Raw genomic sequence first — 288358 nt, forward strand, 5'->3', positions numbered from 1 at the left:
CTTAATCCTTGAATCAATGAATTTGCAGGCAAGGCTGAAACTCTGACAAAGAAAACGTGTCCCCTTCCACAAAGCAAAAACCAATGAGATAGAATCTAGACTCTAGTGCATACTGGATCATCTAGTTGTTCCCATAATCTCTAGATCCTCACCCATTGTGGGATGCATGAGTTTTCTGGGGCTGCAGTAACTAAGGACCACAAACTAGCTGATTTTAAATCACATAAATGTATTCTGTCAGTTCTGAGGGCCAGAAGTTCAGAATCAGTATCTTTGGGCTGAAATCAAGATGTGGGCAGGGTCATACTCTCTTCAGGTGTTCTAGGGGAGAAACCCTCCTTGCTTCCGCTAGCTTCTGGTGCATGCTGAATTCCTTGGCAGGTGGTTGCACCACTCCATTATCTGACTCTGTCTTCACCTGACCCTCCCCTCTGCAGTCAGGTCTCCCACTACCTCCATCTTACAAGCATACATAGGATTGCATTTAGAGCCATCTGGATAATCCTTCTCAAGATTTTTAATAATGTCTGCAAAGACCCTTAATCCAAATAAAGCAACATTTATGTTTTCCAGGGACTAGGACTTGATATTTTGGGGGTCATTGTTTAGGACATTACCAGGAATAAGTCATCACAATTTTGAAGGGAGATAGAAATAGTGACAGGTGGACAGGTGGATAGATAGGTAGGTAGATAGGTAGATAGATAGATAGATAGATAGATAGATAGATAGATAGATAGATAGATAGATAGATAGACAGATAGATAGACATAGATGATGATGATGAAGATAGATATAGATGATGATGATGAAGATAGATAGAAATAGATGACTGATGATATATGTTGATAGATGAAGATCGATAGATAGACATATAGATAGGTAGGTAAATAGATAGAGGTAGATAGATGATAGATAAGGATAGACAGATGGATGATAGATGTAGATAAATGATAGATGAGAGATACATAATTGATAGAGGTAGATAGATGATTGATGATAGATGATATAGATAGATAGATAGATAGATAGATAGATAGATAGAAATAGATGATGAAGATAGATACATAGATGATAGATAGAAGTAGATAGATGATTAATGATAGATGATCCATAGATAAATATAGATAAATGATAGATATGGATCGATGGGTGATAGATAGATGATAGATGATTGATAGAGGTAGATAGATGATTGATGATAGGTGATCATAGATGATATATATAGAGAGAAAATTGATAGACGTAGACAGATATTGATGTAGATGATGATAGATGATACATAAATATAGATAGATGATAGACAGATAGACAGATAGATATTGTTACCAGTCCTATTGCTCTCTGGGTAGACATGGAATGGATCATGAGTACAATTTAATGATGTATCTCAGCAAGCTCCTAAGAAGTTGGAGGGGCAGAACCAGGACTCGACCCCAGCCAACATCTTGCCTAGCCTTGCCGCCCCTCCAAGAGAAAAGTAAATTACTTTGCACACCAGCCAATTTCCCTCGATCATCTTCCTCCAAAGCAAATCCTTCCCTTTCTCTTCGGCAGTTCTCTCTCCTGGAAAGCAGCGTGCATGATGATAAGGCATGAATGGGTTGGCTTCTTGCAGGCTTGAGTCCTGAAGCAGGAGCAGCCGCGAAAGGCTTGCAGAGAAAGCAGTCATGGGTGTTAGAAGAACCCATTTGAGAAAGTGAGGAGACAAGTCAGAACAAGGTCAGATCCAGCTGGGCTCTGAGGATCAGTGTGTGAGAAAACCAGAACACATCTCAGCTGCCCAAGGAGAAAAAGAGTCTAACAGCCATGTAAACATGTGGAAAGAGCAGCCTTCTACAAAACAAGCTTCTTCCAAGCCAGTGACTACATTCTCTAGTGAAGTCAGAAACATGAATAAACACTAGAGAATTCCAACAAAACTCAAGGAGATAAACTGTTTCTATGGCTGAACTTTTCACATCTGAAGCATCCAGACTTTGTCAATTTAACATCTTTTAATTGACAGAGTCGGCATACCGATATGAGATCAAGATGCTGCTGTGGAGCAAGACGTGCTTCACTTTAGGGAAAGTTTAATAAAATTCGTAGCTTAATAAAAAATACAGTAAACTATAGAGCATGGGCCATTTTACATGAACCAGACAGATTCTTTTATTCACTTTCCAAACATTTTTTACTACCTCCAGATAATTTTCCCAATGATATTGAAAATCCTGAGGTTTTTTTTTTTTTCCTTTAAATAATAAAGAGTTTCGCTTACACCCCTAATCCCTGGGTGATAATAAGGAAGAATCTTTCCATCATTAACAGAAAGCATATGGTGAGGTTTAGATGACCTCACTCTAATTCCAGGAGAATGATAGGATTTAGGGAGATGTGTGGTGTTAAAGAAAAAGGGGGGAAGGCAAGGAATCCACAACTTATTCAGCATGACATTTTACACCCCAGGGAATAGACAGGCGAGGGTGAGAAGCTTTGAGTGTGAACGTCTTCTCTTTATATCAAGGGTCCAAGGCAATGACTAACAAGAACAGAGTTCACTTTAGGGAAGGATTTACGTTTTGTAATGCCCATACCACGTCCTACCGGTCTTGGGCGCAACGCTCTTATCACATTTGCAGGAGAAGCTCCATCTCCAGGGTGCCTGTCTCAGCACTCCCTCCCAAACCCCTGCCCAATTCTCATCGCGTCTTGGCCTCAGGCAACTCTTGGCTGCCCTGGACTCCCAGATCACAAGAAGACATTGCACAAGATATCCTGCCAGCATCTTAGACGAAATCTACCCCAACACACTGTGTCCAAGGGTGTCTTAAGGAAAAGGCTTGCCAAAGGTTCTCAGACTCTCCCATCTCATTAAGAACTTTTCTCGATTTTTAGTCCTAATAAACCTTAAGTTTTAGAGAAGTTTTAGATTTACAGAAAAATTACACCCAAAGTATAGGACATTTCTATATAGCCACCCTCCCCCCCCCACACACGTACACATAGTTTCCTCTATTATTGGCATCTTATGTTAGTGCGGTACATTTGTTAGAATTGATGAACCAATACAGAAGCCTGGCTACAAAGTCTAGAGTTGACATTGTGGCTTACACGTTGTGCAGTACAGTTTTAGAGGCTTTGAGAAACGTGCAATATCATGTGTCCGCCACAGACACACAATTCCAGCGTCCTAAAAATGCCCTGGGTTTCACCTCTTCAACCCTCCCTCTCTCCTCTGAGCCCCTGGAAACCACTATCTTTCTATCAATGCTACCAGTTCCTGTTAATAAAAGAAAATAACTACAATAACAATACATCTATTTTGATCCATGGTTCCACTCCTTCTTATGTTTCCTCTTGATGGGACCCCCCCGCCTCCATTTTCTCTTCCTCCTGTTATTCATGTATGCCTTCCAAATAAGCCCCACTCATTTTCTCCCACCCCTCACCTGCCATGGAGCCTTCAGGCAATCCCCCCACGTGCCCTGAAATTGCCCGGAAAATCATGACTGCGACCTCATTTCCAACACAGGGACCTAGTCACGAGACCCTACCTTCTCTGAGCTGCTCACCCCTCTCTGGCCTCAGAAATTGTTCTTCCATGGCCTGACAGCTCATCTTCTGATCTTCCCAGCTCAGTCACTGCTCTTGATCATTTCCTCACCTTCAGACGCTCTTTAAACACCCATATTCGTAAAAGCTTTTTCCTCTGCATGACCTCGTGAGCTTATGTTCCTTCACATACATAACACGTCCTAGTGAGTCTACCCTTCTTGCACAAACTGCCAGTTAACTGCTGAATCTCTCCACTCAGATGTCCCCATGTAACTCATAGAAGTAGCCCCCTCCCTTAATCCCAAATCCACTCCTTTTCCACACCTCATCTCAACAAGCCGTCCACCTGGACACCCAAGTATGATATCTGGCAGTTTCCAAGTTCCTCCATCTTCCCTCATCCTAGTCCCAGTTCTGTGCATGGCACTTCTTTCCAACAAGCCCGTTCTCAGCTCCCTTACACTTTTCTGAATTCAAGTCCTCGTTGTATCCTGTGGGCTCTAGTGGACACAGAGAGCCACTACTTACTTCACCCAGTCCTCTTTCCTTTATCCTCCTTGTGATAAAGCCTTGGTAGTTTTTCCCTAATGTCTTTTTCTGCCACAGGTTTGCATCCAGGTTCCACATGACATTTAGTCATCATGTTTCCTTCAACTCTCTTGGCAGTGACAGAATCTCACACTTTCCTTGTTTTTGATAATTTGTTCAGATATTTGGTAGCGCATCCCTGCCTTGGAATCTGTCGCATGTTTTTCTCATGGTTAGAATGGGGTCTGGGGTTTTGGGAGGAAGAATACAGAACTTAGGAAGACATTGTATTTTCTGGACTCCATTAAGGCAGACTTATTGAATTAACTCATTGATGTGATGTATTTCTCAGCAAAGCTTCCGAGGTGCTTTACTCCATCAAATGTCTTCTCCTTCCTTGAATCCTTGTTGCTGTTTATAAAACACAAGATGTCTCTCTGTGCTTTTGGTAGTTCTGAGCTTTCGGTAGTTCTCTCTTGCTTATGACAAGTTATGTGTATCCCAAAATAACTTTCCAGCCCCTCTACATCTGTTACCTTTTCTAGCAAAAGGCACTATTCTAGTCAAATCTCCAGAATCCACTCCTTGCTTTTTTCCACTCCCTGGCCCTTCCTTTCTCAGACCCCTGTGCTCCTTCTCTAGCTGATAAACTCATATTCATCCTTCAAAGTCCAGCCCAAGTATTCCATCTTCTGCTTAATGGCAGAAAATGAATGTATACACAAATTATAGACACACAAAAGTATTGCTGAAAAGGAAGATTTCCAAGAAAGTTCTCCTCCTCTTCTTTTCCTTCTGTTAACATCCATATGAGTCCCAATCCCAGAAAGATTACCTCCTTTCTAGTGCTAGTGTTGAACATTTTCAAAAGTCCAGTCTGGAATTATGCCAAGTCTTTGTGGAAAGAGACATTGCTGAGCTCTCTCTCTATCGCATTTCCCTTCCTAGCACAGGGACGTGAAAGAGCTGAGTCATCAGAGCTGAAAGACCCCAAATTTGAGAAGTCCCTGCTTCTCTCCAATCCAGCTACCCACTCCCCTCCCTTTCACACCGTGTGGCTAATTCTAAGGGCTCAGCTCCCTGACATGCCACTTGGGGTTCTGGATAAACTACTGTCTCCCAAAGTAGAGTCCTTGTTGTGGCTACAATTTAGGAAGAACTCACAGAACCACAAAGTTCCCATCCACACTGTGGGACACACCCAACACGATGCACTCCCAGCCACATCCTAAGTGCTTTCTTTCCAGTAATTCATTGAGTGCACTTGGCAGCTTAAGAGGCAGGGATTTCAATGTCCCCTTTAGGAGGTGGAACCTGTGCTGCGGCCCCACAGGTGTGTCTCCAGGGATACAGTAGGAGGACCTTGGAGAAGGTGTGTCTCCAGAGATGTACCAGGGGGATCTTGGGGAAGGTGAGTTTCAAGAGATGCACCAAGGTGATGCCAGAGATTCATCAGAGGACCTTGGGGTAGGTGAGTCTCCAGAGGTGTACCAAGGAGACCTTCAGGAAGGTGAGACTCCAGAGATGCACCAGGGACCTTGGATAAGGTGAGTCTCCAGAGGTGTACTAGGGACCTTGGGGAAGGTGAGTCTCCAGAGATACATGAGGGACCTTGGAGAAGGTGAGTCTCCAGAGGTGCACCAGGGACCTTGGAGAAGGTGAGTCTCCAGAGGTGCACCAGGGACCTTGGGGAAGGTGAGTCTCCAGAGATGTATGAGGGACCTTTGGGAAGGTGAGTCTCCAGAGATGCATGAGGGACCTTGGATAAGGTGAGTCTCCAGAGGTGTACTAGGGACCTTGGGGAAGGTGAGTCTCCAGAGATACATGAGGGACCTTGGAGAAGGTGAGTCTCCAGAGGTGCACCAGGGACCTTGGAGAAGGTGAGTCTCCAGAGATGCATCAGGGACCTTGGGGAAGGTGAGGCTCCAGAGATGCATGAGGGACCTTGGAGAAGGTGAGTCTCCAGAGATGCACCAGGGACCTTGGAGAAGGTGAGTCTCCAGAGATGTATGAGGGACCGACCTTAGGGAAGGTGAGTCTCCAGAGGTGCACCAGGGACCCAGGGAAGGTGAGTTTCCAGAGATGCACTAGAGAGACCTTCAGGAAGGTGAGTCTCCACAAATGCACCAGGGAAGTGAGTCTCCAGAGATTCACCAGGGACTTTAGGGAAGATGAGTCTCCAGAGATGCACCAGGGGACCTTGGGAAAGGTGAGTCTCCAGAAATGCATGAGGGAGACCTCCAGGAAGGTGAGTCTCCAGAACTGCACCAGGGACCTTGAGGAAGGCAAGTCTCCAAAGGTGCACCAGGAACCTTGGGGAAGGTGAGTCTCCAAAGGTGCACCAGGGGGCCTTAGGGAAGGTGAGTCTCCAGAGATGCACCAGGAGCCTTGGGGAAGGTGAGTCTTCACAGATGTATCAGGGGACTTAGGTGAAGGCATGTCTGCAGAGATGCACTAGGGGGATCTTGGGACAAGGCATCTCTCCAGGGATGCACCAGGACACGACCATGCACTGCAGGAACCAATGTCTCCAGTTCCAGTTTAAGGATCTTGCCTTTCTTCTCCTTTCTGCTTATTAACCCTTATGCCAGCTCACATGATATGTGTCACTGTCTGGATTTACCTGCATCTAGGTAGTGCATCTATGAGTGAGACTCCAAGCTTGGAATACGCACTAAGTTTGATCCATGATGTCCTTCTCTGGGATTCTCAGAGACACAGTTGAAAGCCCAATGTGAAGAATAAACTTCCTTTCACCACCCAATTGCACTCAATTCACCTGTTTGAACATCAACAGGAAGGGGTAGTCCTAAACTCTGGAGATTTCAGAGCTCCTCAGTTTAGCCCAAGAATAAATCCCTAGGCATGGAGCTTTTCCAGAGCATGCAGCTTTATTCTAAGTCTCATAATAGATATCTGTGATAGGAGTCATCTTCACTTTATAGAGAAAGAAAAGGTTTTAAAAGAGTTTGAAGGGGAGCAGATGTAGCTCAATGGTTGAGCGCTTATTTCCCATGTACAAGGTCCTAAAAACACAACAAACAAACAAAAAATAATACTCTTTGGTGATTAGATGTAGCTCAGTGGTTGATCACCTGCTTCCCATGTATGAGGTCCTGGGTTTAATCCCCAGTACCTCCTTAAAAAAAGAGGTTAATGAATTTGTGCAAGGAACACAAAGTCACTGAAAGAGCTGAGTTTTTTTTAAACTCAAACCCCCAGAGAAAATTAGTCCTAATTTATATCTGCCATTTGTATACTTTTGACTCTGCAACATTGCTTTCCACATGGGCCACATGCACACATGCACGTACATACATACAACCATTCTCTCCTCTTTTTCTTCTGATTTTGGCACAAAAATTAGGTGATCCGAATGCAGACGCAAATCATAGCTCTGTTGCCAGCCTCTCTGAAGGAAAGCTTGTTGGAAAAGAATAAGAATAAAGAGAAGGGGGAGGAAGGGGAAAGAGGAGAAAAGGAAAAAGGATAAGCAGAAAAAGATTAAGTCTCCCTGTACAACAATAGGGCAAAACAAACATGCTCCACCGTGTTTTAATCACCTGCTCTCTGTCTGAATGGTGAGGAAGGGTTTCCCACACTAGAGTTGTGGAGATGGCTGAACACATGCCCCTGACACTGGCCAGATGAGATAGACAGCAGTTTATTAGTCACATGAACTCACAGCCCAGGAGAGGAAAACACCACTCATCCTGCAGGGTTCCTTGGGGATTGAAATTGGGAACAGAGTAAGCAAGCAGGGACTGTGGGAAATGATCTTTGTGGTAACAAGAGGGTGAGATGTCTCCTGGTTCTTGAAGAAGGATGTGATGTGTTGGAAACTGAGGCACAGTGGCCTCACAAGTTGAGACGTGCTGTCTCCATGGCTACACTCGCAACCTAAGGAATGCGATAATTAAGAGTTCCGGGCAGATAGGACGAAGCTGTTACCCGCTGAAAGAAAAGATGAGCACATATCTTTTGTAGTAAATAGAACACTTAGACTTTGTACCTTGAGATAAGATTTTTTCGAATTCCTTAGACTTTGAGTAATGCTGATAGATAACTACGAGTTGCTGCTTGTTCTCACATAGACTGGGGTATATAGAGAGCCCCTTGTAAACTAGAAAGTTGTCTGATGAGTCTGTACTGGCAGACCCCTTGATCCCAGCTCTCTTGTTCTTTCTCTTTTCTTCCTTCCTCCCTCCCTCCCTCCCTTTCTTCCTTCCCTTTCTTTCACTCTCCCTTTTCTCTTTCTTTCATTCCCAATACCCTTCAGGTTCCAATCTCCAACAGCGATGGGCTTGTTTGAATAATGCCACATGTGGATGGGGAACGGAAACCCCCTCCTCTGGAATAAGCTAGGACTGAGTCTTGTGCCCTGAGTGAGAAAGGTCTGTTTGACCGAGGAACTCTTATTCAAGTGGAGATGGTGCAAGCATCTCCTGTCTTCAACTTGCTTTTCATACTTTTCTTTCCAGGGCCGCCAAGCTCTTCTTGTGATGTGCCAATGCTCCAGGCTGGGGCAGGGATGGAAATTTCAGCAACCTTCCTTCCTGCCTTCATCAGCCCAATCATAGGCAGATCTCTCTGGGTATTCACACACACAAAAATATGTATCTTATCAGCAAGCCTTCCCAGGCCTTCCCTATGCTTTGGATGATGTTAAATCATTGCAATACTGCTTCTCCTTTACTTTTTCACTTCCCATCAAGGCCCATTGATCCAGTATCTATGTAAATAGGCAACAGCGAATGTGCTAAGGACTGCAGAACCCCCTGAAGCTATCTTCCTTTGCTTTCCAACATGCGGTCATATCCTGTTTGGCATACCACAAGTGGCCAATGTGATTTCCATCCCGGAGTGATAATATTGCTTTCATCGGTTGCAAACCAGCTGAAGACACGCAGCCCCAGCTTCTGCAGGAATTGGCTGGGAGGTGAGATAAATTGTCCCAGCTTGCTAATGAAGATACAGAAGGAAATGATCTTTTTAGCTTGGCTGGTTCCTCGCAAAATGTGTCATTTTCTTATTCATGGAAGGATGTTGGACATGACCACGTGGAGAATTAACCTTTTGAAATTCAGAATTTTGCTCTATACCAGTGATTTATAGGCACATATCCAGATATATCTCGGGAATATTTTTTTGAAGAACTAAGACTCCCCTCTGCCCCAGACTGACCCAGAATATCTGGGTTGGGACTGGGCATATGAATTTTGGGAACGTCCCCTGCAAGATTCTGATTTGTAATCCTGGGTGAACTCAGCTCTAAAGACTTGGAGTTTCTGGATTAGATGTACTTTAAATCTATTTCCAGCACTGAGGCTTAGGATGCTATGAAGCCTTAAATTTGGAATAGGGGTAAAAAGCCCAGACATCTATTAATGTTAATGAATAGCTACAAGCCAGAAAAGTATATGCAAGAGTAAAATAACATCTCTCTCTCTTCTTTCCTATTTACTGGCGTGGGTGGGTTAGCCTCAGAAACACCATCTCCATGGAAGCAGCCGATGGGAAGGTAATCATTCCCTGGTGTGTTTATTTATCCACGTCCTCCTCCTACATCCCAAATGTCTTCTGCATTACTCTTTTCAACACAGCAATCCTAGAGAGTCCTACCCATGCCTCAGAAACCTCCAAAAGAATTTCCTATATTGGCTTAGGGTGACAAGCGGACATGTGTCGATATAATGGTCTCTATATCACATCTGTAGCATCATCACTGTAATCAAGCAGTCATGAAGTTATTGAGTGATATCTATTTTCCATTCCACTCCATGCTATTTAATGTGGTGTCACTTCTGAGAATCCTATTTCTTTAGTTCATAAACAAAAGAATCTACGGTCTTCATGAAGATGCCAATCGAAAGCTCATTTAGCTGTCACACGTTGTAAATAGTATAAATCTTATATAAGCATTTAATGTGGAGACTAAATAAGTTGAATGTGCTATTATTTCTATAAACCAAGAAGGTCCAAGAAGTATCATTCAAGGATGTGACCGAGCTTTCCAGAGGTTGGACAACCACTCCTGTTTGCCCAGGACTGATGGATTCCCAGGATGAAAATGTTTAGTGCTAAGTCTGGGAACATTCCAAGCAAACTGGGATGAGTTGGTTTCCATTCTTCCATGTCTAGTTCTTCCATATCTTGTCTTGATAGGACAAGATTTACCTTGCAAGCTCAAACAACCCAAACAGAAAAAGGCACAACGTATGAAGAGTCCATTTTCAAGATATTGTGGTACCTTTCCAGTGGTAAATGGACAGATTTTTAAAAATTTCAATAGTTATGTATTTATTTCAACAGGTATTGAAAAAATCAAACTTGTACATTTAAGAAAAAAGAATAAATGGATAAAGGAAATCATCTCATCATGATGAATGGACAATAAACTCATTCCTGAGAACATATGCAATTAACAGAGCCTCAGTGTACATGAAATAAAAACTGATAGAGCTGCAAGGAAAAATAGCCAAATCCACAATTATAGTCACAGATTTCCAACCAGGAGACAGAATAGCAATAAGAACAAAGCAAACTCGAACAATGCGATCAACCAACTCTAATTGACCTTTCGATACTTTCCATCATTAAGTGCACATGGAATGTTTGTCAAAAGAGACCATATGGTGGACCATAAAACAAGTCTCAACACATTTAAAAGGATTCAAATCATGCAAGGCAGGATCACAATGGAATTAGATTATAAAACAATGCCAGAAATATTTCTAGAAAATCCCCAAATAAATACCAAGCTTCTAAATAACTCATGGGCCAAAGAAGAATTTAAAAGAGATGTAGAAAGCAATTCTGAACTGAATGAAAATGGAAACAGCCCATATTAAATTTCTGGGATGTCAATTAAAAAGTTCTTAATGAGAAATTTACAGCACTAAAGGCCTACAGAGGAAAAGAAGAAATGTTTCAAATAAAAAACCATGTGCTCCTTAAGCATCTTAAACAAGTAACCTTCCTTATTATATTTTCTAAAGAGTTTTCTCAACATTATAGTTTCAACCATATACCTGACAATCTCCTATGTTCAAATGTTCCTCCACACTCCCCCAATTTCTTGGGCCATCTGACCCATTCTCCCATCCTTAACACCCCCTCAAGCCCTCAAAGTCCCACCCAAAGGTACCCCTATGCCTCCATTTTACCCCTTCCCTGTATAAATACTTACCTCTAGCTTATCATAGATTTCCCCCATGTAGGTGTCAGCTGGCAAACTTCCACTCCCCCCACCTTCCTTTAAGTCTATCATCCAGTCTCTAGCTCTCTAAGACAACTTGGTTTACTTATTTCATATAAGAGAGGTCATGTAGTATTTGTCTTTCAATGCCTGGGTTGCTTCACTCAGTTGGACCTACTTTGGAGTTTGTGTTCTTGAGTATGATAGAGTTGGACTCAGATGTGGTCTTTCTATACATGCCTCTTCTGTTACTTTTACTGGACCTGTGATTCATACTGAGGTTGTTGTGTACTCAGGAGACCTGAATCTCTGGACTGTCCATGTGACAGCCAGGCCCTGAGACTCAGCAGACTTGCAACTCCTACCCTCTGGATTATTGGACTTACCCCGGCCAGCTAACAGGGAGGTGAAGAAGGTCAACCACCACACCAGGGAGCCAAGAGTGCCTACAACTGCAAGCAGGAGAATTGCATCCAGCATCCATGTGGAATCTAAGCCCCCTCTCAATGTAGAGGTGGAGTGGACATCACCATCCCAGGGTCCACAGGATAGAGGAATAAAATATGGACTAGAGTGGACTTACAGATATTCTACTATGGAACTACTGTGATTAGTAATGGAAGAAATTGTAGCATTGATGTGCAGACAGTGGCTATGGTAGCTGCTAAGGGTAGGGAGAGGGAAGAAGAGATATGATGTGGGTCATTTTCAGAACTTGGAGTTGTCCTGGGTGGTGCTGCAGGGACAGATGCTGGGCATTGTATGTCCTGCCATGGCCCACTGGTTGGGCTGGGGGAGAGGGTAAACTATAATGTGGACCATTGTCCATGTGGTATAGTAGTGCTCTGCAGTGTGTTCACCAGGTGCAGTGGATGTCCTGTGATAGGGGAGAGGTTGTTGATGTGGGAGGAGTGGGGTGAGGGAGGTGGGTGTATGTGGGGACCTCTTATATTTTTCGAATGTAACACTTAAAAAATAAAGGGAGAAAAAAAAATAAAAAGATCAATAAACTTGAAAAAAAGATCAATCATAAATCAATGTATAGCAAACAGAAAAACAATAGAAAAAAATTTGAAACAGAAAGCTAGTTCTTTGAGAAAATCAATAAAATTGATAACTCATCTGACAGATTGAACAGGAAAAAATAGAGAATGCATAAATGACTTATATCAGGGTATCAGTGATGTCATGAGAGAATCTACAGATATTAAATGGAAAATAGGTCAATATTAGGAACAACTTTGTGGTAGACAAAATAATTGCCCCCAAAAAGATGCCCAAGCTTTGCCCCCAGTGTCTAAAAATATGTTACCTTTCATGGCAAAGGACTTTGCAGATATCAGTGGATAAAATCCAAAGATAGATAGATAGATAGATAGATAGATAGATAGATAGATAGATAGATAGATAGATATAAACTAAGTTATGTCTTCCAGTGAGTTCTTTTAATAATTTTATAACTTTTTATGTTTTCTGTAATTTGCACTTGTCACAACATAGAACATATAGAAATGGGGAGAGTAGAATTTGTATGACTGTTATCTCCTAAAAAACTAATTACTTAGCTCTCTGATAAATCTCAAAAGACCAGGGATTCTGAGTTCAAAGTTTGAGAATCTTAACCTTTCTCCTCAAATCCCATCTATTGATGGGATGAAATGCATAATATCAAAATGTTAATGAATAAAGAAGAAAGATGTCCTTTATTTCTGAGTTCACCTTGATGCAAATAAAATTAAATCAATCTGTGTGGCTGGGCCAATGTAAAAAAAACTGTGCAGGAATTTCTCTCCTCCTAGCCATTATTGTCATATTTCATCTGTATTGTAGCTTTGCAATAATTTCTAAAGTCAGGTTAGATTATCCGTTCAGATGTGTTCTTTGTAACTGAACTGCATAAAACACATGGAAGCTTAGATTAAACCAAGCCCAGCGGTGTTACGCATCCTTTAATGCCATATTTTTTCATGCATTCCATCGATAATGAGGTTGCCAACTGCAACCAGGGGGCGTGTTAATAGAAAGACAGCACCCCAAGGGAGTGATGGGATGCTCGGAGCTATTCCCAGACCAGGGAAGTTCTGTGTTCAGTTGAGTACAGCATGTGGAGAAGCTGACAGCAAAGCAAGTCATGGAAAGAAAAGCCATTGTGATCAGGAAACTCAAACTCTGCCCAAGGTGGGATGAACTGGAGACCCTTGAAGCAAGAATAAAAGATTCCAGAAGAGATGGAAAGAACTTTCTCACAACAACCTTGATCTGTGATGTTCCTCAAAGCATAGACACTGCAACAAGCACAATAAACCAGTGAGTGGGAAAGTGTCAAAACTGGGTCTTGGAGATGAGTGACTCTGGAGATTTTCAAAGAGCAAGGTCGGTCTCTGCATCAGTCCCTCAAAACATGACTGTGTCTCCCTAGCCTTCAGAAGCACCAGTACCTGGGGCTGCACAGTCATGGCAGGTGGCTCTGGAGTTCAGTGCCTTGTCAGTGGGCCCTACTTTGGAATTTGTGCTCCTGAGTGTGACAGAGTTGAACTCAGACGTGGCCTCTCTACACATGCCTCTTCTGTCACTTTTACTGAACCTTTGGTTGGCGCTGGGGTTGGTGTATACTCAGGAGACTTAAATCTCTGGACTGTCCATGTGCCAGCTGGGCCCTGAGCCTCAGCAGACTTGCAACACCTAATCTCCAGTTCATTGGACTTACCCAGGTCAGTTAACAGGGAGGTGAAGATGGTCAGTCACCACACCAGGGAACCAAGAGTGCCTACATCTGCAAGCAGAAGAATCACATCCATCAACCATGTGGGATCTAAGCCCCCTCTCGATATAGAGGTGGAGTGGACATCACCATCCCAGGGTCCACAGGATGGAGGAATAGAGTATGGATTAGAGTGGACTTACTGATATTCTACTAAAGAACTATTGTGAGTAGTAATGGAAGAAACTGTAACATTGATCTGGAGAAAGTGGCCACAGGAGTTGCTGAGAGCAGGGAGAGGGAAGAAGAGATGTGATGTGGGGGCATTTTCAGGACTTGGTATTGTCCTAAATGATATTGCAGGAACAGATGCAGGACATTATATATCCTACCATAACCCACTGAATGTACTGGGGGAGAGTGAACTACAGGGTAAACTATAATCCATGCGGTACAGTGGTGCTCCAAAATGTATTCGCCAAATAAAATGAATGTGCCACGATGATGAAAGAGGTTATTGATATGGGAAGAGTGGGGGGTGTGGGGTGTATGGGAGCCTCTTATGTTTTTTAATGTAACATTTTTTGTGATCTATATATCTTAAAAAAAAACAAGACAGAAAATAAATAAATAAAACCAAAAACAATAAAATAAAACATGACTGCGGTTGTTCAGAGGGTGTGTTGGTATCAGCTTGAAAAGGACTGTGAGTGACTGGCTGCTATGGGTTGAATTTTGTCCTGTGAAAAGATGAGTTCAACTCCTAAACTCCTATTCCATGCATTTGACCTTTGGAAATAGGATCCATTTTAGTCTCCTGGGCTGCTCAAGCAAATCCAATGAAATAGATTGGGTTAAACAGTGGGAATTTATTAGTTTATGGTTTGAGGCTGAAAGAAAGTCCAAATCAAGGCAATACTTTGTTCCCCAAGACTGTGCCATTCGGGGGCTGGGAACAATCTTGGGTCTTAGCTTGTCACATGGCAAGGCATATGGTGGCCTCTCCTATCCTCTGCATTCTGTTTAAGTTCAGCTTCTTGCTTCTGTGGCTTTTTCCTTCTGTCTCTGAATTTCATTCCATGTATAAAGGACTCCAGTAATAGTATTTAACCCTTCCTGAATTAGGTGGGTAACACCTTAACACAACAAAAGCATCAAAAGAAATAGCTTCATCAAAAGGTCCCTCTTACGATTTCAGACTTCTGTCCTCCAGGACGGTGAGAAGTTTATTTTGCTTTAAGCCACCCAGTTTGTGGTATGTTTTTTATGACAGTCCTAGGAGCTAGCATACCCACTAAGCAGTGGAGTGTTATTTTCTATTTGATGCAGAACCTTGAATCTGCTCACAAATTCTCATACTCATAACTTATATTAAACATCTTTTAACAAATTAAGTATTATCCAATTTTTGTCCAATGCTATGAAAGCAATAAAAAAATGAAAGTACATTGAGATGGGAAAAAAATCATATCATGGAAAGAAAAATACCAAACTCCAGCATTTTATGAGTAATTCACATATACACAACTAGATACAGTGCCAGCTTCACTGGGAGACTAGGTATATATTGAAATAATTTAAGTCCAGCTCATGTTTTGCTTTTATCGTGTTGGTCTGTTTTGAAGGAAGGCAGAGATTTTGCTTCTAGATAATCACTGTTGAAGAGATGTTAATGTTGATGGATAACAAAAATGTGTCCTTTCTCCTGCTTTAGTGACTTATCTGCAAAGAAAATAACTGCAGGGTTGTTCACTTGTGGATTAAAACTTTTGCCTTGGCAAGTCTGAACCAGAACCTATCAGATGTTTGTGTTCTTTGGCTGGAATTTCATATTTTTTACTTCCTTCTTTTTTCTCATTTTTTCATTAATATATAATTTTCAGAGTACAAAATTCATCCTTTTAAAGTGTACATTTCAGTGGTTTTTAGTTTATCCACAAAGTTTTGCATCGATCACCTCTATCTAATTCCAGAATGTTAAATTTTTTTTACTCCATTAATGAATACAACCTAAAATTTACCTTCTTAACCACATTCAGAAATATTATCCAGTGGTGTTAATTACATTCAAATGTTGTGTTATTATCACCATCATCCATTATCAAAACTTCCAGGGAGCATATGTGGTTGAAGCAGATGGGCACCTGCCTCCCACATGGGAGGTCCCGGGTTCAGTTTCTGGTGCCTCCTGAAGAAGACAAGCAAGACAGTGAGCTGGCCCAGCAAGCTGACACAATGAGCTGACTTAATAAGGAGACACAACAACAGACGCAATAAGGAGGGAGAAGATGTGGTTCAAGTGACTGGGCACCTCCCTCCCTCATGGGAGATCCTGGATATGGTTCCTGGTACCTCCTAAAAGAAGATGAGCAGACACAGAGAACGTACAATGAACAGACACAGAGAACAGACAATGGGGGAGGGGGGGAAGGAGGAATAAATAAATAAATAAATTCCCATCACCCCAAACAGAAATTCTATAACAATTAGGCAGTAATTTCCCATTCTCTGTCCCTACCCAGTCCTCTGGTAACCTATATTGTAATTTCTCACTATGTATTTGCTTATTCTAATTATTCCATATCAACGAGCTCATGCAATATTTGTTCTTCTGTGACTGGCTTATTTCACGGAGCATGTCTTCCAGGTTCATCCATGTTGTCGCATGTATCAGAACTGAAATCCTTTTTATGACGGAATAATATACCATTGTACATATATACCTCATTTGGTTTTTATCCACTCATCAGTTGATGGACAGTTGCGTTGCCTCCACCTTTTGGCAATTGTGAATCACGCCACTTTATGAACATCATGTGTAAATATCTCTTTAAATTTCTGCTTTCAATTCTCAAGGGAAAATATACGTGGTAGTGGGATTGCCAGATCATGTGGAAATTCTATACTTGACTTTCTGAGGAACCTCCAACCTGTTTTCCCACACTGTTTGCTTTTGTTTGCTCTCAGTTTGCTTGAGATTGAAGAACCATATATTTAGCACTAGAAAGTTGGGAGAAAAAGTCTTGATTCTCTCTGTAGTCCAACACTGATATATATTTCAAGCACATTGATGCATTTTGCTAAAAACAGAGTCTTGTGGAGCATATACACTGAGCTTACATTCACAAATGTGTTAGAGTATCCAAAATTAAAATTCCCCAAGCCTGTTAGCCTCACCCCTTTGATTTGGCCATAGTGCAGCGGATTATCTTCTTACATCCTTAGATAATATACACAAGCAGCCATTTCTGCAGATCTATATTCCTTGTCTATGTGCAAAGTGGCACAAGGTTCCTTTTGAAAGTTCCACCTGGATGCACCCATCTGCCCAGTGTCTGTCTGTGTGAGGCAGCCTTACGCTGTTGATGAAAATCTGTTATACAAGATGAGAAGATGACCAACACTCAGCAGATGTTGGAACTGCTCATACCTTCTCATACATTCCATCACTGTTCTCCAAGTTAACACGAGCTCTGTCCTCTCCAATTTCAGTGCAGCAATCAAAGCTACAGCCTAGCTCCGGTTCTTCTTTGGTCTTCATGATGATGAAATCGCAGAAAATCAAAATCAGCTCTTGTGCTAACAAGGTGGACTTTCCCTCCATTAGCATGGTCAGCCTTTGGAAGCCGATGCTGTCCCTGGCATGGACAAAATTTTCCATGTGTGTTGTTTCAGACTTCTTAAACTCATGGTTGCTTTGGAGGCAATTGCCACATTCGTCAAATCTTTGCTTGGCTGTCATGATGTGGTAGTGGAACAGAAAGTAAGATGGTGGCAGAAACAAAAGGAAAGAGCACATGTCATTCAGATAATTTAAATTACATGAAGAAACAACACCCAGAATCGGAAGCCAGTTTAACAACTGGACTCAGGGGAAAATGCCAACAATATAACCACCATCTTCGCTAGGCTGATGTTAATAAACCTCTGCCCCCATCAAAAATCTTGAGAGTTGGGAAGCAGATGTGGCTCAGCGATTGAGCTCCCACCTACCACATGGGAGGTCCCAGGTTTGGTTCCCAGTGCCTCCTTCAGATGATGAGCAAGAGAGCAAGCTGACACAATGGGCCGGCATGGCAAGTTGACACAACAAGATGACGCAGCAAGAGAGACAAAGAGGAACAACATGATGAGAGGCACAACAAAGCAGGCAGTGGAGGTGGCTCAAGTGGTTAAAAGCCTCCATCCTACATCAGAGTTCCGGGGTTGGGTCCCCGGGGCCTCTTAAAAAAGGAAGACGAACAACAACAGATGGACACAGCAAGTTTGAACAAGGAGGGGAGTGGGGAGAGGTAAATAAATAAATCTTGGGAGTGGATGAAATAAAACAGAAAGTGGTGAAGTCAAAGCATTAGAGGAAGGGTGGGGCCAGGAGAGAATGATTTTGGGAAAAACTGAGGGATAAAAGGCAAGAAGAGAGGAGCAACAATTCTTTTTTTGCATGTGCAAATAAAGCAGTTAGCCTTCCCAGCCAGCTCAAATTCCCACCGGGAGCCCATGGTCTCTGGAAGGTGTGGGTAATTAAGCAACAGCTTGATTATGAATTAAGGGAGGGAGGGTCTGTCAGCAACTCAGTAAGAAACTGAAGGGGCTGCTCTCAGGGACACACCTCCAGGAAAACAAATTCAGCCCTTGCAACAGAGGGTCGGAAGCTCAGATAAGGGTAATGATCAATTAAAAACAAACCGCACCCAAGTCAGAATTTTGCAGGGAGTGGACAGACATGTCAGGACTCTGCAGTGAAAATCAATGACCACTCAAGAGAGATTCAGCTAACAGGGAGGTGAAGATGGTCAACCAGGGAACCAAGAGTGCCTACAATTGCAAGCAGGAGAATCGCATCCATCAAACATGTGGAATCTAAACCCTGTCTTGATTTAGAGGTGGAGTAGACATCACCAACCCAGGGTCCACAGGATGGAGGAATAAAATATGGATTAGAGGGGACTTACTGGTATTCTACTTTGGAACCATCGTGACTAGCAATGGAAGAAACTGTATCATTAATCTGGAGAAAGTGGCCACGATAGTTGCTGAGGGCAGGGAGAGGGAAAAAGAGATGTGATATGAGGGCATTTTTGGGACTTGGAGTTGTCCTGAATGATATTGCAGGGACAGGTGCTGGACATTGTATGTCCTGCCACAACCCACTGAATGGACTGGAGGAGAGTGTAGACTACAATGTAAACTCTAATCCATGTGGTGCAGCAGTGCTCCAAAATGTATTCACCAAATGCAATGAATGTGCCACAGTGATGAAAGAGGTTGTTGATGTGGAGCGGGGGGGAGTACATGGGAACTTTCTGTATTTAATGTAACACTTTTTTTGTGATCTATGTATCTTTAAAAAAAAAAAGACAATTTAATAAAAAAAAAAAAGAGAAAGATTTTAAATGACCTTTTTCGGGCACCATTTTGAAAGCATCACCTTTTAGTTTGTCGTCTGGGGGTGTGCGTGTGTATGTGTGAGTGATAAAGATAGTTTCATCCTTGATTTCTGGTGCCCAGATTCGGGTCTGCTTTTAGGTACTCTGTGCTGGGTATAATCCGTTTGCTTACCTGCTCCACACGACCCCCAGTGAATTTTCCAACCTTCTTAGCCTTGCCCAGCCCACGGCCCCTTAAGATGACGCCATCAGACCACATCTCCCGGGGTTTCTTGGCCACTGGCTCCTGGGTGAGGCTGGGATATGGGGCCAAGACTGCTGCGTAGAGGACGGGAGGAGTTCAGCTCAGACTGCAAGACAGGAGGCAGCTTTGTACCCCAAGCTAACAGTGGGGTCCCTCTGTCCCCCAAGTGCACAGTGACCCCGTCAGTCCTAGAGCTGACATGACCCCCGCTCTCCTCCAGCTCACAGTGGCCCCTCTCTCCTCCAGCTCACGGTGGCCCCCTCTCTCCTCCAACTCACATTTGCTCCCTCTCTCCTCCAACTCACATTTGCTCCCTCTCTCCTCCAACTCACATTTGCCTCCTCTGTGCTCTTGGTTCACAGTGGCCCCCTCTGTCCTCCAGTTCAAAGTGGCCCCCTCTGTCCCCAGCTCACGGTGGCCCCCTCTCTCCTCCAACTCACATTTGCCTCCTCTGTGCTCTTGGTTCACAGTGGCCCCCTCTGTCCTCCAGTTCAAAGTGGCCCCCTCTGTCCCCAGCTCACAGTGACCCCCTCTCCCCCAGCTCACAGTGGCCCCCTCTGTCCCCAGTTCACAGTGGCCCCCTCTGTCCCCAGCTCATAGTGGCCCCCTCTGTCCCCAGCTCATAGTGGCCCCCTCTGTCCCCAGCTCACAGTGGCCCCCCGTCCTCAAGCTCACAGTGTCCCCTCTCTCCCCCAGCTCACAGTGACCCCATTGTCCTCTAGGTTCACAGTGGCCCCCTTTCCTCCAGCTCACAGTGACCTCCTCTGTCCCCAGCTCACAGTGACCCCCTCTCCCCCAGCTCACAGTTACCCCTTTGTCCCCAGCTCACAGTGGCCCCTTTGTCCTCTAGGTTCATAGTGGCCCCCTTTCCTCCAGCTCACAGTGACCCCCTCTGTCCCCAGCTCACAGTGACCCCCTCTGTCCCCAGCTCACAGTGGCCCCCTCTGTCCCCAGCTCACAGTGGCCCCCTCTGTCCCCAGCTCGCAGTGGCCCCCTCTGTCCCCAGCTCACAGTGACCCCCTCTGTCCACCAGCTCACAGTGGCCCCCTCTGTCCACCAGCTCACAGTGACCCCCTCTGTCCCCCAGCTTACACTGGGCCCTTCTGTACCCCAGCTCAGAGTGGCCCCCCATCCTCCAGTTCACAGGGACCCCCTCTGTCCCCAGCTCACAGTGGTCCCCTCTGTCCTCCAGTTCATAGTGGCCCCCTCCGTCCCCAGCTCACAGTGACCCCCTCTGTCCACCAGGTCACAGTGAACCCCTCTGTCCTCAGCTCACAGTGGCCCCCTCTGTCCCCAGCTCACAGTGACTCCATCTGTCCACCAGGTCACAGTGACCCCCTCTGTCCTCAGCTCACAGTGGCCCCCTCTGTCCCCAGCTCACAGTGACCCCCTCTGTCCACCAGCTCACAGTGGCCCCCTCTGTCCACCAGCTCACAGTGACCCCCTCTGTCCCCCAGCTTACACTGGGCCCTTCTGTACCCCAGCTCAGAGTGGCCCCCCATCCTCCAGTTCACAGGGACCCCCTCTGTCCCCAGCTCACAGTGGTCCCCTCTGTCCTCCAGTTCATAGTGGCCCCCTCCGTCCCCAGCTCACAGTGACCCCCTCTGTCCCCCAGCTTACACTGGGCCCTTCTGTACCCCAGCTCACAGTGACCCCCTCTGTCCACCAGGTCACAGTGACCCCCTCTGTCCTCAGCTCACAGTGGCCCCCTCTGTCCACCAGCTCATAGTGGCCCCCTCTGTCCCCAGCTCACAGTGACCCCCTCTGTCCACCAGCTCACAGTGGCCCCCTCTGTCCCCAGCTCACAGTGACTCCATCTGTCCACCAGCTCACAGTGGCCCCCTCTGTCCCCAGCTCACAGTGACCCCCTCTGTCCCCAGCTCACAGTGACCCCCTCTGTCCCCCAGCTTACTCTGGGCCCTTCTGTACCCCAGCTCAGAGTGGCCCCCCATCCTCCAGTTCACAGGGACCCCCTTTGTCCCCAGCTCACAGGGACCCCCTCTGTCCCCAGCTCACAGTGACCCCCTCTGTCCACCAGCTCACAGTGACCCCCTCTGTCCTCAGCTCACAGTGACCCCCTCTGTCCCCAGCTCACAGTGGCCCCCTCTGTCCACCAGCTCACAGTGACCCCCTCTGTCCCCAGCTCACAGTGGCCCCCTCTGTCCACCAGCTCACAGTGACCCCCTCTGTCCTCAGCTCACAGTGGCCCCCTCTGTCCCCAGCTCACAGTGGCCCCCTCTGTCCCCAGCTCACAGTGGCCCCCTCTGTCCCCAGCTCACAGTGGCCCCCTCTCCTCTACCTCACATTTGCCTCCTCTGTGCTCTTGGTTCACAGTGGCCCCCCGTCCTCAAGCTCACAGTGGCCCCCTCTGTCCCCAGCTCACAGTGACCCCCTCTGTCCCCAGCTCACAGTGGCCCCCTCTGTCCACCAGCTCACAGTGGCCCCCTCTGTCCCCAGCTCACAGTGACCCCCTCTGTCCACCAGCTCACAGTGGCCCCCTCTGTCCCCAGCTCACCATGACTCCATCTGTCCACCAGCTCACAGTGGCCCCCTCTGTCCCCAGCTCACAGTGACCCCCTCTGTCCCCAGCTCACAGTGACCCCCTCTGTCCCCAGCTCACAGTGACCCCCTCTGTCCACCAGCTCACAGTGACCCCCTCTGTCCACCAGCTCACAGTGACCCCCTCTGTCCCCCAGCTTACACTGGGCCCTTCTGTACCCCAGCTCAGAGTGGCCCCCCATCCTCCAGTTCACAGGGACCCCCTTTGTCCCCAGCTCACAGTGGCCCCCTCTGTCCTCCAGTTCATAGTGGCCCCCTCCGTCCCCAGCTCACAGTGACCCCCTCTGTCCTCAGCTCACAGTGGCCCCCTCTGTCCCCAGCTCACAGTGACTCCATCTGTCCACCAGCTCACAGGGACCCCCTCTGTCCACCAGCTCACAGGGACCCCCTCTGTCCCCAGCTCACAGTGACCCCCTCTGTCCACCAGCTCACAGTGACCCCCTCTGTCCTCAGCTCACAGTGGCCCCCTCTGTCCACCAGCTCACAGTGACTCCATCTGTCCACCAGCTCACAGTGACCCCCTCTGTCCACCAGCTCACAGTGGCCCCCTCTGTCCCCAGCTCGCAGTGGCCCCCTCTGTCCCCAGCTCACAGTGACCCCCTCTGTCCCCAGCTCACAGTGGCCCCCTCTGTCCACCAGCTCACAGTGACTCCATCTGTCCACCAGCTCACAGTGACCCCCTCTGTCCACCAGCTCACAGTGGCCCCCTCTGTCCCCAGCTCGCAGTGGCCCCCTCTGTCCCCAGCTCACAGTGACCCCCTCTGTCCCCAGCTCACAGTGACCCCCTCTGTCCACCAGCTCACAGTGGCCCCCTCTGTCCCCAGCTCACAGTAGCCCCCTCTGTCCCCAGCTCACAGTGGCCCCCTCTGTCCCCAGCTCACAGTAGCCCCCTCTGTCCCCAGCTCACAGTGGCCCCCCTTTCCCCCAGCTCACTGTGAGCCCCCCCCTTCCTCCTGGTTCTTGAGCATCCCCCACAGCACCCCCTCCTTCCCTGCCCTCCAGCCCTGGGGGAAGCAGTCCAGCAGGGGTTCGCCTCCAACCTGTGCCCTCAGTCCCGCGCCTACCTGTGTGGTTTGTCCTTCCATGGCATCTGCCCTTTCTCTCCACCTGTGACGGGGGCTTCCCACTAGGCTCTGACTGATACTCCATCTAAACTCTTCCTTTCCTGCCACCTCACCTGGTCAGTGCTCCCTTCATCCATTTATTCCACGTAACACACCATCCTCCACCAAGTCTGCCGGTCAGTGTTCCCTGAAGGAAAACTTAGAAGAAGCCTGAGATATAAAACTTGCCTTTTTGATTTGATGGAAGTTACACTGCAGAGGGAAACCATCATCACCGAAAGAAGGATAGTTTGCCCTTAAATCCAAGCCAAACTGGGGAACGAGCGAATGAATGGAGGCTTGCACCAAAAAAATATGTAGACACCTACAAGCGCGTTTCTCTCCAAAAAACACCTCTTAAGTTTATGACCAGTAATAGCTGTCATCTTAAGAGGTTTTTTTTAACGGGCCTGTGGATTTTTCACAGCTCATTATCCGACTCTTTGCCAAAGGCAAAGATCAGGAATCAAATAATTAATGACATGAAGCACATGCCATGAAGCACACATTCGTGGAGGTAAAGTATCAGGTGCTTTGTGCTCTTCCCAGAATAAAAACCATGCTAAAAAAACAAACAAACACCAAAACAGTATCTGATCAAAAACAGTGAGTTTAGGACTTTTACCCAGGTCAGCTTACAGGGAGGCGAAGAGGGTCAACCACCACACCAGGGAGCCAAGAGTGCCTACAACTGCGAGCAGGAGAATTGCATCCAGCATCCATGTGGAATCAAAGCCCCCTCTTGATGTAGAGGTGGAGTGGTTATCACCATTCCAGATGGAGAAATAAAATATGGATTAGAGTGGACTTACTGGTATTCTGCTATAGAACTATTGTGACTAGCAATGGAAGAAATTGTAGCGTTGATGTGGTGACAGTGGCTATGGTAGTTGCTGAGGGCAGGGAGAGGGAAGAAGAGGTGTGATATGGGGGCATTTTTGGGATTTTGAGTTGTCCTAAATGACATTGCCGGGTCAGATGCGGGACTTTATATATCCTGCCATAACCCACTAAATGTACTAGGGGAGAGTGTGAACTACAGGGTAAACCATTATCTGTGCAGCAGAGCAGTGACCCAAAATGTGTTCACTGAGTGCGATGAGTGTGCCACAATGATGGGGGAGGTTGTTGGTGTGGGAGGAGTGGGGTAGAGGGATGGGGGATACACAGGAACCTCTTATTTTTTTTTTGTGATGTATATATCTTCAAAAAAATAGAATTTACAGAAAACAAAAAACAAGACTAAAAGAAAACCAGTGAGTTTAAATTCCCAAATCTGTTTGGTAAGGATTTATTTTCTAGGTGTCCAGGTTTCAGGGATTTATGAGCAAGATGGAAGCAGGAGGCTATGGGAAAAATCCAGCACAGCTTATTTATGAAGGCATCATTTGGTCCTTATAATATTAGAAAAATTCAGTGTAACTCTTGGGTGCGTGTCAGGAAGCACACAGAGTTCAGATTTTACATTAACTAGAAAAGCCACTCCACCAAAAATGTATCACCATGCACCCTACCTATAGCCTCACATCTGTCATTATTTTTAGCTTCCCATCCATCATTATCTGTACCAAATCCCCATCCTTACCACCCAGACTTCCTGGTAACAGGTGCCACGCATAAAACTAACTGAGAAAGCAGAAAACGAATTTCCTGGACCTTTCTTTAAAAATCCCACCCTGATGATTAACTTTCTTTGTCTCCAACTTGCATAAAAGTTGTGGGAGCAGATGTAGCTTGGAGGATGAGCTCCTGCCTCCCATGTACAAGGTCCTGGGACCAATTCCTGGCACTGCCTTAAAAAAAAAAAAAAGAAGTTGTAAGAAAAATCCTTAATAGGGAAGCGGATTGGAGATCGATTATATCTCCATCCTCCAGCTGGCAAATAAAGCCACTTTTTCCCTGGCCTGGTTTGGTATATCTGTCTACTGTACTGCACCAAGCGAATGACCCCAGGTGAGGACTTCCCTGGTGCCCTTCAGAAGAGGATCTCTTCCTTCTTCATTTCCTTTCCCACCCTAAAAGCGCATACCGATTTCTGAGGGCACATGGTGTGGCTTGGATGGGGTGCCCAGATTGGACACGTCTCGGTCTCACATCTAAAGGATTTGAGACTCACTGTAATTAGGAACGCTTCCAAGTGTCAATTCAGTTAAGGTGGGACCCCACTGGGTGAGTGTGGCTTTAATCCAAATAATTGGAGTTGTTTATGTATGAACAGAGTAAAAATCAGATGGAGAGAGATGCCACGGGAAGAAGGTCGAAGCTGAAGTCAACAGAATCTGGAACGAGAAGGACAAGACGCTGCCATGTGCTTTGTGTTGGAAAAGCCCAAAACCGAGGATGGCCGGCAGGCAGCCCAGAACACCCCAGTTTTTGAGGAGAAAGCAACGCCTTGATGACGCCTTGATTTTGGACATCCAGCCTCAGAATCGTGAGCCAGTAAGTTGCCGTTGTTTAAATCAGCCCATTTATGGTATTTGTTTTAAAAGCTGGGAAACTAAAACACCAAGACACACTTCAATTAATCTGCTGCCAATTGAAATCGAGAGAGAAAATGAATGGACAATGATGTGATATTATTCTGGGCTGAAATAAAAAAATAATTGGTTTCCTTCAGTAATAACAGTTTGGCATGAGTAGCTTAAAATCTAATGCAAATGGATTTGAGAGACACGGTAAGGGTGAAATCAAAGTGCAACTGGAGACTTTCGGGAAGCAGGAAGTGTATATTCAGCGATAGCCAGATGCTGGGGCAAAACGCACCAGGATTTTTCTTTAAGAAAATGTACAGGGGATTAGTATCAGGATCAGCAATCCAAAGAAGTCTGCAGGGCTGGTTTCTTGTGGGTCTTTTAAAGGAGACTTTATTCCTTGCCTTTTCCAGCTTCCAACAGCCACTGGCATTCCTTGGCACTTGACCCCTTCATTTTCAAAACCAGGAATGCTGCATCTTCCAACCTCTCTGCCAAGTTCTGCTTATTTCCCATCTTCTCTCTCTGACACTTTAAGGGTGTGTGTGAGTGCCTTGATAATCCAGATGATTTCCCATCTCAGGGCCCTGAACTTATTCCTTTTGCCATTGAGGAAGCATATTCACAGATTCCAGAAATTAGGAAATGGACCTCTTGGGGGACAGTAACTCTGCTAACCACAAGTCACTGCAGGAGTCTGAATAAAATAACTGGTCAGAATCGATTTTTCCAAAAGGTACTGACAATTCTGGTCATGTTGATCTGAGTGTTTTCTGACTGATAAATTTTAAAGCATATTTAGATGTTAAAACATGTGCTGTCACAATAAATGTGACATCATAATGTGTGTGACATCACAATGTGGGACAGCGTAATAAGGTGTGAACTTACTTATATGATCTTGCTTATTACAGGGTGAGGCCGTTATTTAGAATGTCTTTTTATATAATTAGTTAAGTGAAAAAGAAATAATTTCCCTTATCTTTCAGAAGACTGCGTGATGAACAAATTAACCACAATTTTACTTTTAAGTGGAAAGTCAGACACGTAAAATTCATTTTGTAGTAACCATGAGCTTAATACAGCAGAATGAGTTGGTAAACGTTGTGCATATGGAAAGTGGATGTTTAACTCTAAATAGTTCAAGTTGAAAGCAATAAATGCAGCAAACTCTCTAGCTCATAATATGCATGATTATGTTAACCAGACAGAGGTTCTGCCAATTTAGATCGCAAGATAAATACCCGAAGGATGGCCAAATACTGAGTGAGATCTAGAGTTGAGCATTTAACAAGAGGACCCACTGCATGCGCTGATCTCTTTTTTTCTCTTTTTTTCTTCTTTTGTGTGTATCTGTCAAATAGTCTCTAATATCCAAATTGAAGGAAGAATAATTTGGCAAGGAAGGAGGGACAAGGGGAGTTGGCAGGGGTGGACAGATGGAGACAGATGGAGAGGGAGACACAGAGAGAAAGAGACAGACAAACAGTGAGGCAGACAGGCAGGCAGGCAGAGCTAGATAGACTGAGCTAGAGGAAAATAAGAAGGGTAGACAACATAGACATAGCCCAATATATTACATAGTCTCTACATCAATCATGTTTCCAAGGCTACTTTGTAAATAAATGATTAATGTTTTCCTTGTTGACTTGTAAAGTTAATATGCCACACAACACTTGAAATTTAAGAGCATGTGGAGAATTTGTCACATTCTTTCAGCCACAGCGCTGGCAAAGCTCGGCACAAATGTCAAGAGGCGGAGGTGGGCTCAGTGACAACTCTGCCAACAGTGGCACACACACGTAGTTGGGATTAGAAAGATTTCTTCAGGTCTGTGAGCTCGAATTGAAAACAAAATCAATTTATCTTTATTTTCTCTGACCTCTGAAATCTAGCGTTTCCTTCACTTAGGAATGTGTGCAATAAATTACAGTAGTAGTCATTTCATACCACACTGCAGTTGCTGCAGATCTTGAAAAGTCACTTATGCTCACCCACACTTTGAAATGATGGTCCTGGTTAGACCCGACGCTGGTTGAGTGTCATAAAACTATCTGCCCCGATTTCTGAGAAAGGGCCCGTGGTTTTCACCTGACTGGCAAAGGGGTCCGTGGAACCAAAAAAGTTAAGAAATAGGCTTCAATGCGGAGAACCTGTTGATCCAGACAGCTTCTCATTGATGGCGTCGAGGACAGTTGCTTCTTGCTTTGATGGATGCAAGACCGACAGCTCTGGGGACCCTGGCATCTGGCCGAGCAATGGACACCTACAAGCAGTTTACTAAGGATTTTGGGAAAGGTACACTTAGCTTTTGTGAGCAAGAAAAGCCCTGAAGGGTAGAGGGCTAAGGATTCAATCTCTCCCAACATTTTTAGGATACCTGAAGCTCTTTTTTTTTTCCTCTCTATTTTTTTTTAAATGTTACATTAAAAATATATAAGAAGTCCCCATATACTCCCCACCGCCCTCACCCCACTCCTCCCACGTCAACAACCTCTTTCATCATTGTGGCACATTCATTGCATTTGGTGAATACATTTTGGAGCACTGCTGCACCACATGGATTATAGTTTACATTGTAGTCTACACTCTCCTCCAGCCCATTCAGTGGGTTATGGCAGGATATAGAATGTCCAGCATCTGTCCCTGCAGTACCACCCAGGACAAGTCCAAGTCTTGAAAATGCCCCCACATCACATCTCTTCTTCCCTCTTCCCACCCTCAGCAGCTACCATGGCCACTTTCTCCACACCAATGCCACATTTTCTTCTATTACTAATCACAATAGTTCATGAATAGAATATCAGTAAGTCCACTCTAATCCATACTCTATTCCTCCATCCTGTGGACCCTGGGATGGTGATGCCCACTCCACCTCTATATCGAGAGGGGGCTTAGATGCCACATGGATGAGATGCATCTTGTCCTGAAGCTCACCACCTCCCTGGCCTGGACACTGCTAATATCTCCATTTTACACATAACTCAAGGGAGATTCAGAGAGGTTACAGAACTTGGCCAAAGTTCCACAAACAATGATGCTGCCATCATTTATATAACCAACAAGGTGGTGAACCAGCTCCATTTAGAAACAAAATCTGTGGACTGTAAGGGTTGATCCTTTCTCTACGTCTCCTGATGAACACTTTTGTTAGCCAACATTTTAGTTACAGGCACAATTTTAATTTTACTGTGCCTGTCTCAGCTAAACCTATCCAGCAGATGAAACTTGGTGGACCAAGAGCTAAATAAAGGCCGATGTGTTCAACGCACAATGCCATTAAGCTCTATGGGGAAAATACCAGAAACGAGACGAGCGCCAACTAAAAACAAATTGAACCGTGTTTTTTCACCTAAGTCTATATTCCATTTTCCACTCCTTTGTTTTTACAATAACATAACTATGCCAGTACACACCCTGGATGCCTCACTCATAGTTAACAAGAATGGACAAGCCAAGTTGATGTACTCAAGTCCAACACACATGCATGTGAATTTTAAAGACACACATGGTTATTTCACTGGCAAAGATTCGGTGTCAAATCCTCGTCTCAGGCAATGTCAGCCCATCTGAGGCATGGGAAGAATCAGATGCAGCCAAATATCTTTACTCTTCTGAGAATGTGTAGGTTGGCTCGTTACACAGATAGATACACCATTGGTGTTCAAAGCTTGCAAAATAACATTAAAATAAGAATATTCAGAGGCGATTTCTTTTAAAGTAGCAAAGGCAGGAAAGAAGACACAAAAAGATAGTCAGTCAACTGGAGGACCTCATAAAATGCAGAGTGCACTTGGTTCCATCGAAGAAAAGCGGGAGTATACAATAATTGTATTTAATAGCAAGAACTTGGGAATGGTAAGAAACTCTGGGACTATTGCCTACATTTTCCATTACACCTGCCAGAGCAGAAACAGCACTGAATATAAAAGGTAGTGAACGTTTTTACACCAAGAAAAACACATCCAGTGCAGCATCTGCTGAACTAAAGCAAATGGAAAAATCAGCGCCAGACTCTTCTCGTAAGTCCATGTCCCAAACACAAAAGAAAGGTGGTAGGGTGGAAATGGAGATTTCCCAGGAAAGCGGACTTCTGGTGCTCGAGATGGAATGAAGGGGCTTGCTACCTTGGATCCCAGAGACATTCTAGGGCCAACACAACCAGATTTCAGGAAAGCATTATTTCAAGGGTTGGTCTATGCCCAAATAAGCAAAGATGGTGCAAAGCAGCATAATTTCTGGGGTCCTGAGAAAGTGCACTCTTCAGTGCTGAAATTCTGTCTGTTTGTAGAAGCCATTCAGCACATTTTACCAAGTGAAAAAAGACACGTGCCTTCAGAAGACAAGTGGGATATGTCTGTGGATAGCACAGGGTCCTGAAGAATTTTGTGGGTGATGCTAAAAGTTTTTATTTTACCCTCTGTCTCAGGGATGGGTCAACTATGACCCCGTAGGCTAAAGGCAGTCTGCTGTCTGCTTTTGTAAATAAAGCTTTATTGTCATACAACAGGGCCCCTCCATTTACATGTTGTCTGTGGCTGTTTCAATGGTAGAGTTGAATATTTGCAACAGAGTCTGTTTAGACTAAAACATTTACTGTCTGGACCTTTATAGAAAAAGCTGACCAATACCTGCTCTAAATCATAGGTGTGTTTGAAAGGATTGCATTCAAGCAAATGATACACTTCCATTGACTTTTTTTTTTTTTCATTTTTTAAAAATATTACATTCAAAAAATATGAGGTCCCCATTCACCCCCACTGCCCCCACCCCACCACTCCCTCCACAGCAACACTCTCCCCCATCATCATGACACATCCATTGCATTTGGTGAGTACATCTCTGGGCATCGCTGCACCTCATGGTCAGTGGTCCACATCATAGCCCACACTCTCCCACATTCCATCCAGTGGGCCAAGGGAGGACCTACAGTGTCCGGTAACTGTCCCTACAGCACCACCCAGGACAACTCCAAGTCCCAGAAATGTCTCCACATCTCATCTCTTCCTCCCATCCATTGACATTTTTATAGTCACCCACACAGTACTCCAGGGATTGTACTGGAGAATTTATAGATGGAATTAGCTCTCTACAGAGGTGTAAGATAGAGGTAAATGTATGTGATCCCATGCATTGGTTGGGGGTAGCTCTCAATTTGTTTCATGAGACAGACAGATGTGTGTATTCTAAGAAAGAAAATGGTCAAGCGAAGATAAAGATACAAAGAGATATGTGAAGGTTTGCAATGGCCACTGTGGGATATAAGAGTAAGAACCTTCTATGGATCTATAAGAAGATTCTCTGGCAATCTACAGACCTGGCAGGTAGAACACCATATATTTGTACTTGTCCAAATCCCAGTGCAGACAAGAGAATACAGTTGGTTGGGTTGATGCAGGCTTGCAGGCTGTGGGCTGCTACCAGCCTGGGGAAATCAAAGGAAGACGGGAAACTAGATGGGACTGGTGAACTGGTATAAAAATGGATGGAAAGGAACATGGTGGACTCAGTGAAAGAAGGATAAAACTAAAGTAACTGTGGTGAGATGCCTAGTACTGGGTTGAATATAACATTTCCCCAGAACTCAGGTCTACCCAGAACCCGTGAATTGGACCTTATTTCAGAAAGGGTCTTTGCAGATGAATTAGTTAAGATGAGTCCAAACTGGATTAGGGTGGGTTCTAATCCAAGACGACTGGTATCCTCCTAAGAAAAGAGCCAAAGAAGATGATGGGAAGTTGGAGGCTGAGATTCCACAAGACAAGGAAATGAGAAGAAGCAAGAGAGAATTGTGCTCTAGAAACTTCAGGGGGAGCAAGACCCTGCAACACCTTGATGTCAGATTTCTGGCTTCCAGAACTCTGATGGGACAAATTTCTGTGGTTTTGAGCCACCCAGTTTGTGGTGCTTTTTTTACAGCAGTCCAGGGAGACTAATGCAGATGCAATTACCTCGGAATTTGAGATTTTGTAGATACAGTGGTTCCAGGTTACAACATGGCTGGGGTGAGGCAGTGTTGGTTTTTCCACTTTTGAAGGCACTTGTGTGAAGTTCTAAGAGGTCCTTGGTGGGAAGTAATTCAACATTGGAACATTTCACTCCACCTCCGAGGTGACTTTTGGGTCCCAGGCATGGAATCCATTCCCAGGTATGGCTACCATTCTCCAGCATGGATTTCAGCTGGAGAATGTTAGCCATTTCCAGTGACAAGTAAAATCTTGGGTCTGGAATCACCGACAAGGTCTTTCAAAATATTTCTCTAATTGATTCATGTCCAAGGATGCTCGGAATGTCTTCCCTAGCTCTTGCTCTAACAAGGGGAAGAGTTGGCTTTGCATCTTGCCATGGCTGTGCATGAATGAGATCCTGTCCATCCGGCTTCCAGCCTTGGATTGAGGGTATCAGCTCAACCTTTGGAACCAGAAGTCAAAAGGACTGCCCTGCCTCCTCTTCTTAGATTTAAAGTAACTAACCTGAATCATGCAGGACAATCGTTATTCATTATGTGTGACAAGAGGGAAGCCAGTGGGCATCTCCTCTCAACTTGGCCAATATATTCTGGACATCCTTGGATCCTCACCCACCAAGCCCACCCCATATCCACTGTCTCTCGCATCCACGGCCAGCTGCAGGGACTCGGGTTTCTGCTTCTTAGGCCACAGAGAGTGTAGTGTCCATAACCAGGAGGTGACAGCTGTCTGCGTGTGATGAAGCTGTAGTGGTCCCTGTGGGATGACACTGTTCTCACTCAATGGTGGGAAACTCAGCCCCCTGTCCCTAGACCTAGTATAGCAGACACTGATTCTCTCATCATGCACCAGGGGCAGAAAGGAGGTGAAGGAGCATGAGCACATGGAGACTAGCTATAGGATTATCTGTGCACATGGGTTACGTGGGCAGGAGAGGGTCCTGGGGGAAAGGGCAGACCCATTTTTGGAAGACCACAGATCCCTGTCATCTCTGGGCTACCAGTATAGGCATGATTTCTTTTTGGCAGTGGGACCTCCAGCAATTCTGCCAAAGGAAAGTTATAGGTGTGCCAGGAGCCAGGCTACAAAGAAAACAGAACCACACAAAAGCAGCCTTTTTTTCTGTGAGTGGTACATATTTTCCAGAGAAATTGTTTGGGCTGAGCCCTGCTTGGAGCCAGGGGTACACCCTGTCTTGCAGGGACGAGCAAACTAGAGGATGAAGCAAAGTTCAAAAGTAGGTGCAAACAAGCACATGAAAAGATATTCAGAATCCTTGGCCATTACAGAAATCAAAACCATAATGAGATACCACTGCATACTCACAAGGATGGCCATAATAAAAAAGACAAGGAAGCGGTTGTGGCTCAGGTGACTGGGCTCCCGCCTACCACATGGGAGTTCGCTGGTTCAGATCCAGGTGCCTCCTGAAAAAGACAGCAAGCTGGTACGACAGGCAGGCACGGCAAGCAGACACAACAAGAGACACAAGAAGGAAAAGCATAATGAGAGACACAACAAAGTAGGGAGCAGAGATGGCTCAAATAATTAGCCACCTCCATCCCACATCAGAGGTGAACCCGGGTTCAACTCCTCGTGCCTCCTAAAGAAACAAGGAAGATGAACAGACACAGCAAGTGAAAAACAACCAGGGGGTTGGGAGAAATAAATAAATAAAATAAATCTTTTTTTAAAAAGTAGATGCAGCAAGCACACAAAAAGATGTTCAACGTCATTGGCCATCATGGAAATCAAATCAAACCTCTAACGAGATAGCACTGCATATCCACAAGGATGCTAAAATAAAAAAGATAGTAACAAGTGTTGGTGAGGATGTAGGGCTACTGCTTAGTTCTGTTATGTGAAGCTTACCTCAATATAAAAACAAACCCACATACACAGGTAGATGTATGTGAAGGTTGTAGAGAGACCCTGGTTGAAAACATCACCCAAGGGCATTCAGAATATAGACTCTTGGGCAAGATAGTCATAATTGGAAAATGAACACCAAGGTGTTTTGGAGATCTAAATTTGAAACATGAGATGTTCATGAAAATAATGGGAGGTAGAGCATTTTCAGGTGAAAGAGGGAAGGACATTGCATCAGGGACAATGAAAACAAGCATAGCAGGATGAGCAAAGAGAATACCCCAGACCTATAGAGAAAAGCACTTAAAAGTGGTGGGTTTTGTTCATGACTCGGTGGGTGAAGATAAAGCAGAAAATAATTAGGAGGAAATGGTGATTTTAAAAACTTTTATTGTAGTAATACATATATATAACCTGAAGTTTTCCATTTTAACCATTTGTGAGGGTATAGTTTATTCAGTGGCATTATTTACACTCACAGTGTTGTGCTATCACCCATGCCCAAAACTTTTCCATCACCCCAGGTAGAACCTCTGTACACATTAAGCAATAACTCCCCATTTCCCTGACCCACAGTCCTGGCAACCACTAATGCACTTTCTGCCATCACAGATTTGCCTATTCTAGACATTTTACATAAGTGGAATCATGCGATATTTGTCCCACGTTTTAGTCTTTAGTGAACAAATTCAATTTCCTTCTTTATAATTCAATGACTGCTTTAGAAACTGAAAGCTTAAACATTTCTTGATGGTTCTATTTTTAAAAATAGTAAAGTTAGAACAGTATACCAACCCCAGTAGATCCAGGATAAAATTGCTGCAAACCTTGACATCGCTATTCAAACTTAACCATTTTCATGTGTGCATACAAAATTCATATATACACACATATACACTCATATACCCTCTTAAAAATCTTAGTGAAATCTAACATTTGTATATTTATGCTAAGAATCAAATAGTGGGAAGTGGATGTGGCTCAAGCAGTTGGGCTCTCACCTGCCACATGCTAGGTTCTGGGTTCGGTTCCTGGTGCTTCCTAAAAAAGATGAGCTGACGCAATGTCCTGGCGTGATCAGCTGACGCAATGAAATGATGCAATGAAGAGACACAATGAGGAAACACAATGAGAGAACACAACAAGCAAGAGTGGAGGAGGCTCAAGCAATTAGGTATCACCCTCACAAATGGGATGATCCCAGGTTCGGTTTCCCATGCCTCCCAAAAAGAAGACACACACAATGAACAGACACAGAGAGCAAACAGCAAGCACAAACAACAAAGGGTGGGGGGAGAAATAAATAAAATAAATCTTTAAAAAACCCAAATGTTAAAAAATGGAATCAATTCAAAAAAGTCTTTCCTAAATTCCTACCTCCTCAATATAAAAGGGGGAAATGGAAAGGACAAAAGAGTTTATATGGCTATGAGTCTCCAAAAAAGAGTCGGGAGGTCATCAAAGGGGTCGCTCTTATGCACGCCTTAGCAGAGTCCCAGAGACAGCCAAAGTAGATACAAGTGCAGGTATTGGTTCTTCTGAGGGCTACAGGGACCCACAGGTTCTATGGTCATAGCAGATGGAGTTCAGTGCCATGTCAGTTGACCCAACTTTGGAGTTTGTGTTCCTGAGTGTGATGGAGTTGAACTCAGATGTGATCTTTGCTCATAAGCCTCTCCTGTTACTTTTACTGGGGTTTGGTGTATGCTCAAGGGATCTGAATCTCTGGACTGTCCATGTGATAGCCAGGTCCTGAGCCTCAATAGACCTGCAACTCCTAGCCTCTGGTTTAATGAACTTACTCCAGCCAGCTAACAGGGAGGTGAAGAAGGTCAATCATCACATCAGGGAGCCAAGAGTGCCTACAACTGCAAGCAGGAGAGTTGCATCCATCATCCAAGTGGAATCTAAGCCCCCTCTCGATATAGAGGTGGAGTGGACATCACCATCCCAGGATCCACAGGATGGAGGTATAGAGTATGGATTAGACTGGACTTACTGATATTCTACTATGGAACTATTATGATTAGTAATGGAAGAATCTGTAGCATCGGTGTGGAGAAAGTGGCCATGGTAGCTGCTGAGGGTAAGGAGAAGGAAGAAGAGATGTGATGTGGGGGCATTTTCAGGACTTTGACTTGTCCTGAGTGGTACTGCAGGAAGAGTTGCTGGACATTGTATGTCCTGCCATGGCCTACTGGGTGGACTGGGTGAGAGTGTAAACTACAGTGTAAACCACTAACCATGTGGTGCAGCAGTGCTCCAAAATATATTCACCAATGCAATGAATGTGCCACGATGATGAAAGAGGTTGTTGATGTGGGAGGAGTGGGGTGAGGGGGGGTGGGGGGTATATGGGGACCTCATTTTTTTAATGTAACATTAAAAATAAATAAATAAATAAATAAGAAAGACAATTATGACCCACAAAACTGGACAACAGAGTGTTAACCCTAATTTAAATTATGTACTTTAATTGATAATATTGGTGTATCAGTTGTAACAAACTTAACACTCTAATGCAGCATGCTAATAATAGGGGATATATAAGAACTCTCTGGAGGTGATGTGCAATTTTTCTGTAAACCTAGAACTGTTCTAAAAATATCGCTTATGAAGGAAAAATATGGCAAGTCTACTGGTTGAGGGAACTAGTACAACCAAAACTAAGATTTCCTAAGTCGACATGAAGGGTGATTGATTTCTGAAAAGGTCTTTTGGTCGATTAACACGTGTTTATTTGCATCTTGTTTGGCTTCTTAACTGGATCAGTTCAGATTTAGTTAAAGAAGAGTGTCTTGGTTGCCAGCAGGTGCCATAATGAAAAGGCAAGAAATGCAAGGCTCTGAACTACAGAAGTTATTTTCCCACAGTCCTGGAAGACAGAAAGTCTGAAATCTGTGTGTCAACAGAACGGTATGGACCAGAATCTGTTCCTTGCCGGTCTCCTGGTGGCTTGCCAGCATGCGGTGGCATTTTCCCCATGGCTGTGCCCAATTTCCTCTTCTTAGAAGGACACGAGTCATATTGGTTTGGCCTCATTTTAACTAATCACATCTTCAAAGACCCATATCCAAATACAGTGACTGACATTGGTTAGGATTAGAACATACCTTTTGGGGAGGACATACTTCAGTCCATAACCGAGAGTCTTTTCCGTTGAACCCTAGCGTCGCCATTTGTCTTTGAAAATCTTTGCCTTCCTTAGCTTCCTCACTCAAAGGAGAGCTGCACTTACCAGCCCAGTATGTTTCCATCAGATGGTTCTTCTGGCAGAACAAGCAGCTGAATTTTTGAAGCTGCATCCTCCAAAGGATCTGCTGAAGCTTGCCGGAGTGGTAGGGCCCCTACTTTGTCTCACTGAAATAGCCCCGAGTGTAATGGCAGATGAAATCTTATTTTTTTCCAATCTCAGAGCTGATTCATCTGCACTCAGATGTGCATGGCCAAAGAAGTAAATTTCAAAGGGAGGAGACACTGATATCCTCCAATGGGCCAACATTCACTAAACAAGGCATTCAACTGTTATAATTCATCCGTTCAGCAATTTAGTGGGACACATATCAACACCTTCATTTTATTCAATATCTGACATCTATCATCTTTCATTAACCCAAAGTAACAAATGTTCAGAGATGACTTTTTTTCCAGTGTCTAGTAGAGATTAAAATGCAGAATACTGAACATATGGCATGAATATTTTAATGAATGTAGACAATCAATTTAGAGAGTTTGGACCTCAGAGTGAACTTTCTTTTGGAAGATGAGGAAGGCGGAGTTCTCCTGAGATTGAGTGTGATTATTCCAAATCCCTCAATCCTCCAAGCACACATGCTTGCCAAAGAAAAATCTCCACCTGGGCACAATTGGATAGCATTTTAGAGGTATGCAGACAGACAGAAAACCACTTGGCCTTTTGTAAAAGATTAACCTTTTTACACCAAACCCACAACCTCTGAAGTTACTTTCCAAGAGGAAAATAAGGGACTAAGGAAAGAGAAGACAAAGACTTTTCCTGTAGGCACTTCTTTCCATCTTCAGTTTGATCCAGTGAACCTTGACTGACCAAAGTCTAGAAAAGGCTGTGTTTGGTTAGATAAAGAAGACCTTATTTGCTGTTTCTTCAGATGCCATTTGGGCAGAGTTTATCTGAATTGGGTAAAATAGCGCATTTAGCGCAGTGTCTCTCTCTCTTTTTTTAATTGCTTTGAATTTTTTAAAATTTTTTTGAAAGTTTTTTGAAGATACATAGATCACAAAAAATATTACATTAAAAAATATAAGAGGTTCCCACATACCCCACACCCCACTCCTCCCACATCAACAACCTCTTTCATCATTGTGGCAGGTTCATTGCATTTGGTGAATACATCTTGGCACACTGCTGCACCACATGGATTACAGTTCACATTGTAGTTTCCGCTCTCCCACAGTCCATTCAGTGGGTTATGGCAGGATATATAATGTCCAGCATCTGCCCTGCAATATCATTTAGGACAACTCCAAGTCCCCAAAATGCCCCCACATCACATCTCTTCTTCCCTCTCCCTGCCCTCAGCAACTACCATGGCCACTTTTTCCACATCAATGCTACAGTTTCCTCCATTATTAGTCACAATAGTTCTATAGCAGAAACCAGTAAGTCCACTCTAATGCATATTTTATTCCTCCATCCTGTGGACCCTGGAATGGTGATGTCCATTTCACCTCTATATTGAGAGGGGGCTTAGATCTCACATGGCTGATGGATGTGATTCTCCTGCTATAAGTGGTAAGCACTCTTGCTTCCCTGGTGTGGTGGTTGACCATCTTCACCTCGTTATTAGCTGACCTGGGTAAGTCCAATGAACCTGAGAGTAGGAGTTGCAATCTCCTGGGGCTAGGGCTCAGGGCTCTGCTGGCACATGGCCAGTCCAGAGAGTCAAGTCTCCTGATATACACCAACCCCGGCGCCAACCACAGGTTCAGTAAAAGTGACAGAAGAGTCATGTGTAGAAAGGTCACATCTGAGTCCAACTCCATCACACTCAGGAACACAAATTCCAAAATAGGGCCAACTGACAAGGCACTGAACTTCAGAGACACCTGCCATGAACAATGAACCTGTGCATCTCCATAGCCCTCAGAAGCACTAGTACCTAAGTTTGCATCTACTTTGGCTGTCTCTGGGATCCTGCTGAGGCATGCATAAGAGTGACCCCTTTGGTGACCTCCTGACTCTTTTTTGAAGACTTAGCCATATAAACTCATTTGTCTTTACCATTTCCCCCTTTTATTCAAGGTCTTTTTCTAGTTGAATCACCTGTTAGTGATTGGTAATAACCCCTTGGCACCAAGGAGGCTCATCCCCAGGAGTCATGTCCCATGCTGGGTGGAAGGTAATGCATTTACATGCTGAGTTTGGCTTAGAGAATCAGCCAATGTCTCCTAAGGTTCCACATTCATTCTCGGGTTCAGGAAACAACCCCAAGTCAGATACCCAAAGACTTTTTTTGCAAACTCTGCCATCTACCTCTCTAAAGAAAAGTTCCTGCAGGAGGCTATGGGACACAGAAAATAGAAGGCTGGAGTGGGATTCCCAGGAGCCGGCTTCTCCTCCCAGGACTTATCACTGTAAATGTGTGATTTTGCAAACTTGGTCTTACCTGATTTACTGGCATACATCATCTCGTGTGGAGTGGAATATTTCAGGCATGGAAAAGGTTTAAGAATATCTGTTGGAAACAAAGACATAATGATCTCATATGGAAAGACATGCTGTTTACTGGTAATGCTTGCAATGTAAGAAGTTCGGCAGTTGGGAGTGTTGGGCAAGAACACTCAAGCAGGACAAAGCTATCATGGGCTACAAGAATAAGGAATATATGTACTTGGTAGTTATATAGAACACCTAGACTTTGTACTCTGAGATAAGACTTTTTAGTTTCTTAAGATGGATGGGTAGCTTGAGACAATAGTCAACTGAATTCTGTAGGTTATAGGTAATACTAATGTTTAACTACATATAGCTGCTTGTTGGCATGAATGCTGGGGTATATATAGAAACCCCTCTGAAGCAATAAATTTGTCTGATGAGTCTTTACTCATAGACTCCCTGATCCCAGCTCTCTCTCTCTCTCTCTTTCTCTTTGTTTCATTCTCCCTTCTCTCTTTGTTTCATTCCTGATACCCTTCAGGCCCAAATCTCCAACAAATAACATAACAAATATCCATGGGACCTCTATCTCACTTAAAAGAGAAAACACCGTAGATACGAAGAAATGCAATGGAAGCCTCCACTGTGACCTTGCATTTCCCTCTCTCTCTTCCAAGTGGGAAACCAAATCTCCCAGAGGATGTCTACATACTCTGCTTTTAGAGTGTATCAGATATGTACTTATTTCTAAAGAATATCCAGTTTCCTTTTGCATATTTGAAACATGGCATAATTGTCTCTTTGTTCCTTTGCAACTGTTATTTGTCAAAATTACTTCTTGAGCTTTGTCTTACTGATATATAAATTCATAATTCATTTATTTTCACTGTTTACAGCATTCCAGTCTATGGATAGATTAGATATAGTTATCCCTTCTTATGTCGATGAGCATTGGGTATGTTTCCAACTTTTAAAAATTATAAATAAACTATAAAGATCTTTGTAAGAAATTCCTTATGCCCATGAAAATACATCATTTCTAATATCCCCACCTGCTAGGAAAATCTATATGACTGAGTGTATTTCTAAAAATCGGAAACCAAGAAGGTCTTTAGCTACCTACCTCCATTTCCACTTTGCTTATGTGTAAATATTATTCAAGTAGATTTTATAAGTTAAAACACTGGGACAATTTAGCTTGGAAATTAAAGCTTTAACTTTGTGACAATGCATGAGGACTCTTAATTTGTGATAATTCAGCCTCTGTTGATTCTTTTTTTTTTTCTTTATTTTCTTTTAAATGCTACATTAAAAAAATATAAGATCCCCATAAACCCCCCACCCCACCCATGCCACCATTTCCCCATCAACAAACTGTTCCATCATTGTGGCACATCCACTGCACCTGGTGAATACATTCTGGAGAACCGCTGCAGCACATGGACAGTGATCCACATTGTAGCCCACACTCTCCCCCAGTCCACCCAGTGGGCCATGACAGGACACACAACGTCCAGTGTCCATCCCTGCAGCACCACCTAGGACAACTCCAAATCCTGAAAATGCCCCCACACCATATCTCTTCTTCCCTCTCCCAAGCATCAGCAGCTACTGTGGCCACCCTTTCCACATTACTACTACAATTTCTTCCCTTACTAATCACAATAGTTCCCCAGCAGAACACCAGTAAGTCCACTTTAATCCATACTCTATTCCTCCATCTTGTGGACCTGGGATGGCTATGTCCAGTCCCCTTCTACATCAAGAGGGGGTTTAGATTCCACATGGATGATGGATGCAATTTTCCTGCTTGCAGCTGTAGGCACTCTTGGCTCCCTGGTGTGGTGGCTGACCATCTTCACCTCCTTGTTAGCTGGCCAGGGCAAGTCCAAGAAACCAGAGGGAAGGAGTTGCAAGTCTGCTCAGGCCCAGGGCCTGGCCATCACATGGACAGTTAAGAGATTCAGGTCTCCTGAGTATACACCAACCCAAACGCCAACCACAGGTCTGGTAAAAGTGACAGAAGCGGCATGTGTAGAAAGGTTATATCTGAGTCCAACTCCATCACACTCAGGAACACAAACTCCAAAGTAGGGCCAACTGACATGGCCCTGAACTCCAGAGCCATCTGCCTTGACCATAGAACCTGTGGGTCGCTGCAGCCCTCAGGAGAACCAGCACCTGGGTTTCCATCTACCTTGGTTGTCTCTGGTGCCCTGCTGAGGCATAAGCATACATAAGCATACATAAGCATACATAAGCATCACCCCCTGATGACCTCCCAACTCTTTTTTGGAAACTCATAGCCATAGAAACTCTCTTGTCCTTTCCATTTTGCCCTTTTTATCCAAAGTGAAAATGCAGTTTTTAACACCTGATATTACATGTAAGCTGAGATATTCTGCCAGTCTGAGTTTACCTCTTTGTTCATGGTCTTTTTGTAGTTACATCATCAGCTGGTGCTTGGTAGTAATCCCTCGGTGCCAGGGAGGCTCATCCCTGGGAGTCATGTCCCACACTGGGGGGAAGGCAATGCAGCTATATACTGAGTTTGGCTTAGAGAGTGGCCACATTTGAGCAACATGGAGGCTCTCAGGGGGTAACTCTTAGGCACCCCACAGCTATAGGCCTAGTTCATATTTCAGGCACACAGGCTCATAATCAGAGTCATCAGTATCAAGGGCTCATCGCTGGACCATCCATCTTTATTGGTCTTTACCATTGCACTTGGGGGATTGTTGTTCCATTGGGGAATGTGATAGAGCCCCCCTGGTCAGGAATTCAGCACTCTCTCATCTGTCATTTACATCTGTTGATTTTTTTCTTCATTCAAACTGCTCTGTTTAAGAGCTGATATATTAGGCAATGAGTCTCAAAATATTTTTTTTTTAATTTTCCTACACATGTCTTCTATTTTTTTCCCTCTATTTTATTAAAATGTTACATTAAAAAAAATAAGAAGTCCCCACATTCTCCTCACCCCCCCTCACCCCACTCCTCCCAAATCAACAACCTCTTTCATCATTGTGGGACATTCATTGCATTTGGTGAATACACTTTGGAGCACTGCTGCACCACATGGATAATGGTTTACATTGTAGTTTACACTCTCCCCCAGCCTAGCCAGTGGGCCATGGCAGGACATACATTGTCCAGCAACTGTCCCTGGAGTACCACCCAGGACAATTCCAAATCCTGAAAATGCCCCCACATCACATCTCTTCTTCCCTCACCCTACCCTCAGCAGCTACAGTGGCCACTTTCTCCACATCAATGCTACAATTTCTTCCATCACTGATCATAATAGTTCCAGAGTAGAATATCAGTAAGTTCACTCTAACCCATACTCTATTCCTCCTTCCTGTGGACCCTGGGATGGTGATGTCCATCTAGAGGGGGCTTAGATTCCACATGGATGATGGATGCATTTCTCCTGCTTGCAGTTGTAGGCACTCTTGGCTCCCTGGTGTGATGGTTGACCTTCCTCACCTCCTTGTTCGCTGGCTGGGGTAAGTCCAATAAACCAGAGGGTAGGAGTTGCACATCTGCTGAGGTTCAGGGTCTGGCTGTCATATGGACAGTCCAGAGATTCAGGTCTCCTGAGTATACACCAACCCCAGAACCAACCACAGGTCCAGTAAAAGTGACACAAGAGGCATGTGTAAAAAGGCCACATCTGAGTCCAACTCCATCACATTCAGGAACACAAACTCCAAAGAGGGCCAACTGACATGGCACTGAACTCCAGAGACATCTGCCATGACCATAGAACCTGTGAGTCTCTGTAGTCCCCAGAAGACTATTTAATGACATAGAGAGCATGGAAAGACCAGAGAGCAAGCCATCACGCAAGTGGATGGTCTAAGATGAGGGAAACCTTTCACGACAAACATCTCAGAGACACAGGTGCACAAGCACATGACAAAGAACTGCTGGATCCTCTTACAACACAAGACAGAAATTATTTCAAGGGTTGGTTGGATGAGGTTCGTATTTGTTGGAATCGGATCACGTTCTGACCACATGTCTCACCTCCGTAAGCTTGAGGGATGACTTTCATGCTCCAAACTCAGTTCTGCTCCTTTAAAAAGGCTAAAATAATCGTTAGGATTCCTTATGAGTCTATAAAACCTTCTTTAATGACCTACTCCCCAAAGAAGTATAAAGTCATTTAAGGTTCCATGGATCAGTCAAGGGCAGGTCCTTGAGTCAGCCCTGTGGAGTGACAAAACCTCAAAAATGTCAGTGGTTGTCATGACAACAGAACTGCGGATCATGCTAAAATTTGGCCCAACTCGGAAGGCAAAATCAGGGGTGAGGCAATAAAACCAAAACTCACCAGAAATGTTTTTTCTTCACTTTTCTCCTTCGCATCTATACTATGCAAATTCATGGGAGAGAAAAGCACATTTTAAAAAGTATGTTTTGGGAGGCAGATGTGGCTCAACCAATTGGTTTCCCATCTGCCATATAGGAGGTCCAGGGTTCAATGCCCAGAACCTCCTGGTGAGGGCAAACTGGGCCATGTGGCGAGCTGGCCCATGTGGAGTGCCGACCCATGCTGGAATGCCACCATGCGTGGGAATGACGCCCAGTGTGGGAAAGCGCCCCAGCACAGGAGTGCCGGCCGACCTGAAGAGCTGGCACAGCAAGATGACGCAACAAGAGACACAGAGGAGAGAAAATAAGAAGACGTAGCAGAACAGGGAGCTGAGGTGGCACAGGAGAGTAATCCCCTCTCTCCCTCTGCAGGAGGTCCCAGGATTAGTTCCTGGAGCTGCCTAATGAGAAGACAAGCAGACACAGAAGAACGCACAGTGAATGAACACAAAGAGTAGGCAACGGGGTAGTGGGGGTGGGGGGGAGGTAGATAAAAATATGTATATATAAAGTATGTTTTCACCTGATTAGGTTTTATACTTTCCATGTGGGTTGCTTCTTTCCCTTAAAAGCTAGTCACCCAGTTTTAGTTGCTATAACTAGTGAAAAAAAATACACATGAAAAATATTCAATGAAAAGAGTAATGAACATCTTAGGAAATGCAAGAACTGTAAAAGGAGTTTATTTGTCCTCAAGGAACTGAGTATGTAAGAATTCTTGTTGTTGTTGCTGGTTTTTACCCAGACTTGCCTTCAATGATTTATCTAAAAATTTTATCTGTAAAATTTATGTTGACTCTTGATTACTTCTGTTGTTGGCTGACTAAACCTAAAGCCTGAAGAAATAAGTCTTTTCCCATTTCGCCATTGTATCATTTCTGGCCAAGTAGCCTATGCGGAAATACCCGCCGACTCTGAAAATGTAACTTTTGACAGCCAGTGCTCAAAATGCCATCAACAGAGGCTGAATTTCAGAATCTTTTAGAGGAAAAATACCTTTAAGCCAGGGACTCTTGGCAAAGGGTCTGTGAGCTTGAATTGAAATTAAAAAAAAAAATTATTCGTGTGGGGACGTGTTAAAACATATATTTATTAAATAACGCATAGTAGAGTGTGGGCTTAGTAAAGGGTCCATGGTTTTCATCTGGCTAACAAAGGGGCCTGTGGAACAAAAAAGTTAAGAATCCCTGCTTCAGGCTGTTTGGGATATTTTGATGTTCACGTCTCTACTACAGCTATCTTCCCTTGAATACTTACTCAGAGGCCTTTTTTTTTTTTTTTGAACTAGTGTTTTTCTCTAAATCAAACACTCTTGCAGTTGGAGAGGAAAGTCAGTTTAACTATTGAAAGAAAAGTGCTGGCTGTTGCGAAAAAGTGGATTATATTTATTCTATCAAATATATTACCATAAACAAAAATAATAATAAGGAAAAGAATCTTTTTCCACAAGAAGCTATTTTAAAGCGGAATCTGGAAACAACACCTAACCAAGAGGAGGAGACAATCCTATCACCAGCAACTCCTCTTAAAGCAGTATTTACTGCCCTCTAGTGGAGGCTATTTTAACAGAAAGACCCCGTATGTCCATTACATAGAATATTTTTTCAGTTATTACATATGGGTTATTTCCAGCATAAAGGGAGAGGACAAATAAAACTGTGAATTGTTCTTGTTAGTTTATTGTGGTTATTTAGCAATCCACAAAGCCACAGTATTTCTGTGCTATTGGAAATATCAGCAAATATTCACTATTCATCTCTACTCAGAGCAAAACTCCACAGAGCTGCCCACGGGTACACACTCCAGGTTCTGGGCCAAGATCCCCCTACTTCCAGCTAACTGGCTACAAATTTGGGGATTTCCAGCACCTCCTCGGGTTTGGTAAATCGCCAAAATGACTCACTGAACTCTGGAAAGCACCATACTTGCTATTATGATTTAATTACAGTAGAAGATACAAATAAGAAGAAACCCACTCCTATGCCAGGTCTGGGAGGGTCTCAAATGCAAACTTCTGAGTTCTTTTCATGTGGAAGCACTTTGGTGTATCTTATCAAAGACACTCACAAAGTCCGTGCACACGTTTATCTGGGGTTGCCTTCCTTAGGTATGATTGAAAGAATCTATATCCAAGTGGTAGAACTCAATCTGCAGCCACCTTCTTCTGCCACGGTTTGGGGAGATGGGCTGATGGCAAAGGGTTAAAGCCTCAATCCCACCCTGAGGCTACAGGTGCAGGCTCACCTCTCCTAGTCATCTCATTAGCATAGGAACTATCAGGTACAGACTCTGGGTCCACCATGAAGAAGAGACATCCCTATCATGGAAAACCCCAAAGATTCAGCATCCTCCCACCCTTCTGCTGGCACAAAATCCAGACTTCTTGGAGCCAAACGCATGACCCATGCAACCAGCCACAACGGAAGGATGCCTGACATTTCCACCCAATCTTTTAACTGCTCAAAGGATCTCTATCAGATGCTGATTTTCCTGGAAGATAGGGAATTGCTTCAGCTCACATAGCCTTGGGGCTGCTGTCCCCTTCTTCACTGTCTATAGAAGTACAACCCCTGAAGGAAGCCAGTTGGCTCAGGATTGGCTTCCCGTTGTTCTCAATTTTCAGGACTGAAAAGGATGTGGCAATACTAGTGGCAGCTGGCAGATCTGAGATGCCCTTGGGCAGCCAGGGGCTTTCCAGAGTTTTTGGAAGGAGCCTCTGAGCAGAGAACGAGGCAAAGAAGCTGCTCCTTCTGCCATGTTCTTCTGGTCTGATCCCAGTGGCTTACAAGAGGAATGTAAGCCACTCTCTGTGTTTATGTAACCTGGTGGTCCATAATGTGCAGAATCTGCACTCGGGAACACTTGGTAATGTCTGAAGACATTTCAGAGGTCACAAGTGGGAGGGGGCTGCTATTAGCATGTAAGGATGGAGCCCAGGGATACTGCTTAATATCCCACAATGTGCAGGACAGTCTTCCACCACCGCAGAGAAATATCCAGAACCAAATGTCGACAGTGCCAAAGGCTGAGGAAGCTTGATGTTGGAAACCACGATTTAGAGTCAGGTTGGAATTGCCAATACACAAAGAAAGCAAAGGCAGACTTCATGCAGAAAATGAAAGGATGAGGCAAAAGGACCAAGGAAGGATTGTCCCAAGGGGGCCTTCCACTCAATGGCGTGAACCCCAACCCTTCCCTGGGGATTTGTTAGAAGATAAGACTCTCAGTGCCACCGCAGACCTCCAGGATCAGAATCTGCATTGTAGCAAGATACCCAGGGATGCCTGCGTACATTTTCATCTGAGAAGTGCCAGCTATGCTAGGTAGTCTCTGTTATAGCTATGGAACAGAGCATCCTGGAGGACGATAAACTCGTGGTTTTCAGTTTGGGCTGCACATTGCAACCACCTGGGGAGATTCAACCCTCTAATGCCTGAGCCCTCCCTGCAGCAAACCTGATATCATTGGATCTGGGCATTTGGTTTTTTGAAAAGGGATTCAAAAGTGCAGCAAAGTTTGAGAATTGTGGTTGAAGCACTTCCCTCAGTGCTCAAACTCCACCCCAGACCAATTAAATCAGAATCATTGGAAGCAAGCCCCTCCCCCATAGGGAGTGTTTGAAAAGCTCTCCTAGGTGATTTTAATCTCCAGCAGGAGCTAACAATGAGATGGTTTGAACTTGTATAGGAATCACCTGGAGTACATTCTAAACACAGGTTGCTGGACCCCTCCCCAAAGTTTCTGACTTAGCAGGTCTAAGATAGGGCCTGAGAGTTTGCATTTCTAACAAGCTTCTGGGTGATGCTGTTTCTGCTTGTTTGGGGACCATACTCTGAGAACCACTGGGCTATGACCTTCTACATCTTACTCTAATTTTGACTTGTATAAAATGGAAGAAGGAAAACCTATGTCTCTGGGAGGAAAGAAAGCAGAATACAGTAGACAGAAGTGGAGTTTGTGGGCCAGCAGAGATGAAGATCCAGAAGAAGTGCTGTGTGGTCCTTTGAGAGGACCTTTCTGTTGGGTTGTGTAGACTCATCCCAATTCCTTTTTCAGGGAGTGTTGGGTTCATGTGTAACAGAAACTGTCAATTTCCTGTTAACACTTAATAGTATCAATACCCACAATCAGAAGCAACTACAGAATGGCATGTACAACTGATTCTTGCTAGAGTGAAAAACTATCTAGATCTGCCCAAGACTGAGGGCTTTCCCATGATATGGAACTATGACTTTAAAACTGGATAAGACCTAGGCATAACAGGGCAAGTTGGTTGCCCAAGTTCCTAGAGACAGGGGTTGTAATCAAAATAATTTTTAAAAAGCTATGAAAAGACAGGAAAAGTTTTGCCAAGAGTGGAGTGCAAAATTAGTGTGAAAACCAGAAGGGAAAATTCAGAGTAACTATGCTCACTAAATTTCTTAGTAAAAGATACATTTTTAAAGAAATTTCAATATTGTATATATGAATTATTGTGATCTAAAACTTTTGTGAAGATAAGCTTAATAATTAGAAAAAAGAAAAGAAAAAGGACGTAGACACTGAGGAAAAGACAGAAGTAGTTGCCTTGCCAATTTGCATACAGGGCAACACTTATTGCAGTGATGGAAGGCAAAAACATCAAAAAACAAAGCTTTTGCATCTTTAAATTTTTTGATACATCAATTTATTTTTACCTTAATTTTTCTAAATTAATATGTATTCTATATCTAACCTTTAAACTTATCGCCATACTCCATTTTACTATTAATGGAACCTGGCAATATATTGGGCTTCACTTTTCAAAAAGTTTTGGATCACAGAGAGGTTCAACAATGGCAGGGGAGGAATACTGGTGTGGGATGTTATTGACAGGGAACACATGGTTGGCAGGGAGTTCTCCAGGGCATATATCCAGGGTACATAAAAATGTTTGGATATTTTCATAGTGGATACAATTAAAAACAACAACTGAGGGAGTGCTGAGTTCCTAGCCAGGGGAGCTCTATCACAGTCCCTAAAAGAACAGCAACAATCCCCCAAGTGCAATGGCAAAGACCAAAAAAGAAGGAAGGTCCAACAATGAGCCCTTGATACTAATGACGATGCTTGTGAGCCTGTGCACCTGAAATAAGAACAAGGCCTAGAGCTGCAGAGTGCCTAAGAGTTACCTCCTGAGAGCCTTCGTGTTGCTCAAATGTGGCCAGTCTTGAAGCCAAACTCAGCATGTAAATGCGTTGCCTTCCCCCCGGCGTGGGACATGACTCCCGGGGATGAGCCTCCCTGGCACTGAGGGATTACTACCAAGTACCAGCTGATGATGTAACTAGAAAATGACCTTGAATAAAAGGGTCAACTCAGACCAGCAGAATAGCTCAGTCTACATATAATACCAGGAGTTAAAAATGCTTTTGACCTGAATAAAAGGGGGAAATGGAAAGTACAAATGAGTTTATATGGCTATGAGTCTCCAAAAAGAGCCAGGAGGTTATCAGAGGAGTTGCCCTTATGCACACCTCAGCCGAGTCCCAGAGAAAGATAAAGTAGATACAACCCCGGGTATTGGTTCTTCTGAGGGCTAGAGAGACCCACAGGTTCTATGGTCATGGCAGATGGAGTTCAGTGCCATGTCAGTTAGCCCTACTTGGGAGTTTGTGTTTCTGTGTGATGGAGCTGGACTCAGATGTGATCTTTGTTCACAAGCCTCTCCTGTTACTTTTACCAGAACTGTAGTTGGTGCTGGAGTTTAATATATACCCAGGGGACCTGAATCTCTGGACTGACCATGTGATAGCCAGACCCTGAGCCTCAACAGACTTCAGCTCCTACACTCTGGTTTATTGGACCTACCCTGCTCAGCTAACATGAAGTTGAAGAAGGTCAACCAATACACCAGGGAGCCAAGAGTGCCTACAACTGAAAGCAGGAGAATTGCATCCAGCATCTGTGTAGAATCTAAGCCCCCTCTTGATGTAGATGTGGAGTGGACACAACCTCCAAAGTCCACAGGATGAAGGAATAGAGTATGGATTAGAGTGGACTTACTGATATTCTATTCATGAAGTATTGTGATTAGTCATCGAAGAAAATGTGGCATTGGTGTGGAGAAAGTGGCCATGGTGGCTGCTGGGGGTAGGGAGTGGGAGGAAGAGATGAGATGTGGGGGCATTTTTGGGACTTGGAGTTGTCCTGGGTGGTGCTGCAGGGACAGTACCAGACATTGTATGTCCTCCCATGGCCCACTGGGCGGAATGTGGGAGAGTGAGGGCTAGGATGTGGACCATTGACCATGAGGTGCAGTGGTGCTCAGAGATGTATTCACCAAATGCAATGAATGTCTCATAATGATGGAGGAGGTTGTTGTTATGGGGTGAGGAGTGGGGTGAGGGGGGTGGGGGGTATATGGGGACCTCATATTTTTTGAATGTAATATTTAAAAAGTAAAAAAAAAATTTAAGAAATTTCAAATATGAAATAATAGACATAAAAATGTAAAATTAACCTCTAAATGAGTAAAGAGAAAAAAAGGAAGAATGGACAAATGGTAAAAAAACAAATGTAAATATAAGCAAAAAGGAAAAATATGAAAGTAATGTAAGACAAATAGAAAGCATAAAATATTGAGGTGAGATAAATCTAAGCATATCAATAATATCAATAACGATAAGTGGATGGAACACTCACAAAAATATGTGGACTGAACAAAAATTACTAAGTCCAATTACATACCCAAAATGTCAAATCACAGAAAGTATTAACATAAAATAATGGACAAAGATTTATTAGACCAATATTAATCAGAAGCACGGAACCCGTGACAGGTGACTCACTGATGAAGAAATTTGCCATCCCTGCCTTAGTGCTCTGTTCTGCTTCTACCTCCAGAAAGAGAGTATTAGACCAACAAGGAGACCTTTTCAGATACAATCCCCTCAATATTCAGTTATATATTGAGGCCAAAGGATTAAAAGGACTACGAGTTATTTAGAATCTTGCTTCAATGAACTGTCCAAATGCCAATTTTTCTATTGATTCTCTATGTAGAAAATGTATTTGCTTTTCACAATGGCACTATTTAGATATGGAACTTGACAGGATCTTAGATATCATCTAGCAGGGTCCCCTCTTCTTAAACAATGAAAGTATCCCAGTTGGATGGAAGAATTTAATTTTGTCTTCTAAAATAATCATATTTTTCTTCTCATTTAAAAAAAATAGAAACCATGGAATAAAATTAATGCTAATAAATCATGCCTTCACATTTTAAAAAATGCTTTGCTGCTTTGGGTAACAGTGATTTACGTGTTGTTTACAAATGTTATTTTGTGATGTCAGTTTTGTTTCAAGTTTCGATTTAGATCAGTTCATCAAAGCATGGAGACTTGCATTTGGGAGGAAAACACTGAGTTAAAGAAATAGCCTTGTATTCCTATAAATATACTAAAACATATTTTTAAACGTGGCATGGAAAATTCAAATTCTCTGGCTTTCTGTGGACCACCCAGGTCAGTTCTTCAGAATCCTTCTGATGACCTCAATTTGGAATAAGTTCAGAAAATGTTTACTATGCTTTTTATTTCCTCAAATATTTGACTGTTGTGTGAAGGAAACTTTGACTCTTGTTGATTAATTCTTCCACAGATATGTTGCAAAATCTTTTCTTAATCTGTAAGAAGTTGAGAAAGCTGCTCAGATTTATAATGCATGGGTAAGTGGATAGAGATTTAAACCTAAATAGATAGATGATGGATGGATGGGTGGGTGCATGGATGGATATATGAGAGATGATAGACAGACAGACAGACAGAGAGACAGAGAGACAGACAGACAGACAGAGAGATAGATAGATAGATAGATAGATAGATAGATAGATAGATAGATAGATAGATAGATAGATAGATAGATAGATAGACAGTTAATAGATATCAGATGTTGACCAAAATCGTCTTTGGCCACAACCACATGTCCCCTGGGATGTGAACTCACCCCTGGTGCACAATTACTTAAGTCTACTGATTGTATCTTGACTTTAGCTGTTGTCAATTCTTGTCCTCAGAGACACTGTAAGTCCAGTTCATCATAATGATTCTAAGAGTCATCTAGGAGAAGCTCTCTTCTGTTGACTCATACTAGAATCCAGCTGCCATGGTTAGCCTGTTGCCATGTTCTAGTGTGACATGTTGACCTTGGATTCTGAAGCCCATCCCAGTCTGAATTCCCTGCAGTCTTAAGCTATTGGGTCTGGGTATTTCACAGGACTCTCGGGTCATCTTGATGTATGATGTGCATGAATAGCCCCAAATTTCAGTTATTGTATGTTCTGTGCATATTTAGTTCTTTCTAAACTGCTACCTGTTCATTTATCTTTGTTTCACTGGGCATTTTACTCCTTCTCCACCTCTATATCATAGCTGAAGAGTTGCCCTCAGAACCATGAACCAGCTCTGTCCAGTCGAGATAAAATATGAGTCACATACATAATTTTAAATTTTCAGCTCCGTCCAGTTGAAAGAGATATGAGTCACATATAATACCTTCAAATTTTCTAGCAGCCATATTAAACAAGTGAAAAGAATCAGGTGAAATTAATTTTAATAATGTATCTTATTTGCTGTCAACATAGCTATCATATTAACCCTTAAGCATGTAATCAAAATAAAAAATTAGTAATGAGTTATTTCAGCATCAGAAGCTAAGGAGAGCAGATGTTTGAGATTTTGTACCTTGGAATGGCCAAAGGGTGGGTCCCAATAAATGGAGACCAACTCTATTAGTCAGCCAAAGGGGAGATGAGGCAAAGTACCAGAAATCTGTGGCTTTTATAAAGGGTATCTGTTTGGGGTAGAAGCTTACAGTTGCAAGGCACTAAAGAGTCAAACTCAAGGTTATTTCCTCACCCTAAGTCAGTTGCCACGTGTTGAAGCAAGGTAACAGGTGACCTCTGGAAGGGTCCAGCCTTCCTCTTCTTCTTAAGGCTCCATGGGCCCAGATTCTTCTGGTCTCAGTTGTAGACCACAGGGCTAATTTCTCTTCCTAGGGCTCATCCCAACTGCTCTGGTCTCTTCACAAGGCCAGCTGTAAACTATCAAGCAAATGGTTCATCTCGCCACGGGGCTCCAGAGTCAAAACCAAGCTCTCTCTTCTGCCATGTCTTTCTCTGTGTTCTCCTGTGTATCTACTTCTGTGTTGACTGAGTGTCCATTTACATAGCCCACAAAGGGGGCAGGGACGCAACCTGAGTCACCCTAATGTTGTGGTTGAATCATAGCCCTAATCTTAGCATAATTTATTCAACAACATCTCAGCTGAACCTAATACAATCAAAGGGTCTCACACCCAGAGGAACAGGCCAGTTTACAATCATAATCTCTTTTTGGAATTCATAAATAATCTTAAACTGCCACACCAACCTACCAAGTCAAATGGGTAGGAAGAGGATCTATTTGATGATGATGACAAAATCTGATGCAGTAGGGATGTGACAAATGGTGCTTCCTCCACCCCTTTCCTTGTCTTGATAGACGTTTTGACCCACTCATTTGGGTGGTTTTTCAAGCTCCCCTGCTCTGGAGTCCTCTGGCATTTTTGGGTCCCCTGAACTTCCCAGCATGGTCTCTCTTGAGTTCGTATGAAAAATAGGGTGTTTGACATTACTTCCCAAACCATACCTGTACATTTGAATTTTTCAATATGTCCCTAAAAGCTGTTCTCATCCACTCACATGCATTTCTCTTTTTCTTATAACCCTATCCCTGTCCCCCTAATTCCAGATGGACATAACCATTCTTAGAAGCAGTGGTTGCCCAAAATCCTTCATGCAAATAAAATAAGGCATCTAGACGTGATTCAGTCTTCGCGGCGCTCATTTCTGTGACCTCATTCCTCCATCATTGAATACCTGATTTTCACTCCTCTGAACACACAGGCCTTTCTTTTCTGACACGTTGGCAAAATATCAAATTCCTTTGACATTGATATTGTTATTTCTTTATGTTAAAGATCCTCAAATGTTATCTCCAGGTTTTAGGGAGAAACATAAAAGGGCTTCCAACACTGCTCTCAGACGACACAGCTCCCTCTGTTTCAGTCCAAATCCCAAAAGTTTTGAAAAGAGCCCTCCCTTTAGTTAATTATTAATTAATAAATTTTTAACTTGGTATTGTAGCGACATATATCCATCTCAAAAGCTCCCATTTTAGCTACTTCCAAGTGGACAACTCGGTGGCATCCATTACATTTGCCATATGGTGTTCCCATCACCAATATCCATTGACGAAACTTCTTTTTCACTTCTCCAAACTTTTTATATCCCCCCAAACAGAAACGCAGCCCCCACTAAAAAATACCTCCCCCTGTTACTTTCATCCAAAACTGGATTGAGGAAGAACCAAGCTGGCAGAGGTTTTATTGACATTGCTTGTTCAGTTTAATGGAGGTAGAGTTCCCATAATAAAAAATTAATCATTAACTGTTTTAACGTGTGCAGTTCAGTGGCATTTAGCACATTCAAGGGGTTGTGCAGCCTCACCCCATCTAGTGCCTGAACATTTCCACTACCCCTAAAGGAGGACCCAGTGCCGATTATCTCTTGAGCCCCTGTCCCCCCGCCCCAGGCAAACACCCATCTCCTTTCTGTATCTAGGGATTTGCCTCTTCTGAAAATTTCACACGAATGGGATCATACAGCATCTGACCTTTCGTGCCTGGCTTTTTTCATTCAGCATAATGTTTCCTAGGTCCATCCATCTGTGGCATATATCACTACTTCATTTCTTTTTTTGTTTTGGTTTGTTCTTTTTAGTGGCTTCCTTAGGAAAGGAACGTTGGTCGTGTCTTATCAGGAAAACCAATAAGACTTCTTGGGGAGTACATATTTATCCATCTGCTAATTAATGATCACCATATGGCTTACTTTAATCTGGATCGCTAAAACAGGACTGTTTGTAGTTCTAGCTCTTGTTTATTTTTCCCTTCATTCATTTGCTAATTTATTTACCCACCCAGTACAATGAAGGGAACTAGGAGGCTCTCTGCTTTATAAATTCCTGATCACAGAACCTTCTCCAAAACATTTTTGTAGGTTTGAATTCCTTTCTATACATTACAAAATGTTTGCTCTACAGTTATCCACTCTCATCCGTAGTTATCTCTGATCTGCCACATAATAAATTATCTGACTCTTGAAAGCTTATGAAATGAAGGGAAACAGGGCTAAGAAAACACTCCACAAAACTTGATTGTGTGTTACATAATACTGGGAAATGGAATGTTGGACATCTCACACGCCAACTGCCATCATTTCAAAACCTACCGGCAGTAATACAAACTTGGGGAAAGAGGGGAAAATACACATAATATCTTTCCCTGGTGATTATCTGATTGCCAAACAGTCTATTAAAACATATAGAGAGAATCTCAAAAAGACAAGGAATTTCTGTGAGAAATTCAAGGCAGGTGTCTGGAATTGTAAACCTATTGTGATACAATATGAATTTGGATAGGTTTTTTTTGTGTACACTCAAGAGCAATAAGTGTCATGCAGAAAAAAAAATGCCATTTAAAATCTCTTTACGCATGGATTTTATCTGTAATTCTGAAGAAAATTAACCAAGTTTCACTGAGAACAAACATTTCCAAAACGTGGGACCCAGAGTACATATCTATTTCTTCAGCGTTGCATGTGAAACAAGCTGTAAAGAAAAAGTGGAGGAAACTGGTAATCTAGTTATCTAAATTGAGTGGTTTTAAGTATTAGAATAGTTGACTCTGTTATGCAAACAATCCTTTTACAGAAAACAGCTGAAGCAAGTTTCTCCAAAGTAAAAATCCTAATAAAATCTAGTTACCACTGTGTTTTATTGGTATTTCCCATTTTGGGGAAGCAGAACAGAGATACCCTGTCCTAATTCTTTAATTTGCTGTAGCATGGCAAAGATAACAGCCTGTTGTATTTTTTCCCCCTCCATATAAAACTTGATGCTAGGGCTAGCAAATTCTTCCAGAGATGAGATAAAGAGGAGACTTCCTTTTGTTTATAATACGTCTTATATCATCCCATCCAGCCAAATACCGCAAGCACAGATTGCTTTGTCCTCCTCCAGTTTAAGAGAATTTCTAAGTCAGAATAGCCTTTGTCAGAAAAATTTATAGCAAGTACTTGTGAAAGGAAGCTATCTTGCCGTAGGCAACTTAATTAGACTTGTGTGTGTGTGTGTTTTGTGCATGCACACGTGTGCCCAACCCAATTTCATTTTATTGCCTAACGACCTTTGTTCCTTCAACGCAATATGGAATTAATGAATTAAAATGTACCTAGAGATTATCTAGTCCAGGTGTTCTCCAACTCGACAAAGTGGACATTTGAAAAATCATGTCCTTTAGGTTCCATTAACCGTGCGTTTTTTGTTTTGTTTTGTTTCTTTGGTTAATGAAATAATCAGCACAACCCAAATGCTATCCAAGAGGTAGCATTCACCAACCATATTAATTCTGTGTTAGTCCTCAGCTCATTCTTTATATGGAGAGAGAGAGAGAAAGAGAGAGATTGGGAAAGAGAGAATACATTTTTTTAATTCCCTATATCTTCAAGAAGAGGAAATAAGTACTGGCTCCCAGTGGGAGACATTCTGCCCCCAGGTGACGTTTGGCAATATCTGGAGACACTTTGGTTGCCACCAAGGGGAAAGGATCCTACTGGCATCTAATAGTTGGAGGCCAGGAATGCTGCTAAAACTCCTACAATAAATTAGACTACCTCCCACAGCAAAGAATTACTTGACCCCCACGTCAGTAGTTCCACGGTTGAGAAACCACCGATTAAATAACATTATCCACAAAGGATAATAACAGAGAATCCATCTTTAAAACTTCTTTTATTTCCTAAGGTTAATGTTATTCCAGGAACATTCTACTCCAAAGTGATCAGCAGGTGGGTGTGGACATTTTTCTCGTGCAGGGAGGTCACCCACTTTTAGGGAAACTGAGGCACAGCGCACAGGAAGGACCGTGCTCCTTCCCAGAGAAGACTGAGGAAATTCTAGCAAGGCAAATCTGACCGTGTGAGTTCCTGTAACACACACGCTTCACCTGGCTTTTGGGGGGGAGAGCTGGAATTTCCCACCAAGACCCCTTCTGTTCTACCCTGTCTGTCACTATCTAGTGTCAACCAGTGGTGATTCCAACCCCAGGGGACAATGGAAAGTCTACTGCAGGGCAAGTGACTCCTAACCTGCATCATTCTCTACTTGCCCCAGGTATTTTACACTCACATCTGCCTTTAGGTCAACTCCTGAAAGCCAGGTCAACAGAGGATCAACTAGCCCAATGACCAATTCCGAGTAGCGATGTTACTGCATGTTTGGGTTTTTGGAAACCAGAGAAGCCTGGGCTGTGAGCTTGGTTGGACATTTGTCTTTCCCCTGCCATACCCAACAGCTGGAGGATGGACAAGTTAAAGGTGCCATAAAAATCCACTAGGAAAACAAGGTAAATGCCAGTCAGGGAATATCTACTCAAAATCTCCAAAAGCTGGTCAAACCATCTGATCCACTGTGAGCTGCTGTATGCCTAGTAAACCAAAATAAACACCAACTAAACATTGGCTGAAATTATTGAAAGATATTGAAAATAGCTATCTATCCATCTAATATATAATTATATATAATAATATGTTATATGTAATAATAAATATAGATACAGATATAGAAATAGATCAATAATAGAATATATAATTATATACAATCGATGACAGACAGCTTATCTTTAACAGTTTTTCTGGCATCTCTCTAATGGCATTATAATATAATAAAACCTAATCTAATATGTTTAATATAATACATCACTATATAATACTATATAATAATATAAAGATAGACACAGATATAGATTAGCATATATAGCATATATAATTATAGGTAATGGGTAACAATAGATGGTGTTCACAGTTTTCAATGATTTCCTTCTATCTAGTGATACATATAAATATATAATTTAGAACCAACAGATATGGGTATAGATTAGCATATATACTATTATATAGTATTTAATAATTGATATGGATACATTTGTAAAATGCGTAAATAGTTTCAAAGAAGCAGTTGAGTTTCTTTTTGAAAACAGGTAGCTTGAGAAATTTCCTCTTTCTTTCAGGAATTGATAGTCCTTATTCCTCTTTCCTCTAGCTCACCTGTTTTTACCCTTCACACCTCAGCTGTCCTGGGGTAATTTTTGAGAACAGCTTCTCCTGTCCCCCGTACCTCCTCCTCCTCACCCTGGTTGCCCCAGCTTTCCAGAGACCCTCCCTGTCCCAGGATGCATTGTACCAGGACAGATGTACATCTTCTGTCCATTCCCCAACTTTCCACAGTAACCTGGGGGCTCACAGATCCTCCTCGACTCGTTCCATCTTCCCCTGGTACCTGGTACCAGGGCTGACAATTAGCTGCCCTCCATAAATGTTTCCATGAATGACCACGCCATTATTACCAGTTTCCTTTCTGCAATCGCACCTGAAGAAGTGCTAAATTAGTGATGTGATTTTGAAGTCCCAGTAATATGGCCTGTGCATAAATTCAAACTTATTCTATAGCCAAGAATGCCTAGTTCCCTGGAAAGCCAATTGAGAGGTATAAACTCTGTAGGCTTTAGATATTCAGGGAGCTTGAATTAAATGTGTTAATTCAAGCTTACCTGGAATGTGCAGGGTATGTGTTAATTCAAGCTTACCTGGAATGTGGGAGTACGTGTTAATTCAAACTTACCCGGAATGTGGGGGGTACGTGTTAATTCAAGCTTACCTGGAAGGTGGGGGGTACGTGTTAATTCAAGCTTACCTGGAATGTGCAGGGTATGTGTTAATTCAAGCTTACCTGGAATGTGGGAGTACGTGTTAATTCAAACTTACCCGGAATGTGGGGGGTACGTGTTAATTCAAGCTTACCTGGAAGGTGGGGGGTACGTGTTAATTCAAACTTACCCGGAATGTGGGGGGTACGTGTTAATTCAAGCTTACCTGGAATGTGGGGGGTACGTGTTAATTCAAGCTTACCTGGAAGGTGGGGGGTACGTGTTAATTCAAGCTTACCTGGAGGATATAATCTATCTGATACTCAGATAAAACACCTGAAGAAACTAGCAAAAAAGTCCTTTTGCATATAAGCACCATTTGACTCCCCACTCCTACATCCTCTGTATAAAATGGACCCCCAAATCCTATTTGGGACTCAGTTTTATTAGGACAGGGGTCCGCCAAGTCCAGCCAGTCATAATAAATCTCCCTTCTCAGCTTCTTGCTTCCTGGCCTTCAATGCCATGTACACCTGACTTCTCTCTACTACAACACCGAGATCCAATGAACAACAAGTAGGGAGTGCATTTCCAGCTTAGAACACTGCTGAAAAAGAGATGGTGTAAAGCAGCTCATTCCTAAAAATCTCTTTAATGTAATTTTCAATAAGATAGAGGTCCTGGGGAGTTTGTCCAGCCAGTCTTTCCTTCACCTCTTAACCAATGCATCTTATTTTATTTCTGAGCAAAGGAGATTAAGTGTGTTTCATGATGTGCAAATATTAGGGGCTCTGTGCTTTAGGGAAATTTAACTGATATTTGCTAGTGGGAAAAGAAATATATTTATAACTGATCCAACAGCTCTCCCCACTGACTTATGTAGAAAGAACTATTATACAAACCTACTTTCCATCTTTCCTCTTGTGTTTCTCTTAATTTTTTCAGTTCCTGCTTTCTGACAGAAAGCAAAGTGACTAAATTGTCCTGAAAAACCATCATCAGATAGAAATCAAACCTTTTTCTAAAGTATGTCTCCCTCTGCCAGGAAAAAAAAAATTTAACATGATCATTCAGGCTATATATGTATTTTTTGAAATATAAGGAGGTTAACTAGGACTAGCATGAAAATCAATACTAAAGATGAATAATTTTCCATCATATAAAATTGAATGTTATGTGCACTGTAAAACAAATGAGGACATTTTCTGTGACATCAGAGAGTCAAATTCTGATTTTTCTCCTAAAAGAAATGAGGTTCAGGAAGTTACTTCTTCCAAGTTTAGAAACCATTCAAAATTCATGAGTTTGCTCTTTTGATCATAATTTAAATCCCTTCCAGATTTCTACCCTTAAAAGAAAATTTGGCTTCATACTTTCAGAGGAGAAAGATCAAAATAGTATATTAAATAGTCTCAGAAGACTTCTTGTACATATAAAAAATATTCAGTGAGTTAATACAAAATAAATCAGAAACAGATAGATGGACTCTTCCTTAAATTACACAAGCTTTTAAGTTCTAGAGACATGGGGGGAGAAGTCAGAGCAGTACAAAATACCAATTACCCAAAGGAAAACATTTCAAAATCTCAATTATCATTTAGAATTGCTATTCCTAACAAAAGTCACAATGGTATATACAATGTAATGTCTTCATTTTTACACCATTTGAAATATTGAAAAATGCATATTTTAGTGCTTTGCTAGAAAATCCAAAGAGTGGATTATATTTGAGTAACTATTCCTAGTTATGCAGTAAAGCCATTTTAATATTATGTAATGAAGTAAAATGATATCCCAAGGAATTCCCTTCTTTTTTTTTAAAGATTTATTTTTTATTTATTTCTGCCCCCCCACCCCAAGTTGTCTGTTCTCTGTGTCCATTCACTGTGTGTTCTTCTGTGACCACTTCTATACTTATCAGCAGCACCAGGAATCTGTGTTTCTTTTTGTTGTGTCATCTTGTTGTGTCAGCTCTCCGAGTGTGCAGCACCATTCTTGGGCAGGCTGCACTTTCTTTCGCCCTGGGCGGCTCTCCTTATGGGGCGCACTCCTTGTGCGTGGGGCTCCCCTACATGGGGGACACCCTGTTCTGGCACGGCACTCCTTGTGCACATTAGCGCTGTGCATGGGCCAGCTGCACACGGGTCAAGGAGGCCTGGGGTTTGAACTGTGGACCTCCCATGTGGTAGGCGGATGCCCTATCCATTGGGCCAAGTCCACTTCCCAGGAATTCCCTTCTAAAACAAATATATCCTTTCTCGGTTTCCAACTTCCCCTATTCTAAGGAATTTCCTTCAGAAGCTTATGCTGACTCTGGCCCAACTGATCAGAAGAGAAAAGCTCTATTACCTATTACCCACCTGTCTATTAACCTCTTATCACTTCCAGACAGAAAGAACCAAGGGTGAGCTTCTCTTCCATGTTGAAATTAATTGCAAATGTGGGAAACCTTCCAAATTTCCATGAACCTTTTGCTAATTAAGGACATGGATCAGTTATCCATTGCTGCATAGCAAACTATCCCAACACTTGGTAGCTAGAAACAGCTGCCATTTTGTTTGCTCAGGATTCTTTGGGTCAACAATTTAAGTTGGCTGGTTTTTCTGTCTGCCTTGCCAAAGTCACTGTATTACTTGGGGTTTCCCAGAGAAAAAGAACCAACAATATGTAAATATATGAAATAAGATCTATCTCTATATTGTATGTGTATGTGTATGAAGAGGTTTCTTTTAAGGAATTGGCTTGTGTAATCGTCAGGGCTGGCAAGTTTGAAATCTGTATGGCAGGTTGGTAGGCTGGAAATTCCAGTAAGAGCTGATGTGGCAGTCTGCAGTCCAAAATCTATAGGGAAGGCCAGCAAACTGGAGACTCAGAGAGGAGTAGATGGTGTAGTCTTGAGGCAGAAGGTTTTTCTTTTGGGACCCTCAGTTCTTTGCTCTTAAGCCCCCCATTTAATTGGATGAGGTCCATCCACATCATCAAGAGTAATTGCCTTTACTTAAAATCAATGGATGGTAAATGCTAATCCCATGAACAAAACACTTTCACAATAATATCTAGGTCAGTGTTTGGCAAATACAAAGCAGTCACCATGACCTAGCCAAGTTGACACATAAAATTAACCATCACAGTAACTCAAGCAGTCACACTTACTTGGCAACTTGACTGAGGGTGGGTGAGCCAATATGGATTTCCTTGGAATTGGTTGTTGACCTGGCCTTTCTCTCATACTGACCTTGAGGAAATTACCCTGGATCCTTCACAGGGTGGTCTCAGGACCACCCATCAAAGTGCCAGGTGATGGCAACTGCATGAATTATCCCAGGTGAGATCAACAGAAGAACTGAGTCGAGCCTAGTTTAGTGATTTACAGAACGACCAGCAAATAAAGTATTTTCTGTGCTAAGGCACTAAACTTAGAGTTGCATTCTTATGCAGCTACAGATCATTGATCCAGAAACTGCCCCCTAGAAGTGGGGTGTTGCTGCTACAAAAGCCTAAAGGTGCTGTTTTGACCTTGAAACTAGGTGGTGGTTGGAGGCTGGAAAGCTGATGAGGAAATTGCTACTGGAGGCTGAACAGATGGTAACCTATTGTGTGTTGTGAGAAAATAGCAAAACTGTAGGCTGAAATAACTATGAAGATAAGATGCCTGTAGTAAACTTGGATTTTCCTAAAGCAGGGTTTTTCTAAATTCAGCAGCATTGACATTTGGGGCTGAATAAATCTTTGACATGGAAGTCTGTCATGTGCATGGTAAGATGTTTAGCAACATCCCTAGTCTCCATCCCCTAGATGCCAGGAGCATCCTTACAACCCAGTTGCAACAACCAGAAATGTCTCTGGACATTACTAAATGTACCTGGGGAAGGGGAGGAGGGCAGCAAAATTGTCACCATTGAGAACCACTTCCTTCTCTAGAAGAATGATGAACATGCCATTTGGGCACTTCTAGATGTGAATAATAAGGTGCTGCACAGAGAACTAAGGAAGCAGCTGATCACTGGCCAATGAGAAGAGAAAGTCTAGAGAACCCAAGATTTTCTGATTTGAAACACAAAACTGTGCCTCAGTCTTGACTCTTCCATCTCCATAAAAGAGTCTCAAAGAGAGAAATGGCTTTTGAGTAAAGAGCAAATCAAAGGTGTGGCTGTAAGACCTCAAAATGATTTAAGATGTGTTTCATAAGCCCTTTCAGCAAGGGGGAAAAAATGGTTTTTAAGACTCTTAAGGGTATTAATTTATAGCAGTCTGGCATACTTGGAGTAGAGATAGGTCTGTTTCAAAAAGAATTGGGAAAGTGGCTTTTGGGTCATTGAGTGATTCTCCAGATTCATAAGGAACCTACAAATATTTTAAGAAAGTTCTATTACCTTCTATTACCAAAAGAGATAGAGACAATACAAAATGAAACTCTGGAACTCCAGTGTTCTATGGGAGGAAGATGGCTGAGAGAGTTACCCAGCTGCAAACATGAGCTGTTTCTTATGGAAAAGGTCACACTACTCAAAGGGCCAAGCCAAGAGCTCAGAGGACAGTGTCAAGAGCCATGGAAAACAGTATATTAGGGAACAAGGACATAGCTCCTAATCACGAAATATTTCTTGGGAAACGGACTTGGCCCAGTGGTTAGGGCGTCCGTCTACCACATGGGAGGTCCGCGGTTCAAACCCCGAGCCTCCTTGACCCGTATGGAGCTGGCCCACGTGCAGTGCTGATGCGCGCAAGGAGTGCCGTGCATGCAGAGGTGTCCCCCGCGTACGCGCCCGTAAGGAGAGCCCCCCCCGGCACGAAAGAAAGTGCAGCTGCCCAGGAATGGTGCCGCCCACACTTCCTGTGCCGCTGACAACAACAGAAGTGGACAAAGAAACAAAGACGCAGCAAATAGACACAGAGAACAGACAACGGGGGTGGGGGTGGGGGTGGGGGGGGTAGAATTAAATAAATAAATAAATCTTTTTAAAAATATATATATTTCTTGTTCTTGAAGTAGGGAAACTGGTGACATATGCCTGTTGGATTTCAAAATTGCTGTGGACCAGTGCTAGCTATGAGCCAATATTCCTCCACTTTCTGAAGAGGAAAGTCTGTTGAGTTAATTGTGTCCCTGTATTACCATTGTATGTTAGCTGTATGGGGTGGGGCAGATAGCTTGTAAAAGATGCTGAATCAAGAGGATCCACACTCAAGGAGCTACACGCAAGAAATATCTCATGCTACTGGACCATTAGATCATGGACTTCAAGCCCATGCCATTTTTGAATGAGATTTGGGAGAAAATGTGGAACTTTAGCATCTTTTGCAGGAGGGAGTGCTGCAAGTCATTGTGGTCATAAAGTGGACACTGTAGATTATTTTTAAAGATGAGGTCCCATTCCTGTATGCATGCCACTTAGCAACATGACTTTGCCACTATTCTCATCAACAAGTGGGGTTTTTGTTCCACCTCTCAAATCTGGACTGGTTTTATGATGTTCTTTGAACCAATAAAATGTGGTGGAAGTGATGCTGTGAGAATACCAAGCCCAGATCTCCAGACATCTCACAGCCTCTTGGAGAAGAAGCCTGTAAAGAATTCTGAGATACTGAAAAGAGAGAGGCCCAGGGAACAGTCAATGCCAACAGCCCAGCATGTGTTCACTCAACTTGGGCCACGTGGTAGAGTCAACCTGCCAGATGATTGCAGTAACATGAGTTACCAAATACAGGATGGCAAGAATAACAGCCCACTTGAGTCCAGCCTGAATTTTTGTACCCATAGAATCACGAGTATTAAAAATTCTTGTTTGAAGCCACTAAGTTTTGGGGGATGATTCATTATACAGCAATAGATGACTGAAACGTCTCCCTACATTGAAACAGAAACAGAGTATCTTTAGTGGCGGTTCCTTTTGCTGCACCAAGTTAGGGTCTTGATTTATTCTGTGAACATTTTTCTGTGCATATCTTGGACCAAATATTACTCCATATTTGGGGTAAATATATATGGAGTGATCAACCCTGCCTTATTAAACTTCCTGTAGGAACACTGGAGGTAGACACAGGTTTTACCATCTAAGTAGGAGTTTTTTTAGATGAGGAAGAGAGAGCAGGGAGTTTTAGGCAGAGAATATAATATTCCTTCTTTTATCATTTATTCAACATCTGTTTGTTGAGTTCCTTTTATGTGCCAGACACTGATCTAGATCTGGAGATAGAAGCATGAATAAGACAGAAAAAAGATGTATTTTTATGTTATTTACAAGTACACAAATGACACAATTGCCTGATAAAGGCTGTGAAGGAAATAGGGAAGTGTGAGGGAAATAGAGCAAGATCCAAGTAGATGGATATTAGGGTAATTTAGTTATGGTCATAGAGTTTTGAATAAAGGTTTGGTTGTGTAACTTACTGGAGTCTGTTCAGGTGGCCATGTGTGGTAAGCAGCACTAGTGAGTCTGGAGAGAGAGCTTGGAACCAGACTATAAAGAATTTTTATGCCACATCCAGAAGAGGACACTTTGCCCTACAAATACCTGAAGCAAACTGGCAGAGTCAGCATCTCCTTCTACCACCACCATCAGAGGCCCTAAAACGACCTTAAGGAAAAAAGAAAAACTCTGCAGCTGTATGAGTATACTCTTGCTGCTGAAACAAATCACCATAATCTTAGAAGCTTAAAACAACACACATTTATTATTTTACAGTTATGGGAGTCAGAAGTCTCACTGGGGCAGAACCAAGGTGTTGGCAGGGCTGGTCCTTTCTAGAGATCCCAGGGAAGAACCTGTTTCCAGCTTCTAGAGGCACCCATGTTTCTTGGCTCCTGGCTGCTTTCTCTATCTTCAAATCCAGCAATGGCTGTTAGATTCTTCTCACATTATATTGTTCTAATTACCCTGCCTCCCTCTCCCCCATTTAAGGACTTGCATGATGATTTTGGTCCACCCAGATAATCCAGAATTATCTATCTTCTCAGCATCCTTAATCCTATCTGCAAAGTCCCTTTTTGCCATAGAAGGGGACATATTTCCAGATTCCATGGATTAAGGCATGAGCATCTTTGGGGGAGGAGCATTATTCCAAGTCCCAGGAATTTCATCCAGGTTCAGCCTTCTCCAACCTGAGAACCTGGCTGGCTTGTTCCTAAATTCCCCTCCCCTGTCTCTTCAGAAGGACCCATAGACACCCTATCTGGATTTCCATTTTGGACTTTGCAGTGAAAGCTTTCTTCTAACGGTTTCTCTGGCCCCATCCAAACTGTAGGACAAGTGAAGCTGCCTCCTGCCCCCACCTCCACCCAATGCCCCTGGTTCCTGCCACTCCAATAGACGTGGATGAAGGGAACATGAGAGGTAGTTCATGGAGGGGGACATTAAGAGATTAGATGAGATTATGGCATGTTTCAGAGCCCAGTCAGGTCAGTTTGCCTGAAGCATCAGTTTAAGAAGAGTGATTAGAAGATGTAGATAGAGCGTGCAATGGGGAGCAGAGAGAGAAGATTTGCAGTGGCTTTATTAAGGGATTTGGATTTAATGAGCTGAAAACCTGGCACTTCCCATCATGGTGATGAAGCTCTCATTTCAAGTTTATTAGAGACCAATTTCCTGTGGCAATAAGCACAGGGAAAGGAACCATGGAAAATCTATAGGCTGTTGATTAAGTCTTGTAGTTTCACCATTAATATTTTGACAGGCTCAATTGTATTAAATCTGCAATTGTCATCAAGGCTCAGGCAGTATGGTTCCCTGAGAAGAGTAAAATTTTGCTTGAGACTTCTAAACCGCTTTCTTAAACATATATTTATATTTTTCTCGTCTACATTTACCTTTCAGTAAATCCTTGTCTTATTCCTGAGAGTTAGTGCATTATGAAAAAGGAGAAAAATGCATGAGTAAAAGAACAGAAAATCCAGAGGAACTTTGAAGAGAGACTAGAAGGAATACTCACATTTAATTAATATGCAAGGGAATTCCTTTACACAGATGTCAGTGGATGTCAACGGAAGAGATCCACGTGGCATAGCGAAATCGTCAGGAAACAATTTAGCAGCTGCCCCACATGGTATTTCCTTTCTGTGCACATGCAAGTGGAGGATGTGTGTACGTTTAATGAATTAGGTCACCCCTCAACATATTTTTTTATGTATTTATAGCTCGCTGACTCTTAAAAGGCCCCCCATAAGCTTCAATAATTTGAAAATTAATTTCTGCAGTGGAAGCACATTTTTTAAATTGGATTCACAAGAAGCTACTTCATCTGGAGACCAGGTGTGTAGGAAAGCAACTATGCTTGAACATCAATTATTCCAGCTGAGATGGCTTTGGGTTGTCCTATTAATTGTATAGTCTAGCAGGAATATAGAGAAGAAATGAGTAACACAAGCTGGCATGCAACACCTGACTATAAATTATAAAATGGCACAGTGGGAACAGGAGAGTTTCCTTCTAGATGTACCCAAGAAGTCTGTGGAGAGGGAGACACATTTATGCCCAACACTGAAGAACAGGTTTTATTTGTCCACAAACAAATGGGGACTCAACAGTGAGTAAATTTACAGAGCAAGGAGCCAAGGCAGGAGGCAGGTACATGGGCACACACGGCACTTGAGTGTCGGGAAGGGTGGATTTATTAGTCAGCCAAAGGGATGCTGATGCAGAGTAATAGATCTCTGTTGGCTTTTATAAAGGGTCTTTATTTGGGGTAGAAGCTCACAGTCATAAGGCCCTTAAGAGTCCAACAAAGGTACCATAAGAAGTACTTCCTCACCCAAAGTCACTGGCCACGTGTTGAAGCAAGATGGCGGGCAACGTCTGTGATGGTTCAGCCTTCCTCCTTCCTCTTAAGACTCCGTGGGTCCAACTTCTTCTGATCCCAGCTGTATGCTCATCTCTCTTCCTGGGGCTAATATCTTTCTGGGCTCAGCTGCTCTGTTCTCTTCACAAGGTCAGCTGTAAACTCTCAGGCAGTTGGGCTCATCTCTCTTTCCGGGGCCTCTGCCGTGTCTATGGAGCTGTCTCTCTTCTTCTGTGTATCTTTTCTGTGTATCTACCTCTGTGTTCTTGATTGAGCATCCTTTTATATAGTCCACCAAGGGGGAAGGGACTCAATCCTGCATGCCCTAATGATGTGGTAGAAACAAAATCCTAATCTTGATTTTATAAAGTAGAAGTGAAACCTCTCAATTTAATACAATCAAAAGAGTATCATGCCCAGAGAAACATGCCAGTTTACAAACATAATCAATATCTCCTTTTGGAATTCATAAATAATATAAAATTGCCACAGTGGGTTACTTGAAAACAGGTGGGAATTGTATGAAAGTATTTTCTTCTGAGGCTTTGACCATTAGAACTAAGAAGTGCAGACTTAAATCTGGTAAAAACAGGATCCCATTGAAGATGACTGATCACAGCTTTACACAACTATGTGAAAGTCTAAAAAATAATAATAATCTCTTTTACAATGCTTCTCAAACCTAATATCTTTTTTTCAGGAGATACTGGGAATTGAATCCAGAACATTATATATGTGAAGCAGGCTCTCAACCACTGAGCTATACCCACACCACCTAATATATTTTTAAAATATCAGTTCTGCACTCAAGGTTAACATATGTGGGAAGGATTTTTGCTGAGTTTTGTTTGGTGTTTTGACCTCCTTGGGGATCAATCTTGAACCGTAAAACATCGTCAAAAGGTAGATCATGGCACATCCAAGCCCCAAATAGAAGCTTTGAGTGAGTGTCACCACTGTGATTCTGTGCTCTTCAAATCATTTTAGGATTCATATATATATTCCTAGACAGAATTAAGGAAAATAGAATTTGCCTCAGATTCTCTCCAGTCCTATTCTTACGTAAAGGTAGGTAAAAAATATTTGATTCTAAAATGTTTAGGCAAACCAAATTTCCAGTGAGTTATCTCTAATTCACATCCATGCTGATTTTAGTAAAAGTTGCCCACAGACATTCAGGGGGCTTGACCAACTGCTGGCTAAGTTGCCTTCCAGTTCTGTGGGTCTATGAGTCAATGGAATCATGCTAAAATTGTGGGCTGCTAAAAATTGTATCTTGTATTGGATGTTGCATGTTTTGAGTTTGTAGAAACCAGAAACCACAGCATGTTCTCAGTGAGCTGGGAAGGACTCATGCCAATATGCCCTGGTTCTTATTTCCTTTTGATTTAATGTAGACTCTCATGTGCTAGTATTTCAAAAATTCAAGTTGAAAGGTTTAGCTCATCATATATCAAATAAGAGCTATAAGAAAAAAAAAAGAAAGGAAATGTTAAAGGGAAGCAATGCTGTTCCAAACATATCTCCTTCCTACAATCATAGAAGCACATTTCCCCTCAATTTTTATTGCTTTTTAAAAAACATACCTAATATATATTCTTGGGTAGATTGCAGGTTAATTATTTCCATCCCCAGATGCAAACTCTATAGTATTAGGAGTGCAGAAGCCCAATTCATAGAGGCTGCATAATATCAAAAGATGTAAAAACTGCACTTTGAGAATTTATGGATTTTTTCCATCTCCTAAACCATACCATTGGCAATGGATATATCACACTACAGTAAAAACTGCCTCTTATAATACAAGAGTGAATTTTACTTTTAGTATTTAAAAGATCTAACTGTGCACATTTCTCTCCGCAGGTTAGAATCTACATTTTGAGATTTCCCAGGATGGCAAGCCTACGAGATTTGTTGTTTATTTGGCTATGTGTGCGTGTGATATTTGGAGTGTCCTACAGAATTACTTGGAATGTTGGTATTGCAAATGGTGGAGAAACAGATGGTGTTACTCAAGCCATTAAAAAAAAACAGAACAATAAAAAAGCTACAAAGAGCACAAGAGAAAAAGCAGGAGAATGTTTGAAATCGGCCTCAGATACTGGGTCTTTCTGGTTTAATGTGTCCTTTGGATTTTTTCAAGACCAGTTTATAATAAAGTGAGAAAGATGCATTTCTCTGACCTAAACACACCCAGGCTTTGCAAACTAATGACCATCTGCCCAATGGTTTGCAAGGGACAGCTGTTTGAGACAGCTGTTTACAGTTATAAAGACATCAACTGTATTTACATGCTATTTGATCATTTTCCTAAGGATCCATTCCTGGAACTTATTTTCTCAAGGTTAGGGGCCAGTCATTATTTTAATATCCCAGCCCACAGAGCACAAAATTGGACATGCAAAATTACATTTATATTGTGATCAGTTGGGAGCAAAGAAGAGTATTCTTTCAAAAGTTATTTACCTTCATTCTCTCTTTAGCAAATCATATTTGTTGAAGTAGTTTTTCCCTCTTGTTTTCATTAACATTAGCGACTTTTACCCAGAAGGATCTCTTCAGAAATGTGTCTCATTTTCTTTTGAGCCCAAGCGTGAAATGGAATCTTTTCCAATTCATTTTGTTTGTTATGTTCTTTTCAAGAAATCGCTTTTTCTAAGTTAATTAAGAGACAATTATTTATTGATGGGCAAAATGTGGAATAAAAGCAAACATAAAAGTCCTTATAATTTACACTACAAATAGGGAGACATTTGTATAAAAATATGAACTGACTTCTAGGTAAATAGGAATGTGAGGCTGGGCATGCGAGTTGACAAATCCCCAGTGAGAACCTGTATCGTTTGTGTAGAATGCAGTACCCTTACCAAAAGGTCAGTGGATTTGTGCCATTTGTAATTTGGAAGGGAGTGCCCAAATGAAGGTGATATAAAGAGGTAAACTGCAAACCATCTTCCCCCATCCAAAAGAGAAGTAATCTAGGAAGGAAAGAGATTAGAAGAGAGAAGGGAAATAGATTCCCATTAATGGGTGGGAGAGGCTCAGACAGGTAGTCAGAGCTGGACAACTGGCATACCATTGCACTTTCCTAGAGATATATGCCTCAAATAGACAACTGGTATACCATAGTACTTTCTAATGATGTGTGCCTCAAACAGTGGGGCCACCACATAACAAAGACCACCCCAGCTAAGCTTCCTCTTCAAGCAGTTCTGTAAGCCAAGGTAGAATTCTGCCTATGGAAAAAGGGAGAGGCACAACATAGTGTTTGTAAATAGCCATACTATTATATGAATATGACAGTAGTTTGAAGGAAAAATCTTAGGTCCTGTATATTACTGAAAAGAAAGCTAAAAAATATAATATGGGGCTGTATAGCAGAGTAAAACCATATGTGATAAATATGGGTCAAATTGCATATATAAGACCATTTTTCTTTGAAATAGGGAAAATGTGCATAATACTACAAGATGTAACTATCAGACAAAAAATAATGCTAAGTGAAAGAAACCAGACACAAAGTACTACATATTTTATGATTCCATTTATATAAATATAAATATAAATCAATTTATAAAGATGAAATTAGACTAGTGGTTATGTAGGGATGTGGAAGGATAGAGGGATTGAGAGGACTCTAAGGGATATGGAGTTTTTCTTTTTGGAGTAAAGAAATTTTTCTAAAATTTTTGTGGTGATGAATGCACAACATTGTGATTATACTAAAAACTATTGATTATTTGCTTTGGATAGATTGTATGGCATGTGAATATTTCTTAATAAAACTCCTTAAAAAAACAAATAAATGTGCAAGAATAGCCAGAAATAACAGCTATGTATGGCAGGGGAAGCATAGAGAGATTGAGAATTGAAGAATTTTCTTGTTTGTTTATCTGTTTTTTTTGTTTGTTTATTATTGAAATAATGAAAATGCTCTAATCATGATTGAAATGATGAATGCACAACTATTTGGTTATACCAAAAACCATTATTGTACACTTTGGATGAACTGTATGCTTTATTAATGAGCATCAATAAAATTTTTTTTTTTTTTACCGAAAAAAAAAGAGGAGGAAGAGAGGGACACCTGAAAAAAAAGAGGAAAGGGCTATCTCTGAAGTAGATCTATTGCATAAGGATGAGAAATACAGTAAACTCAAAACCTAGGATGTAGATTTGAAAAATCAAGGTTCATGAAGATTACTTCCTGTGAAATATCAAATCAGTGAAGTGGAGGACAAACTTGGGAAATTTCAGACTCAGAAGGAAAGTTTAACATGATGAAAACGGTGAGAGATTTGTTTTGCCGTTCTTTGTTTTTCTTATAACATGGAGAGGAGAGCAAGCCAACCCACACAGAAGGAATCAACCAAGAAGACAAGGATGCCAACCAAAAGAAATCCCAAAAGAAATAGTAGAAGAAAACTTCTCTGAGAAGGCAAAAGACTGGAGTCAACAGATCAAATGGGGCCTCCCCGAATTCAAAGACTAAGCAAATACATACTCAATTATTTCTAAACTTTAATTCAAATGACAAATTACAAATGGCATCACTCTCATGGAAGGGCAAGAGGCATAATATATTTTAAATTGTAAAATAATAAGCTAGGTCTAATATACAAGGTTATATGGGTACAATTTGGGTGGTGGGTGGGAGTATTGGGGTTTACATACTCCAGCACCTGCAGGGCCCAGTAAGTACCTCAAGGGTGAGGCACATCGGGTCAAGAAACTGAATGTCTAATGGCAAAAACCTGGACATGCTGTCCATATCACACTGAATCTGCTCCTACTTGGAGTTGCCATACTCTGATGCTATCCCAGGTACGGTAATTTTTTCAAAATGGAAACCACCCAAAATAAAAACTCTATAATTAAAATATTTTATTAATTAGTATAAAAGAAACAATTGCAAACCATAGAAACAGGCTGGCAAGTTCTGCTTCAACCCCAGACTGTTGGACTGTACCCTCTGTCTTTGCCCAAGACAAGGAGATGTTCAGCCCTCCCCCAATGCCACCCCACACCTTGCCCTTTTTCTTCTTTTTTTGAGGGGTTGCACCATATTTTTTTGCCTGTCTTGCAATATTTTATATAAAATATTTTATATTTTATAATACTGCTGTCCTCTGGCTTCTTCCATTTGGATGCACATCTTCTGTCTGAGTTAATACAGTCCAGGACTTGGTAGTGAGTAGAATGAGAAGGAAAGGTAAAATATACCTTGTATCCCAGTTCTCTCATTTAGGCAATGCATCTAAAAGGAGCAAAACTGCTCTGCCTCATAAAGTCGCAAGAATTTGAGAGTCATTTCTTGGCAACTCAGATGGCAGCAGTCCTGGAAAGGAGCGAAGGGATTTTTATAAACAAAGGGGCCTCATTCAGTGCTGAGTTGTCTCCTGGATGCTCACTGTATCCCTAACAAATGTTCAGCGATGTCCACAACACATGTGCCTTTGTGATGGGGAAGGAATGAAGAGCAAGAGGGGAGAGGATGGAGGCTCTGTCCACAGTTAATCTGAAGCAGAAAAGACATGGGATGGAAAGAGGCAGTTGAGAATTGAGCCAAGAGCAGACATTTGAAGAAGACGAGTCTTGGAGCATATAAATGCCAACCCCGTTCCTTTCTGCTTGTTGACCCTTTGACATATCCAGATGTTTTCAGAAATGTTGGGAAGTGTACCAAAAGTCGCTGCTGACATGAAATTAAGTTATCCAGTTTGGGTTGGAAAAGGAAAGGTGACCTCGAACGTTGGGAGGACTTGGAGCACCCAGACAACCTTCTTAAATGCAACTTGGATAACCCCCCTTCTTGGGCTCTGCTAGATGGCTTAGAATAAAACCCCAAGACTTTCCTAAGATACCCAAGACCCTGCCAGAGCTGGATGCTGCCTGCCTTTTCAGCTGTCCACCTTTTTAGCCTTTCTCTCAGTTGGTGGTCCTCAGCCCAGGCAATTGTTCCCTCCTCAAAGGGGACATCTGGCAATTCTGGGGACATTTTGGTTGTCAGAAATGGGGGTGGGGAGGGTGTCCTGGCTTCAAGAGAGGGTAGAAGCCAGGGATTCTGCCAAACATTTTACAATGCCCAACAAGGAATAATCCAGCCTTGTATGTCTGTGTTGTGAAGGTAGAAACATCCTGACCTAAACCCACGCTTCCTCCTTTTTTTCCCCAAGATCTGCTCATTTACCTGGTTAAATTTTGGTTATTCACCTTTATTCATAGTTCTTCTTCTTTGGATGCCAGTACCAAGAATTGAGCTCAATGTCCCTCTAATTCTCAACCACAGCAAGACCCTTCTCTTCTCAGTGTACTTCTACACCCTTCACCCCGATCCTCTTTCCTTCCAAGCACACCAGAGGCACCCTGTGTAATCTGTCTGACATATGTCCTTCTCTGTGCCTGTAAAATGAGCTGAGTTGCTTTTTCAGGATGTGTTTTTCATTTACATAAATAGTATTGCATGGGCTATCAATCTCATCCCATTTCTTAACAGTTTTTCACTCAACAAGATGTTTTTAATACTTAATTGCGGTGGCTTGCTCGGTTGGTAGAGGTGGGGTCTGGCTGCGGACGAGGGGTCGGTCCAGCTTAGGACGAGGGGTCGGTCCCGCTTGGGACGAGGGGTCGGTCCGGCAGCAGACGAGGGGTCGGTCTCACAGGGGTTGCGCGGTTCGGCTGACGGGGTCGCCCGGCGAAGCCGGCAACGAAGGGGTCGCCCGGAGAAGCAGGCGACGAACTGGGGACAAGGGAGGCCAGGCCCTTGTCAGGGGCTCTCAGGACTGGAGGGCGCACAGCAGAAGAACTACCGTGGAGACAAGGTAAACACGCAAGTCCACTCTACCGAGGGAGAGGCAACAGTTTTATAGGGGCTGGGGAAGGCTGATTGGTCGAAGCCATGCCCTGTTCTGATTGGTTGCCGGAGAAAGGTCAGTGGGAGGTACTGGACGGGGGAGGGGTGGTGATTAGGGATTTGCTGTCGCTGTTGCTGGGGGAAGTGGCAGGGTTTAGGGATTGGTGGCTGCTGTTGCTGGGGGAAGGGGCAGGGTCCAGGGATTGGTAGCTGCTGTTGCTGGGGTGGAGGGCAGATTTGAGTTTCCCGCCCACGCCTGGCTGTTGCTGCTGTCGGGGGGAGGGAAAAGGGCAGACTGGATTTTTCCGCCCACGCCTGGCTGTTGCTGCTGTCAGGGGAGGGGAAAAGGGCAGACTGGAATTTTCCGCCCTGCACCTGCGCAGGGAGAAAGAAGAAGAAGGGTGCCGCCCCACAGGCATCGTGTGGCGCCATCCGGGAGGAGGGGTGGCCGCGGAAGCATGGCTGCCGAGAAGGGGAGACCCGAGGGCACTCTGCGCCCATGCCGAGCTCCCTTCAGGGGTGGCGGTGAGTCCGACCAGCCACCCTATTATGGGGGCAGCGGCTTGGCCTGCCGCGGCTGCTCCCCCGCCAGGCCAGCAAACCACACCTCAGCCCGAGGGGTGACCGCACTTAATCATAGTGCTGAATATCCAACTATTTTGCAAACTGTGCTGCTGTATAATCTGCCCATACCATGCATCCACTATTTTTAATGAGTTTATGAAGTGATGGCTATCTAAATGCACCTTAATTGGCCAAAGCTGTGTGAAACCTCCCGTGCACATTGCCTTCTACACTTGAGAATTTCTACCCAGAAGTGATATTGGTGGGTCAGGAGACATCCAGTTATTTAGCACAAACCTAAGGCTTGACGAGATTGCTGTCCCCAATGGGCAGAAAAGCTCCCTTCGTCCCATGCTCCTGAGATAATCCTGTATTTTACAGCTTTACATATTTTGCAATATGGATGGATACAAAAAAATGTGTCTTGTTCTTGCTTTAATTTCCAATATCAGAATATTAGTGAGATTAGGGTATTCTTCACTATTATTTATCAGTAGGGCTTGCTTTATTTTTGCATTGCTTATTTATGTATTTTGTCCAATTCTCTATTCCTCCGGTCTCTTTTCCTGTTAACTAACAAGAATCCCCTCTATATTCTAGATCATAATCCCCCCCCCTTTTTTTAATTTGGATATCACAAGTAATTCCTTGCACTTGGTCATTTATTGTTACCTTTGTCTGTGATTGCCCTTCACAGAACAGAGAGCTGTAATTTTTTTTTGTCTTTATATATTTTTTAATGTTACATTAAAAAAATATGAGGTCCCCATATACCCCCCACCCCCCTCACCCCACTCCTCCCCCCATAACAACAACCTCCTTCTTCATCATGAGACATTCATTGCATTTGGTGAATACTTCTCTGAGCACTGCTGCACCTCATGGTCAATGGTCCACATCATAGCCCACACTCTCCCACAGTCCACCTAGTGGGCCATGGGAGGACATACAGTGTCCAGTAACTGTCCCTGCAGCACCACCCAGGACAACTCCAAGTCCTGAATGGAGAGCTATAATTTTGATGTGGTAAAATTCTTCTATTTTTTTTTATCTCATGGCGTGTGCTTTGAGAATCATGTTTAAGAATTTTTTGGCTCAGTCCCGGTCCTTCATTACCTTTTACTGTCTTTATGATTTGGTCTTCAATAGTTGTCTTCAGTACATGTAGGAATCATTTCTCTGATGTCTAAAGTATAGATCCAGCTTTGTCTTACTTCATATAATGAACGAGAATTCTCAGCACCATTTTTTAAACATTTATTCTTTTTCTCCATTGTTGTGTGATGATGTCCTATTTCTCAAACATTAAAAGCCCTTGCAGAGACTGTGCTTATTCTGGGAACTCCATTCTGTTCCATTTTTTTAATTGCCAGTATCTTAAATTGTCCCCAGTTTCATAAATTTGATTTTCGACTAGATCTTTTAGGTATGCCTTAAAATCTGTGTAACAAATAACCACACTGCCTTTTTCCCTTTCCCAAGTGACTTAGTTCTTCTTAGTTGATTTGTTTTATGTGTCTTTTAGAAATAATTTAATAAGTTTTTCAAAATGTTAACATTTTAACTGGTAGCATATCAAATTATACTTTCATTTGCAAGAGAATTCTCTTTATCTTAACCTGGTTCCCTCAAAATCAGGGTGTTAGGGATTGAATTGTGTCTCCCCAAATAGATATGCACAAATCTCAAGCTCTGGTTCTTTGAGTGAGTGTGACCCTTTTGTAAACAGGATCTTTGAAGATGAAAGTGTGATTAACTAGAATGAGGCCAAATTGGAGAAGGGTGGGTCTGAATCCGATATGACTGGTCCTCAGAAGAAGCAGAAATTTGGACATGTCAGGAGGAGAGGTTCTGGGAAAGAAAGAGAGCTAGCCATGTGACAGAGGCAGGGATTGACCTATGGCTTGCCACAAGCCACCAGCAGAATGCTACCTTGCAGAGGAGGTGTGGCCCTGCAGGCATTTTGATTTTAAAAAATGATAGAGAATTTTATTCTAATCCTTCTGTGATAGAGACTTCTGGACGCAAAGATTTGAGGCAGGATCCTGAGCCCAATGGGATCATCAAAAAAGATAGGCCAAGTATGGCGGTGGAGGTCCATTACCGTAGTGGTGTCACCCCTTCCCCACCTACATGGTTCATATCTCCTCTGCATGACTCAGCACTTTTTCCCACCTGTTCTTTCATGTGCAAGTATCCACCTCCAACACAAAACTCACTCTATCTCTAATATTCCCTGTATTAGTCAGACAAAGGGGTGCTGGTGCCAAGTATCAGAACTCTGTTGGTTTTTATAAAGGGTATTTATTTAGGGTAGAAGTTTACAATGACCAGCCCCTAAAGAGTCTAACTCAAAGTACCATAAAAGGTACTTTCTCACCCAAAGTCTGCTACCATGTGTTGACACAAAATGGCAGACAATGTCTGTGAGTGTTCAGCTTTCCTCCTTCCTCTTAGGGCTCTGTGGTCCCAGCTTCTTCCAATCTCAGCTGTAGGCTGGCATAAGGTTCATCTCTTTCCCCAGGACTAGTTTCTTTCCAGGCTCAGCTTCTCCGTTCTCTTCAGGTCAGCTGTTGACTGTCAGGCTCATCTCTCTTCCTGGGGCCATGTCTATGGAGCACTCTCTCTACCTGCATATCTACTTGTGTGTCTCTACTTCTGTGTGGCAGTCTGTTTTATCTCCACCAAGAGAGTGGGGCCCAATCCTGCATGCCCTAATGATGTGGTCAAATAAAAGCCCTAATCTTGATTTAACAAAATAAACCTCCAAATCTAATACAATCTAAAATGCCCAAAGGATCAGACCAGTTTACAAACAACATCAAATATCTATTTTTGGAATTCATAAACAATATGAAGTTGTTCCACTCCCTGCTTTAGTTTCTTTGGCTGTTTAAGCAAATGCCATGCAATGGGTTGGCTTAACAAATGGAAATTTGTGAGCTCATGGTTTTGAGGCTAGGAGAAGTCCAAATCAAGGGAACATTAAGGTGATGCTTTCATCCTGAAGTTTTGGGGCTGGCTGCTGATAATCCTTGGTCTTGAGCTCTTCTGTCACATGGCAATGCATATGGCGGCCTCTCCTGGCCTCTCCCTTCTTTTACAAGTTCCATTGACCTTCAGCTTCTTGCTTCCCATGAATTTTTCTCTATCTTTCTGAATTTTATTCTGCTGATAAAGGACCCATCTTGGTTGCAGTTACTTTAACTGAAGTCACCTCATCAAAAGGTCTTATTACAATGAGTTCACATCCACAGAAATGGAATACGTTCAAGAATATGTATTTTTGGGTGTACGTAGCACCAACACACCACACTCCAAACTATAGAATCATCTATTTTTTAATTTTTGAGTTTATATATATATATATACACATACAATTCAGTGGTATAAATTACTTTTACAATGTTGTTATACCATCACCACCATTCATTACCAAAACTTTTCATCACTCCAAAAATAGATTCTGGACTCACTGAGCAATAACTCTCCAAACTCCTTCACTCAGCCCCTAGTAACCTCGAATCTACTTTCTGTTTCTATGAATTTACTCATACTAGATATTTTATATCAGTGAACTTGTACAATAGCCATGCCCTTTGCCTCATTTCACTTGACTTAATGTTTTGAAGGTTCATCCGTATCAGAACTTCATTCCTTTTTACTGCTAAGTAAAATTCCTTTGGGGAAGTGGATGTGGCTCAACTGATAGATAGTTTGCCTACCATATAGGAGGCCCAGGGTTCAAACCCAGGGTTCTTGATTCGTGTGGTGAGCTGGCCCATGCACAGTGCTGCCATATGCAAGGAGTGCCGTGCCACATTGGGGTGTCCCCCATGTAGGGGAGCCCCACGCACAAGGAGTGTACCCTGCAAGGAGAGCCACCCCGTGTGAAAAAAGCACAACCCACCCAGGAGTGGTGCCACACACACAGAGAACTGACACAGCAAGATGATGCAACAAAAAGAGAGAGATTCCCGGTGCTGCCAAGCATGCAAGGAGACACAGAAGAACACACAGTGAATGAAAACAAGAGCGCAGACAATGGGGGTGAGGGGAAGAGAAATAAATAAAATAAATCTTTTAAAAATTCCTTTATAGGGCTGGAACACATTTTGTTTGTCCATTCACCCACTGATAGACAGATGGAATGTTTCCACCTTTTGGCTATTGTGAATAATGCCAAATAATGAACATTGGTATACAAGGATCTGTCAGAGTCCCTGCTTTCAATTTATCAGCTCATCTTTTAATGTTCACTTCATCTCCTTCTTGCCTCTTCGACCCACGTAGACTGACCTCACCATAGCTTCCTTCTGGCTCTAAGGTTCATTGTCTGCTTGCAAATCAAGTATCATGATGCAAATATTCTAGAACTTGGTGTTCTGTGGTTCAAAATTAACATATGTCTAAGGTAGCCCAAAGGAAGATTTATATGTTATCACTAGTTCAAACTTCCTTTATTTAATTGAAACCATTTTTGTGTGTCTGAGCCCCAAAGACCAGCTGGCTCCATGGTAAGGTGCCCGAGTAATAGAAGGTCTCTGTCATCAGCTATGGTTCCCATCACTCTGGTGAGGGATTCTGGTATGTCAGTTCCTCTCCAAATTTAACATAGGTCATCATGTGCTGAAAGAACTTTGATACAAGTATTGAACCTGCCCCCAAATGCAAAGTCTTAATGTTCAAAACGCTAGTAAGTTTCACAACTTGTGTTTCACAAGTTGATGGGAAAGTTCCTTCTGCAACTTACATGAAGTCTGGCAGTGTCTGATTTAATCATTGCTATTTCAACAACATCCTGTATGCTTTTTCCTCCCTGCCTTTCTGTTATTCCAGGGCAGGAGGTGGGGCAAGGGACAATGTGCTTGTCTTCTCTCTTTTCTAGAATTGCAACAAAAATTCATTTGCCATAAAAGTGATGTGGATTTGGAGTAGGTGTAGCCTGGTGGTTGGGCACCTGCTTCACATTATGAGGTCCAGGGTTCAATCCCTGGTACCTCCTTAAACAAAAAAAAAAGGGATGTGGATTTGCACCCTTTTTTATTTGTTGCAACTATACTATCTGCCAAGCACATTTCTCGTGTATTTTTTCACATACTGTAGGAACTGCTTCTCATTGCTTGCAGAATACATTGGCAGCTACCACGCTAGGTGCTCATCTCTGGAAGAAACTTTATTTAACGCTTGTGTAGCTCCATCTTTTTGGCTACACTTACAGTAAATCCAGATATTTGCTTCCAAATTCATGGTTTTACCAAAATAAAGTGTCATAGAAAATGGAATGCCATTGGACTTATTAATTCAAAACACTCTGCTTTGCCCAAAGAAATAAAGTCCATCTGTATAAATATTAGATGTGCAGGAAAGAAGCATTTACTTATTACTATAAAGCTTTTAAAGACACAGGAAAGTGAATCTTGGATTTATTTTTCTAAATTCGAGGATACTTAAATCCACTTAAACTGCACGCTGAGATGCAAGGATTTAAATATTTTTGAAATATAAAACTTTACTGAAATTGCACAGCCATGTCTTCTAGTAATGAATGTATCTAGTGCTAAAATAATCTAGAATAGCACATGTAGTATTTTATACTTGTAAAAAAAATGGCCAGAGAGACAAAAAAAAAAAAAAAAAGTATTTTTTTGGAAACAAATATTGGGTATCTGGTGTTTGCATACTTCTATCCTAGTCCAGGATAGAAATCCAAAATGAAATCAAAGATGTAGTTCTAACCCCATTCTCTTAAAATTTGTCCCTTGGTGAAAAAATATGAGTTTCAATATGGTTTTTTTCTCTTCAATTTTAGCAGCTTTGCTAAATTGGATGAAATCCAATCCAGAGAAGCATATTGCCTTGTTAGGAAAGATTCATTGGCCAACCTGGGTAGAATTACGTATGTTGCATTCTTTTGGCTATTTTCATTTTTCTGACAGTTCTCCCCATGTTAATGAAAGGGAGACTTGTTCTCTTATTTGTTACGATTTGTTTTCTTTATGTCAGTCCCATTTAGAGTTCTTTTTTTCTTTTATGGTAAAATCTTATGTAGAACAGTAGGTGATTATCTTCCACAACATTTTTGCAACAGTGTTCTTTATGTATGGTTGCCAATTTAGCAAATAAAAATACAGGGTGCCCACAAGTATAAGTATGTCCCCAATAGTCAGAGGGGCATACTTATACTAAAAGAATTATTTGTTGATTATAGGAAATTTAAATTTAATTGGGTGACACTTGACTGTCAGTGGGCCTGCCTTTGGGATATTTGCTCCCCAATGTAACAGAGTTAGACTCGTTTAAAATTCCCCTACATACGACTTTTCTGCCCCTTTATTTGGACCTGTACTCACTAAATCTGTGTCCCAGAGACTTAAATCTTCAGTCTGTTCATGAGCCCTGAATCTCAGCAGAGTTGCAGTCAACACCTACTGTCCAGTTCATTGGACTCGCCCAAGACAACTAACAAAAGAATGATGATGGACAATGCCCATCCCAAAAAACAGACTATCGACAGCTGCAAGCAAGACAGTTCCATCCATCTATCCCATGGGATCTAAGCCCCCTCTCAATTAGCATCAGAGTGCACATCACCATCTCAAGATCCTCAAGATTGAGGAACGAACAAACCGAAGTGGAGAATGCAACCGTGGACTAAAGTAGACATTATTATTATTCTAGTAATGGAAGAACTTGTATCGTTGATATAAAGGCAGTGGCCACCAGAGGTTCTGAGGGGAGGGAGAGGGAAAAAGAGGTGGAATACTTTGGGGACATTGGAACTGTCCTGCACGACTTGCAATGTCAGATAGAGGCTGTTACACATTTTGTCAAAACCTATAAAATTGTGCAGGGCAGAGTGTAAACCATAATGTAAACTATAGTCCATGGTTATTAGCAAGGTTTCAAAATGTGTTCATCAGTTGTAACAAATGTATCACACTAATGAAAGATGTTAATGGGGGAAAGTGTGGGGAGGGGGAGGAGTGAGGTATATGGGAATTCCCTGTTGTTGTTTTTAAAGATTTATTTTTTATTTATTTCTCTCCCCTTCCCCCTCACCCCCCAGTTTTCTGCTTTCTGTGTCCATTCGCTGTGCTTTCTTCTGTGTCCACTTGTATTCTTGTCAGTGGCACCAGAAATCTGTGTCTCTTTTTGTTGCATCATCTTGCTGCATCAGCTCTCTGTGTGTGCGGCCCTACTCCTGGGTAGGCTGTGCTTTTTTCCATGGGCCAGCTTCATCACACGCTTAGGAGGTCCTGGGTTTGAACATTGGACCTCCTGTGTAGTAGGTGGGTGTTCTATCCATTGAGCCAAATCCGCTTCTCTCCCTATCTTTTTGATGTAACAATTTTGCAATTTACAGCTTCTTTAAAAATAAAAAAATTAACTCAAAAAATAATTTGACCGAGTGCCTTTTTTTTTTCATTTTTTATTGTATTCTTTTAAAAATACATAGATCACAAAAAAAAGTGACATTAAAAAATGTAAGAGGGTCCGCTATACCCCACTCTCCACACCCCTCACTTTTCACACATCAACAGCCTCTTTCTTTAGTGTGGTATATTCATTGCATTTGGTGAATACATCTTGGAGCATGCTGCACAGCATGGATTATAGTTTGCATTGTAGTTTACACTCTCCCCCAGTCCATTCAGTGGGTTATGGCAGGATAGATAATGTCCACCATCTGTCCCTGCAATATCACTTAGGACAACACCAAGTCCCAAATACTTTGCCTTTGATGTGCTGAAACTATTACTGTTCTCCTTTTTGAAAGGTGGCGTATGGTATCATAATAATACCGTGTTGGCTTGGAGGAACTATTTAACCGTTGCATCCCTCAAGATACTTTTGGAAGCCAGATATCCTGTTCCGCTGAAGGTCTGCTTAATATTTTACCTCCACTCACCAACAGGAATCATTTGCTAATGGGGTACCTGCAGCATTAAAAGTCCATGCCAATCATTTGTAACTCAACATATGCTCTCTTGAAATGTCATTTTGAAATGACTTTTACCACTTTAAGTCTCCCTGGAATGGAGCCCACAGAAAACAGAATGAGTAACAGCAACAATAAAATAAAACCTCGTTTGCATCCTCACGTGGCCACCCCATGTGTTGGCTTTGAAGGGATGGATTTTGTTCATGCTGTCTTCCTGCTTCTTATTTTTTTTTTTTTTAAAGATTTATTTTTATTTATTTAATTCCCCTCCCCTCCCCCGGTTGTCTGTTCTCTGTGTCTTTTTGCTGCATCTTGTTTCTTTGTCCGCTTCTGTTGTCGTCAGCGGCACTGGGAAGTGTGGGCGGCGCCATTCCTGGGCAGGCTGCTCCCTCCTTCGCGCTGGGCGGCTCTCCTTATGGGTGCACTCCTTGCGCGTGGGGCTCCCCTACGCGGGGGACACCCCTGTGTGGCAGGGCACTCCTTGCGCGCATCAGCACTGCGCATGGGCCAGCTCCACACGGGTCAAGGAGGCCCAGGGTTTGAACCGCGGGCCTCCCATGTGGTAGACGGACGCCCTAACCACTGGGCCAAAGTCTGTTTCCCTCTTCCTGCTTCTTATTGAGCAACTTCTTAGCAGCTCCTCTGAGCTCTTGCTCCCACAGTGGCCTCCAAGCACCACCAATGGAATCAAACAGATGAGAATGTTAAAAGTTGCTACATTCAGTTTCTACGTTCCTCTGTGGCGGGGACCAAGGAAGTTACGGGTGCGTGTGGTTGCGTAGGCGAATCGGACACCAGGAGGGCATTAAGTGGCCATGCCCCTTCCAGAGTTGGGGTTAGACAATGGGGAGGGTGAACCTGGAGAGACCCTTGCTGGGCTCTGTCCGGTGCTCAAGCCATGGGCACTGGAAGAGAGCATGACCACCCCTGGCTCGCTCATTGGACCTACTTAGATGTGGACCTCAACTGGAGAGCACACCTGGAAACAGCACGCACCTGAGAAGCTTCTGGAGGGAGAAGTGAGAAGGAAGTTTTAAGACCAGCGCCTGGGCGGTAGTGCGTTCGGCCGCCATCGCTGCCCCTTCACAGCAGAGAACGACGATTTGAAGAACAAGAGTGGCCCATGGCCAGTTTAACCCGAGGCAGGAGAAAACAGAGTTGCATTAGTTGTTTTTAATGTTCCTCTTGGGTCAAAATGTAAGTTAAATTCCTTTCCATTTATGTTTGGGGGCAATGAAATAAATACGGTAGCTACTTCTAATGGGTTTTCTACCAGAAATGGTGAACATTGCTTTGGACATCGGAAGAGAACTCTTTAGAAAACTGTGGAACCTGCTGTGAGAAATAGCAGATTCTTGAATATTACGAGAGAGATGAGGCTGCTGTGTCCTGCTGGATATGCTTATATGGCATATTGTATCGATGCGCATCTGTGTGCTTACATTATGTGCTGAGGATATACTTGCTAACAGAAGAGACGCATTCTCTGATTTCATGAACTCTAAAAGCAGTGGGAAGGCTGATATTAAACAAAAATTGTAATTATAGGATGTATTAATGCTGTTGAAATTATTTATTTAGGTCCTGGTATCCCGGGATCCTGGGAACTCCTTCAATCAACTCGTGCCTGGCAAAAGTCAACACTCAGGAAATTAACTACAAAGACCTCTTAAGACTGGCTTTGCTCACGTTGTGTGTTCTTTTTACAATGAAGTATCTGGCCTCTGGGCTTGGTCTTCATTATTTATTCTTTTTATCCATTTTTCAAACCAATAAATAGGGGGAAAGGTAATTTCAGTTAGGAATGTGTTTTACCAAAGATGAATGCTACCCTTAAATGTTTTTAAAAGAGCTTAGGTTATTTAGTATGCTGTTCAATACTCTTTTGAAGTTATCTTAATTGCCTATAAATCACTCGTTAAATTTTCAATCAGACTTGCCTCAAGAGGTGCTTTATTGACCACATCCCTGATGCTAGATATCGTCACACATGAAATCCTACAACTCCTGGCTCTCAGTCGAGTAATATTAATTCAAAATGTGATTTCATATTTAGGACTTTTATATTTAAATACTGCCTTTCCTTTGTTTGAAGTAAGCATAGAATTCAGAATACACTGAAGTCCAAAGCAATGTCAATATTTAACTTAAATCACAGTCATGTTGTTTAAATGGTTTGAGACCATCGACATCTTTTTTAAGTCCTGTCATGGGATTGAAATGTATTTTCGATAAAAATGTTGTCTTCACCTGTCAGGATTTTCGAAAATAAATGAAAACATTTAAGTTATCAGATGTGCAGAAACCACCTTAGCATCCTAAAATAGATTCTAAAATTCTGTGACTTGAGGTATTTACAAAATAATGAACAGACCCTGCATCTGATATCTGGCAGGTCCTATTTTTAAAAAGAATCCACAAAAAACATGTAATGTTAATGAGTCTGTCATGGATGGACCAGAATCTTGGAGTAATCACCCCTGATAACCCTTAATTACCTGGTTATAGAACAAAATGTTTCAAATCTTGTACTTCCCTTTTGCTCGGAATCCATACATATTGGACCTGAATTCTTTGAATGACACCAATTTTCCAATTATTCTGATCCAAGAGAAGTCCTAAACTTACTTCTAAGAATTGTAATTTCTCCTTTTCTCGATTATTTTCTTTAGCACACGCAGTTATAATGCCCAACATATGCCTGTCTCCTAATGGCTATGAGAGAGAGAATAGAAAGTAGCATTCAGGAGGCGGACTTGGCCCAGTAGATAGGGTGTCTGTCTGCCACATGGGAGGTCCGCAGTTCAAACCCCAGGCCTCTTTGACCCGTGTGGAGCTGGCCCATGCGCAGTGCTCATGTGCACAAGGAGTGCCCTGCCACGCAGGGGTGTCCCCCGTGTAGGGGAGCCCCATGTGTAAGGAGTGTGCCCTGTAAGGAGAGCCGCCCAGCACGAAAGAAAGTGCAGTCTGCCCAGGAAAGGTGCCGCACACACGGAGAGCTGACACCACAAGATGATGCAACAAAAAGAAACACAGATTCCCGTGCTGTTGACAACAACAGAAGTGGACAAAGAAGACGACGCAGCAAATAGACACAGAGAACAGACAACCAGGGTGGGGGGTAAGGGGAGAGAAATAAATACATAAATCTTTTTAAAAAAAGAAAGTAGCATTCAGTCTAATTCTTCTATAACTGACTACACAAATGCGAAAAGTGAGTTCATACATTTATAGAATTCGCCCAATGTGCTATTACGCTAAGAGGAGGTCATAAATGGTGAAAAAAAGACTTGATAGCTCCCTTGAGGGATTTCCAGTCTTACGGGTGAAGCAGACAAAGACCCATCTACCCCAGCTCGAGGCAGCTCGGAATGAGCATGGACGAGACCAAGGCGAGCTGTTGGTCCACCCAAAGGAGAGGCTACTACGGGGATTGTCAGTGGGAAAGTCATCTATCCCGCTGGCCGTGGGTGAGTGGAGCTGCCGTTAGGATCCTGGACACCAAGAGAAGATAAAAATAGAGATGCCAAATCTGGCACTTATGGAGTATATTATATTTTTTTCAATTATGGGGGCCATATTTCATTTTAGCTTTGTCATCCAAACTCAAGAGAGGAAAAAGAATATATCAAAGGTTTCTCTTTACTGCCTCTCTCAGTTTCACTCAGCTGTGTTTTCTTTGCACTGTGTGTTTCTGGACTTTTTTTCTATGGGTTTGGAGCCATATAAGTATACCCAAAAATGTGTAGTTTCCCTGTGGGTGTAATTTTTTATTAAAAAGGAATCATACCATTCTACAACTTGTTTTTTCCACATATCTGGATGTCTTAGAAGCTCCCATGACACAAAACAGAGGCCTTTCACTGTTTTTAAGCTACCATATTATTCCACAGACTTGATGCACTCTAATTAATTTGAAATCCTCCCCCCGTAATTGTATGACCAGTTCTCTTACTTGGGTTATTATTTTTCAGTACCTTTAATACAGAAGATTAAAACAAACCAAATTATCCAATAAACTCACCACTCAGAAATTGCTGTCGTTATTTTAAAAATAATCACTGCATATACAAGGGAAGAAAACTTGTACGTTATGTCTTTATTATGTTATGCAAATATAAATCAATAAGATGATCAATAAAATGGGCAAATAATATAATCATTTCACATTAAAAAGCAACATGTAAAAAATAACATGTAATTGATCACTAGTTTCATTCATAAATTGTAAAGTGCAAATTAAAGTGAAGTATTGGGTTTTTTTTTACCTACACAATTAAAAAGCACAATTTAAAAGTATAATAATAATCATAACAAAGATCTGAGGAAAAGTTTTTTCTTAACTGCCGATTGAGTATAAATAAGAATGATTTTTTCTGGAGGTTAATTTACCAAATATGTCAGTTTGTCTCCCTTCCCACCCTGAGATGGCTCCCTTGTCTGTTTGCTCATTTTTTGCTCATTGTCTGCTCGTTGCTGCCTTTGGTTGTTGTTGTTCATTTGTCTGCTTGTTGTCTGTTTTTTCTTTAGGAAACACCAGGAACCACACCTGGGACCTTCCATGTGGGAGGAGGGCACTCAAGTGCTTGAACCATATCCAGTCCCTGCTCATTTGTTTTTTGCTCACTGTCTCCTCGGTGGTTGCTCATTGTCTGCTCCTTGGTTTTGACTGATGCCTTCTTTCTGTCTGCTCATTGTTTGTCTTCTTTGGGAGGCACCGGTGTGTATTAGTTCTCTAGGGAGACAGAATCAACAGGAGGTGTCTGTCAACAGTGTGAGATTTTATAAGGGTCTCTCACGTGACTGTGGGGATGCACAAGTCCAGATTCCACAGGCAGGCTGCAAACCAGGGGCTCTGATGAAAGTCCAATGAAGGCCCTTGATGAGTTTCTGGGAGATGTTGGCTGTCCAAAGATGAGTTGGGGAATTCTCTCTCAATGCTGAAATCACTTCCCCCTTTTAAGACATTCAACCGATTGGATAAAATATCCCTCATTCTTGATGGCAATCTCCCTACTGATGTAGAGATAACCAGCCATCTATACAGTAAACTCACTGGTGACTAAAGCCCATAAATGTCCTTGCATTACAATTAACCCAGTGCTTACTTGACCAAAAACGGGGCATCAGTACCTGTCTGAACTGACACATTAGCCTAGCCATCACAACCAGGATCCAACTCCGGGACCTCCCATGTGGTAGGTGGGTACTCAACTGTTTCAGCCACCTCCGCCCCCCTGTCAATGTTTTCTTGGCAGTGAATGATGGTGAATGGTAGCAAAACATAGTAAATCTACTTAACACCATCAAATAGTATACTCGAAAATGGTTAAAGTGATTAATTTTAGGTGTATATGTTACAAGGATGAACAGTGTGATACAAAGAATGAACCCTAATATAACTATGGGCTACAGTTAATAATATCATTATACTAATGTTTCATTGATTGCAACAAAGGTGTAACAGTAACACAAAGCACTAATAATAGGGAAAACTGTGGGGGTGGGAAATAGGGGATCTCTGTACTTTCTGCATGATTTTTCTGTAAACCTACACTGCTGTAGTAAAAAAATAATTTTAAGGGGAGCGGGCATAGCTCGTGGCTGAGAGCCTGCTTCCCCTGTACAAGGTCCTGGGTTCAATCCCCGGTCCCTCTAAAATAATAATAATTTTAAATGTGCATAAAGCAGGAAGTTTGGGGGAGATGAGTTGGAGAGGGAGACATTTTCTATTCTCTTGTGTTAATGTTGGAAGTTAAAACACTGCAGATAATAAGGACTAAAGTAGACATTCTTATTCTAGCAATGGAAGAACTTGTAACATAGATACAAAAGGCAGTGGCCACCAGAGGTTCTGAGGGGAGGGAGAGGGAAGAATGGGTGTAACATGGGGCATTTTGGGGACATCAGAATTGTTCTGCATGACATCGTGATGCTGGATACAGGTTAGTACACATTTTGTCATAACCTATAAAATTGTACGGTGCACAGTGTAAGCTATAATGTAAACTATAGTCCTCGGCTAGTACAATGTTTCAACGTGTGTCCATAAACTGTAACAAATGTGCCACAATAATGAAAGATTGTTAATGGGAAGTGTGGGAGGGTATGGGTATACGGGAATCCCCTTATTTTCAATGTAACATTGATATAATCTAAAGCTTCTTTGAATATAAAATAAAAAAACCCTGCAGATGAAACATAAAGGACAGGAGAGGAACGTCCTTTTTGGCGTGCTCCTGAGGCTCGTGGTTGGGGGATGAGCTGTGTTGTCCCTGCTTGTTTCTTCAATGCCCTCCTAGCAGGGTATGGAGAGGGCAGGTAGACCCTAAACAAAGCTCAATGTCTTCAAGTTCCTCCATGATCAGGAAACATGTCCGGGACTCTTTCCAGCACTCCTTCTGGTGGCTTGCGGGAGCTGGCTTGTTAAATCTCCAGGGCCAATTGTTACATTTCCAAGAACTTTGTAAAACTGTGGCAGCTTGAAATCAGTCTGGAGGAAGGACATAGTTACACCTTGGAAATTGGCAACAGCTACAAATCAGCACCTTTCTTTTCCCCAGGGGGACCAGTTGGGGAGCACACTGCTGCCTGAGATCTTCTCAACCCATTTAAATTTCCACCTGCTGCAGTTTTCCATTCTCCTGGAGTCTTGAGAGAGTAACTGTAGCATGCTATTTATTGCTTTCTTTACATTCTGCAAGCCACATGATGATTTTCATGGTATGATGTGGATTACAGTGGTGAAGGATCAAAAAAAGAAAGAAAAGGGAAGCAGATTTGGCTCAACTGATAGAGCATCTGCCTACCATATGGGAGGTCCAGGGTTCAAACCCAGGGCCTCCTGACTCATGTGGTGAGCTGGCCCATGCATGGCGCTGCTACATGCAAGGAGTGCTGTGCCATGCAGGGGTGTCCCCCACATAGAGGAGCCCCATTCTCAAGGAGTTGAGGAGTGCACCCTGCATTGAGCTGCCCTGTGCAAAAAAAGCACAGGCCGTCCAGGAGTGGCGTCTCACACACAGAGAGCTGATGCAGCAAGATGACACAGCAAAAAGAGACACAGATTCCTGGTGCTGCCGAGAATGCAAGCGGACACAGAAGAACACACAGAGAATGGACACAGAGAGCAGACAACTGGGAGGGGGCGAGAAATAAATATAAAATAAATCTTTAAAAAAAAAAAAGAAAGAAAAAAGTGGAGTGAAATTCCAGAATAACTATAGGAAAAACCTTCAGCTACTGAAAATTTCTGAAAGGAAATTGAAGAACCCTACTGCCTGACTGTAGATTTCAGAAGACAAATGTGTTTCAGCAGCAGCTTTTGTCCAAGCGTGAAACTGAAGAATCAACATGGGAACAACAAAGAGCCATTCTCAATAGAGAAATAAAACACACCAAACATCCATATTGTTTAGAATACTTAGCAAAAGGGGCAATGGAGTACTTCAAAACATGTGCTAAATCACTTTCAAATGTTTTGGAAATATTACAGATCTACATCTGCTAACTTATACTCAAATGTTATACAAATGTTGTGAAACAAGATATAAAGTGGGCACTAATAAAATGAAGTAATGAAATTTTATCGGCTAATTATCATCTAAAATAACATGAAACCCTTTAATATATGAATACTTGCAGAGTTCAGAAGTTGAAGATATGATGAAGGTTGATTTGTACTGATTTCTTTAAAACTTTAAAACTTTGGCCCTATTTACTTCCAAAATATGCCTATACTTGAAGGGAAATGTTTTGAACAAAGATAAGTTAATTATCAGACATTTTACTAGTACAGATTAGAAAAGACTCAAGGAAGAAAATAGCCTAAAACGAGTCTCAGGTAATTGAGAGTCTAGGATGTGGTAAATTTGATGTATTGTTCAGCAAGGAAAGGATGGAGTATAAAATAAATGGTTTGGGAAAAACACCATTAAAAAGGTTGACTTTCATCAATATAAATTCCAAATTGTTTAGCTTTTTGAGTTAAAAAAAAAATAAAACTAAACACAAGTTGAGTACTAGGATATAATTTTGGTGGAAGCCTGAGTGATACTCAAGTACATGAAAAAATTAATTGAATTCCATCAAAATGAAAAGCAGTTTTGAGTAAAACTCCCCAAATTCAACAGATTGGAGTACAAAAACTTGGAAAATATTTGCGGCATTTAGGGAATGTGTATATATAGAGAGAGACACACACATACATTACCTGAAATGAAGGAATAATGTTGATTTACTGGTTGTGGTAGTATTTACACATATCTAAAATCCTATAGAACCACATATCAAAGAGGCGGAAGTGCATATAAAAAGCAATGAAAACTAAACAAGTTCTGACAGTCATGTAAGAGTATTGTACAACAGAGATTTCCTGGTTTTTACAATGTGCTATGGTTATATAAGATGTTATCTTTGGAGGACACATACTGCTGAGTTCTATTATTTTTGCAATTTCTTGTGGTTCTCAAATTATTTCAAAATCAAAAGTTTTAAAAAGAGCCATCTGATAAGCAGAAAGATTATAACTGGAGTCCTATATTTTAAAAATGAGGTGATTCCAAAAAAGAAATGTAAGTAGCTACAAAATGTGAATATACACTATATTTCTTTTTTATTTTTTAAGATTTATTTATTTTTCTCCCCTGCACCCTGCCCCCCCCCCCCATTGTCTGCTCTCTGTGTCCATTCGCTGTGTATTCTTCTGTGTCTGCTTGTATTCTTGTCAGTGACACTGGGAATCTATGTCTCTATTTGTTGTGTCATCTTGCTGCGTCAGCTCTCCATGTGTGTGGCGCCACTCCTGGGCAGGCTGTGCTTTTCTCATGCAGAGTGGCTCTCCTTATGGGGTGCACTCCTTGCACATGGGGCTCCCCTACACGGGGTCACCCCTGTGTGGCACGGCACTCCTTGCATGCATCAGCACTGTGCATGGGCCAGCTCGCCACACGGGTCAGGAGGCCCTGGGTTTGAACCCTGGACCTCCCATTTGGTAGGCGGATGCTCTATCAGTTGAGCAAAATCTGCTTCCCTACACTATATTTCAGTAGTAAAGAAATGTGGGTCAAAATATTGAGAGACTAATAAAACAACCATGTATACAATAGAGGATTCTCACATACCACCCTATTATGAACACCTTGCATTGGTGTGGAATATTTGTCACAATTGATGAAGGCACTTTTTTTACCATTGTGCTATTAACTTTAGTCCATGGTTATGAATTTAGGGTTCACTGTGTTATAGAGTTTCATGGATTTTAAAAATTATTTTAGTCTGGTACCATGAATACAACCTAAACTTCCTCCCTTTAGACATTCATATAGTTATACATTCAAATATATAAACCAATGCTTTTAATTACATTGCAATTTTTATGCTACTCTATTAGTCTGCCAAAGGGGTGCTGATGCAAAGTACCAGAAATCAGTTGGCTTTCATAGGGGGTATTTATTTGGTTTAATTTTCCGTCAGTCCCAAGGCCCTAAAGAGTCCAACTCAAGGTTGCTTCCTCACCAAAGTCAGTTGCCAAGTGTTGGAGCAAGATGGCGGGCGAGCTCTGTCTGGTCTCTTTTCTCCCCCCAGGCTTCCAGTCTTCTCTCTCTCCTGGTTAGGGCTTGTCTCTAAGGACTTAGTATATCAGTCTCAGCTCTCTTCCTAAGGTTAGCTATAAGCTATCAGGCAAATGGTCCATCTCTCCCCAGGGCCCCAGGATCAAACATGGCAGAGCTCCCTCTCTTCCCACATGTCTTCTTGGGGGAGTGTCCATGTATACCCACCCACCAAGGGGGCGGGGATCAACCTGAGTCATGCCTTACTGCCAAGGTTGAATCAAAGCTCTAATCTTAACAATTTAATCAAGGGGTTCTCAGCTGAATCCAATGTAATTAAAGGGTATCACACCCAAAAGAATAGATTCATTTACAGACATTATCTTTCTCTTTTTGGGGTTCATAAATATTCTCAAATTGCCACAACTACCATCACCTCCACCCAATTCCAAAATAATGTGAAAACTGGCAAAACTTGCTGTGGACAAGACTACGGGTAACTTTCCCTGTTGGTAGGTGTAAAATGATACAGATGTTCTGGATTGTAATTGGCATTATCAAAGCATAAATTAATTGTGCTAACCCTTTGATCCAGCAATTCATCTTCTAGAAATGGATCCTACTAATGCACACACACATGCAAACACACACGTGTACACGAGCTCGTAATTGTTTATGGCATGGTTTGTAGTGGCAAAAATGCAAATGACTTAATTCTTTCTTTTGGTTAATGGGATAAATAAGCTACACTGTACCTTACTCATAATGTAGAATACCATGCCATCCATCGTTGCAAAAGAAAAGAAATGCATAATTCAGGGCACGGCGACAGGAAGCTTCTTTAATAATAGTTTTATGTGTAGGCTGCACCTGTGATTACGAAGAAATATTCTTGGCACCAGGGATGCAGCAGTGAACAGAAAAGAAGATAAAGATTGCTTCCTGTATGGCACTTGCACTCTATGGGGAGAGAGAGTCAGCACACAAAATAGATACGAATAGCACCTAAGCTGTTAGAAAGTGCTTGATGCCATGGAGAAAAGTAAATCAAGAAAGGGGCACGGAGGATGTTGGCGGGAATGAATTGAAATTCTAAACACAGTCCTGGTGAGATTATAAGATATATTTATTTATTATATTTATTATAGTTCACTAAGAAGAGATTAGAAATGATAAAAATGTATTTATCATATAAATATAATAATATATGTTTATTTATTACATTATTATAATTCATTAAGAGATTGGAAATGATAAAAATTTACTATATAATGAATAATATATATTATAATTAATTAAGAAGATATTGGAAATGATTAAAAATTTATTTTATAAATATAATGAATAATATATATTTATTATAATTATTAAGAGATCGGAAATTATAAAAATTTATTTTAAAATATAATGAATAATATAAATTTACTTATTGCATTTATTATAATTCACTAAGAAGAGATTGGCAATAATAAAATATTATAGAAATATAATGAATAATATGTACTTATTATATTCACTAAGAGATTGGAAATGATAGAAATGTATTATATAAATGTAATGAATAATATATATTTATTATAATTCATTAAGAGATTGGAAATAATAGAAATTTATTATATAAATGTAATGAATAATATATATTATTATAATTCATTAAGAGATTGGAAATGATAAAAATTTATTATATAAATATAATGAATAATATAAATTTATTTATTGCATTTATTATAATTCACTAAGAAGAGATGGGAAATAATAAAATATTATAGAAATATAATGAATAGTATGTATTTATTATAATTCATTAAGAAGAGATTGGAAATTATAAAAATTTGTTGTATAAATATAATAAATAGGCACTTATTTATTATATAATTCATTAAGAGATTGGAAATATAAAAATGAGTTATACAAATATAATAAATATGTTTATTTATTGTATTTACCATAATTCATTAAGAAGAGATTGGAAATTATAAGAATGTGCTTTCATCAATTGTACCACACCTGCGCAAGGTGCTCGTAAGAGGGTAGTATATGGGAACTCTGTGTTTGATGCACGATTGTTCTGTACAACCAAAACTTCTCTAATACAAATAACTTTTTTTTTTTAAAGAAGATATTTGGGCAAAGACCTGAAGGCAGTGAGAGCAAGGTACAAGGACTTACAGGGAAAGATGGGAAAGCACCTGCAGTGGGAGCTTGTGTGGGATGTTCTGCTCAGCAACCAGGCTAGTGCATCTGGATCTGAGTGGGCAGGGAGAGGAAGAGAAGAGGATGGGAAACCGAAGGCGGGTAAAGGGCGAAGGTCTCTGTGGACCACTGTGAAGACACCGTCTTCTCCTCTGAGGGAATCAGGGTACCCTGGAGCTTCCCCCATCCCTGCGTGGGAGATGAGTCGAAGGGCAGCAGGTAAGGAACTTGGCCAAGGCAAGAAGCCAGCTCTGTGCCCACATACAGGACTCTTTTGGCCACATCAGGCGCTGGTCTCCTGTTGATGACTGCATGCATTGCTCCTCTTAAATATTTTCAGCTTTGCCTTGATAGGACAATATTGAAGCAAAAATTCCAGGATGGAATCAGAGCTAGCATTCTTTGCGAATCTCCAAGACTCATTAACTGAAATCAAGTTGAGGATCAATCCATATGGGATGTGTGTATATGCAGATATATATCTAGATATTTGTTTGCATTTGTGCATTCATAATAACACCCATTAGTGGGTTGCATGGCTCCAAGCACTTGACAAGAAACACCTCATTCAATTCTTACATCTGAGGAACTGTTTCCCCATTCAACAGAGAGGAAAGGCAGGCACTGAAAGGCTAAGTAACTTTCTCCAGATGAGATGCAAATCCAGGCATTCTGCTTCCTGAATAACCATATGTGATGCATAGAAACAGCAATGGGAAGAAGTATGTTGTTGACATCCTCCAAAGATAGGAATTCACAAGTTTTTCATGAATGTGTTTGTTTTGTCTGAGTCTTTTGCAAAATGTGTTCATGGTTTTCTTATGTCAGTTTACAGGGAACAAAATTGGCGGGGAACTCATTTTTGTTCTAGTACGTAAAAGACAAAGCCAAAATAATTTACACTGCCAGGGAGCCAAGAGTGCCTACAACTGCAAACAGGAGAATTGTATCCATCATCCAAGTGGAATCGAAGCCCCCTCTCGATACAGAGGTGGAGTGGACATCACCATCCCAGGGTCCACAGAATGGAGGAATAGAGTATAGATTAGAGTGGACTTACTGGTACTCTATTCTGGAACGAATGTGATTAGTAATGGAAGTAAATGTAGCACTGAGATGAAGAAAAGGCCATGGTAGCTGCTGGGGGTAAGGAGTGGGAAGAAGAGATGTGATGTGGGGGCATTTTCAGGACTTGGAATTGTCCTGGGTGGTACTGCAGGGACAGTTACTGGACATTGTATGTCTTCCCATGGCCCACTGGGTGGACTGGGGGAGAGTGTAAACTGTAGTATGGACCATTGACCATGAGGTGCAGCAGTGCTCAGAAATGTATTCACCAAGTGCAATGAATGTCTCATGATGATGGAGGAGGTTGTTGTTATGGGGGGAGGAGTGGGGTGAGGGGGGTGGGGGGTATATGGGGACCTCATATTTTTTAATGTAACATTAAAATTAATTAATTAATTAATAATAATAATTTACAATGCACAGATTAGCCCCCACAGCAAAGAATTATCTTGCCCCAAATGTCACCAACACTGAGATTGAAAACACCTGTGTTAAGGGTAGTATTAAGATATTGAGGCAGTTTTCACTGTTGTATTGCTGAAAGCCACTGATTTCATCTCTTGAATTATTTGTTAAGTGCCATGGAATTCACCTCTTTAAAGTGTGCAATTCGATGGTTTTTACTATGGTCAGTTATGTGAAACCATCACCACAATCAATGTTAGAATGTTCCCATTACCCCCAAAGAGACCCCAGATCCTTTAGCTATCACTCGTCCCATCCACTAATCTGCTTTCTGTTTGTATAGGCATCCTTATTTTGGACATTGCGTATAAACGAATCATCTACGCATTATTTTGTGCTTGGTTTCTTTCACTCAGCATCATGTTTTCAAATTTCATCCGTGTTGTTGCAGCCTCATTCCTTTTCATGGTTGGATAATATTCCATTGCACCACATTTGATTTATCTATTGGTACTCTGATGGATTGGGCTATTAAAACTTTTTGGCTATAATGGATAATGCTGCTATAAACATTTATGGAGAAGTTTCTATGTGGGCATACGGAAATATTTAGTTTTTAAAGACTCACCTTGGTTTTGCAATGTCTGTGTTTTCCCCTCTTAGGAAGAAAATGAAATGTTAGCAAAGCAGGTGTCGAGGCAAAAATGAAGGCTCACCCAGAAGTCCCCAAACCATCTTGGGAGCCAGGTTCTCACCTGAACAAGGTAAGCTGTTTGGTAGATCTAGGATAAAAGGCAAAATCAGGGAAGCATTTGGGCGCCTGCCTCTCACATGGGAGGTCCCAGGTTTGGTTCCTGGTGCCTCCTAAAGAAGACGAGCAAGGCGCGACAGGCTGGCGCGGCGAGCTGACGCAACAAGATGTCCCAATGAGGAAACACAGTGAGCAGCACAGCAAGCAGGAGCGGAGGTGGCTCAAGCCACTGGGAGGTCCCGGGTTCGGTTCCCGGTGCCTCCCAAAAAAGAAGAGGAGCACACAATGAACAGACACAGAGCAGACAGTGAGCACAAAACAAGAAGGGGGGAAGGCAACACATAAATAAATAAAATAAATCTAGGAGGCAGACTTGGCCCAGTGGTTAGGGCGTCCGTCTACCACGTGGGAGGTCCGCGGTTCAAACCCTGGGCCTCCTTGACCTGTGTGCAGCTGGCCCACGTGCAGTGCTGATGAGTGCAAGGAGTGCCCTGCCACGCAGGGGTGTCCCCATGTAGGGGAGCCCCACACGCAAGGAGTGCGCCCCGTAAGGAGAGCCGCCCAGCGCAAAAGAAAGTGCAGCCTGCCCAGGAATGGCGCCGCACACACGGAGAGCTGACACAAGAAGATGATGCAATAAAAAGAAACACAGATTCCCGTGCCGCTGACAACAGAAGCGGACAAAGAAGACACAGCAAATAGACCCAGAGGACAGAAACCGGGGTGGGGGGAGAAGGGGAGAGAAATAAATAAATCTTAAAAAAAAAAAAAACTTAAATAAACAAAAGGTAAAATCAGGTCACTCTAGATTTCTTTATGAGAATACCATGATATTTGTCATCAACTGAGAATCTTTAATAAAGGTGAAAAAGATTGAATGCAAATAATTAAAAACTGCTTTTATTAGTTATAATTTGTATATAGTTGTAAAGCTGATGTAAAAATGATCAGATACTGATAGTATTATTTTAGGTAATATTTTCATTTCTATGCTATGATTAAAACTTGTTTTGCATGTTTAGAAATATTCATATGCACACACAAACACCACACACAAATCTGGCCTATCAAAATTTACTTTGCCTAGATAGAAAGAGGATTTACTTTGCCTGGTCTAGAATTAGGATTATGTATTATCACTTAAAAATCATTACAGAAATGTAGATATGGTGGGGTGTTGTATGGGAGTTCTATACACTGTCCATGTTTGTTTTATAAGTTCCCAACTTTTACTATACACTTCTTGTTTATCTATGTTCATGTATGCATGACATCTTTCAATAAAATTTTTTAAAATGAAAAAAAAAATGAACAGCAAAGCAGGATAAAAAACGTCAGACACTAGTCCAATTAGGTCACAGTAAGAAAATCAGAATATGGAATCAAGACTCAGGATTCAAACAGCAGGGTCTCCTATACCTTACTGAGACAAGCTGAATTTTTAAGCAGCAAAATAATCTAAAGATGTGATTTGAAAGAGGTCAAAGTGATATTTATGGAATTCTACCAGCTCCTCTTGACCCCTTGAAAAGAGAACACACGTCCCAGGGTCCACAGGATGGAGGAATAAAATATGGATTAGAGTGGACTTACTGGTATTCTACTATAGAACTACTGTGATTAGTAATGGAAGAAAATGTAGCATTGAGGTGGGAGATGGTGGCCATGATAGCTGCTGAGGGCAGGGAAAGGGAAGAAGAGATGAGATGTGGGGGCATTTTCAGGACTTGGAGTTGTCCTGAATGATATTGCAGGGACAGATGCAGGACATTCTATATCCTGCCATAACCCATTGAATGGACGGGGGGAGAGTGTAAACTACAATGTAAACTCTAATCCATGTGGTGCAGCAGTGCTCCAAAATGTGTCCACCAAATGCAAGGAAGGTGCCACAATGATGAAGGAGGTTGTTGATGTGGGAGGAGTGGGGTGAGGGGGCTGGGGGCTATATGGGAACCTCTTATATTTTTAAACATAACATTTTTTTGTGATCTATGTATCTTCAAAAAAAAAACAATGAAACTTTTTTTAATTAAAAAAAAAAAAAAGAGAACACACACATTTATGAAGATCTCCAACATCTATCCAGAACTTCAACTGGAGTTGGAAAAGCCTTATGGAGGGGCTACTTCACAGTTATTGTTTCCCAGCAGCTGACACAGATATTCCATGATATTCAGGAAGGAAAATCCTCTCCAACTGGCATCCCAAAGTAGGTCATAAAAATAATGGAAATGTGCAATGGCAATTTTGACCCACCGGTAAAAAAAAAAACAACAACACAGAAAAACAGTTGGACCAACTGTTTTTTCAACATACAAATTTGGAGTCTGGGAACAGGGGCTGGAGGAAAACAAACCCAGATTACTCATATAAGGACAGAACATTAATAAACATGCTACAAAATGAGTATATCAACCAGAGGGCTGATACGTGCTGTGTCCAACAGTGCAAAGTCAGAGCTGAAAAAATGAAATCCAGGCCCACTTCAGGCTATGGCAGAGAAAGCCACAGGTTTCTTTTTAAACCGAGCTGGTAAATTTTTCCCTGGTGAAATCACCAGTGTGGAGCTCAGATTTAATGAGGGAAAGCAAAGAGAATCACAACGGTCACCTACTTTTTTTTTTAGAATAGCGCTCTACAAACACGCAGGAAGATCCAATAGTGGGTCATGCATTGCATTACTAAAAAGGAAGCTGTAATAAGACAGTGCCCTATTTTAAAACGTTAACAGGGACCATATTTTGATGCTATCAGTAGTGAAAGGTTAGGCTTGCTCTGTTAAACTTTAGTTTCAGTTGAGTGTCTGTGTTTTGGATGACTTTCTAAAATATGTCCAACACGTTTCTCATTGCTTTCAAAGTAAGAGCAATGGAAAACCAGGGGCTCAGAGGATCTCTTGGAAACTCAAATTAGGTTCAAGACTCTATTCTGAAAGAGGAATTACTCCTATAGGAAGACATTTCCAATGTTAGGTCATCACTGGCTACTTTACCTTAGAGTAAGGGGTGGGTATAGATTTGATGAGAGAAAGGAAAACAACAGAAAGAAAAGGCATCTTGTAATGTGTCCACAATGCACTGGATAGTACCAGGGCATGGCTGACCTTTGCAAATAATGAATGCTCTGTTCTCTTCAATACCAACTTTGCAACCGCTAGCCCTTCTGGCATTTTGGCCAGTATCCATCAGTTAAATACAGTTTTGGGGGAGTGGATGTACAAGGTCCTGGGTTCAATCCCCGGTATCTCCTAAAAAAGGCAAAACAGTAAAGACAAACGAGTGTATATGGCTAAGAGACTTCAAAATGAGTCGGGAGGTATCAGAGGGGTTGTGCTTATGCACATTTCAGCAGGATCGCAGAGACAGCCAAGTAGATACAACCCCAGGTACTGGTGTTCCTGAAGGCTACGGAGACACCCAGGTCCTGTGGTCATGGCAGATGGCTCTGGAGTTCAGTGCCCTGTCAGTGAGCCCTACTTTGGAATTTGTGCTCCTGAGTGTGATGGAGTTAGGCTCAGATATGACCTCTCTACACATGCCTCTTCTGTCACTTTTACTGAACCTGTGGTTGGTGCTGGGGTTGGTGTATGCCCAGGAGACTTCAATCTCTGGACTGGCCACCTGCCAGCTGGGCCCTGAGACTCAGCAGAGTTGTGACTCCTACTCTCCGGTTCGTTGGGCTTACCCAGGTCAGCTAACAAGGAGGTGAAGATGGTCAACCACCACACCAGGGAGCCAAGAGTGCCTACAACTGCAAGCAGGAGAATCCCATCCATCATCCATGTGGAATCTAAGCCCCCTCTCAATATAGAGGTGGAATGGACATCACCATCCCAGGGTCCACAGGATATGGATTAGAGTGGACTTACTGGTATTCTACTATAGAACCATTGTGAGTCCAGCAATGGAGGAAATTATATCATTGATGTGGAGACAGTGGCCACAGGAGCTGATGAAGGCAGGGAGAGGGAAAAAGAGGTGTGATATGTTGGCATTTTGGGACTTGGAGAAAGCGGCCACGGTAGTTGCTGAGGGCAGGGAAAGGGAAGAAGAGCTGTGATATGGGGGCATTTGGAGTTATCTCGAATGATATTGCAGGGACAGATGCAGGACATTATATTTCCTGCCATAACCCACCGAATGGACTGGGGGAGAGTGTGAACTACAATGTAAACTATCATCTATGCTGTGTAGCAGTGCTCCAAAATGTATTCACCAAATGCAATGAATGTGCCACAATGATGAAAGAGGTGGTTGATGTGAGGGGAATGGGGTGAGGGGGGTGGAGGGTGTATAGGGACCTCATATTTTTTAATGTAACATTTTTTGTGACCTACGTATCTTTAAAAAAAGACAATAAAAAATATGGTTACGCACTCTGCAAAATAACTGTGACAGCTCTCATCTCTAAAGACCAAAATCGCCCTTGTTCCCTCACCATTCACTGGAGTGACATCACTTTCTAATCTTTGCCTTTTGTGGAATATTCTTTCTTTTCCTCTGAGGCACTAGTTCTAAACGTCACCCATGCAAATCCCAAATCGTTATGAAGGATTGATATTTGGCCAGTGGATCTCCAAAGCATTGCTCCCAAAGGGTCTATAAAATCTGAATTTGCAGCAGATCCAAAGCTAGACATGTATCTAGACATGAAAGCTAGAGTCTATTCTTTGTGAGGTCCCTGAGAACTGAAAACTTTTGGATGAAATGCCACACAGGCATGCAGTTTCCAGCCTTCTGTTTCTTATAGTAGAATCCAAAGCCCAAACATCTACCTGAATTTGTAGCTTAACAGCTTTAGAAAATCATCTCCTGCGTGGACTATGGAAAGCAACTTGCCTATTAATTACAGTAAATATCACTCTCTAAAGAGTTGACTGACCCTTTCCAGTAGCTAACAATTTTCTGCCTTCAAACAAAAGAGGGGATTTCAAATATTCCCATGAACGTTTGACATTTTCAGCCTTTGACAATTTTAAGCGACACTCAACATTTCCGTTGAATCTAGTTCAGGAAGCAGGTGGCACTTAAATCTCAGTTCTGTGATTTATTAACTATGGGACCAGGCGTAAGTCACTTACTCTTTCTTTACCTCAGTTTCCCTACCTTGAACGTGGGCAGATTTCCTGCTGTCCAGTATTTTAAGAATTCGATAACGTGTAAAAGCATGCATCTCTCAGCACGGCCTATAGAGGGTGCAGCAAAGGTGAGAATTCCATTTTTATGGGCAATCTGGGTATGTCCTCGGAGTCAGAAGTCAGGGGTAGACCCATATTTTCCCTTATTCTCTCTGCAACAAGTTTCTCTGATTCAATTTTTTGATTAGGAGGTCCTCGTCCATGGGAGGCAGGCACTCAACCACTGAACTACATCCGCGCCTTTGATCCAAAGATTTCATGAGATTGCAAATATGGGCTTAGCCTCTAGAAGACTGTGTGAGCCTGATAAAGAGCGTGCAGCTAAAACAACCCACGAGGACAATGGGAGGATGGAAATTTAGCTCACTTGCATATACACACCATAAACAATTTCTCTCATTCTTTCCTCAAGGGACATGGAAGCTACAAATGTGTTTTTTTAATGCAGAGGGAGTGTCAAATTCTCTCCCAGAGCCCAACATGCCCCACACTCACCCCTACATGCCTACTCCATAGAAATTCTAGGACAGTTCCTGCCGAGAAGGGGAATTCCACGAGGGAGAGGTGGAAAAGCTCCAGGTTGGTGGAATTCCAGGACCTGGCAATATCAAGTGCGACTGGAGTGCTAAAAAAATTTCTAAGCAGACTGATTTCTTGAGTGATGAAGGGAGGATCCTTTTAGCAAGATGCAAAAGCAACTCGAGAAGCCGAGTATCAAGCTGAGTGTGAATCAATAAAATTTTTTGTTTATGATGCTGAGGAGGGAGGCACATTCTAACACGTTGCAAAGGCAATTTGAAAACTCCCTGGGGTTGGCAATCGACAGCCCGAGAGCCGAATCTGGCCCACCGTCTGTCTTTGTAAATAAAGTTTTATGGGAACACGCCTATTCATTTACGTGTGCCATCCGATAGCATGCAAAGCTGAAAATATTCACAGGGAAAAAGATGACGGACTCCTGACCACATGAAAGCCGCAGAGCTCTGGCTTTCCCAGGCAGCACAAGACACAGACCAGAATCAGACTTTTTAAAAGATACAAAGTTTTATTAAACAAACCCGGAATCAACAGTATTCGTACATAAATTAGGACAGCAGTAAAATCTCCCTAGAAGGTATATACAAATCACAGTGATTTTCATTGTGCAAGGAATCGATGGGGTTTTGAACGTACTTTCCCGCACGGCTATCTCGGATCACCTCGCGGGATAGTCAGTTCCCACCACCCAGGGGACGCAGGTGACACACCAAGGCACGGTACCTCCTGGACATGGAAATTGATAGTGGGCACAGAGCCCCTAGGAACTTGTGGGCATTGTGGCGAGGCTGCCCGTTGCCCAGCGTGAAGAATTCAGCTGCAGCAGTTCTTGAGAGACAAGGAATCAGTGCCTGCACCTCAAGAGACTTCGAATCCTGTGTGCTAAAATTTTGACAAACTTCACGTCTTTTCTCAGGTGGAGAGGCAAAAGTAAACTAGACAAGCCTTTCTAATGCACAGTCATTTACAAAACAACCAGACAGCGAGTATCCCTTTTATCCAAGGGGTTAGAAGGCTATAGCATTTGCAAAGCAAACTTCATCTTACAAAATTAGGCTGCCCCCATCAACCACCCCCTCCCTCCCCACAGACTATTCAAATACCTGATTAAGACACCTGCTGATAAGGTTTTCTCCTTGTGTTTGTAAAGTGAAGGTTGTTCGCTGGAATTGAAGTAGCTAGGGATTTTCACATCCATCGGAAATAGGGATCCACGCTGTATATATATAGCAGGGGATCTTAACCAAGGGTCCATGGCTTGTATTGAAATTCAAGGAAACATTTGTCCTGTGGGGACATATTGGTGCAGGTGTGATACATTTATTAAATAATATACAGTAGAGTGTGGACTTAGTAGTTTTCACCTGACTGGCAGAGGGGTCCATGGAACAATAAAGGAAGAGAACCTCTGCTATATGGGATGTGACTCACGTTTGAAGAACATGCAAGATGGGTGGACCCTAACAAAGACCAACCAAGGAACCCTGCTTCGTATCTCTACACTTAGGGCATCCAAGGTCTTCTAAGATTGTGCTAACGTGATGCAAATCAACTGGTTGAGGCAGGGACTCTGACCCAACTGTATTCCCTGCACTACGTCCACCCAAGTAGCTGAACCCATGATTTCCATGTTCGGGTGTGACGCTTAATTCTGTGAGAAGCGCTAAGTACACAGAGCTGTGCATGGCAGTCTTTAGTTAACAGTATATTAAGCCATATTTTAACAGTTAACATGGTCCCAGAGGTGGGCATCTATGTCAAATAAAGAAATGAGAATGCATCCCAAATCACTCACCTGTTTAGGGTGATTTTTTAATGGGTTGGGACTTCAAATAATTTAATTTTTAAGTATAGACTTCTAGAAGAAAACAGGTCAAGTAAATGAGAACTGCAACCCAAATCACTCAACTGTTAGCTCTCCTAATGACTTTTTAATTGGTTGAGACTTCAAACAATTTTTCAGTATAGACTTCTAGAAGGAAATAAAATGTTGTACTGGAAACTTATAAACAGGTGCAGTTGCTCGACAGACACAGAATTTACAGTGTTTTGATAATGCGGTCAGCAAATGTATTCTCCTAATTGAGTTACTTTGGCTTTTTCTGTCATGTTGGTATCAGAAATCACAATTTTCCCACCCCAGGCAATGGCTTCGTTTCATTTATGCTGAGTGTAACTGACTTCTCTTGTGAGGAAATTAGAAGCCAGGCAGTGCAAATGTACACTATGCTGATTAATCAGCTGTGATTTTATTTCCTTCTTGGCGTTATAAATACATATCAAAGCAGGGTGGTAACATTTCCACAAATGAAAACAAGACTCACCCTAACTGACTTCTTACTGTGATACATGCATTTCTTAGAGTTATTACAGTATTCACACGTTAAGAAAATACTGCCAACTCATAAAATGACAAAAAACAAAATAGACCTAGAATCATATCCAATACAAATTGTGTGATTATTTTCATGACTGCCCCTCGAAATTTTGCAGTGATTATATTTGATCATGTACATGAAAACTTCCAAATGCTCCCACAGAGTAAACCATTTTAAAATTACATAATGATTGTTCCATGTTTATTAACTTGTTTTGATTAAGCCAGTCTTTACATGGCATCACAGTGTTTAATTTATGGCCAGTCATTGACAATTAACATGTAACATGTGACACATTGGATATAGAAAAGTGCTTGACTGCTGAAGGTGGCTTAAACACCATCAAATGCTCTTGGAATTCTCTGTAATTTTTAATTTGTTTTGTATGGCTCTGACAGCTTATTTCAATGGCTTTAAAGAAAACAATGCCGTCAATGTGCTAACACATTTCTTTCTTTTGCATTTTCATTGAGAAATAAGGCAACACATTTCAAGCATTCTCAATGTTACTTTTATCTCAAAATTAAATCCTGGGTAGTGAGAACTTAAGCAAAAAAAGTAGACAGATGAGTTGGTGCACGTATGTACAATTTTTTAAACTGTCAAAGGAAAGTGTTCCAAGCTCCTTTTTAAAAGAAGTCTCCAAAATAAAAAAATAATAAATTATAGCTATCATGAATTTTTATAGTCAGGTGACATGAGATGTAATCTTCTACCTTTAAATCCATCACTCACTTTACTGACTTAAATTCCCAATATTTATGGTGAAATATTTCAGAAACTGTGCTAAACTTTGGTCGTCTATCCAAACACAATGAATGAGAAGCACGGATGAGAATTTGGCCCTCCAAGAAGATTTACACCATTCAACATTGTAAAATAATTTTTCCCTGATTTGCTCTGTTTAAATAGTTTATTTTACTCAACTTTATGTCTAGTCTCAAGTACTGAATCAATTCATTTTTGAGGAATTAGGTGGTTTGTGACTAAGAGACAGGAAAGAGGTTTTTTTCTTTTATTTCACTGTCTTTTAAAAGTTGTGGATGGCAAGAGTTCTTTCTGTTTCTCCTTCAAAGACACAAAGCACTTGACTGCTTGTTTATGAATAAGCTGTGGAAAGGATGGTCTGAGATATGAAGAGATCTGAAACATGACCAAATGGGGTAGGCAACTGAGTTTCCTTTGGAATTGTGCCCCTTGAGAAACATATGAAATGCAGAAAAAGGGTCTATCTACTTCCCTAGGTATCTGTGCAAACAAGAGGTAGCAAGTCCTGTAGGGAGAAATCTCTTCCCAGGAACTGCATGCCAAAACCTTCTGTAGCAGTTTGATATGGTTATGAATTCCAAAAATAGATATATTTGTAATATGGTCTGTACCTGGGCATGATTAAGTTATGATTAGGGCTTTGATTGGGCCACGTCACTAGGGCGTTGACTAAAAGTCATGGCAAAGGACAGAGTTGAGGGTTTTTGATGTTGGAGTTTGATGCTGAAGCCTTAAGCTGGAGCCCTGGGGAGTAAGCTCCCAGAGGAAAAGAAGCCAGCCCCAGGAAGGAACCTTGAACCCAGAGAGAAGCAAAGCCCTGGAACATAGGAAACCAGGAAGCCTGAACCCTTACAGATGTCGGCCACCATCTTGGTCCAACATATGGAAACAGACCTTAAAATAACTTATGGTTTATGGCCTGGGATCTGTAAGCTCCTACCCCAAATAAATACCCTTTATAAAAAACAACCAAATTCTGGTTATCTTGCATCAGCACCCCTTTGGCTGACTAATACATCTTCCAAGGACAATGATTCCACGAGGGGATTCAAGAGATCCTGAGCTGTGGAGACAGGTGAGGGGCTGGAGGGACATGCAGTCCATTTCCCCCAGCTGCACCCATTTTCCCAACACACATCCAGGGCGCACCCTCCCCAGTCCTGGCTGCTGAAGGAACTGGAATCGCCAGGGAAGAGCGCTGGAGAGAAGGGAGCTGCCGTGCAGAAATGGCCTTTGGGTCTAGTGGGTGTACCCCTCAAGTCATAGAGAGACCCGATGTGCTTCTTCAGTGTTCCACCTTCTACTGGGGAAAGTCTTGTTTGGGTCCTATCACCAGATAAACGACAGATTTTAACAATGCAATTTCTGAGCTGAGCCACGGTAAACTGAGAATGTTAGAATCAGAAAGGAGAAGGGAAAGAGTAGGGAAGATAATGAAGTACACTGAGTATGGAGTCCAAGAAAGCCTAAATGTTCTACCTCTGGGAGGTGCACCTGGGAACTCCCTCGTTTAGAGACCCACTCGTGGAAATCCTCAACCTCTGGCTCCCATTAAATCACCCTGAAGGGGAAAACTTTCAGAGGGAGCTCTTTGGGGAATCTTTATATAACCTGTACAATGGCATCACATCTCACCCACTGGTAATTCTATATGAAAGCCTGCATGTTCTATGAGAGAGAAGGGTATTGGAGGGACTCAAACTTAAGATTTAAAAGGAAAAGTGCCAACACCCGAATTCAGTGGGGTGGGTTCTTACTACGTTGGATGCTTGATCCCATAGATCATTTGTTTCTTGACTTTTCCTGAAACGAAAGGCAAAGCGTTTGTGGAAAGGCTGTCCGTGCCACAGAGCCAAGAGTAAAATTCCTGTGTTAGTACTGGGAGGTGCATTTTGGTCAACAGATTTAAAATGGAATTTGAAAACGCAGTCATTGTGATAGGAAGTTTCTGAAAGGGATATAGGATATAGAGATTCTTATATCTTAAAGATTCTTAAGATTCTTATATCTTAAAGGGATTCTTGCCTTCGCTATGTTCTTTGAACAATTTTACACGGTCATCGGATGTTGTGGGACCAAAGTTTGATAGCCACATCTCCTTCCCCTTCCTTCAGCTTCTAAGGCCAAAGTTAACAGATATGAAGCCCTGGAGATATTAGATGTCAAGTTCCGTGGAATATTTTCTTTACAAAGAACTATAAAATGCCACTAAGATGATAAAACATGCATCAATCAAATTTTTAGTCCCCCCCCAAGAGGGAACAGATTTTTCAAAGAAAAACATATTAGAAAAATAAAAATCAGAGATTATGCAAAGTACATTTACATCATTGCCCAAATTCTGTGCATCGGCGATATTATCTTCCTTAAACATATACACACACATACACACATAATGCCAAAATCTGTGGTTATAACCGAACAAGTTTAGTTCAAATTTATAAAGTTAAAACGATCAGAAAAATTCAGTAGGAACCCAACAGTGAAGTATAAGATACAAAGCCAAACCAGTTTTACAAAACTTCCTACTCTGCAGTGGATTTCCAGTTACTTAAATAATGGTAAGTCCAAGAATGTCAGTTGCGCATCGATCTCTTTATATACAAATGGATTTACATAAATGAGGAAATGTGCTTATCCACAACAAGAAGACGCTTTCTTCGTGTCTCTATTTGTGTGCTCCGACCCACGCAAGCTCAAGTCATCCTGTTTCGGCACGAAAAAAAGACAGAGGATTTTGTTAATTTTTAAATAACCGAGTAAGTGTATATTAATGATAACAATAATAAAAGAAACCAAAATTTTCTTTGTGATTCTTATTGTACAGATCTACAAATCCAAATTCTAAGGGGATGTACCTAACAGGACAATCCGAATAGTTACTTTTTTAAAAGAAATTAAACTTTTTATTTCTCTCCTTCCCTCCCCTGTTGTCTGCTCTCTGTGTCCATTTGTTGTGCTCTTCTGTGTCCACTTGGATTCTTGTCAGCGGTACCTGGAATCTGTGTCTCTTTCTGTAGTGTCATCTTGCTGTGTCAGCTCTCCGTGTGTGCAGCACCACTCCTCAGTAGGCTGCGCTTTTTTTTCACGCGGGGCAGCTCTCCTTGTGGGGCGTGGGGCTCCCCTACACGGGGGACACCCCTGCGTGGCAGGGCACTCCTTGCACACATCAGCACTGTGCATGGGTCAGCTCCACACGGGTCAAGACGCCCTGGGTTTGAACCCTGGACCTCCCATGTGGTAGACGGACGCTCTATCAGTTGAGCCACATCTGCTTCCCTTGCTTGTTTTTGAGGTACCGGGGCTGGGGACTGAACCCCGGATCTTGAATGTGGGAAGCCAGTGCTCAACCACTGAGCCACATCAGCTCCCCTGGGTGGTACTCTGAAGGCAGGTTTTAAATGCTATTGAATGAATACCTCATCCATCGAATTATCCCAGCCTCATCCTTTCTAAGGAAGGAGAGTAACGGAACAAACAAAACGGGATCCCTGTTTCAGAGTTAGAAGGCAGGAAACATTTCACGAATAAAAAAATGAATTGGGCTTTCCTTGACCTCTCTCCTCACTGCCTCCCTCCCCGATACTGAATATCACAAAGGGAAATTCAAAGAAAGATGAAGCATGGTTAACGCGTCCACTTAATAATCAGCTCCTGAAGGCAGTTGCAAAGCTTAACTATCTATGGGAGAAGATTTAGGGCAGGGGTTTTTAACCTTTATCCTTCCACAGATCCCTTTGCCAGTCAGGTGAAAACCATGGACCCCTTACGAAGCCCACACTCTACTGTGTATTACTGAATAACTAGATCACACCCTTACCAACACGTGCCCATAAGAACAGTTTTTTTTTTTAATTACAATTCAAACTCATGGATACCTTGTTAAGAATCCCCCGTTTACGTGCGTGAAGAAATATTTTCTCGAAAGGAATCGTCACAGAGAATCACCTTTCCCTGAAAACACCAGGGGCAGGTACAGACAAGACTTTCTTTTGCTTACGTTCAAACTGTCTTTCGTCAAGTTACCAAGATAGCCGAATGTGTCTGGCTTTGAAAAGGAGAGAGAGAAATCCGAATTTGTTGAGTCAAGAGAAAGCAATGTGGTCAGGAAAGGATCTACTGAGTTGCAAAAATTTACCAAGGAGTTCTTTCTAAAAATGCCCCTACTACCAGCCAATCAAAGTATACTTAAAATGATTCTACTTGTGAAAATTCTCTTTATTTACATTTTCTCAGCAATATATATATATATACACTACACTTGAAAAGGTTATTCTTCTCTGCGGCCCCCATTACCAAATAACTGGGGCACCTGGCGATGTAACAGAATAAAACCGTTCATTGGGTATAAAGCAAAATTCACTGCATGGAGGGCATTTCATTTCTTTAAATTTCATACTTTAGCAGTACTAAATTAGAGAAAGGCTCAGTTTTTTTGGCTTATCAAATAAGATTTCTTCATTATAAAAACAAGGTCTTTTAAAAGACTGAATGGATTAAAACCAAGCCATAAAACGTTCTGGATAAATCAGATAAAATCTCAGCTACTGAATTAAAAAAAAAATTTAAACAGATCCAGTGATTTCTAAAACCCGTAATTGGCATTCATTAGCTTTGAGCAAGCTAATAAAGCTAAATTGGGCCCTTCTTTATTTGAAGATAATCTGGTTAAAATAAAAAAAGGGAATAATATGTATCGGGTGATAAAAATATGCCAAGCAGACACATTATTTTCACATGAACAGAGCCATCTGTTTCCTTGTTTTTTCCCCGTTATTTCAGTCCAGTTGTCTTCCCTGTAATTCCATGGAAATGGAAGCAGATACTTTCAACCTCTCTGAGCAGGTGGGTCCCTCCCTCTGAGGAACTAGCCATCCTGTGTACTGCAAATGGTATTGATTAGACAATTTACCTTTTTCACTCATCACCACCACTGGGAAAATAAAAATAGGAGAAACGAGATAAGCCAATGACTAGAAATACCTTTGGTGATATTTTGATTTTCTTTCTTCACGTGATATTGTTCTTACTTGGATATGATAGGAACAACGACCTGATTTACATGGCATAAAGGAGTAATTTGGAATTGGGCAGTAACTACAAGATTTTTCCTACCTATATTTGTAAGAAAAACAGACCAACAAAGGCTTAAGGAAATAAGACTCAGTTATTTTTTTTTTTCAAATATCTCACATTAATTTTAGTGGATTCCGTATGAAGTATTCTATTTTTCTTTTAACCTAAAGGGACTCAAAAGTCGTTCTCACAGTATAAAGTATGGAAAGAAAGGAAGCCTGGCTCCCAGAGTTTTTAGGATAGGAAGTCCAAGAAACTTGCTTCTCAAATGTCTCTGTGCTCACAAATTATCTGGGGATCTTCTGTAAACATGCAGATTTTCACCCAGCAGGTCTGAGGGACACTGAGAAATTGGAGGTAATGCTGTGGCAACGTAAATGACACACAGTGGGGCATTGATTATCCTGATACTTGGAAAGGCTCTGTTTCGCTTCGCTCCATCCCTTGTGCCCATAAGTCCTGTTTGGTAACCTCAGAATCTTCTTGAACGTGGAGGTAGTTACAACCCCCCCCCTTTTCTAATTACTAAGAATAAAGACCTACCTGACAGATGTGGATCCCTGGACTCAGAAGTTCTTGAAGATTTCCAGATCCTTCGGTGGCACGGGAGAAATCTTATCCCAGCCGTCGTCGGGATAAGATTCGAAGTTTGAGGTATCGCAATCGTTGGAGATTTTGGGCACGATGGGCGGCTGGTGTCGATTGGCCAGAACGGAAAGCCACGGTTAGCAAGGAAAGGAGCACCCTTTAGCATTAAGCAGGTAATTTTACAGGAAAATGGAAATGATTTGGGGGAGGGGAAAAATCACAATCTGCTTTCCTTCCTGCCAAAGTTGCTAGCTTGAAGATACTGCTCCTGAGTGAGATTATCCAACGTTCGGACGGACGGGCGCTCGTGCGATTAAAACAAGGTATGTGGTGCTTGCTTCCTAAATTCCAGAATGAGAATCACTCCTAGTGCTTGTTAAATGCAGATTCTCACAGTCTAGGGTGGGGATGTGCTGATGGAAGTCATCTAAAAGCCAGGCTTTGGAAAACACCGTGAAGATGGAAAAAGCAATGGATTCAGGTTTTCATAGCCGATGCCTGGGCTCAATCTTCTACCAATAAAACAGGCTATTGGTTTGGAGCAGGAGGTAGTTTCCCATAAAAGACAGAGGGTAAAAGTATTTAAGTTTTGTAGGAGCCAAATCAATACCAACAGGTTGGTATCGGTTGAAGCTACTCAAATTCTGCCCCGGTAGCCTAACGCTGCCACATTCCATGTGTCAATGAACGGGCATGGCTGTGTGCCAATAAAACTCTGTTTACAAAGAGATGATGGGCTGGATTTGGTCCACTGGCTGTTGCTTCCTGACCCCTGGACTAGATTCATCCCCCAGCCACGTCCAACTCAAAGATTCTGTAATTTGCACAGATACCAGCTAACCCTCCATAATTCTATGAAATTGTTAACGCTTTCTCAAGACCCTTCTGTGTGTGTCAAGAGCAACATGCCTCTCTCTAGACCTGCAGGGTCTTGTTTCATGAAGAAGAACTGGCAGATGTGTTCCTCGGAAGCAGAGACCAAAGGAAACGCAGCTGGAAAACCCTGAGGACTCCATCAAACGGATTACCAAAGGAACATTCTTTTACTTCTGTGTCAACACAGAAAGCACTCAAGTTTAAATGGAAAAAACACTTGTCAAAAATAAATCTGTCACTACTCTGATACGGTCAATGAGCTATTACTGCGTGTGCAGCAAAGTGCAAACACTGTGGAGGGGACACGACGAACTCATGTCTCATCGTCTCAGAAATGCGATGACTCTTACGGCAAAGGGCGCTCTCATCTGGTTACCACTCAAATACATCACGGCAGGGAAGTCACTACTTTCTCACTCCATATATCTTCCATCAGAAAATGGGCCAAGTTTCACATATGAAAAGATCTTATCTTGGTTCCATAAAAGATTTCATATACTTCCAAACAATAAAAGAAGCATTTAAAATAGAATAACTTTAATAGCATCTTTTCTTTCTTTCTTTAATGCTTCCACCCAATAACTGACCTAATTCTATAAGTCAGGCAACCATCAGTTGAACAGAAGAAAAGTGGCTCCAGGCTTCCAGAAGCTTCTTCGAGCCTAGCCAATGGCTCTAGTGCAGCATCTTAGCCTGCCATAATCCACTGAATGTACCAGGGGAGAGTGTGAACTACGGCGTAAACTATTCTCCACGTGGTGCAGCAGTGCCCCAGAATGTGTCTGCCGAGTGCGATGAGTGTGCCACAATGATGGCGGAGGCTGTTGGTGTGGGAGAAGTGGGGTGGGGGGATTGGGGATATACGGGAACCTCTTATGTTTTTTATAATGTAACCTTTTTTGTGATGTATGTATCTTCAAAGAAATACATTTTACAAAAATGATGGGAGTAGGGTGGTGGGGTGTGCTTTATGTGGGAACCTCATGTTTTTTTTAAATGTAACGTTCTATGTGCTCTATTAACTTTAATAAAAATTTAAAAAAAGAAAAAAGAATTCTCTGATGAACTTTATAAGAAGTTACAATACGTAACATGCATAATGTTTCTAAATTTAAAAATTCTAATACATTTGTCTTTTGGCCTAACCATCTCGTTTCTGGAAATTTATCTTCACACAAATGACATGTACTAGATTATGTGTTCTAGCAAAAGACTGGAAACAAGTGTCCTATGTAGAGGTCTAAGTTAAGGAACTACACAGCAGTCCTAAGGGGGTACTCATGTAGTTCAAAAAGGATGAGTGAATTCTCTAGATTATTAGGTAGGAAAGTTACATAGTTGAGTGAAAAAAAAAGAAAGAAGAGAATGCTGTACTATTCTATGTCTTGTGTTAAGAAAGTGGAGGAAATAAGAACTAACAGGAGGGTGAGGATGGTCAACCACCACACCACGGAACTGAGAGTGCCCACAACTCCAAGCAGGAGAATCCCATCCATCATCCATGTGGGATCTAAGCGCCCTCTCAATATAGAGATGGAGAGGACATCACCATCCCAGGGGCCACAGGATGGAGGATTAAGACATGGATTACAGTGGACTTACTGGTATTCAACTATAGAACTGTTTTGACTCTAGCAATTAAAGAAATTGTAGCATTGATGTGGAGACAGTGGCCACAGTAGTCGCTGAGGGCAGGGAGAAGTAAGAGATGTGATGTGGGGGCATTTTGGGGACTTGGAGTTGTCCTGAATGATACTGCAGCGACAGGTGCTGGACATTATATATCCTGCCTTAACCCACTGAATGGACTGGGGGAGAGTGTCAACTACAAGGTAAACTATAATCTATGCAGTGCAGCAGTGCTCCAAAATGTATTCATCAAATGCAATGAATGTGCCACAATGATGAAAGAGGTTGTTGATGTGAGAGGAGTGAGGTGGGGTGTGGGGTATATGAGAATCTCTTATTTTTTTTAATGTAATATTTTTTGTGATCTATGTATCTTTAAAAAAAAAGGGCAATTAAATTTTAAAAATTAAAAAGTATCTTTATTCTTATGTGGTTGTATTTGCATAAAGAAATGACAGGGATATACAGAAAAATCTCAGAAAAGTAGTTATTTATGAGGGGCAGGGAGAAGACAGAGCAAAAGGGGAGCAAGATTTGTCAAAGTAAACCTTTATGGACAACGTGAATGTATGTTACCTAATCAATTACTTTTTTAAATATAAAATACAATTTTATTTTTTTGAGGTACCGGGGGCAGGGGAGCAGGGAGAGGACAGAGCAAAAGGGGAGCGAGATTTATCAAAGTATACCTTTATGGACAATGTGAATATATGTTACCTAATCAATTACTTTTTAAAATATAAAATACAATTTTTTTTGAGGTACCGGGGGCAGGGATTGAACTCAGGACCTCCGAGTGGGAAGCTGGTGCTCAACCACTGAGCTACATTAGCTGCCCTGAGTTGGTTTTCTCATTTGTTTTGTTTTGTTATTCTCATCTGTTTTTTAGGAAGTATCAGAGATCAAACCCAGAATGTTGAATGTGGGAAGCAGGTGCTCAACTGCTTGACATACATCTGGTCACTATAATTCAATTTAATACTATAATATGTTTGAAAGTTAAACTCTTGAAGAAAAATGAAGGGCTCATCCTAGCTTCCATCCCCAGAGTCTCTGATTCAATTATTCCGGGGTAGAGAATAATTATTAAATTAATTATTAAAGGTAATTATTATTAGAATGCATCAGCAGTTTTAATGGCTCACCATTTGACTCTACAGTGCAGGCTCTGGAGATCACCTGTCAAAATATATATTATATTTTGCCCAACAAAAGCATTCCCCATCTACCCTTTATCAGCATCACCCAACAATTACTGCAAGTGCCAGACAAATGCCTTACGTGCATTATCCCATTTACTGTTTCACGATCCCAGAGTTAGTAAGGGATGGAGAAATGACTCAAAATGTCCGACTGCAAAACTTGGGGCTCTTAATCGTTACCCCAGGTGCTTTAGCTCTCAGATAGCCATAAAGAACTTGGCTTGGTAACAATTTGAGATTACTGGTTGAATTGCACAATTCAATTTTATTGAACCCCACCCCCCCAAAAAAAAAATGAGTCACAGAATCAGTCATCCATTCACGTATGTTGTACCTTCAATTTTCTCTGCGGGACAGACCCCCAGTCCACAGACCGGAACCACCGGTGGCGCTTCACGTCATCTGCTCCATTCTTCAAAAGAAACACGTATGCTCAGTATATAGAATTTTGACAGGGCAGGAAAGAATATATTCCGAAGACATATCTACACTATCGACGACAAAAACAAAATAATTTGCTTTATTTTGAATATCTGTCATCCCTGGAGCATGAGCCACGAATGGTCAACTATAAATGTAGCCCTCTGTGTTTCATTTGCTTTCCTTCAGAGAGGAAACAAATTCAGTGATTGCTCTCATGGGCACCCTGCTTTGGGTCAAAGAATGACATGTCAATTCAATTCTGCTTCTGGACATAAAGGTAGACACACGGTCGTTTCTGAGTCTGTCCGTCGTTCTCCTCCAACAATTTAATTTGGCATTACTACCCTCCCTCAGTTAACTGACTGTGATGGCTTCAGGCTTCTTGGCACGCTGCCTCCCTGCTGTATCACGTCCCCTGGTGGCAGGTCGGGCACGCACCCTTTGACACTCTTGATTGTGCAGGGTCTTGCCCTCTCCAGGGGGAACTGGTTCCACGATAGAGAGAATTACATCATTTGCTCTGTTGCTGTAGCTGCCATCCTGCTCCCACTCCTCAGAACTCAGGCAAGTCTGTCTACTTTAATATCAAATATGGCGCTGGGACCAGCTGGCAGAAAACCTCTGCTTCCTGCCTTCTGAAATCCCCCCAGAGTGTGTCGCCTTCCACGGCACCCTTTTCCCTTTTTACTGCACTTGCACCATGTTTTTTAAAACTTTATTTTGACCTCAAAAAAGAAAATAACAGATAAAAGGGAGCTTAACAAATTATGGAAGCATTCCTTTTTAAAAATCTTCTCTAGGTACACTTATCTTATTTAATCCTCGAGACAAAATTGTTTCTCTAGTGTTCAGAAAGATGAATTTCCTCATTAATGAAGAAAGAAAATGCTTGATCATATTCACATCTCATAAAATTAAATCCCATATTCTTTTTTGTTGACTTTTAGCACTGAAATCGTACCTTTGCCTTCGTTACAAAAATATTACTGCTTTCTATAGTCTATAAGTTATATTAGTTGTATTTTCCCACGTACCACAACCACCTTGTAACAGAGGAAGATTCTTATATTTGTATTAACCACAATCCTCATCTACCACCAATATCATTTTATTATACAATACCTAGATTATCTTCTGTCTTTCAATTAACATTAACTTCCCTAGATTACCCCTTTCAGCCACAAATACATTTATAAATCAGCAATATTAATTAAACTCATTATGTTACCATCAACTCTATCCATTTCCATGTATTTACAACTAACCTTAGTAAACATTCTACATACATTCAGCATCAGCCCCCCTTCTCAACCCACATCCTGTCTCTAACTAACTTATACTCTATTTAAAATATTTACATATTTCAATGCAATATGGGAGGAAGAGGTCATAAACATATAAACTCTGTGAAACAGGATCCAACACATCTGAATTCAACATTAAGTTTTTTAAAAAGTATGCATCACTTCATTTTTTAAGGTTTTAATTTTTTATCCTCTTTTTATGTGTCTGATTTCTGTCTATCATCTATCTATCTATCTATCTATCTATCTATCTATCTATCTATCTATCTATCTATCTATCTATCTACTCACACTGTGAATTACCAGATCTCAAAAAGGAAAGAAATAGTGATGTCAACTTTTTTCCCAGGCTATTTTTCTAGTCCTCTTATTTGGACAACTCCTTTTTCCTATTGGGAAAATATTTTCTATCCACCTCTAAGTCAAACAATAAATCCCTACTGAGGGCTGCCTTGAGAGGTGTTAAGAGAAGTCAAATACAAATAAGTATCTAAAACTCTAGTTCAGATACCAAGGTAAATATGTGGACGAGAACTTCAGTGCTAGAAACTTTCCGAGTGTGGTGGATGGCCTTCACGTAGGCTGGGATAACTAAATAGAATGAGGATGCTTTCAGAAGGAAAAGGAAAACACTCCACGTGGAGAATTATCATGGTGAAGAGCAGTGTGTTGTGATGGTGAAGGTCATATGGCAGAGAGATGAACCCAACATGGCCAAGGCGAGGGTTTTTCATGAAGACCAGAGAATCTTAAGAGGAGGAAGGCAGGGTGGAGAGAAATCGGGGGGCTGCTGTCCCCAGAAATAAAGTGATGGGGAGTGACGTTGGTGGAGATGCTTGGTAAGCTCCAACAACTGCCCCAGAAGGTTGGGATACTCCCTGAACTGGGAGGAGTTCAGCATGAGAAAGAGCTGGCCAAAGCCTTGGCTATAGAACAAGGCGCCATCCATCCTGCACCTACACTGGACATCTCCAACTCACGAACACATTTTCCTTTCAGTCATTGGTTTCTTGAGCTCTTTCTGTCAATCTCCAGTACATTTGTGAAGTTCTTCCAGAGGCCCTTGATGGGGAAAGCATGGTCTTCTCCATCCTGGGGTACCTGGCGACTGATTAGCCTACTCCGGCTGACCCTGCGTATGAGGCATCTCCATCTTCTCACAGCCTTTGCTCATTAAATGGGATTACATGGGATCTGTCCATTCATATGGAGGAAGCGGTGAGGACAAAACTAGATAGAGCTGGATGGAAGGTCTGGACACTCGCTATCCAATCTCTGAGCCAATGGCCCTGTAAATCCCCAATCAGAGGGATGTTTCCCACTTCCACCCCTCAAGGTGGTCAAAGATGAGAGGGTCTTCCCAAATGGTTGCACCGTGTACCACTGGGAGCAGGTAACACATCGGCCAGCCTTCTTGACTTCCATTTGGCTGCTAATCACCAGGATAACGAGTGATAAATGTTTAAACTGTTTGACGATTTAATGGTCACTGATCTCCATTTTTATAGATCTAATACAGGAAGCAGATGCCTAGAACTGGAAGAGGCAAGCATTACTCTTAGGCCTAACGATGGGCTCCAAGATCTTGTTTGGCAGACAGTACGTCTCGCCATTAACTTTCTGGCAAAATGTGTGCGGGAAAGAAGGCATTTTTTTTTTGTTCCTGTAGATGAGACAAATGAGCAAATGAAAAAGGCAGCTTACCAAAAAAAAAAAAATCCTGCTAACAAATTAGGTTGCTGCTACAGCACGTCAGGCACAGAGAGAAGCAGGGAAAATGGAGTTTTTTTAATCACTGTAGGTTTTGGCTTCTTCATTTGAGGTGGTAAAAAAGTAAAGTTCCTCCCCCAAAACCCACAACCCCATTCTAATCATGCGAAAAATATTAGATATATTCCAGTAGAGGGGCATCCTACAAACTACCTAAGCAGTATTCCACAAAACTCTAAAGGTCATCAAAAACAAGAAAAGTCTAAGAAACTGTCACAACCCAGAGAAGATTAGAGACATGATGGCTCAAAGTGATATGGGATTCAGGGCACAGAAAGGACATTGTGGAAAAACTAAGGAAATATGAATAAAGTCTGTGATTTGACTTAATAGTAACGTATTAGTGCATTCTTTAGAACTAATGCACCATAAGATGTACATAATATGGGAAGCTGGGCATGGAGTATGTGGAACTCTAAGTACTAACTTCTCAGTTTTTCTGTAAATCCAAAACTGTTCTAAAAAATAAAGTCTATTTTTGTTTTTTTTAATAAAAGAAAGGCTGAGGGGAGGGGGTTGGAATTTTTGGTCTTAGGCTATGCCGTCACAATCGACACTGACATATTACCACAGTTACAAGATAGAGACATTCTCCAATGGCTCTTACTGATGACACCATTTCTAATCGGTCAATGTGAAAAAACAAGATGGCGAGCAATTCCAACACACTAGTTCCTTGAAGTCCACCTGTGAGCTTAAGAAATCATTTCATAAAATGTCAACATTTTATGAAAAATTAATCTATGTTGTAGATTTTCTTCCTCCACTGACGATAGTTAAGAGTTCAGCTTGGAGGCTCCTTCTTATAGACCTGAAGGTATTAACCCACTTCTGTAGATGACATGAAGGATGGAGGGTTGATCAGGTAAACAGAGGATTCCTATCTTGGCACTGGTTTCTATGTCTCTCAAGACAACTATCTAGAGGGCCAATGCAAATGGTTAAGTCCCTCCATGGTCATCCAGAATTAGAATAGCAAACAATAACTCCATGAATTCTCTCAAATTCAGAGTTGTTCAACCAGAACTGAAAGAGTCAGATAAGATGTCCTACATTTAAGGAGCAACTTATATATTCCCCTCCACATGAAAAGTTTGTGAAACTTATAAATGATGTTCAACTTTGAAAATGATGACTAACGCACAAAAATATGTATACACAAATGGCACAGCAGCTTTATTCACAACAGCCAAACGGCAGAAACAAGCCAAGTGTCCATCAACAGATGAGAGGATCAACAAAATGAGGTATGTCTGTGCAATGGAATAGTACTCAGCATGAAAAATATGAAGTTCTGAATCATGTGACAATATAGATGAACCCTGAAGACATGATCCTGAGTAAATTAAGCCAGACATAAAAATACCACATATTATAAGAGTCTATTTTATATGAAATGTCCAGAACAGGCAAAAGTATAAATAGAGAAAGCAGATGAGTGGTTGCCAGGAGCCGGGGAAGATGGATAAATGGAGTGACTGTTAAAAAGTAAGGGGTTTCTTTTTGGAATTAGGAAAATGTTCTAAATTTGACTGTGGCAATGACTACATGTATCTATGAATATATCCCTGAATTGTATTATTTAAATCGGTGAACTATATCTCACTAAAATGGGAAGGAGGGAGGGAAGAAAGAAGGAGGGAAGGGGGAAAGAGGAGAGAGGGAGGAAGTAAGGACTAAAAACTATAAATGGATGTTGAGTCATGTGCTTCTTTGGAGGAAGTGGAGGTAGATATAGACGCTGTTTGATTGTGTATGCCCATTATTCCAGACTTAGCACTTGATCAACCATGAACCATTGCCTCTGTGCTTTTGCTTATTATTTATAAATATAAACTGATGATCTCAAATGATGAAAACTTCCATTGGATACCAGTTAGCAGAGATGAAATCAAATGCTCACCTTCATGCTTCCTAATCGCCGTGTTCTGTCGACAACAAGCAGTTTCTTAATGAGGTCTCTATTTGCGGGAAGGAGACAAAAAAAGTATGCACATCTTGTTATCAATCCAAGCAAACACAACACGGCAAGAGATTTTAAAAAAAAAACTACCCACGGCAACATCCGCATTTGGACGTCAGTTCAAGTTTTATTTTGGCAAAACATATCCTAGAACTTGTCTCATATGATTACCAGTTCTCAAATAATTTATGAAATGCTAGGATGCTTGCATACCTTGCTTGAGCTAAGAGAAAGGGTTGATTATATCTTTGCAAAATAAAAAAAACTCAGGTTTTGAATCTGAGCATGAGAAAACACGTGCATGCCTCGAGGGCTGAGGTGCTTAAAATAAATATACCTGCCAGACTGACCCTGCAAAATTGAAGACATCTGTTTTTATCAAAATACATAGCCATGCTAAGCCCTGTGGGTCTACTTATTTATGTGGTTATTGTTCTAAAAATGCTCATTTTCCATGAGCACACAAATGATTACGACTCTCACAGTAGATCTTCTATTTCAATAACAGAACAGGTCAGAAGATCACAATCTATTAGGATGGGAAGTTCAAAACAGGGTTCAGAGCTCCAGAAGACGGGCTGGTTCTAAGGTTAAAACGGATGGGAATGAAATACACAGGGAATCAAGTGAAAGTATAAAATGCATGTGTGTGCATATGTGTGACATATTATGTAGAATTAAGATCCAGATATTCTAAACATATATTGAAATTCCCCAGGTTGGTCAAATTCTCCTGGCCCAACTTTCAGGTTCTGAGTTTCCCGGGTATAAAATATGCCTCAGTATAAGAGGAGGGTAGCAGCAGGGAAGGCGCAGGTGAGCTGGTGACCTCAAGTCCAGGGTCTCTCAGGCCACGCCAGGTTCCTAAAGATCTGAACCTCCGGCAAACACCAGCTCTGCCCACAGAGTTTCCAATGCTATGCCAGCTAAGCTCGTAAGAGAGACCTGTTGAAATGAATCGCCCCTCTGTCTCTCCGTGAAAAACACAGAGCATGAGCTCATCGAAGGCTGGGATTCTGGCTCCCTCTAGAGAAGGAAATCCTTTTGAGCAGACTAGGAAAGACAAGAGTACTGAAAAATTATATACCTTTCTAGTACCTGAGTGCCTCTATCTTTTTTTTTTTTTTTTTTTTGAGGTTCCAGGAATGGAACCCAGGACCTCCTAGGTGGGTAGCCGGCATTCAACCACTGAGCCCCATCAACTGCCCTGAGTTGGTTTTTTCATTTTCTAGCTTTTTGTTTGTTTTTCTTCTTTCAGGAGGCACCGGGCACTCAATCTGGGACCTCCCATGTGGCAGGCGGGAGCTCAACCGCTCAAGCCACATCTGCTCCCCTTCCATCATTTTTTAAAACTATATTTTCTTTTTTTTTTTAATTGTCTTTTTTAAAAAAGATACATAGGTCACACGAAATGTTACATTAAAAAAATATAAGAGGTTCTCACATCCCCATTCCCCACCCCCCACTCCTCCCACATCAACAACCTCTTTCTTCATTGTGGCACATTCATTGCATTTGGTGAATACGTTTTGGAGCACTGCTGCATCGTACCTCCGTCATTTTTGACACATCAAAACTTTTGAAAACATCAAGATCCTAAAACACCATATTCTCAACATTCCCCAATGAATATTTTTTTCGATTATTTACACCACTGCCTGCCCCTAGTAGTACACAGGCTTGAAGCTGAATCTGCTAGGATTATAACAAAGGCTTGCTTATAAACAAAAATCAAGCCCTGGCAAAAATCCTCACAATCAGCTTCGTCCTGAAAGCAAAGGGTAGAGAGGCAAACCAATATGGCAGACAATGAGTAAACGCATCCAAGGCAGAGAGACGGTGCTTCTGTCGAGGGCAACCATCTGGCAGCACAGGGGAAATTCTACGTTTTATTTACTCTCCTGGTGCTGGATGGCTCCTCTCTCATCCAGCCACTTTCAGACACAAAATAAAAATAGATGTGGCTTGTCGAAATCAGCAACAAGATCCAAAGCATCTGATTCCCTTACAATCTTATATACTCATTTAAGGAAACTCAATCTCAACCTACACTGCCATTTGCTTAGGAAGCAACTTGACACAAATGCCAAAGTTTCATGAATCAACATAGGACCTTAAGAAATGGAGAATCAAAAGTCTACTGTGATATTAGTAGAAGGAAAGCTAAAAAATGTAACACGGGACTGTATAATATGGTGAAACCTCACGGAAAACATGAATATGGGTAAAACTGCATATATAAGTCTGTTTATACAAAATACAAATATACTGATGTGGGCTCTGGGTGGGAGGCTCTTTGTCTCTTCAGAGAGAACCTTAACCTAAGCTGTCTGTCCTGACTTGTGGGTGTGGAACGGTAAGAGGCTGCAGTCCTGCCCTTGGTGACCGTGGCAACGACTCCAGTCCCAGGAAACAGTTTAGCAACGCAAACTCTATAAACTTTAAATATTCAGGGGAAATGCAAATGCTAAACGCTTATCTAGAAAGTATGAAGTCCATGCTAAAAGCTTACCTAGGATGTGGGAGATAGATATGCTAATTCAAACCTATTGAGAACTGAAACAAAAGGACCATTTGGCCTTTCCTCTCTGTATAAAAGAAACTTGAAAGTCTTGTTCCGGGGCTCAGGTTTGCAACAGAAAGCTCCCGAGTCCGGCTGGCTGTCAATAAACCATTATTCCTTCTCAAAATCATTCCTGAGTCCTGGCCTTTCTATACGCAAATAATTGAACCTCTCTCAAATTCTACAACAATACTAGAGAGGAAGAAACAGAAAAGAGATATGTAGTGCAGGGGAAGCAGAGATCGAAAGGTGATGATGAGTTGTTTACTATTATTATTGGAAGAATGAAAATGCTCTAAAAATGACTGACGTGATAAATGCACAAATATGTGACTACAGTGAGTACCATCGATTGTACACTTTGGATGGATTTAGGCTTTATTAATACGTATCAATAAAATTCATTTGTTAAAATAACAATTCTACTGTTAAACAACAGTTCAAAAGTTAAATTTTTAAAAAAGATTTGAAATCCTCACGTAAGTGAATAAATGACTCGGGATTTATGCAAAGTCCCTTCCTGAGGAAAACTTCTCTCTGCAAAAGAGTTTAAGTCATTCTCGCAAGAAAGAGAGGAATAAATACAATGATCTTACAAACTGCCTAACAGCTTCGTGAGTCTACAAAGTAAAGATGTTCCCTGCGGGAATGCAAGAGACAGTCCATACTTACTTCCTTTGAAGCAAATTCCCTAGAGACAGCTAAGTGCTATAACCATAGCAGGTGGTTTAACAGTTTACTTCCCCCACCAGTTTACAGGGGAGTCAACTGACAGACCTGCCCATGGGGGCAAGTAGATTTTCACCCAGTCAAAACAGGGTCAACTCTTGATAAATATGTAACTGGAGTTTAAGAGGGTTTTGCTGTTCACGTGAAATAACGTCACTCAACTCGGCTGGGATTGGGGACACGGTTGGGAATGGTAGGGCAGTTTTCATTTCTTTTCAGCGTTATTTAATTTTGAGCATATCTCCCTTCAGAGCCACCATCTTACCTTCCATTGCCTAGGGCGTCCCTTCTGGATTTATTTCTTTTTTCAACCGAGTCTTCTTCTCTTGCTAAAACTTTTAAAAACCTGCTTGGCATGTCCAACACAACTATAGGTCAAACCTGCACTAGCCAAAAAAAAAAAACCCAAACAAATTCGGAATCTTCTGGTCAGGCTGAGGTCTTGCTGGGGACAAACCCTGACCACCAAGAAACTCAACTGGAATCAGCCTAAAGCAGGCGACCTAAGTATATGAGGACCTCATATTTTTTGAATGTAATATTAAAAAATAAATAAAGACAAAAAAAAATAGAAGAGATGCATGAGAAAAAAAAAAAAAAAGAGGGGGAGACATCTCCCCAAGTCCCTCATTCCCAAAATTTAGTTCCAAGTAAAGCCATTTAACTCCATCCATCCTGTGGTCAATATGGACTGGTACTCACCTACCAACTCATCTGGGAAATCCCGGGAAACAAATAGAAACCACAACTCATAACGTGCAAAATGGCTAAAACGTGACTGGATTAAGCATATATTCAGAACATTCCAGAAACGTTCATTTATTATTTTAAAAAGACCTTTGCTCTTCCTTTTACCACAAATCCACTGAAATGTATGCCCAAAGTATCAGCAGTACAAATGTTCTGGATGAAACACACTCATAAATCCACATATTAACATTAGAAAGAATTCAAGGATGAGTGTAATTTAAGGAGGAGAGGAAAAAAGAAACTGCTAAGCCATCAACAGTTCTGCCAATGACAAAACAAGCAGGTTATTCTGGTCAAATACCAAAACCGCTTTCTCGTAAAGTAAAAGAAACTGTTTTATTTGCTAATTTTACTATCATTTATCTCAACGAAAATAGTTAAGAGCTATTAAAAGATTAAGTATCATTAAAGGAGGATAATTAAACCCCTTTCCCCCTTTCTGTGGAAAAGATTACTGTCCAAAATAGTGTAAGCCCAGCTCGTTTAACGAAGCAATATGATATCCTGCTTGACACATGCTTTTACTGTGATTTTAGATACTTTAAAAATCAACACACCCAATGTCAAGGGAAGCGATTTACTTACTTTACTTGGAAGTCCAAGTGTCTGGGAAAATCTATTTTGGCTGCAAGGATTTTTTGATAAATGCCAAATGGGTTGTCATCGAAAAATGGAGGGAACCTGTGAGAAAAATAAATACCGGTTTTTAGTGGAGAACAAGTAGGGGGAAAAATCCCTTTGTCATGATGACTATCCCTGCTTTAAATAGGAAGAAAGTAATTTATTTCACAGGCCCTCCTTTCTCACACAATGAAGCCATCCAGAAGTCGAGATGCACTGCAAAGAGATGGTTCCAAAAGGACCGGACCCCAAAAAGGTCCCCCAAAAGAAGGCAAGACTCGTTGGGTAGCATGCCTAACAAGGATTTGAAAGGAATCTTATTAGAGGGCCTTCCACTCCGTCTCAAAACCGTGTATCACACACGGAGTGGAAATGCTTGCTAAATTTTACTGAGGCTTCTTTGAGCCTCTTTGCCTTGCCTGATAGATGAATTTATGTAGGGTTAGTAAAGTCAGGGCTGGTTTCTAGCTTGTAATGCCTTTAGAGAGCCAAGATCTAGTCTGGGGGTTGGCAAATCTGGCCCATGGCTTGTTTTTGTAAATAAAGTTTTATTGGCACACAACCATGCCTGTTCAGTTTTACGATGGCAGAGCTGTATAGCTGTGACAGAGATCATATGGCCTGAAAATTTTAAAATGCTAACTGGCATTTCAGAGAATAAGGTTACTGACCCTTGGTCGAGAGGAGAGATGGACATTTTTTCAAGTAGAGTCCTGAAAATAGCAGTGAGATCTGTAAAAGCAAGTGGTAAAGGGTAGTAGACTTGGTGGAGAAACCAGCAGAACTTTCCTAAATAGAGCAAGAGTCTGAAATAAGTTGAAGAAGAAACATACTTGAAATCGCTAAGACCAAATAAATCCAAGAAAACCTAGAAGATAACCAGTAAACATATACTACATAGCTATGTATCCCAGGTACAAGTTTCACTTCTGATATTTTCTCATATTACACAAAGAAAAGGCATACTCTCAAAAACCTATCTTCTAAGTAGGCTTCTTTACAATTCGAGTTTCTAATTTGGGGACAGAAGCCATGGAAAGATCTTAGAAAACGGAGATGTCAAATGATATCCTCATGAATGACCGTAAATTTCAATAAGCAGAAAGGCATTCTCTCAGTAATTCCAAGTCCAGCTTCCTGAAGTGTAAAAACAAAACAACAGAGAAGAGTGAGTTGATTGGTGGCCTCCCAAAAAAACATGCCCACACTGAAATTCTGGGAATCTGTGAATGCAGACTATTTGGAAAAAGGGTCTTTGGAGATGTCATTACGGGAAGGATCTCAAGAATAAATTTACCCAGGATTATGGGGTGGGACCTAACTCCAGAGCAGGTGTCCTCCTAAGAGGCAGAAGAGGAGGAGACAAATACAGAAGAAGGTGATGAGGGTAGAGGAACAGGCTGGAGTCAAGCTACAAGCCAAGGAATTCCTTCCAGAAGCTGGAAGAGGCAGGAAGAACATGTTTTTAAATGAAGGAAAAAAAGTACAAAGAAAATGTAGCATTGATGTGGAGAAAGTGGCCACGAGAGTTGCTGAGGCTACCCTCAGAGGGAAGAAGAGATATGATGTGGGGGCATTTTCAGGACTTGGAGTTGTCCTGGGTGGTACTGAAGGGACAGTTGATGGACACTGTATGTCCTGCCATGGCCCACTGGGTGGACTGGAGGAGAATGTAAACTACAATGTAAACTCTAATTCGTGTGGTGCAGCAGTGCTCCAAAGTGTATTCACCAAACGCAATGAATGTCCCATGATGAAGAAAGAAGTTGCTGACGTGGGAGGAGTGGGGTGAGGGGGGGATGGGGGGGTATATGGGGACCTCATATTTTTTAATGTAACATTTAAAAAAAATAAAGGGAGGGAGGGAGGAAGGGAGCAAAAAGAAGTCAATGGGAAAGGAGGGGGAGAAGTGGAGGTAGACAAATCGAGACAAGCAAAGGTCTTAGAGAAACCTAAGAGTTGGGCTGAGCCTTTTTTCTTGAGTAAAATCTCAGTTCCTCAGTTTTACACTTTGAGTTGAATGAAGGCAGGCAGTGCTGAGAAGTTAGATTCTCCAACAGCCACCGGTGATCAAGGTTCCTAACAGCAGCTACTGAAAGTGCGTTTACTGAAAACCTGCCCCTGGTGATGCAGATCTGCACATCACGGAATCCTCGTCTCCTCAGTCAGAAGCAGTTCTGGCCAGGATGCTCTTTACTTTTCCCTGGGTTTGGGTGGCGCCCTGTCTGAATACATTCGGCTATGATTTCATCATAGAAATGCACACTTTCAGAAACAGAACATTAAACTGCAGGAGAAAATGTGTCACACATACCTAAAAACATTTATGGATGGCATTAAACAAAGCGATCCTGGGAAGCAGACATTCCGTGACAGTATCACGGAGGGAAGGATTTGAAGACCGGTTTAATCGCTACGAGTGTGTGGGCAACCAGTGAACAAGAACTGATCCTGCCCCAAAGAAAAATAAGGGCAGAAAGCACGAATCCAGGGCACCTGGGAAAAGTGCCCCATGAAATCCTCAAAGTTCTGCTCTGCAGACAGCTTCCAACTCTTACTACATGGGCAAGGAATTTCTGTCCTACAGCATTGAATATTAGAAGCAACTTAAAAGTTATCTAGCATCAAAAGAAAGTCTGTTTACTAGAGAGAAAACAGGCAAAAGAACACCTTAAAATCTCATGCCACTTTTGCTATTTTCTCCATAATTCGTCCATGATAATTTTAATATAACAGGGCTACTTCTGTAATTCTTTTTGTAAAACAGATAGTCTAGATCTCACGGTACCATAGCAGTGATTATCAGAACGGGGACTAAGGTAATAAAAAAAATAAAAAAACAAACAAACAGGGACTAAGGAACCCTGGGTTTCCCCAAGTCCTTTTCTCACAACTTTTAGAACTTATTTCCCAACCATACATCTGAATAATGAATTTTCTTCCTTTACTTCTACCAAAACAACATATCGTACCAGCGTGAGGAAAGAGAATCCAACTGTTCTCATGAAAGGAGACATTAATTATCAGAAATGTCAAGCGCAGCTATCCTTCGAAGTATTTTTATCCTGGAAATTGTGGTTACTCTTCCCATTAAAATTATGTAAGTTAGGCTAACCTTTAATGATTTTATTATTTTATGTAAATTAATACACTTTTCAGTCTCCGTTTTAGTTGTTAACAGTAAATAATGACAGGTATAAGTGATGCCAATGAATGCTCTTTGGGGTCATAAAATAATTTTTAGGAGCATAAAGAGGTCCTAAGACCAAAACATTTGGGAATCGCAGCTCTACAGCTCACGTTCTCCATGGACGAGTGTCCAGATGCAAATTTCATCTTCCCTTCAAATTCTTCTAGAGGGTCTGACTCACTGGTTATCCCAGCAAAGGGATGGAAAGAAAAGGAGAACGTGATGGATAGAGTCAGGGATGAGCCCGGAGCTATTAGGAAAGCCTATGAGTGAACCTGTTCCAGAATTTTCCAGATAGTTTTGATCTGACCTCAACACTCCCCATTCAATGGGAAAGAAAAAAAAAAATATATATATATATATATATATATATATATATATATATATATATATCCTAGTTATGCTCTGATTTCACACTTGAGTATATGGCATATTTTACCAATCCAATGGCTGTTCTTGTACTTTGTGAGATATTTAAATGATCCATTAAAGCCAAACAAATGAAAATACGCTGTCGCTTGATTATGCTAGCACAGGGAAATCAGCCATCTGGAGACGCAGTCTTGAAAAGGACTTCCAAGGTCACCTCCATTTCTACCTGCATCACGTCCCTTGGCACCGACCACCAGCAACCGACACACGCAACGAGGTGGTTTGAGATCCAGCAGAGGGCTACAGAAAGCAGGAGCAGGCGTGGGACAGGCCAGGATGGGAAGGCGCAAGATGGCCCCAGGAGGCTCTGGACAAGGTTACAGGTGAGCACAGAACAGGGCACTGGAAGAGAAGGCGTGAGCCAGGGGGACAGGGGATGTGTGGGAGCTGGCATGTTTGACGGGCAGTGGGAGGGTCACTCCCAGTGGTGGACAGGTCATGCTTGTCTCACATCTCAACAAGGCACTTGGATTCTGTTCTATTGTCCCAGGGAGCTACGAGAGGCTCCCAGTGGATACTGACAAGCAGGAGCAGATTTAGGCGTGGATAGGGCTGTGCCAGCTGCGACAAGGAAAAGCACCTGTGGGCAGGTGAGGGTGCCAGTGGACGAAAGAAACGGAGAGCTGAGAGATGAGAAATGACAAGGAGGTGTTGGCAGTGCTTGGGATACATGCATGGGTTTACTGCTCTCAAAAATCTATCCATAAAATGTTAATTCTATCTGACTAGAAATGTGGGAAATGGAACTATGACTCCTGTAACCCAATAGCTCCCCTGCTTCATACGAAATGCAAAGTCCAGCTCTCCAGGACTTGGCTTTGGAGACGGCTTTAACTATTCATTATCATTTATTCCAGTAATATATTAGCTTCTACTTACATTATCTTCTATTCTATGGCATTTTAATAATATGCCATTCTATTCCAATACATTCTAATCATATTTTCCTGATATTCTATTCTTGTTACCTTCCAAAAGTTCTATTAATATTACATATAGTCTATTATATCTACTATTGATTACATATTACGTTATGTATTACTATATTCTGTGGTGTTTAACATTTTATGCTAATATATTCTAAATTTGTAGTCTGTATTTTTATATACTATGCTAATAATAAAACCAAAACACACAATATTTGACTATCATTATATTTAAAATCATCAGACGCCAGGATTCTGTTATCCTCAGGGGATGCTGCCCTCTTGTGGCTAACAATGTTACCACGGATGGAAGAAAAACAAGCTGCCAAAATCTGTGCTTGATTCCCTAGACGCGCCTAAGAATAGAATATTGGAAATTTCAAAAGACCAGATAGATAGAAAGATAGACATATGGAAGATTGATAGATGGTGGGTGCAGACATGGTAGCTGGGTGATAAATAGGCAGATAGATGATTGACAGACAGATGGACAATAGATAGATAGGCAGGTAGATGATAGATGATGAATGGATTGATGGATGGATGGATGATGACAGATAAGTAGATAGGTAGATGATAGATGATGGATGGATGAATGGATGGATGGATGGATGGATGATGATGACCGACAGATAAGTAGATAGGTAGATGATAGATGATGGATGGAAGGACAGACACAGATGGACAATAGATAGATAGGCAGGCAGATGATAGAGGATAAATGGATTGATGGATGGATGGATGATGATGACCGATAAGTAGATAGGTAGATGATAGATGATGGATGGATAGAAAGAGAGATGGACAACAGATAGATAGGCAGGCAGATGATAGATGATGAACGGATTGCTGGGTGGATGGATGATGATGATGACCGATAAGTAGATAGGTAGATGATAGATGATGGACGGATAGAGATGGATGAACGGATGGATAGAAAGAGAGATGGACAACAGATAGATAGGCAGGCAGATGAGAGGTGATGAACAGATCGATGGGTGGATGAATGATGACGGCAGATAAATAAATAGATGACATGATAGATAAAGGATGGATGATGGATGGATGGATGGGTAGATAGATGATGGATGATGGATGGATAATGTAGATAATGGATAAAGGATGGATAGATCGATGATCGATTAACAGGTAATGGATAGATGGGTGACAGATAGCTCTGCGGTGAAATCCTCTGGTAGGACTTTCCTGAGGATGGTCTGTTTCACTGGGCCAACCAGGAAGGGATAACTTTCTTTATGAATAAGAGTAGACACGAGCACATGGGTGATGAGTGCTGTCCACTCCCCAAATGAAACTGGTGATTTCCTAAACTCCTTGAGAAGGTTTTAGAATTTCATGGCCACCAGCGTCCCACACAGCAGGGAGTGAGGGCAGACGGAAGCTTGGGGCTGGCTGGATGCTCCATGCTCTATGTCTCTCTTTTCACTTTTGTTTCCAACTGAAAAGGATGCTTTCCAGGGTAAACCAGGTGGACTCATCCCCTTTGGTGAATCAGAGAGGAGTGAAGAAGTACCCAGCATTTGCCAGAACTTAGGAAACTTCTCAGGAAAGTGCAGACTTAACAAGCAAGACCTGTTAGTGTATGGTGAAGGAAATAGTAGAATGACAAGAGTAATCCTGATATTAAGATTGATAGGGTGAGACACTTGCTCAACGTTGCAGTCAGATGATGAGTGTTTAATTGTCCTGACACCTTGATACATTATCTGCCTCTTTATTATCTGGGTGAGATTGAAGACAGAACTTTCCATAACTATCATATCTCACCCAAGCAAGCATGGGACTGAAGGAACAAATGGTGTCTTTCCTTGCTGGCATGCTATTTTATTCATTTACCTTCTTTTAATATGTGCATAACACAATTCTAAGCATTCCTTCTAAAACAGCCCATGCAGAAAATGTAGATTCTATTTCAGAAAGATACGGATATTTAACTAAAGGCTACAAATATCAAGTGGACATGCCTTAATGAGTCTTTCACAGGCTCAATAAATTCTAACACTTAAACCTAATCATCCATCTGCACTGCAATTTTCAGCAGGGGAGAGATGCTTGCATAATGATCTGCTAGGGTAATGCACTGTTTTCAAGATACACATGGGGGAGCAGATGCAGCTCAAGTGATTGAGCTCCCGCCTACCACATGGGAGGTCCCAGGTTCGGTTCCTAGTGCTTCCTAAATAAGGTCAGCAAGACAGCGAGCTGGCGTGATGAGATGGTGATGAACTGACACAACTAGAGACACAAGGAGGAAAAACGTAATGAGAGACACAACAAATCAGGGAGCGGAGGTGCTCAAGAGATTACGTGCCTCCCTCCCACACAGAAGGTCACGGGTTCAGTTCCCGATGCCTCCTGAAAAGGAAGATGCGCATCCAACAAACAGACACAGTAAACGCAAATAGTGAGGGGGTGGAAATAAAATAAATAGCATTAAAAAAGAAAAACGATACACAGGTGGAGCAGGCGGATGAGGGGAGCTGGCCCACGTGTGGGCTGCCGGTTTTCACCAGAAGCTTTACTCACCCCGAGAGCATCTCGAAGATGAGAACGCCGAGGGCCCACCAGTCCACGGCTCTGCCGTGGCCTTTGCTCTGGATGACTTCGGGGGCGAGGTACTCGGGCGTTCCACAGAGCGTCCACGTCCTGGGCAGAAGACAGACACATAAGTCTGCAAAATTCAGTTACCGTCTGTGAGTACAGCCCCCTTAGAAGCTACTACTTCAACAGCAATTCCGTGGATCAAAATGGCACCATTTTCTTTTTCCATGGACACGCTTTGCTGCAAAATAACCATGATCAGGGGAGCCGATGGGGCTCAGTGGTAGAGCGCCTGCTTCCCAGGTATGAGGTCCCAGGTTTGATCCTTGGTGCCTCCTAAAACAAACGAATGAAAAACGAGCTCTCATTGGGGAGCAGATGTGGCTCAGTGGTTGAGCACCTGCTTCCCAAGTATGAGGTCCTGGGTTTAACCCCCGGGACCTCCTAAAAATTAAAAACAAACAAAAAAACACATGGTCTTAGCTTTTTTCCCTATAGAAACTCAGTAACCTAAACAGAATAAATATAAAGGTCTTATCATTGTGACTGTTAATACTCAGAAGAAAAAAATTCTATGGTACCTGTCTTTGTATAAAATAAAGGAATGATTCAAGATTAAATGATCAGCTATCATGTCTTGATATATCCTCATAAGTACTCACAAGTTGGCTCAATTTGCATAAATAAGCAAATCCTGCCACTTCAGGGGAAATTTAAAGTCACTGCTCATTTTCTTTTTACCTGCTCTTCAACAGGTTGGAAGTGCTTCGACATTTTTGTAGCAACATCCTTATAGGTGCAATGTCATTTTTTTTAACACATCAATTTTACTGATACATATGAATTGAACATAAATCCATCCAACCAAATCATACGGTTGTGCATTCATCACTTCAGTCATTATTAGAACATTTTTATTATTCCAATAATAATAAAAAACAATCCCCCCAAAAATTCATACCCTCTCAATCTCTCTATGCTTCCCCTGCCATACTTAGCTGCTATTGTTTGTCTCTCTAGTTTATGTGTGTGTATATTTCGTAAAATCCAACTAATAATAATAGTGACGTCATTTTTATGTCATCATCAGCTTTCAGTAACAGGCTGGAGACACTGGGGAATTTTGGGTTTGAAAAAGACCATCTCAAAAGATGGGTTAAAAACGGCACAGATTGAGCTTCTATTGCCACCTACAGGATAACAGATGCATCAGTTTCTATGCACTGTGAAAAGTACACTCGGAAATGTGTTACAACAGTGTGTTTGAGTCTTCCTTTTTATTCCTGCCATCCCTTCTCTGTGGCCTCAAGTCTCTTTTCTCACAACAGGGTGGCGATGCAATTTCTCTCTCTCCTTGGAAACCTCCCCAAGGGGATGCAAATCTTTCTTCAACTTTACAGAAATACTCGGCAAAAGTTTCGGCTGCCATCTCCAGATTTCAGGCTGGAGGGAGCATGAGACAATTTTCTTAATTTGTTCTCGAGGGTGAGGACATTGCTAACAAAAAACTCACCAGTGAAGAGCTAAATGAATGAACAGATCGTGGTATATGAGTACAATGGAATATGATTATTCCTGATCCAGAAAAAGGAATGGAGCTCTGATACATACTACGGTGGGTGCACCTGTTGAAAGCATGCTCAGGGAAAGAAGCCAGAGCGAAAAAGACATAGTGTGTAATTCCATGAAATGTCCCGAAGAGGCCAGTTCGTAGAAAGAGATATCGTGGCTGCCGAGAGAATGAAGAAGAGGGGGAATGGCCAGTGACGCGAATGGGTTCGGGTTTCCTTTGGGGCGAGGAAAAGTGTCCTGGAAGTAGAAAGTGGTGAGGGTCATATAACATGGCAAACTGAACTGTGCTTTAAAATGGTTACTTTTATGGTATGTGACTTTTACCAGACAAATGCTAAACAGTCTCTCCCAGATAAAGGATTGCCAGCAGTCAGCACCAGCTGACAGAGTCTTCATGGAGAAAGCAGCGCCTTGCTGACATCTGAAGGGGAACTTCTTTTAGCCTCAAACCGTGAGCCAATAAATGCCCAATGTTTAAGCCAAGCCATTGCGTGGCATTTGTTGCAGCACCCGGGAAAGGAAGACTGCACCCTCCACCCCCATTTTTCTTCCATGCTTATCACTGCTTCGTATGCTTGATATGACCGGGCATTCCACCTGCTGTCTGTTTTCCCAAACAGAACGTAAGCTTATGACAACAGGGATTTTTAAAATTGACAACACAGGAAGCAGATGTCGCTCAAGCTATTAAACTCCCACCTACCCCATGGGAGGTCCCAGTTTCGGTTCGTAGTGCCTCCTGAAGGAGACAGCAAGAGAGCGAACTGACGCGATGGGCTGGCACAGCGAGCTGACACAACAAGACACACAAGAAGGAAAACATAATGAGAGATACAACAAAGCAGAGAGAGGAGGTGGCACAATCAATTACGTGCCTTCCTGCCACATGAGAGGTCCCAGGTTCGGTTCCTGGTGCCACCTAAAAGGAAGACAAGCACACAACGAACAGATACAGCAAGTGCACCAACAAGGGGGTGGGGAGAAGAAATAAAATAAATATTTTAAAAAATTGAAAACCTAGAAGATGCCTTTCAATAGTAGATAGACGTGTCTGTGAAAGGCAACATGTGGGTCAGAGCAGAGGCAGTGAGCCAAATCTCAGCTCTCCACTCTGTGGGGCTACTGGCAAAGATAATCCAATTCTGCCTCAGTTTCCTCATTGATACAGGGAATTCGTTTAAGAATGTATGTCAAGAATGTAGGGGAGCGGATGTGACTCAAGTGGTTGAGCGCCTACTTCCCACATGGGAGGTCCCGAGTTTGGTCCCCAGTGCCTCCTAAAGAAGACAAACGAACAACAAACATATAAATGGGAGAAAAAAAAACAAGTCAAGGGAGCCAATACAGCTCGGTGGTTGAGCGCTGGTTTCCCATATACGAGGTCCCAGGTTCAATCCTTGGCCTCAGTACATCAAAAAGAGTTTAGCCTAGCGGTCATCACATTGTTAGCTCTCCTAGTGTTAGCTGCTATACTCTCTTATTAATTACAGTAACTAAGAAATAATGCAGTATCAGGCGATGGAGACAATAGCAAGAGTTACTAAAAGAGTAAGTACAGGGAAACGGACTTGGCCCAGTGGTTAGGGCGTCTGTCTACCACATGGGAGGCCCGCGGTTCAAGCTCCGGGCCTCCTTGACCCGTGTGGAGCTGGCCATGCGCAGTGCTGATGCGCGCAAGGAGTGTCGTGCCACACAGGGGTGTCCCCCGCGTAGGGGAGCCCCACGCGCAAGGAGTGCACCCATAAGGAGAGCTGCCCAGCGCGAAGGAGGGAGCAGCCTGCCCAGGAATGGCGCCGCCCACACTTCCCGTGCCGCTGACGACAACAGAAGCGGACAAAGAAACAAGACGTAGCAAAAAGACACAGAAAACAGACAACCGGGGGAGGGGAGGGGAATTAAATAAATAAAAATAAATCTTTAAAAAAAAAAAAAAGAGTAAGTACACATATTAGCTGGCCCCATCTCATTTGCAAAGCCACATTTATAATTTAGAGAAGGAAACAGAGATCTTAGAGCATCTTGGAGGAGAACAAGAATTCTTTCTTCTAAGTCTTTGCAAATGTTTCTTGTGAAGGAGTAACACGAAATATAGTGATAAGGCTTGCTTATGTCTAACTAGATGACACATATTTTGGTATTATTTTGTTTTCTGTGAACGGAAGCTGGTATTTTGCATTAGCAGCCTGGAGCAAATGAAGACAGGAGCTGTGAGATTCAACCGTTGGCCTCAGAGCCCAGGCTTGACCCGTCTTTTCCACCCATCGGTTCCCCTGGATGCCTTAAATCATCATTTCAAATTGCTAGATCACAACTCATCTCTTGACCTCTTTTCCCACAGGCAGGATAACTGCCTGGCTCCTTCTGTGCAACAAATATCGACTGCATAGCAGCTGTATGGAAGGGACCCCATTGATGATAAAGATACAGAATGAAAACAAAACCCGACAATAACCAAGTTAGGGCTCTTGGTTTTTTTTTTGAACGGCTCATGGGCTAGTTTTTGATCGATGGCTCCTTCGTGCTTGTGTGTGGACCAGAATCAAACAACACAGTCTCAACTCAATTAAGCAGGTTATAATCTCAGTCACCAAATCTGATGATTTTCTCCTCCAAAATGAGTCCAAACCCCCACCTATCAAATCCAGTCCTCTCCCTTCAGTTCCGCCCTCCTGCCTTTTAACTTACTTCCAGATTCTGATGCGTATCATCACTAGGTCAATCTTTCTTTAAAAACTGGCTTTCTTTCATCCAAATCGCCCATTTGGCAAGAACCAGAGGGTTCTGACTCTCTCCAAAGCCTTCACCAAATAATACTGGCAAGATTAACATCACAGCTGTGTGAATTTCCACGCAAATTTTGTGGGTCTCACTTGAACTACAATAAGTTACTCTTATGACACACAAACCATCACACAGACACCCCCCCCAGACACACCAAACTGCTCTTTAACCCTTTCCTAGGTGCTCCTTTTAATGTCTTAGGGAGACGATTTGCTGTCGGTATCAGAGATAACACCTTACTATTTTAGTCCAAACAAAACAGAAACCTGGCCTTCTTGCACTACATTTTAAAGAAAGGCAGGCCATTGTGGCATTTGGAACAAAAAGGAAGAAGTTAATAAGTTGGATTCATCCGATCCAACTGGACTGGCTTTGGTTTTAATATTCAAAAAGCAAATCTTACAGATGAACACTCTGAGGGTTACTGGTATTACGTTAGTTGTTTGTGACTGAATTTATCAACAAGCTACATTATCGGCCCATTGTCTACGATGAGGTATCTTTAAAAGATCTCAAGACAGAGTGGAAAGCAGCTCATCACCCAACCTCCCCTGGGTTGGCTCAATTCTGTCCTGCTGTAACAGAAGCTCCATCGTTCAGAAGAACTGGTCCGTGGATCCTCGGCGTGGTTGACAAGAGCACCTTCTACTGAGTCAAGAAAACACCTATCTACATCCCTCAAAGGAATCTTGGGAATGACCTCACGGTGTAAAATCCAAGAGTCTCTCACTCCCTACATTTGCGTTTAAGAGCAGAGTGTTCAATGCGCACAATTTTAGCACCTTCCCCTCGTCACCCCCAACAGGAATGTCAATCCAAAGTCAACCCTAGTCAGACCAAACCATGACACATGTGTCATTCTGCAGAACGCTCAACTGATTGGTCGGTTAATGCTGGAATTCCAACCTGGAGGCTCATCCAAGGCTGCAAGAAACACATTAGAAGGCTTGATCTTTACAGATGTTAAAAAAACCGAGTGGACGTGGGGGCAGGTAATGGTATCTGTCTTGGGTGCAAAGTCTTCACTTACAGTCTTGAAAGTTGAGTTTCCTTTGGCTTCATCTTAGATAAGGAGCACATACCTCGGGGAGTATACGTTTCCAGTTTCTAACCAGCCTCAGGCAGCCTTACACCTCTAGTTAGAGTAACTCTCTCCTGCAAAAAGCCCTAATGCCTTTTGGACGTACTAAGAAGCATACATGGCTACCTACCGATTCAGAAGGCATTAAATATGTCGAGGCATGACACACAGCTCAGATGTTATCTAAGACTGCTGATCTAAGCTGTGAATTACGGGCCCTTGGTCCCATCCACTTTTGTTTACTAGGCGTTTGGCGGGAAGGCATGGTGATCCTGCAGTTCTCGATTTTCTCACCGTTACCACTTCTTTGACAGCTGGGGATAGGCTGCCATGTAAACCAAGAAAAGGGAGAGCAAAAAAATGGGATTCACAGTCATGTACAGATGCCTGCATGTTCTTGATCCTGTCGCCTTCCATGATGCCCAGGATTTCTTACAGAATATGGAGAAGCACGTCTTTCACAGACCTTTGGCTAAGCCCAGATCCCAAGCAGGAGGAGCTAAGAGGCATCTCTGGGGAGTAATGGAGAGAGGGTTGGCTTAAGCCTGCTCAATGGCTCATTGTATTCCCTTCCATTGTGCATTTATTTGGAAATGGACTGGAGGGAGGTTAAAAGAGGCGAGCTATTTGGGATGGGGAGAGAGGATTGGTGAGAATTAAAGGGGTGTAAATGGAACATTACATTGTGCAAAAAACAACTCCCAGTTGCACACCCCTCGCTCCAAACCAGAAAATCCACCCTGGCATTAGCATATTTTGGAAAAGGCACCAGTAAAACTGAGTTCAAAATCTGATGGAGGTATAGGATATGGATTAGAGTGGACTTACTGATATTCTACTATGGAACTATTGTGATTAGTAAGGGAAGAAATTGTAGCATTGATGTGGAGAAAGTGGCCATGGTAGCTGCTGAGAGCAGGGAGAGGGAAGAAGAGATGAGATGTGGGAGCATTTTCAGGACTTGGAGTTGTCCTGAATGATGTTTCAAGGACAGATGCTGGACATAAATTCTATATCCTGCCATAACCCACTGAATGGACTGGGGGAGAGGGTAAACTACAATATAAACCATCATCCATGTGGTGCAGCAGTGCTCCAAAATGTATTCACCAAGTGCAATGAATGTGCCACATGATGAAAGAGGTTGTTGATGTGGGAGGAGTGGGGTGTGGGGGGTGGAGGGTATATGGGGACCTCATATTTTTTTAATGTAACATTTAAAGAAAAAAAAAAGTCTCTGGAAAGTTCAGGTATTTTTAAAAATCACCTCTCTATGAAGGATGTATGGAGATTCTGAAATAAAATTCCATTCAAACTCTAATATCCATGTCCACCTCTTTAAAGGTTCTTCAGGAAGAGGAAGCATTCTCATTTGGTCCTTTCAATTATCCAGCAAAGGCAGACAGGGTTCAAACAAATTTTAACAGTTCTAGAATCTCAAGTTGCCAACAATCTTAGATAAAAAATTAATTATATCGATATAACAAATACTGTCATTATTGCTGATATTTTAAAAGAGCACCCTATGCCTCAGACTCTGCTTAAAGTTTTTTACAGATGCTATTTGTCTTAATCACCTTAACAACCCTGCAAGGTAAGGCATTCTCATTTACTGGTATGAAAACAAGACACTGGCAATAACTTGCTCAAGATCCTAAAGCAAGCACGTCAGAAAACAGATTCCCAACTCAAGTCTTTGCTGTTTCCTGCACTGTGTTTGGAATTTTGCTTTCTTCCATAAACCACCACCATAAATTGCTACCTATGATTTCCAATCTCTGTTTCCCTTATGTGGTACATTAATACAAAGGAACTTGTGAAGGAATCAGAGAGTAATGCTTCTAGTTCTTCATGATTTTTCTCAGTCTTTGGACATTGTCTCACAAAACCCTAATTTGAAAGCAATATTTTTCGCCACTCACCTTCCTCAATTCTTCCAAAGCATTCAACTGTGTCTTTTTTTGGAAATGACTTTGTTTTCACACCACTATTTCATTGCTCTGTATAATATCAAATTTTATAACAACAGGTACAAATGGTTGAAGTGGGGTTGGGAACAAACTCTTGACTTTTACTAAGCTTAGAAGTCAACTTGCCAGGACAAAATTGTGCAGCACATCAGAGAAATATGCTGGTCCAGGAGGTGCACGCCTGCAGCATATCTCCAAGTGGGGACATCAGTTAATCACCTAGGTTGGGTGAATGGAAGTTGATGACAATGATGATAATGATAATCATGGTGGTGATGATGGTTATAATGGTGATGACAATGAAAGGGACGGAGATGGGGATGATGATGGTGATGGTGAAGGTGCTGAGATGGTGAAGGTGATGGGGATGGGTGTGAAGATGGTGATGATGATGGTTGTGACGGTGATAATGTGAAGGAATGATGGTCATGATGAAGGTGATGATGGTGATGGTGAGGACAGTGATGATGATGTTGGCGAAGATGGTGATGATGAAGGTGGCGATGGTAATGGTGGTGATGACGGTGAAGGTGATGGGGATGGGGTAATGATGGGGATGATGAAGGTGGAGATGGTAATGGTGGTGATGGGGATGATGATGGTGATAATGGAGGGGTTAGGGATGGGGATGGGGTGATGATGTGATGATGAAGGTGATGGGGATGGGGTGATGATGTGATGATGAAGGTGATGGGGATGGGGTAATGATGGGGATGATGAAGGTGGAGATGGTAATGGTGGTGATGGGGATGATGATGGTGATAATGGAGGGGTTAGGGATGGGGATGGGGTGATGATGTGATGATGAAGGTGATGGGGATGGGGTGATGATGTGATGATGAAGGTGATGGGGATGGGGTGATGATGGGGATGATGAAGGTGATGGGGATGGGGTGATGATGTGATGATGAAGGTGATGGGGATGGGGTGATGATGGGGATGATGAAGGTGGAGATGGTAATGGTGGTGATGACGGTGAAGGTGATGGGGATGATGATGGTGATAATGAAGGTGATGGGGATGGGGACTGATGATGGTGATGATGGTGATGAAGATGCTGAGATGGTGATGACGAAGGTGATGGGGATGGGGTGATGAAGGTGATGACGAAGGTGATGGGGATGGGGATTGATGATGGTGCTGATGGTGATGAAGATGCTGAGATGGTGATGACGAAGGTGATGGGGATGGGGTGATGAAGGTGATGACGAAGGTGATGGGGATGGGGATTGATGATGGTGCTGATGGTGATGAAGATGCTGAGATGGTGATGACGGTGAAGGTGATAGGGTGGGGGTGAAGATGGTAATGGTGGTGATGGTGATGATGATGGTGATGATGCTGATGATGGGATGAGGGATGACAGTGGTTATAAAGGTAATGATGGTGGTGAAGGTAGTGGTGGTGGTGAAGATGGTTATGATCAAGTCAGTAGCAGCTAGTTTCTACTGAATGCTTAGCAAATGCCAAAAACTCTTCCAATTAGCCAATCCAGCGCTCCTTACCACCAACCCTACAGAGTAGGGACAATATCCTCATTTCACAGATGAGCGAGCCAAGGCACAGAGAGGTGGTAACAACGAGCCCAAGGTCACCAGCTGGGATGTGGGAGAGCCCGAGGGCAATAAAAGCAGGTGGTCCCTGGAGCCACCCTTCAATCCCACTAATGGAAAGAGCACAGAAGTAGAAGTTGGAAGATTCTGCCCTTGGAAGTTGTGGAATGTGGGCAGGTCAGTTCAAGCTTCCTGAATTCTTATCTGTTAAAAGATGGGGCTGGGCTGGATGAACTTACAAGTTGTATGTGTTCATAAGAGACAGACAGTCATAGACTCTGGCTGCCACAGGAATCCTTAGCATTTCCAGGACATGCCCTGTGAAGCATTTGGGTGAGTGACCCATGGTGCTCTCCTTCACACAAATGAAAGGAGATGTAAGCAACATGGCTCCTACGTGACACTGTCCATCTAGGTGAACACGGCATCGCCAATGAGGCAGCAAGGCTGAATGCGTGAATAAAACTGCTGACTTTGGAGACACTTCTGCCTCTGAACCTTGAAATGCATTTTGGGAGGAAACTTTCCCCACTCCCTCTAGGAGAAGCAGCTTGGAGGGGGGGGGGGTGGCAGGCAAAGGAGAAACGGGCTGTGGAAAAGTTTGGCACTTCCTTGATACGTTAAAGAAGATTATCATACACCAACCCAGTGTTCACAGAAGAACTATTTAAAACAGGCAAAAACTGGAAACAGTCCAAATATCTACCAACAGTGAATGGACAAACCATGGTGCACCCATTCAGTGGAATTATTATTCAGCCATAAAAAGGAATGAAGTTCTGATACAAGCTTATAGTATGGATAACCTCAAAAATACGACTCTCAGTGAAAGCCAGACACAAAAGAAAAATGTGGTACGATCCATTTATATGAAATACCTGGAATAGGCAAATCCATAAAGACGGAAAGCACACTGGTGGCTCTCAGAAGCTGGGGGGTGGGAATGGAATTAACTGTTCAACGGGTTTCCCTTTGGGGTGATGAAAATGTTCTGAAAGTGGAGAGTGGTGATGGTTGCACAACACTGGGAATGGACTAAAAGTCACTGAGCGATGCGTTTAGAAATGGCTAAAATGGTAAGGTTTATGTTTCATGTATTTTAGCACAATTCTAAAAAAAGAGAGAGGGAGGGAGGGCAATAGATGACGTTGCTGCACTGAGCTTCAGCCCAGTTTCTCCTTGGCTCATCACGTTTTTATCTATGGCAAGGCAAGCACATCAACTACCAAACGGGCAAGGAGGGGCTCAGGCAGAATTAGCATGGTTTGTGAAAACCTTGTGTACACTTAATTGTATAAACATTTTGATTGCTTTTTTTCCCCCAGTAAAGCATCGGAGAGTGTTTTGTCTAGGTTTGATAATACAAAACAAAACAAAACAGCTTTTAGCTTAGCATTCATGGCAAAAATAGTATTTACCTTCTTGTGGGGTCTTGGGTAACAAGAGAGAAATAGGATACTGGTTTTTCATGAAAAAGCAAGTTTTCTCTAGGCCATGATCAGTTCATAAAACTGTTTGGTTATACTAAACAGTCTGGTATTTTGAGTTCATCAAGGAATTCCCATTTCCAAAAAAAAGGAATGACCATTTTTGCTCCAAGGACTGTGATAACATTGATTTCCCATGAATTAGGTTTTATCTGTGACAATGGCTAGTAGAGGGGTGGGAATAAGAATTACTACTTAATTAATCGGCAACAAAAAAGGATGCCCTTTGCCAAGTTTCCTTTAAGAATATGCATTTATGAGTACGAAATATAACAAAAATCAAATATGGCGCAAAGAAAGGTAGTGACATCCACTGCTTACGTTCTTTAGGAAGTAGACTTGGCACCTCATTCCCTTCCTGATATGCATTAAATATTAAAAATTAGGGAAACGGACTTTGGCCCAGTGGTTAGGGCATCCGTCTACCATATGGGAGGTCCGCGGTTCAAACCCCGGGCCTCCTTGACCCATGTGGAGCTGGCCATGCGCAGTGCTGATGCGCGCAAGGAGTGCCGTGCCACGCAAGGGTGACTGACCCCCGCGTGGGGGAGCCCCACGCGCAAGGAGTGCGCCCAGTAAGGAGAGCTGCCCAGCGTGAAAAGAAAGTGCAGCCTGCCCAGGAATGGCGCCACCCACACTTCCCGTGCCGCTGACGACAACAGAAGCAGACAAAGAAACAAGACGCAGCAAATAGACACAGAAAACAGACAACTGGGGGGGGGGGGGGAATTAAATAAATAAATAAATCAAAAAAAAAAAAATTAAAGCCTAAGAGAAAGTATCTAAAAACACAAGAAAGTAGATTTCCTAGTCAATTTTAACCAGCTTACAAAGCTGGTCTAGTACACGTGTTGGCAAACTTTTTCTGTAAAAGGCCAGAGAGTAAATACTTTTGGCTTTGTAGACCATGTGGTCCTTTTTGCAATTACTCAGTCCTGCTGCTGTACAGCAAGAGTAGCTACCAACAGTATGGAAACGCATGGGTATGGCTGTGTTCCAATAAAACTTTATTGACAAAACCAGGCTCTGGGCCGGTTTGACAGGTGGGCCTCTGGTACAATGGAAACAGTTAGAACTAGAAAGGATTTCAAATCCCAGCTTTGCCCTAACACTCTATGGCAGCTGAGAGAAATCATTCCATCTTTTAGAGTTTCCATTTTCTCATCCATAAAATGAAGGACCTCATGAGTTTCAAGAATACCCTAAGCTGTTTCTCCCTAAATGTTTTCCTAACTAAAGGATTAAAAGATTCTAACCAAGGCCCAGGCTAGCACATCTCAACTAGAGTGGCATGCCCAGTGGTCAGCTGTGAGCGTTGTTCAAAATATCTATTACTCTTACCTTTATACCTTCTGATATTTGTAAATAATTCACTAAAAGTAATTTAGGGGAATGGGTGTAGCTAAGAGGTTCGAGCACCTGCTTCCCATAAACGAGGTCCTGAGTTCAATCCCTGGTACCATCTAAAAAAAAATAAGTGGACAAATGAGATTTTCAGGCCAATAGATATAAAAATAATTCCTAAAAATCAAGTAACAACCCATAGAACCTGAGGTAGGAACTGTATATATCTGCTTAGACTTATCATTGACTTTTATCTTTCCAAAAAAATTTACTTCCTAACTCTGTCCACTGAGATATCCTAGAAGCAATGAATTCCCAGCATTTTGGGCTGGGGGCTCTAATAGTATTTCCAGCTAAGGGGATCCAGGGATCCTAAAAGAAATGGCTCATGCCAGGTTTGCAGACAGAAATACAAAAAGATCCTAGGCCATCATCAGCAAATGAATGCAAGGCAGCTAGTAAAGGCAGTGGGATCCGGGTTTAAAGGTACAAGAGGCAGCTTAAGGAGTGTCTACTGAACAAAGAAGGGGCTTTTAAAAAAAAAAAGAGGTGAAATTTGCACAGCATAAAATTAACCATTTTAAAGCAAACAATTCAGGGGCATTTAGCATGTTGTACAACCACTCTCTCTATCTAGTTCCAAAACATTTCATCACCCCAAAAAGAAACCTCGTACCCATTAAGTAGTCAATTTAAGTATTGGAGCAATTTAAGTATAGGAGGGAGGGAGGCAGAAAGGGAGGGAAGGAGGGAGGGAGGAAGGAAGGAAGGGTGGGTTACGTTGGGGGAGTGGATGTGGCTCAAGCAGTTGAGCATCTGCTTCCCACATGGGAGGTCCCTGGTTTGGTCCCCAGTGCCTTCAAAGGAAAACAGAAACAAACAACAAGCAAAATTAAACATAAAAACCATCTCAGCAGAGCCGATGTGGCTCCGGGGTTGAATGCCAGCTTCCCACCCATGAGGTCCCAGGTTCATTTCTTGAATCCTTAAAAAAAAACTTACGTTGGATTGCAAACACACCAGATAACATGTTTTCTGAGTTTATAATAATATAACAATACTAAATAAAATTAAATTTATTGGTACAGTTTGAGACGGCTAAGGCTCAGCCCCTGATTCTGAAAACCAATAAAGTGAAAGAATCAAGAGCAAACAATGCCTGTCTTCTAAGAGAAGTAGTCACAGGCCCTAAATGGCTGGATGAGGGAAAGTGTTTCTTCATAGAGGAATTCCACCAAGAAATGCAGAGGGAAGATAGAATTAGAATACCTCCATTTTACGGTCTATCGTGGAAAGAGAAATACTGTCCAGGGACAGTAAATCCCAGGGCAACCCTGCTGGCGCCTTACAATGAAGAAGTCAGAAAGGTAGCACTTGAACCCACAGATAATCCAATTCCAGAAGGACAAGGAGAATTACGTACCTTTGCTATGAAGCAAAAGAGGAAGGCACCATCTATTTCTAGGAGGGAAGGAAAGGAGGAAGGGAGGAAGGAATAAATGACTCCAAATCGAATCAGTTTCCAGACCCAATCACCAATTTATAGGAAAAACAGGGAAAAGAGGAATAAGAAAAATAAGACCACAAGAAAGTAATCAGCCAAAAGTAGATTGTGGACATTTTACAGGACAAAAACCCAGTTTTATTCAACAAAGGAAAGGCATAAATAGAAAAAAATGGGAAGAGGGACTTTATTGACTAATGGAGCTTAGAGCCAGATCAATTAAATGCAATGTGGAAAACTTCTTTAGATCCTGATATTAAGGGAATGGACAAAAACTAAAAAGACATTTGGGGAAAACTGAAATATGGACTGAGTGTTACAATATATTAAGAATTTTAAAATTAATTTTGTCATATGTGACAACTAATAATTGAAATTATTTTTTAAAAGGCATTTATCTATTAGAGATAGGATGATGAGTTCCTTGCTTTAAAATAATTCAAGATACAAAATCTGTGTAGGAGGCAATAAAGGTAAAATAAGTCTTTAATAATTAACTGGATGAAAGCTCGGTAATAGGTACATAATGATTCAATATAAATTATTCCCTTACTTCTGTGTATGTTTGAAATTTTAAAAATAATTTTAAAGACTGGTTCAATGTCATACCTAGTAAGTTGTCACAAATGAAAATCCAAAGGTCTGTACTCAAATTTAATGCCTGAATTTAAAATGCTACTGAACTCCAAAACAGCTATTGTAGAAATAGAAAAGGTACGCTGTGTTTTTACTTATCAATTGAAATGGAATGTATTAGTATCTTTTTTTGATCATTTCAGAAAGCCAAAAATAATCCATTTGTCCCTAAATCTTGTAGATGGGTTATCTGCATAATATAAAGTATATATACAAAATAAATTGGAAATAAAAAAAATAAGAATTATGACTATGAGAAAACAAGAGCCTTGTAAAAATAAGTTAGAAGAGAATAGCATTTACACATTATTGACAAGCAAGGAAAGGAATCATAAATCAAATTCATTGTCAGTAACTTAAAATAAGTATAATAAGATTCATGTAATGAGTATGGTATGTAATTACAGCATGTTTAAATGTTTTTTTCCATGTTACAAAAGAAAGTGAGAAACACACCTCTCAATTATATGCTCAGAAATTTTATTCCAGATGAAGTCTCCCTTTTTGTTCCATCTATTTTGTAGAGGTACCTGGGCACTTTGGGGAATTTCTCTCCATTTTTTTACTCAAAAATCTTATCTGTTTTCTGAAGCCTGAGCTAGATGAGGTACCCAAGTGCATATGTACTCATGAGCCAAGTCTCACCAGAGTTCAGCTAGAGGAGAGGGACATTCTTAAAGAAACTCAGTGGTCAATTAAAAAAGAGAGAGAGAGAAAAAAATGCAATCTATAATACTCAAGACTAAGACAAAGTTCCTTGTAGAAGAGAGATATCAAACTATAGTAATGAGGCATTTTCCAAGTTTTGGCAATGTTAAGTAAATTAATTGCTTGATGTTATGTACTAAACCTTCTTTATCCACTTATTTTTAAATGGACATAATAGATTAACTGGATAGTAACATAGTTTGCCAAATTATATTCCAGAAAATATGAGATATTTTCTTTCTGGTTAGCTTAAGTCAGAATTCCAAATAAATGGATTTTAAAAAAATAAAGAATACACTGATATATTGTACTTTTTGCTGCCAATAGGGGGCAGCACCAAGGTTGTAACGCCAATTTAAAGAAATCATCAAAGTCTTGATTATTCCGTGTAGAGAAACATCTCATTCTTACATGCTTTAGTCTTACAAATTTAACAGATGAAAATCTGAGGGTGAAATCAGATTGAATTTAACAAAAATCTGCATCATAAAAATCTCAAAGGACTGCTCCTTTCTAAAAACAAGAACAGTGATGAGTCCACATAGTACAAAACTGCCCCCAAATTAAAGTTTCTAATAAGTGCAGGTGTTTCTACAATGCTGTGTGATCCAACCCCATTTCATCCAACCCTGCCACCTCATCCAATCCCGTCTCATCGAGGAAGGGCAGGTGTCTTTTCTAGACCTAGCTTGTCCAATATGGAAGCCATAGCGACAAATGGCTTCCGAGCATTTGAAAGGCAACCAGAAAAGCCAATGTGGCTGAAGCAGTTGAGCACCTGCCTCCCACACGAGAGGTCCCAGGTTTGGTCCCTGGTGCCTCCTGAAAACACAAAAACACAAACAACAAGCAAAGCAAAGAAAAACAACTCAGGGAGCCAATGGGGCTCAGTGGTGAGTGCCAGCTTCCCACATACGAGGTCCAGGGTTCAATCCCTGAAGTTTTCATCTAATTTCATTTTATTTCATTAAAATTAAATTTTAAAACCGACTACTGAAAAACTTTTAAGTATTTTTAGAACAGCTTGACTATGTGAATCTACCCTTTCACAAATGTAAATTTTATGAACTCTAAATAAAGATGAAGCATTTCAGATGAAAATTTAGTTCCTTAATTAAGATGTACTGTCTAGTGTAAAATATCTACTGGATTTCAAAAACCTAGAAGCAGAAAAAGGGGCAAATTTTTATACTGATTTGTTGAAATGATAATATTTTGGATATACTGACTTAAACTATACTATTAAAATTATCTTCACTTGCTTGTTTTTACTTGTTAAAGCATGGCTACTAGAAAATTTAAAATAACACACGAGATTTGCGTTCCATTTCTAACGGATGGCCCTGCTCTAGCTAACAAAACCTTTAGGAACATAAACTACTAAAATTGTCCAGAGGAGATAAACATAGGTCTTGGTGTTCTAAATGGATATTTTAGGGCTGTAAATTATTATCAGCAGCTGCAGCAGTATTAGAAATAACCCAGAACAATCTGTTTGTGTCTGTCTTTTAACATTTAATTATATCAGGCAATTTGACAGTCAAGGCTATCTCAGTTTTAAGAATATCATTTTCTCACCAAATTGGTAATGCTAGGGGTGGCCCAAAGAGACAAGGTTCAAGTCCTAATTCCAAAATCGCAATGTGACATTATTTGGGAAGAGGGTCTTTGCAGATGTCATTAATTAAGAAAAGAGGCATATATTGATTTACCTTGTCCCATATAACTAGAGATCCTAATAAGAAGAGGGAAATTTAAACACAGAGGTAGATGGTGGAGAGAAGGCCCCCTGGAGACTCCAGAGTGCACCACATACCAACATGGCCAAAAACCACCAGATGCTGGAAGAGGCAAGGATGGGTGCTTTCCTAAAGACTGGAGGGAGCCCAGCTCTGCCCACACCTTGATGTCAGACTTCCAGCTTTCAGAATCATGTTAAGTTAAACATCCCTTGCATAAATCACCCAGTCTGCAGTAATGTGTTACAGCAGTCCCAGGAAATTAAGGAGGCAATAACAGGTCTTTCCCGATAGTTTAAACCCTGCAATTCCTCACAATACCACTGGGAGGCAATAACAGGTCCTTCCCGATAGTTTAAACCCTGAAATTCCTCACAATACCACTGGGAGGCAGTAAAAGGATACCTGCTTCCCATTTATAGTTGAAGAGAACAAAGAGAGTTAAGTTGCGCTAGCCACTGTCAGTTCAATCAGCAGCAACATCAGAAAAAGAATTTCACCTGTGACACTTCTGAGAAAATCTTTGTCCCTGCCAATACCATAGCTTCCTGATTCACCCTCAACATGGCATTGGGCTTATATTTATTGATGGCTTCAAATTCCATTTCCTATGGGAAACTGGCTGCAAAGGACTCCTCTCACCTTATCACTATCTTTATTCTTTCTTTATTAGAGAAGTTGAAAGTTTACAGAACAATCATGCATAAAATACAGGATCCCCAAATACCACCATATGATGAAAACCTCACATTGGGGTGGAACATTTGTTAAAATGGATGACTACACATTTTTGTACGTGTGCTTGTCAGTATCCTTTTAATGTGAGAAGGGATATCCAATCTAGTACAAATATACTTGAGACTTATCTGCTCTTTATGAAACAAAAATCGATATTAGATTTTCCATGGATCAGATGGAAATCCAATGTCCCTTGCCAGGGTTTCAGGCTGACTCTAGGTGGCTTTTGGGCTATGGCACCTTCGGAAGAATTAAACGTGGGACGTTTAGAAGCACCCAACTGGCCAGGTCAGGACACGTGAAGTGAAGAAATGGGTCGTCCAGGCAGAGAATCGGGGGTCCCAGGTGTTAAAGTATTTGTGGTTAAGGGGAACTGAAAAGAGGTTGTGGGGCAACAGAGAGGAGAAAGGGGGTTCCCAGGAGAGTAGACAACAGTTTACCAGGTGATAGCAGAAAGCCTAGCAATGATACAACTGACCGAAGGTATCCTTGTCCAGAAAGAGGTGCTTACACATAAAGCCAACGATCCCTAAACTTTGAGCTCCATGTCCGCACAACCCCTTCTTTGTGCCTAACTTTGATGTGTGGTTTACATGCTCTTTTCCCTTAAAAAGGATTCTAAAAATTGTAAAAGTTTCAGGCCTCACACAGAACCTAGATCAGCATTGATTCCTGGAATTCCTTGAGACGTGGGTCTACCTTCTCATCAACTTTCTCTAGTAAAACTAAAGTACTAGCCTTCAAATAAAGAAAGGTCTCTTTTTCTTTCTCATTAACGTATACAGACATATGTATGTGTACATATATGGATAGATAACACATATAGATGTATGTGGGCATGTATATTCATATATAATAAAAACATGCACATGTATTATATATTCTGTAATGACTATTTATACAGGATATATACATGTATCAGAGGTTCTTAACCAGAGGCTGTGGAAAGATTTCAGGGGGTCCATGAGCTTGAATTGAAAAAAATCAACCTCTTATCTTTATTTTCTCTGATCTATCACTGAAATCTAGCATTTTCTTCACTTGTGAGTGTAGCAATAAATAAATTAGTCATATCCTTTTCACCTGACTGGGAAAGGGGTCCATGGAACAAAAAAGGTTAAGAATCCTTGACATATAAGGGTATATGTGTGTATGTGTAAATGTATGTGTATATGTGTAAGTACATAAACATGGATATATGTGTATACATATACGCACGTATAATACAAACATATACATACATGTATTATATATTTTGAATACGTAGTAAAAACACATAAACATATATTTTATTTCTGTATGTATACACAAGCACACATATATATATGTAATTAAAGACATTTTGTGTCTGTACCACTGCACCTCTATTTTGTAGTTACTGTTACCCACACACAAAATTTAAATAAGACTTACTACCTTACAGTGTAAATTCTCCAGTGGAAAACTATGCCTTTCATTTACCCCAGGCTGGGGATGGGTGGGGGTGATTTCCCATCTACCGCCATCAAAACAACAATAGGGGAGCAGATGTGGCCCAGGAGATTGGGCACCTGCCTCCCACATGGGAGTCCTGAGTTTGGTTCCCATATCTCCTAAAGAAGACAAACAAACAACGAGCAGACACTGAGCAAAAACAACAAGCAGATATCGAGCAAAAACAATGAGCAAGACGAGCAGAACAACAAGGAGACAGCAAGTGAAAACAAACAAGCAGAGAGCAGAGGTGACTCGAGCAATTGAGCACCTTCCTCCCACATGGGAGATCCTGGGTTAGGCTCCTCATGCCTCCAAAGAAGAAACGAGCAGACAACAAGCAGACAATGAGCAAAAAACCAACAAGCAGATAACAAGAAAAAAAAAAAGAGCAACGAGCAGATGAGCAAAACGGACGAAGGAGCCATCTCGGGAGGGAAAAAATACATGACAATGGCCCCAATCCAGTTAAAATGCTCAGCGGCACTGCAGCATCATTTTTCCCAGACACACCTGCCAGGTTAACAATTTTGCTGAAAATAATTCCTCATCCCGCCACAGCACGACCCCAGCTGACCTTCCTGAGTTGTCAAACGACTCCAGAGTTAAGAACCACTCTTACCTGTCCACCAGCTTCTTCGCAAACCCAAAGTCCGTGAGCTTGATGTGGCCTTCTCTATCCAGCAGGATGTTTTCCGGCTTCAGGTCCCTGTAAACGATCTCCTTGGAGTGCAGGTACTCGATGGCACAGATGATCTCCGCGGCGTAGAAGAGCCCGGCGCTGCTGCTGAAGCGGCCGCGGTTCCGCAGGTAGGTGAACAGCTCGCCGCCCGGCACGAACTCCATGAGCATGTAGAGGAAGCGGTCGTCGTGACACGTCCAGAACCTGCAAGGGGCGAGGGTGTGCTGGGCGGCGGTGCCGTGAGCAGAGGCTGAGGCGGGCACCTGTTCTCTTGGGATGTGGGAGGAGTGAGCCCCACGTTTAGGATAATAAGCAAGAGAATAGCACGGGCATCCTCAGGGACTGGTTCTGATTGCGAGCAAATCAACGGGCTGCGTCGCAAACACCGGAGAGGAAATGTTAGCAACTAAAAAGCCCAATGGGAAGTGGATGTGGCTCAAGCAATTGAGCTCCCCCCCTACCATATACGAGGCTCTGGGTTTGGTTTCTGGTGTCTCCTAAGATGAGCAAGACAGAGGGCTGGCTTGGTGAGCTGATGCAGCAAGATGACGCCACAAGAGACACAAGGAGAAAAACATAATGAGACGCACAACAAAGCAGGGAGCGGAGGTGGCTCAATCGATTAGGCACCTCCCTCCCACATAAGAGGTCCTGGGTTCAGTTCCCGGTGCCTCCTAAAAAGATGAGTGGACAACAAACAGACACAGCAAGTGCAAACAACACAGAGGGTGGGGAGAAATAAATAAATAAAATAAATCTTTAAATTTAAAAAAAAAAAGCCAACGTCAGGTATTTTTAAGCAATGACTCACAGGGGCTTGCCAAAGGGGATGGATGAGCTCCTTTAGTGGAGGGAAAGAGGGCTGGAAGGGGAAGGAAAGAGAGACAGATAATGAAAAAGAGTCCTGTCCAACTATTATAGGTGTCTTTAGTCAAAGGAAAATAAACACAGCGTGAAAAGATACTCAGTAACTAGAGAAAATGCAAATCAAAACCACCATGAAATACCATTTCACGCCCAGAATAATGGCCATTTAAAACAAACCAGGGAGAGCAGATGTGGCCCAAGCAGTTGAGCACCTGCTTCCCACAAGGGAGGTGCCAGATTCGGTTCCTGGTGTCTACTAAAAACAAAAACACAAACAAGCAAACACACACGCACAAAAAAACAGCTCAGGGGAGCCCATGTGGCTCAGTGGTTGAACGCCAGTTTCCCACATATGAGGCCCTGGACTCCATCGCCAGCCCCAAGACCTAAAAAAAAAAAGAACCAAAAAACCCAGAAAATAACAGGAGTTGGCGACGATGTAGAAAAAGTAAAATCCTCATGTTATCGCTGGTCAGACTAAAATGGTGCAGCCACTGTGGAAAACATTTTAGAGATTACTCAGAAAGTTAGACAGATGACCTTGCAATTTTTCTCTTAGGTGTATATACCCTAGAGAATTGAAAACAGGGACTCAAATGAGAACTCATGCACAACGTAGTAGTTTGGTATTATTTATGAATTCCAAAAATAGGTACTGGATTACGTTTGTAAACTGGCCTGTTTGCACACTAGAGTGTATTAGATTCAGAAGTTTCGCTTTTACTTGATTAAATAATGATTAAGGCTTTGATTGGGCCATGTCAGTAGGAGGCTGTGTACAAACTGCCTTGGTGGGCAGGCACTGACAGATAAAACTACCCGGCAGAGCAGGGCGTTATATGGAGTTTTGACGCTGGAGTTCTGAGCTGGCGTCCGGGAAGTGAACACACAGAGGAGCAGAGCAGCTGAGCCCAGAGAGAATTGAGCCCCAGGGAGAGAGACAGAGCTGTTTGCCTGAGAATCTACAGCTGGCCTTGTGGAGAGAGCAGGGCAGCTGAGCACAGAGAGAATCGAGCCCTGGGAAGAGAGGAACCCAGGAGGCCTGAACCCTGGCAGATGTCAGCAGCCATCTTGCTCCAACACATGGCAACAGACTTTAGGGAGGAAAGGAACTTATTCTTTATGGCCTGGTAACTGTAAGCTCCTATCCCAAATAAATACTCTTTATAAACGCCAACAGATTTCTGGCATTTTGCATCAGCACCCCTTAGGCTGCCTAATAATGCAGGTGACAATGGGTAAAACGTAGGAGCATTATTCACAACAGCCAAAAGGTGAAAAGCACTCAAGGATTCATCGACAGATGAGTGGATAAACAAAATGTAGAATATCTGTACAGTGGAATAGTATGCAGCCATAGAAAGGGATGAAGTTCTGATACATGGTACAAGGATGAACCTCAACGAGTGGCAGGGCTACATACTGTGATTCCACTTACATGTCCAGAACGATCAAATCTGTAGAAAAAGGTAGTAGATTTGTGGTTGCCAGGGTGGAGAGGAAAGAGGAATAGCTTAGTGGGTCCAGGGTGATGGTAGTGATGAAAGTGTCTGGAACTAGATGGGTGAAAGATCCTGTGTATGTACTAAATCCCACCAATGATAAACTATATGTCTGAAGTGATGACCGAAGAATGCTTTCACATAAAGGAGATGTGGGGTAAAGAAGCAAGCTTGAGAAGTCAGGACTATGTTTTTGAGAGGAAATAGAAAAAAGGAGCATGCAATCATGTGAGAGGAATAGGACGGGGTCAACAAATCAAAGCCACCCAGGAGGATCAGGGATATTGGGGGCTGCCACATGGAAATCCATGCCTGTTCCTGATCAACACGTGTGTCAAGGCTACAAGGACTCTGCATTTTTCACTGAGTACAACATGTGTGGTGTTTGCCTCCCAAGCTCACTCCAACAAGCTGCAACCATCTGGTAAACCCAGGACAATCGGCCGCCCTCACCAAAGGCATGGTCTACCAGACGGCCGTGCCTACTGTGACGGGCTGGTTCCAAAAAACATGAGGCCAGCCTATGGTGACATGAAGAGTAACTCAAAGGAGGATCACTAAGAAATAAGGACACGCTATCCCATTAATGGGACGTATTTTGTAAAGAGTTGGGTGTTATTAATGATAAGGATGAAAATGTTCAAAATGTAGGAGATAACAACAAATCAAAAAATGCTCCGTCATCAAAGCTGACGACATCACCATGCCAAAGGATAGCACAGACTGACGACAACAAAAAGACAACACGCTACTCTAAGTTTCAAATGACTCTTTCTTTTACTAATCACAACATTTACATGTAGTTGCACAATATGGGTCATGTATATATACATTTAAATTTGTAGACCCTTTGAAATAACGATGCCGTTTGAGGACTACACCCACCCACGAGAGGGGTTGCATTTCCTTCTCTAACTTGCTGCTAGGTTTCTCTCCCCCTGGGATCCAGTCCACCAAGAGGCAGTTGATGGAGGGAGCTGGCTGAACTGGTAACCTTGTGACAGTTACCTGAAGGCCAGGCCTCAGTCTCCCACTTTTTGGAGCTTAGCAGTTTAGGATTTGTTGTATCAAGGTATACAATGATTCTGAAAGTAGCCCCACTCCCTCCAGCTCAAGCACATGTGTGCACACACACAAGCACTTATCCATTCTTTGGACAGATCCTGCAACTACCTCCATTGATCCAAGACCAGGATCTCCCTCTTCCCAGATTCTTCCTCAACTCTTAGGCAACGCATTATGACAATGCAGCATAACTTCACCCCTAAGGGACCCCAGAGATCCTCATCAGATAAAGAATGTCCAGGATTCAACCAGTACCTGGAGTATATCAGCCCTAACAACGGTTTCAGGCAGCTGCAGAGATCAGATACTTGGATTCCAGGTGAAGCTGCAATTTCATCCATGGGTAGCTTGATCAAGATAGGAAGAGTTAGGGTTGGGTGTCAGATGTTACCAAAAAAGTAAACAAGTGGAAGTCTAAGACTGTATGAAGACTCTTTTGTTCCATGGGTAGCTCCATAGAAGGATGCATCTCATGAATGTCCCTGTAAAATCAAATAAAAATACCAACCAAAACAAGGCCCAAGAAATCCCCTAGCATTAGATATTCCCAGGATGCACCATTGTTTACCTACACCCATCCCCTTTTTTTTAGAGATGTAGAGGGCTGCAAATAAAGGTACTCCACAGCCAGCAGAAAATTACTGCTCTGAGAATCAATGAATCGACAAACAAAAAGTGGTACATTTACATGGTGGAACACTAGGCTGCAGTAAAAAGAAATGAAATTGGGGCACATGTGATAATGTGGATGAAGCTTGAAGACATTATACTAAGTGATATAAGCCAGACACAAAAGGACAAATATTGCATGGTCTTATTAATATGAACTAAATATGAATAAATATGTGGAATTATAACAGAGTATAGGTCATTAGGAGATAAGAGGGGGGCTATGAAGGACTACCAATGCTTAACATACATTGAAGTTTTAATTCACTTGACTGTAAAAGTATAGAAATGGATATAGTTGATGACAATGCATTATAGTGAGTAGCAGCTGGTTTATAGATGGGATTGTGGCTGAAAAGGGTAGTCTAGGGTTGTGAATGTCAATTGAAAGAAAGCTAGAGAATAATCTAGGGACTGAGTAACACAGTGAACCCAGAAGTAGATGAGAATTGAGGTTACAAGAATGTCCTTCCAAACTAGAACAGATGTATGTCAGTACTGCAGGGCATTGGGAGCATGGAGAAACATGGAAAAATATAATTAAGGTAACCTATGGACTACAGTTAACAGCAATATTTTAACAGTCTTGCACTAATGCCAAAGATGTACTGTGTTGATAATGGAGGTGTATGGAAAAAGTATGCCAAATGTACACTATGGACCATGGTTGGTGGTAAGAGTCTGATGATATTATCTCATATACTGTAAAAAATGTTCCACCACGATGTGGTGTGTTGGTGAAAGGGTGTTGTATGGGAATTCTATACATGGGCATGATTGTTTTGCAAGTTCACAACTTCTGTAATAAAAATAGATTTAAAAAAAGTTTAAAGAATAAAAATTACTGCTCTGACAAAAACAAAAATTCCCAAAGGTCTAATTCCCCTGCTGTCTTCAAATCACTAATGTTAAATAAAAATTTTAAGGGAAAAAAATCTTCTGACACTTCCTGACTTCAAATCTCATCAATAAGACTCACCTTATACAGGTAGAATTTGTAAGAGTTGAGAAATATTAATGGTAAGGACCAAAATGTTGAACAAGATTTTGCCTTTACTACCCCAAAAAAGTCATCCTTTGGGGCACATGAACTGTTAGAATCGAGTCTAAATGAACCGTGAAGGAAATTCAATCTGAGTTTAGAAGTTTACAAACAGGATTAGCTGCAACAGTCAACCAACTATTCAAATGATCCCCATTAACTGCAGGACTCTCTCCTTGCCAACGATCTTTAAAACATTAAAACTCTAAGGGTAAAAAGAGACGAGAGGGTTTATCACAACTGTTCTGAGAAAAAAAGAAGCAAGTTCTGACTCCATGACTGGTCTCACATGAACAAGATGGGTCAATAATTCATGAACTAAAGTCTTTATCAACCTCCACAATCATTCCTTCATTGGGATAAATATTTCAGGAGGACCCGTCATACTGGGTATGTGGTAATGGACAGGACAGGGCTTCTCTTAGCCACACTGAAGCTTCTGAGCTACAAGAGAAGATGCTGAAAAAGGAACTCAGGAGGATGCCTGGGGTGAGTCAAGTCAAGAGCAGGTGCCAGGCTGGATGGAGGCATCTCTATAATGAAGGGCTGCAGGTACAGGGCAAAGAAGGGCTGGGGAGGGCTGTTACGGGTTCATTCCTGTTCCCCCAAAAATGACATTTTGAAGTCCTGGTCTCCAGACCATCAGAATGTGACCTTATCTTGGAAATAGAGTCATGGCAGGTATAACTATTTACAATGGACCAGGGTAGACCTTTCCTCCAATAGGTCTGGTGTCCTCATAAGACAGATAGAGAGGGCAAGTGTAACTATTTACACTGGACGAGGGTAGACCGTTCCTCCAATAGGTCTGGTGTCCTCATAAGACAGATAGAGAGGGGAGAAGGCCATGTATCAACACAGGTGGAGACTGAAGAGCTGCAGCTGCAATCCAAGGGACGTCAAGGATTGCAGGCAAACACCAGAAACTGGGAGAAGGAAGGAAGAGGTTTCAGATGTGGCCTTGCTGACAGCTTGCTTTCATACTCTGACTCCCAGAACTATGAGAGAATCAGTTTCTGTTGTTTTTAAGCCACAGTTTGAAGTACAGCAGCCCTGGGCCACTGAGACAAGGGCCACGAAAGTGGGTTGGAAACTGAGGCATGAATCAAAGCCTGCAGTCTTGGAGGCTTGTAGTAATCAGCCCGAGGGGTGCAGATGCAAAGTACCAGAAGTCTGTTGCCTTTTACGAAGGGTATTTATTTGGGGTAGAAGCTTACAGTCACAAGGCCCTAAAGAGTCCAATTCAAGGTACCATAAGAGGTACTTTCTTACCCAAAGTCTGTTGCCACGTGTTGGAGTAAGATGGTGGGCGATGTCTGCGAGGGTTCAGCCTTCTTCCCCTTAAGGCTCCGTGGCCCCAGCTTCATCTGATCTCAGCTGTGGGCTTCAGGGCTCGTTTCTCTCCCTAGGGCTTGTCCCAGCTGCTCTGCTCTTTTAAGGCCTGCTGTGAACTATCAGTTGAAAGGCTTGGGTCTCTCCCCAGAGCTCCAGCATCAAAAACTAACTCTCTCTTGGGAAGTGGCTGTGATTCAATTGATTGGGCTCCCATCGACCATATGGGAGGCCCTGGGTTTGCACCCCAGGGCCTCCTTGCGAAGGCAAGCTGGCCCGCGCCTGCGGAGAGCTGATGGCTGGCCCCCGTGGAGAGCTGATGGCCTATGTGCTGGCACAGCAAGATGACGCAACAAAAAGAGAGACAAGCAGACACAGAAGAACGCACAGCAAATGGACACAGAGAGCAGGCAGTGAGCAAGCCACAAGGAGGGGGCGTTAATAAACAAAATAAAAAATAAATATATAAAAAACAAACCAAAAACTCAACTCTCTGTTTTCCTTCTCTGTACATTTACTCAACTCTCTGTTTTCCTTCTCTGTACATTTACTCCTGTCTTTGACTGAGCATCCGTTTATAGCCCGCAGCTCTAGACTAGCTATAGGTGGGAATTCAGACTGAGTCGGCCTAATGACATGGTCAAATAAAAGCCCTAATCTTGATTTAATAAAGTGAAAATGAAAGCTCTGAACCTACAAAAATCCAATATTCCCAGAGGAACAGATGAGTTTACAAACACAATCCAGTATCTATTTTTGAAATTCATGAACAAGACCAAACTGTCCCAAGGCTACAGGAGAGAGGATGTATTTTAACAGCTGAAGGAAAACCACTGCTGGGGTTTGGAAAGGGAGGTGGCATAGTCTGGTTTGCAGAAGCCCCCAGTGTACTGGAGGACAGAACAAGCCCCAGGAAGAATCCTGGATGTCTGAACTGAGACTATGGTGAGCACTTGTATAGATGGGATCAAAACAGACCAACTATGAAGACGTGCTTTAGAGCTGGAGAGAGCAGGACTTCAGACTACAATGAAAAGGAAAGAAAAGGTGTAAAAATTGGCACCCAGAGAGTGGAAACAGCCATTTATGAAATGAGGAAGTCAAAAAGAGGAACGGATTTGGGGTGGGAAGGCAAGGAGGAAGGTCAAGAATTCACTCTAGGACATTATGGCTCTCCCGCGAGGTGTCCAAACAGAACGGACAAGGAGTGGGTTGGACCCAAGAGGTTGAGGCTCTGAGGTAGCGTGTCTGAGCTGGAAGCCTAACTCGGGAGTCTCGAGTCTTGAGTCATGACTTGGGGTCAAGGGGTCCATGTTGGATGAGAAGGGAAAGGGGCCAGGGGGAGAGGACAATGGGGAGGGGCGGCCATTTCCCAACACTGGGTCCATGGGAATTGCAAATGGGGAGCTCAGATGTGCTCACAGGTCATGTCCCCAACCGTGGGCTTGCGCTCAGCATCACCTCCACCTTCCCATCCTGGGTGACGCTACCTGGCATGGAGGAGCATCTCCAAGGCATGGCTGAGGTTACATGGCTTTATGTTTTGCAAGCCTTGACCTTTGGCAGGCCATCCCTGGAAGGTCTTCAGCTCAATTGTGAAGGAGAAAGATTCTGATGGTTAAAGAGAAATGGGGGATGGCTTGAGGGGCCACAGCACAGGGTATCCAGGGCAAGGGTCTGAGCTCCAGGATGGACAAAGTGAAAGCATCACGTGAGTAATTTACAGGAGGAGATGACCCCCTGACGTTTACGTGAGAAAAGTAAGGTGCAAAAAAAATGCCTATAATATGCCTTGATGATGCCAAAATCACATGGACGTGTGTGTCAGCGTGTGTACATGGCTTTTTAAATGCAGAAAAAAGTACAGACAGAGTGCCAGCAGACTGTCAAACATGGTTACCTGGCAGTAAGGGAGAGTAAAGGAAAGCACAGGATGCAAGCAAACAAAATAAAAAGAAAAGAAAAATGCATAAACTCCCTCTGTGAGCATAAAAAAGATGTAATTATATATTAAAAGGGTATTCAAGTATACTTCTTAATCTATGAATCTATGAACAGAAAGAAAAAAAAGTCGTACGTAACAATGAATGAGCACTCCGAGAAGCTTTTCCAATGCCAGGATGCTGGTAACCTCAGATCTGGGCAGTTCTCGCTTTCTATTTTTACCTTTCTATTTTTAAGGCTGATCCGTTGTCTTTTGTTTCCAAAACAAAGCAGAGTGAGGGCTACTACTCCATGGCATTTTCAATTAAGAAGTCAGTCTCACAAATTTGGGAAACCGCTCACTGCAAGTCAGTAACAATTTCTTCCGTGCTCTGATAAAGTTCTTTTCAATAAAGAAAACGAATGAAAAAAATCATCCCGTGACCCCATCTCCTCTTTCTGCATCTCTCTGCAACCTGAGGCTCTCTGGACCACCGTATCCAGTACCCATCTGCCAGGTGATAACAATCATCCCCCAAGATGACGTGAACTTGTTCTGCTCACCCCATCCGACTATGAACTCACCAGGTGTCCCCAACAGTCTCCTCTCTCGGTAGTTTCCACAAATATAGGCTCGGTTTCTCTCCATGAAGGGTTCCCTCCTGAGATGGCTGCCTACAGACAACTTCCACTCCAACAACCCCAAACTGGAATCCACTCTCTGTCCCCTCAATCTGCCTTGGCACATGTACCACCCCACACACAAAGCTGGGCAACCCAGGCAGGTTGGCTCTTCCACCTCCCTCTTGGAAGAGCACAGAACTTGTCCATCCCATACCTCTGTCCTCTCCCATCAAGCCACCTAGAGGCCCCCTGGTTGGTCTTCCATGCTCAGCTTCTCTAAATTACCTACATCATCATGTCACCTCTTCCCACCTCCTGAAGCTCCTCTATCTCTTGTCCTGGGACTCCTTGGTTACTCATGGATTCTGTGCACATCTGCCATCTAAAACAACTCATCCCCTCCTACTGCTCCTAGCTAAGATTCCTACTCCTTAGAAATTCTGCATCAGCGTCCACCTCAGCTCCTGCCCTATGGAGCCAGATGCCTCCTTCTCTTCATATCCTGAAGGCGAGAATCACCAAAAAGGCTACGTATCTATGGCCCTGCACCTTTCATCAACCAGAAGGCTTTACACTTTTACTCTATCCTGAGAATTTAAATCTCCCTTTTACGTGACAGCCTTGCCCCCAAACTACTCCAGCATAGATGTCATCATTGGTGGACAGGGAACAGGGACATTTTGGGATGTGGTTTCATTTATGCTTTCATATCTGTTCTTTACAAGCTATGATGAAAGCAGAAGAAGAGTTCTTTCTAGATTTTTTTTTTAAAAGGCAACTTGTAGCTCACAGGAAAGCAGAATACATTGCTCTTTTCTCCTTAAAGCAAAGTAACAATTTTACCAACTGTTCTTCCAAATACGCTGAAGACGGAGATGAGATGCAAGCATGTGGACATATTTAAGGATCTTTCCTTTAAACTAGGGACATGGTCGCTATTCTCTAAGAGGGATTAAGGCACAAATGCCTCTAAATAGAGATACAAGCTGTCTTATCTGCCAGTGGCTAAAAGGATGTGCCTTGTTGCCTGCCAACATTCTTTTTTTAAACTTAGTAAACTTTATTTCAACTTCCAAAAATAAAATAAAAAAGGGCAGCTGAACAAATTATCAAAGCACTACTTTAAAAAATGCTTTAGAAAGCCTATCAAATATGGTGGCAGCAGGTCCAATCCATTGCCCATCCTCATTTTGCTACTGTGTAATGAATTATATGGCCCTGGAATCAGGGAGCTGGTCCACAGGCTAATCATCCTGCCAAGAGAAGAGTGAGAGAAGATTGGGGCTCCCAGATGAGGGGCTGGGGGGTATAAGGAGAGAGAAGAGTGGCTATGCATTCCAGTTCATCTACCTCTGTGCCTCTGCAGTGGTGGTACCTGACCAGGGCAAACCTCTTCCCCAGGGGACAGTCAGCCACGACTGGAGATATGTTTGGTTATCACACGTGGAGGAGATGCTACCTGTAGCAAGTGAGTGGAGTCCAGGGATGCTAGTCAACATCCTATAATGCCCAGGATGGCCCCCCATGACCAAGAATTAGCCAGCTCTAAAATGTCAACAGTGCAGAGCTTGGGACATTCGGATCTACACTGCCATCAGAGAAGTCCAAGACCAAAACTGTGAGACATGGAGGCTGATGGATGGTTCTAACAGTTCTACCCATTCTTTCCCATTTTGATGGTAACCAAGGCAGCACTTTAATTGGGCCCCTGAAACTGACAGCACAGGGGGACCCATCTGAAGTGGTTAAGGACCCAGCTTCACTCTCCCCATCCCCAAAACATGATAGTTATCCATGATGATGATGATGGTTTTCAATGAATACTTTGCCAATTCTACCTCATGGCAGGCAGCAAAGCGTCCCTGTAACAGATAAAAAGAAGCAATTCCAAAAATCGCTGCCTGGCAACAATTGACTATAGTCTAATTTCTTTTTTTTTTTGGTCTTTATTTTTTTAATGTTACATTAAAAAATATGAGGTCCTCATATACCCCTCACCCCTCACTCCACTCCTCCCCCCATAACAACCTCCTCCATCATCATGGGACATTCATTCCATTTGGTGAATACATCTCTGAACACCGCTACACCTCATGGTCAGTGGTCCACACGATAGCCCACACTCTCCCACAGTCCACCCAGTGGGCCATGGGAGGACATACAACATCCAGTAACTGTCCCCACAGCACCACCCAGGACAACTCCAACTCCTGAAAATGCCCCCACATCACATTTCTTCCTCCCACTCCCTACCCCCAGCAGCCACCATGGCCACTTTCTCCACACCAATGCCACATTTTCTTCGATGACTAATCACAATAGTTCATGAATAGAATATCAGTAAGTCTACTATAATCCATACTCTATTCCTCCATCCTGTGGACCTTAGAATGGTTGTGTCCACTCCACCTCTATTTCAAGAGGGGGCTTAGATTCCACATGGATACTGGATGCAGTTCTCCTGCTTTCAGTTGTAGGCACTCTTGGCTCCCTGGTGTGGTGGTTGACCTTAATTTCATCACTGTTCAGAGAAAGCCTGGCAAGATGCAACACAAACCCACTGAGCCTACGGCCCTTTCCCTAGGATATATGACCCTTCTCCATTCCAGTTCCCCTTGTGTTCCCCCCGGAGGAGCTATGCTGCTTCTTTGTATCTGCATGTATGCTCCTTGCACTGTTACTTTAGGAGGGCAAGGATGGTTTGTCTGCCTTAGGAACTTCATATCCTAGCAAGATTCCCAGCACACTGTAGGTCTTGGGTAACTTTCCCTAATGCTGAATTTTGCACCTGATAATGTGTATGGAAATAGTTCACCTGCCACCCAACAGCAATAGATGTAATAACTAGGGGATATGCCATTTGCCCTCAAAATTTTTATATGGCCATTGATGTCTATAAAGTTGTTTTTTTTTTTTAAAGCAAGCTATTCCCTGGTTTAATCTGATTTCTTTGGATTAATGATTTTGTATTGGAACTCTACCTCTAATACAAGTATTCTAGAACACTCTGATAAGTGGTACATGGTAGGGTCCCAAGAGGAATCCAATGGAGAGACACTCATCCTAGTTCAGGTCTCGTTAGAAGCTTCTTCATAGAGTTAGCACCTAAAGGTTTGAGAGGAAGATTGGCTAGAGAATGGGCAAGGAGAATGAGCTTGCCAGTGTGAATAAAATGGCAAGAGTGGGGAAGCACTGACCAAGAGCTTCAAGAGGCTGGAGTCAGCAGGAGATGTTTCATCTGCAACGCATGGACATTAGGGGAGTGATGGAAGGGTTTTCAACCAAGAGACAAATGACTAAAGTTTAATTTTAAATGATTCCTGTGTTACTGCAGAGAGAATTTAGAGACAACGTTGAGAAATCTAGTTGAACCACCCGACAAGAGATGATAGGTTCTGAACCAGGGCAAGAGGGAAAAGGTGTAGGGCATCATCGAAACTTGGCTTGTGAGTGGACTGAAAGCTTCCTGCTCATGCGGAGCGGGTGATACCTCAGGTGAGCCTGGCTTGGCCATCAAGCTGACCCTTTACCCATCACATGGCTTTCCCCAAGTCATGGGTCCAACCAGGATGTACTGATTGCTAACTCCCTAACTCAATGCCCCATGCCCGCCAAGATGGCTCCCCTGTCTGTTTGGCTTGTTGTTTTTGCTCATTATTTTTGCTTGTTTTCTGCTTGTTTTTCGTTCCTTGTTTGTCTGCTCATTTTTTTCTTTAGGAGACACCAGGAACCAAACCTAGGACCTCCAACGTGGGAGGCAGGTGCTCAACTGTTCAAGCCACATTTGCTCCCTGCTCTTTTATTTTTTTCTCAAATGCTCACTGTTTTTCAGTTTTTTCTTTTTTCTCAATGTCTGCTTGTAGTTTGTCTTCTTTAGGAGGCATCTGGAACCAAAACTGGGACTTACCATGTGGGACAGAGGCACTCAACTGCTTGAGCCCCATCTGCTACCCCCCTCCATGTAGATTTTAAACTCTCAATAGATCTGCTTATTCCTATGCATCTTGCAAAAAATAACAGTTCTCCACAGTTCTGTGTCCTCTTGAGCAGGTATAAATTGGCCTCCTGGCTTATTCATCAGTTTGTGATGACTTGCAACAATGGCAGTCAATCTTTCTAAACCAGTAGTTTTCAACTAGGGTGATTTTACTCCTAGGCAATATCTAGAAACATCTTTAGTTGCCTCAGCTAGGGGGCCTGTTGGGGGCATCACACCAGGGATGTTGCCCAATATCCTACAAGGTACGCACCAGTTTCCCACGACAAAGGATCATGGAGTACGAAATGTCAACAGTGCCAACACTGAGCAACCCCCCTCTGGACCCAAGGGGCAATTTCTGCCAGCAATTTCTGCAAGCATAAATGGTGGGGAACAGATACAGGATCATGGGCTTTGGGCAGAGCCAAGGTCCATGGGATACTGGGACTTTGTCACAAGCTTGTTTCACCCTCCACAGTGAGTTACGCAGCTCTTATAAAATCCTATTCTACACTGAATGAGTTGGCCTCAGGAAAAAGTGTTCTCTCTTCAGAGAATGTGGTCGGCAATGCATGTACGGTTATCTTTCATGAAATACAGCAGTAGGAGGTCAAATACTTAATTCTGATAATGCCATGTGTGAACCTGCCAAATCACTGGAGTGTAATTTCAAACCCCAAAGCCTCTGCTCAACCCAGCAACGTGCCCTCATCAGCCTTCTGCTTGGCTTGACAAAACGCGATCGACACGTGCTCAGTGTTTCAGACAATATTGAGAGCAGATGTCGGGTAAGGAGGCTCACATTTAGAAAAGAAAATGTATATCCGGAGGGATTAAATCTATACTTCACTAACCGCGTTCACTCACAAAAGTGTGTCCCTCATCAAGCTGCATATCTTTAGCATCCTGTCCACAGATGGAGCTGATGAGATACTGAGTTCTCTTTTTTTTTTTCATTGTCTTTTTTTTGTTTTTAGGATGTACCAGGATCAAACCCGAGACCTTGTACATGGCAAGCAAGTGCCCAACCACTTGAGCCACGTCCACCCCGCAGAGTTCTCCTAGTGCTAAAGATGAGGAACTCCAAGTACCCGATTGGCCTCAGTTAACCCAAGTTTCAAGTGCTACCGCACAGAAAAAGAAAGATGCTATAAATCCATTAGAATAAGACTCAAAGATACACGCAGATCTATCCGTAGCAGGCCACTGAGTAGACAAACTCATTTTCCACCTTTCTGGATAAAGGGCACTTGGAAATGTGTATTGCCATGGAGCCTTTAAAGCACGCTGGGTTGACAATCATTTCTCTAGATCCAAAACATTTCACGAGAGCAGTGGCCCTGGTATTCGTTGCTATTTCTTTGCTACTGGGGAAATAAGTCTTGGTCAAAATCAGTGGAAAAAGGTTAAAGGAGGCCCTTCATACTTTCCCAAATATCTGACTATCATGCCCCTGAGAGTATCGGAAGGTCTCTTAAATTCCGTCTAGATCAAATGCTCGAGCACTCCAAGCACAAAGTTCTGTCTCGCAGCTGTAGCCCTGGCTGCACTTGAAATATAAATAGACCACATTCGACTTTAATCAATGCTGAGAAGACCCAAGGCCATATGGGTAAAAGAGAAATAAAGGGAACATTTACACCGTTGGAGTATGGTGCTGTGCCAGTGCAGAGAAATTCCATTACTTAAAAGATAAAAGTTGACAGATTTAGATAACCTTGGGTCAAATTCTGTTCCAGCGAAACCATGACTTGGGCACTTCCTGGTGTATATAATCTATATTCCTTCGAGATTCAAGCATCTGACTCAGACTGAAGAGAGGATAATTCCCTGAACTTAATCTCTGTTTGGAAAGCTACTCTCTTTCCCTGTTTTTTAAAAAAATTTGTGTTAACATATACACACCATAAATTCTGTCTTTCTTTCCTAACATTTTTAAGTACACATGGCATTAATTTCATTCACAATGTTATACTACCACCACTACCGACATTTTTCCAATCCTTGCCCCCCCAAACAGAAACCTGTCCCCATGAAGTAGTAAACTCCCCTCTAGCCCCTGGTACCCTCTAAGCTACTTTCTTTCTCTATGAATTTGCTTATTCTTGATATTTCGTATAAGTGGGGTCATACAATATTTTTCTCCTTGGTTTATTATTATTTATATTTCCTAGATACGTCCATCTTACAGCATTTCTTGCTAGTTTTCAATATCCAGCAGCCCAAGAATTCTGCATCAGGGACTTCTCTGGCAGGTACACACCCTCCCACCCCACTTCTATGAGATTCTTTCCTGGGATTTTGGATTTTGGGGTGGGAATGCACCTGGAGAGTCCGTCAGGTGTCGTGGTTCCTGCTCCAGGCAAGCAGGAGGTAATTCCCCAGAGCAGGGGGTCTTTGCCCAAGCATCCACGGAAGGCACATGCCCACAACGATCACACCCAGGATGCCTAAGGGGTGCAGCTGTCCCCCAACGGCGGTGCCACCGCCCAATTCCTTTTGTAGAAAGAACCCCTCTCTCCCGACTCCAGCCTTCTCCAAACTCAGTCCTTCTCAAGAAAAGCACCCAAGACTTTTATTTCCATCGTCAGTTCTGCGTGTTTCTCTTTTGTGATTTCTCCCTTTTGCAGCATCATGTCCCTTCATTTCCGGTGGCAAACAGGGACCTTGCAGCAAAACCTTACAAAGCACCTCAGGCACATACACTGCTCTTTTTTTTTTTTTTTAAGTTTGAGACTTCCTGTATTAGGAGAGAAGCCAAAGGGGTCTGCCTAAACCAGGTGAGAACAATTTGACGATACGATAGAGTCTACGTGCGTGCTTGAAAATAGTTATAAAGGAGGAGGAGTGCATCCAGCATCCATGTGGAATCTAAGCCCCTTCTTGATATAGATGTGGAGTGGACACAACCAAGTCAAGGTCCACAGGATGGAGGAATAGAGTATGGATTAGAGTGGACTTACTGATATTCTATTCATGAACTATTGTGATTAGTAATAGAAGAAAATGTAGCATTGGTGTGGAGAAAGTGGCCATGGTGGCTGCTGAGGGTGGGGAGTGGGAGAAAGAGATGAGATGTGGGGGCATTTTCAGGACTTGGAGTTGTCCTGGGTGGTGCTGCAGGGATAGTTACCGGACATTGTATGTCCTCCCATGGCCCACTGGGTGGACTGCGGGAGAGTGTGGGCTATGGTGTGGACCACTGACCATGAGGTGCAGCGGTGCTCAGAGATGTATTCACCAAGTACAATGAATGTCTCATGATGATGGAGGAGGTTGTTGTTACGGGGGGAGGAGTGGGGCGAGGGGGGTGGAGGGTATATGGAGACCTCATATTTTTTGAATGTAATATTAAAAAAATAAAGCCAAAAAAAAAAAACCCTAGTGAGATAGAGTCCTTTTCCGAACTCACAGTTTTATTTCATGGAACAAAAATAACTAGAAGTCTTCAGTGGAAATCCACATGCAGTAGTTTTCCTAACAAGTGTTTTAATGCCGTAAAACACCGGCCAAGTGGGAGTTTAGAAAAAAATACAAGAGCAGTGGGAATTCCCCTACCTGCTGGCTACTTATTATTTCCATGACTGAGATGCGTGGATGTCCATCTGCCCCGCCCCCCAAATCAGCAGAAAATTCCCTTTTAGGCCACAAAAGTAAAGGAAAACAAAGTCAACTCCTTCTGATCTCCTCTCACTGAATATACAATCGGTGTCTTCTCTGTGGAAGATGCTTACATTCCCCAGAAAAAGATGTCTTTAATCCATCCCTGGGGGCAGGAACTCCTTATCAACAGCACCTTTGGAAGATGTTATTTTTAGTTTAGGTATGACCAACTGAATCAGTTCGGGTTATAATCTGGATTACTGTAGTCCATTATAAGAAGGAAATTCAGACAGAGAGAGAAAGCCACAGGTAGAGAAACAAGCTGGAAGTCAAAAGAACCTAGAGGAGAAAGGAGAAGACCCCACTGTATTGCCATGTGATGGAAAAGCAAGGAGGGAAGTGGATGCGGTTCAAGCAGTGAGGTGCCTGCCTACCATAGGGAAGGTCCTGGGTTCCGTTTCCGGTGCTTCCTAAAGAAGATGAGCAAGATAGCAAGCTGATGTGACAAGATGATGCAACAAGATGATGCAACGAGGAGACACAATAAGGAAACATAACAAGAATCACAGTGAGCAGGGAGCAGAGGTGAGTCAAGCAATCGGGCACCTCCCTCCCACATGAGAGGTCCTGGTTTGGGTTCCCAGTGCCTCCTAAAAAAAAAACGAGCAGACACAGAGAGCAGACAGTGAGCACTAATGGTGGTGGTGGGGGGGAGAGATAAATAAAATAAATCTTTAATAAAGGCCAGCCAGAAGATACCAACTGCAGGAGAAAGCAAGCCTTCTAGCCTCTGAAACTGTGAACAGGTAATTCCTGTTGTTAAGCCAACCGTGGTATGGTATTTTGTTTTAGTAGCTGGGAAACTAAAACAATAATGTTTTGAGTACAGACGAGAAAGTAGACAGGTGCATGTTCCTCTGTGATAAGTGCCATGATTGGGGAAACCATGAGATGCTTCAAAAACATGGCAGGTGTGGGTACGTGCGTCAGAGAAGAAAAATGGGGTCATCAGGAGTGGCAGGAGGCGAGAGATGGGGAGGCAGAGGAAGGAAGCGCTGTAAGAAAGAGGTGGCCCGTGGGAGGCCTCAAGTGACAATGTGGATGGAACCTTGCAGAGACTGCAGGTAGCTTTCCATGCTTCAACAATGGAGAGCATGCTGGTGGCGAAGCTGGAGGACACCCAGGCCAGTACCTGGTGAGTCTTTTATAGAGAGCCAAGGAGCTCACTTTACTATGGTACCTCAGGAATCCACTGCAGATTTGTCCTCGGATCGGTATTTGGGAAGGATGTCTATGGCTATCAAGTAAAGAAGGATGTGAAGGAAGTGAGGCTGGGAGCAAGATTCCAGCAGGGAGACAAGGACAGACAGACAGATGGGGACCCAACTCAGGCAGAGTGGGTGGACAGGGAGGTAAATTGGAAGGGTGGTGGATGTGGGATTTCAGCATTGGTTAGAAAGGATGGGGGACAAGAAAAGAGAGACACTTCAAGAACATTTGCATCTTGGGCATCTGGGTGGAAATGGTTTTTCCCTATATGATAAAATTAGGTGGAAGAAGGATTTATGAGCTAAGCATTGGACACACCAAACTTGGGGTGTCTTTGAGTCACGTAGTCAGAGATATCTGTCAACAAGGAACGTTGGAACTGATGTGAGTTAATGAAGACAAGTGCAGTCCATAAGAGGTGGGTTGAATCGTGTATCCCAACAAACATGTTCCTAATCTTAAACCGCCACCCTGTGGGTAGGAACCCACTGGAAGGAGGACCTTTTGAAGATGTTATTTAGAGTTTAGGTGTGGCCAACTGAAGGACAGCGGGTCTTATCCTGGATGACTGGAGGTCTTATAAGGAAGTTAGAGAAAGGAGAAAGGAGAGGACATCACCACATAATGAAGGCAGAGACAGAAGCCAAGGAAACCAAAGAACTGCTGGCAGCCAGAACCAGAATGCTACAGACTCGGGAAGACAGCAAGCCTTGTGGAGACCTTGATTTTAGAGTTCTTCTCACTTCAAAATCATAAGCCAACCAACTCCTGTTGTTAGGCAAAAATCAGTTTGTGGTATTTGTCATAGCAGCTCAGGCAAACTAAGACACACTATGACTCCGGTTCCTGCAAATCCCACTCAAGTGGCTCTTTAGTGAGTGTCAGGTGCTGAATGCAACAGGAGGTGAAGGAAGGATGACTCCCCCTGGGGGTGGTCACCGCCTCTCCCGAAAGCAGGCAGGGAGAACAAAGGGCCTGGGGAAGGTCTTTCTAGGAACAGAGCCTTCCTCATGTGTAAGATCTGGGGCTATGTAGTCCACATGTGTTTTCACACACTGGACAAACATGACCTCGTTCTTCTCCACATGTGTGAGAAAACACACTCGGGGTGGTGGAGGGTCGAGAGGAAGAGAAGGGGTGTGGGGGTGAGATGCCAGGAATGGACTCACAGCTGGACCAGGAAAGGATGGCTGACTTCCTTCAGCACCGACTTCTCGTTGTGCACGTGCTGCTCCTGCTTTAGCCGGATCACGTCGGGGATGCTCATTACCTTCAGGGCAAAGACATGCTGCGCAGACTTCTTCCTGACCAGGTGCACACGGCCGAACGTCCCTGTGCCTGCAGAGGGAGAAAGAGACAGATGCCATCAGCTCTCCTGACGATGGGGGAAAGGACTCACAGTTCAGTGGACACGAGGCTATATGAGAACACACCCAGGTTGGCAGCTTACCATGCTACCGTAGGCCTGGAGGCGGGTCTACTAAGAAATTCCCATGTAGAATTTCCAGTGGAACCCACCTACTACACACAGAGAGAGAGAATATCAGCTGCCCCTAAACTGTTCTTTAATTTGCGGGAAACTGGCCATCATTTCTGTAGACCAGGCTTCCCTGAAAAACACGCGTGCACACACACTCACCAGGACAAGCATAACAAAATTACAGTAACCTTTCCTTCAAAAGGCGTTTTCCTCTTCCTCCTTTCTAGAGAAAGAGCCCTCATCTCAGGACCCTCTCTTCTCTGACACACAGTAATGCCTGCAAAACCCATTTCCTCTTTATTTTGAAGTCTGCCCTAGTTGTCTGCTGAAGTGGAGCAGGTACTCATCAACAGGGATCATTATTCAAGGGGGGAGAACACAATTACAAGCAATGCAAAAGAAACCAGATTTGTGTGTTGCTCAGAGTCAATCCAAGCACACACTCCATCATCTTCCTCCTCCACCCCATCATCTTTGTCTTCTTCCTCCTCCTCCTTCCTCCTTGATGTGGGCCAGGGCGCCATGTCTTCTACCCTTGTTGCAGGCTGCCACACACCTGATGCATTGCCAACCAGAGCACAACGCTCCCATCTGATGCCAAAGCTGGATACCCCATGTCCATGAATGCTCCCCCACGTTGTAGCCCCTATGATGTGGCCTTAGCTTTGGGCACACTCGCTGGACCCAAGCCACAGCCTTCTAAACCATGCCCTCCTTTCACCATGCTTCTGCCATCATTTATTTCCCTAAAACACAAAGTCAGATGTGGCCATTTCTCACCTTTGAAATCCTTTGTGGTTCCTCCACCTGTAAAGAGAATCCCTCCACCTTAGCCCAACCCTCCACATCCTTGTCAATGGCCCAGCCCATCTCAGCTTTCTCAAAGATTGGGAAAGAACGTTCCTCCTCCTGGACAAACTAGCTTATTGGTGATTGCCCAAACCATCTGTCCCTGCCTGCCAAAATCAAAACAAATGTCGCACTTGCTTGCATAAATATCCTGACCCCAACGTTCAATCCCCAAAGCTCTCTCCCCATTCCTCGTTCTACCCGGTTTTGGCTCTGTTTGGCCATCTAGGTGGTCCACAAAGTGCTGGGGAAGAGAGGAAGAAAGCAGCTGCCTTGGCCATTTAGGAAGCGATGATGGGAAGGTCTTCCCGGTTAAAGATTTACAGATTTGGAGAAGCAAAGAATGGGCAGGTATTTATCAGGGGGCTTTGTAGACCAATGGTAGTTTGCACGGCACTGGATCATGAGTCCCTTTTTCAAAAATATCCATCTCAGTACCTCAAATTAGACCTTCTCAGATTCTAGGAGTAACCTAACAAAGCAGCACACCCTGGGTGACTTAAAACAACGGAACTTACTCCCTCACTTCTTGAGACCAGAGGTTTGTAACTGGTGAGTCAGGAGGGATGTGTCCCCTCCCAGGTCGCTAGGGAAAAATTCCGTCCCTTGCCTCTCCCGGTTTCTGGTGATTGCCGGCAATCCTGGGAGTTCCTTGGCTTGCAGATGCATCCCTCCACCCTCTGCCTCCTGCATCTTCATTGACCTTGCCCTATTTCCAGTTAAAGTCAAGTTCCCAGGACCAGTGGTCAAGACTTGAACATGTTCTGGAGGAGGGACATGATTCAACCTGCACCACAGACCTTCCTAAATCCTAGACGTTTCACTTAAAATTTATTCCATAAACGGGAATTGTGGGTGCATCCCATGTGCTGGTTCCATGCCAGTCTTTGAGATCTCAGAATGTCTGCTGACATTTTCCAGGGTGACGTATACATGAAACGGTTAAGAAAAGTATCAAAGGATACCTCGTCGAAGACCAAGACTTAGAGTTTGGGATGTGGCAGAGAGTGATTAGATGATGGTACAGATGGTCATTCAAGAAGAACGCTTTCCAGGGACACACATCCGAGCTGAAGGGGAGAGCCACAGAGGAACCATCCCAGAGGATCTGGGCCATGGAGGCTCGCTAAGCCTGAGTAGAGAGTTGGGATTGTATGTACTATTTTATTTATAAGAAAGGAGGGCTGAAGAGTGGCAGGACTGAATCTACATTCCTCGAGAACCCTGACAGTTGCTCTGAGAAGGGGATGCAGGGTGAGCTGTGTCCCCTAATAAGTCATTCGAGTTTCAGCCCCTGGACCTGTGAATGTGAGCTTGCTTGGGAATAGGGTCTTCACTGATGGAATAAGGCAGATTAAAAAGAGATCGTATGCGAGTAAGCAAGGTCAACAAGATGGCTGTCCTTTTAAGAGGAAACCTGGGGAAGGGGATGTGGTTCAAGTGGTTGAGTTTCCACCTACCACATGGGTGGTCCCAGGTTAGGTTCCTGGTGCCTCCTAAAGAAGACGAGCAAGTCAGCAAGCTGATGCAACAAGATGATGCAACAAGAGACACAAGGAGGAAAACATAATGTGAGACACCACAAAGGAGGGAGCAGAGGTGGCTCAAGTGATTAGGCACCTTCGTCCTACATGGGAAGCCCAGAGTTCAGTTCTCAGCGCCTCTGAAAGGAAGAAGAGCACACAATGAATAGACAGTGAGCGCAAACAATGAGGGGTGGGGAGAAATAAATTAAATAAATCTTAAAAAAGAAAAGGAAATCTGGGCACAGGCAGACACAGAGGGGATATGGGGCAGACTGGAGTGGTGCGGCCACAAGCCAACCAATGTGAACGATGACCAGCAGACAGCAGAAGCTGGAAGAGGCATGGAATGCACTCTTCCAAACAGGCTCCAAGGGCATGCAATCCTGTCCATGGCTTGATTTAAAGATAAATTTCTTTGGTTTTAAGCTTACACCCCACATGTGGTCTTTTGTTACAGCAGGCCTAACAAAGTAAGACAACGACCCTAAAAAGTGACCAATTTGGAACTATGATGGTTTCTCAAAGCAGGGTGGTGACACGTGCAGATGGAGAAGGTGGATTCAGAGATCAGAGAGAGAGGTGACAGGACTTGCCGTTGAATAAGGGACTAAAGCATGGAGAGGCGAGGGGCATGGATTTGTTGTGGCAATGAGTTTGAAGTGGGTGACATGGACCCAGCATGTCCTGCAGACATACAATCCAAGAAGCAGCAGGTAGGTTCCCTGGACCTGGGCAGCCCTGGGCAAAGCTCTCTTTGAAGTGCCACTTTGATGCACAAAATCTCATCAATGAACACCCAAGATCCCTGAAGATTTGCTGGTGGGAAAGTAAAATGGCGCAACCATCTGTGGAAAGCAAGATGGCGGGTTCCTCAAAAGGCTAAACACAGAGTTGCCATATGACCTAGCAATCCCAATGCTAGGCATACAGACCAAAAAATAGAAAACAGGGACTTGGATACGTGTGCCCCAATATTCACAGCAGCCAAAAGGCTGAATCAGTGGATGAGTGGAAAAAACAAAATGTGGAGTATACATTTGATAGAAAATTATTCAGCCACAAAAAGGAATGAAGCTTTGGTGCCTGCTACAACATGGATGAACCTTGAAAACATGTTAAGAGAAGTAAGCCAGACAAAGGATACATATTGCACGATTCCACTTACAAGAAATAGCTAGACTAAGCAAATTCATAGAGACAGAAAGGAGGTGAGAGGTTACTAGAGGCTGAAGCGGGGGGAAATGGGGAATTACTGCCTAATGGGTACAGATTTCTTGTGCTGATTGAAACGGTTTTGGAAATAGACAGTGGTGATGGTTGTACAACATTGCGAGTATAATTAATGCCACTAAAATCTACACTTAAAAATGGATAAAATGGGAATTTTATAATTATTTTACCACAGTATTTTTTAAAATGTTGACTTGTTGCTCACTGTGGATTTTTGCATTGTTTTAATGTTCTTAAATATTTCATTAAAATATTATTGATTGTAACTGCCCGAGTTTCTGGCACTCCTGGAAATTTTGCCCTTAACTCTGCATAATCACCCGCAGGTATTTAAACCCAGTGGTTTTGTCTCATAGTTTTAATCCTTCTGCCCCACGTCATGTGGCTCTGTAATGCAAAATTTAAATATCACTGTATATATGTAAGAAGCCATCTGATGGATAAAATGGAACATATGTCAAGGATGGCGTCAACTACACTTCTCTTTTCTTCCTTTAGTGGAGAGGACCAAGAGGAGGATATGCTACTATTAGCAAGGTTAAAAGCTCAAACCCAGGGAAGCAGATTTGGCTCAACTGATAGAGCATTCACCTACCACACCGGAGGTCCGCGGTTCAAACCCTGGGCCTCCTTGACCCGTGTGGAGCTGGCCCATGCACAGTGCTGATGCGCACAAGGAGTGCCAAGCCACACAAGGATGTCCCCTGTGTAGGGGAGCCCCACACGCAAGGAGTGAGCCCCATAAGGAGAACTGCCCTGTGCAGCCTTCCCAGGGGTGGTGCGGCACACACAGAGAGCTGGTGCAGCAAGATGACGCAACAAAAAGAGACACAGATTCCCAGGGCCACTGACAACAATGCAAGCGGACACAGAAGAATACACATGAAAGGACACAGAGAGCAGACAACTGGGGGGTGGGAGGAAGGGGAGAGAAATAAAAATTTAGAAAATAAATAAAAAGCTCAAACCCAGCCCTTGTATAAATGAATTAACTTGGAAATGTTGTTTCTATAATGTAAAGATTAATCCACATTAAAATACATTTAAATGTATTTTAACTTTTCAAAAGAGCACCATAATCCTTCGACAAATCAAAGAACATCTTGGGTCGCTAGGTGACAAACACCCAAGCCACATCCTCTCTCATGGAATGACAATCAAGCAGATGGGAAAAGAGGAAAGAGGATTCCAAGATGGTTTGAGAAGGAAGAACCCTGCACAACCATCACACAACAATGGATTTCCTCTCCTCGTCGACAGAATTTGGAGCACCGCTTATCACATGTGGTCATGTGAAAACCAAAGCAAAGCTGTAAGTCAACAATAAGCTTTTTTAGCATTTCCTATAAATTAGAATTTCTGCACGGTTAAACAGGAACTCCATCTACTAGCCTATTGGGGAGAGGTAAGTAACTTTGGCTTTTAACAGAAGTTTCCAATGATGAATATTTTATTACAGCTGAAGCAGACAGTGATCTACAAAATGAGGAAAATAAACTGTTGCAGAAGTACTGAAGCAAAGTGTGAAAAATAAGACATTTTTAGAGTACGTAGTTATTGAAATATAAATTAGAGGTAAAAACAGAATTTTTTTAGAGTCAGGCAGTAGTGTGGTAATAAAATTATGAGGAACCAGGTCAAAAGGGGGAAATGTATAGACAGGGTGTCAAGGAGAGTGAGCTGAAAAAATTTAGGGTGTTTGTGAGGAGTTATTGATATTTCCTTCGGGCAAAGAGTATTCCATTGGGAATTAGAAACAATCAAGCTTTGCCTCCAATTAGATCTATGAATTTGGGCAAATGAACTAATTAACCCCTTTCGCGCTTAGATGGCTCCTCTCTCCAAAAAGATGGCAATTTTATTATGAAATATATAGAAGCCTGGCCACACCCTAAAATTCTAAAAACAAAAAGGCTGGCAGCCATGAAGCTGAAAATCCCTCGGGTGCCTTCCTCCACAATTGTCTTTCTCTATCGCGCATAATGAGGAACCAGCTCATTATTTCATTGTATTTACCGGATAATCTCTTTTACTTTGAGCACTTGTACTCGACTCTCAAACTGAGGGTTTTCTAGGCCAGTCAACAACACAGCTATGACTCAACAGATTTCTTGCCTCTCTGCAGCTCCTTCTTCCAAGCGTTCTCAAAATTGCGTGAGCTCTCAACACAGAACTCAAAAGTGTACTTAGCACCGCAGTTGCCCTGGGAGAAGTAGGAAGTTGCTCAACTGTAGCATCAGATTCTAAGACCGAAATGGTAAACAGCCTGGTTCAAGGTGGACAAAACCCACAGGGTGCGATTTTTAGTTTATCAGCGTAAACGCACTGAAGACACAAGAAAACATTTAATGGTGTTGGTCTACGTCGTCACTGCAGTAGGTTTGGAGAAGGGCTCCACTTCCGTTTTGTTCTCACCAGGTCAAGCAGAGAAAGTTCTGGAACACCAGCTTCTCGGATTCAGTGTTTCCACACAGTGGGCAAGCACGTGTGGTCCAGAAGAAGAGCTGAAGTTCTGGGGAATGCCTCACCTGGTAGATAGCATGTAAGGGATTGCCAATATGATTCAAAAAAGATCTCTCCCAGTGTTGAAAAAGTTACATCAAGGCCAATTCCCAGGTTTTGACCATGTACTGTCACCATGGAAGATTATCTGAAGATGTGCATGGGAACGCTTCTCTCCTAACTGTTCTTTTGCAACTTCTTGTGCATCTTATTTCAAAATGAAAAGTTATTTTTTTTAAAGTATCTCCATTTCATGCCAAAGAGAGTTGTAAAACTTGTGGCTCTTTTCCATGGAGCCCAGTGTTATAAATCCACAGATTCAGGGTTTGGCCAGAGAGATTTTGCTAAAGGCATTTTAGGAGAGAAGGCTTTTTCCTCCTGACGAATCTAAATGTCTTCAGTCTTATTTACCTGGAGGTCCAGGGGACAGGGAGATTAAGCGGATTTGGCTCGACGGATAGAGCATCCGCCTACCACATGGGAGGTCCGCGGTTCAAACCCCGGGCCTCCTTGACCCGTGTGGAGCTGGCCCACATGCAATGCTGATGCGCGCAAGGAGTGCCCTGCCACGCAGGGGTGTCCCCCGCATAGGGGAGCCCCACACGCAAGGAGCGCGCCCCGTAAGGAGAGCGGCCCAGCGCAAAAGAAAGTGCAGTCTGCCCAGGAGTGGCACCGCACACACACACAGCTGATGCAGCAAGATGATGCAACAAAAAGAGACACAGATTCCCTGTGCTGCTGACAAGACTAGAAGTGGACACAGAAGAACACACAGCGAATGGACACAGAGAGCAGACAACGGGGGGGGGGGGGGGATGGGGGGATGGGGAAGGGGAGAGAAATACATAAATGAATAAATCTTAAAAAAAAAAAAAAGAGCAATCCAGATCACCTGCCTTTTTCCTTTCCACTCCACCCAAGGGGATAGTTGTCCCCCTGCCAGTTGCTATACATAACTCGGCGCCCCCTGTATGCTTTCCTTAAGTCATTCCAACTTTTAAAAACCGTGTTGTTGTGGTTTTTGGGGGCGGTACTGGGGACTGAACCCGGGACACTGTATATGAGAAGCAGGTGCTCAACCATTGGGCTACACGCGCTCCCCATTAAAACTGTTATTTACTGGGCAGCAGGTGTGGCTCAAGAAGTTGAGCACCTGCCTCCCACAAGGGCGGTCCCAGGTTCGGGTCCTGGTGCGTCCTGAAAAAACAAAAATAAAACAAACAATAAGTAAAGAAATGAAAAAAAAAAAACAACTCAAGGCAGCCAAGGTGGCTCAGGGATTGAGCACCCGGTTCAAAAAATAACACACAAAAACTGTTACTTACTTGCCTTTTTCACCACACATTCAGTCCACTGCTGTATTTACTGAAAAGAATTTAAATATTTTCGGCAGCACAAAAACAGGCATTTCCTACAGCTTTCCAGTAAAAGGCCCTGTGAGCTGTCACCATCAAGTTTTCAGGCAAGGGCTACTCACAGCCACGCTCCCCTTGGCACTGCCCGGCTGCTGGTAAAAGTCAAATGAACACAAAACGTGGACTGGAATCTCCCAATTCAACCCCATGCTCCAGCCTCTCAGCTGCTGTCCTCTGCACAGAGATTCCTAAACATGGAACTAATGACAAAGGATCCATCTTCTCAGCTCTTAAGATACCTATAATCAAATAAACCTAGCACCAACAGAACACCTCAGGTCTGCAAATGCAGTTGAACCTGGCACAGGATGAAATGGTCAAGCCACACTGTGTCAGCCTTTGGCTGCTGCGGAACAAATCCAGAGAGCGATGAAGAAGAGGTAGTCAAATAATTCCCCGTAGGAGCTAAGCAAGGCTTGGAAGTTCAGCCTGCAAGGGTAAGGATTAAACTACCAATAGTTGCAATTAAGTGAATTTTTGCATTTATATATGGTTTTTCTTTAAACTTTTTTCAATGTGGTAACATATATGTTTGCCATTTTTACCATTTTTTTAGGAGGTGACGGGGATTGAACCCAGGATCTCGTACAGGAGAAGCGGGTGCTCCACCACTGAGCTACATCAGCTCCCCTTTTACCATTTTTACATATACAATTCAGTGACATTAAATGCATTTACAAGGTTGTGCCACCATCACCGACAAGACATTTGCATCAACCCAAACAAACCAAAGAGTGACTGCCCATTTAGCAGTCACTTCCCATTCTCCCAGCCCTTGCAAACCTCTAATCTACTTTCTGTCTCTGTGAATTTGCTTATTCTAGATATTTCATGTAAATGGAATCATACACTATCTGTCCTTTTGCATCTCTTAGCCTAATGAAGGCAGTTATATGTAAAGAAAGAAGAGCTGGCGTGCTTCTCCAAAGCAGAAACAGGCACACTAAGTTGGCTTTTGTATTTAGACCCTGCCTCAAAGACAAATGAAAACCCTCTAAGAAAGAAAAGGAGAGAGGAGAGAGGGAGGGAGGGAGGGAGGCAGGGGAGGGGAGAGAGGAGAGGAGAGAGAGAGAGAGGAGAGAGACAGAGAGAGAGAGAGAGAAATAAAGGGAGTGAAAGAGAAAGAAAGAAAAGGGAGAAGGAAAGAGAAAGAGTGAAAGAAATAAAAAGAAAGGAAAAAGAAAGAGAAAGAAAAGAAAAAAGAAAAGAAAAGAAAAGAAAAGAAAAGAAAAGAAAAGAAAAGAAAAGAAAAGAAAAGAAAAGAAAAAAGACTTGATTGCATACCATGGAATGAAAAAAACCATACCAGGGTGAAAAGCAAATAATAAACAGGACCTCATCAAAATCCACCCGACAATATTGTACGACTTCCATTTTCCTTTAATAATAGCCTAGATGTCTTTCAGGTAGTCCAAACTACTCCTGAGAGCTAACTGAAAACAAGGGTTCTCAAACAAAGCCTAGTGCTTAAGCAGGAGAACTAACATTTAGTGACTTCAAAGCCCCTCAAGAGCTTGCAGACATCCTAGAACTGGATAAGGATCTCTAGTCTGGGGCTGCAGAGGTCCTTAAAACTCTAAACCATGAAGAGCTGTTAAGAGGATTAAACAACGTCCCTGTCACTGGGCTCCCCACCAGGGCAGGGCAGCAATCTCCTAGGAGAAGTTCTCCTGGGAATAAACAGCCACTAGATGCCATCTCACCCCTCTCCTCAGTGATGCTGACGGAGGTGAACTCCTCCAGGGAGCCTCTGATCACCAAGGAAAGACATGAAGGAAAGGACACTCTTTTTCCACCATCCTGAAAAAAAGGGTGTTCGCCCAAGATCAGCCATCACATGCCCAGCTCTTGCCCAACACATGCTCGTTTAGCACAGGAATACCTAAATGATAACAACAATTTTAAAATACTGGCTCATATGGGTATTGGATAATCTTAAGATTTTCTTTTTGAACCTGGAATATTATTTCGAAAATATGCTGAATTCTTAGCAAAGCATTAAGTTAAGAAAGAGATTCAGACAGATTAGAAAAGACTATTTGTTAGCAGAGTCTTTGAATGTGCCCATTGAAAATACAATAATGGACAGTTAAGTGATTAAAAGTGGTAAAAGAATTGAGCAGGTGACATTTACAAAAACAATTTCAACTGTATTTTTGAACCTTAGCAACCAGCAATAAAAATGAAACTTGAGAAAGCCAAATAAAAATAAAAGCTGAATAAATTGGACTCAATTCAGGTAAGCACAGCTGTGGTACAGGAGGTGAGTTTAATGAGTTCACTCATCTAAAATGCTTTTTTATTTTTCTTTAACAAATAAGTCCTTTAAAATTTTGAGTCGAACAATATACAACACTCAACATGAATGAAGACAACATTTTACATTGTCTATTAAAACACAAAAACAACAGATATTTTACAGTGCATTAAATTATAATGTTTCAAATAAAAGACTCAAAATGTATAACCACAAAAGAAAAAGGAATTCTCTCTTCCTTCCTCTACCACACTAGCTTTGGATGATACCTGGGCGAGTCTTCACCAAAAAAACAAAAACAAAAACAAAGAAAAAGTCCTCAAAATATTCATGATATAACCCAGGCAGGGTAAAGACACCGCTCCACAATGCCCATCCATTTGTGTGATGTCATGCCACCACCTGCACCCCCAAATACTAGAAAACATGTATTATTCTTTAGAGCAGGGTTTCTCATCCACAGAGTAATGACATTTGGGGCTGTATAAACCTAAAATGGACACGAAATGTCACCGGGTGTACTCTGGGAGGCAAAATCAACCCTGGCTGAGAATCAGGACCTTACATAAACACTGTGTGGCTGTCTGAATCAAAAACAAAGATGTTTCTGAACTAATGCATTCCTGTGGTGTGAGACCCTTTGATTGCATTAGATTCAGTTAAAGGGCCTAGATTAGATCACTTGATTAGATCAATTTTGATTGGACTACATCAATGAGGCATGACTAAGTTGGGTCTCTGCCCTCTTGCTGGGTCTTCTATAAACTGAGAACGCAGAGGGACACAGAAAAGGGGGCTCTGCAATTTTGACTCAGCTGTGTGAGACGGAGAACTAGAGGATTGCTAGCATCCAAAGCTGAGGATTCCAGTCCCCAAGAGGCTGGGCTCATGGAGAAAGCAGAACAGCCGAGGCGGAGAGCATGCCCAGAAAGACACAAGCCCTATGCCTGACCCTTCACAGCTGAGCTCCTGAAGACGGTGAGTCTCAAGAGGAAGGGAGAGACCTTGGCAGAGATTGGCCGCCATCTTGTTTCACCATGTGGCAGGATGCTGGATAACCAGTAGCTGACTTTGGTGAGAAAGCTTCTCTGATGGGGCCTTGATTTGGACATTTCCCACCTCGGAACTGTAAGGTTTTCCCCAAATAAATCCCCTTTATAAATGTCAACCCATTTCTGGTACTTTGCATTGGCAGCCCTTGTGGCAAACTAAGACACACTGCCCAATGGAACTTTCTGACATGACGAAAATGTTCTGTATGTGGGCCAATACATCAGCTAAAAGCTACGCCTGAATCCTGAGTATATCAAATGTGGCTAGTGAGACTGAGGGACTGAACTGTTTAATTTCATTTAATGAGGTTATTGGCTACCACATTGGATGACACAGCTTCACTTTTCCATGAGTCCATCCACACATGACACTTTTGTAAAGCAAAGTTATTCACTTCGAATTTAGAAATGTTGAGAAGACTCGGGTTTGGACAATTAAATGGTTTTATGCAGTCCAAGTTATGAATGCAGCACAGCTTTAAAGAAAAAGAGTTCAGTATAGAGAAGCTGTGCATTATTTCAACCAATACTGGTATTTTATTTCATGGCAGAGGCTGGACACAAGGTTAAGAAAGCAATGACTGGGAAGTGGACTTGGCCCAGTGGTTAGGGAGTCCGCCTACCACATGGGCGGTCTGCAGTTCAAACCCCGGGCCTCCTGACCCGTGTGGAGCTGGCCCACACGCAGTGCTGATGTGTGCAAGGAGTGTTGTGCCACGCAGGGGTGTCCCCTGCGTAGGGGAGCCCCACGCGCAAGGAGTGCACTCCATAAGGAGAGCCGCCCAGCATGAAAGAAAGTGCAGCCTGCCCAGGAATGGCGCTGCACACATGGAGAACTGACACAAGATGACGCAACAAAAAGAAACACAGATTCCTGTGCCACTGACAACAACAGAAGCAGACAAAGAACACGCAGCAAATGGACACAGAGAACAGACAACCGGAAGAGGGGGTGGAATGGGAGAGAAATAAATAAAATAAGCCTTTAAAAAGAAAATGGTTTTATGCAGTCCAAGTGATGAACGCAGCAAAGCTTTAAAGAAAAAGAGTTCAGTATAGAGAAGCTGTGCATTCTTTCAACCAATACTGGTATTTTATTTCATGTGAGAGACTGGACATGAGGTTAAGAAAGCAGTGATTAACAAGGCAATTCTGCTTCCTGGCTTTATTTATGGCGTGGTCAGAAAGCCAGAGAGTAAACAATAATTATAATAACTTTGATGAGTTCATTTAGGTTTAATGAGTTTATTTAGCTTGATGACTTAGAATCGGTTTAGTACAGGTTGTAGAGGGACATAAAGATGGGACCTGCCTTGGTGTAGGGGTGAGGAGAGGCCCCTTTGAGGAAGTAAAATTTTGCATGAGAAGTGGAAGGCTGAGTCTGCTGCAGATGGATGGGTCAGATGGGTAGTTCTGGAAGTGGGAGTGCCTGGGCAGAAACTTAACAATGGGTACCAGGCCAGGGCTACAGGGAGCAAGAAGACTCCTGAGGATGGAGGGAAAATGATAAAGCAGGACCAGAGAAGGGAGGGAAGTAGCAAATCTTGAGTGAGGGCTTCCCCTCCAGGCAGAAACAGGAGAGGGGCTGTCAGCATGGAGTGAGTGGACAGCTCTGTGCTTGTGTGCTGTTTTAAGATTTCTCAGCTGTCCCTGAGAAGAAGCTACTGAAAGAGGGCAAGAATGGAAAAAGCATCAGGTCAGAGATGAGGATGATAATCTGGGGGCAGTGGGGAGAGATGGTGCTTTGAGGTAGTTGGGAGGGGAAAAAATGGGCATGGCTATCAAGTGGGTGAGAGAGGAAGAGGGAAGGGTGGAGAACGGCTGTAGTTCAGGGTTTCGGCATCTGAGTGGTTGGTGATATTAACTCTGATAAGAAACCCCAGCAGAAGGGCGGAGGATTTTCTGGGTTGTTCTGTTTGTAGAAGATGACAAGCTCCATTTTGGACCCTGTAGCAGTTTGATATTATTTATGAATTCCAAAAAGAAATATGGATGATGTTTGTAAACTGGTCAGATCCTCTGGCAGGATAACCCTTTGATTGTATTAGATTCAGTGGAGACGTCTGATTAAATTATGCTAAGATTAGGGCTCTGATCTAATCACGTCGTTAGAGTGTGACTCAACGTCAAGTCCCAGCCCCTTGGGGATAAAGCAGACTCTCACAAGGAAGTAGACACACAGAGAAGAACACAGAGGAAGAGAGACAGCTCATTAGACACAGCAGAGGCCCCGGGAAGAGAGGTGAGCCTGATAGTCTACAGCTGACCTTGTGAAGAGACCAGAACAGCTGAACCTGGAGAGAAACAAGCCCCAGGAAGAGAGATGAGCTTTATACCCCCTACAGCTGAGATCAGAAGCTGGGACCGAGAGGAATAGCCAGGACCACAGGATCTTAAGAGGAAGGAGGAAAGCTGAACCCTCGCAGATATCGCCCGCCATCTTGAGAGGTGAGTTTTAAGCCTGAGAGTTTACGGCTGGCCTTGTAGAGCAACGATGAGCCATGGGAAGAGAGATGAGCCTTATACCAGCCTACAGCAGAGATCAGAAGAAGCTAGGACCATGGGGCCTTAAGAGGAAGAGGAAGGCTGAACCCTCACAGGCATCGCCCACCATCTTGCTTCAACATGTGGCCAATGACTTGGGGTAAGGAAGTACCTCTCATGGTACCTTGAGTTGGACTCTTTAGGGCTTTGTGACTGTAAGCTTCTACCCCAAATAAAAACCCTCTATAAAAGCCCACAGAGTTCTGGTACTTTGCATCAGCACCCCTTTGGCTGACTGATACAGACCCTATGGATGTGCTGAGGTTGAAGGTCCTGTTGGACATGCAGATGAACAACTGGATTTGCATCTTCCAAAGGTCAATAGAGGACTCTGCTCACCCAGCAAACACTCCCTGTTTCATTTATTGTATTAAAAACAGTTCAATACAATTATAGAATGTTGGCAAACAAAAATTAATTTAAAAACTTTGTATCAGGCTTCTGAAATATATACACGTGAGAAACACTTTACTATGGATATCAGTTGAGATTTATAATATTAAATGATTTATAACAGTAAGTTTTTATAATATAGTGATTTATAATAAGAGTATGTGTACGTTCATTTATTCAGCAAATATTAAACACCTAAAATATAACAAGATCCCAAGAGGTGTTGCAGCTACAATGATAAAGTGAAACAGACTCATTCCCTATTCTAATGAAGCACATAAATATCAGATTTCATACTCTAGTAATTATAGTATAGTAACATAATTGCAAAGTCCTAAATTAATCAAATAAGATGAGTTTTATGGTCATAATTGTGAGTTCCTCAAAAAGAAACTCCTAAAAAGAGAGAGAGAGGTGTCTGAACTACAGCTGTGCATTTGGAAGTCAAAATCACGAAGATTAACTGAAGACATGAGATTTGGGGAATTTGGGGGGAACTGTTTTGGAAATTTGCCTTTTGACTTTTGCTTTCAACAATCTGATTTAAGCTCCTTCTGATTCTCTTATATCCTAACACCCTATTGTTTACGGAGACACTATCTTCTCAAATTTCTCTGAAAAGAAAAAAAACTCCAATTTTTTCTCTCTGATGTACCCTCAATTATCCGCCTCTTCTTGGGATCATATGTGTTCAGTCATCTCCCTAAATGCCGGGCCCGTGACCTTTTGATGTTGACGGATGGGACAAGGGAAAGGTTGTCCTGAGATTCGATGTGTGTAAAGGAGGTTTAGGACATTTGAGTGACAGAATTAGGGGAACCCAAAAACTGCCCCACCCCATTTCCCTCCATTTCTTCTAAGAGGAAATCTTACATGGTTGATGGTTTTTTTGAACTCAGAGGTACGTGGAGTGTTGAGGACAGAGACCCCCTCTTGCTCACTGGGGTCTGTCAGCCTTCCCCTGCTGGAGCTCACCCAGTGCTCCGCCATATGCATTTAGCCTTCCAGAACCTTGATGGCTTTCTGCCATTCCTTTCTGCAGATGGCCCCTCTGTTTCCTTCTCATCACGTCTCTATCTATTAGTTTATTTCTCTATTCTTGTTTTCATTCCATCTTGGGGGGTAGGCTGTGAGGCATGTAAGGGTGTGTATCCATGGGCCCGCTCAGCCCGCCATATGCAATCAGAAGTCTTCAGGAGTACATAACGATGGCGAGAAGCTGAAAGCCAAGTGTCAAAAATGAGGAGTGTGTAAATAAACCATGAAACAGAATATATTTTTCCTCTCTGAAGCAGAAGACAGAGGTACAGGGTGAGGGAGAAGAAGCAAGGAGTGGGGGGCGAAAGGAGACTAATTCTCCAGAAGACAGAAGGACAAAGAATGAGCCCATCCTAAAAAACAAAGAAAACATATTTTATAAAGCAGAAGAGTGTTTTCATGACATCTTTGCAAGAAAGCTTGGTGTTCCATCGGCAAACTGGACTCGCCTCGTCAGAGGTGGTGTTGGCTGTTTTAGATATGTTCTACTATGAAATTAAGTTTGATATTGTTTATGAATTCCATAAATAGATATTGGATTGTGTTTGTAAACTGGTCTGTTCCTCTGGGCATATTAGACTGTATTAGGTTCAGAGATTTCACTTTTACTTAAGATTTGGGTTTTGATTCAGCCACCAATGGGGTGGGGGCTCACAGAGAAAATGAAAAGGCAGAGGAGAGAATGTAAGTTTTGATGCTGGAGCCCTGGGAAGTAAACACACAGGAGAAGAACGAAGAGGAATAGAGACAGCTCCACAGATGCAGCAGAGGCCCTGGGAAGAGAGAAAGTCTGATAGTCTACAGCTGACCTTGTGGAGAGAACAGAGCAGCTGAGCCCAGGAAGAAATGAGCCCCCAGGAGAGAGATGAGACTTATCCCAGTCTAGAGCTGAGACCAGAAGAAGCTGGGACCCTGGAGACTTAAAAGGAAGAGGAACGCTGAACCCTTGCAGACATCGCCCACCATCTTGATTCAACACATGGCAAAGACTTTGGTGAGGGAAGTAATTTATCTTTTATGGCCTTGTGACTATAAGCTTCTACCCCAAATAAATACACTTTATAAAAGCCAACAGATTCCTGGTATTTTGCATCAGCACCCCTTTAGCTGACTAAGACACAAGTATTCACTTGAGTCTATTTCATCTAAAATTAAGAGATAATATAAAGTACGCATTGTGGGAGGGGACACAGGAGATGTTAGAAAATAGCAGAGTAGTAACAACATCTGAAGAAAATACATATGTCTTGATCGTTTAATTATGTTAGCAAAAGGAGGTCTTGTTAGTAGGAAAGTTCCTTCAGCTCTCACAATGAGCGGCGTATTGCCAGGATTATTAAACAGGTATTGACTCACAGTGTCAGAATCTAGAACATGTAACCACGGGATGGGGTGGGGATATGGAACCGAATTAAGGCTTAAAAGGTACAATTTATATTGGGGACGATGGGAACGCCTTGGTAACAGATGGTGGTAATGGAAGCATATTGTGAAAAAGCTATTTTCAAAATAAACATACATAACATCACACAGGGGTCTCATACATCACCCCTCCACCAACTCTTTGCATTGGTGTGAAACATTTGTTACAGACTATGCAAGAGCATCATCAAACTATTACTACCAACTCTATTCCTTACCTTAATTTGGTGTGTTCTTCCTCCAACCCATACTATTTTTTTAACATATTTTTGTTACAGATATTGTGAACTTGCAAAACAATCAAACAGATGTGTAGATTTCCCATACAACTCCACACCCTGGTGGAACATTTGTTACAGATTATGAGATAATAGCATCAGAAATAAAAATTAAAATTAAAAAAGAAAAAAAAAGCTATTTACAAGGCTGTCACTAACAAACACTGAGGAATCACTTGGAATTACCCAAATATCGTGGGACCCCTGGATTTCTGATTTCCGAAATGATTTCCACGTACATTGTAAAGGTCTTTAATGTCTTAGGGGTAAGGCTACGCCTTCCAATGCCCCTGCCACTACTAAAGACAAATTAATAAAATTCAATGAAGTTAAGAAACCAGTGCCACAGTTACATCACACAAGCTACATTTCAAGTGCCCAAAAGCCACCTGAGGCTACTGTCTAAATTAGACCATGCGGATTACAGAACACGTTTGCCACTGCGTGAAGCTCACTGATCTTAAGCTAAAAACAGACATTCAGCGCTGAGAAAGATGAGTGAATCAAAAACCAGTCAGGCCAACATTCCAAATTCCCATGGAAGCCTGGCTATTACAGATCAGGTGACAACCCATAAAGGAAGCTATTTATAGTCATAGCTCAAGGCTGCATTTCGCTCCAAAACTATTGAGCCATTTCTTAAATTTGCACGAAACAGGAAGGGCTCAGTCCCAAACTTATTATTTAAAAACAACACCGATAGTATCACTTGTAAATAAAAGTCAATTTTATGATGTTTAGGACATTCCCATCATATTTTATTAAAAGCCCAAATCCTCCTAAGCAACCCTTGTCAACAATCTCGGAGCACTGAGTTCTTTAGCATGAAAATTCTCCTCCTTCGAAAGCCCCTGGAACGGGTTGGATTGTGTTCCCCCTAAAAAAAAAGACACACTCACCCCCTCACTCACAAGTTCTGCGTTGCAACTGGCTCTTTAAAGATGTGAGCTTGAATTACGTGACCCAAGACCAGTGGTTTCTTTATAAGGAGAGGAAATTGGGGGATAGACAGAAAGAAAAAGAAAGTGAGAGAGATGGCCACTTGACCGAAGCAAGATGGCGTTATGGCACAAGCACGGTGGATTTCCAGCCACTGCCCTACAAACGGAGAGGAAACATGACTCTGCCCACACCTGAATTTCAGATCTCTAGTCTCCAGAACTGTGAGAGAACACGTTCCTGTTGTTTTAAGACAACTACTTCATGGATCCCTTGCAAACCAATTCTTGGCCCATCTCTCTGAAACTAGCTTGCTCTGAAAATACTGAGAGTACATGGTGGTGGGCAGGTGTCGTGTGGGAATTTTACACGTGCACACATGATTGTTTGGTAAGTTCACAAACTCTGTAATAGAAATACATTAAAAATAATCGTCATAGGGTGGGTTGGGGGAAAAATACACCAGAGGAACGATATGGACTAGAGTTAGGAGTCAGATTTTGACGACGCTCTTTCATCATTTGTAACAAATGCCTCACAGTAATGCAAGGCGTTGGTGGTAGGTTGACATGTGGGGCGCCCGTAGGATGTTATACATGTTTGCTTTGTAAGTTCACAACTTTTACTGTATACTTATTATTTATGAACGTTTGTAAATGAATGAGATACTTCAAGAAAATCAAAATAAATAAATCCAATGAAACAACAACAAAAAAGCATACTACAAGACAGACGTTTAGAAAAGGAGCAGTGGCTGCCCTTTCAGTTTCTACTTCCTGAACCTCGACGTCACACTTCACGTCTTCCAATTGATCTACCACTCAATCCTCTCACCAGGTGAAGGAGCCTCATACCAGCACACCTGTTCTTTGCTTACCTGTTCAAGGCACGTCCCTTCACTACAGTGGCGCTAGCGTGCACCTGCCCAGAAAGTTCCCTGAATCAGCAACATCATTCAGACCCCACGATCCCTTAGACAAGGGGAGCTTAACCAGGGGTCCGTGAGCTTGCGCTGAAATTAAAAACCATTATTCTTGTGGGGACGTGTTGGTGTGGGTGTGATCTATTTATTAAATAACACACAGTATAGTGTGGACTTAATAAGGGGTCTGTGATTTTCACCTGACGGGCAAAGGGGTCGGTGGAACAGAAATAGTTAAAACCCCTGTCTTAGACTAAGGAAACTTCCTGCTCCCTCTTGTCCAATCCATTCTCCATCTTGCTGCTTCTACCGCCATCTCCTTGCCTAGCTCCATTCTTTCACTTAAAAATGAAACTTTTTAACTAGCATGAGGGACACCCATGCATGATTTGGATGCAACCTACCTTTGCAGCCTCCTCTCTCCCCCAAAAGCCCCCAAAAGGGCCTTCTCCCTGCTTCTTCCTAATGTATGTATCCTAATGGCACCCAAAATTAAAGATCTGCTACTACATCTGTACCCTAAATTCCTTGGCGATGACTTTGATTATCATCCTTATCATCAGCCCTGATTTTCATCCTTACCATTTTCTTATAGCTATTTCCATCAGTAAGCTTCTTGGGAAAGTGAGCCGTGCCCTGGCCATCTTTTTATTTTCCCCAATAACGCGTGTTCTTCCTTGGACACAGTAAGCTTTACTAACCAATGGGGGAAGCGGATTTGGCTCAACAGATAGTGCGTCCGTCTACCACATGGGAGGTCCAGGGTTCAAACCCTGGGCCTCCTGACCCCGTGTGGAGCTGGCCCATGCGCAGTGCTGATGCGCGCAAGGAGTGCCCTGCCACGCAGGGGTGTTCCCCGCGTAGGGGAGCCCCACGCGCAAGGAGTGCACCCCGTAAGGAGAGCCGCCCAGCGCAAAAGAAAGCGCAGCCTGCCCAGGAATGGCACCGCACACACACAGAGAACTGATGCAAGATGACCAAACAAAAAAGAGACACAGATACCAGGTGCCACTGACAAGAATACAAGCAGACGCAGAAGAACACACAGCCAATGGACACAGAGAGCAGACAACTGAGGGGAGAGAAATAAATTTTTTAAAAACCTTAAAAAAATAAAGTAACCAATGGGACAACGTCCAAACCTAAGTTGAGATAGCCACTTCCACATTCAGGGGAAAGAAACAAGGCAGTTCGTCCCGCTGACCTGCCAGCCAACTGACAAGTTTAGTTCGGTGCCTGAGGATGAAAATCAAAACAAACAAAAAAGAGAAACAAAGCTGAGACCGACTCTTCTCAAACAAGGCGCTTCCTTCCTCTAAAGACTTGGGAGCGACAGGAAGCCTCATAAACCCTTCGTTTTCCACTCAGTTACCCAACCGGCATCATCTCAGACCCCGTCGCTCATTTGAAACGTTCTAGCATCAGGACCCATGCCTTCACACCCGAAAAATTTATCCAGGACGCCAAAGAGCTTCCATTCGTTGGTGAGGGATATAGGAAAAGATGCCCAGGGTACTGGAAATTAATACGGACTGAGGACAGCAGCCGTCACAGGAGGTCAACACCATCCACCTGCTCTTTCAAGCAGCATTTTGTTCTGCCTCTTGACAGGGTATTTTGAATGGGTCTCTGTTCTCCAAGCCCTGACAATGAAGTATTTTTAGTTTGTGATGCTTTGCGAAGGAGACATAGGCTTCCCAATCTGCTTTCTAAAATTCTCATTCCGCACTTAAACGTTGCTAGCATTTAACAGCCCAAAAATGCTCAACAGGGACATTCTGAGAGGCTTGAACAAACAACATAGTCTAACAGGCAACAGCCAGATGTCTGTCTTCTATTCAAAGCGTTTCCAACGAGTTCCTCTTCAAACCACAACCTGCACATGAATTCCCAGGATCTCACGCCCCATTTGAGAGTGGAGTTCCAACATGTTTTCCCTCAGCAAGCTTCTTCTACTTCCTCCTTTTCCTTGGGGATAAATAACACACTGTACAGTTATTCTTATTGGTGGGAGGTAGGTGGGGCAGGGCGTGACCTCAAACATGTCTCTGGAGGAGGAGGGGGTGGCTCAATGGTTGAGCACCTGCTTCCCACGTATGAGGTCCAGGGTTCGATCCCTGGTGCCTCCCAAAAAATTTCTTTTTTAATTTGAAAAAAAAAAAAAAGCACATCCCCGCAGCATTAGACTGGGCTAGGTAAGAACCCACCTTCTGTATTTACACGATGCAGGCTAACTGCTTTTTGTGAAATCAGGTGGATCTCCAAATGTCTCTTTCATAAAACATGAGTCCACGCCTTCACCGCCATTTCTAAGTTTTGTCCAGCCAGAACGAGAGAATTTGCAATGCACCCGAGGCACATTTTTATACAAGCCCCGTCACGGCACACCAGCGTAATGGAAGCGCACGCCAAACCTCGTTTCAGGGAAAAACACAAGCCACGGGTTTGGGAAGCCAAGTTCAAGTCCAGACGACAAAAATAAATTCTAGAAAGAGACAAGGTCTCGTTTGCCCAAGCCACGCACACTCCTTCAAAGGCTTCCCACTAGTTTTGCACCAACATCTGGAAAAAAAAAAATCTGCACAGCTGAGTCATTCCTTCGGCTGTTAATTTGATACTAACCTATCATCAGACAACATTTGTTACCATTGCTAAATGGACTTAGGTGAGCAATCTGACTACAGCTACGGCATTGTTTTTTGGACAAAGATAGTCCAGTGGACCGATGTACAAATCGCCTTTGGAGCAGACCATTTGTTGTACTTGTCCACAGCCGACACCAGGCAGCAAGCTCTGGAACAAGACTACTTTCCCCTCCAATATAGCCATTTGTTCTTTTTTTTTCCCTAAAGACTTATTTCTTTCTTTCTCCCCCCTCCCTCCATTGTCTGCTGTTTGTGTTCATTTGCTGTGTGTTCTTCTGTGTCTGCTGGTATTCTTATTAGGTGGCTCCCGGTACCGATCCTGGGGTCTTACAGAGTGGCAGAGAGGCAATCGTTACTTGCGCCACCTCAGCTCCCTGCTCTGCTAAGTCTCTTACTATCTCTCCTCTGTGTTTCTCTTTTGTCGCGTCACCTTGCGTGTCAGCTCTCCTCGTGCCAGCACTCCTGCACGGGGTGGCACTCCATGCGGGCCAGCTGGCCTTCACCAGGAGGCCCCGGGTATCGAACCCTGGACCTCCTGTGTGGTAGATAGGAGCACAACTGCTTGAGCCACATGCACTTCCCACCTTTTGTTCTTGAGCAGATAGGCAGGTAAGTCTCTTGGGTTTAATATTTGCCATAGTCCAAAGAATTAACAGTGTTTCCAGTAGCCATAAGAGCTGTCACTGACTCAAGCAGAAACCTGAGAGTATCTGAGTGTATCCACTTCACTCTTATGTAGAAACATTCTAAGTGGGCGAGTACCACGCTCTACTGAGGGTACAAGAAACACACGCCATCAAAATAACTGGCCGACTGCATAAAGAAGGTTTTCACCTTCTCGTGAAATATGAATATGGGTAATATTGCATATAAAAGACTGTTTTTCTTTGAAACCAAACAAATGCATATTGATGTTACAATGTGTTAATATCAGACAAAAAAAATGGTTAAGTGAAAGAAAACCAGACAAAAAGTACTTCATATTGAATGATTCCATGTATATAAAATGTAAATATAAATCCATTTATAAAGATGGAATTAGAGTAGTGGTTATGGAGGGTTGGGGAAGGATAGAGGGATTGAGAGGTGATGACTGCTAAGGGGCGTGGAGTTTTTCTTTCTGAGTAATGAAATTGTTCTAAAATATTTAGTGGTGAGAAGCATTGATTATTGGAAGAAAAGTTTTCATTTTCAGAAGGGTAGAGGGTCTCCATCTGATAACCCAAGACATAAAGGACCCAGACCAAGTCCCCATCCTTCAATCCCATACCTCCCTACTTTGCCAATAATATCCCAAATTGGAAACGGTTATTTGACATGTTAGCATCTCATGGTTACTTCCCCCCCCCGCCTCCCCCCCCTTTAAAGCAAGGATTCTTAACCTTATTTTGCTCCACGGACCCCTTTGCCAGTCAGGTAAAAACCACAGACCCCTTACTACGTCCACACTCTACTGTGTACTACTTAATGTATACATAACCCCCACACCAACACATCCCCACAAGAACAATGTGGTTTTTTATTTTAATTTCAGTGCAAGCTCACACACCCCTGGTTACAAATCCGTGGTTTCAAGGAAAGCGAGTGCCCGGATATCACAACAGCTCGTCTTCCATGCAGTGCATCTAAAGATGAGCCTGGGGAGCAGGTGGCCCTGCCTTCTCTGCCTGCAATTCTGCAGCTTCCTCAGGGGAGAAGCACATCCCGCTGGAGTGTTGATGACATGCAGGCTCCAGCTGCGAGAGAGAAACTCAAAACCACCGCAAACCACAGCCCAGTAACAGAGTCAGGTAGTCAGAGGGTATCAAAGAACGGAATGTGGGGGTGCCCTATGGTGCCGCCCCAAGACATTCTGTGAAAAGGGAAGATCAGGTTTCCTTGGCCGCTTTTCTGAGTCATGACTCCCTTTTCTTTCCACGACTTTCTGCCTAGCAGATATCCGAAGGTGCACCCCAGAATCTGTATCTAAATAAAACCCTTTGGGACACTAGAGGAAGAAGTTTCTATCGGCATTTCTGGCATAAGAAGGGCCAAGAAACCTAAAGCACGCAGAAGAAAAGAAATTACAAAACATTAGGGCAGAAATCAATGAAACTGAAACCAGGAAACTCTAAGAGAAAACTCAATGCAAAACCCAGATCTGACTCTTTGAAAAGAGCAATAAAATTGGCAAAGCTGAATCTGTATCAAAATAAAATGCTGAACCGATTGAGGAGGCACTGAAGACACATCTTTCATAAAATCCCCTCAAATGATCTCTGGACTGACAATGTGATAGCCAGGTCCTGAGCCTCAACAGACTCCAGCACCTACAATCTGATTTATTGGACTTACCACACTCAGCTAAGATGGAGTTGAAGAAGGACAACCACCACACCATGGAGCCTAGAGTGATTACAACTGAAAATGGGAGGATTGCATCCAGCATCCATGTGGAATTTGAGCCTCCTCTTGACATAGAGGTGCAATGGACACAACCAATCCAATGTCCACATAGAAGAGGTGGCATTGGATTGGGAAAAGTGGACATGGTGGACGATGGGTATGGGGAAAGGCAGGAAGAGATGAGAGGTGGAGGCGTCTTTGGGACATGGAGCTGCCCTGGATGGTGCTTCAGAGGCAATCGCCGGACATTGTAAATCCTCACAGGGCCCACTGGATGGAATGGAGGAGAGTATGGGCCATGATGTGGACCATTGACTATGAGGTGCAGAGGTGCCCAAAGATGTACTTGCCAAATCCAATGGATGTGTCATGATGATGGGAACGAGTGTTGTTGGGGGGGGAGAGGGGGGGGTGGGGGGAGCGGGGTTGAATGGGACCTCACATATATATTTTTGATGTAATATTATTACAAAGTCAATAAAAAAATTAAAAAAATAAAAATAAAAAATAAAAAATAAAAAATCCCCTCAAATGACACCTGTTTACAGTCAAGTATCCAGGTAATAGTCTGAGTCAGTTTACTGATTTTTTTTAAACATAGCAAATTTCTCCTAAGGTGTAATATTAAATGGAGCCCACTTCCCACAAAGAGGAACTTCTCAGTTTGGCTTGTCAACGCGTTTTCATTTTTGGAATCTCGTGGCAAGCTGGGTTTTTTGATCTCTGACAACTGATTTCCTTTTATGCATGGTCCCCAAATATAAATCTCCTCCTTTCTCACCCCTCGTGGCAAACTCTGAACATGTGGACACACGAATGTATATGCCGAATCCTGCTTCTGTTGGCCCATCCAAACTAATATCCCAGGGCCCTACATATCTTAAAGGACTTCTTTTTTCTGCGGCAAGCTCCTGCGTGCCACACCCAACCCCAGGCCTGCCCAGTGCCTTTGTTCTATAAAGACTCCAAAGATAATGATGCAGCAAGGTGAAGTCATCTACCTAATTAATTGTCAGCGCTTTTCAAAGAACCCCCTAGAGGTCGCATGGAAATCTCAGTGGCTTCATCGATAAAATGTCCAAAATAACTACCTAAGAGAATTAATCCGATGCTGCACTTGAAACCTTGCTCCACAAACAGCAGCATTAGCTGCAAATGTTTGTAGGAACACGTGGATTTCCTCTCTTCATAAGCTAGTGGGGCAAGCGGACTTGGCCTGATGGATAGGGCGTCCGTCTACCACACGGGAGGTCCCCAGTTCAAACCCCGGGACTCCTTGACCCATGTGGAGCTGGCCCATGCGCAGTGCTGATGCACACAAGGAGTGCCCTGCCACGCAGGGGTGTCCCCCGTGTAGGGGAGCCCCACGCGCAAGGAGTGCGCCCCGTAAGGAGAGCTGCGCAGCGCAAAAGAAAAGTGCAGCCTGCCCAGGAGTGGTGCTGCCCACACGGAGAGCTGAGAAGATGACACAACAAAAAGAAACACAGATTCCCAGTGCCGCTGATAAGGATAGAAGTGGACACAGAAGAACACACAGCAAATGGACACAGGGAGTAGAGAACTGAGGGGGGAAGGGGAGAGAAATAAAAAAAAAAAAGCTACTGGATGATGTTCCCCATGGTACAGATCACAGTAATGGGTCTTTCGGCAAACGTGGAATTACCTGGTGGGTGGAGCCATGGGGTGCCCAGCTCTCACCTTGGGCGTGCTCTCGCAGGGAGCAAGATGGGAAGATACTCAGGTCTTGGGGCCACCACCTTCTACCCTCCAAGCTGAAGGAGCATGTGGATTCCTGGACCTCAGCACTCCAAGGCATCACACAGCTGAGAAGACACAGGAAAATCTGCCCAGGTGTCCTACAAGAAATTGCTACCTGGGGCCAAGGTTCTTCCCACTTGAAGAATCTCTGCATCTTCTCAGATAACAGGAAGGCAGGGTCCTTCCCTGCTGGAGGACAGAGGAATCCCCATCCTGGAAGCTACGCTTTCCCCATTTTCACCCTGGGTTCTGATGGGATGACCCTTCCCTTTGGAAGGCGTCTTGTGCTTCGATGGAGGAATCGATGGACAACTCCCAATGTATCCAATGGCTCTTCATTACTTTTCCCTCTACTCACATGCAGCCCGAATACCAACGAAACTTCTACTTAAGTTGTCCTAATGGGGAAGCAGAAGGCATCACATCCTCCCTAACAAGACAATCCGGAATCAGATATCGCGAGAAAGCACCCCAACCCCTGCACTGCAGGAGGAAAACGCTCCTGAGAAGTTGGAACTTCTTCAAGGATTGCTTCTGCTTTTCCACAAGGCAACCTCCAAAAAAGGGTCTGCCAAGTTTACAGAAATTTTAAAAAATATATATCCTCAAATGAATCAACACTCTTTGGTGCTCAAGTCTCCCTGTAAACCATCTTAACCTTTTTTTTTGTTTCATGGAATCCTTTGCCAGTCAGGTGAAAACCCTAGACCCCTTCTCAGAATGTAGCAGCAGGCAGTTTTACTTCACACCTGCACTAACACATCCCCTCAAGAAGAATGTTTTTTCAAAATTTTCAATTCAAGATCATGAGATCTTTTCATGGACCCCAGGCTGAGAACCCCTGCTGTAAACAATTTTTGTTTTGTCTCTTTTATCTTATCTCTCTCTTCCCAGCAGGAGTCTTCAAGCTTTGCCTCTGATTCCAAAGAAACATGCAGCTTCCATCCACAGAGTCCACCTTTCCTACCACTCAGAGAGGTATGTCCAAAGTCCATTCTCAACAAGGCTTAAGCTCCTTGAAGGCAAGGCTGCCATTTGATTCCTTTTTTTTTTTTTTTATTTAATTCCCCTCCCCTCCCCCGGTTGTCTGTTTTCTGTGTCTTTTTGCTGCGTCTTGTTTCTTTGTCCCCTTCTGTTGTCATCAGCGGCACGGGAAGTGTGGGTGGCGCCATTCCTCAGCAGGCTGCTCCCTCCTTCGCGCTGGGTGGCTCTCCTTACGGGTGCACTCCTTGCGCGTGGGGCTCCCCTACACGGGGGACACCCCTGTGTGGCAGGGCACTCCTTGCGCACATCAGCACTGCGCATGGGGCAGCTGCACACGGGTCAAGGAGGCCCGGGGGCTTGAACCGCGGACCTCCCATGTTGTAGACCGACGCCCTAACCACTGGGTCAAAGTCCGTTTCCCATGCCATTTGATTCTTGAGCAGTCCTGGAAATGGGGCTCCATTCTAGCATCTGAACCGACGTTGCTTGCAAATGGCAATGAGAGTCCTATAGATTTCCAGTCATGGAGAAAAGAGCATGGATATCTAAACCTCAACCCACACTCGCACAAAGACTTGGAGTCACATTGATTGCTAATCACGGCTGGCTCTTCTCCTTGTGGGTAGCAATGGAAGAGCTCTGCACCGTGACTGTTTCTTGAGTTAAAGCCAATGTGGTTAGCTCCTTCCCCATTCTCTGAAGTAGCACCATTTTTAGGGTAATATGGCATCTGTGTATTAGAGGAATTGGTGTGTGTCCCTCAAAGGTGCTAATTCCTGGAACCTGTGAACACATTACCTTACAAAGGAGAATGGGGAGGTCAGCAGGTGGAATTCAAGTTGCTTATCAAATCACCTTAAAAGGAGAGCTAATCCTGCATTATCCAGGTAAGCCCATCTTATCACAAGGTTCCCTGGAAGGAAAGGCAGAAGAAGAGGACAGAGACAGGGCAGCATGAGAAGGCTGTGGCCCAACTTTGCTGGCCCTCAAGGACGAGTCAAGGCATGTGGGTGGCACCGACGAGCTTTGAAAAAGGCAAGATTCTCCCCAAAATCCTCCAAGAGGATCACAGTCTCGCTCACACCTTGATGTTTGATCAAGAAGAACCATTTTGGACGTCTGACCTGCAGAACTGTAAGATAATAAATGTGCGTTGGTTTCTGCCACTAAGTTTGGGGGCGCTTGTTTCAATGGCCACAGGGAGCTCATTCGGTTCTTGTGACCATGGGACAGATGGCAAAGGTAGACCAAGGAAGAGAACCTTCTCATGAGCTTCTGCTTGGGCCTTACCCTGCCCCAGGCATCTAATCCAAGAGTCAGAACAAGGAGGTGACCTTGTGCTAGAGAAGGTCAGATGCTCCCAGCATACAAAGGACAGAGGCTAGTGGACGGGGCCAGCCCCGAATCCGTGCCAGTAGCACCGTGTGTCCCTGAAAATAGCATGAGCCTGGGCTATATTTGGAAATAATAATAACTATTATAATAATAAAGTTCAGCCTGATGAAATGCACAGTCTTGGTTTGTTAAGGCTGCTGATGCAAAATACCAGAGATGGATTGGCTGAACAGATGTTTTTTTAGCATCTTTCTAAGTGCCAGGCTGTTCTTGGACTCAGGAGAAGTTAATGAAACCAACACACAGACCACTGCCTTTTACTTTCACGATAAAGCCCTTTGGTGCGCAAAATTTTTTGAAAGTTTGGTAAGCCTCATTGAGCTATTTTTTTTCTTTTGTGGCTCACATTTTTGGAGTAAAGTCTAAGAAACCACTGCCGAACACAAGATCCTGAAGATGCTTCCCTATGTTTTGGTTCTTATCTTCAGGTCTTGGATCCATTTTGATTTCTGCATATGTTGTGAGGTAGGGATCCCCCTTCGTTCTTTTGCACATGGAGATGCAGTTTTCCCAGGACCATTTGTGGAAGACATTCTTCTTTCCCCATTGAAGCCTTATAGTTACCTGGAGCCAGGAGCCAAATATCAGCACCCCAAGAGCAATACTCCATATCTGGAGGGGATCTTCCCTTCCCAAGTAAGAAAGAATGTCCACAGTATAGATTTCTACTAAAGGCATGATGTGGATAAACAAAGAACCTTTAGAGTTGATGGGCACTGGTGGTTGCCTCTTAAAGACAAGTCACCACACATTTATATGAAGGTTTCATATGACTGAGAGAGAAAGATGGGAATTTGAGAGGACAGCAATGCACACAGACAGGTGGCTAAAATGACACCAAAAGTAAGTAGGGAGATGTTCATTAAACTATGTAGCTCAATCTCTTTTGTCCTTCATCATAAAAGGATCTTGCTTTTTGCCTTAAAAGCTGGTGAACCAAATCTAACTGGAGCTATCCCAAACTAGGCATAATGGGACCATCAAGGAAATTGCGTTATCAAAAGTTTCACAGGGAAGGAATGCTAAGACATGTGGCATTTGTCTTTTCAGAGTAATGAAATAATTTTAAATTTTTTTGTGTGATGATGAATGCACAACATGGTGATTATAATAAAAGCCACTGATTATGCACTTTGAATAGATGGGATGGTATATGAATATATTTCAATAAAACTGCTTAATTTTTAAAAAAGTTTCACAGGAAGGGCCAAATGTGGTCTATCCATACAATGGAATATTATTGACCATAAAAAGGAATGAAGTTCTAATACATGATGTAATGTGGCTGAAACTTGAAGACATTAATAAGGGAAATAAGTCAGTAGCAAAAAGACAACTATGGGGAAGTGGAATTGGCCCAACGGATGGGGCAACCGCCTACCACATGGGAGGTCCAAGGTTCAAACCCAGGGCCTCCTGACCCATGTGATGAGCTGGCCCACACACAGTGCTGATGTGTGCAAGGAGTGCCGTGCCACACAGGGTGTTCCCCGCGTAGGGGAGCCCCACACGCAAGAAATATGCCCCATAAGGAGAGCCGTCCAGCGCAAAAAAAAGTGCAACCTGCCCAGGAGTGGTGCCACACACATGGAGAGATGATGCAGCAAGATGACACAACAAAACGAGACACAGATTCCTGGTGCCGCTGACAAGGATACAAGCAGACACAGAAGAACACAACGAATGGATACAGAGAGCAGACAACTGGGGGGGGGGGGTGACGAGGAAGGGAGAGAATAAAAAAATAATAATAATCTTAAAAAAAATAAAAGACAACTATGATATGATTCACTTATATGAAATGTCCTGAAAAGGCAAATCCATAGAGATACAAAGCAGTTTAGTGATTGCCATGGGCTGGGGGGGAAAAGGGGAAATGGGGAGTGACAGCTAATGGGTGTGGGGTTTGTTCCTGGGGTGATGAAAATGTTCTGGAACTAGAGAAGTGAAGGTTGCAAAACACTGTATATGTTCTAAATGCCACTGAACTGTATACTATCAACTGTTTAATTTTATGTTATATGAATTCCAGTTTAAAAAAAAAGTTCCATAGCTGTCAAAAGGGAAGATGATAATGAAGATGATAAAAATGGCAGAGGTGCTAGGGGACGGAGAAGATGGTGAAAGAAGCGAAAGTGATGATGGTGGTGGTGGTGGTGATGATGGAACATCTCACAGATACATCAAACTCAGCATGTCCAGAACTGAACTCCTGATCTTCTGCAAAACAAAAATGGCTCCAAACAGCCTTCACCATCTCACCTGATGGCAACTCCAACCTTCCAGTGATTTAGGCATAATCCTTGGGATTCACACTATCATTGTATTAAATCCTATGGGCTTAATCTCAAAAGAGATCTAGAATCCAACCATTCTTCACCACCTTGCTGAGACGTCCCTGATTCAAATCTCCATCACCTTTCACCTCCTAAGAGGTCCATGCCCACCCACCCCCAACAGTCTGTTGTCAACAGGCAGCAAGGAGAGCCTTTTAGCACCTAAGGAAGATCTCACTGCAGGGTCAGGTCTGCAAGATCTGACCTCGTCGCTCTCCTTGCTCCATCCACTCCAGCCACAGTGACCTCCTGGGCATTTTCAGAGCAAGTCAGGCAGGCTCTGAGCCTTTCTTCTCTGCCCATTGGGTTCCAAGGCTCAGCTCCTGGACCAGTAGCCTCAGCATTCTCTGGGAACATGCTAGAAATGCAAATGATCAGTTCCCACCCCAGATTTACTATATCAGAAACTCTGGGGATGGGGCTGGCCCCCGTCTTCAGGAATCCTCCAGATCCTGATGCCCTGAGGGTGAAGCACACTTCTTTCTCTGGGTATCCCAGGACCAACGGTGCCCCACTTTCCAGGCTTGGGTCAAACACCTCCTTCTGCAAAAGGAGGTGTGTCTCACCATCTTCTTCCATATGATACCATGCTCCCTCACTTTGCTGGCACTCCCAAGCCCCATGTCCCTGTCCTGCCTTTTCCTCCCTATGGTTCTAAGACCACCGTTCTATGGTGGGAAACCACCATATTCCCAGATGATGCTCTGTCTTCCCCACCTGGAACGTAAGCCCCAAAAGGCAGTCATCTGTGTGCTCGTTTTGCTAATCCATCACAAATCCAAGAACACGCCTGGCACTTTAATAGATGCTCAGTAATGTTTGTTGTATGAACCAACCATCCCAGTTCGCCCAGGACTGAGGGTTTTCCAGAGATGCGGGACTTTCAGTGCTACCCGGGTAAAGTCCTGGGCAAATGAGGATGAGCTGGTCTTTCCAAGCATGAATGAATAAATGCATACATGACTGAGAGGGCAGCTGCTCTTATTGTGTCCACTCCATGAGAGCACCCCAATATATTCATGGCCTTGATGGAAACAGGCTGTGAGAGAATGGACGGAACTTGCCCAAAGATGCTCAGCTAACAATTGGCCACAAAGGCTGTGCTTCCATCTGTACTACCCTGGGCTTTTGTGCCCCGGCAAGGAGCGCCGTGTGCTAGAAAAAAGGGCACGCTAGATGCTAGAGCAAAGAAGATATAAAGAGGCAGCCTGATCCCCAGAAAGATCTTATGAAAACCAAGTGCAATGAATGTAAGCTACCTGGCATATGGTAGAACCCCAAAAATGTTACCTTTAAAGATTGGCAGTTGACTCTTCTCCCAAATAAGGAAGAGTGAAAGTAGAGTTTAAAAGAAAGAGAATCTTTCAAATAGGCAGAGAAGGTGGTGGCACTGTGGTTGCTTGAAAAAAAAACTGGGGGGAGGTACAGGAAGCCCCAGGGCGGTGCCCAGAAGAGACGCAAGAGCTTTACTTAGAATTGTGAGCACGCCACCTGCCAGAAACAGAAACAACAAGGTGGTTAGAAGCTTCCCCATTGTGGGGAAGGTGGAACTGATACTTCCGTGGGTCACATTATCATCTCTGCCCCCTTCGGCCCTGACAGAAGATGTACACTGCCCATTCCCAATGGTGGAGGGACCTGTCCCAGGACCAGAGCTACACACACTCATGATACCATGTCTTTACGCACATGGGAGACCCAAGACAGGCCAACACGGGAGACAGGGGCCCTCTTCTGGGGGTTTCAGAATGTTCTGATGGGATTCTGCAGGTGGGCAGCCAGCTTCACCCCCACAGGAGGAACTCAGGAGCAGGAAGGCAAGTGTGACAGGCAGAAGTGAAGAGGTAGAGACTGTGGGAGGGGTTCAAGTGTGTCCCCTGGAAAGATATGGGTAAGTCTTGACCCCCAGGTCCTCAGAACGGGTCCTTATTTGAAAATAGGATTATTGCAGGTGGAATTAGTTAGGATGAGGTCCTATTAGAGTTGGGAAGGCCCTAAATATAATATATTATAAGAGAAATAGAGGCACTGTAGGAAACAGAAAAAGAGAGTGGAGTGATGACTGTGGGAAACAGAGACTGGAGTGATGTGTCTACAAGACAAGGAGGGTTGACAACCTCCAGAAGCTGGAAGTAGAGAAGACAGTCCAAAAGGGGTGCAGCCCTGCCAAAACCTTCAGGTTAGACAGCTGGCCTCTGGAACCATGAAAGAATAAATTCCTGCTACTTTAGCCCACCCAGCTTGTGGTCCTTTGTTACAGCAGCCACCATTAACTCATACACACTGAGTCAAGATGGTGCCTTTTGAAGTCTAGTCTGGCCGTGAGCATTCAGGTAGAGGGGTGTGACTAGAGGAGGTTGTCCCCCTGACAAGAAGGTCTCTCTCTCACTGTGGGGAGGACAGATGCTGAGGTGGGGAGCAGAGGGAGTGTGGCAGGAGTGGAGGCGGGGAAAGGCGCGAGATCCTTGGTTCCATTTAGCTCTGGGGATGACCTCTCCCACAGTGTCCTAGACAGCCTCTTCCTCTGAAACGAACGCATGACTCCATTGCATTAACTACACCCAAATGCAATCTATGTTGAATCTATAAAACACTCTCCAAACTGTAACTGGGTGCTGTCTACCTTCAAGGATTTGGAGAAAGCATGCTAGGGACTCCTGAGGCCATGCCCTACGGTGTCTAGAAAGGAGAGTTCTGGGGCTCTCCGTGCCCAGTGGATGAGGCCAGGACTACAGAGGAGTCAGCTCCACCATTCTCTTGGGCAAGCACATTCGTTTCCCAGGTGGCCATGGCAAATGACCACTTGCTGGGAGGCTACAAACAACAGAAATGTGTTCTCCCACAGTTGTGAAGGCTGGACGTCAAGGTGAAGCAGCACCGTGTTTCCTCCAAAGGCTCTGGGGGAAGGTCCTTCCTGCCTCTTCCAGCTGCTGGCGACCCCAGGTGATCTCCATGTCACAACACTCCGGAGTCATCTCCACCTGTACATGGTCATCCACTCCATGTCTCTCTTCTTTTTTTCAATGACATTTGTCGTTGGACTTTGGGCCCATGGAGATAATGCATGAAGATTTTATCTAGGGATCCTTAGCTCATTTCATCGGCAGAGACCCTCTTTCCAAAAAATCTTCCCATTCCAAAGTTCTGGGTGGACATGAATCTGGAGTTTTCCTGTTGCTGTCCCCTCCCCTGGTCTGCCTGCATATCTGTACTCCAGTTTTATCCTGTGCAGGTCTTTCCCAGCCTACATTTTCTTATTATTATTCTTTGTGCCCCACTTTCTCAATCTCCACGCATTTTTCCCTTTCTTTAATTGTTCTTTTGTTTGTTTATTTCTCCACACATTTTTTAACCCTTCTTTCGAAAGACCTATTTCTCCCTTTTTTTCTTGAGCAGGGAGTTACTGTTCCTTTGCATTCCCATTTCCAGCATGTCCCTCATCCTTCTGGGAGTCACAGAAGACAGAGGAAGGAGAGTCTGGAAAATGAAGAGGAACGCACAATCGGCAAACTCAGAGACAGCAGGTGGGTGGTTTCCAGGGCTTGGGGACCTGGGGAGGGGCTGCTAAATGGGTACAGGGGCTTCCTTTGGGGGGGCGATACTGATCTTAGAAGTAGACAGTAGTGACAGATGCCCAGTCTTGGGACTGTGCTACCTGCCTCTGACCTGTTCACTTCAAAGTGTTCAACTGTATGCCGTGTGAATTTCAGTTTGGTAATTACATGAGTTTCAAGTTTTAAGAGAGGAACAAAGGCAGCCTTCCGCCTTTGAAACATTCTCTTGTCGTCAACCTTTTTTGCTTTTTTAAGAATTATTTTGTATTTATTTCTCTCCCCTTTCCCCGCCCCCCACCGCCCCAGTTGTCTGCTCTCTGTGTCCATTTGCTGTGTGTTCTTCTGTGACTGCTTCTATTCTTATTAGCGGCAACGGGAATCTGTGTTTCTTTTCATTGCATCATCTTGTTGTGTCAGCTCTCCGTGTGTGCGGCACCATTCCTGGGTAGGCTGCACTTTTTTCACGCTGGGCGGCTCTCCTTACAGGGCGCACTCCTTGCGCGTGGGGCTCCCCTACGCGGGGGACACCCCTGCGTGGCAGGGCACTCCTTGCATCAGCACTGTGTGTGGGCCAGCTCACCACACGGGGCAGGATGCCCTGGCCATGTGGTAGGCGGATGCTCTATCAGTTGAGCCACATCCGCTTCTCTCTTGGCATCAACTTTTGTATCTTAGTTTTTGAAGTTCCTGTGATGCTATTCGACTGAAATTGTCATTCACTCAGAGGAGGCACGCACAGAAGATAAACACGATTAACGAGCCACACCCAAGTTTCTGCGTATTGTCAAGCAATAAACAGTTCTCTCTTCCGATGGGTGATGTACACAGCTCCCACTGGAGTATTTATTTTCTCATCAGTCGTTCATATTCTACTCATCCAAAAAGTATTTTATGGAAAAGGAGGGGGGTACATAATAGCAAAGTAAGAGGCAGGAAAGGATGCCCTAGCCAATTTCAGGGAACCAAGGATGCAAGAGGAAACCTGTCCGAATAGAGGAAAATCACCCTAAGCACTTACTATGGGTTGAACTGATTTCCCCCAGCTTCAGTCAACATCTAATTCCCAGTTTCATGAATGGGACCTTCTTTGGAAATAGGATCTTTGGAGAGGGGATAAGTGAAGATGAGGTCAAACTGGATTAGGGTGGGCTCTTCTACGGGGGAAACTGGGGCACAGACACTGGAGAACCAAGTGATGTCGGAGACAGAGCAAAATGCTGTCAAAGCCAGATACCTTGTTGTCGGACTTCTGGTCTCCAAAACTGTGAGGAAGGCAATTCCTGTTGTCTTAAGATACCCAGTTTGTGGAAATTTGTTCTAACTGCCCAGGAACCGAAGAGGACCCCTTAGAAAGAGCCATGTATCACTAAACATCCATGAAGGTTTCCTCCCATCTTTAGAAGGTGATGTGTGATAGAAAAAAATATAAATGGTATCAAGCACGAGGGAGTTTCTTTGTGTTGATGCAAGAGTCTGAATTTTGACGTGGTGGTGGAAGGAATCCACATATGGGATGGAAACACATTTAACCAGGCACGTACATACACGCTCACGCAGGGAAACAATGCATATAAAAATGGGTGGAGGGAAGCGGATTTGACTCAGTGGTTAGGGCATCCGCCTACCACATGGGAGGTCCGCAGTTCAAACCCCAGGCCTCCTTGACCCGTGTGGAGCTGGCCCATGCACAGTGCTGATGTGCGCAAGGAGTGCCCTGCCACGCAGGGGTGCCCTGCGCAGGGGAGCCCCACGCGCAAGGAGTGCGCCCCCTAAGGAGAGCCGCCCAGTGCGAAAGAAAGTACAGCCTGCCCAGGAATGGCACCAAACACAGGGAGAGCTGACACAGCAAGATGACGCAACAAAAAGAAACACAGATTCCCCTGCCGCTGACAACAACAGAAGCAGCCAAAGAACACGCAGCAAATAGACACAGAGAACAGACAACCAGGGTTGGAGGGGGGGAAAAGGGGAAATAAATAAATAAATCTTTAAAAAAAATAAAATAAAATAAATGGGTGGAAACTGGACAAGAAGCACCATCTCCTTAGTGGGACTATCCCCACGTGGGTGCCCTGGTTGTCATCTGCGCCACAGCTCTACAAGATGATACCATGGGTATTGTGATTCTAGCAATGGAAAAAACTATATCATTGATGTGTTGGCAGTGGCCACTGGAGGTTCTGAGGGCAGGGAGTGGGAAAAGCAGGTGTAATACGGAGACTTGGAATTGTCCTGAATGATGTAGCAATGACAGATTCAGGCCATTGTCTATCTTGTCATAACTTACAAAACTGTGCAGGAGAGAGTGTCAATGACAATGTCAACTCTAATCCATGCTTAGGGGCAATGCTCCAAATGGGTTCATCAAGTGTAACGAATGTATCATACCAATGAAGGATGTTGCTAATGTGGGAAAGGGTGGGAGTTGTAGGGAGCGGGGCATGTGGGAATTCCCTATATTTTTATGTAACTTTTATGTAATCTAAGTATCTTAAAAAAAAAAAAAGGTAGAAAATACACTAAAAAAAAGATGTCATTCTGGGGGCAAGCGTCAAAAGGGACATGGGAGCCCCATGCACAAGGAGTGCGCCCCATAAGGAGAGCCACCCACAGACGGAGAGCTGTCGCAACAAGATGATGCAACAAAAAGAAACACAGATTCCTGTGCCACCGACAACAACAGAAGCGGACAAAGAAGACGCACCAAACAGATACAGAGAACAGACAACTGGGGTGTGGGGGGGAAGGGGAGAGAAATAAATAAACAAATAAATAAATCTTTAAAAAAAAAAGGAGAGCTGCCCAGCGGGAAAGAAAGTGCAGCCTGGCCCAGGAATGGTGCCGCACACACGGAGAGCTGACACAACAAGATGATGCAACTAAAAGAGACACAGATTCCCGTGCCTCTGACAACAACAGAAGTGGACAAAGAAGACACAGCAAAGAGACACAGAGACCAGACAACCAGGGTGGGGGGGGGGGGGGAGGAAGGGGAGAGGAATGAATAAATAAATAAACCTTAAAAAAAATTTAAAAAAATAAAATAAAGTCCATATAATAAAGTCTATGGAAAAAATATGCAAAATGTTACACTATGGGCCACAGTTGGTGGTGAAGAGTCTGAGGATAATATCTCACAATCTGTAAAAATGCTCCACCACGGTGTGGGGTGTTGGTGAAGGGATACTGTATGGGAATTCTACACATAGGCATGATTGTTTTGTAAGTTCACAACCTTTGTATTAAAATATATATTTTTTAAATAGGGTGGGTTGGGGGGGAAATTCACTAACTGTAAGATGCAGCCTATACTTAGCAGTGATATTTTGACGATGCTCTTGCATCGTTTGTAACAAACGTTGCACGACAATGCAAGGTGTTGGTGGAGAGGTGATGTAAGGGACCCCTGTATGATGTTCTACGTGTTTATTCTGTAAGGTCACAACCTGACTGTACACTCATTGTTTATGCATGTTCATGGAAGAATGATACACTTTGTAAAAAATATATTTAAAAAGTTACACCATCCCATCTCTTACAAACGCCTACTCTGCTTTTTTTCCCAAACTACCCCACGTTGGTAGACAACCCGTCCGTCTTTCACTCTGGCAATTTGCCATAGCTCAGTTGACGGGAAACACAGAGGAAGGCCACTGGGACACAGACTCTACTTCTAGTTTTATCACTCTGGGGTCTTCGGGACCCCCGGATCACGGCCATCGAGCTGGGCCTTTGGCTCCAAGCATCTCCCCACGCCATCCTGCCATCTCCGCAGCCACTGACCGCTCGGCCAAGTTGGGCATCAATGTGTGAGCGTGCCCAAGCACTTCCTGCAGGGAAACGACTCTCTGGTTGTTTCTCAAGATCTCCGGGCATCTCCTGTGCGCTCAGGTCAAAGTCCGAGGTAAGGGATGCAGACCCCAAGGAAGGCACCGGCTGACTCACCCAAGAGATTAGCACCGGGCTCAGACCAGACTAAATTGCAGCCTCGGGTGGGGCAGGGACTTCAAGCAGAACTGTGGGGAGGAATTAAAAGCCAGTCAGGGAAGCGGACTTGGCCCAGTGGTTAGGGCGTCCGCCTACCACATGGGAGGTTCGCGGTTCAAGCCCCAGGCCTCCTTGACCCGTGTGCAGCTGGCCCATGCGCAGTGCTGATGCACGCAAGGAGTGCCCTGCCATGCAGGGGTGTCCCCCGCGTAGGGGAGCCCCACGCACAAGGAGTGCACCCCGTAAGGAGAGCCGCCCAGCGCGAAAGAAAGTGCAGCCTGCCCAGGAATGGCGCCGCACACATAGAGAGTTGACGCAGCAAGATGATGCAACAACAAAGAAACACAGATTCCCCTGCTGCTGAAAACAGAAGCAGACAAAAGAAGAACATGCAGTAAATAGACACAGAGAACAGACAACTGGCGGGGGGGCATAAATAAATACAAAATAAATCTTTAAAAAAAAAGCCAATCCATGTCATCCAGGCTCATTCTAGAAGGTTCCCAGGGATGGCACTGCTCAACTGGGAAGCTGCACAACACGACAAGTTAGACCTGAGGCTCTGTGGTGGGGCGGGGGAAGGGTGCTAAGGAATGGCAGAAAAAAGAGGAGGAGGAGCTAAAAGGCAACTTGTTTTCCTGGCAGGAAAGGTCAGGGTGAAGATGCTTCACGCCATCCAGCAAATTCCCCTTGAAAAAGAAGCATCTTTTGTCATCAGCAAAGCCACAGAAGAAATCCCAGCAGGAAATCTCTGCCCCGCCCTGCCCCCTCAGTCCCTGGCATGGCAACATTCTTTTTTTCCCTTTCTTTTTTATTAGAACAGTGGTAGGTTTACAGAAAAATCACGCAGAAAACAGTTTTCACATACCACCATTGGTAACATTTTGTTGCAACTGGTGAAACAGTAGCATCGTAATTATACTACTAACTATAGTTTACGTTGGGGTTCACTGGGTGTTGTACAGTCCTGTGTTTTAATTTTGATGCTAGTAACACGTGACCTGAAACTTCCCCCTTTTAACCGTATTCAAATACATAATTCGGTGCTGTTAGTCACACTCACAGGATTGTGCTACCGTCACCACCGTCCATTACCAAAACTTTCCCATCGCCCCCAAACCTGCGACATTCTCTCTTAAAAAAGGACGAGCTGCTGCCATCCCCTGGGCACCCACTGTCCCCTGGGCATCGTCCACCCCCCTGTGACGCAGGCAGGACCTGTCACCTCCCCAGCCTCTCCCCCGCCACCGCCCTGGCTCCCACCGCCTTTCACAGCAGACCCACCTGAGGGCTGCAAAAAACAAAACTAAAAAAAATTTTAAAAACTAAAAAAAAGAAATAAAACTGCCCTACTGTGTGCGGGGGGGGGGGGGGGGGGGCAGCCCGTCCCCCTCTCCTTCCCACTGTGCGTTTGTATTTACCCTACTGCTATAAACTGCCGGGGTCTGTTTTATTCCCAAGCCTTCACCCCCTCCCCTCCCAAAAAAAACCACACCTAGGTTTTAAGTGGACTCAGCACAGTTTCTAGGGAGAGAAAGGGAGAGAGAGAGAAAGGGGGGGAGACAGAAACAGAGAAAGACGAGAGGTACCTGTGCAGAGAGATGTGGACAGGGGACACCTTGCACAGGCCACCGGTTTCCCCAGTGGGCGACCTTCTCCACTCCTAGGCCAACTCCACAGCCAGCCAAGCTCAGCTCTGCCCCCCAACCTCTCCTCGGGCCAACCCCTGCCCCTCTCTCCTTCCTGCACACCACATCCCACCTCTCTCCCCTCGACTCCAGGCCCTGGAGCTCGGCGGCTGCTACGGGAGTCCTGTGGCCGTGTCCCCCGAAAGCTCTTTCCAAAACCCCACCCTCCAGACACCTGCGGCAGCCTTCCCCCACACTCCCTCCTTCCCCAGGCAGGTCTTGGCGTACCCCCCCACTTCCGCCGCACCAACCACGCATCTGCAAGGAAAACCCCGGAAAAGAACTGAGAAGTCCCTCCCTCTGCCCCGCGCTTCTGAGGAACCCGGCGGCTGGGGGGTCCTGGTAAGTCTGGGGTATGACCTTGAAGCACGTCTTTCTCGGGCCCGGTTTTCTCGTTTTTCCAGGATTAGAGGTCAATCTCAGAGGACTGAGAATCTCTGTTCCCTGGACACAAAGGCTGAGGATCCCCGTTTCGGGTCCTGAGAAGCAACACGTTGGCTCAGCCCCCGTAGCAACAAAGAGTTGCTAAGAAGCCACAGCCCGCGCCCACCTCTGGCTGGGATCCCGAGCCCACTGCGGGCTGCGCCCTCAACCAGCGCGCCCACTGCCCAGAGAACTGGAAACCTGGTTTACCGGGCTGCCCCAGGTGAGGTCAAGTTCACGCCGGAGGGCAGAAGGCGTGGAAAGCGCCCCAGAAAAGAATTTCCAACTTTCAGGGGACCGAGACCAAGAAAAGTAAAAGCGATGTCAAGAAATGCCTAATTCGACACAACCAATCCAATGTCCACATAGAAGAGGTGGCATTGGATTGGGAAAAGTGGACATGGTGGACGATGGGTATGGGGAAAGGCAGGAAGAGATGAGAGGTGGAGGCGTCTTTGGGACATGGAGCTGCCCTGGATGGTACTTCAGAGGCAATCACCGGACATTGTAAATCCTCACAGGGCCCACTTGATGGAATAGAGGAGAGTATGGGCCATGATGTGAACCAATGTATATGAGGTGCAGAGGTGCCCAAAGATGTACTTACCAAATCCAATGGATGTGTCATGATGATGGGAACGAGTGTTGTTGGGGGGGGGAGAGGGGGGGTGGGGGGGTGGGGTTGAATGGGACCTCACATATATATTTTTAATGTAATATTATTACAAAGTCAATAAAAAATAAAAAAATTAAAAAAAAAAAAAAAAAGAAATGCCTAATTCGAAAAAAAATTAAAAAAAAAAAAAAAAGAAATGCCTAATTCGATCTCCAGCAGTAGCCCGCGCCCCCCACGCCCCAATTAAGCCACGGGACACCTGTCCCCCGAAACACTGCGGCTCTTCTGCCCCCCACCCCACCCCGCGCTAGGTCTGTCGATGCCACGCGCAGGGGCCGTGGGAGGGTGGCCTGGGGGGGTGGGGGTCGTCCTAGGTCCCCGAAGCGAGGTGACTGACCCTTTGGCCGCACACCGGGGGAGGGAGTGCAAATGAGGAGCGGTCCAGGCCGCCCGCAGGTTGGTGGGGCTCCGTGGGGGGCGCCCTCCAACCCTCGCGGCGCCCCGGGAGCCGGGGATGCAGGGGCCCCGGGCCAGCGGCGCCGGGCAGGGACCCTCCCCAGAGCGGGCCGAGAGACGGCACGCGGGACTCTTTGTCTGAGTACAGCGTCCCGAGCGGAGCTGCGCGCCCCAGGTCGGGCGCACGGCACTCACCCACGACCGAGAGCATTTCGAAGTCCTCTAGCCGGTACGCGGGCGGCTCGGGCGACGGCGCCTCGGGGCTGAGGCGCTGCGCGGATTTCCCGTCGGGGGTCCCCTCCGGGGGGCCTTCGCCGCGGTCCCCGGGGCCGGCGCCCCCCGCCTCGGCCGCCGCGGCCGGCCCGGGCGCCTCCATGGGGACGCGCGCAGGTCCGCGGGGCCCGCCTTCCCGGGACGCAGCCTCGGAGGGCGGCGCGGAGGCGGCGGCGCGCGGCGGCATCGGCGGCGGCCGCCGGCGGACACCGCTCGGCGCGCCCTGCCCCGCGCGACCCCGCCTCCCGGTGCGCGGCCGGAGGGACAAAGGCGGGCGAGGGCGGCGCGCGGAGGGTCCGGGCGCCCGCGCTCACTGCAGCAGCAGGAGCAGCAGCAGCTGGTCGTAGTGACCGCGGGCCTCGGGGGCAGGGCGCGGGGGCCCGGGGGGCGGGGGCGGCGGCGTGGCCGCGGCGGGGGGCGCGGCCCCGGCGGGCGGGGGCGAGCTGGGGTCCCGGCCGCGGGCGCCCCGCTCCCAGTTCATTCCTCGCGTCCCGGCGCCGGCGTTGCGCGCGCGCCGATGGGGAGCCGGGCGGAAGCGGCCTGGGCGGGGCTCTCCCGGCCCGCGCGCCCCCGCGCCTGCCCGACGCGGCCACCCGGGCTGGGGGCGTCGCCCTCGCCGCGCTCCGCCCTCGCCGCGCCCTCGCCTGGCCTCCCGGCGCCCCGGATCCCCGCGCTTGGGCCTCCGGGGACCCCGGGCTTGCCGGACCCTGGGGCGGGGCGCCCTGCGTTTGGGGCGCCCCCAGAGCGGCCCCCGCGCGGAAGCCGAAGTGGCGGGAAGAGCCGGGACAGGGAGGGCGTGATCTCGCCAAAGTAAAGTTAAAAAAAACAACTGCAAACGGAGCGGAGGGCGGGACCGGGTGGCCTCCAGCCGGCTCTGCTCGGGCTCTAAGGGGCACCGGGGCTCCCCAAGGCTTAGCCGGGGGCGCTCAGGGACGGTGCCACCTTCCTGGCTTTGAGTGCGCCTGCACGGATGCCAGATCCTGGATTTGGGAGAGGCGGGCCACCGGCGCCCGGGAGCTCCCTTGCCGGCTCCGTGGTAGCTTCCTGAGCCTCTGTAATGGTTTCCAAATAAACAAGAAAAGCTAACGGGGGAGGGACTTGCGATGAAGGAAACTTGATTGGCCACAAGTGGCCACAATTTGGATTTTTTTTTTCCCCTATGTAAGTTTGTCTCGTGCAATTCTGAGACATCCTTATACTGAAAAAAAAAAAAAAAAAGGGGATTCGTATTTCTTTGAAATTCGAATGCAACTGCCGGGCCTCCAGCACCGCTGGTGGCTGGCCTGGGGCTATCGCCTCCCCCGCGCAGGGCAACCGGTCCGCGGACTGTACTTTGAGCAGAAAGAGGGCAAACCCAGATGGTGGTGTTTGGGGGTGGGGTGGGGAGGGGGGCGTCGGTACCTGGCCCCCGGCCAACTCAGACTGGACACAGGTGGACGTGTCCACCTGCTGGCGAGGGGTGGCGCGGCGACAGGAAGTCGGGCGCCGGCTCGGGGTGTGGCGCTCTGGGCCGGGGCTGCAGGCCTCGCCGCCCCCCACCTGCATTTTGGGGAGGGCAGCCGGCCCTCCTCTCTCTCTCTGCCAAATCTCGAGCAGGAATGCGAAAAATGCGCCTCGCGAGCCCGGGAGCGCCCGCGCCGGGTTGGGACAAGGTCACGCCTCGCCTGTCGGCGCGCGGCGGCGGGGCTTGGGGGCTCCCCCGGGACGGGGCGCGCGTGGAACGCTCGGGCCTCCCCGGCGTGCGCGCGCCTTCTCCAGGCAGTTGCGACCCTGAAAAGGCCGCCCGCTAAAAAGAGCGACGTCGCCGAGGCTTCGGGTTTGACACCCGAGCGAGCTGAAATTGCACCCAGGAAGGAAAAAGCGTGCTATCCAGGGACAGAGTGGCGCGCGCGTGGGCGAAAGAGTTGGTCTGGTCCTCCGCTCACACAGGCAGGCTGGATTTCGCAACACTTGGCTTGACAAAGCAGCTTTCATCTGGGAAGGATAAACAGGCTTTAGAAACCACCGCCTGTTACTGTAAATACAAAAAAGAAAATTCCCAGGAAAGAGGCATTAAAAGGTCGTTACCCTCTTTAGGAGATGGCAGTGTTTGTTGTGGAGCGAGGAGATGCTGAACTCTCAACAAGGAATGGAGCTTGCCTCTCCCTAAAACGAACTATAAATTATGGGCAAGAGGTGAAGATGTTGTTAAGTGTAAGAGGAACCAAAGCTATATACAGCTTACAGATGATTAACTCAGGATACATATATATACATGCACGTACATACATAACTGATCTATAAACACGTGCAAAACAGCGGCTCATTCAACTAACTAAACAGATACTTTGCAAATATCTATCATGATCGATTATATGGCGTGTTTGGTCCAGCTGGATTTTCCCTGGGTATGTGGCACAATCTCCAGGCTTCCAGAAAGGCCAGACAATTCTGCGATCAGTCCAGAGCTGGAGGAAACAAGGGTAGGAACTCCAGCTCGCTGCAAGATGATTCTGGACCTCAAGGCCATCTGAGATGCCCACTTAGCATTTGGTCTTAGAAGTAAGCTGGAAGGTGGCGGACTTGGCCCAGTGGTTAGGGCGTCCGTCTACCACATGGGAGGTCCGCGGTTCAAATCCCAGGCCTCCTTGACCCGTGTGGAGCTGGCCCATGCGCAGTGCTGATGCGCGCAAGGAGTGCCCTGCCACACAGGGGTGTCCCCCGAGTAGGGGAGCCCCACACACAAGGAGTGTGCCCCGTAAGGAGAGCCGCCCAGTGCCAAGGAAAGTGCAGCCTGCCCAGGAATGGTGCCGCACACATGGAGAGCTGACACAGCAAGATGACGCAGCAAAAAGAAACACAGATTCCCGTGCCACTGACAACAGAAGTGGACAAAGAAGATGCAGCAAATAGACACAGAGAACAGACAAATGCGGGGAGGGGAGAGAAATAAATCTAAAAAAAAAAAAAAGTAAGCAGGAAATTCACTCGGATAAGGTAATTTGGTCCCAGATTTCAGTATTCTGCTCTTATGACTATTCAGAAAAGCCTTTTACTGAGTGCCTCTGATGTGCTAGAAATATAATAGCTCATCACCCACGCATTAGCTCGGCATTTTCTTTCCCATTTTCTGAGATGTACAGTTGCAAAGTCCTTTGGGCTTTCTTGGGTGTTTCCAGTTGTACTGGGTTGAGGGGGAGTCCCCCCAAAATGCCTGTTCACCCAGAACCACGGAATGCAGCCTGATTTGGAAATAGGGTCTTTGCAGGTAGCACAATTTAAGAGGAGTAGGTGGGTCCTAAATCCAACGTGGCTTGTCCTTATGAAAAGAGGAAGAGAGGCACGTGGAGACGAGCACGGCGGCCACGAGCCAAGGAGAATCTGGGACCACCAGGAGACGGATGAGGCAGGAGGGACCCTCGCCTGAAGTCTCTGGAGAAAGCCCAGCTTTGCACACATCTTGATTTTGGACTTTTGGTCTCCCCAACTGTGAGACAAGAAATTCCTGTTGCTTTAAGTCACCCAGTCCGTGGTACTTTGTTCCAACAGACTTAGGAACCTAACGCCTCATTCATCTCTACATCGTTTCCCCTACTGAACATCTATCTCGCCTGGTGATGCAAGGGTAGATAGACGCGCTGGTTGGAACTTGGCAATCCTTCACCTCTCACGCATCCTTTGTCGTGGGACAAATCTTGAGTTTGTTTTTGTTCCTGTTTCAGCGATTCGCGATAACCCAGAAGTTGCTCATCTTCTACTACATTCCTTAGTGCCTGTGCTTCTGGGGGCAGAGCTTGGCCGCATCCAAGAGGGGAAGCTTCGTCTGTAATTATGATACGTACAGCCACAGCCATCAGATAGATGCCTTCTGCCGAAGGAGCCCAGCTGAATCACGTCTCACAAACCGTGGCTGCAGGCACCGAGTTCTTGGGAGAGGATGCGTGGAAATGAGCCAGCGTTTTTAAGACGGCTTAACGGCACGTGTCAAGCAAGAGTCCCGGTCCCAATATATTTTCAAAGCCGGGCAACATCTCTATGGTTAAAGGGACCTAGAAACGTCTTTCCTGTGGCTGCAAGTAAATTTTCACTCTGTCAATAGCTTTTCCAGTTGCCAGGTTGGGGAGCTCTTGAATTTGTAATAGGCTCAGAGCAATGAATTTGTCCAAGGTAGAAATCTGAGTGTCCGAGGAACTGGATAAAGGGGTTGGGCTTTGAAACGCTCAGATACATTATTTAGTTTTAAAAAAAAGAAAAACCCAAGCCACTCTCTCTCCGCGTTGATATTCAAAAATATGGAAATGTAGAAGGCCAGTTAACTGTGACAACGTTCATCTCAAGACTCTTTTGGTCCTGTAGCAAGCCCGGACTTAAAAATAAGGTTTCTAAACATTGTCTATTTAGTTTGAGGTTTTTCTGGAGTGATTTGAAAGAAAACCATACAGGAATGCTTTCAGGATCCAACAAGATCGGCTACGGGGACTACTCATTGGAGAATGCTGCTCGGGCTCTGGCTTGTGATTTAAATACCCTCATTTACTCCCCCACCCAAGAGAAGCCTGAAGGTGTTTACTTCTCAGATCCTGGCGGGGTTTGTTGGAAAATCTCGCCCATGGCACTGAAGGAGCAGGGACGCATAATGCTTCCCAAAAGATGGGCACCTGCACTTGAAAAAGCAATTTTTCACACCGAAGTGGAAGGTAACATTATATGCCCGTGTGGTTGTGGTTTTACTGGATTCCTAACTTAAAGGTAAAATTTTTACCCAAAAAGACCAACACGATTTAGTGAAGACCAACCAGATTTAGGAGAGCACCTGATTTAAGTCTGAGTTAATCGAGCACAGCCTTCACTGCGTCCCCTAATATGCCAGTAGGGTTTACTTGAAATATTTAGATAGCCCTGACCTCAAAATGGTAAAGGGAAGAAAATGGTAATCAAATCACCTACATTAGAACAGAAAAATCTAACGTCATTTAGAATTCATTTGAATAAGATAGATTTTTCTCTCCTTTTTTGCTGAGGTGCTTTGTCCCTGAAACTTTTCATTAATCCAAAGAGTGGCATACTAACACTAGAAAAATTATATGTCTAGTAGGTGTCTCTAGACATAGTAAGAAATAAACTCATATCCAAGTTATATTTTGGGGGGGAAAAGGCTAATTTAGTTTCATGCCTTCTACCATATTAAAATAATTACCAGAAGTATTAGGTTTAACTGGGGGGAAAAAAATCAAATCATAAAATAGAAATGTCAGCTGCTGAATCGCTGGGTGAGCATGGAGGATTGAAAAAATCAGAATTATGGATAAATAGCTTGGACTATACATAATAAAAGAGTTAAAAATATAAACAAAATGAAAATACATTTACCAAAAGCATGCACAGTGAATAAGAAAAATATTAGGACCCAAGCTAAGGAAGAAAGGATATTCATTATGGGCGATTAACAAGAATAAAGGACATAGCCATGTGTCATTCATTTAGGGAAAGAATCATTTATAATAACTAATGAAGCAATGCAACCAAGAGCAAGTGTGGTGACTTTTTTATTTTTTAATCCTTAGACCACCAGAAAGTTGAAGTATTCTGATAACCTCTTGATTGTCACGTCAACTAGTAGAATGGCTGATAGCATTAGAAACGATCCTGTGTTTTGAGCCACTAAATCTATTTCTAAGAATTTATTTTTCAAATGTAAAATTCCAGAGTATAGGGGGAAAGCTGCATGATTATAGTTACCCGTTGTTCTAGGACGTTTTTATTATAGAGAAATAAATAGAAATAATGCCAGTATCCAAAAGTAGGAGAACGTTTCTATCCTTTTTTAAAAAACTTTTATTTTTTTCCTCCCTCTCCCCCTGGCCGCGGGGGCACTGGCTGGCCGCACAGGCACGCCTTCTCTTCTTTTTCACCAGGAGGCCCGCGGGATTGAAACTGGGTCCTCCCACGTGGTAGGTGGAGGCCTTATCACTTGAGCCACATTTGCTTCCCTATCTATTCTTAACAAACAGTAAACAAAAAGAGAAATGATCTTTAGGTTTTAAGTAATATAGGCAGTAATCCAAATTTCATAAATATTCTATTTTAGCTACCTAAGAGCTTGACCTAAACAAAAAGAAAACGTGGAAAGAAATAATGTCAAAAATGTTGTGTCTGGATTGGCAGAATCTCTTATTTTTACTTCTCCCCCCTTTTTCTAAAAGCAAATATGATTTCATAGTATGAAGAAATGGGACACACATGAAATGATTTCACAGAAGATACAGTATGAGAGATTTGGAAATCAGTATTTATACAGTGATGGATTTGATCTGTTATCTTAGGCCTTCCTAAAAAAAAAAAAAGTGTAGTTCTGTAATGTGTCTTAATTTCTAGGAGAATGGGGAGAAAACATTTACTAAGTATGCCAGTGAAGCAGATGATTTCACATCTCTTGCTTCCATTGGACTTACCTGGTACAAGTTGAATAAACGCCAACTCAGAAATGACTGAAGGACATGAAGATATTTAACTAAATAGAAATAGAGACTCCAACCTTGGAGAAAAACATTTACCCTGTAAGTCTTTCTTAATAACTACTTCAGCTTCAGTGCCACCCCAGTCCAAGTGTATGTTAGGTCTGGACAAGTGAAATTAGTGCTGATCTGGAAGAACAAATGTGAGAATAAGGACTCTAAACTTAGGAAAAATAAGACTTGCAATAAGATGGGAACTAGCCTTTTGAGAAAACCTGGATTTTTAAAATCGTGTGGTATTGGGGAGGAAAGGAGAAGACAAATATATGCATGACATTATAACCTAGGAGTAAACCAGAATGTACAGGTCATTTTCAAGGGAAGACGGATGATCCAATGTATGCTCTTCAGACAATTCAGTGATTTAAGCTTAGAGGAAAATAGTAAATCTGGATTCCTTCTTTGCTCTTTACACCAAAATAAACTCTCCAGGGAAGTGGGTGTGGCTCAAGCAATTGAGCTCCTGCCTACCTCATGGAAGGTCCCAGGTTCAGTTCCCTGTGCCACCTAAAAAAGACAAGCAAGACAGCGAGGTGACTCAGAGGGCAGGTGAGGCAAGCTGACACAACAAGATGATGCAACAAGAGACACAAGGAGGAAAACATAATGAGAGACAACAAAGCAGGGAGTGAAGGTGGCTCCGCAACAAGATGATACAACAAGAGAAACAAGGAGGAAAACATAGCGAGAGACAACAAAGCAGGGAGCGGAGGTGGCTCCCCCCAACATGGGAGGTCCCGGTTTCAGTTCCCAGCGCCCCCTGAAAAAACAAGGAAAATGAACAGATACAGCAAGTGCAACCAAAGAGGGTGTGGGGAGACATAAATAAAATAAATCTTTAAAAAAGTGAATTATTTATTTACAAAAGTATATGTTAAAAAATAAAACCTTGAAGCATTAGATGACAATATGGACTTTAAAATATATGCAATTTGGTAATAGGAAGTCTTTTCTAAGAATTATACATAAAAGACGCATTTGGATTTTCTAAGCTAGGAGAGAACACGTGTTTTTCTGTAGACATTTAAACAAGCACACACGCATAAGTGTATGTATATACACTCATACATAAAACATGTTTACACACATATATAAACAAACTGAAATACAGTATATAACCATGTAGAGAACCATATGTTTATATATGCTTATGTTTTTGTGTGTGTGTATATATATATATATACACACACACACACTTGTATAGATGGCTACATAATTTAAAGCATGCATAATGTACAATTACGTGAACTAATTTACAAAGCAAACGTTAACTGTGTTTTCTTGTTCAAGTCTAGGAACTTGGTACTATAATTTCTGCAGGTAGCCCCGCGAGGCTCACCTGACTGTGGGAGGTGAAAATACATGGCTAGCGGCGAAGGGGATGTGAAGAGGGCAATGCAGCGTAGCAAAGACGCGGAGGTATGCGCCATCAAGGGGGCAATGAAAGAATATATAGGCCCCAAAACTTGGCATCAGAAAAAAACAGGATGGTGTGAACTCTTCTGTGTTCATCCCAAAGGTGAATGCCAGACCCCTCCCAGGTACCAGAAACCATTTTAGGCATTTGGACAAAGCTGAGAATAAGAGAGAACTAGATCCCTTGCCTCCTTGGGGCAGGAGGGTGGACAATTAATAATAAATTAGTGAATTAAAGGGTAAGTTAGCACATGAATAAGAAAGACAAAGAATAGGAAAGAGGGGAGTAGGAAGACTGGGAAGCAGATGCAGATGATAATATTTTTCTACATTAATATTACTTAGAATTACATGTCTCTAAGTATGTATTAATATTAAATGCATGGATGGACATAGGAATGTATATGGAGAGAGAGAAATGATGAATAGATAGAAGGATGAAATGGTTGGATGGATGGATGGATGGGTGGATGGATGGATGGATGGATGGAAGGATGGATGGATGGATGGAAGGATGGATGGATGGAAGGAAGGATGGATGGATGGATGGATGGATGGATGGATGGATGGATGGATGGGTGGATGGATGGATGGGTGGATGCAGGGGTGAGTAGGTGATAGATGAAAGATTAGTGATAGATGATGGGTGGATGGAAGGATGGATGGATGGATGGGTGGATGGATGGATGGAAGGATGGCTGGATGGATGGATGAATGGATGGATGGATGGATGGGTGGATGCAGAGGTGAGTAGGTGATAGATGAAAGATTAGTGATAGATGATTGATGGATGGATGGATGGATGGATGGTTGGATAAAGAAAGTGACAGAGAGGACAGATGGACCCTGGAGGTCCTTGTAAGGTCTTTTCCTTTTATTCTTAGGATGGTCGCTAAATTGAGCAAATAAAAATACATGGCACCCAGTAGAATTTGAATTTGAGATAACAGGATTTTTTTTTTAAGTATATAAGTATGTCCCATGCAACATTTGGGACATACTTATGTCACATACCCCTTTGAATTGGAATTTCAGATAAATGGCATAAATATATATAGGTATATAATTTGGAGCATACTTACACTAAAACAATTATTTGTGATTTATCTGAAGGTCATTTCCAACTGGCCTTCCTGTGTTTTATCTGGCAATCCTAACCCAGAAGAAAATGCTGAGCTATTGCCAGATTTTGAGTAGAAAGCTGACCTGATCTGCTTAAGTGTTTTGTTTTGTTTTGGGGTGTCGGGGTCAGGGATTGAACCCTGGACCTCGTACGTGGGAAGGTGACACGCAACCACAAGCTACATCGGTTCCCTTAAGTTGTTTTTTTTTTTTCATTTGTTTGTTTTTGTTTTGTTTTGTTCTTAGGAGGCACCAGGAACTGAACCCAGGACCTCCCATGTGGGAAGCAGGCGCTCAGTTGCTTGAGCCACATCTGCTGCCCTTAAGTTTTGAAAAAATCTCTGTCTTCTGAGTTCAGGATAGACAAACACTGAGCAAGGACAGAGGGCAAAGTCTGTTACAGACTTCTCAACCCCACGGACACTCTCGCACCCCCCGGGGAAGTTTGGTAAACCAGGCTCCACCGAAGAACAAATGAGTCAGCCTCTAAGGGGGTGACACTCAAGCACTGATAGTTTTCAGATGTCCCCAGGTGGTTCAGATGCTCTTTGAGAGTTGAGATCCCCCAGGTCAGAGATGGTTGGACTTATGGGAGAAAAATGATGGTACTTAAATAAATGGATGCCTCCGTAACAATTATGGAGATGTTAAAAAAAGAAAAGGGGAAGCGGACTTGGCCCAGTGGATGGGGCGTCCGTCTACCACATGGGAGGTCCACGGTTCAAACCCCGGGCCTCCTTGACCCGTGTGGAGCTGGCCCACGCACAGTGCTGATGTGTGCAAGGAGAGCCCCATGCACAAGGAGTGTGCCCCGTAAGGAGAATCATCCAGCGCAAAAGAAGGTTCAGCCTGCCCAAGAATGGCACCGCACACACGGAGAACCGATGCAGCAAGATGACGCAACAAAAAGAGACACAGATTCCTGTGCCACTGACAACAAGAGCGGACAAAGAAAAAAGAACAAGCAGCAAATGGACATGGAGAACAGACAGCTGGTGGGGGGTAGGGGGGAAATAAATAAAATAAAATCTTTAAAAAAAAAAAGAAAAGAAGGTGATCTCTATATGTATATTTACTGAATAACCTCAGAATTGGATTGACATGGAACTTATGTGATCTCTCTGTCATGTAAAATCTGTACAGTCACAGAAAATTCTGAATGGGTCCCAATAAATGTAAATCCATGGGCAGGTGGGATTATTTTTCATCTCCTACTCAGTTTGAGGTTTTTTTTTCCTCCCAGAATATGTGTTATAGACATAAAAAATAACAAGACCTTTTTAGATTTATTTATTTACATTTAATTTCTCTCCTCTTCCCCCGCCCCCCCCCCCCCCCAGTTGTCTGCTCTCTGTGTCCATTCACTGTGGGTTCTTCTGTGTCCACTTGCATTCTTGATAGCAGCACTGGGAATCTGTGTCTCTCTTTGTTGTGTCATCTTGCTGTGTAAACTCTTAGTGTGTGCGGCGCCACTCCTGGGCAGGCTGCGCTTTTTTTGCATGGGACAGCTCTCCTTGCAGGGCACACTCCTTGTGCATGGGGCTCCCCTACATGGGGAACACCCCTGCATTGCATGGCACTCCTTGCGTACATCAGCACTGTGCATGGGCCAGCTCACCACATGGGTCAGGAGGCCCTGGGTTTGAACCCTGGACCTCCCATATGGTAGGCGGATACCCTATCCATTGGGCCAAATACAGAAAAACTTCACTGAAAGAACTGCCAGTTCCCATGTACCCCATTCATAATCACAGTTTCCTGGATACCATCTTGCATTACTGCTGAATATTTGCTGCAATTGATGAACCAATATTGATACATTATTATTAACTAAAGCCCACAGTTCGCATTAGGGTTCTCTCTTTGTGTTGTACAGTTCTGTAGGTTTTGACAAATGATTAGTCGTGCATGCTCCATTTTAGCATCATTCAGAATAGTTTCACTGTCCTAAAAATCCCATTTTCTCATTTCTCTCCCCCACACCCCAGATCCGTGGCAACTACTGATCTTTCACTATTTCTATAGCTTTGCCTTTTCTGGAACGTCATGTAGTTTGAATTGTGCAGTCTGGTTTCAGGCGGGCTTCTTTCATTTAGCAATATGCATTTCAGGCCCTTTCATCTTTTTGTGACTTGAGAGCTCTTTTTTTTTTTTTCAAGATTTATTTTATTTATTTATTACCCCCACCCCGGTGTTTGTGCTCACTGTCTGTGCTCTGCGTCTGTCTGTTTTTTAGGAGGCCCCGGGAGCCGAATCCAAGACCACTCATGTGGGAGGGAGGCACCCAATCACTTGAGCCACATCAGTTTCCTGCTCTCATTGTGTCACCTCGTTGTGTCTCCTCTTTGCGTCATCGTGTTGAGTCAGCTTGCAGCACCAGCCCATTGTGTCAGCTCGTTGTCTTGCTCGTCTTCTTTGGGAAGCACTGGGAACCACATGCAGGTCCTCCCATGTGGTAGGCGGGTGCCCAGCTGCTGGCCACATCCTCTTCCCCTCATTTCTTTTTATCGTGGAATAAATGTGATAAACTATGCTATGCCACAGTTTGTTTATCCAGTCACCTTTTGAAGGACTTCTGGGTTGTTTCCAATGTTTGGTATTTATGCATCCGTAATACTTTCTTTAAACACATAGTTGTTGTTTTTTTTCAAATTCTACTCAATTTATTCATTTTTTTAAAAATATTACATTAAAAAAATATGAGGTCCCCATTCACCCCCACCGCCCCCACCCCACCACTCCCCCCACAGTAACACTCTCCCCCATCATCATGACACATCCATTGCATCTCTGGGCATTGCTGCACCCCATGGCCTGTGGTCCACACCATAGCCCACACTCTCCCACGTTCCATCCAGTGGGCCATGGGAGGACATACAATGTCCGGCAATTGTCCTTGCAGCACCACTCAGGACAACTCGAAGTCCCAAAAATGCCTCCACATCTCATCTCTTCCTCCCATTCCCTGCACCCAGCAGCCACCATGGCCACTTTTTCCACACCAATGCCACATTTTCTCCATTATTAACCACAATAGTTCATGAATAGGATATCATTAAGTCCACTCTAATCCTTACTGTATTCCTCCTTCCTGTGGACCTTGGCTTGGTTGTGTCCATTCCGCATCTTTGTCAAGAGGGAGCTTAGATTCCACATGGATGCTGGATGCAATCCTCCTGCTTTCAGTTGTAGGCACTCTAGGCTCCATGGTGTGGTGGTTGACATTCTTCAACTCCATGTTAGCTCCGGCTTATCATAGATTTCACCCATGTCGATGTCAGCTTACATCCTTCCTCTACCCCCTGACACATAGTTTTACGAGCCAGTATTCTCAAGGTCAGGGGTTGGGTACCTGAGATTTCAAAATTTGCTGAAGGTCGTACAAGAGATGAGGTAGTTCAGTGAGCTGATGAAACAAATACCATGATCAATTCAAAACAACTCAAAAGGTACTCTTTGCTGACCTTTAGGGCAATCATAGTATTTCAGGTGATGAGATAGCATCAGCGTTATTATTGATTTTGAGCTGACATGCCAACCCAGTAGGAAAAAAAACACAAAATATATAGCATATGTCTAGAGAGATTGCCTTTTTCTTGCTCTTACAATTCCACCTATATTGATGAAGCAATGGAGGCACAAAGCCTAAAATAGAGACGTTGTAGAACACAATATGTTTTTATTTATTTATTCCGTGGAGTTAAAGATCTCCCAACTCTAATATTTTATGGTTTCTTGGGTATAATTAGACCAACCCAAGTGGGACTAAAAAATTATGGGCCATGAATAACTCACACTGCCCATTACTGTTTATTTTTGAATGTAGAGGAACAGCTCTCATTGTAAGATGCCTCGAGATATTTAAGGGGAAGAAAACAGAACTCCAGGAGAAATAAACTGTGCTATTTTAAACCTCTGACTGCAGAGGTCTTTCTAAGGAAAACACATGACTCATTTAAAAGATACCTTTCAATTCCCCTCTTAGGAAACAATCCAATTTATCAGCAACTCTTTGTTTCACCATAACTGATATCTGGGATTGGGGTGGATGTGGATGGATGGCTCTCAAGGAATCTCTGGATGTGTGGGGGCTTTGTTAAGTTTTAAGGGCATGCCCCAGCCAGCTGTAAAGAAAAAGAATCAAGTAGCACCCCAAAAGAGGGGCTACACTTTGAACAAAGTTCTAATTCAACAACATGTGTTAAATCGTTCCATACATTAGAGTCAACAACCTACTTCCGATTGTCCAGTAACTCAGAAGAGCTTGAAAAACCTCAATTAGTTCCAGCAAGGGTGTCACCCTAACTTCGCTGAACCCTATGGGATGAGGTGACAGAACTTTCTGGAAAGCACTTTCGTGGGTCAATGTTAGGAGGTAGACTTACTACAGTGGAGTCTGAGCGTTATCTAGAATATTGAGAATTCCATTGCATCCTGAAGATTTCCCTGTGCCTTAATGTTGCTCTACTCAGAAGGGTGAAGAATATCTTTGGAAAGAAATCCAATCCTGGAAAAGGCTTCAGAGTTTTTGCTTTGTTTCGTTTTGGGGGGAAAGTTGCACACAGCATAACACCTGTCCGTCGTTAGAATATCCATCCCAGTAAACTACGTAGAATCCCCAAGAGGTACAATTTAGAATACAGCTTGAGCATATAGATACACTCCTGGGGAGAGACAGAAAATATGAGAAGTACCCAAATTATGCCCTAAAATATTCCATCTGATATGTTGAAAGAACAAGGGCAAATTCTCAGTGCCTGGAGAAAGTGAACAAGCTACCAGTCCTCCATGCCTATGTAAACATGTTAAGATACAAAACAGAAAATATTCCTTATGTATCTATGTGGCACCAAGAAAAAGACACCCTGTATGTTGACATAATAAACAGTAGCATATGATACAAAACGGGCATTTAATATCATTTCCATCGGAACTGTGCTTGCTTCCTTGCGGTTATCTCAGGCAAGAAGTAATTTGATGCAAGTTTTGGAGATAAGCTTGTTGTGAAATACCAAGAGTGAAAGACCTTCATGGAATAGGGACATTTTGTGGTGTGAAATCCCTGATGATTTCAGAATATTTCTAAGCAGAGGTTGAGAAACCAATTTAATCTGTTGTGTGTGGGTACGTAGAATTGAAGTTCATGAAACATTGTTCGCAGAGCCTTATCTACTAAAAATGGGAGATGCCTCATTCTGAACCAAGTGAAAAAGAGTTTCAGATTTCCGAAGAAGAGTCTCAAAGGTTTGTAAGAGGCACCATTTTAATGTAGACCATGAAGCCGTTGAACTGTGGGTGTGTTAATAAAAATTGTGGGATTTAAAAATGCTTATTAGGGCTCTAAAATTCCTAATATAAAGGAATCTGAAGGTTTCTGGATAAATGAGGATTCACAGGAGGGTTTTCATTGCTTCTTGCCCAAAATGTGAATATTTCATCCTTGTTGCCCCAAAGTCAGCGGTCATGGAGATTTGACCTTGACGTTAGTGGACTGTGAGTTGATGAAGTCCCACAAAAGAAGATAGGCCCACCAGAGGTTATTTGGAAATAGTGTCTTTGCAGATGTAACCGGATTAAGGCTTTCAAGGTAAAAATCATCCTGGATTCCTTGGGTGGAACTTAAACCCAGGGAAGAGTATCCTTTTATAAAAAGAGGAGAGCGGATGTGATTCAGCAGTTGAGCACCTGCTTTGCACATGGGAGGTCCCTGGTTTGGCTCCTGGCACATCCTAAAAAAATAAAAGAAAGAAAGAAAGAAACAGAAAAGGAAACACACCTGGAGGAGAAGGTGATACAAAGCGAGAGGCAGAGAGTGGAGTGATCTACAAGGAAAGGAAGCCCAAGAATCGCCAGTAGCCTCCAGAAGCCAATGGATGCATGAAAGAGATTCACCCTTAGAGCCTCTTTCAAGAAGGAACCAACCTGGCTGACACGTAGATTTCAGACTTCCAGCCTCCAGAGCTGTGAGGGAATATGTTTCCATTGTTGTAAGCCACCTAGTTTGTGGTCATGTGTTACAGCAGTCCTAGGAAATTAATAGACAATTTTCAATCATAGTCACTGTTACCAAAATACATTCTCTGGGGCCCTAGGGGATGAGAAGGCATCTTCCCCACAGAGGGCACCTCTGGTTTTGCATCCTCTCTTAGCCTTTTGTCTGCAGGACACTGCCCTGAGGCCATCTATTCCCATTCCTGCGTATTTTCAGGTCAGCTTGGTGCCTGCATCGCTGCCATACTTCATCCTATCAGTCAGGATGGCTCAGCTGTGCTGCGTAACAAGCAGCCCCAAACATTCCCTGCCTGTTCCTTTGTCCACTCTATATCCATCTTGCATTGGTTGGGTTCTTGGCTCATTCTCCTCACAATGGACCCAAGACTGATAGAGGAGCCAACATCCATCACTAGTCCCAACCGTCGAGAGTGAGGGAGACCGATCGGGGGCCTCTTACCAACAGTGGAACGCTCAGCCTCAAAGTATAGCGTGCCATTCTTGCTCATGGCTCATGGAGGGTAGTAAGAGTGACACGGCCAGAAAGGCAGAGGACACAAAATGATCGGAGAATAGAAAACATGACTACAACATACATGGACATGTGGGACACCCTTTCCCAAAACAGACACTTACTGAAGGAAGGTTTTTATGTCTTTACCTACAGTGCTGTTTTTTTTTTTTTTTAAACAGGATAAATGATGTGACAAGTACTGTAATATCAGGACGTAGGAAATCTTAGCAAATCCAGATCACTCAAAATGCCTCCCCCGTTTTTAATGCTTACCCATTATAAGATGCCCGCCCCCTCCAAATTCCTGGCTCCAGTATGTAATTCCTCTCCAGTGAGTGTGGATTGGCTATACTGACTCATGTCTACGAAACAGAATATAGCAGAAATGATGGGCTGTGACTTCCAAGATGAGGTGATCATCGTAAGGAGACCATGCCTTCCACGCGGGTGATGTGTAAGGTGGCTCTTCCCCTAGCCAAGCTGTCAGATAAGATGTGACCCCACCAACATTTTAATGGCACCCTTGTAGGGAAATGTAGCCATGGTCAGCCAGATTCGCTAAGCCCAGATTCCTGACCTGCAGAAACTGTGACATAATAAATGCTTGTCATTTTAACTGCTAAATTTTGTGTTATTTTGTCACCCAGCCATAGATAACTCTTTGAGTGATAACCTGGGACTCATTTAACTTTCTCTTGGTTCCAATAGCACAATGAATCATTGAATGGACTTTCTACCTTGCAGTGTTCTTCTCCCAATATGTTGGCTTAAATTTATCACGGCATCACGATGGGGCTCTCGAGTTATGGGTACTGAAGAATACTCAAGTTTGTTTTGTTTTCCTTTATTTTCCCCCAGTCTATCTCCCACTAAGACATTGGAAGTCAGAAAATGTAGGTGTCTCCGTTACCTGTTTTGAGTAGTGAGCGAATCCTTTGTTCAGTCTGAGCTGATACGAATCCAAATCCATGTTGCGTTTGTAGATCATACAGTGTTTGTCGACTTGGGTGTGTAAGCTGTGGTTTGTTAGCCACCTTGGGATTCTGTCCAGAATTCTGAGGGTAGGGCCACAGGAAAAATTAGAAGACTAGGTCAGCACAAGCTCTCAGAAGGGGGAAGAGTCAGCGCTGGGGAATGAACTGAACTCAACGTTAAGGATAAGATGATGTATGCTAGAACCCACCATGCAGCATGTTTTGTAACATGCTCAAGTTTGCCTTTTTACTCTGTGAAGGTGATGCTGTCGAGGGAAGTTGAGATTATATTTGTCTAGAAAACAGTGTAGCAAGGAATCCAACGCAGATGAAAAATACAAGGTATCTGTTTGTCCTTGCATTATTTTAAGTTGTTAAAGCCCTGTAACTATAAGGATATGCTCTGTATTTTAAGTTGTTAAAGCTCTGTAACTATAACTATATGCACTTCTGTATTTGCGCCTATTCAGGGAACATTTTAACAACATGGCGTATGTACGAGGTACTTATATTTGCAAAGTGTTCTTTGGTCAATCAAATTTGACAAGCTGTAGTCTTGATGCCTCTAAAGCTCTCTCAGGGCCCTTTCAGTAATTCTTTTTTTTTTTAATTTTTTATTTCCAAGTTTATCTTTTTTATATATAAAAATTTTAATTGTATTTTTTGAAGATACATAGATCACAAATAATGTTACATTAAAAAATATAAGAGGTTCCCACATACCCCTTACCCCACCTCACCCCACTCCTCCCACATCAACAGCCTCTTTCATCATTGTGGCACATTCATTGTATTTGGTGAACACATTTTGGAGCACTGCTGCACCACATGGATTATAGTTTACATTGTAGCTTACACTCTCTCACAGTCCATTCAGTGCGTTATGGCAGGATATATAATGTCCAGCATTGCCCCTGCAATATCATTCAGGACAACTCCAAGTCCTGAAAATGCCCACATCTCATCTCTTCTTCCCTGTCCCTGCCCTCAGCAACTCCCTTGGCCTTTCAGTAATTCTTTAGAATGTCACTGGGTTAAGCCACAAACTAACAATGTATCATTGGAAAGGCTTTACCAAAGAAAGCTTTTCTCTGGTAATAGCAGCTCAAAAACCTCAAAAGTCTTCTTTGTCTCTAAATAAATTCCCTCCAAACAAACCTTGCCTCAATCGTGAAACTACTTTGGGTAAATAAACAACTTTAAAGGAAGGCAATGATTACTCTTTAGACTATTTAGACTATAACGCTAAAATTTTATGTTTTATTTTGAGAAATGTTTAAAGAGTTTTGAGCCGATGATCCACATAGCATCAATATTGTTTTCCTTGTTGATTTGGTTTTTTAAAAATTTTATTTTAAATTGAGCAATCAAGATTCCAGTGAGGTAAAAACAAATTTATTCTGGGGACTTCTGATTTTCTCTGCACATACAATGGGGTCTGGTTTTGTTAGCTTGTGTGCAGAGGTTCAGTTTATGCCTGTCTCCCTCACCATTCCTAAATCTTTGTGTCTGTTTGAACGATTTGATGGGAAAATTTAGAGTTCCACATCTCATTGTCTACTTTTCATTGGGCTGGTTGGTCTTTCGACACAGTTACATAAAACACATTGAAAAAGCATCCCTAAGTTCTGCAAATAAAACAACATTGTTGTTGGCAATAATTTGATATACTATTTTTTTTAAAGATTTATTTTTTATTTATTTCTCTCCCCTTTCCCCACACCCCCGGTTGTCTGTTTTCTTTGTCTATTTGCTGTGTCTTCTTCTTTGACCACTTCAGTTGTTGTCAGCCACATGGGTATCTGTGTTTCTTTTTGTTGCGTCATCTTGTTGTGTCAGCTCTCTGTGTGCGCGGTGCCATTCCTGGGCAGGCTGCACTTTCTTTCGCGCTGGGCGGCTCTCCTTACGGGGTGCACTCCTCGCGTGTGGGGCTCCCCGATGCGGGGACACCCTTACATGGCAGGGCACTCCTTGCGCACATCAGCACTGCGCATGGGCCAGCTCCACTCGGGTCAAGGAGGCCTGGGGTTTGAACCGCGGACCTCCCATGTGGTAGGCGGACGCCCTAACCACTGGGCCAAGTCCGCCACCTGATATTCTATTTGAACAAACTTTTAAAAAGAAAGAAGAACAAGGTTTACAAGTTCAGTGATGAATAATAATGATTACTTTAATAATACGAATAAAGTAATTTTTCATTATAAAACTCTACTATTTAAGCCAACTTTTATTAAGGCAGAAGTAAGTAAGCTTCCTGAGACTGCTGAAACTTTAGTAGTCAATCAATAATTTCCTAAATATGCTATGATTCTAGTAAAGGGCTATGTTAATTCCCTTTTGTATTGAGATGGGATCATGAGCTCAACTTCAGACTCTTAGCTATATTAAAAAAAATGCATTTCCCAAAATATATTTTGGATATTTGAGTAGAATAAAAAACTCAACTCAAGTAAAATAAAGTATACATTGTACATGGTTAAGAATGAAAATTTTAAGTATTTTTGTATGCACGGTTTGAACTCTGATACATGATAGAAAAATTACACAAACATTTTATCTCTGGACAGAATGAGCTAACACTCAACAGTTAGCCGAAAAGAAGTGAACACGGAGAAATTGCAGATGGCTCATTTTTTCCCCCTCCAGATTCTATTAAGTTTACTGTTTGTGAAATCACTGTTTTCTCACCTAGGTTTTGCCGATCTGGGAACGATTGGCATTGGGGGTGGGATGATTCCTTGAGGAGCAGGTTGTCCCGTATACCGAAGAATGTCACAAACCATGGGTACCCTCTCCAACTGGGCATCTTTTCAAGGTCTATTAAGGCAAACAGCAGATACCGTGAATAATTCGTAGAACCAGAGACAGGAGCGTCTCTGGACAAAACCGAGTGTGCATAGCGATTGTAAAAATTACAGAAGACACCCGAAAGCGCCAGGAAGACAACTTGCTTTCCGGGGATGAATTCTGTTAGCTGGAGCCGGTCTTCTCCACCTCGACACTCGTGAGGTTTGCGTTGGCTAATCCTCTGTGGTAGGGTTCCTCTCCTGTGCTCTGTAGGGTGAAGAGCAGCTTCTCCAGGCTGCCTCCCCAGCGGTGAAAATCAAATATGTCCCCAGACATTGTCACATGTCCCCTGGAAGACTTCCTTGGCTTGTGGCAAAGGGCCACGGCCCACACGGCTTGAGCAGCAGAAGTGTGGGGAGAACTTCTGGAAGCCAGAACCCAAGGTGATGGCGCAGTCCCACTTCCTGGGAAGTCTGCGGGCCCCTGGCGGTGGCCGGCAAGCCCCAAGACTCTCTCCTCCTGTGTCGCACAGTTCCCGTGCTCTCCATCCCTGTCCAAGTGTCCCCTCTGTGTCCAGGCTTGGGTCTCGTTGGATCAGGTCCCAGCCTACTTCTGTCTGGTCTCTGTGGCTCATCGCCTCTTCGGAGACCCTGGAGGACCAGGGGTGAGATGTGACCGTGTCTCTTGAGGACTCAGCGCAATGCACAGCAAGGACAGACTTGCCGTGGGATGGAAAGCTACTAGCTGGAGAAAAACTCTCTTTTGTGTTTTTAGCATATTTCGTTTTAGACATGCTCTCTCTGTCTCTCTCTTTCCATACATATATATGAGAAATATGTATCGAAAGAGAACGATGTAGATATAGATACAAAATAATTATTGATATAGATGAGTAGATAGAGGAAGATAGATGATTAAAGGATAGATGACTAGATACAATTAGGTGACAAATAGATAATAGATACATGATAGTTACAAAGATTATATAGATAGATAGAAAAGTAGATTATAGATGGCTAGATGATAGATAAATAGATTAAAGATAGAAATAGATACATAGATTATAGATAACAGATGATAGATACATAGATAGATTATAGATACATAGATTATAGATGGATAGATGATAGATGATGGCTAGATAGATAATAGATGACAGAGATAACTACATAGATACATAGATTCTAGATGGATAGATGGTAAATGATATAGATAAATAATAATAGATACATGATAGATACATAGATAGATTATATATAGATACATAGATTATAGTTGGGTAGATGACGAATAGATGATAGATAGATTAAAGATAGATACATAGATTATAGATGATAGATAATTGATACATAGATAACTAGATTATAGATATAGATAGATTGATAGATTATAGATGGATAGATGTTACATGATGGATAGATAATAGATGACAGATAGATAATGAATAGATAATAGATGATAGAGATAAATACATAGATGTATAAATTGTAGGTGGATAGATGATAAATAGATGATAGATAATAGATAGCGACATAGACTATAGACCTAGATGATAGATTATTTTCTCATTGTATCTGTCTCTCACTATTTAGATTGCAATTTCACTGTACATGCAGTTTTGTAATTTGACTTTCAATAATCACTATTGAATCATTGACTCCTGAGCCTTTTTCTCATTTCTTAAAGAACGTACTTGTCATATGCTGGTTTCAGCTGCTGGACATCCCACCACGGGTATGCGTGATACTTGGAGAAGCTCTCAGCTTTCGAGATTTAGTTCTTCTCAGTGCCTCTTGGTTATATATAATATTGTGACTAGTGAGAGGCACTGTGCTTGAATTTCTGAAAATTTCCTGAGAATAATTTCTCACATATGGACTTATTAGGTGAAAAGTAATTAACATCTAAATAGTTATCAATTTCATGTACCAAATTGTCTTCAGAAACATTGTGGCAACTTCTACCCATACAAACAATATTCCTACCTCCTCCCTCTCTTTCTTTTCTGAGTTTTCCCTGCAGTACATTTTTTTCCTTCTTTATTTATTTATTTATTTATTTATTTATTTATTTATTTATTTATTAAAAAAAAAAAATAGAAGAGGTCCCCATATACCCCTCACCCCACTCCTCCCACATCAACAACCTCTTTCATCATCGTGGGACATTCACTGCATTTGGTGAAGACATCTCTGAGCACAGCTGCACCACATGGATAATGGTCTACATTGTAGTTCACACTCTCCCCGAGTCCACCCAGTGGCCATGGCAGGACACACAATGTCCAGCATCTGTCCCTGCAGCACCACCCAGGACAACTCCAAGTCCAGAATGCCCCCACATCATATCTCTTCTTCCCTCTCTCTACCGTCAGCAGCTACCATGGCCACTTTCTCCACATTAATGCTACAATTTCTTCTATTATTAATCACAATAGTTACAGAATAGAATATCCGTAAGTCCACTCTAATCCATACTCTATTCCTCCATCCCATGACCCTGGGATGGTGATGTCCTCTCCACCTCTATATCAAGAGGGGTTTTAGATTCCACATGGATGATGGATGCAATTCTCCTGCTTGCAGTTGTAGGCACTCTTGGCTCCCTGGTGTGGTGGTTGACCTTCTTCACCTCCCTGTTAGCTGGCCAGGTGAAGTCCAACAAACCAGAGGGCAGGAGTTGCAAGTCTGCTGAGGCTCAGGGCCTGGCTGTCACATGGACAGTCCAGAGATACAGGTCTCCTGAGTATATATCAACCCCAGCAGTACATTTTTGAAACAGATTTCCTGAGATGGAGAAAATACAAGAATGTTTATTATGTAAACATACTGAAAAATTTTCATTTTTCCATAGTATTTTGCAGGTATTCACCTTCATTTCATATGGTGCGAGAGCAGGGTGAAATTTGGAATAAAAATTCATTTTTGATGTTTGACAATTTTGGTTTCCCTGCTGTATGAGTCAGCTTTGCAGCATAGCAAATTGCTAGAAATTTAGTAATTTATCTTAGTTTCATAAAGTGTGAGAGCAGACTGTAAGTGGGAAAAAATAATTCATTTCTTGTTTTATTATTATTTTTCTTTATTTTTTCTTTTTCTTCTCTTTTGGTTTTTGTTGTTTTCGTTGTTATTTAAGCATTCATTTCTGATGCTAGAAAATTTGGGTTTCCTGGCTGTATGAGTCAGCTGTGCAGTGTAACAAATTACTTCAATTTGTCAAAACATCCCCTGTTGATTAGCTCACAATTTTGTAGGTCAGAATTCCAGCATGCCGAGGTTGGGTTTTCTCTCGAGAGTATTGCAAAGCTGAAATCAAGGAGTTGGACAGATTGAGCTCTCATCTGAAGGGTCTGTGAAGAAATTGCTTCCAAGCTGCTGCAGGTGGTTGGCAGAATTCCGTTTCCTGGGGCTGAGGGGCTGAGGTCCCGTTTCGTTTCTGGCTGGCAGTTAGACATGGGTGCCTCCTTCCAACAGCCGCAGATCAAATTCTACCTCTGAAACTGACCCTTTGCTCGTTTCCAACACGCCAAATACCAAAACTGCTCACACAAAGCTCTCTTATAGCTGTCAATTTGTTCTTTTCCTCATTCTGTGTTTTCCTGGGAAAGGCTGTCTGAGCATCGTTTTTCTGCTTTTGCAGTTTCTTTATTTTGAAACAACCGTATTTGAAATTCCTGTTGATTGATGGAGGGTTTATTTAGCGTCTCTGTTTCCAAGGGTATCAGCTGTCTTCGGGTTTTATCCAGCATCCAGGCCTACTGAGCAATTACATGGTTTTAATACAGATTTAAATGTTTCCTATAATTACGCTAACCAGCTAATCTAATGCATAATAAAAGTGCCATTACAAGTCTAATTACTATGAAATCAGACGTTTTTCAAATAAAGGAAGCACATTTCCCCCCACATTAGCAAAGTAATTATAGTGGGATGATAGTGGTTTCTAAAGAGGTTTTTTTTTAAGTGTAAATGCCCTTTACGAAATGAAATTTTCTTTCTGTGTATGTATGTGTATTTAAATTTCTAAGAACACCTTGAATTGGGTTAGATATGATGTCACATTACATTGTATATCTCTTATGAGAGAAGCATCACCGTTTACATTGTTTCTTCTTCTGGAAATTTAGGAATGGAAAGATTTTCCATAGAAATGTTTTGAGAATGAAGATAGTATAAGTGGGGAAAGATTTTCCATAGAAGTGTTTTGAGAGTGAAGACAGTATAAGCGAAAGCATTTTGTCCACTCTGAATGACGTCACAAAATTTAGTTATTGTTAGTGTATGAATTATATGCAAATAAACAGAAACCAGTGGACCCAAACTTGCAAGGCAAATGGCTAAAGGTGTCATCTGTCTTGCACAGGGCTAAAGAATTTGGGAGTAAAATAACACACCAGCTCCAAGAAAGCCTGGGAAGCTGGCTCAGTTTCTGTCAGCGTGTGTGCCAGGCACAAAGCTCCTTGAGGTAGAAGAAGTGGACAGAGTTTTCGGTCCCTGGCCGCCAGCTTCGCCCCCGTCGCCACTGAATTTATTCATGCCCGGTCTTTGGGTAAATGGAAAAAGAAATGATATGAATGCGTGAATCATCGGTAGCTTGAAAAAACGAGTACTCAGGAAGGTGGCGAAACAGTCCTTGATATTATCAGGTTGAGTTCTTTTTGTTTTTGTTTTTGGCGAACGGTGTGGTGAAGGCAGATATTCAAACACCGTTTCCCTGAATTCACACTTATGTTGATTCAGCAGCATTGTCTTGTAACCAGGAAAAAAAAAAAAAAAAGAAATGAATCCATTTCCTGTCCAGAAGAGTATAGTTGAAGCTCCACTTCTTATTGGTTAACTATGAATAATAGTTCTGCAACTTTCACATTTCTCACCAGATCATTCATATAGGACTTGAGCATATTTTCAACATTCTTACAAATTGGGGGGGGGGGTCATATTGGGTTAAAAATGAGCTGTTCCACGTCCCTTCTTGGACCCATGGGCTCTGCCCTTCTCTTAGCCTCGGTGGATGTTCGTTTCTTTAAATTAAAAAGTGGTGGAGGTTGCGTTAGACCTCTCAGTGGGGTCCCTGCCTCTCGAAGCCCCCAGTTCTGCACAACGAATAGCCACCTGTAGGAATGCATTATTTCAACACAGGTGCAAACTACCTGAGGCCGGGGAGGAAGCGGAAAGCAATCAGGTGCGAAGACGGGAGGTAAGGAAGGTACTGAGAGCTAGATGGACCTCTGGGTGTTTCCTCTTTCGGTTTCTCAGAGCTGCTGGAACAAAGCAGCACAACCTGGGCGTCTTACAACAGAAATGTACTGTCTCCCAGCTCTGGGGGCCTGAAGTGCAAAACCAAAGAGTGAGCAGAGGCAGGCTCCCTCTGCAGCCTGTAAACAGAGAGCCCTCCCTGCCTCCTCCGGCTTTGGGGGGGTTTCCGGCCAGCCTTGAAATCCCCTGGCTCGTAAGTGCAGCTCCCCAATCCCTTCCCACACCCTCACACAGCCCTCCTCCCTTTGGTCTGTGTCAGAATCTGCCCCTTTGGGATTGCCACCTCAAGCGGTTGAGCGCCTGCTTCCCCCATGGGAGGGCCCCGGGTTCGATTCCCGGTGCCTCCTAGAAGAAACAAAAGCAAACAACCAGCAGAAACAAATGGAAAAACCAACTCAGGGGAGGTGACGTAGCTCAGGGGTTGAGCACTGGCCTCCCACGTACGAAGTGCCGGGTTTATTCTCTGGCCCCTGGTACGTCAAAAAAAAAAAAAAAAAAAAAACAAACCCCAAACAAACCAAAAAATCAACTCCTTCTTTAAGGGACACCAGTTGTATGTTGTGAAGGCTCACCTTTCTCCAGGGTGATGTTTTAAAAACCTGATTGAAGTATATCACTCATACATAAACATACATAAACAATAAGTGTGTAGTAATAGTTGTGAACTTACAAAACCAACATATATAACCTCATACAGGGCTCTTGTACCTCACCCCACCACCAATAGCTTGTATTGTTGTGAAACATTTTTACCTAATGATGAAAGACCATCCTCAAAATATTACTCCCAACCAAAGTATCTTACATTTGGTGTATTTCCCCCCCCAATCACCCAATTATTATTCTTATTTTTTTATTTCTGTCCCTTCCCTCCCAGTAGTCTGCTTTCTGTGTCTACTCGCTGTGTGTTCTTCTGTGACTGCTTCTATCCTTATCAGTGACTCCGGGAATCTGTGTTCCTTTTTGCTGCGTCATCTTGCTGCGTCAGCTCTCCATGTGTGTAGCACCATTCCTGGGCAGGCTGCACTTTCTTTTGCGCTGGGCGGCTCTCCTTACGGGGCGCACTCCTTGCATGTGGGGTTCCCCTATGCGGGGGACACCCCTGCGTGGCACGGCACTCCTTGCGCGCATCAGCACTGCGCGTGGGCCAGCTCCACACGGGTCAAGGAGGCCCCGGGGTTTGAACCGTGGAACTCCCATGTGGTAGGCAGACGCCCTATCCACTGGGCCAAGTCCACTTCCCTATTATTATTATTATTTTATTTAACTGATTCTATCTGCAATAATGCTATTTCCAAATAAGGTCCCATTCTTAGGTACCGGGAATTAAGTCTGAACTTGCGCGTGCCGTTTTGGGAGGCTGGAATTCAACCCGTAAATCTCCCGTTTAGAGAGTTGCCTTCCAGATTTCCAGAAAGGTTTCCTGTAACTCATTCCAGTTCTTTCCTCTTGATGCCCTGAGTGAGGATATATCCTTGGTCCTTGTCACTCAGGCATCCTCCTGGGAGTTTCATAGAAAGGCACAATTTTGGGCCTCACCCAGGAATTGCATTTTCAAAAAGATGTGGAGGTGAGTTCTGCACAGAGCTAACATGGTCGAGGGTGCGGCAAGCGAGGCACTTGCCTTGGGTAGAAAGTTGACAGGAGCACTGCAAACTGAGTAGTCAGTAATATCCAATGCCATATATATTTTTTAAATTAAAATGAACGCAAAAGATGAGCAGCAAGTCAACATTTTTAAAAAATCATGGTAAGCTATTGATAGCTTAAAATTGGGTGTTTTCGCCGTTTTTAAGTACGTCATTCAGCAGTACCAATTACATTCCCATGTTATGCCATCCTCACCACTATTTCCAAAACTTATTTTTATCAACCCAGACAGAAACTCTGTACCCATATTAAGCAATAACTCCCCATTCCCCTACCGCCTGACCTCTGGTAACCTCTAATCTAATTTCTGGCCCATAGATTTGCGTATTCTAGGTATTTCATGAGTGGAATCGTACAGTCTTTAGTCTTTTGGGTCTCGCTTATTTCACTCAACATAATGCCTTGAAGGTTCATCCAAGTTGTAGCATGTTTCAGAAAACTTCATTCAGTTTTATTTTTATTTAATTTTTAAATTTTAATTCCCTCCCCCACCGTTGTTTGTGCTTGCTGTCTGCTCTCTGTGTCGGTTCATCGTGGGTTCATCTTTTTTTTTCAGGAGGCATCAGGAATCAAACCCGGGACCTCCCATGTGGTAGGCAGGTGCCCAACTGCTTGAGCCACCTCCACTTCCCAACTTTATTCTTTTTAATGGATGAATAACATTCCATCATATGGATGGACCACATGTTGCTTGTCTAGTTGTCAGTTGATGGATGGACCCTTGGGTTGCTTCCAGCTTCTCACTATCGTGAAAAACGCTGCTTTGAGTCCTGGTGTACACCTGTCTGCGTGAATCCCCGCTTTCAATTCTTTCGGGTGTCTACCTGAGAAGGGGAGTGCCAGGTCACATGGTAATTCTATGTTTAACTTTTTGAGGAGCTGCCAAAATGGTTCCACAGCGCCCGGACCATTTTCCATTCCCACCAGAAAGGCATGAAGATTCCAATTTCTCCACATCCTTAATATTGCTTACTTTCCTTTTTCATTTTTTTTTTTTAAAAGCTGTCCTAGTGGGTTTGAAGTATCTCTTGTGGTAGAAGCATTCCAAATAAAGTGTGGACCATTGACCACGAGGTGCAGCGGTGCTCAGAGAGGTATTCACCAAGTGCGATGAATGTCTCATGATGATGGAGGAGGTTGTTGTTATGGGGGGAGGAGTGGGGGGAAGAGAGTGGGGGGCATATGGGGACTTCATATATTTTTATTGTAACATTAAAAAAATAAATAAAGACAAAAAAAAAAAGGGGGAAAAAAAGTAAAGGCAGGGTCAGAACAAATCCTTCACCTTTCTCCTGCCTTGCAGGTCAGGCAGGTGTGTTCTGAGTTACCTCCACCTGCAGGTCCGGTTGATAAGGTGGGACGTTCTCCTTTCCTTCGTGAGAGAGCCGCCCTGAGTGTCACTCCACACCCTCTGTCCATCTCCCCCTGCCAGAGTCCACGCTGGTCAAAGCCAGCTCAGGGAACGCCTACCTGTCTGCCTCCCAGGTGAAGCTGGACAGTGTGGAGAAAGAACATTTAAACCAACAGCCGGATCCAGCTGCGAAAATGCAGGTGCATTGACTCACGCCCTGGTGCAATGTTTCCCACGGGGGCTTTTGTTTGTGCTACTTTTGGTCCCCTGGGATGTGTTGGCAGCGAAACATTGTTACAGGGATGGAACACCGTCCTGATTGGCCTCTCCTCTCGTCATCAGTCGACAGAGTCTCTGTTATAAGGCTCGGGGCATCTTGTCCTGTTTGCAGTTCCACCAACGTGTTTGCTTCCCCTACAGCGTACAGAGTGTCAATTCTTTCCAGATGAACAGCAGAGAACAGGGCAAATGTTTATCTTTTATACCTGACCAATATTATGTTCATAGATACAAGCGCAGTTTCCCAAGGAAACATGGGCCAGTTCTTTGACGTGGTACTCAAATCAGCCGTTTAGTAGCTGCTGCTTGCGACCGCTCCCTGCCCTCTGAGCTGCTTTCCCTTTGATAACAGCCCGTGGACACGGATTTTCTTTTTGCCAATTTAGTTATAAAATGGGTCGGAAAACCAACTTTTTGTATTTTAAAAGGAAAATAAAGCGTGCAGATGTGATTAGAAATTTTGTTTGGAGAAGCCATTTGGGGATTTTTAACCATCGGGCAGGGGGCAGTTTTGCTGGCTTTGTAGTTAAGGCAACAGAAGTCGAAAACTTCAGGGACTGAAATCTCACATTCTGTGCTTCAGGGCAATCGCTGAGGGAAGACGTCGTTTTATTCATGGCTTTGAGAAATGATACAATTATATTCATTCAATTGCAAATGGTACTTTGGATACTGTAGTTTGTGATTTAGAGAAGTGCTTATGTGAAACCCCTTTTAGAGAAGGTTGGAAATATAAGAAATGTTGCCTAGCCCAAAACAAACCCCTAAAATCAGAGAGACCCCAGGGGGGGCGAGCCAAATCTGCAGGAATGAGAGAGAAGGACCCAGGGACTGAGCTCTTCAGACAAAGAGCCAGCGTTCAGGTGGGTCCCCAGCGAGGCAGATCTCATAAACTGTGGGGTCCAGCACAGGTGAAAATGAGGAGCCCATTGTCCAAAAAATTATTATGAATTTCAAGGAGGCAACAGCAGAGCTTAAACTAAGCATGGCGGCTTTATGGGTAGGACTCTGCATAGTTTGCACACAGTGAAGTAGGGTCCTGAGATTAATTGCAAGTTTCCCAACCCCTGCTGTCCACGCCCTGTATAGCACCCTCCCCTTTGCGTGTGGGCAGAAACTGTGAATAGGACGGGCGTCGCTCTGTGATTAGATTTCACCATATGGAAGAGGTGGAGAGTGTGCAGATTTCAATAAGATCCTTAATCAGTTGACTTCAGGTTCATCAAAGGGAGGCTACCCTTGCCTACAGCTGCAAGCAGGAGAATCCCATCCATCATCCATGTGGGATCTAAGCCCCCTCTCGATGTAGAGGTGGAGTGGACATCACCATCCCAGGGTCCACAGGATGGAGGAATAGAGTGTAGACTAGAGTGGACTTACTGATATTCTACTATGGAACTAGTAATGGAAGAAATTGTAGCACTGAGGTGGAGAAAGTGGCCATGGTAGCTGCTGAGGGCAGGGAGAGGGAAGAAGAGATGTGATGTGGGGGCATTTTTGGGACTTGGAGTTGTCCTAAATGATACTGCAGGGTCAGATGCTGGACATTCTATATCCTGCCATAACCCACTGAATGGACTGGGGGAGAGTGTAAACCACAATGTGAACTATAATCCATGTGGTGCAGCAGTGCTCCAAGATGTATCCACCAAATGCAATGAATGTGCCACGATGATGAAAGAGGTTGTTGATGTGGGAGGAGTGGGGCGAGGGGTGTGGGGAGTATATGGGGACCTCTTGTATTTTTTGAATGTAGCATTTAAAATAAAATAAAGAGGGAAACGGACTTGGCCAGTGGTTAGGGCATCCGTCTTTCACATGGGAGGTCCGCGGTTCAAACCCCAGGCCTCCTTGACCCGTGTGGAGCTGGCCCATGTGCAGTGCTGATGCGCGCAAGGAGTGCCCTGCCACGCAGGGGTGTCCCCCGCATAGGGGAGCCCCACGCACAAGGAGTGCACCCCGTAAGAGGAGCCACCCAGCATGAAAGAAAGTGCAGCCTGCCCAAGAATGGTTCTGCTCACACGGAGAGCTGACGCAGCAAGATGACGCAACAATAAATGAGGCACAGATTCCTGGTGGCACTGATAAGGATAGAAGCGGTCACAGAAGAACACACAGCAAATGGACATAGAGAGCAGACAACCTGGGAGGGGGGCAGGAAGGGAGAGAAATAAATAAAATAAATCTTAAAAAAATAAAATAAAATAAAATAAAGAGAGAGAGAGAGAAAAAAAAGGATGCCACCCTGGGTGGGCCTGACCTAATCAGGTGAGCCTCGAAAGAGGGTCTGCCCCTTCCCTGAAGAGAGAGGTTTGAAGTGAGAAAGCGTTTCCTGCTGGCTCTGAAGGAGCAAACATGTCACGCATGAGACAAGGGGCCAGGAGTGGAGTGCAGCCGGTAGGAGCTGAAAGTAATCCACCACTGATAGTGCAGCAAGAAGGTGGGGCAGGAAATCCTACAATCCGTGAGCTTGGCAGAGCACCCCAGGCTCCAGATGAGATTGAGATTCAACTCACATCTCAAGTTCAGCAGGTGGGATTCCGGGTCCAGGTTCCAGCCAACCTATGCCCGGATTTCTGACCTGGAGAAACAGCGAGTTAGTACACGGGTGCTGTTTTTGTGAAGTTTGTGGCTATTTGTTATGTAGCACAGAAGACAAATGCACATGGCCGGGAAGCTGGCCCTGGACCTGGGGCATAAGGGGCATATAAAAAGTTTGGAATCTGATCAAGTGTCCCCAAATCGGTGGGCACCAAGCTTGGGACAGCTCTCAAAGCTTTTAAAAATAACTCATGAGCCCCAAAGGAATCATAATGGAAGACAGAAATTACCAACATTTGAATGAGAATGAAAATTCTACTTAGTACAGCATGTGGGATGCAGCTGTTTTGCCATTGGAAACAGGCTTAAAGCTGCACTGTGCTTGTACTAGAAAAGAAGAAATGGCACAGAAAATGAGCTAAGCGATCAACGTAAGAAGTTAGAGAACAAAGAACAGGATAAACAAAGAAAATAGGAGAGAAATGAAAAGCAGCAGAATTTATTGAATTAGAAAACAAAATGAAGTCGAATCCATGTAGCTCAAAGCTAAATTTTTAAAAGAATGCTAATGAAATTAATTCAGTTTTTAAATTTCATTTTATATTTTTAGTGAGTGTAAAAATAAGCAAAAAAGTACAATAAAATTCCGGTAAGTTTGAAAATAAAAGGGAAATAGAATATGCCAATTAATCATACTATTAAATAGAGGGCATAGCTGCTTACAAATGTTGTGGAATTCATATAATAAGGGAATATTGAGGATCACTTTGTCCCAATACATTTAAAACTTGGCCACCAAAGACAAATTTGTAGAACAATGTATCTTGCCAAACCTGACCAAGAAGATACAGATGTCATAAATGGTAATACAGACGTTTAATAAATTGCGTTAGTAGTTAAAAATCTTCCCACCAAGATAATTCCATTGCTAGGTGGTTTTATCAGATAGAATGAAATTTCAATGTTGGTTAAAGTCCTCCACCCAAGAGACCAAGAAACAAGGTCTCTGCACCATTTCATGAGGTAAAACATGTTGATAACAGTAATATGTTGACACCAGAACCCAATGTAAAGAAAATTACAGGCCTAGCTCACTCTTGAACAGAATTGCACGTTCTAAAACAAAGTATTAGCAAACCAAATTAAGGAATGTATAAACAAAAGTGTGGTTTATTCTGGGAATGCCAAGTTCAACAGTAGAAAACCTAAGACTGTATTTTAAATATTGAAAAAGAGTAAAGGCGAGAACAGAACAAAGGAAAAACAAAACATTTCTTATACCACTTGAGATATCAAATAATTGTGATAAAATTGAACGTCCATTCATGATTTAAAAGTTAGGAATAAACGGAAACTTCTTTAATCCAAGAGAAGCTTTTTTTAGGAAAAACTTACTCTACATCATACTAAATAGTGAATTAGTAAAAGCATTGTTATTAAAATTTAGAAGTAATTCAAGGATGACTGATAACAAAATTTCTATTTAACATTGTCCTGGAGATTGTAGCCAGTACAATGAAACTGGAAAAGGAGAATATGTATAAGAATTGGAAAGAAAGAAAATGGTATTATCCTCTCTCTCCCCCACCTCCCATATATATACATCCATACAGATATCTAAAACAACACCAAAAGGTTTTTTTGGACAAAACATAGAATTAGTAAGAAAGTTTAGCAAGTTGCCATTTATTAAATCATTAAGCAAAAGTCTCTTTCATTTCTATACACCAGCACAAGAATATGTAATAATATAATAAAAAAGGAACTGATTTACCATAACAATGAAAAAAATCATGTTCCTGAGATTGTTCGACCAAAAGAAATGTAAGAACTCATGAAGAACTGAAGGAAATTATGTAACTTTAATGTCCTACTGGCAGATATAAGAGGAGAATACCATTAAAGAAACATCATATTCAGGGATTTGAAAAATTCTATAGTATAAAAATGAATAAAGAAATGGATATTGGGAAACGGCCTTGGCCCCGTGGTTAGGGCGTCTGTCTACCACATGGGAGGTCCGAGGTTCAAACTCCGGGCCTCCTTGACCCGTGTGGAGCTGGCCCATGCACAGTGCTGATCCACGCAAGGAGTGCTGTGCCACGCAGAGGTGTCCCCCGAGTAGGGGAGCCCCACGCGCAAGGAGTGTGCCCCGTAAGGAGAGCCGCCCAGCGCGAAAGAAAGTGCAGCCTGCCGAGGAATGGCGCCGCCCACACTTCCCCTGCCGATTACAACAGAAGCGGACAAAGAAACAAGACGCAGCAAATAGACACAGAGAACAGACAACGGGGGGGGGGGGGGGGGAATTAAATAAATAAATAAATCTTTTTAAAAAAAGGATATTTTCTCTTGTTCTCATTTTAATTATCATCTCAGCGGTATTCTTTCTTGGAGTTAACAACCTGATTTTCAGGTTCATATGCACAAAGCCAATATTGCTAAAATAAATTTGATGAGGTTTATTTTACAGGGGCTAAAATATGATGGCAGGGTGACGTTGGCACTGGAATTGAACAGAGGCAATGGACTACTTGTTGGTATATTACAGAGCAATAGAGAAATGGTGTTCTTTTCAGTATGGTGCTGAAAAGCACAACTGCTTTTCCATATGGATAAATACACACCTCAAGGGTTTTTAATGCAGTGTAGTTATAATGGCAACCAATAAATAAATCGAAATGCCCATCATAGGCTAAATAAATTATGGTACATAGATTAGTATAGTAGGAGGCCATTTAAAATTATGCAGTTGAAGAATATTTAATATTGTTTTAAATATTCACTGTTCATTGTATTGTTAATTGAAAAATAAAGATTATTAAAAATAGTTAAAACCTATCAAACCTGTGGATATTCAACAATTAAGAATGGAAGGCAAAAAAATCTTAAAACTTTTTAGTAGAAAATATAAGCAAGTATATTTGTAGTGTTGGGGTCATATAGGATTTCTTTTTCAGAAGACAAGCAGGAATCATAAAGAAGAAGATGAATGTATTTCACTACATTAAAATTAAGAACCCTTTTTCCTAAGGACTTAAATGAGAGTGAAAAGACAAGTCAAAGAACTGAGAGAACATATTTGCTATAAATAATCAACAAAAGATTTATATTCAGAATATAGAAAGAGCGTCTACATAGCAGCTTGAAAACAATCGCAATTGTAGAAAAATGGAGAAAAAACTTGAACAGGAATTTCAAAGTAGAGGCAATCTAAATTACAAAGAAACAAATGAAACATGTTCAATTTGAGTAGTATCAGGGAAAGAAAATGAAAAAGCATAATTGGAATCAAAGTTGAGCAAAGGCAGGGAACCATGAATGGCTCAGCTCTGCTCTCGGAAGTGGAAATCATTACAGCTTCTTTGAAAAACCGTATGTGGCATTACTTAGAAAAGATGAGGATTTGCATATGACTCAGCCAATTTGCTCTTAAGAAACCTTTATGAGTGAGTATCAGGAAACATATATGAAAATATTGATGGCATAATTGTTCATAGTTGCAAAAGATGGGAAACAACCCAAATGTTCATCAAGAGAAAAAAAATGTATAAAAGTGCACTGAAGGATATTCAAGCAATGGAGTATTACACAGCAAAGAAAAATGAAGGACCTTCAGTTAAATGCTTCAGCAGCATAATTCTTAGGAACAGTTGAAAGAAATAAGCACATTGCAAAACAAACATGCAGTATAATTTCACTTATGCAAAAATAAAAGCATGCAAACTGTACAATATAATGTTTAAGGATAAGATACATTTGACAAAACTATACATAGGAGCAAATTAACAGTCAACATAAAAGTCAGTTTAGTATCAACTGAGGACTTCAAAGTGATATACAAGAAGCTTCTAAGTTACAGGATACATTTTTGCCTTATGTTGGAATTCATTTGATTATTCTTAAAGACTACAAATCATTATATATACTTCGTCTTGCATAGACGGGAACATGTTCAAAGTTATTTATAGGATATTTTATCTAACCTATGACTTGAGAATTTATCAGTGATTTTAATATTATGTAAACACAGCAGAAGTCAATCAGAATTTCAGAACTGAACAAATCAGGAATAGAGAAATGTCCATGGAGAAACTTCACAATTGTAATTAGAGGTAGGAAAGGTTGAGACTGAGCTTATATTCTTTTTCTGTTTTATTAATATGTTCGTATACAACTGGACAGCTGCCAAATGTGCTGACATTGATGTTTCTAGGCAAAACATCAACTAGACTTTGTGTCATGCAAAGCTATTTTTAAATATTTTTTCTCTTTTAAAATGAAAGCAACATGTTCATTTTATGAGAGTGCTTTTCATTATTACATATTAATAAAGTGACCTCAAATCCCCTTAGTAACCAAAAATAAGGCATACTCCCTCATGGTGAAAGATAAAGAGCCTTGAATATTAAAAAAAGAAAATGTACTTCCCACAGGAGCTGATTTTAGAACTATTTTAAAGCGTAAAGTAAAGGGTTTCTTTAATTCTCATATTTCTTATAAAATAGCAGGGTTTAAGAATACTTTTAGATCAGAAAAGTACTAAAAAGCGAGTTCATTTCTAATCCCATCCCCAACCTGCTTCCCTTCTCGATATTTAAGAACCAAACACATTTCCTTTCAATCCTCTCGGGTCTGAATTTAGAACTTATCTTTGATTTCCTCCTCCAGCTCTGGCTTGTTAAGTCACCACATCCTGTTTTCTTTGTTTTTACTAAATCCTTCCAATTTCAACCCTTCTCTCTTTATCTGTAGTGTCAATCTCCTCGCCAAGCCAGCTTGACACCCCAGTGTGTGTGCTTGCAGCAAACTTCCTCTTGATTTCTCTCTCAACTGTAACTCATCCTCCACCACAGCTGCCAGAATTATATTTTGTAGCTCTTGCTGGCATCATCGTATAATTACTGAACATTTCAATAGCATGTCATTGTGTAGGGAAGGCTGAGGAGTATTGCTCAGTCCTGGAAACTTCTAGATGGTGACTCCTGTTTCCACACACCTAGAAATGTCATTAGCTGACAGCTTCCAGTTTCATTATTCTTCTTGATACTTTTTCTTGGCTGAAGGTCATTCCCTTGCCCAAGGTCATCCTTTCTCCCACGTGCAGTGTGCATCCAGTGAAAACAAATGCTCGCTCCAGACATTCCTCCATGTGTTTCTGCAAAAGTTCTGAGGAAGAAGATGAGTAATTGCCTATTGAAAGACGGAGGGTGAAAATTTGGATACACTCTCTGGAAATATTGAGGCCTCTATCAAGAAAAAAAATGGCAAGGTTTTTTTTTTTTTTGAAATGCATTACGTTAGATAAAATGAGGATGCAGCCAAAGGAGATATCGTATTTACTTGCTTCTTTTTCACTTGATATATTTGCATTGCCTACGTTTTGAAAATAAAAAGCAGGGAAACACCGTGTCTGCACACGGTCTCTAAGCACCTTAATGGAATTTCTATGCAGTGTTAAAACTGCAACAATTTGCAATCTACCTGGGTAAGATGGAAGCTACCTTTGCCTCATTTCTCTACTTGTGCTGCAGGTGATTTTGCCCAACTGCTATTTTCTCAGCCTCCCTGTGTGGAATCCTTTGGTTTGGAAACTCCAATCCTTCTGTTTTCTGAGATACGTTCTTGGATTTTGCCTCAGATCACTATCTTTCTCTCTTCTCTTTTCCTGAAACTCCTGTTGCACAGGTGTTGGGCTTTCTAGATTAATCCTTTTACCCTAAATCTTTTTCTCTCTCCTCTTTTCTGCCTCTTGGTCCTCTTAATTTTCTTCTTTCTAGATGATCTGCTCACGTTTATTTTCCAGCTATTTTATTAATGTTTTAATCTTTGCTATCCTTTTAAAATTCCAACAGTTCTTATTCTCTGAGTGTATATATATATATATATATATTTTTTTTTTTCTTTTTAAATACCATCCAATGAACATTTCATGGCTAAAAGCTTTATTTAGTTTTCTGAAATTTTCATGTTTTATTTGAAGTTACTTCTGCTACTGCTTTCTTTGGTAAGAGTTATTTTAGTTATTTATTTCTCCTCACCCCTTGCTGTTTTTTACTTGCTATGTCTATTTGTCTTGCTTGTTTCTTTTAAGAGGTACCAGGAGCCAGACATGGGACCTCTGGTGTGGGAGGGAGGTCCCTAATCAATTGAGTCACCTCCACACTCTGCTTTGTTGTGTCTCTCATTATGCTTTCTCTTCTTTTGTCTCTTGTTGCATCAGCTCGCTCTACTTGCCTGTTGCATCAGCTCGCTGTCTTCTTTAGGAGGCACTGACAACCTTTGCTCCCTGCTTTGTTGTGTCTCTCATTATGTTTTTTCTTCTTGTGTCTCTTGTGTCAGCCTGCCTGTCATGCCAGCTTGTTGTCTTAGGAGGCGCTGGGATCTGAACCAGCGACCTCCCATGTGGTAGGCGGGAGCCCAGTTGCCTGAGCCACATCCGCTTCCCTGCTCCTGCTTTGCTTCTCTCCTTCTCCGTAGATTTGTTTTGTTTCTGTTTTTCACGTTGGAGCTTTTTCTCAAAGGTGCTGCGGTCCTCGGCGGTCCCTTCTTACTTCAGAGCCCGCAAACCTGCTCTCACGGTGCTGGTTTCTATTATCCGGGAAAACTAGGAGCCCCTGGCCACTTCACTGCGGGACCTTCCTATCTGAGTACCTCTGGAACTCCTCTCTTGGGCCACTCAGTTTAAGGAGCTCATGATGGGGGTGATTTCTGGACATGCCGCAGGAGTAAGGAGCTGGGGATTTCAGCACGCAGTGTGGGGGCTTTCACTTAATCCTGTCGTTTTTAGTACAGTGCCTCCTCTTTGCCGTCAGCTCTTCCTGGTTTCCATACAGCTAGGTCCTTGCGATTCCAAAGAGTACCTTCCCAGGTGTTTGTCAGAGTTGGGGACGAGTGTTCACCTGGCTTATAGGAGTGGAGAGAAGAAATTGTCTTACAGAATCTTTGAAACCAGCTTCCCGTTTCCAGCCCTGCCCGCGCTCACCTTCAGAGGTACCTGTGAGCCTGAGGTTTCCAGGGCTGCGTGGGTCTGTTCATTTTTCTTTTTTACATATTGTGTTACACTTTTTTTTTTTAACTTAAAAATCGTGAATTTAAAAAATGCGTTTAATATTCCGTCATCACCTGATATGAAATAATTAGAATAAGGAAATTCGTGGAGTGAGAATCTAGAATCTAGTTTATGATGGGATGGCGTGGAGATGGAGAGCAGGAAGTTAAGGCTTAAAAGGTACAGGGGTCCTGTTTGGGGTGATGGGGATGTTTCGGTAATGGACGGTGGGGATGGTTGGACAACATTGTGAAAATAATTAACAGCATGGAAATATATACCTGAATACGGTTGAAAGGGGAAATATATATGGTAATAGAATAATTTTTTTAAAAATCCATGGAACTACCCTGCACAGCGAACTCTAAGTTAAACCATGGATTGTAGAAAATAGAACAGTTATAAAATGTGCTTTCTTTTTTTTTCATATTTTATTATCTTTTTAAAACATACATAGATCACACAAAATGTTACATTAAAAAATATAAGAGGTTCCCACATACCCCACACCCCCCACTCCTCCCACATCAACGACCTTTTTACCCCACACCCTACCCTGCCCACTCGTCCCATATCAACAACCTCTTTCATCATTGTGGCACATTCATTGCATTTGGTGAATACATTTTGGTGCACTGCTGTACCACATGGATGATAGTTTACATTGTAGTTCACACTCTCCCCTGGTCCAGTCAGTGGGTTATGGAAGGATATAGAATGTCCAGCAACTGTCCCTGCAATATCATTCAGGAAAATTCCAAGTCCCCAAAATACCCCCACATCACATCTCCTCTTCCCTCTTCCTACCCTCAGCAGCTCCTGTGGCTACTTTCTCCACATCAATGATACAGTTTCTTCCATTACTAGTCACAATAATTCTATAGTAGAATACTAGTAAGTCCACTCTAATCCATATTTTATTCCTCCATCCTGTAGACCCTGGGATGGCGATGTCCACTCCACTTCTAAATCGAGAGGGGACTCAGATCCCACGTGGCTGATGGATGGGATAAAATGTGCTTTCATCAACTGTCACAAATGTTCCATACCAACGTGAGGTGTTACTAATAGGAAAGTATATAGGAATCCTGTATTTTAGGCATGCTTGTTCTGTAAACCCACAACTTCTCTAATAAAATTTTAAAAATTATATGTAAAAGTGAAAGAAGAACTCTGGCTGAAGAAGAACCTGTAACCAACCCCCGAATGAGTGGAGATTGAAGGCAAAGCGTGACCTTGTAGATCAGCTCAAGAGTCTTCTTAGAATGTCCACGAAGAGAGAAATAAAAGGAAGGAGACCACATGTGAATGCTGACATGCCCAGGATGCATCCAGATGGGTTGACATTTGCAGGACAGGGGATCCCCGGGAGAAGAGCTCGGCTGTATTTGAAGAAATACCAGCCTGGGATCGTCCCAAGATGATGCAATGCGTGAGCTGCGGTGACAGAGATGAGCCAAAGACTCAAAGCTCCACAGCGTCTGGGTGGGGCACCTCAGGGAGAGCACAGGCTCAACTCAGAGAAGGGATGTTTTAGGGGTCAAGGGCGAGAGGAGTCCCCATGTCCAAAATGGCCCAGGAGATTGTTGGAAGAAGGAACAAGAGCGCAAAGTCAAAAAGGAGAAATGCTGTGTTCCACAAAGAGGGTCTTTTCCCAAGTAGCATAATATGAACATTTTAGAGGGGACAGGAAGAGAAATCAAAACACGAATGATATTTTATTTTGTTTTATTTTCTTCTTCCTCCCCGCCTCTCCTCTTCCATAGAGTTTCCAGAAAGAGATTTTAGCCCAGTGAGATCTGTCGGTTTTCTACCCTATGGAAGTGTAAGATGATCAATTTGGGTTGCTTTTTGGCTGATAAGTTTGTAGTCATTTGTTACAGAGGGCCAGAGGACACTCATACAGATTTCATTCGGGGTAGACTTTCTAGAGACTGAATGAAAGACCCTTAGTTAAAGGATATTTTCCTTTTTCTCTCCGTCCTTCCTTCTCTCCTTTTCTTCTTCCCTGTTTCCTTTGTTCCCTGCCTCCCTTTCCTTCCAAAATAAAAATGTGAATATATATTATAGTACTCTCCATAATACTAATCATGAGACTTAATGGGAGGAAACGTATCATTATAGTAAAGATAAATAATAGTCTGCTTATCTTGTTGCCAAACATAACAAAGTAGCCACATCATGCTAATGCATGGCAAGCTTGATTTTGGTGCTGATTCACGATTACCATGCCTTTTGCACTCCATGATTTTCAAACGTTTCATGTCATTTTTCTCAAAGACAAATACGCTAAGATCACAAAGGAGAGCTTATTTCAGGCTCTGTGGAGTGAGCTAAATGCACAAGGGCATTTGCTTGGGTGTTTTCAGGAGATACTGAGAAAACAGAGTGGGAGATATGCAGGTGTAATTTTGATCCACCTCAAGGGGAAAAAGGAAATACTTCCAGGTAATAGGCACAAGGATAGAAGAGCCTTGAAAATGTGGTTCTGATTCTCTGGACTGGACATAGGGATATTCTGAATGTGGCCAACAAGCGAGTGAGATGTCCAGGATCCAGCAATCTCCTTTTCTTCGCATGGGTAATGGATTGAAATCCAATGGCATGGTCCTAAGTTATTTTCCAGCTCAAGGAATCCTTGTCCTGTGATTGCATCGGTCCCCACGTAGTTGCCATCTGGGAAGGGCAGGATGCCATACAGCCAGGCACTGGCTGGTGCTCCCCAAGGGGTGGTGTATGGAGCTTATTTGGGGCACAGCCCAGGCACCAGCCAACTGAGCAGATGGACATGCTAAAAAGGCTGCTGGTCTTTCCTGGGCACAGCAGGACTCTTCAAATTATCTGCATGTGAGTGCCAGCCCTCCCTTGGGGACCCTCACTCCCTTTCCCTCTGAGCCTTTTTCCTAAAGACACGACCTGTGCCAGCTTTGGAGACAAATGCCACCTCCTTCAGCTAGCAAATTTCATAATATTTACATCATAGATATACTTTGTTGGTTCTGTGTCCCTGATTTGCGGGCTTGTATAGCCATGAGACAAATCGTATCTGAACTTCTCAGCGTGTAGGTTAAATTCTCTGAAGCGGGATGAGAGTCAGATATGAAATGTTGGACATGCCCGTGCAATGTCAGCTTTGCGTTGTGCAAGGCCAGTCCTTGAAGATACCGATGAATGCACTTTATGTTCTTGGCCTCTCCACTCTAATATTCTGCGTTGTGGTCTGCTTCCTGTCCAAGGCACAATAAAAAGAGGTTAAACCAAATGTGGTCAGTTTTGCAACAGTTCTAGCAAATGCTCAGGATCAGAGTGATGGGAAGGAGGGACTTGAGGAAGGCTTTTAGATTTTCCATAAATTATAATTCTGTATGTACTCATTTTTTATCCACACACACAACCATAAATTTCTACCCATCAATCTATCCACCTACCTATTGGCCCATTCATCCATCCACCATCCACCATCTGTCCACCCATCCACCATCTACCCACCATCCACCATCCATCCATCCATCCACCATCCACCATCTGTCCACCCATCCACCATCTACCCACCATCCACCATCCATCCATCCATCTAGCCATCCATCCATCCGTCCATCCACCCATCCACTATCCACCGTCCACCATTCATCCACCTACCCATCTATCTATCCATCCACCCACTCATCCATCCATCCATCATCTAGCCATCCATTCACCCTCCACCATCTATCCACCCATCCAAAATGCATCCATTTACCATCCATCCATCCATTTGTGTAAGTTTCTTGTGGTTGCTGTAACAAATTACCACAAACATGGTGGCTTAAACATATTTATTATCTTACTGTTCTGGAGGTCAGAAATCTGAGATGAGTCTTATGGCATCAGCAGGGCTGTCTCCTTCTGGAGGATCCAGAAGGTATTAATTTCCTGGTCTCTTCCAGCTCCTAAAGTTTTGCCTCCATACCTTAAGAGGAATGACTCCATCACTTTTATCCCTGCTTCTGATGTGACATCTCCTTCTTATCTATGACTTCCTAACGTCTTTCTATAGGGACCTTAGTCATTACATCAGGCCCACCTCAATAATCCAAGATGATCTCTGTATCTCAATATCCTTAACTTAATCACATTTGCAAAGCCCTTTTTTTGCCATGTAAAGTAACATATTCATAAGTTCAGAGGATTAGGATATGACCATTTTTGGGGAGAATTATTCATCCTATCCATAAACCATCTTCCCCATACCCATCCATCCAACCATCCATCCATCCATCCATCCATCCATCCATCCATCCATATCCATCTATATGTATCTCTCTCTTGTCTATCAATCATCTATTTATCATCTATCTATCATCTATCTTACCTATCATCCCATCCATCCATCGACCCATCCATTCAGATGTCTATCTATCATCCATCCCCCCCCTCATCTATCTATCCATCCATCACCTATCATCTATCTCTATATCTTTCTATTATCTATCTATCTATCATCATTATTATCTATCATCTATCTCTATTTAGTCTATCATCATCATCTATCATCTACCATCTATCTATCATCTAGTCTATCATCTATCATCTACCATCTATCTATCATCTTGTCTATCATCACATCATCCATTCAACCATTCAGATCTGCCTCTATCTTTTATCTATCTCTCTATCTATCTGTCTATATCTATCATCTGTCATCTATCTCTATATCTTTCTATTATCTATCTATCATTTATCATCATCTATCATCCATCTTATCTATCATCCCATTCATCCATCCATCTATCCATCCATCCATCCATCTGCCCATCCATTCAGATCCGTATCTATCATCCATTACCCCCTTTCATCTTTCTATGTATCTATCTATCTATCTATCTATCTATCTATCTATCTATCTATCTATCTATCTATCTATCTATCTATGTGCTTATCTATAGCTTTATATATTTGGAGGAACCAAAATTGAGTTTATTGCTCTTTTTCTTCTGCATGCTAGGGGATGTAAGGTTTCTCCTATCTGGCTATTGAGTGGAATTGAGAGTGCATCCACTTCCGGGTCATATGGGTTTGTGGGGAGATGGGCAGCTGTGGTCAGCACAGTGGCATTTCAGATTCCAGTCCTGGTGGCCTTCTCACCCAGGCCTAGGCACCCATGCCCTGACACCCTCTGTGTTCTGATCCCGTGTAATAACAGGAACCCAATTCAGTTGCTCGTGAGGTCAACATAAATCAATCTTTTGCTCTTGCTTTGTCCTGCTTTACCTTCATGCATTTGTGATGGCTCTCCACACAGGTTTGCACACCCCCAGGACTCTTGCCGTTTTATGCCCCTTTCCTGGGTCCTCCTCATTTTAAGCCCCGATCCCTACTGGAGGATGTCCTCACTGGTGACCACCTGATTTTTCAGACCTCTAAGGTGCTGCCCATTGCATTTGACTGAGCCTCATTGCTGTGTTCTGGCCACTGGCAGGCCTCTGACCATTATTACCTTTGCTGAACCTTCTCAAAGCCCCTGTATGGACCCCACAGCCAGCAGCATCCTCTCTGGAGTCTGTTCATGGACAGTGGTAGAGACTCTCCCCCAGGTGGGATTTTGCCTATAGCTATGGCTTGGGGTTTCCTACTTGGCTTTCCCCCACTTCTATGGAGTTGTCCAATGTCCAGGCCCTAGCCTGGTTCAGCTGGACTGAAGAGAGTCTGATACCTGTGCAGGCAATCAAGGATTTTCTTCTTAAGAGCCACGCAAAGGCTTTCTCCTTTCACGTGTGGTTTCCTATATCTGAATGTCCTTTGGCCCCTCCTTGCCCCTTCTCCCCTGGTTCTGAAAATCTACCAGTTCTTCCCAGCTTCTGTCCCTTCTCCCCTGATTCTGAAAATCTACCAGCTCTTCCCAGCTTCTGTCCCCAAACACGTCAAGCCCATTGTGGTGCCCAGGAGAACAAGCTTTCTATTTATTGAAATCTCTTTTCTTTTTTTTTTTTAAGATTTATTTATTTATTTATTTTTCCCACCACACCCCCCCACCACTTGTCTGCCTTCTGTGTCCATTTGCTATGTGTTCTTGTCATCTCTTTACGTGGCACCGGGAACTGATCCTGGGATATTCCGGAGTGGGAGAGAGGTGCTCAATCTCTTGTGCCACCTCAGCTCCCTGGTCTGCTGTATGTCCTCTATGTCTCTTTCGTTGCACTATCTTGCTCCACCAACTCTCTGCATAGGCCAGCTCACTGTGTGGGGCAGCACTCCACGCAGGCCAGCACGTCTGTGTGGGTCAACTCGCCATGCAGGCCAGCTCTCCACACGGGCCAGCTCACTGCTGACCAGCTCACCTTCACCAGGAGGCCCTGGAAATCGAACCCTAGACCTCCCATGTCGTAGATGGGAGCCCAATCACTTGAGGCACATGCATGTCCCTGAAATTCAGTGGTAGCTGTGGTCATAAAAAAACAGCTACCTCTTCTCTAATGTGTATGTATGTTTTCATGAGTGTCAAATTTAGGAAGACAGGCCTTGAAATCCAACTAACCTATGGTTAGATCCTGGCTCTGCTTGCATAGCAAATTGCTGTGATTTTTGGAAAATTGATTCAAGAGAGTTAATGTAAAGAGCTTATCACAATGGTTGGCACTTAGTAAGTAATTGATAATAAGCCCACGAAATAACGATAATAATAATAGTATTTTCTTATGTTTGGTAGAGAGTAAACAAAATTAATAAAATAATATTCAACATAGCATGTCATGTATTTTTAATATTTCCGTATGCTCTTTGACATTAACCAATCCTGGTTGGCTTTGTGTTGCAGAAATTGGAACCATTTTTTTGCAGGTGTGGAAAGAAGATATGAAAAAAATTATTTCCTGATTTGCAGATGAGTAGTAAAAGTTATGAAATTTTAAATGATATAAAATGCAACCAGCCTAAAACTGATTGAATATCCTGTTACTTTTTTTTTTTTTTTTAAAGATTTATTTATTTATTTAATTTCCCCCCCTCCCCTGGTTGTCTGTTCTTGGTGTCTATTTGCTGCGTCTTGTTTCTTTGTCCGCTTCTGTTGTCGTCAGCGGCACGGGAAGTGTGGGTGGCGCCATTTCTGGGCAGGCTGCTCGTGGCACGGCACTCCTTGCGCGCATCAGCACTGCGCATGGCCAGCTCCACACGGGTCAAGGAGGCCCGGGGTTTGAACCGCGGACCTCCCATATGGTAGACGGACGCCCTAACCACTGGGCCAAAGTCCGTTTCCCAATATCCTGTTACTGACATTCAGCTTCCCACTTGCTTGTTTTTAAGAAGTTGTAACATCGAACAAAGGGAGTTTACTTTGAGTTTTGCAAATACTCATTCTCCTATTCATTATTAAACTCTAGTCTGTTTTCCCAAATTCTCCATTCTTACTTCTTGCTATTTCAGTAAAATCTACTCAAATCTGTAAAATCTACCATGGTAAACTCTTTTCTTTATTAGAGAAGTTGTGAAACAATCATGCATAAAATACAGGATTCCCACATATCACCCAATCGTTAACACCTTGCGTTGCTGTGGAACATTTGTTACAATGATGAAAACAAATTTTAGTCCATGGCTTAATTTAGGGTTCACTGTGTAGAGTAGTTTTATGGATTTTTTTTTTTAATTGTGTTCTGTTACCAAATACTATGTTTAACTTTTTAAGGAACTGCCAGACTGTTTTCCTCAGCAGCTCCACCATTTTACATTCCCACCGGCAATGCACAAGATTCCAATTTCTCCATTACCTTGCCAGCATGTATTTTCCATTTTGTTTTTATTATAGCCACCCCAATGGGTGGAAAGTGGTATCTCACTGTGGTTTTGATTTTCAATTTTCCTGATGGCTAATCATGTTGAACGTTTTTTCATGTGCTTATTGGCCATTTGAATATCTTCTTTAGAACAATCTCTGTTTAAATCCTTTGCCCCTCTAACAATTGGATTGTTTTTAAATTGTTGGGTTGTAAGAACTCTTCATGCTAGAAGATTATCAGATGTATGTTTTGCAAGTATTTTCTCCCATTGTATGGACTGTCTTTCTGTGCTCTCGATGGTGTCTTTTGAAGCAAAAAGTTTTTAATTTGGATGAAGTTGGACTTAACTTTTAACTGGGAAATTTTTTTAACTATGATGAACATTGCGAGAGATTGAAGAAAATTTTGCAGCAAATGATTTTGCTTGACTGAGCTTGCTTGCACCTGCCTCAAATTGAAACTCATTATGGCTTAGAAATAAATCTCAAAAGAAATTACAAGTAAGCAGTGTTTTATAATTTTTGCCTGTGTTTCAAATAAACTAGTAATTTCCTAGATAGATTTTCCTAAATAACTGAATGATTACAATTTCAGCAAGTTTCATCTTTGGTACTATTCCAGAGGGAATGAATGCGGTTTAGCACTTTCGGATGGTTATAAAAGTGACTATAAATCTCCAGTAAAATTCAGTTGCTTAAAAACTCTATATTTTTAGAAGGTAGATGCTTCTAGCCAACTGAATAATAACTGAGTACTTTGGATTTTGAGTAGAGAGGAATTTGTGTTGTTGACAGAATAATTTCTGCCAAATGCTTCAATATGTACTGAGTAATATGTCTCCTTTAGGTTTGGATATTTTGCCTGAAAAATGTACATTTACATTGTAACTAAAACCTAGATTTGGCTTATGTAGAAATAAAGAAGACTGGTTAAGGCATATTCAGTCATTTTAGATGAATATCTCTATTGTTTGTTTTTAAGACTTTGCCATTCTTAGGTCAAGATTGAAATAAATCCTTTCTAAAAATATAGGAAAGGTCATTTAACACACTAATGAAATTTAAGGTCTTTTTTTTTGTTTTTGTTTTGTTTTTTAAGCACATTTTCTTTCAAAGTTCATAGAGGTTTGATGTAAAATAAAAAGCGAATACTATTCAGAAACACCAGCATTCACAGAATCCTAATTGATGTGCTTCCCAAGAAATATTCCCGTTTAGGATGTCAGCTCATTTGGACGTTGGCCTGAAAATTCTGAGCATCCGATAAGTTAATTTCAATGTAACAGTCATAAGCACATAAACCATGATTTGTAGGCAAAATGCAGACAATTTCCAGCAGATGTGATAGGCTCAAGTGTGTACAAAGTCCAGGGTAATTATTCCCTGTCCAAGACAGTCAACAGTCTGGCTCTTCTGAGGCACTGGTGTCCCGCAGCTTAAATACTCAGAGTCCCCCGATGAAGTATTTGCCCATATGCCTCTTCTTTCAACCTCGTTAAGAATTCAATGACCCTCTGGATTTTTAAATGACCTAATCTACTTGTCCCATGAATTGGAGTGGTGGTGGGACGCAAATGTAGCTTCAATTTGAAGAGCCATAGTTTTTATTGTGTGTTTTTTTAAGGCTTTAAGATCTATCCACGACTGCCCGTGAAGTCGAAGGGCATTACTGGAGCGTCGAATTGAAGGTTTGGTTCCATCATGGTAAACTGGCTGCATACCACTTTCCAGCGAAACAAATACATGCTGCTTCATTTGAAGGCGGAGACGGTGAAATATAGAGTGTGGCTCACAGTCCGTCTCCCTTCATTTCCCTGTGCTTTTGGGGATGTGACACTGACTTCTCACTATGACAGACTTGGGGCTCTTTGCCCATTGTTGATATTTTTGCCAACGTGGCAGATGGAAAACCCAGCAGTTCTAGGAGCCCTGCTGCTTGGGAATCTGTTGGTAGAGCTGCTGCTTACCCACGGCCATATTGAACTTACCAATGATTCATGAACCCAGTCAGGATACATATCTGGAACAAAGTGTTGATGGCTTTTCTATTTAATATTGGCCTGTCTTGATTATAATTTTAGGTAACACAGGGATTTAGAGTGCAATTTTTTCCTTTTCTTTAAAGTTGAAGTTAAACTCATGTAGCACAAAATATGCCTCGTAATGATTTTCCAGTGTTTAATTCAACAGCTTTTAGGGTTTTCATAATATTGTGCAACCATTGCCTCTGTCTAGCTCCAAGACGTTTTCATTGCCCCAAAAGGAAACCATACTCATTAGCCGGTTCCTCTCTCCCCATCCCCAGCAACCATCAATCTGTTTTCTGTCTTTATTAATTTACCTAGAGAACGCAGTTTACTTCTGTGTGAGTTAGACGGTTCCCACTTTACCCAGTACTCAGTGTATAAATGAGCAAAACTAATGTAACTCACCTGGTAGGTATTCCTATCAGTAAGTAGCGCTTAGGGACAGAGGTTCAGAAATAACTGAATCTGTAAGTACGCTAGTTCAAATCACCATAGGGTATTTGTCAAAGGTGCAGTAATGGGAGTTTGGATGAAGGACAAGTATGTTTGATTGAGATACTTCATTGGATTGTTGTCCAAAATGGGAGCTTAGTAGAGAGGTGTGTGCCCTCCCCCCCAACAGAGAAAATTGCCACCATATTACCCATCACATAATCCTGGCCTCAGGCACAGCTGGAAAGAAAATGGCTGGACTTGGTCTTGAGTTTAAGTATCACTTGGCTGAACAGGGACCTGCATAGCCCTGTTAGAAAGGCTAAGATAGGCCAACCATAGGCTTCCTCTTGGAAATTTAAATAAAGATCGAAGGAAAGCTCCATTCAAAAGATGCATCAAAAGATGAAGAAATACCATCTTCTGTGATGGCAAGTCAAAGAAGGAATCAACAAACCAAGATTAGGAGGTTGCAGAAAGCACACAAGCAGAACCATCTGGTCAACCCAAATCCAAGGGTGCCATTTACATGGGTTGCCCAGCTCATCGTGTCCCCTGGATGTGTACGTAAGGAGAGGAAAACAGAGTACGAGGAGAGAGAAGCAAGATGATTTCTGAGAGAAAAATGGAGAAAGCACTGTTTCCTAGAGCCTTGGACCCTGATATGACCCAGTCCTTATTTCCATTGTCACATGTTCTATTTGTGTCTCTCTTCTTATAAGGGGATCTGTCATACTGAATTTGGCTCTGACCCCCAGTATACATGGTGCCATCTTAATTTAATTACACCCGCGAAGACCCTATTTTTCAATAAGGTCATATTTACAGGTTTTGGAGGTTAGGACTTTGATGTATCTATTTGGGGCACACAATTCTATCCATAACAGGGAGGAATCACTATTAATTGGAAACTTCAGGTTTACTTTACTTTATGTTTTATTACAAAAGTAAGGCATGTGACCAGAGGGTCTGAGGGGAGGGAGAGGGAAGAATAGGTGTAACATGGGGCATTTTTGGGACATTGGAATTGTCCTGCATGACATTGCAATGATGGATACAGACCATTATGCATTTTGTCAAAACCTATGGAATTGTGTGGGACAAAGTATAAACTACAGACCATGCTTAGTAGTAATACTTCAGTATGTATTCATTAATTGTAACAAATGTACCACATCAATGAAAGATGATGTCAGTGGGGGAAGTGGGGGAGGGGGTGGGGATATATGGGAATCCCCATTTTTTTGTCTTTATTTTTTAAAATTTTACTTTATTATTTTTTAAAAAAATATTATATTCAAAAAATATAAGGTCCCCATTCACCCCCACCTCCCCCACCCTGCCACTCCCCCCACAGTAACACTCTCCCCCATCATCATGACACATCCATTGCATCTGGTGAGTAGTACATCTCTGGGCATCGCTGCACCCCATGGCCTATGGTCCACACCATAGCCCACACTCTCCCACGTTCCATCCAGTGGGCCATGGGAGGACATAGAATGTCCGGCAGTTGTCCCTGCAGCATGACTCCAAGTCCTGAAAATGCCTCCACAGCTCATCTCTTCCTCCCATTCCCCGTACCCAGCAGCCACCATGGACACTTCTTCCACACCAATGCCACATTTTCTCGATTATTAACCACAATGGTTCATGAATAGAATATCATTAAGTCCACTCTAATCCTCACTGTATTCCTTCTTCCTGTGGACCCTGGCTTGGTTGTGTCCATTCCACATCCATGTCAAGAGGGGGCTTAGATTCCACATGGATACTGGATGCAATCCTCCTGCTTTCAGTTGTAGGCACTCTAGGCTCCATGGTGTGGTGGTTGACATTCTTCAACTCCATGTTAGCTGAGTGGGGTAAGTCCAATAAATCAGAGTATAGGAGCTGAAGTCTATTGAGGCTCAGGGCCTGGCTATCATATTGTCAGTCCAGAGATTCAAATCCCCTAGATATATCTTAAACCCCAGCACCAAATACAATTCCAGTAAAGTAGCATGAAAGGCTTGTGAAAAGAGATCATATCTGAGTCCAGCTCCATCATGCAGAAACACAGCTCCAAAGAAGGGCCAACCGACATGGCAGTGAACTCCATCTGCCATGACCATAGAACCTGTGGGTCTCTTTAGCCCTCAAAAGAACCAATACCTGGGGTTGTATCTACTTTATCTGTCTCTGGAACTCTGCTCAGATGTGCATAAGGGCAATCCTTCTGACACCTCCAGACTCTTTTTTAGAGACTCATAGCCATATAAACTCATTTGTCCTTTCTATTTCCGCCTTACTTTAGGTCAAACAGCATTTTTAACTCCTGTTATTACATGTAGACAGGGATATTCTGCTGGTCCACGTTGAACTTTTAATTCAAGGTCATTTTCTAGTTACGTCATCAGCTGGTACTTGGTAGTGATCCCTCGGTGCCAGGGAGGCTCATCCCCGGATGTCATGTCCCATGCTGGGGGGAAGGCAGTGCATTTATATGCTGAGTTTGGCTTTGAGACTGGCCACATTTGAGTAACACGGAGGCTGTCAGGAGGGAACCTTTAGGCACAGTGCTGCTCTAGGCCTTGTTCTTATTTCAGGTGTATAGGCTTACAAGCATAGTCATTAGTATCAGGGGGTCACTGTTGGACCCTCATTCCTTCCTGGTCCCTGCCGTTGCACTTGGGGGACTGCTGCTGCTCCCCTAGGGACCATGACAGACCCCCCCCCCCCCCCCGGCCAGGAACCCAATACCCCCCCAGCTGTTGTTTTTAATTGTTTCTACTATGAGTATATCCAAACATTTCCATGCACCCTGGACACATGCCCTGTATAACTCCCTGTCAACCATATGTTGCCTGTCAATAACATCCCATACCAGTATTCCTCCGCTGCCATTGTTGAACCACTCCATCACATTCAGGAACACAACTCCAGCTCATTCAGGAACACAACTCTGAAGTAGGGCCAACTGACATGGTACTGAACTCCATCTGCCATGATCATAGAACTGATGGGTCTCTGTAGCCCTCAGAAGAACCAGTACCTGGGCTTGTATCTACTTTGGCTGTCTCTGGGACCCTGCTGAGGCATACATAAGAGCAACCCCTCTGATGACCTCCCGACTCTTCTTTGGAGACTCATAGCCATATAAACTCATTTGTCCTTTCCATTTCCCCCTTTTATTCAAAGTCTAAAAGCATTTTTGACACCTGATAGTACATGTAGGCTGAGTTATTCTGCTGGTCTGAGGTGACCCTTTTATTCAAGGTTGTTTTCTAGTTACATTGACTGCTGATACTTGGTAGTAATCCCTCAGCACCAGGGAGGCTAATGCCCAGGAGTCATGTCCCATGCTGGGGGGAAGGTAATGCACTTACATGCTGAGTTTGGCTTCAAGACTGGCCACATTTGAGCAACATGGAGGCTCTTAGGAGGTAATTCTTAGGCACCCTGCGGCTCTAGGCCTAGTTCTTATTTCAGGCACACAGGCTCACAAGCATAGTCATTAGTATCAAGGGCTCATTGTTGGATCATCCTTCTTTATTGGTCTTAGCCATTGCACTTGGGAGATTGTTGCTGTTCCATTGGGGAATGTGATAGGACCCACCCACCCCCTGGCTAGGAACTCAGCACTCCCTCAGTTGTCGTTTTTAACTGTAACCACTATGAAAATATCCAAACATTTTTATGTACCCTGTATACATGCCCTGGAGAACTCCCTTCCAATCATGTGGCCCTTGTCAATAACCTCCCACACCAGTATTCCTCCCCTGCCTTAGTTGCACCTCTCTGTGATCCCAAACTTCTTCAAAAATGAAACCTAATATATTGCCAGGTTCCATTAATAGTAAAATGGAATATAGTGATGGATTTAAAGGTTAGATATAGAATACATACTAATTTAGAAAAATTAAAGTAAAAATAAATTGGGGTATCAAAAAATTTAAAAATGAAAAAGCTTTGTTTTTGATGTTTTGCCTTTCGTTATCACTGCTATAAATGTTGCCCTCTTTGTACAGTGGCAAGGCAATTTCTTCCATTTCTTCCTCAGTGTCTACATCCTTTCTTTTTTATTTTTCTAATTATTGAGTTTGTCTTCACAAAAGTTTTAGATCACAGTAATTCATATATACAATATACAGTACTCCCACATATCCAGCATTGAACACTTTGTCCCTTCCCCAACAATGATCTTTTCACATGTTCATATTATATTTGCTGTAGATGATATACAGATATTGAGATGATAGTTTTCAAACATGGTTACACTTGGGTTTACATTATGGTTTACATTTTAGGCTATAGGCTTTTATACATTTTTGGTGTACTTTAACATGTCCTATATCCATCTTTGCATAATCTTGTGGAACACTTCCATTGCCCCACAGTTACACTGATTCCATCTATTCAATACCTCTTTCCCCCTCCCCTCAGGGCCCACAGTGACAATCAGTCTTCATTACCCGAAGGAAAAATAAAGAATGCTTCACGAATTTGGGTGTCATTCTTGTGCGGGGACCATGCTAATCTTCTCTGTATTGTTCCAATTTTAGTATATGTGCTGTTGAAGCAAGCACCCCAATTTATTTTTGATGTAGAATTCATGTAATCTAAAGCTTCTTTCAAAATAAAATAAAATAATAAAATAAAATAGAAAATAAAAGAGATATGTGCTTTTAAGACAAGAGTTTGTAAAAGAATCAATTCATCCTCTCTTTAAGTCTTTAGAACAATGACCTATTCACATTTAGGTACTTCTTTAGGTTTTTGCTTTAGTTATTTATTGAACTTTTAAACAAAATTTTTATGTTTGATGTATGAGTTTTATTGATTTCTGATCTGGAAAATCTCTTTAAAAACACCAAAAAAAATTTCATCAGAAAAAATTAAATCAACTGTCTTGACACAAGAGCTATTTTCATATTTCACATTTCATTTATAATAGCACCACTAGCCATCACCACTATCCTGCTAAATGATCTTGATTACCAGGAGTCAACATTTATTGAACTTCCAGATTTGCTGAATTCAGTCATTCCCTTGCCTCACTGCCCCATGAGCTTCTATATTATTATCCATAAATTATAGATACGAATCTGAGAACTTGTGAGGCTGCATTTTGATCAGGGTCATCTAGGCCATTAAAAGGAAGGTATGGAATTGGAAAGCCAATCTTTCTGACACAAGTTATCAACCTCTGTCACCAAAGGTGTATTATATTCACTTTCACTAAAACGTGACACTTCTCTATGTCCCCACACAGCTTTAATATTTACCATTCTTCATGGTATCACATTCTATTGTATATCAATATAGCAATTTACTTCAACATTTCTTTGTTGTTGAGGATAGAGGTGACTTTGGTTATTATTATTTTAACAGTTTTCAGTTGACTTTTTAGATGTCTATCTTGTTTTGACTTATTTCTTGGTGGAAAATTTAACAGTTGTAGGAGTACTTTTAGGCTCTGGAAATGGATTAGCTAATCTTTCCAACAATTGGATTTCAGGCAATGTGTAAATTCACAGGAAGGTCATTTAAGTTCAGAGAGAGTAAAACGAGTGTTTTTCTACAATTTTTTGACTTATAAATATATCATGGTTCAGATCACCATTCAATCATTTTATTATACATCAGAATTAATCACTTGGGAATCTTGTTGAAATCAAAATTACCTGGGATCCATCCACAGACCAGAGATAGACCAAAGGAATCCACATTTTTAATAAGCAAGTCAACTGAAATGAAACATTTGACTCTCAGACTACACTTGGTGAAGATTCAATTCGTTTCTTTCCTTGTGTGGGAAATCATTGCTTAAATTCAAAGAAGGATGCCTGGTTGGGCTCCTTTTCATTCCTTCCTTGATCCTAGCAACACATGGCCACCAAGAAGAACTTAAATGTTCATGATGGAAGATTTATATGTACCACAGTGGAAACTAGAGTGAGGGGGACTGCGTGTATTTACATGGAAAGAAGAGTGTAAGACCTTCAAGTCTACCCAGATTTCAATTTAGTGGTTGGCTTTTAGACCCAAGGAAATAAGACAGCAGTGTATTTGGAAACCTCCACTTCCAGAGGGCCCTGGGGCTGGGAGATTTTTTTTTTTTTTTGGGTGGTAGAGGTGGGATAATGTGTCTCTTGCTCACATGGAGGCAGCTGGGGGTTAGTCATAAAGAGTCCAAGTTTCCAAGAGCTATGACTCAAAATTCAGGCAACACCATTGTCATCCTGCAACCATCACCCACCACCAATGAGCCTCACACCCAAGGAGACTGGTCAGTGTGTCTCTTTCCCATACTGGAAAATGGGAGGGATCATTCTGGAGAGAGGAAGAGCTTGTGGTGGGCAACTCTCTTGGTTACTGTTCCAGGTACTTTGGGTGTGCCTTTGGAAAAGCTTTGTGTGTGGGAAAGCAGATTGAAGGAGGTGTGCTTTCAAAAAGGGTCAGCTGCTGAGGGTCCAGCCTTGCTTTGACATAGACCTATCCTAGCAAATCTACTTCGGAGATCATCAAGAGAAATAGTGATGCCAGAATCAGCCCTAAGAATTAGAATACATATTGAGTGTTTTCTATGTGTAAGGCATCATTGTAAACACTTCATAGGATTTGTGTATTATGAGGTATCGCATCTACTCTTCTCAACAGCTATGGGGAGTGGATCACTGTGGTAGAGAGAATAACCTTCCCTCTGCTCCCACAAAGATGCCCACATCCTTATCCTAGGAACCTGTGAATATGTCCCCTTACATGGCAAAAGGGGATTTGCAGTTGTGATTTAATTAAGGATCTTAAGAAGAGAAGGTCTTCTTGGATTATCCAGGTGGGTCCAATGTCATCAAAAGGTCCTTATAAGAGGGAGACAAAAGGTCAGAGGAAGAGAGGCGACCATGGAAGCAGAGGTTGGTGTGATGCTCTCTGAAGATGAAAGAAGGGACCCTGAATGCAGGTGGCTTCTAGAAGCTAGAAAAGGCCAGGTGAGGTGGTACACGTATGTGGGCTTATTTGTGTGTGGGCTTATTTGTAACTTGTGCTTGTGAAATTGTATGTGTTTATGTGTGCATGAGCCCGCGTTCCTCTGTGTGTTTTTGTGAGGTCTTTGAGTGTGTATTAGACAGAGAGGAGAACTAGAATTAGCCCAATTTGGTAGCTTTAGTCCAAAGTAAGTGCGATCCATTCCCTTCAGGAAAACACTGAGTCTTGAGGATTTTGCTCTTCTCCATCTCCTCCCCCAGTGACATCTTGATTTTTTTAAAAAGATTTATTTATTCATTTCTCTCCCCTTCTCCCCCACCCCAGTTGTCTGTTCTGTGTGTATATTTGCTGCGTGTTCTTCTTTGTCTGCTTCTGTTGTTGTCAGTGGCAGGGGAATTGGTGTTTCTTTTTGTTGCATCATCTTGTTGTGTCAGCTCTCCATGTGTGTAGTGCCATTCCTGGGCAGGCTGCACTTTCTTTTGTGCTGGGTGGCTCTCCTTATGGGGCGCACTCCTTGTGTGTGGGGCTCCCCTACGCGGTGGGCACCCCTACGCGGGGGGCTTCCCTATGCGGGGGACAGCTCTGCATGGCATGGTACTCCTTGCGTGCATCAGCACTGCACGTGGGCCAGCTCCACACGGGTTGAGGAGGCCCAGCGTTTGAACCACGGACCTCCCATGTGGCAGACGGATGCCCTAACCACTGGGCCATGTCCACTTCCCTACATCTTGATTTTTGAGGTGTGGAATATGGAGGGCTAGGTGCCTTCCAGAAATTGGAGTGAATTGTCTGCCCTACCTCAGGTGGGGAAATTATGGGATGAACAAGGTTTGTAAGGGATAATAGTCACTGAAAGGAGGCCGGCCAAGTGGCTGCTTGAATGTTTAGGATGGAAGGTTCTAGAATGGTGCTACTGATTGAGGACCTTTAAGAGGACTCAAGATCTGGTTCAAAGAACAGCTGCCCCCATTTGCGGGTGGGCAAGATAGAAGGAGAGAGGGTGGAGTGTCTCTCAATAGTATCATGTGGTCTTGAGGAAGCTGATCTGTTGGGAGAGGCAGAAGATGGACTGGGCTGATGGGACTGCTTTCAGCACAAGTGAGGGAGATGCTTGTGGGGGTGGATTCTTGAATGGATTCTTAGGGTTGTCCATTTGTGCATTAGTACATTCTTATATTACCATAATCTCTCAGTGTGGGCTGGAGTCCAACAACTATCTTTTTTTAAAAAATGACATCCTTCAATATTTTCTTCATTATATAGGAAAAGAAAAACAGAAAACATTGATGCAACATCAGACCAGCAGAACTTGAGAGTTTGACATTTCCGGAAATTGCTGAGAGTGCCTGACTGGATGTGGTCACTGCCTTCTCCCCGCATTCGGTTCATATTTCATGATTTTAAGGCACAGAGCTCAACTGTACACATGCACTGGCTTTGGAAGAACGAGCCTTAATTGCTCACTGTGAGACACTTAGAGCTGGGATTTCAATCTCTAATAATAAACAGGGTGTTGTCTTGGAAGGCTCGTGGAAAATCGTGGTCACCGAGGCAGAACTGAAAGGGAGTCTCAGAGAACTTTCCTCGTTAAGAATATTTAAATAGGTTAACGTTAAGGCTGACGTGCAGAGGCAAAGATAATGCTGTGAAGATGAAACAGAGATTTTAAGTGAATTATCCAACGAGAGTCCATTACAAGACAGCTGCAACTCTCAGTAGTCTCTTAGAAATAGCTTGTTTTAGTTTTCCAGGGCTGCTGTTACAAAAAAATCACAGATGAGTTGGCTTAGACAACAAGAATTGATTATCTCATGGTTCTGGAGACTGGAAATCTAGAATCAAGGTATTGACAGGCCTATGTTCCCTCTCAAAGAGGAGAATGGATTCCATGCCTCTCACCTGGCATCTGGTGGGTGCCCAGCAGCCCTTGGCATTGCTTGGGTTGTGGCATAACTCAGTCTCCATTGTTTGGCCATCTTCTTGGAGTCTCTTTCCTTCTGTGTCCAAAGTTCCTATCCTTATAAGGACACTAGCCATATTGGAGCAGGGCACACTGTAATCTTCTTTGGCCTCAACTCAACTTATAATATTATCAAAGATTTAGCTCATGAATGAGTTCACATCCACAGGACTGGGGGGTTAGACTTGAATATGTCTCTTCGGGAGACACAACTCAATCCATAGCATGGTTTCGGAGGTCAGCAGAACCAAGGCTCAAATCCGGCCCACTGTCTGCTTTTGCAAATAAAGTTTTATTGTCCAACCAGAAGAGGACATGGATGTCTCCACATTCACTTTTGAGTATTCAAGAGTCTTGGGAGACTACAAAAAACTCGGTAAACTAGTGGGAAGAAAAGATTGGAAAAACAAAGTTTTTTAAATGGGAGTTTCTCTTCTTGAAGGACAGTAGGGAATTTAATTTCTCAAGTGTTATAAGTTTCTTGAGGGGACCCACAGTTCTGATTTTTCTATGTTCCCTTCCTTCCCTAAGTCCAAAGGATTCATGTCTCGTCTTTTGGCCTTAAGAACAGAAGTAAGGGAAAACGGACTTTGGCCCAGTGGTTAGGGCGTCCATCTACCACATGGGAGGTCCGCGGTTCAAGCCCCGGGCCTCCTTGACCCGTGTGGAGCTGGCCCATGCGCAGTGCTGATGCGTGCAAGGAGTGCCGTGCCACGCAGGGTGTCCCCCGCGTGGGGGGAGCCCCACGCGCAAGGAGTGCACCCATAAGGAGAGCCGCCCAGCGCGAAGGAGGGAGCAGCCTGCCCAGGAATGGCGCCGCCCACACTTCCTGTGCCGCTGACGACAACTGAAGCGGACAAAGAAACAAGACACAGCAAAAAGACACAGAAAACAGACAACGGGGGGGGGGGGGGGGGGGGAGGGGAATTAAAATAAATAAAAATAAATCTTTAAAAAAAAAAAACAGAAGTAAAAAATAAAGAGCATGACTTTAGAAATTGTACCTTGTTGGCATAATCAAATATAGTCGTAATTACAGGTTTTGTACAGTGCACAAATAATACAGGAGGCTGTCCCAGGCAGTCAATCAACAAGAAGTATTTTTTTTTTGTCAAGAGTTTCCCATGAGTCATTTACAATCAAAACATTCTTTAGAAATCATCTCAGACAATCTAACAACATTTCAATTGTAGTTTCAATAACCAAAAAGAAACAGTTGTTGGTAGACTTGCCCACAAATATGGCAGAAAATGAATGTGTTGGCAGCTGACTGATCTCAGATTGCAGAATTAAAATCACTCAGCTTAGTTGTCTCTGTTTGAAAGCCTAAGCAAGCCAGAAAATTTGCTTCCAAAGGTCATGTTGGGTCAGGAGATTCTTGCAAGGAAACAAATGGCATACTCAACGATTTGAGGATAATGTTAAAAAGGAACTATTTTCAAAGGTATGGTCAAAGCAGACGGAAAGCTCAGGTGAGATGGCAAAAAACTGCAGCTGGAAGAGGTGGAAGGGAAAAAGCTATCAGAACATGGAGGCAGAGAGGGCTATATGGAAAAGGGCTCTTGGCATGAAGGAAAGCAGCCACTTCTCCTGCCTCCTGGTGTTTCCCACACTTCCAGGTCAGCCCCCTTCCCCAAGATCCTGGAGAAGGGTGGAGAAAGGTCAGAGTGAGTCAGGAGACAAGCAGAGCACAGCTAGCACAAGTCCTTAGATCATCTTTCACATGGACATTTGCTTTTTGTTTGTGTGTTTATTTTTTACTTGTGCATGTAGGAGCAATCTCATTGCTAAGGTAGCTTACCAAAGTCAAAGCTTTACATATGATTATGGAAAGGGTCATACATAGCAATGATGGCTACAACTAGTTTGAATCTAGTTAACCCCAATATCAGGTGATTATAGTATATATCTTTTTAATTATGAAAAGATAATGAAATGTCACGTCTCATAATTGCTTCTATCTATGGAAGGATTTTAAAATATTTCTTTGAATCCATCTGTTGATTAGATACTGGCTGCTTTTTCATTTGAAAAGCCATATTTTCATGCCAAAGTATTTAATGAGGGACCATTCATAATTTAGCTCATTTTGTCAATGTTACAGATTTGAAGGGATGCCAATTACTTTGGTAGAATTAATTTCTCTTTTCTTTGATATTATGTAACGTTTGACCTCTTAAGACATGGACTTTCTTGATGTTAAAATCTGAAATAAATCAAGGATCACTGCAGGAAAACCAATTTCTTTTTAACAATTAGATAAATTTGTGATAAAGTTTCATAGTAGAATGCCCTAATCTCAATAGGTATAGCAATGAATAAATTACCTTGAATAATTTTAAAGGTCTGAAGGACCCACTTCTAGTACCTGGTTTGAAAAAGATGGCATTTTAAAGATTGAAACATCTTTCAGTTTCAACACATCCAGGGTTTTACAGTGAGTATTCTGATGCAGTTTTACACACCCATCAAAGTATTCCATGCTGACATAGTTTGGGAAACAACATATCATAATCCCCTTCTGGAGATCTCCAACACTTAGGGTATGTAAGGGAGAGAAATGCAAAGCATCTACTACTTGTAGCGATAACTTCAGATTTTGCGCTACAATATCTTGATATACATAGAGTTTAAAATAAGTCAATTTGGATAAATGTTATCAGATTTATTTCAATATCAATTTTTTAAACAAATTTTTAAGCTTCTCAAATGTGGTAAATTATGGAGTATTTTGGAATCATTAACATGTTGGTTCAAATCTATACTTCGTCATTTACTGGTTAAATGAACATATTTTGAATCATTTTATTCAACTGCAAAATAGAAAGTATTCTTATTTCAGAAAATTGTTTTTAGTGTTTTTTCTGTCTATGCCATATTTTGGGTAATTTCTCATGTTATGTATTCAAGTTTACCAATCTTTTTGTCTGTATCATCTAATGTGATGCTAGTCTCATACAGTATATTTTCATCTTTAGATGTTTGAATGTAGTTTTTTAAACTAACATTCTTATCTATCCTTAACGTGTTTATGTTGTCCTCTACCTTCTCAAACATATGGGTTATAGTTACAATATCTATTTTATTGTCTTTGTCTAATAATTCTATCACCTATTTTATTTCTGGATCAGTTTCAGTTGATTGGTTTTTTAAAACTCATTTTGAGTCATATTCTCCTGCTTCTTTGCATGCCCAGTAATTTTTGATTGGTGTTGGACATGGTGAATGTTCTTAGGCAAAAATTTTCAGAAAAAAATTTTTTTTTTTCCTTGAGACTTACTATTAAGCTTTTTGGCAGTACCAAAGCCATTTTTAGTGTATGGCTAATCTCCACCCCCTTTCACTTTACTGAGACAAAACTGATCTGATTACTCTAGGCAAAGCTCCAACTATTATGAGCGTTTCCTAGTCTTATTGGTGTGGAGAGGAAAAGCATGCAGTCTGTAAGAGTGCCAGGGATTGCCCCCTCTGATTCTTTCAGGTGGTCCTTTCCCCAGCCTGGGGAAGGAGGCAGTTCTTTGCACAATACCCTAATCACCACTGCTCAGTTAGAGACTTAGAAGGGGTTATCTTTTGGTGTAGCTCTATCCTCCCTGCTCCTCTGCCCCACAGACTCTAGGTGATGTGGCCTCCCACATCTCCCAACTCTGTCTCTTCAACTCAAGGACTTTGCCAGGTACCCCTAGGCTACCTCTTCTTATACTGCAGCCTGAAATCCCTCCCCAGGCTCTAAGCTGGAAAGTGCCTACCTCCTTCAGTGATCACCATTCAATATCTGAAATTTTTGTTTCACATATTTTGTCTTTTTTTTTGAAAAATTATTTAGACCAGGAGGGTAATTCCAGTCCCCATTACTCTGTCTTGGTTGGCCATAAAGTTGGATTAAGGATTGAATGAAATAACAAAAGGAAGATGGTGGAACTTAGAAGCCACTTTGTAAATGCAACTTTCTTTCCAGTTTTCCTATTTGTAGCATTGGAATAGTAATACTCACTTTTCAGGGCTATTCTAATTGAGGCAATTATATGAAGTTGAGATACTTGATATATGTGAATTTCTGCTGTGCAATTTTAGGAGCAGAAAAAAAGAGGAAAACACATTTATGGTGAATTTAAACACAGGTAACCACGTCATTATGCTATGAAGGCAGTGTTTCTTTGTAGTATTTTAAAAATAACTTGTGAACAAGAAGTATCATAAACTAGGTTCTAAGCTCCTTGATTCCTTGGGAACGAAACTGAGCACTCAGCATAGTGCAGGATTTTAATATATGTTGGGTAATGAATAAATATTGAACTGAACTCTGCCTAGGTTTACAAATGTTCAGCGAGCTAATTTTTATAGAAAAAGAATTGTAGAATTCCTATGATTTCTTCCCATTAGTCACTTGATATTGAACTTGATTTTGACTCTAGCCTCAGGTGCAAATATACATGGAATATTTTTTTAACAAGCCAATTTAATCGATACATATTAGTAAGGCATAAATCCAACCAAAATGTACAATCAATGGTATTCCGTATAATCACTTCAATCATTTTTTAAAAATATTTATGTATTTATTTTCCTCCCCCTACCTCATTGTTTGCCCTTGCTGCCTGCTCTCTGTGTCCATTCTTTGTGTGTTCATCATCTTTTTATTTTAGGAGGTACTGGGAACCAAACCCTGGACCTCCCATGTAGGGGGGAGGCACCCAATGGCTTGAGCCACTTCTGCTGCCCTCTTGTTGTGTCTCTCATTGTGTTTCCTCGTTGTGTCTCTTTGTTGTGTCATCTCACTGGGTCATCTTATTGTGTCATCTCGCCAGACCAGCCCATCATGTCATCTTGCCGTCTGGCTCGTCTTCTTTAGGAGGCACTGGGAACCAAACCTGGGACCTCCCTTGTGGTAGGCAGGCACCCAACTGCTTGAGCCACATCCACTTCCCCACTTCAATCATCTTTAGAGCATTCTCATTATTGACACATGGAATTTAAAAAAAAAATTAAGTGTCCCTTTAAATACTGATGCTTCGGTAATAAAATATATTTGTATACGTCACATAATATATAGTTGAAAGTTAGTTGTAAGCAAAGCTCTCCAAAGATCCACATCTCAATAGCTTTCTCTTTAGGGCTGGAGAAATAATTTAAAATAATCTAGAAAGCACCATTTTGGGGAAGATATATGGCCCTTCACATACTTTGAGAATGCAGCCATTTTGAGATGCTTGGAATAGATAGCTAGTGGAGTCATTTCAATGTCATCCAGGGGTGGAAGTGGTGAGACTTCCATCAGAGGGTGGGGCAGAAAACCTTAAATTGAAACTACATCCTGCGGAAAAATTAATTACTCAGCTGATGTCTCCCTTCAATTTCAAAGTCAAACGATATCTCCTTATTCATTCCAGAACGAAGAGTCAAGTTGTGATAGTGTTGCCACATGAGATGGGAGAGTGAGCGAGCTGGTAGGAAACTTTGTTTTCCTGAGATGTACAGGGTTAAGGGGTCCAAACGATGGCCATTCCTGACAAATCTCCAACCAGAAATCTCCTCACAAACAAGTCCAAGGCAAATATGTCATTTTCAAGATGATGCTTTATACTGGAAAGGCAATTAATTTTTTCTCACTGTTTTCAGGAGAGGCCATTGATCTTTCCCTAAGCATTTGTTTTGACTTATCTCATCAGACACAGGGACGTCTGAGTCATTATCCCGAGGATGGTTTCGGCTTACTGAGGTTTCTGCTATGTTTGAATGTTATAGAGCCATTAGAGAAATCACTTGCCAAGTATGCTATTAACCTACTTACAAGAAAGAAACTCCTAAAGCAGTGGTTCTCCAGCCTCATCTTGGATTGGCATCACCAGAGAACTTGTGAAAACACAGAGATGCTGATTTTAGGTCTGGGGAGTGCCCAAGGATTTTTTTGTTTTTTTGTTTTTTTTTAGGTTCTGGGGTGGGGATTGAACCCAGGATCTTGTATGTGAGATGACAGAGCTCAACCACTGAGCTACACCGGCTCCCCTGAGTAGGAGGTACTGTGGATCAAACCCAGGACCTCGTACATGGGAAGCAGGTGCTCAACTACTTGAGCTCCCAGAATTTTCACTCTGAGTAAGTTCCCAGAGGGTTCAGAAGCTGGTAGTCCAGGGATCCCTTTTTGAACCACTGGCCTAAATGGTCATGAGATTCGTTTAAGGACTGTGACATGATTAGGAAAAGAGCTAATGAGTGGGTTTATTTTCTTGTCAAAAATACAATTGCATTCCATTAGGTTCTATGGGTTTACCAAATGACAGCCTTTAATTGCATTGAGATTTTGTTTCTTTTCTGACACACTCTACCCAGCGCCGTGTATCAAATGTCCCAAGACTTTAGCATCTGAGCTGCACCTTCAGTGGATGGAAGCTCAATTCTGTCACATGGGTGATTCAGAGGGTGGTCTTCAGGTGATGATTTAAGCTTGCTCTGAGAAACTTGCAAACTTCCTCTGTTGCTCTTGCGGAGCCAGGGAAGCAAATTTGAGCAATGATGCATCTTGGCTGTGGCAGCTGGTATTTCTGGAAGTCAGAAGTGGAAGGAAAAGGGAGTAGGTAAATAAGTGAACTTGTGATGAAGATACCGGTCAAGTGTTGGCTTTGCTCTGAGAGGCTTGGCCATGTAAACTATGTCAGCATTAAATGTTTCTCTTCTTTATGTGTAGAGCATCCTGAATTGGGTATTACAGTGTTTTTATGCAAGTGTGCGCAATTTGATATTTTGCTCCGAGCATTTGGGAGAATGAAAAGATGTACCTGCGGTTAACACAGCTGAGGATACCTTGAAGAAGGTAAGACTTGGGGTGCCTTGGCTTGAAAGGCTAAAATCCTTCCAGTGGTTGTGTTTTGGGGGTCAATGACCTTGGAAGACTGTCCTACAGGTTAATATGGAACAATTAGCTCAGAATTAGGGAAAGTACCCCATCCAGTGGGGTGGAATGGATGCTGGAGCCAGGAGGGTGAGGGTCAACTAGAGAGGGCACTAGAATTCTAGAGTGAGATGCTTTATCAGTTGCAGATCCCAGGACCATGGAATGAGATTAGGAGAAAGAAATGTACAGGAGGAGATGCCCTGTGAAGGGGTTTCCCCTGTTTGTAGGAAAAGATCTATAGCTTTAAACATTCTCTCCTGCTGAGGAATTAACACTGATTAAGATTGGAACATGTCTTTTGTGTGGGACATGTTTTAATTCCCAGTGGGCATCACCATGGCGACCAGGAGATGAAGCTGCGCTTGGTTTCCTTGTTAACAGCGTTGGGGCCACGCCATCAGGCTCTGTGGGTTTGCTTTGTGCCTTGTCCTGAGGATGCACACAACATTGTCAAAGTTCTGCACCCTTGGGTATGTGTTATGAAATCCCTCTACAGCATTTAAGGATGTTCCAGTTATCCCAGGTTCTAGTCCTGTCAGGACTGAGGGTAGGGTGGGGCAGATATGTTTAATGAAGAATTATTGTCACTTGAGTTGAAACTTCCAGGGGACAGAGCAAGAGTTGAGCAAAGCATTCAGTTCAATGTTTGCCTTCTTCGCCTCTGGAGAGAACTCTGTAAGAAAGAACATGGCTCAGTGAATTTGTTTATTCTAATTATTTCATATCAGTGTCTAGAGTATCAGTTATCAGGGGATGGGGTGGGGGTAGAGAATGAGGAGTTTAGGCTTAAATTGTAAAGAGTTTCTCTTTGGGGTGAAGGAAAAGTTTTAGTTATGGTTGGTGGTGATGGTAGCACAACATTATGGGTGTAATTAAAAGCACTGAATTATATATGTGGCTGTATAAGTGGCTAAAAGGGAGAAATATTAGGTTGAACATAGGTAACAGAATTAAGAAAACTACAACACATATTGGGAATTCCAAGGCAAATCATGGACTATAGTTAATAGTACAATTCTAATAATATTCTCTCATTGGTTGTAACAAATGTGAGTCATTAATAATGAGGGACGTATATGGGGAATCAGTATTTTCTGCATGATTTTTCTGTGACTCTACAACTTCTTTAATTAAAAAATACATGACATGAATACAGTATATAAAAAAAGAAACAGATAACTTAGGTAACAATTGAGATATAAATACTGGAATCTTCGTATCATCAGCACAATGTTCATCAAGATGCAGAACCTTGATATTTCCAAAAAAATAAAAGTAGAAAATGGCAACATTAGGTTTAAGAAAAAAATGCATAACTTTAGGTGTGGCTGTCTTTGTTGGATGGCTAGAGTTCATCTACGGAATTTTGGAAGTGCTCAAATCATCCGTTTCTATGTCTTCCATCTTGGCACAGGTATCTCGCACTGAGAATATGAATAGTCTTACTTCATGCAACTGGGAATTGGGTAAGCAGTCTTCAATGTCAAGGCAACCACGTCTCAGGAGTGGGGTCTACGTCAGAGAGAGAGAGAGAATGGATGGCAAAGAGCTTCGCTCATACCATGTCTAAATAATACGCAGAAGCTTGGATGCACAGAATCGTGGCTGGCATCCTTGCGACATCAGACTGAGTATCAGGAGATATCTGCAAGAAGTCCTTCACTTTTAGAGTTTAACAGGTTAACCCCACCTTCTCCCAGATTCACGTGAACTGGGCCAATTATTGTAGGTTTTGTCTTTTCACTTGGATGCTTCTTATAGAATTTTTTAAACCTTTGGCTCATTTTTTTTGCACATGCTCTCTGGGGAGGTAACTTGTCACCGTGGTGTACGTTAAGAATCATGAGATCCTTCTTAAATGGCAGATTCTCGTGTGCTTTATGGGATAAAAAAGAGCAGAGAAGGTTTGTTTGTGGGGTCAGGGATGAGCAATTGAGATCAAAGCAGGGAGGGGTAGTTCCTATTCCCACCTGTTCGGAGGGCAGGCTTTGAGCCTTGGGGCAGAGAGGGACAAGGAGAAGGGGCTGGGGCTGTGGTTTCCCCAGGAAATTCTGTGAGTTGTGGCACCCGCAAGGCTACTAGCTGGGGATTTGATGGTGCATGAGTGACAGAGAGCTGGGGCTTGGGATACCATTTCAGTGTAGCTTCTGGGGAGAACTCTGGAGGAGAGAAACATCTGTATCTGGGACTTCAGATACAACCTGTGCCCTAGACTATGGTCAGCAGGCTTGAGTGACAAGAGGAGGCAGAGAGCAAAATGTCCTCAATTTTGGTGCATCCTCATTTTTCCAGCTATATGTGTGGTTTTTGTGGTGGATTGGATTATGTACCCTGATTTAGACATGCTCTTAATCTGCATTTCTGTGGGTCTGAATCCATTGCAAATGGGAACTCTTGATGATTGTTTTGGTTTGCTAATGGCTGCCAGTGCAATATGCCAGAAATGGGCTGGCTTGTACAATGGGAATTTATAGGCGAAAAGCTCGCAGTTCTGAGGCTGTGAAAATGTCCAAATCAAGGCATCATCAGAGATGCTGTCTCACCGAAGGTCAGCTGCTGGCAATCCTGGACTCCTGCTATGTGGCAAGGCAAAATGGTGACTCTGCTGGTCTCTGCCTTCCACTCCAGGTTCACTCTCTCCTTGAGCTGTGAGCAATCAGGCACATGGCAGGGCATGAGGCCAGTCTGCTCGTTTTGCCCCTCTCTGGTCCTTTTTGCTACTTCTTCTTTGGGCTACTCAGTCTGGTTTTTCTCTCTTCCAGGTTTTTGGCAAATCCCACACTTTAGAATCAGATGAAAAGGAAAATACCCATTTGCTCTATTCTCAGACTTCTTCAGTTCAGGAGCAGAGGAAGTATTGGTGTTCTTGGCTTATTATGTTTGGTGATCAATAAAAATCAGCCTTATAGTCTCTATACATTCTCCATCCAATCTCCTGATCCTTGTCAAATCTTGGTTCTAACAAACCCGAAGACTCTTGGAGGTTTGTGATGAAGTTACTTTTGGTGATTTCCAGTGATTCCTGGAATTCACACTCTTGGTAGCCCCCTTCTCTTGAAATGGGGGATACCCAGTATTTTAGTTTCCTAAGCTCCCCAAGCAAATACGATGCAATAGGAATTTATTAGCTCACAGTTTTGAGCCTACCAAAGTCCAAATCAAGGTGTCATCATGGCGATGCTTTATTCCTAAAGCCTGGTATTCTGGAGCGGGCTGCAACTTGTCACACGCTGATGTACATGGTGGCATCTTCTGGTCTCTCCCTTCTTTTCTGGGTTCTGTCGATTTCAGCTTCTGGCTGCTCTTTTCTGTCTGAATTTAATTCTGCTTATAAAGGACTCCAGAGTTAGGATTAAGACCCAGCCTATATGAAGTGGGCTACATCTTAACCGAAATAACATCATTGAAAGGTCCTACTTACAATGGATTCACACCCACAGGAATGGATTGAGTTTAAGTCAGTTTTTTACAGTCAGTTCCAAACCACTACACCCAGTGACATGATTTAACAGAAGAATTCCTGTAACAGCCAGCATTGCCCCTGGTCTTAGCATAGGTGTGACTAAACAGCTGCAGAATTTTTGATAACTTTGCAACATCTCCTTGTGTATAGACACCAAACTATGCCAAAAAAGGTGTCTGGAGGCTCGCTGGAAATTTAGCTTTGCTAAGACGATCTTTCCATTTTTCCTATGAGTACTGGAATGGAGGTGTATTCGTCTGCCAAAGGGGTGCTGATGCAAAGTACCAGAACTCTGTTGGCTTTTATAAAGGGCATTTATTTGGGGTGAAAGGGTACAGTTTCAAGGCCCTAAAGAGTCCAGCTCAAGTTGCTTCCTCACCACAGTCAGTTGCCATATGCTGAAGCAAGATGGCGGGCGATCTCTGCCTGGTCTCTGGGGTCTTCTCAGCTGCTAAGATGCTCTCTTCTCTTTGGCTGCAAACTCTCAGGTAGATGGCTCATCTCTCTTCCTGGAACTTTAGCTGTTTGAGCCTTCTTTCTGTCACAGGGCAGGCTCGAAATGACAAATTTCTCTCCTCTTTCATGGGTCTTCTTGAGTGAGTATCCATTTATCTCAGCCCACGAAGGGGGTAGGGACTCAACCTGAACCATGCCTTCCTGATGTGGTCAAATCAAAGCCCGAATCTTAAGTAACCAAAGACCCCTCAATGGAATCCAATATAATCAAAGGGTATGATGCCCAGACTAGGTTAGTTTATGAGTTTTCTCTTTTGGGAATTCATAAATAATCTCAAACTACCACAGGAGGAAAGACACAGTCAGTGAGGGCTCAGAACCAAGACATTAGTAGGATTAGGATCTTCCTGAAAGAGGTGGGCTCTACCTCAACTAAAGTAACCTCATTAAAAGGTCCTCCTTACAGAGACGAGGAGGCTCTGGTTAGTATCTTCACAATCGGGAGGGCATTTCTGGACCTCTTTATCCAAGGAGAGATGGCCACTCCCCCAGGAGCAGATGGCTCCAATATTATAATTTATTTCATAATAATTTGGGGCATGCCAACCTTGTTTCCTGGAGGCGAGGGAGGCAAATGCGTCTCTGCTTTGGCTTTTTAAGTTTGGGAGCATTTTCCTTTGCAAATTTCTTCTTCACGAATGTAAAGAGTATCCCTTTCAATCAATAATATTTCAAACAAAACCTTTTAAGTAGCATTTCTCCTCCAAGATGAAGATCATTTAAAATGTATGAGTAAGAGAATTTAAAACAGGCCATGAAAGCACTTTATTATAGTAGCTATCAATGATTAACTTGATTTTGAAATTACATACACAAAGGAAAGGATGGGCAAAGGAACTATAACCAGGACCAGAACAGCTTTTCCCTCTTAATTGTTTTATTTTGCCCTTGAAAAATTGCTTAATTTGCAAAGACAGACTTTTAAATTAATCAACAGCATATAAAATTATCCCGCTAAGCAGGTGTTTCATCAAGGGATTTCCCCCCCACCTTTTGGCCCCTTTCCAAACTTAGAAAATAAACATCCATTGAAAAAGTATCCCTCCAGCGTAAGCTCGATCATTTGGCATATTAGAAGGACAAAGGAGCAAGGATAGATATCTGACTATCTTTGGGGTTCCTGATTTTTCCATCAAGCTTTTGCCTAGTATACCAGCATGCACGGAAAATAGACGTCAAACACATTTCTCATTTTCCCCTACATGCTTTTGGTCAGTACAACCTGGCAGACAGGTTTTTAAAGACCTTCTCTTTGGCTGCGTTGAGACCTTGAATCCTATGGCACCCAGCTCGCAGAGCTCTTCAAAAGAGCTAAGAGAAGAGAAAGGGTAGGGCAGGCTGCTGGCAGAGGAAGCTGGCTCCGTGGGAGTCCCCTGAGAGCTCTCCAAACAAAGCACTCAAAAGAGGGTGGAATCCAATCCCGCCTCTGCTTTCTAAAGGTGTCCCGAGGGGCTTGGGGGAAAGGGGAGACCCTGCCTTTGCCCTTTCAAAACGTCCTTTTGGAAGACTTGTCCCAGATCTGCAGGTGGGAGCACCACAGAAAGCACGCTCCTTTTGTAGACAACTAGGTCTAGAGATCCAGCCGGAGATAGACTGGGTGTGGATGCCAAGCTCCTCCAAGCACGTCACAGCAGGGCTTGTGAATTGAGGCCGCTCTGATACCATCCCGGGCTGCAAGGATTCCCATTTCAAAGGCGTTTTCTCAGGAAGGACAGTGGAAAGCACCTCCAGCTGTCCTCCGATGAGCTCCCCTGGACGTCGAAGTTTTACTTCTGCTGAAGACCCAGTTAAAAAAAAAAAACAACAAAACAACTCTAGGGAATGGCTGTGATGGATGTAGGATGACCGAATACCTGAAAGTAAGTTGTTTCTCTCCCTGTTGCTAGGGTGCAAAGAAAAGAATTGTAAGCAAACCAGAAGGTAATGAAATGCAACCCTCTCTTTGGGCCAAATTCCGCTTTTGGTGGTCAAGAATATCCTGTTGAAGCAATGAAGTATGAAGACCAGCTTCAACCAGTTGGCCGGACCTGCACAGAAACAGCCCCTTGCTGTCCTCACTTCAACTTGCTTAATTAACATAGTAAAATTCCCACCCAGGGGTGGAGTTATCCGCCCCTTCCTTGATCATGCAATGTACGTGCAAGCGTGATTTCCTGAACATGCTAATCATACAATTATATAACCAGCTATGTGTGTTCATCCATGTGTATAAAAACTAATGCATAATCAAAGCAAATGCTAAATAGTAATTTGGATATTTAAGCAAGAGTAAAACTGCAGCACAAGGAGTCGGGTCTGAGTCACTTTGGGCTGGCCTTGGCTCCTTACCTCTGCAGACGTAATAAAATGTGAGTTTGCCTAACTCTTGTTTTCTTCATGCCATCTCTGGTTATCCATAAAGGCCCTGCTTTGAGACCTAACAGCTGGATTGCAACGGAGAGGAAAGCAGATATCCTGGCATTTAAATGATAAACTTGGGGCTCTCCCCACGCCACCAGCCCCCTCACCCAGGAGGCAAGCAGTCCTCTGGGGAGGAGTGTTCCCAACCAGCAGGTGCTCACAGGTGGCTCCCAGCTCCCAGGTGTTGCCTGGGGTTTTATGAGGACGTGGGACAGCTGCCCTGAGCTCTGGAACAAATGGCAGGGGCGGGGGGGGGGGGGGGGGGGGTGGTGGTCTGGGAAGGCTAGCCGGGGTCTCCAGGCTCAGAGAAGTTCAGAGGAGCTCAGCTGCAGAGGAAAATTGGAGGTGCAAGGAAGAGTGAGAAGAGTCACCCCAGAAGTGTAGCTCAGTTTCCTTTTGGTCCTCAGCTCTTGACCTAAATTCTGCAATATGTCCGCTAAAAGGGCTTACTGAGCAGACAGCCTAGTAATACACTGAAATGTGAGACCGGAAGGGAAGGGGCACGTTCTTTGCTCACTCTTTCCAGCTTCAGACCCTAGCACTTCGTTGTGTGTTTATATTTGAATGTGGTAAAATTCACATGGCATAAAAGCCACCATTTTAACCACTTCAGGATGTGATTCAGTGGCACTTAGAACACTCACCATTCTGTGTAGCCACCACCACCATTTGGTGTTAAAGTCTTCACCATCCCCTACTCATTAGCAGTCACCCCGTCCCCATGCTCTCGGGCAACCACCAATATATTTTCTCTATATATGGATTTACCCCTCTTGGACATTTCATACCTGGAATTGTACGGTAAATGTCCTTTGGTGTCCAGTTTCTTTCACTCGTGTTTCCCGCGTTGAGGTGGAATGAATTGTCCTCGGTCGTTGTTGGCTCTTTGGTGACTGTAAATGAGATCTCTTCAAGAAGGTAAGGTGTGGCCCCATGGAATTGGGCTTTAATCTGGATGACTGAGATCCTTGAGAAGCAGAGTGAAAACCAGACGTGGAGAGAGAAAGCCAGAAGAGGCTGGAAGTCAACGGAAATGGAAGAGAAAGAGGAGGCCACCATGTGCACGGCCATGTGACAGAAAAAAACGCCAAGGACCAAGGATTGCTGGCAGCCAGTCCCAGAGTGCCAGTCTTCTGGAAGAAAGTATTGCCTTGGTGGCACTCCAATAGTTTCTGGAAGAAAGTATCACCTTGGTGGCACCTCGATTTTGGACTTTTAACCTCAAAACTGTGAGCCAATGAATTCCCATTGTTTAAACCAACCCATTGCTTAATATCTGTTTTAGCAGCTGGGACACCAGTTGTAGCCTGTATCAGAACTTTATATATTTTTTTTAATGGATGAATAATATTTCCTTGTATATATATATACCACAATTTCTTTTTTTTAAAGATTTATTTATTTATTTAATTCCCTCCCTCCCCCGGTTGTCTGTTCTCTGTGTCTATTTGCTGCATCTTGTTTCTTTGTCCGCTTCTGTTGTCGTCAGCGGCACGGGAAGTGTGGGCGGCGCCATTCCTGGGCAGGCTGCACTTTTCTTTCACGCTGGGCGGCTCTCCTTACGGGGGCACTCCTTGCGCGTGGGGCTCCCCTACGTGGGGGACACCCCTGCGTGGCAAGGCACTCCTTGCGTGCATCAGTACTGCGCATGGGCCAGCTCCACACGGGTCAAGGAGGCCCGGGGTTTGAACCGCAGACCTCCTATGTGGTAGATGGACGCCCTAACCACTGGGCCAAGTCCGTTTCCCTATACCACAATTTCTTAATCCATTCGTCTGTTGATGGACACTTGGGTTGTTTCCACCTCTTGGCTATTGTGAACAATGCTGCTATGAACATTGGCATGCAAATGTCTGTTCAAGACCCTGCTTTCAATTCTTTGGAGTATATATCAAGTAGTTGAGTTTCCAGGTCAAATAGTTGAGTCAGTGGTCTAAAATGGCTGTGTGGTATTTTTCAACCTCTATTCAATTGTGGAACAGAGAGACTGGGTAGATCCACAATCATTTCTCAACCAGTACATCCCCATTCTATCCCCTTATTGCCATTAGTTTTGTATATGTTGCTTGTCAATTGCCATGCCCTTTCCATGTTGGTACCGTTGATGCTACAGGGCTGGAGATGTGATGTGCTCAAAGGAAGAAGTAGGCAGAGAGGGAGGAAGGAAGGGAAGGAAAGAAGGAGAAAGAAGAAAGGAGAAGAAAAGAGGGAAAGCAAGGATAGAAGGAAGGAAATTGGAAGGAAGGAAGGAAGTAAAGAGAAAGAGAGAAAGAAAAAGAGAAAGGAAGGAAGGAAAGAAGGAAAGAAGGGAAAAGAAAAAGGAAAGGATGGAAGAAAGGAGGAATGAACAAAAGGCAGGAGGAATGAACAAAAGGCAGGCAGGAAGGAAGGAATGAAGGGAGGGAGGGAAGAAGGAAGAGAGAAGAGGAAGGAAATTAATTTACTGTGGATCCTTTCACATTTTCCACACATATTTCCATGCAATTATGAGATAAAGCAAGACTGATAATATGACAAAATGAAGATAAAGGATGCTTGACTCGTCTGAGTGTTCCAGATTGGTGTGTGCTACCATCTACTTAGCAGTGCAAGAAGGAATTAGCTGATTAAAAGAGATGTGGAGGGCAACCAGAGAAGTCTGATAGTATTATATGGAAGCCACCCATATCCCATTACTTCTGCACAGTTGGGATGATTTTCCAGGTAGTGATGTACCTCTGTGAATTCTTGCACTCATGGAAAGTGAGGGCATTCTACCTGGGTGTGTTCAAGCTTGGGCAGAGATCCAGGCTCACCTCCTCTGACCTCTGAAGGAAGTTTTGGATCTTTTTCAGCCTCTCCACCTACTGGCTGAGGCCCTGGTGCATGCAAAGGGTCTGAGCCAAGATTCCTTTAGCTAAGCGTATTTTCAAAAATTCTGCTCTGCACCCTCATCTGCTTTCTCCAGCTTCTGTCACCCTGTTGTGGGCTCCTACTCATGGATATCATTTCTGAATCCTTCCTCTAGGATCACATATCCTTGTCTGAGGCTAGAACCTCCCTGGGCACCTGCTCTGAGATTTTGCCTATTAGGTAGGGGATCAGACATCTGGGTTTTTTTGTTTGTTTGTTTGTTTGTTTGCTTAAATATATTTTAATTTATTTTTAAAAGTTGCATAGATCACGCAAAATATTTCATTAAAATATATAGGAGGTTCCCATATACCCCACTCCCCACATCCCCTACCCCTCCCACATTGACGTCTTTCATTAGTGTGGCACATTCATTGCATTTGAGGAGTACATTTTGGAGCACTTCTATGCAGCGTGGATTATAGTTTACATTGTGGTTTACACTCTCTCCCAGTCCATTCAGTGGGTTATGGCAGGATGTATAATGTCCTGCATCTGTCCCTGCAACATCATTTAGGACAACTCCAAGTCCCAAAAACATCCCCATCAAGGTCCGCGGTTCAAACCCCGGGCCTCCTTGACCCGTGTGGAGCTGGCCATGCGCAGCGCTGATGCGCGCAAGGAGTGCTGTGCCACGCAAGGGTGTCCCCCGCGTGGGGGAGCCCCACGCGCAAGGAGTGCGCCCCTGAGGAAAGCCGCCCAGCGTGAAAAGAAAGAGCAGCCTGCCCAGGAATGGCGCCGCTCACACTTCCCGTGCCGCTGACGACAACAGAAGCGGCGGACAAAGAAACAAGACGCAGCAAACAGACACCAAGAACAGACAACCAGGGGAGAGGGGGAAATTAAATAAATAAATAAATCTTTAAAAAAAAAAAAATCCCCATCACACTTCTTTTCCCCTCTTCCTGCCTTCAGCAACTCCCATGGCCACTGTCTCCACATCGATGATATAATTTCTTCCATTACTAGAGTTGCAATAATTCTACAGTAGAATACCAGTAAGTCTACTCTAGTCCATAATTTATTCCCCAATCCTGAGGACCCTAAGATGGTGATGTCCACTCCACTTCTTAATTGAGAGGAGGCTTAGATCCCACATGGCTGATGGATGGGATTCTCCTGCTTGCTGTTGTAGGCACTCTCAGTTCCCTGGTGTGGTGGTTGACCATCCTCACCTCCCTGTCAGCTGACCTGGGTAAGTCCCATGAACTGGAGACTCAGGGCCGAACTGGCACATGGACAGCCCAGAGATTCAAGTCTCCTGGGCATACGCCAGCCGGGGGAGGGTTGGGAGGGTGCAGGTGAACATGGGACGTTGGTGATTATGTGGTTGAAACTATAACGTTGAGGAAACTCTTTAGAAAATATAATAAGGGAGAACAGGTGTTTTATTTGTTTTTTTTTTTCCCGGAATGAATTGGAAAAGTGAATGAATGAATCTCCTCCATCTTCAGCGTTGTGTGCAACTTGTTTATCACAAGCAGAATAGCTCACAGAATTATAAAGGCAAGTTGTACCTATTGTGGGACTGAGAATAGCATTCCTTGAAATTTTTTTTCTTTATGGCAACAAAAGTAATTTAATAACATTTATGAAATGAGTTCATTCAGTTTTTTAAAAAATATGGAACGCTTCACGAATTTGTGTGTCATCCTTGCGCAGGGGCCATGCTAACCTTCTCTGTATCGTTCCAATTTTAGTATATGTGCTGCCGAAGCGAGCACCATTCCTTGAAATTAGCACACATAACCTAAAGTAAGACTGTAGACATCTAAGGCCCAGGTAGCATGACGTATGGACCACTAAAGAAAAATCTTAGTATCAATAAGGAAGAGCAAGAGATTTGGGTGGGATCAGGGAACAGGCACATTTTTAAAAGTCCATCTGGAAGAGGTAAGGAGAGATAACGAGTCAATACTGGCACATACCTGTGTATTATTTTCAGGTAGTTTATGGTGAAGTTACCTGTTTCATGACCAGAGTCGTGTTCAAGTTATGATGTTTTCCGTGTCTCCCAGCTCATCGTGTTACTGGTCTATTGAGGCCGTGTGATGGATGGTCTTATGTACCAGCTTAGCCAGGCCAGTCCCCAGTTGTTCAATCATGCCCTCACCTAGGTGTTGCTGTGGAGGTACTTTGTAGATGTGCTTAAACATCTACAATCAGCTGACTTTAAGGAAAGGAGATTATGTGGGTGGACCTTGATAATGGGGTGGCCCTCATCCAATCATCTGAAGGCTAAGAGCAAAGAACAGAGGTTTCTCTGTGGTTCTTTCCAGTGGCAAGAAGACATTCTGACTCAAGACTACAGCATAAAATCCTGCTTGAGTTTCCAGCCTACCCACATGCCTTACAGATTTCACACTTGTTAGATCCGCTGGTATGTGAACCATACATCATTTAACTTATCTTTCTATTTATGCAATGTCATTCACTCTATCATCTATCTAACCTATCATCTGTCTATAGGTATCATCTATCTAATCTATCTATATATCTTTAATTATCTATTAATCTTCATCCTCTATCTACCTATTTATCATCTCTATATTTATCAACCATCTCTCTATCTTTTTTAAATTTATTTTTTGTCTTTATTTATTTTTTTAATATTACATTAAAAAATATGAGGTCCCCATATATCCCCCACCCCCCTCACCCCACTACTCCCCCCATATCAACATTCTCCTCCATCATCATGAGACATTCATTGCATTGGCTGAATACATCTCAGAGCACTGTTGCACCTCATGGTCAATGGTCCACATCATAGTCCACATTCTACCACGTTCCACCCGGTGGGCCATGGGAGGACATACAATGTTTGGTAACTGTCCCTACAGCATCATCTTATCTATTATCATCAATATCTATAATGTATCTATCATCCATCCATCCATCCATCCAACATCCATCCATCCAACATCTACCTATCTATCTACCTGCCTATCATCTATTTCTCATATATCCATCTATCTATCCATCAATCCAGCTCTTCTTTATTATGCATCTATCTATCCTCCATCCAACCATCCTTCTATCCACCAATCCATCATCTCTCTCTCATTCACCCAACCATCCACCCTCCGTTATCTTTCTATCATCCATCATTTCTCTCTATGATCTATCTATCTATCTATCTATCTATCTATCTATCTATCTATCTATCTAACTTTCTATCTATCTATCTATCTATCTATCTATCTATCTATCTATCTATCTATCTATCTATCCTTATATCCTATGGGTTCTGTTCTTCTGAAGAGCCCTGTCTGATACAGACAGAAAGTCCCAATTGTGGTAGTTCCTGTTTGGGAACCAACCCTCCACCCCAGGGTGTTAGGCAGCCCTTGGCGACGTGATCTTTTCCATTTGACTCATGGTTGTGGCAAACCAGGAAGTACGAACTTTATCACCACCTATTCCATTGTCTGCAGAATTTGGGACTTCCCTAGTGAGTTGTAGCTTGTTTTCAAAATAAATAAATTAAAACTTCAGGGACATGCTGGGACAGGTACGAGAACTGTGTGTTTCTCACCTGCTCACCCAATGTTGTAAGCTCAATACGCTTGAAGTGTTTCCAACTGTCTCTGACAATATAATAAGTGATATTATCTCTTCACACCATTGATTGTCTGCTCCTGTCACTATATAATTGGAGTTCCTCTTGCCAGCATCTTTCTCAGGATTAAACTAGTGTAATTATCTACAATGGAAAAGTATGGATCTTAATCTCTAATTTTTCAGCTAATTCTACATTCCCAACCCCCCACCCCATGGCTTCTGTACTGTTCCCTAGAGGGAACCTAAGAAAGATAATAAGGAAAAGAAGATTTATGCATCTTTCAACTTTTCAACACTTTAACAGAGACATTAGCTTGCCAAAATCTTCCTAAAGATTGAACAGATAAACCTTTTGAGACCAAGCTGTATACAAGGGTACAGGAATGTTCTAGCATTCTGGGTAATGGAAAAGGTGAGGGGACCAGAATTCACTCCCTCCTTTGCTTTCAGGATGACCCAAGTGTTGCTACTTGACCTGCTGAGATTTTTTTGAATACTGGGACTATATCATCTCTTTGGTTCTTTCCAGGTGGGCAAGGTCAGATTTAAAATAAACGGTTTTCCAGTTCAGTCATATATATGAGCTAGGTCTGAGTGAAACTTGTCAGTGGTTTCTAAAGAGGAATTATATTCATCGTTTTGTGGAAATACAACTCGCATACCATATAACTCATCCATTTGAAGTGTCCCATTCAATGGTTT

The 288358-nt window shown here is 43.0% G+C and overlaps 1 protein-coding gene and 2 non-coding genes across 5 annotated transcripts; all 3 read right to left on the reverse strand.

Annotated features, from left to right (window-relative positions):
- Window positions 1-39210: 39210 nt before the first annotated feature.
- LOC101437321 (protein kinase cAMP-dependent X-linked catalytic subunit) lies at window positions 39211-211816 on the reverse strand. 3 transcript variants are annotated; one of them, XM_058291717.2, is made up of 9 exons: window positions 211292-211816; window positions 170192-170360; window positions 151088-151351; window positions 131865-131984; window positions 124734-124829; window positions 120047-120104; window positions 114981-115058; window positions 110895-111043; window positions 39211-39283 (listed from the first exon to the last, which is right to left on the reverse strand). In XM_058291717.2, exons 1-8 carry the CDS (start codon window positions 211554-211556, stop codon window positions 110918-110920), a joined length of 1176 nt encoding a protein of 391 aa, XP_058147700.1. In that variant the 5' UTR covers window positions 211557-211816; the 3' UTR covers window positions 39211-39283; window positions 110895-110917. The 3 variants fall into 3 exon arrangements, with proteins under 3 accessions (XP_058147700.1, XP_058147699.1, XP_058147698.1); XM_058291716.2 differs by lacking the exon at window positions 39211-39283 and adding an exon at window positions 86605-87219; XM_058291715.2 differs by lacking the exon at window positions 39211-39283 and adding an exon at window positions 102615-107981.
- Window positions 211817-263461: 51645 nt separating this feature from the next.
- LOC111759426 (U6 spliceosomal RNA) lies at window positions 263462-263568 on the reverse strand. The gene has a single exon (XR_002793413.1). It is a non-coding gene; the product is annotated as a U6 spliceosomal RNA (small nuclear RNA).
- A 22141-nt stretch (window positions 263569-285709) lies between these two features.
- LOC111759423 (U6 spliceosomal RNA) lies at window positions 285710-285816 on the reverse strand. Its single transcript, XR_002793411.1, has one exon. It is a non-coding gene; the product is annotated as a U6 spliceosomal RNA (small nuclear RNA).
- Window positions 285817-288358: the final 2542 nt, after the last annotated feature.

This window comes from Dasypus novemcinctus, chromosome X (genome assembly GCF_030445035.2).
Source record: "Dasypus novemcinctus isolate mDasNov1 chromosome X, mDasNov1.1.hap2, whole genome shotgun sequence".
Classification (NCBI taxonomy): Eukaryota; Metazoa; Chordata; class Mammalia; order Cingulata; family Dasypodidae; genus Dasypus; species Dasypus novemcinctus.

Bases quoted from the DNA above. Each gene is read 5' to 3' on its own strand.
- LOC101437321 (XM_058291717.2), bottom strand. From the start codon at position 211,556: ATGCCGCCGCGCGCCGCCGCCTCCGCGCCGCCCTCCGAGGCTGCGTCC. The intron at 124,830-131,864 runs GTGAGTAAAGCT...TTTTTCTCACAG, and splicing joins ATCTTCGAGATGCTCTCGGG to GTTCCCTCCATTTTTCGATG. The intron at 120,105-124,733 runs GTAAGTAAATCG...TCCCGCAAATAG, and splicing joins CACTTGGACTTCCAAGTAAA to AGACCTCATTAAGAAACTGC.